Here is a 288,358-nt window from a genome sequence, read left to right on the forward strand (position 1 = left end):
CAATAAGTAAACAGTCACATTTTCGACGTAGTCCTAATTCTATGGACTATGAGAGTAGCACTGACAATGCACATGAGGAAGAATATCCATTAAACATCAAGTCAGATTTTCCATTCAGTCTGAATTCTAAGGACTACGATAGTAGCACTGAAGAAGGGGAAGATGAAGAATATCCTCCAAGTCAATATTTGAAAAGCAGAGATGATAATAGTGTGGATAACATTCCTCTTAATGATGATGAAAATCCTTATACAAATGATGATCCAATGATGGAGATGTTGTCAAGAAATATTGTATTGAGTAGGAGCAGACCTTTTCGTATCAATGCAAGTTGTTCTAGCTATACAAGGGGTAGAGCAGAATATCTGACGAGAAGAAGTTCTATCAGCGCTCTCATTTCAAGTGAATGTTGCCAAAAAGATTGCTTGAAACATATGGATTTCAAATTTGCATTAGAAAGCAGGAAGAGATATTTGTCAATGAATAAAAGCATGCAAAATTCATATTTAGTTGGGTGCATGCAATCTACATTGTCAGGTTATGATTATCATATTGGGACTTTATTTATCTGTAGAAAAGCTTTCAAAATGTTTCATTCGATTGGGAATTTTCGTCTCTCGAGAATTCAAGAAAATTTGGAAAAGGATCCCACATTTTATTCAGAAGTATGTCATAAAAGACAGTTTGGGCCATTATCAAATACTGCAATGTCATGGATGAAAGATTTATTTTCAAAGCATGGAGAGTGTATGCCAAATAGAGAGACAATACATATTCCAGATAATTTTTCAAGACGAGAAATCTACAATTTATACAAAGAATATGCAGAAGGTGCTGAGGAACATGGCCAGTTTATTACATATCAATATTTTGTGAAAGTATGGAAGAAAGAATTCAACAATGGCCATATTCCTAAGAAGACAAGGATGGGGATTTGTAGTACATGTGCTTCTCTTAAATCAAAAAGGGACAAATGTGAAGGGTCAGAAAGAGGTACGCATTCATAACTTTAACTTTTAAAATTGTATAGTCATCAACTATGAAAACATATTTCTTAATGAATCTCTTTTATGTTGTGTAGATTTAATTGTCAAAGAACTTCAGGATCATCGCGAACAACAAACAAACGAAAGGAAGAATTTGTACAAGCATCGAAAGAAGTGTTATGATAATCCAAATAAATATTTGGGTTTGATAATTGATGGTATGGACCAAAAGAAAACACTTTTACCACATTTTGTTCGCACACCCAAAAATTTACAGGAGGAAAATTTTACTCAGTTTCACTTGGTCGGTTGTATGGTCTTCAATGGGAAAATGTTGCCAAGGGTGTACTTCACATCTCCAAATATTCATAATGTTGTAAATCTGACCATAACCATAATTCATTATGTGATTTCTCATTGGTCTGGTAATCTTCCTGAAGTTTTGTATCTACAATTGGACAAAACTTGCCGTGAAAACAAAAATTAGGTTGTTTTTGGATATCTAAACATGCTTGTTGAATTGAGAATTTTTCAAAAGGTAAAGGTTGGTTTCCTTCTTGTTGAGCACACTCATGACCATATTGATCAGATGTTCAGTCGTTTTTCAGTCATATTGAGGAGGAAGCAAGTTAGGAGCTTGCCATCACTAATTGAATGTCTTAAGAAATCATACATGCCAGAGCCTACTTTTGATGTGTTGGAAGAAACTGTTGACATGTGAAGGTTTATTCCGGGATCATATGGTGAGGGGAAATGCATTGAACAACTTAATGACATTAGCTTCCAACATCAATTTCCTATCAAAAAAATTGATGGGAAAACACTAATATGGGGGTAGAAGTATTCAACTACTGCAGAATGGGCACCATCATCAGGTTTGCAATTTTTGAAGTTCATTCCAGATCAACCAATATTTGCATCAAAAATATTGTTATTACAATCAGTTGGTGAAGTTCAGAATGCACACAAACAAAATAGAGATATAAATTATTCTGATTGCTTGGAAGAAATTAAAAAATGTATTAGATATACATATGAGTACTTTGACATTGTTGATTCAGTTTGATGGGAGTCATTTTTTAATAATCAAAGTGATATCATTTCAAAAACAACAAATGAAGATATACCTTTGAAAAATCCATTTATTTGGCCACAAAATGTGTCGAATGAACATGAGGAAATAAACAATGTTGAACAGCAACAATCTCAAGGTATTATTAATTCTTCACAGGCAGAGGAAAGAGAGATGTCTATTGGTTCTAGAAGATCTCGTGCATAACGTGAAGCCATGGAAGACCTTTACATGGGTTCAGTACAGGATATTAAGGAGGGTTGCATGATTGCAGTGCTAGCAGATGGAGATCCCAATGGCTATCCATTCTGGGTTGCTAAAGTTATAAAGATCTTTACAGAAAATGAGGATGTTACAAGTGTTGAAGTACATTGGTATGCCACAAATACACACCCATTCAATGCTGTGTATAAGCCAGAGATGGTAGTTGACAACAAAAATGGCAAAAAGAGAAAAAGAAAGGGTACAAATATAAATCGTCGCTGCACAGACATATTAAAATTGGAGGATGTTGGCATACTTGTTTATGACTTCAATTTAACAAAGAGAGGAACTCTTCGCTTCAAGACGATAGAGATTCTGAAAAGGTTGTTACCAGAAGGAACAGTGTTGAGATGGGAGTCTACTGAAACCAGTTGTAGATCTAGAAGAATTTTGAAACCTGAAGTGTTGGGCATGCATGTGGACTCAGATGGGGTACTAGTTGATGAAAGAGAAGAATATGGAACATCTTCGTCAGCATCCAGTTAGTCATCTGAAGATGTGAATTCTGATGGTGTGCAAGAAAATATGAGTGATTTTGAATAATTGTTTAAGACAGTTTATATAACTGATGTATGCATCGTATCTTGAAATAAAATTAATGATTTCCATATGGTGTTAAATGAGAAGTTATGAGGAATTTTTTATGTTGTTGGATTATATGTCTTAATTATGATCATTTTTATTGTTTAAAATATCTACAATGCAATATTAAATTAGAGATATAATGTATGTTTTATTCAATATACAAATAATGACTTTTTAATTCATTTAGTGATGTAATTTGTTCATAATGTCATGGTTTTTTAGTTTTATAGTTAAAAAAATTCAATTTCTTTTGTATCTAGCATGTTATGGTTGAAAACATGCTGAGTTTATACTTAGAAAAGAAAAATGATATTCTACCAAAAACATTAATGTGTTTTTTTCCTCATAAACAACTTTGTTTGGCACATAGAAATTTGGTTTTACTAGTATTTTTTTAAAAGTTTGAAAATTGACCCTAAAAAAAAAATCATTGTTCCAGTATCATCACTTTCGTTTTGAAGCTATATTTTGCATGAAAATTTCATAGTAAATTTCGTAGTCACTGCCATTTTTAAAACATGTTCAAAATTGACCCCTAAAAAATAAAATTATCGTTCCAGTATACACACTTTTCATTTTTAGCATTGTTTTTTATGTTTTTTCGAGGTTATTTAGCCAGAGTTCCCGTTTTGAGCTTATAGTTCCCGTTTCAAATTTTACATAGTTTGGTGTTGATCACTTGATCATGTCTTGCAAGGAGGACCTTGCAAGAGAATTCGAGATGAAAGACATGGGTCTCATGCATTACTTCCTTGGCATGGAAGTGTGGCAGAAGGATGGGGAGTTGTTTGTGTCTCAGGGCAAGTATGCCAACAAGATACTCAGGAGATTCCACATGGAGAAGTGTAAGCCCATGCATACTCGTCTAGTAGATAACTGGAGGAAGGAGGTTTCTACTTCAAAAGAAGTGGTAGAGGCTACTGTGTACAGGCAGCTTGTGGGTTCACTAATGTACTTAATGAACACATGACCAGATTTGTGATATGCAGTGGACCAGTTGAGTCAAGCGATGGTTCAACCTACCAAGATGTTTTGGAAGGCAGAAAAGCATGTATTGAGATACCTCAGAGGCACTTCTCAGTATGGATTATGGTACAGACGGATAGAGGGAGTGAAGCTACAGGGCTTCACTGACGCAGATTGGGCAAGCAGTCCATCAGATCGGAAGAGCACATCAGGAGGGATTTTCAACCTTGGGTCAGCAGAAATTTCTTGATACAGCAAGAAACAGAGGTCGGTTTCACTCAGCGTGGCAAAGGCAGAATACATCGCTGCAACTTGGGCAACATGTGAGGCCATCTGGATGTGGAAAATCCTAGTTGGTTTGTTTGATCAAAGGATGGATCCAACTGTGATCTATTGTGATAGTCAGAGTTGTATCAAACTCTCTGAGAATCCAGTATTTCATGATAGGTCCAATCACATCGACATCCGGTATCATCATCTCATAGACTGTGTAGCGAGGAGGATCATGTTGTTGTAGTATATTTCGACAGAGGAGCAAGATGCTGACATTTTGACAAAGGCATTGTCAAAGTGTAAATTCGAGTTCCACAGAGACAGGATCGAGGTGGCAGATAATCCCTTTCTTGTTGAGAGGGAGTGTTGAAATATGGCAACAATAATATTCCAATTTAATTTGTCCTTGAATTAAATTGTGAATTAAAATCAAATTTAGTCTTAACATCTACTTGGAAATAATTAATTTATTTATTTTAAATTAATTAATTGGAGAAATTCAAGTTAGAAGTATTTCTGAAGTCATGCAAGAGTTATCCCTTAAATTAAGGAGATAAGATTGAGTTATATTTGAGTTGTAATTAGTTAACTCAATTTATTGAGTTAAGTCCAGTTAAATTAGTTCCAAACTGTTTGAGGAACTAATAGTGAGTTAACAGTCAGTTGATGCATTAATGCACTCAACTAGTGCTACTCTAGTTAACTGAAGATTCCCTCATCAGAAAATCATGCATGTCTATTATGAGAAAGACCCAGTTGAGATTAATGTTCAAGGACAGTGTACTATCAGTTGCATGTGTTTTCTCATGGAGAAAACTCATGCATGAAGTCAAGGATTCATCCTTGAGGATTGCGCAATTTTGAAGGTTTGTTTTTCCACTTGGTAATAGGCTAATCATCCACAAGGAACAACGCAAGGAAATAGGAGCTTGGAGGGAAAAGAGGAAGGTTGGAGAGAAGCCAAGATTTCCTATGAGCATCTGTGAGGATTTTACTGAGAGTTGGCTAGCTGTGAGAGCTAAGGCTTTGTATAATTCCTATGTATTTCCACCATGTATGATAATACAATAGTGTGGGGTTTTTATCTGAGACTTTCCCCAAAGTATTTTCATGTGTATTGTGCCATTGATTCTTCTTCTTCTGGTTATATTGTTCAGCTCAATCTTTAAGCTTCCACAAATTGATAGTAGAAGTAGGTTATAGTATTCTGCTTTGATTTATATTGCATTATCAGGTTAACCTATCACAGATTTTCTACAGAAACAAAAAAAAATTGAAAAGAAATGAGATACTTATCTTTGGGAGATGTTGAGGGCTCCCTTCAAAGCTTGAGGGATACCTATAAACTTATGAAAGCAATAAAAGTGTATTTTTCAAAAACATGTTAAAACCTATAAATACTAAACATCAAAAATACAAAATATAATATCTAAGACTAAAACCAAAGGACTTAGTAGTGTAAGTCCCTTATGTCAAATTCTTCAGGCTTGGCTTTCTTTAGGTCTTATTATTCAGTATTATTAGCTTGATCTCTTTCTCTCTTCTTACCCCTTGGGTTGTCGGGACAGTCACTCCTGTAGTGACCCTTCTTATGGCATTGGTAACATTCTACCTTGGACATGTCTACCTTCATTTTCGCTCCTTACGATTTCTTGAAGTTTCCTTTGTGATGAGAAGTGTATGCATTTGAAACTTCTTCGGGGTTGACAACTAATGAGATCCTTAATTCTTCTTGGCTGCAATCAATCCATAGTTCTTCAAAAGTGGGATTTGCCTTTCAACTGTTAAGTCTTGCAACAAATGCACCCCAAGGGGGTGGCAACCCTAATAGAGCAGTGATCACAAGTTCCTTGTTTGGAACAATTTCATCAATGAACAGAAGATCATCTCTGATTCTTTCTATTTTCACAAAGAAGAAGACCACTGTGTCTTCTTTAGTCATATTTTTGGTCCTCAGTTCATTCTTCAAGCTTTCTACTTAACCAATGTTCTTAATAGTGAATAATTTTGACAAGGACTCATGCATTTCTTAAGCATGGTCAATGTTGGCTATGAATGGGACAAGGTTTTCCTTTATCCCTTCTACCATTAGATTCATGGCCACTAATTCTATTTCTCTAAACTTCATTTTATCAACATCACTGGAGTCTTCTGTAGGCTTCTTTACTTTTCCTCTGACTGAGTCTAATACCTTGTAGTTTGAGGCTCCTTCAAGTTTTTTCTCTCCCTTGATTGAGTTAGGCATTTTCCTTGAAGATAGTAGTCTTCTTCCCTTGAATAATCTTTTTGAATGATTCCTTGATCAAGCACTTAGTACTTCCTTCTTCTTCTTTCTTCACCAAAGCTCTGAAACCATGTTAAAAAATCAAAAAGGCAGAAATATTTTCTTATACTTGATAATTACTTTTGATGTTGTTGATTTCTTATTAGATTTCCTTTATAGCTTCTTTACTTTTAGTTCATCGGGAAATTCCAAAACAATAGCACCTAAATCAATGGACACCATATATAGGCACACAGCCAGAGAAAAACCCCTCTCTAGGGGAAAACCCAGTTAGTAATTCTTCCTTCAATAGTTTTCCTAAGATAATCCAAGACTCTAGACCTTGACACAAACTTTTATCCACACCAAGTCAGCCTTCATCTTCCTTTGTAGATGATCCTATTTGACGTGAAAACAGCATCAGCAGTAGCAACACTATGCAACACTTTCTTGGACCCATCAACCTTGCTTTGGAGACTTCGACCTTGGCTAAAAGAATTTGATCTTGACTTAGGAACTTCGATCTTTGCTCAATACAACTTCTTGAGGTAGCAGCACCCAACAATAGTAACTTCGACCTATACTTGTTCTAGCAGCAACAACTGGTAGCGGCATCAACAAGAGAACTTTGATCTTCCAATCTAGGGCACGAGAGAGAGAGAGAGATGCACCAAAATTTTGATTTTCATTTCTTCTTTCACCATGACCAAACTCACACTTCTTTACCCCTCTTTCTTCACTTCACACCTTTTCCCAGCTTCTAGAGAAGTATCGAACTTGCTTGAGATATTCTCGTCCAAAAGAATTTGGACGACTTCTTTTATAGCCTTTATGTGAGGTCGAATAGACCTACTTGAGGCCAGCTTGATCATATTAAGGTTGACTTGGTGTGGAGGCAACATATTTCATTTTTGACTCAACACTAAACCTTTTTACATGATTCAAAAGCCCAAGAAGGGTCTCTTTAAAAGTACAATGACTTTATTAACTCAAAATAAATCCTAGAAGTCCTCAATGGGGACTTTGACCTAAAACATGATGACCCAAGCATGAAACCCATGCTTTAATAATTCATAATAATAATAATAATTTTCTTTATTTTTTTTACCAGTACATTACATCATGACTCAAATACATTAATGAATATCGAACCTAGTTACATTTTCCAACAATTTTGAGGTCAAAAATGGGCCTCAAAACAAAAAAGTACAACAAAATCAAATTTATAAGAACCAATAGGATTTAATATGATGATGTCAACCATGGGGGATGATTCACCATTTTTTGAGTAAAAAGGTAAAAAAATAAAAACCACTTTTTCAACTCATATTTTCAACTTTTCACCCTACGATTTTACTCAAATTTCAAGTGGGGGCACTCATTGGATGTGGAACTTAATTTTGCATCCAAGGAGTACCCATGTTGCATACTTTCGATGGACCCTACTACACAAAAAATGTGAAATATGTTAATATCATAGCTTAGGGACAAATTCCCTTCATTGAGCAATCTTCCTCATCCAAAGAGGCCCCAAATTACCCTTTGAAAAATTTAATAAGGTTAAAGAAAAAATAATTTTTAAAGAGAAAACCCATAATGACACAAAATTCAAGGTCGGCCCAAGAGACTAATTAGCCCTCCTCAAATGCCTATAAATACAAGTCAAGGCACCTCATTTGGAGACATCACATCAAGCATCTCTCTATTCTCTCATTGGTTCGTACATCTGAAAAATGCAGGGTTCTCTTCACAGGTACGAAGGAGGAAGTCTTCTTTTTTTGTAGACTAAATTCTACTTTTGTTTGGGCGACTTTGACAAGTGTTGACCAGCCATGTTTTGGGATGTTTTTACTTTCTTTGACCAAAATTTGACCTATTTTGGAAGGTTTCATTTATTGGCACAAGGACCAATGTTTTCTAGGTATGTTGATTGCAGTTGACTGCAGAATTAGACCACAAACCTTCTCTCTGTTGACCAGGTTTGACTGTGATTTTTGAAGTTGTTTTGACTGAGGTTTGACCAGCATTGAGGTTTAGTTTATTGACTATTGATTGTGCTCTTGGAGGACAGTTTGATCATTGACTGTTGGACTGGTTAGGGCACATTTTACTGTAATCAAATTTGACATATTTGTAGACTTTGACTTTGACTAGATTTGACTTGGGACAGATTTGAATTTTGGCTCATCATTTGATATTGGTTAGTTTACTTTATTGGATAGTCAAAGCATTGAATTTGACTCTTGATGAATTTGGAACTTTGTACTCTCTACTGAACATTTTATGACAATCTAATAAGAAGAAGAATTTGAAAGGGTTTTCCCCCTTGTTGGGTTTTTCCCTAGCCTTTGACCATTTCTTTTGTCTCTTGTCCTTGCATATGATTGTCTCTTATTGTACATTGCATTTACTGTTATATCTACAATTTTTATTTACTATTGGAAGATTGAATTGATTTCTAATTGAAGTTAATAAATGGGCTAAAGTTATTGTAACAGCATAGAATAGTGGAAAAAAGAGTCAAAGTGAAGTCAAGCTCAAAAGAGATAGGAGACTAAAGCAATCATCTTTGGAAAAAATTGAAGGAGCGCATCTCATTTGATCAATATTATTACCTCTTTCTTCAAGGATAATGAGAAGTTGGGTGATTCATCAAACTTTGTTGCTTAGAAGATTAGGTTGGAAGTTATACTAGATGACAACGATGTTTTGGAATATGTGCAAGGAAAGGTTCCTGAGCCTCCAAAGAATGCTCTTGGTTCCACCAAGTCCAAGTATAAGAAAGGTGAGATCAAGGCTAAGAAAATTATTATTTATGGTTTGCAAGATCATTTACTTGCTTATATTGGTAACTTGAAGAAGTCTAAGGAAATTTATGATGAGCTGGTTGGGATGTATCAAGTCAACAATTTGAACCACATCCTCTCCTTGAAGAATAAACTCAAGGAAATGAATATGAACAAGGGGAAATATGTGCAATCCTATGTCATGAGGTTATCCCAACTAAGGGATCAATTGCAAACTATTGGTGAGCCCATATTTGATAGAGATTTGGTGATGGTCACTTTATAGGTCTTCTTCCTATTTAGGAAACCTTCATCACTACTATTAGCAACAATAGTCAATTTCCAACATTTTATGAGCTAGTGGGAAAATGCACTCAAGGAGAATCTAGGATGATCTCGAGAGGAAGGATTCAAAAGAAAGAAGAAGGAGATCCATCGGCATTTGTCACTCAATATAAGAAAAGGAAAGGTAGAGGAATTCCATCTAATGGAAGGAAGTATGCTCTAGCATCCAGGGACTCCAATAGAAGATCAAGAAGAGACAAGGATATGTCAAAGATTGAATGTTATAATTGTCATACATTTGGTCAATATTGTCGGTAAAAGAGGAATGTTCCAAGGTTAAACTACAACAATAATTGAGGCTTCAACAATAGAAGAAGATATGATCAAAGAAAAAGAGATGATAGAAGAAGAAGAGATGTTGTGGATGATCATGAAAAAGACCATCATCCTCAAAAGAGGTCAAGGAACTCCAGGTATGAAAGTAATATAGTTGCTAGTCAATCTGAATATATTTGTATTTATGCCCTTTCTAGTTCCTCCCCTTCGGATTCGTATGATAGTTGGTTGGTGGATATTGGGGCTTCTAGACACTTCTCCACGTATAAGGAAGTCCTCTCTAATCTAGTTAAGAGGGAGACAAATCTAAAGATCATTCTTGGGGACAACTCTACATATCCAGTGAAGAGCTTTGGTTCTCTCAAATTTGATTTGGACTCTGGGGAATCCATTCTTCTTCATGAAGTAATTTATGTTCTGGTACTAAATAAAAACTCGGTATCCATATCTTCGTTAGAAGAAAAAAGGATGAGAGTTTCCTTCATAAGATGAAAATTCCTCACTTGGCCTATGGAATCCTGAATGAATGATACTTTTACCTTGGGATCTAGAATTGAAGGACCCTACAAAGTCACTAGAAGACCTCTATTGGCAATGTTCCATGACACCAATCATCAAAGTAAGCTATGGCACCAAAGGTTAACACATCTACGTTATGAACCCCTACCCTCATTGAAAAAGTTAATCTCTGGGATACCTAATGTTCAAGCTAGTCATGATGGAGTATGTCTGAGATGTGTTAGTGGCAAGAAGACAAGGGGACCTATTACCACTCAATCTAGCAGGGGTCCTAGGAGGGGATACTATAGATCATCTACTAGGTTCAGTGCCAATAATGGAGCAATAGCCCACTGTCACCTCAGCTAAAGCTCCCTACTCTTTACGGACTTTCACCGATGGGAGGAGTCCTAGTATGAGAGGAATCACTAGGATAGGTGGATCAATGATAGGATGGAGAGTGATTCCTAAAGCCTATTCACAAGAGAGGCTCAGATAATGGGCTTACTTGTTGTAGAAGCAAGATGGATGGCTCTCTTAGAAGGGATAATAGGATGCCTAGACCTAAGGCTTGAGGAGTGCTACTTGAAAAGAGGTTCCCAATATCAAGGAATCCTAATGAATAGGGTTTCTAAGTGATCTTTGTGAAATTGAAGTTATCATATAACGGGACCACAAAGAAGCCCAAGTGGGCCTGGACAAGGTCAAGGGTTTTAGATTGTAGCAACAAATTGATGGTCTTGACCAAGTTAGGGAGGAGAATAGGATCAAAGGAATTGAATTTATTTTGGAATTTGAGTACACTGATCCAAATGAAGGCACTAACCCAAGGAAACCTAGGGAGAAGAATGGTCTTCGAGCTAGGGCTTTCAATATCTTGGAATTCCACTATCGAATCAAGCTCAAAATTGGAGGACCTCTCAAGAAGACCCCGGTGCATTTCTTGACCGATTTTCAAGGATTTTTTATGGATACAAATGATTTCATGTGATGCCTTAGAAAGCCTTCTAGGGTTGGGCCTTAGAAAGAAGAGGAGGTAAAAAAGAGTGCTCCTTTATGATCATCTTATGACTAGATGAGTGCCTAACCAATTAGGAGAATGGAGTCTAATGATTCAATGCTTAGATAGGCTCAATTTCAATCAAGGAATCTCCTAGTGACTTCGTGTGGCCCTTGAAGCTGCAACTACATCACTAATAGAGTTTATACTTATTGATGCTACAAACGATGACTTATCAAGGTAAATCATGAATAATAGTGTAACCCTAGGAAAATATTCCACCATACTTCACAATAATCATATGAAAAATCCCTCACAAAAAAAATAGCAACTTCACATTAGTGTTGAGGCAACTTCACCAGCTTAATGAACGAAAATATTTCATAGATTATTTCATGAGACAAATAGAAAGAATAAACATGAAAAAGAGTACTCACAAGTATAGCGAAATTATTCCAATCATCCAGTTGCAAAAAAATCGAAGCTCCAAGACAAGATTAAGCTCTTCCAAACATCGAAATGCATTTAAGACACCAATTTCTCCATCAAAAAGGCTAGCCGAAATTCTCAAGAAGAGATAGTCTAATCCAAATGATGATGAGAGAAATGAATTAGCCTCTCATCTATTTATACAATCCATAAGGGGGTTCGAATATCCTATTAGCCTAATAATGCCCCTTAATAATAAAATAATGTGCAAGAATAACTAAACTTGGTGACAAGCCCACCAAGGTAGCTCCATAATACAAAGATAAGCTTCCCAAGAGGGAAAAATAGTAGATAAAATGTCGTTGTGCCATTGAAGAGGCCTAGTGGAGTCCAAAGTGTGCAAAGGTGAGAGAATAGGCTCCAAACAGAGTGATCAAGGGGGTGGCCCTTTGATATCCAAGCAAATCAAATGTGGTGTCCCCAAATGGGTGTGGGGTCATAATGACATCCTCATGGGTCTCCAAGTGGATCGATAATGCTTGTATACCATCTATAATGGATAAAATGATGACATAATCCATCCCTCTATCTCCCATGGTGATACGCATCCTCATTTGGGCCCTGGAACATCTGCCAAGTGTGTGGTGCAAGTGTGAAGTCGAATGGGCATGGTGGTCCAGGTGCATCATCCTCATCCAAAAGGTTGAACATCAGCAATCAATGAATGGTGCTAAGGGATCCATGAAGTGGAAATCTTCTCTCTGCTACAGTGGAGGCCCATTTCTCTCAACACTCACCCTACAAGCACCAATATGACCCTCTAGAGGGCTTGAACCCCATATGGGGAGACCAAACGCCAAATGGAGACCCACATGCAATCCTATATAAGATCCAATGTGTCCCCTCACCTTTCGGTACAACAAATCATTAGAGTAATTGAGTAAAAGAGCTTACAAATCAGAGAATCATGTGGACACTTCATAGTAGCATGCCCTTCCATAGTGGGCTTTAGCATGTACATGTGCCTCCAAGCTCAATAAGGGGGTTAACCAAGGAACCTATCAAGTGATTTTCTACCTCTAAAGGGGGGACATGTACATGGTACATCCATCATGTGGTAGGTGGTATGTGACATAATGATGGAATGGAATGGGGCATCAGAGGAAATCTCTAAGCCACATGCCACAGTACAAGGGTAGTTATAATAGGGAAGTCCACACTTGAGTATATGGATGTAGGAGAGAGAAATTGTGGTACATGAGTTACCCCGACCTTTGTTTTTCCACCCTTCTTCATATGCCTTTTTCCTTTGAATGATTTTTCTTCATAACTTCTCAGGGCTCCAAGGGATGAGAGCATGATGTGTGGGATATAGTTGTGGTTAACCCCTTAAGGTGAGGCAATTCATCACCCACCGAGGGTTGGGAAAATCATGGGTTCCTTAATGATGTAAGGGGTCAATATGAGGGGCCCTAGGAACCAGGGTGATGACCATAATGATAGGGGTAAAGATCATGTTTGGCTTTTCCCCACGTGCCAAATTTGTGTGTCCCAGCCATCTTTTGTATTTATGGTACATTTCTTGTTGAGAGTGGCCAAATTATGCTTTTTGTTTTTCTTTTAGCTGCATCAACCTCTGTGGCATCATTTCAGGCCCGACCCAACGTGTGGACAAGGGGAAGGGGAATCTAACTCCTTATGGACCCAGTGGATAAATGTGGACCCGGATGGGAAAAGTGATGAATGGGGTTATAAGCAGCAGACGGGAGGTGATGTATCTGGTGTCGGGAAGCGGTACCAAGCACCTAAAATCAGGGTTTCCCATGTAGTGTCATGCCTAAAGCTAGTATCCAATAAAAGAGATCCCACAGGTCTAGGATACAAGGTTAACCCTTAAGTTGGGTAGAGGAGAGAAGAGTACAGACCACGCCACCTCTTTCCACCAAACCCCCCCACTAATACATGCCCAAAAGTTTCCATGATAAGTAAGCAAAAATATTCAACTACACAATGAAAATCCATACCTCCGGGGTTGGAAGACCCACCTTCAAACATATGATCATATTATATGGGCGATGGACCACATGGTTGGCTCAGGTGGAAAAGAAAATAGCACATCGACCTATCTGGTGGCAGCAAGGGGTTATTGGTTGTTAGTTGAAGACCATCTAGGAGAAAAAACTCCTATGGATACCACCCACGGATGGTGGGTAACAGTATCATTCCCCTCCATCAAGAACAAGACCAATGATATTCTTCAACTCATTCATTCTAACCTTTGTGGACCCATGCCAGTACACTATCTTGGTGGACATCTCCACTACATAACCTTTATTGATGATTTCTCCAAGAATACATGGATATACTACTTTAAGCATAAGGATGAGGCTTTTGATATGTTCAAGGACTTCAAGGCATTGATAGAAAATCAAACAGGGAAGCAAATCAAGGTTTTTATGTCTGACAATGGTGGAGAATATACGTCAAATGAGTTCAACAATGTAAACTTTAAAACGGGAACTATAAACTCAAAATGGAAACTTTGGCCAAAAAACCCTGAAAAAAAACATGAAAAATAGTGCTAAAAACGAAAAGTGTGTATACTAGAACAATGGTTTTTTTTTTTAGTCAATTTTGAACATGTTTTAAAAATGACAGTGAAAACGAATTTTTTGTACAAAAAACACCTTGAAAATGAAAAGTATTAATACTATAACAATGGCTCTTTTTTTAGGGTCAATTTTCAACATTTTTAAAAAATGCCAATAAAACCGAATTTTTATGTGCAAAAAACACCCTCAAAATGAAAAGTGTTGATGCTGGAATAACATTTTTTTTTCTAGTGTAAATTTTCAACATTTTGAAATAATTGTGTAAAAGACTTTATCATGACTCAGAAAAACATTAAAATTTCGAAAGAATAATGAAAATCTAAAATAATTAAAAAAGGTTAAAAAATAAATAAAAAATAAAAAGTAAAAATAGCAAAACTTAAGTAATATATATATAACAGAGAAAAAAATAAAAATAAAAATTTACCAAAAAAAAAAAAAACAATCATAAAATAAATCATAAAAATGTAAAAAATAAAAATAGAATTAACCTATAAAAGATAAGAATTAAATAATAAGAAAAACATATTTTCAGAAAAATTTACATTATCTCGTAAAAAAAATTTGAAAAAACAAAACTAAAATTAAGATTAAAAACATTAAAAAAAACAAACAAACAAACAAAAAACAAAAATACAATATATATATATATATATATATATATATAAAAAAAAAAACAATTAAAATTAAAAAAAAAAAAAAAAAAAAATACATATTTTCAAATTTAAGAAAAAAAAAAAACAACAACAACATATGTTTGATTTAAAAATAAAAATAAAAACATTTAAAATTTTATATTAAAAATTTTAAATTTTAAAATTTAAAATTTCGATTTTAAATGTTTTTAACATTGCTAAAGGAAAAAAAAAATTAAAACACAAAAGAAACATTTAAAAATAAAAATAAAATAAATATTGTTTGTTTAAAAAAATTTCAAGCATTATTTTTATTTTTTCAATAAAATATTGATTTCATTTTTTTAATATCAATTTTTATTTTAAAAAAAATAAAATATAATATAAAATAAAAAATAAAAAATTGGCCAGTCCAACCACCACTCGGCAGCCAGTTTTTTTTTTAAATAAAAATTTATATTTTAAAAAATGATTTGATTATTTTATAAACAAAATAAATAAATAAAGTTGACTATGATTTTTTTCAACCAACCATATTTATTTTTTAACAAATTTTAATGTTCAAAATATAAAATTTATATTAAAATATATATATATATATATTTTCTTTTTAGAAGCAAATCAATGCTCATGATTTTTGTGTTTGTTGTTGTTTTAATAAAAAAATATTTATTTAAAAAACAAATTAAATGTATGTGGGTTTTTAAAAATAATATATATATATATATATATTAATTTTAATTTTTTTTATAGAAAATATATGGTTTTATAAAAAATTTAAATGTTTTTTTAATCAAAAATAGATAAATAAATAAATTTTAAATGTTTTTTTTTTTTAATTTATATATATATATATATATATAGTTCAGGCTTCTGTGATCCATATCAAATTTGTGAGAGATTTTTTTTTTAATTTGAATATATTTTTGTTTTTTTAATGTTTTTAATCTTAATTTTAGTAGTTTTTTTTTTAATTTACTAAAAAAATCTGGTTTGTTTTTAATTTTTTTTTAATGCTCTTTTAATTTTTTCTATTTTTACTTACTTAATTTTATAGTTTATTTAAATTCTATTTTTTTCCCAAATTCTTTTATGGTTTACGAGATAATTTTTTTTATATTTTTACATTTTTATGTTTTTTATTTTTGTCATATATATATATATATATATATATATATATATATATATATATATATATATATATTTGTTTTTTTTATGTCAAAAAAAATTACATAAAAAATTTTAAAGTGTAAAAAAATATAACATTTAAAAAAATATCCACACTTAATACATTAAAAATTTTAAAATGTCAAAAATTGTTAAATTTAGAAAATAATTTTTTACATTTCATATATTAGAGAATTTAAAGTCAAAAAATAGGTCTTTTAAAAAAAGGGCATGATGCAAAATCACCACTTTTTTAAATCAGCATGCAAATCACTAACATCTAAAATGTAATGTACATAAAAAAAAATTAGAGTGCCAAAAACTATGCTCTAAAAAAATATGTGTTCTACATCGCCCCTTTTCAAAATCAAGTCACTTTTTTGTTATCTCCACGAAACGGGTAACAATATCAGTTCCCGTTTCAAAGTTTACATTGTTGTTCGTTGACTTTTGCAAGCAAGATGGAATCAAGAAGGAAATTATTGTACCTAATAATCCAAAACAAAATAGAGTGGCTGAAAGAAAGAACAGATCCATTGTGGAAGTTTCCAGAGTCATGTTGCATGATAAAAATTTGTCGAAGTTCCTTTGGGGAGAAGCAACAAATACAATGGTATATGTTCAAAATAGGGTTCCTCATCAAGCCTTGGACAAAAAGACTCTCGAAGAAGTATTCATAGGTGTGAAGCCCATTTCCATGTGCCAAAAAAGAGGAACAAACTAGTAGCCACCAGAAAGAAGCTACAATTGTTGGAGACTGTCAAAAATCTAAAGCATTTAGAATATATATATTTGATGAAAGAACGATCGAGTTTAGCAGGGATGTAACTTTCGATGAAGATGTTTCCCTTGGAAAAGAAAGTGACTTTCTTCCACCTCCTCCTCCTAAGAAGAAGGATGATGATATGGATCTACTAGAAGGTCCTTTTGTGTCGGAATCTGAGAAGGACATTGTTGATGATCCCATGGAGCCCATGGACCCTTTGGACCCTCCTCCAAGTGATCCTCCTGCCAGGAAGAGACCATTATGGCTTCAAGATACATTACAGGATGTTGAGAGACATATTCCTACCAAAGGAACCTTTATAGAAAGCAAGAAGCCATGTCAGTAACAGGGATGCATTGTAGCCATAAGCACTATCATTCAGTTTGAGCCTCCTACCTTTGAAGAAGTTGTGAAAGAACAAGTTTGGAAGGATGCCATGGTCTAAGAGTATGAATCAATTACAAAAAATGACGTATGGGATGTCATTCGAAGACCAAAAGGAAAATTTGTTGACTTCAAAGTGGTTATATAAATCAAGCATGAATTTGATGGAAGCATTGAGAAGTATAAAGCAAGGTTCATGGTTCGAGGGTTCTCCAAGAAAGAGGGAGAAGACTATGATGATATATTTTCTCCCATTTCCCACTACACTACCATTAGATTGAGTGTTTCCCTTGTTGCAAGCCAATGATGGACCCTTCACCAGATGGATGTAAAGATTGCATTTCTTCATGGCATAATACAAGAATAAGTATATGTCGAGCAGCCTCGGGAATTTGAAGTGAAAGACAGAAAGACTCATGTTTGCAGATTGAAGAAAACATTATATGTCTTAAAGCAAGCCCCCATAGCCTGGTATGCTCGCATTGATAGTTACTTGGTGAAGCTTGGATTCACGAGAAGTAGTGTTGACCCTAACCTCTACTTCAAGGTGGTCCAAGGTGTGCCTTTGATTTTGGTTTTATATGTTGATGATCTATTCTTGATAGGTACTGAGCCCCTGATGCTCGAATGTAAGAGGATGATGGCCTCTAAGTTCGAAATGAATGACTTGGTGTGATGCATTACTTCTTGGGGTTAGAGGTTTGACAAACCTGTAAATATTTTCATTTCTAAGGGAAAATATGGCATCAAGTTGTTTGAAAGATTTGGAATGACAATGTAAATCCTTGGCCACTCCAATGGAGATGAACTTCGAAAAGTGGCGTGGAAACGTTGTTGGACCTGATTTGGTGAACCCCTCTGAGTATCGACAAATTATTGGAGCATTTTGTTCCTTGCAAAAACCTGTCCGAACATATTATTTGCAGTGAAAACTTTGAGTCAATTCGGATCCCCTTCATGCACATTGGGTTGCTTCCAAACACATATTGAGATATTTGCATGGCACTATTAACCTTGGCTTGAGATATGCCACCAGAGATGTATGACTACATGGATACACTGATGTTGACTAGGTTGGAAACATCATTGACAGGAAGATCACATCAAGATGTTTTATTTTTGGGTCTACAATGGTATCTTGGATGAGTAGGAAACAAAACCTTGTAGCTTTGAGCATGGTCGAGCCAGAGTACATTGTTGCTAACATGACTAGCTGTGAGGCGGTTTGGTTGAGGAATTTCTTTAGAGAGATATATGAGCGAGTCCTGGATACTATAGTGATATATTGCGACAACTAGAGTGGGATTCGATTGGCAAAGAATCTCATATTTCATGACAAGTCCAAGCATATTGACATCAGGTACCACTACATTCGAGACATGGTACAGAGAGGAGACGTAAGACTCCATCATGTTTCAACTGACGAGAAAATAGCAGACATACTCACCAAGGCTTTGCCGAAATGGAAGTTCTTAGTCTTCATAGAGCATCTTGAAGTAATGGATGTGACCCTCCTAGATAAGGGTCCCAACTAATCGAGGACGTTGAGTTATGCTCTTCCCCCCCGTTTGAGCTCACAAGGAGAGGAATTGACCCTGAGAGATCCTAGGGTTAAGGGGTCTCTGGACAATAGGATGGTTGTGATCCTTACCCTCTGAGGTAATTAGTATCTCACTTATTGTCACCATAGGTAGTGTGATCCTTATCATTTATGACAAGTTGGGTATCTCCCCCTATCATGATTAACAAAGTATACCTGAATATGCATCCTACCCACAAGTGGGGCTTGTTGGGTTTGCCTCGCCATCTGGCCAATGGGTTGAGATGACTTGAGATGGTGTGATCCTCGCATGGAAAGTGGTATCTCGCTCAGGTATTGAGGATGCAAGTGTTATACCACTTGACTCTTGAGGGTCAATGTGGGAAAATCAGCAAACATTGGGATGGATGTGATCACTACCTTATGTGGCAAGTTGTATCTCGCTTGTTGATTAAACAATAGGATTGATGTGATCCTTGATGGTAGATGGTAGATGGATCTCGCCCATTGTCATTAGACGTAGGATGGATGTGATCATTGCCTTCTATAGCAGGTGGTATCTCATTTGTTGATTAAACAAGAAGATAGTTCTAATCCTTGCTTAGTATGTGGATCTCGCCTATTTTCATTGGATAGAGGTCAATAGCTTGAGATCCCCTATGATGTCAAATTATTCTTCTTTTAGATTCGAGAGTGTTCAGCATATGAGCAAATATAATATGAGCAGGGATGAGAGAGACGATATATGACTTGACGATGATAGTATATTTGATATGGGACATATATTGCAGTCGGAATTTCTCCCCAACTGAGAGGGAGTGTTAATTTGGCAACTCGAGGAAAAAATCCCTTCATTTGGACAATCTTCCTCATTCAAAGAAGCTCCAAATTTCCCTTGGAAGAACATAATTTGATTAAGGAAAAGTTAATTTTTAAATAGAAAACTCGCAATGGCACAAAATTCAAGGTTGGCCTAAGAGACTAATTAGCCCTCCTCCAAAGCCTATAAATACAAGTCAAGGAACCTCATTTGGAGACAACACATCAAGCATCTCTCTCTTATCTCATTGGTTCGTACATCTGAAAATTGCAAGGTTCTCTTCACACGTGTGAAGGAGGAAGTCTTCTTTTTTTGTTTACCAAATTCTACTTATGTTTAGGTGACTTTGACTGTCGTTCACCAGGGTTGTTTTGGGACGTTTGACTTGCTTTGACTAGACTTTGACATGTTTTGGAAGGCAGCATTTATTGGCACAAGGACCAAAGTTTTATGGGCATGTTGATTGCATTTAACTGCAAACCTTCTCTCTCTATTGACCAGGTTTGACCGTGAATTTTGGGGTTGTTTTCACTGAGGTTTGACTAGCATTGAAGGTCGAGTTTATTGATTGTTGACCGAGCTCTTGGAGGGCAGTTTGACCATTGACTATTGGACTGGTTAGGGAACATTTGAATTTTGTTGACTTTGATAGATTTGCATACTTTGACTTTGACCATATTTGACTTAGGACGGATTTGAATAGTGGCTCATCATTTTATATTGGTTGGTTGACTCTTTTGGATAGTCAAAGCATTGATTTTAACTCTTGATAAATTTGGAACTTTTCACTTTCTGTTGAACATTTATGACAATGTAATAAGAAGAAGAATTTAAAAGGGTTTCCCCCCTTGTGGGGTTTTTCCCTAGTCTTTGACCAATTCTTGTGTCCCTTGTCATTGCTTATGATTGTCTCTTATTGTAGATTGCATTAATTTTTCTATCTACAATTGTTATTTACTACCGGAAGATTGAATTGATTTCTAATTGAATTTAATAATTGGGATAAATTGATTGTAACAACATAGAACAGTGGAAAATGCAATCATGTTTTTTTCATGTATTTCACATTTTTCGTGTAGTAGGGTCCATCGAAAGTATGCAACATGGGTGCTCCTTGGATGCAAAATTAAATTCCACATCCAACAAGTGCTCCCGCTTGAAATTTGAGTAAAATCATAGAGAGATAAGTTGAAATACGAGTTGAAAAGATAGTTTTTAAATTTTTCCCTCCAAAACTTAATGAGGTAATCTAATCTTATTTTATTATTTCACTTATTATTTTATAATAATCCTTTGGAGGCCCATTTTAGACCTCAAAATTTCTCTAATGCATTCTGAATTCTCGTATTTGATATTATGTTTCATTGAACAATGGAGTTGGACCAACCTGATTCTCTTCATCAGTTGTAACAAATTTTGAGATCACTACAATACCAGAGACTTCCTTTGATTGTTTAGATGTGTTCTTCCTTAAATTTCCCATTTCTTATCTCATAAGACTTTCCTTCCAGTTGTTAGGCTGCAACTAAAGGAACTGGATTTGATACCAATTGTTGGAATATTCACCAATATTGAGAGCAGGGTGAATCAGTATTAGACACGTTTTAACAGCTTTAATCATATCATGTAAATATTAAACAGTTAACAACACCAATCAGCAATGCATAACATCATAAACAGTACACAAGATTTTTTAGGTGGAAACCCTTCTGAGTAAAAAACCATCGAACACTTTTAATACAAGTCTTAAAGATTACATCAACATGAAGCTCCAATTTCCAAGATTCTCCACAAACTATTAGAAGGACGCTCCAACCCCCTTGTTTTATCATCTCCAACACCCTAGTTTATCAACTCCAATTGATAATATGCTCCAACACCCTGCACCATCAATTTGTTTCCTTACCACCACCTTGTCGCCCTGAAGTGTTCTCAATTTCCAACCTGAAGGAGACTTCAATCTCTGCCTTGCACCACCTTACCACCTTGAAGATAGAAGATAAATTAATAAGATAGATTACTCTGGTCACATTGATTAGCCACTACATTTACTACCCAACCATTGATATCAATAACCCTGATGCATCTACTCATACAATACATCTTGCTAACAAAACCTTAGCAGCATCTCAATACCACTCTGACCAATGACGATACAAGAAACTTTAATTTCTCAACAATCCATCAAACCCCAACAGCATCTCCAACCATATCAACCATCAGAGACAAATCAACAATCAATCTTTTCTTACAATGATGACATCTACAATACAGCAAAGTATAAAATGTTGGTACATGTATCTACATCAGCGACTTAGATGAAGGTTAGCATCATTCAAAAGGTCCTCTGAGTACAAACAAATATGCTTGACAGTGCATCAATCCCTAGCTTTGCCCAACACAATCATATGTCTTTGCCAAACCTTAGCTCATCAACAACTCTAACCAACAATGACATGCAGCCTTTCTTGGTGATATATGACACTAGTGGTAGGATACACATTGGCAGTAACATTTACAACATTGTACATCAACAATATAATCCCTGGCTCATTAACAACTCTATAATACAAGCTCCGTTCAACAATTAAATTTGCTTAACATTGTCAAACTTAGTAGCTTCAACAATAAACCCATATTATTAGCAACATTAATAAACCTAAAGAACATGTGCCATATAACAATTCTCGATATCCAAGCAATTACACGAATGTCTTTGACTCAAGTTATAGCTCCCCTCTCATGACAATGTATCACTCATAGCAACATTACAATGCAAATTCTTTGTTCAAACAGCATCCCAATTCTCTGCTCCACTATTATATAATCAACAAGGTCCTTCTCTCACACAAACATTGTCAACATGCATCACCAATAGTATATAAACTTCTTTGCAATACAATAAAAGCATCCTCATAAGCTTCAATGGTGTGTCATGGCAAGCATTGATGGAGGATAATGTATAGATCCATGGTAGATGATTAAGAAAAAATATATTATAGAAATAAATGTTACAAGGGATATATTATAGTGTAATGTATCAAATCAGAGTCTAAGAGAAATAGGCCTCCAACCAGCACAAGATGAATCAACCAATCCTTACACTATGGCCTTGAACTTACATTTATGTTTGTGGCTACTATGGTATTGATGTGGCTTAGAATCAAAACTTAAACAACATCAATTATGGATTATGAATAGCATAGTAGAGCTCATCTAATTCACAATTTTTTGCCTTCTAACCTCTACCTTAGACATGGCCCTAACACTGACCAAACAGTGCTAACTCAAACTCAAATAAAGTCGACTTGTTTAACTTGAATGAGCTTCAAACTTGCCTTCTTCTACAGTATATAAAGCCAGGAACTCGCCCTTTTGACAATGGTCTGAGCAAACTCGGCCATAGATATATAGTTTCAACATGCATTAATTAGGTCTCCTAATTGCAGCCTTCAACACAACAGTCAGGCTAGCCCTAGCTCGGGCCTCAGGCAGTGTCAAGATAGAACTTGGATTTTGCTTCAGAGTGTTGAATTATGCCTCAAATAATGGCTTTTAACACAACTCAGATATGCCTTGCCTCAGAGGGTCAAAATTAGGCCTTAGGTGGGTCTAAATTAGGCCTTAGAATAGGGCATTAAACTAGCATCAAATAGGATCAAATAGCCTCATAAATATCATTGTCTAGTGAAAAACTCCACAAAAATATAATTAAATAAGCCTAGAAACCCTTTCAGAATTCGATCGCCTCTTGTTTTTCATTCTACCCTGGCCTCAGAGATATAACAAAGCAATTTGCTTAAGATTAACATTTGAAAATGACACCTTTAGGAGAGAAACAAACCCTTAATTTATTGTGGAATGAGGGGGTCTAGAAGGGGGGCCAACTAGCCCTTAAACCCATGGATCCTACCTTAATCAAACTCAATAAATTCAATTTTTTTTGTACGCTTACTTGACCTTCAAACAAATATAAGCTCAACCTTTAAAAGAGTCAACCTTAATGCTTCCTTTGAAGCCAATTTCATAATGAATATCTTCACTTTTGGAGGGAAGAATTGGATAGCTCACGAGCCACATAAGTTATCCAATATTTTCTTAATTATTAATGCCAAGTTTTACCAATCATAAAGCTACCTTTAGCATCTCATTTGGGTCACCTTGACCACACTAAACGGGGCTTCATCTTTGAGAAGGCATATCTCCTCAACCGTGAGGAGTTATCTGACATGCCACCCACCATTAGAAACTCCATGACAAGTATCATCATCCTATGATGGTCTTGCTTGCAAATTCATTGATTTTACCATTCAATTTTCTCATCAAATGTGGGGCATCATGACCACACCACAGGGGCTTCTAAACTTTTGGGCTTCCTTCTCTTCCTTCCAAGGCTTCTTGTCCATTGGAGCTTCCAATTAATGCAATCCACTGACATATATTAAGAGCATTCAAAGACTGACATTGGCATCAACGATAACACCATCTAACAATTTTCTCATTTCACCTCCAATTATGCCCAACCAAGCCCAATGTTATAAACTTCGCTCAAATACCACGTTATAACGTCCCTAGCTTCATGTTAAGCAACGCTATCACAACCACGACACTTATATTACATGAATTCTCCACGAAAGTGAAAACCCTAACCTTATTACAATCGTTTCTACGTCGTGTAGTACTCAGTATACATGAATGCAAATACAGATACCCAGAATGCAAATAAATTATATTATAGCGCAGTGGAAATAATTAATTAATAATGATCATGCCTATAATCTGATGTTAGGGTTTTACCATATATTCACAAATTATCGCAATATAACATCATAAATGTATAAACCATTATAGCAATGAAGGTGAATGCTCATCTAAATCATTTATTCCCACTTTAATCAGTAATTGTGAAAAAAATTCATGCCAATAAATATACATAGCGGAATATAAAGGTAGATATAATCATAGCATCACAAAACACATAAATCAGGGTTCTATTTGTATAAAAGAGCAACTAGTTGTGATCTCTCCATGTTCCACCCAGCCATAGACCTCGTGGTTCATCACTCTCAACCATGAGTTACCCTCAAGTTGGGGTTGCGACTCCACAGGAAACGGTAAACCAATAACAGCATATCCATGGCCAAGGCACCAACCTAATAGCCATGACTCCAACCACTGTGCTATGTGTCCCCAGACCTATATCCACATGGCACACCCTTCTTCGAGACCTGCTAGTCCCTCTGTGATGCCCACCTTCCAGGGCGCCTTACGGCCAGCCAAGAACTTCTCAACAATAGGGTTCTCCAAGAGCTTATGTTGCTTCTAGGCACCCTGCCAGGCCATAACTAGCTCGGTCAGTTCCAGAACCCAAGTGGCACAACCTCCTTCGAGACGTGCCACCCCCTCTATGATGCCCACCTTCCAAGGCTCACCAACACTCCAGTCAATTCCAGAGTCCAAGCACGGGACTCACTTACTAAAAATCCCCGATTAGTACTAGAACCCACACCCCAGGTTCACCGAATGGTGCATAACCGAAATCCATTGTCCACAATGGAATGAATGAGGAATACTAAAAATGATGATGATGTAATGACAGAATAACTAGTTAGTTGCACCCATGGGTGATGGTAATGATGATGAATAACTAATGGTGATGGATATTGATGGTTGTAATGAACGCAAGGGTAATGGCCCTCTGAGTATATTTTATAATGCATGGTCCCTCTTCGCCATGTGGCATGCATGGCCCTTCCCCGTCATGTAGCACCTCCCCTAAAGCAACATGGGCCCTCAAATGGCCTTTCCCCAACATTGAACACCATAACCCATTGCCTATCACCATGGAGTTGCTATGCCCCCTATACTCTTTTTAGTGGAGTGGGCTCCAAAGCAAATCATTATTTATTAATATATAAAATATGTACAAAGGTTACAATATTTACAATCTTAGACTCCAAGAGCTTGGGTTGCTTCCAAGGCTTCTAGGCACCCTTCCAGGCCATACTGGCTCGGTCAGTTCCAAAACCCAAGTGGCATGACCTTCTTCGAGACCTGTCAGTCCCTCTGTGATGCCCACCTTCCAAGGCTTGCCAATTGATCACCAACACTCCAGTCAATTCTAGAGTCTAAGCATTAGACTCACCGACTAAAAATCCCTGGTTAGTTCCAAAACCCGCACCCCAGGTTCACCCACAGGTGCATAACCGAACTCTATTGTCCACCTCCTACAAAGGAATGAATCAGGAATACTAAAAACGATGATGATTGAATGACAAAATAACTAGTTAACTACACCCATGGGTGATGGTAATGATGATGAATAACTAATGGTGATGGATATTGATGGATGTAATGAATGTAAGGGTAATAGCCCTCTGAGTATATTTTATAATGCATGGTCCCTCTTCGCCATGTGGCACCTCCCCTAAAGCCACGTGGGCTCTCGAGTGGCCTTTCCCCAACACTGAACACCGTAACCCATTGCCTGTCACCGTGGAATTGCTTTGCCCCCTATACTATTATGTAGGAATTTACAGGGTAAGTTCCTCAGACAGAACACCAAAGGACACCGCTCACAAACAGATCACAGATCAATACACCAGTACTTTTGACGTGGTTAAAACCCTCAAAGAGGGAAACAGTCCACGGCCTGAGCCAACGCGGCCACTTTAGGCAATTTATTAATAAAAGAATGAAAATTTTACATAAGCTTCTCTCATGGACGATTAACCTACAAATGACCCTCCATGCTCTTTAAATAGAGATCATGGACCAATCGGGTGTTAAGCCACGAATCAAGTGTCGGTAATACCGAGGAGAGAATGAACCGTCGGATCACTACATATCGTGACCGTCGGATTGTAGGTTACAAAATGTACATAGTAAAGAAACACACTTTACCTAACTCTATACTAGACCAAGTTATACTTAACTATTTCCTATGTGTTTGAATATCCTAACATCCCCCCTTAAGAACAACTTGGGATAGGATTGAAGGATTTACAAATATGACACAATATGAGAAGGAAGGAGGCACTAGAGCCTATCCCCCCTTAGTGACAACTTCCTGAACTCCAACCATAAATCGATGTTTAGTGAACTTCGCCTCTGTGAGAGCCTTTGTAAAGATGTCTGCAACTTGATCATCTGTTGAACAATATTTCCCTTCAAGAACATGGTCGTGAATGAGCTTTCTGATGAAGTGCATGTGCAGTTCAATGTGTTTGCTGCGCTGATGTTGGACTGGATCTTTGCATAGTTGAATGGCACTTTGATTATCACACCAAAGTGTAGTCGGATGTTGTTGCTGAAAGCCAAACTCTGACAGGATCTGACGAAGCCACAAGGCTTCCTTACTAGCTTCTACGGCACCACGATACTCTGCTTCTACAGAAGAAAGAGAAATGGCACCTTGTTTCTTGCAAGCCCATGTAATAGGTCCTGAACCAAGAGTGAACACATAACCTGCAGTAGACTTCCGATCATCAGGGTCACCAGCCCAATCGAAATCAGTGAAACCAACCAATAGAGGCGTTGCTTCGGCACTGTAATGAATCCCAAACTGAATTGTACCTCAAACATAATGAAGTATTCTTTTAGCTGCTTTCCAATGACTTTCATGTGGGTTTTGCATAAACCGAGCAACAAGGCCAACGGCAAAGGAAAGGTCAGGACGAGTATGGGTTAGATACAAAAGTTTTCCTACAAGTTGACGGTATAAGGTAGCATCAACTTCAGGAGAAGTACAAGCGACTGAAAGTTTGACTCCAGACTGAAAGGGAGAAGGAGCTGGCTTACAGTCTTCCATGTGAAAATGGCGTAGAATATCACAAGCATACTTGGACTGGGAAAGAGAAATACCTTCCTTGGATTGCAAGACTTGAAGACCAAGAAAATAATGTAAGTGTCCTAAGTCTGTCATTTCAAACTTCCTTTTAAGGCTAGACTTCACATGGTTTATAAGGTTGGGATCACTACCAGTGAGGATAAGATCATCAACATAAAGAACAAGAATGATAAGAGACTTGCCCACTTTCTTGGTGTAGATAGTATTGTCAGAATGACACCTAGAAAAGCCATTTTCTAAAAGAAAGTTATCCATTTTGGCATACCAAGCTCGAGGAGCTTGCTTGAGACCATAAAGGGATTTCTTAAGCCGACATACAAGGTTGGAGCCTGTTTGTATAAAGCCAATAGGTTGTTCCATATAGATTTCTTCATGCAAGTCCCCATGCAAGAAGGCAGATTTAACATCCATCTGATGGACTTCCCATTTGAAAGAGGTAGCAAGGGAAAGAACAAGGCGGATAGAGTTCATTTTGGCAACAGGGGAGAAGGTTTCAGTGTAGTCAATGCCTTCAACTTGTGAAAAACCCTTAGCAACAAGACGAGCTTTATGTTTATCAACTTTCCCATCTCGTCCATACTTGGTTCTGTAAACCCATTTGCATCTAACAAGTTTTCGTCCCTTTGGTAGAGGAACAAGATCCCATGTATCATTTGCCAATAATGAATGATATTCTTCATCATAGCTGCTTCCCAATCTGGATGTCCTGAAGCTTCTGCAAAGGTGTCAGGATCATAATTCACTGAAGCTTGAGCCAGTAAAGAAGAGGCTCTATCAAACTGAGAACGTGTATGTCGTTGATCTGTAGGATCACCGGCAAGATCACCTACTGCATCCCGAGTAGCACGGACCCATTTTGGAAGCTGAGGAGCTGAAGGAGGATCCTAAGAAGGTGGGGGAGGATTTTCATCCTCGCTTTCATCATCTGAAGAAGAAATATTTTCAAAAGTAGAAGAGATAGGGAGAGGTGGCACATCCGCCGAACTAGGCTCGTAGGCCGATATATTTTCAGCAAACTTTACATCTCTTCTAATGATAACATTTTTGGACTTAAGTGGAATAAGTCTATATCCTTTGACATCTTCAGAATATCCAACAAAAATACATTTTTCACTCTTAGGTTCTAAAGCTTTATGTTTCTCATCTGGAATATGGGCCCATGCTTCACTTCCAAAAACACGAAAGTGACTTACATCCGGTTTAATTGAGCTCCATGCTTCTTCTGAAGTGATATTCTTTAAAACCTTAGTAGGAGTGCGATTTATTATGTAATTTGCACAGTTAATTGCTTCTACCCAATAATTAAGACTAAGTCCTTTAGGTTGAAGCATACAATTAGCCATTTCCTTTAAGGTGTGATTCTTCCTTTCAGCTACACCATTTTGTTGTGGAGTATATGGAACAGTGTGTTGCATTTGAATTCTATTCTCAGTGCAAAAGTTGATGAATTTGTTGTTAACATATTCTCCGCCATTATCAGATCTTAGCTTAAGAATTTGATGTCCAAATTATTTTTCAACAAAGGCCTTAAAGGCCAAGAACATGTTAAATACTTCACTCTTGAGTTTTAAGAAGTATACCCAAGTGCGTTTGGAGAAATCATCAATGAAAGTTAAGAAATACTTGTAGCCAGAGAATGAAACAACTGGAAGTGGACCACATAAATCACTATGCACGAGCTGTAAAAGGGCTGAGGCATGCCAAGAGGCACGTTTTTCAAAACTATCCCGATGATGTTTTCCAAGTACACATCCGGAACAAACACCATCTCTGCAAGATACCATTGGAAGACCTGTCACCATATTTTCTTTACATAGATTCTAAAGAGAGCGATAGTTTAAGTGACCAAATTGCTCATGCCAAAGTTTGCTCACTTCATCGTTATGAGCAACAAATACTGAGGGAAGATTTTATGACCCAAAGTTGTGAAACTTATACAACCTTGTAGAATCATCAACAATGCCAGTAGCTAAAATCTGTCTAGGATCTCTTAGGTCCTTAATTACAACATCGTGAGGTGAAAATTCAACGATTTTACCTTCACCTGAATGAGTTATCTAATATACAGATAGAATGTTGCAGGATAAGGTTGGAACACATAATACATCATTAAACTGACCATTGCCTATATGAACAGTTCCAGTCCCTACAACACTAAGAGATCTATCATCACCAACATATATATTTTTGGTGTTACAATCATTTAAAGAAGAAAACATGGCTTTGTTTTTGGCCATGTGATAAGAAGCTCCAGAATCAATGAGCCACTCATGAGAATGAGAAGAAGAAGATACATTTAGTGCATAGCCAGACCGAGATGCTTGACAACCACATGCAGAAAGTGCCATTCCTGAAGATGAAGTTGAAGTTGAAGAGTGCTCCAAATGGATATTATGCTTCTTCATTGCTGCTTCCAAGGCTCCCATCTTCTTAAAGCATTTGGATTCTAAGTGGCCATCTCGATTACAAAAGTTGCAATGTCTATCAGTCTTCTTCCCTTTGTTTTTATTTGTCTTATCATTTTGTTGAAATGATTTTTCATTTTGAGGCTGAAATTGCTTAGGACCCTTGTTTGGTTTAGGACCATTCCTTTTAGGATACAACTTCTTAGGATTCTTTGGATTTGGTTGTTGTTGGGTGGCTAACGCTTTCTTAGAAGAGTTTCCAAGATTAAGAAGACCAAGGTGTAAGAGTTTTTCTTGTTCTCTTATTAAAGAATCACAAAAAGAATCAAAGGAAGGGGACTTGTAGTATTGTCCTTGAGAAATGAAGGCTTCTCTTGTAGAATGGAAGGTGAAAACAAACACAGAGTAGGCTGGTCCCAACTTAGTAAGAATGGAATAGATAAGGTTACTATCTTCTTTCTTAACCTTAACACCTTCCAAGAGAAGTCTAAGGGTCTTGAACTTGGACAAAAAAATCTTCAATGCAAGAAAAATTATTGGGGTCCAATGTAAGCAACTCATTTTCAAGTTGATGGGCTCTAAGTTCATTTTTGATTCCAAAAATTTTAGTAATCTGTTTCAATGCTTCATCAGGAGTATCAAGTTCTGCAATATGGAATCTAAGATCTGGAGAAATAGACATCCCTATCAACCCAGATGCTTGATCTTGCCTATTTTCCCATTTAGCTGCCTTATCTTCATCTTTCGGTTTGGTTTCTTGGCCTGAGGCTATTCTGTAAAGACCTTTACTTCTAAGTAAATCCACAATGTAGGACCACCATTAGAAGTAGTTGGTGCTGTCAAGAATAACTTGGCATGGACTTTCCATTTTAACAGAAACTGAAGCTATAGATGCTGAAACTAAGTGTTCCAATGGAAAGATCTCGAAAAATTAGGCTGTTTCAAAAAAAACGGTTCTGAAAACGGCTTCCGGATGAAGAAGTTATGGCTTTTTGAAGAAAATTTGATGAAGATGTTGATGAAGTGCGGGAATGTGCGGGGATGAAAAATCCGCCCCCACAAAAAGGAGACTTGAACTCAAGACCTCTACTCTCATAAATTAGCTTTGGACCAAGTGAGCTATACAAAAAGTTTGAGAGAGGGGGGGGGTTGAAGCTTTGGGTTGCGTGCTTGCTTTGAGAAAGCTCTTTTTCCCTACAAAACAAATAACACAGAATCCAACACGGACATACAAAAAAAAAACGAACCTTGCGGCTCAAAGTTGGCTTTAGCCGAAAACTAAATATTTTCCTTAATGTTTCTGATTTTCCGATATCACACTAAGGCGCAGCGGAAAAGAGCATACGCATGAGAAAAATCCTTCCTTTCTGTTTCTGATTTGCCCAGATCGCACAGAGTCGCGGGGCAAAGAGCATACGCAGAAATGAAAGGTATAGATCCGGTAATAAAAAAGGCTAAATAAACCGAAACCAAAATAAACAGAGAGAAAATAACTGTAAACTGCAAATAAACACTATATACCTCCAAATCTTAAAAATGACGCAGCTAGGGCTACCGGAAACCTTTTCGCGTGAAACGAAAGGGGTTCCTCACTGGAACAGATGCTCCCAACACAACTGGAGCAGTGCTCTCGGCCCGAAAGCAGTCATAAACAGTAGATCTAGGAAACGATAGTCGAATGCAGTTCTACCGGCTTCAGATTTGGACCACCAATGGACGCGGCCCTCAAATAGCTCCGATACCATGTAGGAATTTACAGGGTAAGTTCCTCAGATAGAACACCAAAGGACACCGCTCACAAACAGATCACAGATCAATACACCAGTACTTTTGACGTGGGTAAAACCCTCAAAGAGGGAAACAGTCCACGGCCTGAGCCAACGCGGCCACTTCAGGCAATTTATTGATAAAAGAATGAAAAATTTACATAAGCTTCTCTCAGGGACGGTTAACCTACAAATGACCCTCCATGCTCTTTAAATAGAGATCATGGACCAATCGGGTATTAAGCCACGGATCAAGTGTCGGTAACACTGAGGAGAGAATGAACCGTCGGATTGTAGGTTACAAAATGTACATAGTAAAGAAACACACTTTACCTAACTCTATACTAGACCAAGTTATACTTAACTATTTCCTATGTGTCGGAATATCCTAACATATTATCCGTGGAGTGGGCTCCACAACCAATTGTTATTTATTAATATATAAAAATATGTACACAGGTTACAATATTTAAAATCTTAGCCCTTCAACCACTTTGCCAAAATGACACATGTACCTGGGCACGCTAGCCCCAAAATCCATATACACATATACATAGGCACGCAAGCCTACAAAATGACTCCAACTCACCAACCTAACAGCAAAGTACAAGGATTTATATCATAAACCAGCATGGATATTACAATAAGCTTCAACATTTGCTCAGGGTAGCCCCAAGATAGCTCTAACTTACCCAAAAGATCTAATGGGAGGGAATTGCAACATCCATGATAGACAGAGAAGCAACTTCCCTACAGCCTACCCAAGATGCACCTCCTTCAAAAATCATTGGCAACAACATTTCAAGCTCCTCGTTGAATGGAAGAGGTAGTGCATGAATATTGGCCTTCAAGGCCTTTCTTATCATTAACATTATTTGGTTCTTTGTAAATGCAGAAAGTGCAAGAGCTTTTCTATGTTATTTTGTCTTCATTTTTCCCCTAGTTTAAAAATTGTCAAATTAAACTAAATAATATGATATTCATAAGTTAATAAAAAGAAAAATGAAAGTGTACAATTGAATTTGGCAATTCAATATCAAAGAGCAAGCTATAGCAAAACCATTCAAATTGAACTTTGGAGTAGCCCTCCAAAATTGGTAATGCACATGCCTTTCAATTGTTTTTTCTCATGACGAGTTAAAAGCTTTGAGTTAATATATGTATTCATTTTCCTTTTGTTGCTTTGTGTTAATCTATAGATTCATTTTCCTTTTGTTTTTTACATTTCTAGTTATTAGATTTTATCACAGAGGGTGTAACGACCAAAAATCGTATACGCAGCAAAAATCTTTAAAATACTTCAAAGACATAAATGTCCATTGTAAGACATGTAACTGTATATTGAATTGATGTAAAATATGAAATGATTACAAGAATAATGATTTGTTTTTATACCCTAGGCAGGTGCCCTTTCATGAATGGTCATGTCTCTAAGACATGCCTCTTCATTACTGACTAACTAACCATTAATTAATTATTTATTATTATTATTATTATATTTATATTTATATTTATATTTATTATTTTTATATTAATTATATTCATAACATTGCCTCTCTCTTCAAGAAGCTTTGTCCTCTAAGCTTATTGAGAATATCTTCTCGTCTTTGAGCTTTCATCTTCGTTGATACAAGATGATATGATGCTTTGAGTGATAGACAAAATTGTCGTACTGAGAATAGATCAAACCATCCTATATTAATCTTCTATGGAATCTTTTCAGCTCTGGAAATTTGTGATGAATAGTTATTGTAGGAGTGGACTCTACAAACTTTAGTATTCTTTGGAACATAAATTTGTCGTTTATGTTCTAAGTGATACTAGTACGTAGATTGATTGGAAAGTTTTCTCCTGTGATTTAGATGTCGATAAATAATTCTTATGGTTGGACTTTCCTTATCATGTTAGTGGTTGTTTTTTTATTTCCTTCAGGGATTGTTGTTGAGTTAGCTACTGAATCATCATTTGGAATGTCCAACGTTTGAACTGCAACATTTGCATGTGTCTTCACTTCAATAGGTTTATCCTCTGCTTGAGTTATGATTTTCATTGGATCGGTATTTGTCTATTTATGTTCAACTTGGACTGAAATGACTAGAGACTTTGATACTACCTCTTGAAGTTGTTCTAACTTGTCATTCAATGATTTCTTGTCACTTTTAATATTATTTATTTGCGTAAGTGAGACTTGGTTATGATTCCTTAGAAGTGAAAGTTCGTCATTTTCTGAATTGTTGACTTTGTCCTCAGTACCTTTCTCTTTATCTTTTAAATTTTTTATTTGCTTTAATATTTTTTTATTAAAAGGTTTTTAGGCACAAATTTTCTTTTTCTTTTTCTAATGGACTCTCCTTCAATTCCTTATCAAAACTTTATTTTTCTTGGTTTAGTCTTTTTTTTCTTAACCTTGGACTTTTTTTTTATCTGTGAAAGTAATTTCTCATCATGGTCCCTTAGATGCCAAATTTCTTCATTGTTTTCTGTTGGTTTTTCATAAAATCGATCTTCGATATTTTTATATTTCTTTTCTAGAGCGTTGTTTTTTTGTTGAAGTTTTGTGATTTCTTCTTTTAATCTTCTAGTTTGTGTCTGGGCATTATCTTGATATTCTTCTAAAGTAAACAATCTTCGAAATTTTAAATAAAATATTGTGCGATTTTTTAAAATCGATAAATATTGATCTTTTGTTCGACAAAATAGGACATTTGATCCAAAATGTAGAGTTATATATGGAATCGATAGTTTCTTTGTTCATCTTCAAATTAGACTGTTCATTTTTTTTCTTCAAAAATGCACTTCTTCTTTAAAATAAGTATCATTTTATTTTATAAACTTGAACGCATTTTTAAATTCCTTAACTTTTATTTTTCTCGATTCTATATTTTTCCCATTTTAAAAAAAGTTAATATAGCTCCACTATTTAAATAAATTGCTCCTTATATTTATTATAATGCTTTTAAAAAATAGTATTCCTTTGTTATAACTTGTTATCCTTATGTCTTTTTATAGTTCTATATTTAACCCTTCATAAACTTTAATATATGGATATTTTAAATAACATTTTATAATAATATCCGCTTTGTACTTATATATATTTTCAATAATTTTATGACTTGAATTTTTCTTTAAAATACCCTTTGTAATATAATACTTCTCTTTTTTATTTATAATATTTTCTTTTCTTTTTTAAAAATTTACAACCCTAGTGAAACGTGGCTATTCACCTCTTTGGGGTATAATATAAAATATATGTCCACTTATGCGTCTTTGACTCTGTTAATTTTCTCCACGTAAAAGTAAAACTTACCATTCACATAAAGAGATTTTGCATTCATTTTGTTTTTCTTTTACCTTGAAAATACAATGGGCAATCACCATGGGTTGTTAATACCACGAGCTTGTAAACCACTTAATAAATAATCAAAATAATATTATCTATTCTTCATCTTCTTATGTATAGTTTTAAATATATTTGGGAAAATTCTCTTTTGGCTTTATCATGTACTTTTTATCAATAATGTAGAACATTTTTATATATATGAATGTTCTCCTTCAAAATTTACAACGGACTATATTTCTTTTTACTAGAATAATTGAAATGTCAATGGCCAAAGGCTTTTCTTCTTTTCTTTTTCTTCTTTTTCTTTTTTTTTTCTTTTTTTTTTCAAGAATCTCCAAATTCTAAGCAAAACGCTTCAATTACACAACACAAGGTTGACAGAGGGTTGATAGCCAAAGAACTAGTGATCAGCGAACGTGGCTCTGATACCAATGTAACGACCAACGGCCATATACGCAGCGGAAATCTTTAAAATACTTCAACGACGTAAATGTCCATTATAAGACATGTAACTGTATATTGAATATTGTATATTGAATTGATGTAAATTATGAGATGATTATAAATGAGAATGAGGATCTGCTTATATGCCCTAGGAAGGTGTCCTTTTATGAATAGTCATGTCTCTAAAACATGTGTCTTCATCACTAACTAACTAACCATTAACTAATTATTTATTATTATCATATTTATATTTATATTTATTATTTTTATAAGAATTATATTCATAACAAAGGGATATGACCTAGCCACCTACTTGCAAGAAATAATGTGGCTCGGAAACATTTTGTTTTACAGTTAACTTAAATTGAATTTTAAAAAATAATTGCAAACAATACATCGATGTCTTTAAATAAAATAATTAAAAATCATAAATGTCTTACAGAAAAGAGCCATTAATGGTTGCTTCTCTCAAACCCATTACTCAAACATTTAGCATCAAAGTCTGCCAACAAAAATAAAATAATTAAAAATCATAAATGTCTTACAGAAAAGAGCCATTAATTGTTGCTTCTCTCAAACCCATTACTCAAACATTTAGCATCAAAGTCTGCCAACAAAATAGTTACCACTATTACGGGTTAGGAATATTTTATTTCATACACTAGTTTTCATTTTATGCTAGTTGGGAAATTCCAGTATGTAGTTTAATTTTATGCTAGTTTGGGATTTTCCAGGATAGAGGCAGAATAGAAGAATTTGAAATCTTTAAACAAACAATTTTGAAATATAGTTAAATAAGTTACAAGTATTCAACTCGAATAAAAGTATTTTTTGCACACTAGTTTAAAATAGCATACCAAACAATCATATGAATAAACTGTACATATACATTCACAGAAGGCTTAATCAAAACAGGTATAGCCCTAACGCATTCTGCATATATAGCAATGATGCATATGGCATAGGAATTACACTCGTAGCTTCAATTAGTCTAATATCATAAAACACGTGAATGATTTACGAACCCTGAAAAATTAAGATATGCCAGCAATCTTCCAAGATGAAGATTTATCAATCTGTTTGCTTTAAGTAGATTACGTGTATTTCCTGTATCAAATAAACATCCGTTAGGTAATGACCTTTGAAGAAGCAAATTTAAAGAATATTTATTATTCCCTCAAAAGAAAAGGATCACGTAAACAAATTTAGACCTTGTATCTTCCCTTTTCTTTCCTTCTAACGTAATGCAAATCCTACGGGGACCACCATAGTCTCGATGCTCATTTAACCAGATTCCCTGAAAACAAATCAATTACCAGGAAAACTAAAAGCGTGTGAGATGACTCATAAAGATATAACAAAGGATTTAGGCCTGAGAGTTGTGCACCCATTAGTCCATTTTCCAATACGAAAAAGAACAGTAACAATTAAGCAAGCAGAAAACATAATCTCTGAATGGCAAAACCTGTCGGTCCCTATCTTATAATATGCAACAACAAGAGGCAGACAAGCATAAAATATGAAGTGATGGAAATGTTGAGCAACCGATTTGTTGGTCCAAAACAGAACAACGTGCAAATGCACAAGACTAAGTTCATGAATATATAAGCTCTCAGAATGGCCTCTCCGATTTAGCAGTGATCCCATCCTTGATTTCATTTCTTCTATTGCATATGCAATTTTACTTTCAACTATACAAGTACTAGATGCATCTAAGCAAAGCATCCTATATTTGATCATTCCATCAAATTTTTGTCACCTCACAACGTCAGATGCACCGTTTAATAATACAAGAATGTATTTATGAATCTACACGCCTCTCTCCCAGTCAAGCCAAGGACAAGAATATCGTTAATTTTAGGCTCAATCATTTGCATGTTAGAGATGAGGACTTCGTCCTCCTTCCGCTTGAAAGACAATAAAGATCTCACCTAATGGATCAAATTACTTAAACATCGTTGACTAGGGGTGTTTGCTGTGTTGCCTCAATCTAGCAGGTCTTGTGAGGGTGGCTCGCAAGACAAGAGCTAGACCAAGAGACAACAATATGAGGTGTGGCCCACTATCACCACAGCCACTACTTCCTGCTCTTATGTGAACTTTCACCACAAGGGAGGTTTCCCTATATTAGGTCACCTAGGATCTATCAAGTACGAGAGATAAGGTAACAAAACAGGCTTAAGGAGGATAACTCAACCTAAGAACAGGGCTTAGCTAGCATAATGAAGCAATGTGCATCCTCCAATAGGCTTAATTAAAACACAACATGACCTAGGGCTTGAGAATTAGCAAAGTAAATAGATCGACGTATGGTCACAAAGGCCAAGAAAAGGCTTCCAACAAATGTATACCTTCAATTTATGGAGCAAGAAGCCTTCAATAAGCCCCATTTTAAAGCGTGGGGAAAACTAGAGCTTTTCTAGGGCAAAATTTGTTTGAAAAGTAACTAGGTTCAGTGTTCATATTTATCTTTGTACTTACATCAATTTGTATTTTATGTAAAAGAAGAAAAAGAATTTTATTTAAACATGGGTTTGATGCTCATTAGGGGAATTTTGAGGTCTAAAATGGGCTTCCTAAAGAAATTATAAAATAATAGTGGAAATAATAAAATAAGATTACATTACATCATCAAATTTTGGAGGGAAAAAAGAAAAAATTATTTTTTCAACTCGTATTTTCAACTTATCTCTCTATGGGTTTGCTCAAATTTTGAGCAGGAACACTAGTTGGATGCAGAATTTGATTCCTCATCCAAGGAGTACACATGTTGCATATTTTCGATGGACCCTGCTACACGAAAATTGAGAAATACATGAAAAACGTGATTGCAATCACGTTTTTTCATGCATTTCTCATTTTTCGTGTAACGGGTCCATCGAAAGTATGCTCTTTGGATGAGGAATTAAATTTTGCATCAAACGAGTAATCTGCATGAAGTTTGAGTAAAAAAATAGGGGGATAATTTGAAAATACGAGTTGAAAAAATAGTTTTATTATTTTTTTATCTTTTTACATTTTTACTCCAAAAATGGAGTATCATGCCCCATGGTAAATCAGTTGGCCTAGGAGTTTTGGGGAAGAAATGCACAAACAACCCAGCATCGTGAGTAATGTGGTCGATTCCCTACACATATTTTAGGGGAAGCTCTGAGATCACGGCTCTCGACTCTCGATCACCAAAAATTACAAGGGCGGAACCCTAGCATTCGCTCTGTCAAACAATGGGATCGGGATCTTACCTTCGAACACAAAGAAGACAGAGTCAAGTGAGGAGAACGCATGGTGTTTGAGTTTCAATAGGATTTCCAGGTTGAAAAAGAGGAAAGGCCTTAACAACGCAGCCTTCATGATCATTTCAGTGTGATCGCCAATATTATATACAAGAGACCAAACTTATATACAGGAGACCAGACCATCTATCTTCCTTCTGGAAGAAAGACCCGAGTAGAAGTTAAGATAACCTTTCCCAATTAGCAAAATTGGTTGAATCCTTGAGCAGACCTCCTTTAGCTCTAGAATATGGCTTGGGGTGATTCGCTGCAAGAAACCCACAGTGCAGCTTGTTACCCACCATTTTGTGGGTGATACCCCTAGGAGAAAAAATTTCTCCAAAATGGTCCTCAGCCAACAAAAAGCAACCCCTTGCAGCCACCAACTACCTAGTTGTGCCATTTCTCTGCAACCTAAGCCATCCATGCGGTCCCTCACCCATCTATTATGATTGTATGTTTGAAGATGGGCCTCCCGAACCTAAAGGTATGCCTTGTCATTTGGCAATTGAGTGTTGTAGTTTGTTTATCATGGATACTTCTGGGCATAGATTAATGGGGGGATTCAACGGAAAGAGTGCGCTAGGTCTGTGCTCTTGTCCCCTAGGCCTCTTTTGGATGTTAACCTTAGACCCTAGTCTCGTGGGATCTCTTTTACTGACCTTTGGGCTTTAGGGATGGTACTGCATGGGAAACCCTGATTTTGGTTGCATGGTCTCGCTCCCTCATCCACATATATCACTCCCCTTCCACTCATTATAACCCCATTCATCATTTATCCCACCTAGGTCTACATTCCTCCATTGGGTCCACATAGGGTTAGCTTTCCCCCTCCCCTTGCCCACACCTTGGGTCGGGCCGGGAATGATGCCTCGGAGGTTGATGCAGTTGAAAATAAAAGTAAAGGCATAATTGGCCACATTAAACAAGAATATGTACCACAAAATGCAAAAGATGGTCAGGACAAACACATTTAGCACGTGGGAAAAATCCAATACATAAGCTCTACCCCATCATCATGGCCATCACCCTGGTTCCTATAGGCCCTAGATGAGCCTCCTTTATCATTCAGGAACCTATGATCGTCCCAACACCTGGTAGGCAATGAACCTCCCTACCTTAAAGGGGGTATCCACTGTTATATCTTAAACATCATGCTCTTATCCCTTGATCCCCGAGCAGTTAATTAAAGAAAAATCATAAAAGGCAAAAGGCATATAAAAAGGGGTGGAAAAATCAAAGTCGGGGCACCTCATGTACCACGATTTCTCCCTCCTATACATTATATACCCAAATGTGGGCTTCCCTTTTACTAACTACCCTTGTACCCCAGCATGTGGCCCAGGGCTTCCCCTTTCACTCCCTACTCCATTCATCTCTTTATCACATGCCACCACCCTTTAAAGGATGTACTTTGGACATACTATCCCCTTTAAAAGTAGAAACCACCTAATAGGATACTTCGTTAAGCCCACTTGTAGTTTAGAGACATTAGCACATGCCAAAGCCCACTATGGAAGGGCATACCATTATGAAGTGCCCCCTATTGTCCATGGTTAAGTTCTTTTACTCGATTTCCTTTGATGACTTGTTGTACTAGAAGGCTAGGGGACGTATTGGATCTTATGCAGGATTGCAGATGGTCTCCATTTTGGGTTTGGTCTCCTTATACGGGTTCCTAACCAACATTGCACGAAGCGGGGACACAGAAGCGTCATTTCCCAAAAATCTAGGAAGCGAAGCACCTACTATATATATATATTAAAAAAACATCCCAAATACCAAATTAGTTGTAGAAGACATGAAAACATGCATATTTTTTCATAAATCAAGATAGATATGGCATCCATTGTACATCAATGATTAATTATCCCAGCATCAACCATCTAGAATCTAGATTCCTCTTCTCTTGTCGAGCATTTGCCTCTACTTCAATTCTATAAGGATATTAGTCAACATTGCCTAATTTTGATCAAACAGCGTAATCCAAGCCTTATAATATGGTAGAGAAAGCTTAACATGCCTGATCAATGATTTTGACTTGAGTGAAGGGTACATAATTGCTAAGGGCATGACAAAGAAGTTCAACAATCAACAACACCAACATTGGGGTACATATAGGGCTTGGTGCTCTTGATTAAATACCAATCACATGCCCTCATACATGATATAATCCAATGAAATGCCACAATCCCATTGATCCTAAAAACTGTTAAGTCTATTGAATTTTGAATGGGATATGAAATTCTATTTTCTCCATATGAAGTCTTATGAGGTTGGAACCACTCTCAAACATCCTGAGTCATTTCGTGGTAATGTTAAAAATTTAAGTAAAATGATGGAAATGAAAGATAAAGGAGAATATCACTTTTACTTTAAGAATTTAACATTACCATTAGGGAGCATCTAAGAAGCGTCTAGGGAGCATCAAGGGGCACCTTGGGAATATTCAGAAAGTGTAGTTCCTCACATAACAGTTTGAAATTTCCAAAAAAACCCATGGAACCGTGTGAACTGTCCACCTCCTCTCGGATCCACTCGTGATATGCGGTGGATACATGCCTGAACCTCCACAGATCTGCACCCAATCCTTTATGGATCTGTGGATCGGGCATCAAGAACCGCAGATTGGGCCCCCACAAATCCAACTTTCCACGAATCGCCAAAAAAAGGCGGAACCGCAAATCTGATTTTCAGATCCGCAGTTCAGCCAAAAGATCAATGACAGATCCATACAGGACATAGTTCTGCCTCCAGGTCCTTGGGGGGGACGTTCCTGCAACACTGGTCCTAACCCTCCTGAGGGCTACATTGGCACATGTAGGGTGTGTGTTGAGAGCCATTGGACCACAACAGTAGACAGCATTCCATGGATCCTCAGATATGTTCAGAGATTGCTCGAGATTCACCTATTGGACGAGGAAGATGCACCTAGTTCACCATGCCCAGCCGACCCTACAGTTGTACCATGCACTTGACAAATGAACCAGGACTTGTATGTTGGTGTGGCATCACTTACACCATCATCTGAGCCTTTATAGATGGTCTACAGGCATCTTCGACCTACTTGGACACCTATGAGATTACTTGTGTGCCCTCACACCCATTAGGAGCACCACAAGTTTATTATTTGGAGAACAAGGGGCCAACCCCTTTTCCACTACTTTTGGGAGTTCTATTCATCATTGTGGCACTTATGGACTTCATCAGGCTTCTTAGAAGGCCCAACGACATGTATTGTTGATCATTTGACCTCTTGAGAGGCTTGTTCTTTTGTTTATGAGCTAGTTTGGTGGGCTTGTCACCAAACGTTAGTTATTTTGCACATTATTTTATTTTAGGGGCTAATGTAGGCCCAAATAGCTAAATCAAACTCATTAGAAGTGTATAAATAGAAGTGATGAGGATTCATTTTAGCATTATCACTTGGTTGGACTTGTATCTCTTCTAAGAACTTTGCTATCCTTCTTGCAGGACGAAATTATGGAGCATGGAATGAATTTTGATGTTTGGATCATTTTCTCTTATCTTGGAGCTTCTTGATTGGAAAAATTTTGATGGTTGGATATACTCTAATACATGTAAGAGCAATTTTAATGCTATTCTTTTTCTATTCTTGTCACATACATTGTTGTTGGGATTTTGCTATACTAGGGCTAATTTGTTGCATCCATTATTGCGAAGTTGTGGGATTTTTGTTTCTAGATAGTATTGCTTCATGTATGGGCCCTGTATGATGAGTGAATGTTCCTAAGGATGTTTCATTGTTGAAATTAATCTTGAGAAGCAATCTATTTTGTAAAACAAGGTATAAAGTCTTTGAAGTTGCTCTCCTTTGCCCTAGTGCTAAGTGAAGTTGCCTTTAAGGCCTCCTTGACTAAGAAAATTCAATCCGAATTCATAATCATTCTTGATTCCAATCTCCCCAAAGGATTAGGCACTGGTCTACCATAGATGATCACCTTAAAACCTATTTTTCTTCACCTTCTCCTCTCCTTTCTAGGTCTATCCCCATAGGTCACCTAAGGCATCAAATATATCACAATCTAGCCATCCAAATACTTCGATTTTTTTCCACCACTGTGTTGGTGTGTCCTCAAGAAGCCCTCCAAATTTCATGAGATTTCGACGATGGGACCTTAAAATATCGCAAGCCCTAGCTCGAAGACTGATTCTTGCCCTTGGTTTCCCTTAGGCTAGAAATCTCACTGGGATCATTGCATTGCCTTTTATTGAAGATCCTTTCTTTGATCCCCTTCCATTCCTTGTTTAGGTCAATCGCATCATTGGTTGCTAAACTCCCTCCTCTTGACCTAACCTGGGTCCACTTCGTCTCGTGTGGTCCCATATCTTATTAAAGTCAACTCTTCAAAAACCACTTGGGAAACCAAGTTCCACAAGGATTTTAGGGTTTAGGTAGCACCTTTGCAAGTCACATTCCCTATGCCAATCCCTCAAATCCCTATTCCCCTATCCTAAGGAATTTTGCACCTTGCTTAAGAAGCAAGCAAGTCCCACTCTTGAGTCTCTCCTAGGAAAGTGTTGATGTTTCTAAGTCAAACAGTTAGAAACCCTCCATGTACTTTCTGATTTATTTCTGCTTACTTGTTCTGATTAATTAACAAGTTATTTACCATGTAAATACTGAAAATAAATACAAGTATATGCTCAACACATTACAGATCATCAATGAAATGAAACAAAACAAGCACACAAGTGACACCATTATTTTTGGACTAATGTCCCCGGAAAAACCCAATGCGGGAAAACCGGTGCAGCTATCTGAGGGTTTTATTATTATGCAATTTCTGAATACAATCTGGGTGCCAAAACCGGCTCACCCAACAGAGAATAATCTCGGCAATAGTACCTCTCTACTCGGAAGCAGATATTCTCGCTGAAACCTCGGATAAACACTCCGACAACTCCCAGCTCCAATCTTCCCCACGAAAAATCCCAGTGTCAGCCTGTAGGAACTGCATCAGCGCTTCCTAGCCCTGCGTCAACCCACCATCAGCCCAATAACCCTGCGTCAGCCTTTAAAGCCTCTGCGTCACCCACGTTGGCTCTCTGAGGCACTGCTCAGCTCCTAGTTGCCTCTGTGTGGGCCCTAGCTGGCTCTGTGTCCCTCTCTCCCGACTTCTGCGCTGATTCTCTTCGGTACCCTCTCTGCCTCTCTGCTTCTGTATTCACTGCCCCTCGTTGTTGATCACTGATTCTATCTCTCTTAGTAAACCCCGCTCTAGAGAATAGAATGACTGATCACTCTGATGTATTCTCCAAGTGACCCTCAAGCCTCCTTATATACTTTTCTTGTTGACAAATCAACTGTTGAGATTAAATCCCTAATCAACGGCTAAGATTAACTCTGGCTTGATCCATGACTTTTGAACCCTTCTAACACAATTTTATATTAATTCACATTAATATTTTATTTTCCCTAACTTTAGACTTGGGGACTCCATTAAAAATATTAATTATTTTAATATCTCCCAAACTGTGTAGAATCTGCCCAAACCATTTCTGGGTATTGGAGATCTCATGTGCTTTAGCCTTTCCACCAATTTTCGTGGCTAGAGCACATCCGATGCTACCCCAAATCAACAGAAAGGGTCATTAAGATAACTTCATATCCATCTTATTTAGTCTATCTTTCATAAGTGATTCTCTATATATCAGGTCTCCTCTCATCGATGAAAGTTCGTAAAAAGTAGGAAGCTTAAGCTGTGGTGACAGTGGGCTTTAGCTTCAATGTTGCCCTTGACCTAGCAAGTGCCCCTCTAGGACCCTTTCTAGTTTGAGCGGTAACACAACCCAACCTGTCGTTGGGTGATGAGTTGCAATCCTAGACCCAGTTGCCTTGTCATAAATCGAGGTAAGTACTTCCCATGATTAAAATGTGCAATAAACTCCAGGTTATGCTCAAGGTATGAGGCGTAATCTTTTATAAGACAATGTATATCGCTGATGATGCTGTTTGATAGTGCATGAATTAGTGTAGAGGCATATACTTTTGCCCAGCACTAGTTCAACAAGGTTGTCAATACAACTTGTCAAGTCTCTGCCTGTCATTAGTTCAACAGAATTTTCATTACAACTCCTGGGCTATAGTCATTGTCCTGTTATTGTGATGATTACTGGCTGCTCACACAGGTTATGCACATACCTAGCTCACATATTGGACTTATGTATGCTTCATAACTTAACTCATAGGCCTGTAACTGAACTCTTATATCACACAGGCGTACACCTATAAATATATGCATGTATTATATACAGTAGTTCATCTCTGGTCAAATTCCATATGTAGGTTTGCTTGTGACAGTTTCCCTCCCGCTGTACGCGTAGGATGTGCGCATGAGCTGAAAAGGAAACAATAGAGAGAGTACCAGTCATTATTAAAGCCACTACAGGCCTCTCAGAAAATCCAGAGTTCAGATTATTGCAAAGAATCCAAACATATTGAATCGAATGTAGTGACTTAAGTGATAAATATTCCTATAATAGACTGCTGGCACACTCCAACATCGATTTTGATCAGTCACAATCTTAACCCTAGGTGCTGGAATAGCTTGTTATTTACTCTGTTAACATAACATTTAAGGCACTTTACCATAAAGGTTGTTCACTGTTCAATAACTCAGCAATTTATAAGAAAGAAACACTCTGTTTAACTTTATGGTCACGTGGTTAAATAAGCCATTGCAAGTTTGTCCGGAATCCCAATAAAACCTAGCTGTTATTTCTCCACAGCATTCTACCAATCTTAGTTTGATGGGGTTGAATTTAATCTTAGGTTCCAATGGCACTTTAAACTTCTCTTTTGGTATTGTAGTCACAGGGTTGATGACCTTAATTTCAAGAAAGCACATTGTCCTGGCTTGTATACCTCAATAGAAGTACACAGAACTTGTATACCTCAATAGAAGTACACTGGAAACATTGGACCTGGCATTTCAGGATTTGGATATACAAGGTGAAATGCCATGTGATATTTTGGGCTTTCTTCACCTCCTAAAAGCACATTTTGACTATAGGGAAATAAATACTAGTACTCACCCAAACTGCTCAAATTTCTGTTAAAACTTAAACCTTTGATGGTGATGCTTCAACACTGATTTGATTTTGATGACATCAGAAAAAGGAAATGAAAACAGTTTGGTCAATGATGACTTCTAACCTGTACTGTTGCAAATTTTTGCTTATACTCTTACTGTCATCAAGGATTATAATTTATTCTAAGGCTCACTTTCTCTTCAGGTCTGTTGTTCACTCGGTGACTTTATCTTCTATCCATGGCATTGAGATGTTTCAGGCTTCTGCTCCAGGGAATGCTGTGTTCAAATATATATTCCAAATCATGCGAACATGTTGTGCAATCACCGTTGAGTTTTACTTTTTACTAAGCTAGTTTGGCTTCTCAAGCTGATTTTTGTACGAAACAATTTTTTGCCTCTTACTTCTGGGTTTTTGACAAGCAGTATTAAGACATTGTTGTAGGCATAGGCATATGAAATATAGACAAAAAAAATAGACATAAAATAAGTCATAATCTGTAAATCAATTGAGAACTGTTAGTTCTCCATCTCTGTGGAAATACCAGTCACTCAGAAACATATTACCTATACCTTAGAAAAAAAAAAACATCATCACGAAGTAATGCACAGCTTAAGACAGAGCCTGTTGCAATTAGTTAGAATTCCCAATATATTTTAGACCATCCATGCAAGCTCTCCGCACTTCCTTACCATATCTGAACGTAACTAGCAATATCTCTCTTGAGTAGACTTCCAGGTCTTTTCTGTATACTCCAATTGTTGTTGACTCTGACGACAACAAATTAGGCAAACTGATTGCGAATAATACAGTAGTGTCAATATATGGTGACCCAATGCAAAGTTTGTGTGCCTATATGGTAGAAGGTCTTGTAGCATGGTTGGGTTCCCTTGGAAGGATAATTTATAAAAAGCCATTAGATGCAAGGAGCCTCATAAACTCCAGAACTTCTTGCCTACAGGTAAATTCTCTATGTAGTTGTCCTTATTTTAAATCTCAATATATGGATATAAATGGTGCCATTATGCAGAGAAACACTCATTGGCCTCATTGTCATCTTTCACCCTCTGTTTATATTTATATGCATATACTTCACCCAAATTCCATATTTGGAGACAATATTCACCCCTATTATCTTTCCATGGAGTGTTTTGGGAGTTCAGTTTCCAACTGTGGTCTAGAAACCTTTGCATTTTTTAGTCTGAAACTGAATATAGGTAGCTTTCAAGTTAATACGTTACCACCTTGTGAAACATCCATATGGACAAAGGAATTCTGTAGAGAGAAACCTATTATGTCAACCCCAGTTGATTCACGAGTAATCATTTTGGATACGGTACATTACTATCAAGGAACTGTTGGGAGCTAAGTTGCACAAAACAACGAAATGTCTAGAAGTTTCTGAAATGGGGACGGCCTGAAACATGACCCCCGGAAAATGGAAACGCCGCCAAAACATCATATATATATATATATATATATATATATAGTCAATATTAAATAAATTATAACACATTATTTTGCAAGAAAAGAAAGAATGAAACATATAAATGGCATTTAACTCCAATAGATGATTACATGATTACATAGAAGGAAATCAAAATTTATATTAACTCCAATAGATGATTACATGATGCAAGTATTCAAAATTAACCTTTATAGATGAGGCTTCACATCCAAGGCTCCAAAATCAGCATTTATATTAAGGCTATATGTGCTAAAACTGAAATAAAACATGAACTAAAGACAATCATGGCTACATTAACATATCATTACTAATAAAACTCCTCATCCTCATCAGCAAAGATAGAACAAGATGCTTGTTCAGCAGAAGAGGCAACTCTACTAGTGCTTCCAGTTGCACTTGCATCACCACTGGCACAAATATCAAGAGCAGAAAGAGAGAGCTCTAAATCTGGACATTCTGCATCCACATCCCATTCTTTATGAGGTCCACTTGTATATTCTTCACCCCTACGAGACACAAGGTGTAGGTTTGAATGCACATATACAAGGTCCTTTGCCTTCTATGATCCCAACATGTGGCACTTCACACTATGAATGACATTGTAGGTGCTCCAATTCTGTTCTGCTGATGAAGAGCTTGCCACTTGTGATAGAATATGAGTGGCAAGACTTTGCAAATGAACACCACTTGCCCCATGACAAGTCCACCACTTAACTAGGTCCATGGTCCTCCTCTCATCCAAAGCTGATATGTCTGCAAAATCCTCTAATCCAGCAGCAAAACAGGCAAATTCTTGCCTTACATCAGTTTGTAAAGAAGCTGGAAATATCCTCTAAAAGGATTTCTTCACTCCATTGGCCACCTCCTTGTCCTTATGTGGAGCCTTCCTCTTCCCATTGCTTTCAGCAATGAATTTTTCATCATAAAATTTTGGATTCAGAGCATGTGCCAAAGTGTGCAATGGAGTGTTGAAGCCATTCCACCTGGTAACAATAATGGACCTAAGAAAGGTTTCTCTGTGTCTGCAACTCAAAGATCAAATGCAGGTGATGTGAACTTAAGCAAGAAATCAATCTTGTTGCACCAATCTTCATCAACCGACACCCTTCTCACCATACTTCTCTTCTCTGAATCTACCTGTCTCCACTCAGCCCAAGTTGGACCCACCACCATATTCATTAATGCATTTTTAACATCAACAAGGCGACACAACATGATGAAGTTTGAGGCATACCTTGTCTCAGCAACTTTCAACAACTCCAATTTGGAGTATTCTCGATATATTGCTTGAGATTGGTGGTGGTTGGTGATGAATTTTATAATCTCCCTAGCCTGCCCTGTGACCTCCTTAATCCATTCTGTTTTTGCCTCAATCTCTTCTAAAATCGTATTCAAATTGTGGACAATGCAAGGAGTCTAAAATAAATGATTGTATCTACTCTCAACAATCAAACCTGCAGCTTTGCAAACAGATGCATTATCTGTGATAACTTGCACCACATTTTCTGACCCTACTTGTTCAATAGCAGAAATTAAAATATCAGCAATGAACTTACTATCCTTTATCTCACCCGAACAATCTTCTGCTTTGATAAACATGGCTTCTTTTGGTGATGATGCAATGACATTAATCAAAGGCCTACATCTTGTATCAGTCTAGCCATCTAAGATAATAGAAACCCTTATACTACCCCATGACCTACGAATTGGTTTCAGAACATCATAAAGAAGTTGCCTCTCTTTCTTCAGCAAAACTGTTCTGACTTTTTCATAGTTTGGGCCCTTGTAACCTTGAGGAGCTTTGTTAATTGCTTTCACCAAGTCCTGCCAATATAGCGATCAAACCACATTAAAGGGGATGTCACAAGCAAAGATGGCCCTTGCCACACTTGAGTCAGTTTCTTCTCTCCCTTGACTATCAAGCATTTTCACCAATCCGTTGTCTTAAATTGGAGTTGATGGCTTTGATAACTCTACTTCTACTTCTAGTGCCCTCCTCTTTCTTGCTTCTTAACAATCCTTGGCTCAATGCTATCAGACATGCGAGGATTGGTAGTGCCCATGCCGATTTTGCTTCTTTGATCCTTCAACCTTTGAGCATCATCGCTCTCTTTCTTGAATTTAGCCCTCACCTCTACATTTTTGGTATGTGCACACACATCAATACCCTTCATGCAAAATGTGAGCCTTCACTCTTGTGTAAGAGCGCTTGAAGGTCTTTTCATTTTTGCATAAATTGCACTTCCATTCCCATGTACCACCGGAACCCATCTGCTTCACTTTGGTAACATACTTCCATAGAGGATAATATTCTTGCTGCCTGCTTGCTTGAGTGGATTTAGGGGCACTTGAAACACAACTTTGAGAAGCCATGATTTTTGCAAAATTACAGTAATACAAAATGAAAAACTCACCCAATTTAGGGGCACTTGAAACACTACTTTAAGAAGCCATGAATGATGCAAAAATTAGGAAATGAAAACTCACCCAACTTCTTGTTGCCCACGCTCTTCATCTTGCTGCCCACGCTACAAAACACAAATAAACTCTATGTTGTTGCTATAGGAAGCTCTTCTTGCAAAACAATGTGTGAGAAATGAGTGAATGAAGTGCCCTTTTAAAGAAAAGAAGAGGCTCATAGGGTTTCTAGAGAATTTTATTATTCTCATCTTCTAGAGAATTTTATTATTCTACCATGATGTACAGTTGAAGGACCTCCCTTGCTTGGAGTATCCAATCTAGTAATGGCAAATCCGTGAGAGTTTCTGAAGTAGCAACAAAATAAAGAGTACATATGAACCTAGCATTATAAGCTAAGAGGGTAAGCTCAACCCTGAAATTGCTACACCCTAGATGGTCACCAAGCAATTATTAGAATAATCCTATTTAGTATTTAATGCTCATTCTTTTAGCTGTTGCTATTTTTATTCTTTTAGCAGTTTCTTAGATGAAACTGATTGTTTCCATGTCCTAAATAGAAACTTGATGTTTCTATTACTGTAAATATCTCTGTATTATTATTGAGCTTCAACTTGCTATTTAATTCATTCAATTCATTATGGTATCGGAGCTAAGTTAGCTTTTTGAAATAATTTTTCAGTGTGTGAAAAATTCTGTGTTTCATTTTGAAACTGCTTTCTAGGGGCCTGCATCTGAGTGTTTATTTTCACACTGGTTGACGCTGTTCAAACTTGAAGAGCGATTCTCCGTTTTACCTGACATTGTCACTTGTTGAGTAGAGGACAGGCTCTGTTTGGGGTTTCACTATTACCCTGCTCGTTCCTTAGTTGTATAAGCTCGTTTCTCGTGTGCTGGTGTCATTTGAAGCTGAGTCCATAGTAAAAGCCGCAGGCAAGCCGAGTCCATAGTTGGAAGGGTCGTGTTCATTGATCGCTGTTAGGGTCTTTCGTTGAGACAAAATTGTTATTTTATGCGGCAGAGAGAACGAAAGTAACGAACAACCGCAGGAACAAAGCGTACAAAAGCAACCGTCGGCTTGTGTCGATTGTCATTTTCTCTCAGCTTCGGTTATCGGTAAGAAACGCGACGACGCCATCAAACGTTTCTGTCACCGAAAATTTTCCTGGCAATTGGCCAGTTTCTGCATTCGACTCAGCCAAAGTTTTTTGAATTAAGAAGAGCGGGATCGTGGTGATCGTGGTTTCGGCGGCACCGTGCTCGGCGTCAAGCCGGAAAACATTCACATTTTTTTTGTTTAGTTTATTCGTCCGCCTGCTCCATTCCAGTTTTAATCTGCGTGTTCTACGACAGCGTAACGACTAGAGGGCAGCACGTTGTGCCATCACCGACTGTGCCATTAATTTAGCATTTCCGCAAACGGACATATAGCTGGGAGCGGCTACAACGGTAATAAATTATATGCAGCGTTCAACAAGTTTCAAACGTTAAAATCATTTTCCGTGCCCGTTGATTGGGTGTCCTGCCATTCACAAGTTGCCATACGAGTTCCAGCGTAAGTCCGTAGCAGTTTTTTTTCTTCAGTCAACGATTGTGAAATCCACGGTCATCTTTCACGTAGAAAGTTTTTTTATATTGTGGGTTCAAGGGATAAATTGCACGTTGTTGTTCTGTTTTTATTACAAGTAGCTCAATTTTGTTGTTGTATCTCAAATTAAACCAGTTCCTAAACCAGTGATTAGTTACATAAATCGTGCTTCTCGGTGTTCGATCTTGCGTGAAAGAATCAGCATTTGGCATCTCTTCCTGCCTAAGCTTATCAGAACGATTTCTGGTAACATTTTTTTTCCAACACCTGTCAGTTTTTTTCCTATATCTTGGGAAACGTGCAGATGGCCTCCCTTACCAACCTGATGTTGGAAGGTAGTCAACGCTTTAATGGCACCAATTATAACATCTGGAAATAGAGAATGTTGACCATTTTTTAATATAGGCGTCTTGATCAGCTTGTTTTAGGAAAAGAGCTCAGTCCTGGTACACCTGGTACCGATCAAGATAAGTTTGATGATCGAAATCGAGAGGCTGTTATGCTTCTTAAACTTTCTGTCACTGATGATCAGTTACCGCAGATTCCTTCCGGCAAAACAGCTGCTGAAATTTGGCAACATCTTAAGGAATTGCACGAGACATCTGACAAGAGCAGAGCCTTCTTTCTCAAGAATCAGCTGTTCTCCATCATGATGGACGAACATATATCTTTACAGGAACATCTTAACAGGATTAAAGACATTCGAGATCAGCTCGAAGCCATTGGTCGGACCATGGAAGAAGAAGATATGGTAGACATCACTCTGAAAAGTCTACCGAAATCTTATGAACACTTCATAGAAACACTCAACATTACCACCACAAATGTTGATTTGAAGTTTCCAGAGTTATGCACCAAACTCCTGTAGCAGGATCATTGGAAACAGCGGTTTGGTAGTGGTGCTTCATCAATGTCCTCGGAAAATGCGTTTGCTGCCAAATATCAGTCCTCTCAGTCCTTTCAGCAGAAAGGCTCTTCTCAGCTTTTTGATCCTGCTAGGAAGAAAAGTGTGCAGTGTAATTATTGTCACAAGTTCGGTCACATGAAGAAAGATTGCCGACAGAGGATTGCTTTTGAACAGAAGAAACAGGGAGGGCCCCATCAGACAGCGAATGTTGCAGAACATTCCGAGCAAACAGGATCTGCCTTTTACGCCTTTATGGCTAAAAGGTCGTCAGATCATGTCCCGTCTTCTGCTTGGTACATTGACTCTGGTGCATCACACCATTTCTCTCACAGGTGTGACTGGTTTATTGACTTCTCACATTTCAGTGATTCCGTGGTATTTGGTGGAGGTGAAAAGTACATAGTGGTTGGCAGAGGTACCGTTCAGATCCAGTCTAGTGGGCGCACACTCATTTTCTTGAATGTGTACTATGTTCCTGGTATGGAAATTAATCTGTTGTCTGTCAGCCAGATTATGAGGAACTCTCCTCAGCTTGATGTAGTGTTCAGTGCGCACAAGTGCTCCATTATCGACAGGGAGACTAGTCTTACAGTTGCTGTTGGCCTAGAAGATCATGGTCTATACAGGCTTCTTGACACTGGTGATTCTCCAGAAGTGGCTCTAGCAGCGCGTGTTTCTCCCATCAGCACTCTGTGGCATCAGCGATATGGGCATCTAAACATGTAGTATCTCTCTTAGCTCTCTCGGGAGGGACTTGTGTCAGGGTTACCTGATATTCAGACTCAGCAGTTGGGCGTATGCGGTGCCTGTCAAGCTGGCAAGCAACATCGGTCTTCATTCAAGGATGGAGAATCTTGGCGCGCATCTAAGGTACTCCAGTTAATTCATGCTGATATTTGTGGTCCTATGAATACATCTTCTATCACTGCTTGCAAATATTTTTTGCTTATTGTAGATGATTTCAGTAGAAAAATGTGGGTGTATTTTCTAAAATATAAATCTGCTGCATTTAGTACCTTTCAGAAGTTTAAAACCTTAGTTGAAAAAGAGTCTCGCTGTAATATCATGACTCTTAGGACAGATAACGGGGGGGAATTTTGTTCTTCTGCTTTTTCCAACTTTTGTGATACTCATGGCATCAAACGCCAGTTAACTACACCCTACACTCCTCAGCAAAACAGTGTTGTCGAACGCCGTAACCGCACGGTTGTTGAAATGGCTCGTTCCATGTTACAACACAGGAGTGTTCCGAACAAATTCTGGGCTGAAGCAGTATTTACTGTTGTTTATCTTCTTAACCGATCACCCACTCAGGCTGTTAAGGGGAAGACTCCCGAAGAGGTTTGGTCTGGCCGTAAGCCTAAGATCAGTCACCTCAAAGTATTTGGCTCAGTTGCATATGTTTGGATTCCAGCTGCTAAGCGCTCTAAGTTGGATTCCAAAAGCCAGAAACTCATGATGACAGGGTATAGTGATCATCACAAGGCCTATAGGCTGATAGATATAGCCACTGGTCGTCTTAGCTTCAGTTGGGATGTAGTATTTGAAGAAGACAGAGGATTCTTTCAGTCTTCTCCTTCTGAGCAGTGTTCTAAGGATCAGCCTCACAGTGTTCTTCTTCCGGTCGGTCCACCTAATGGGAGGGATGATGCAGCATCAGTATTTGATAATACTCTATCTGAGCTTCCTCCAGAAAATAACCCTCCTCTTGCTGCCCCTATTGTTCTTGAGCCTTCTCCACCTCCTCCTGATATTGGTTCCTCTACTCTTCGGCCTAAATGGTGGGCTAAAACCATTGGTGATCTCTGGGATGATGAGCTCCTTGAAGGTAGAACTTCTAGACATAAGAGCAAACAACAGTCTACAGTCAATTTTGCTCTTATGGCTAACCTACACAGTGTTTTTGAGCCTCAAACCTATTCAGAGGCTAAGGGTACATCTGAGTGGGAACAGGCTATGGAAGCTGAATTCCAGAGTCTTCAGAAGAATCACACATGGACCCTTTCTGATCTTCCTGCAGGGAAAAAGCCCATCAGCTGCAAATGGGTGTATAAAGTGAAATACAAAGCTGACGGAACCATAGACAAGTATAAAGCTCGTACTGTGGCTCGAGGGTTCTCACAGAAGGAAGGCATCGACTATGAAGAGACTTTTGCTCCTACAGCCAAGATGAGTACCATACAGCTTGTCCTTGCCCTAGCAGCTCAGTTCAATTGGAAAGTTCATCAAATGGATGTAAAGAGTGCTTTCCTAAATGGTGACCTACAAGAAGAAGTCTACATGACGCAGCCTCCAGGATTCAAGGTTGCTGGTCAAGAACAGAAAGTGTGTAGATTAGCTAAAGCACTCTATGGATTGAAACAAGCTCCTCGGGCTTGGTACATGAAAATTGATCAGTACCTGACAGATCATGGCTTTCAGCGGAGCCCATCTGATGCAAACCTGTATATCAAGCATACTGGTGATGATATCTTGTTTGTGGTTGTCTATGTGGATGACCTTATCATTACTGGCAGCTCTGCACATTTGATCCATGGGATCAAACAAGACTTATGCAGAACCTTTGATATGACAGACTTGGGACTTCTTCATTACTGTCTGGGGGTTGAAGTTTGGCAGACTGAAAACCACATCTTTCTCTCTCAGTCCAAGTATGCCAAAAATCTTGTGGACAGGTTCAGAATGCAGGATTGCAAACCAGCCACGACTCCTATGGAACCAGGGCTCAAACTTTCAACTCAGTCATCCTCTCCCCTTGTGGATGAAACTTTATTCAGGCAATTAGTGGGCAGTCTCATCTACCTTACTGCCACTAGACCTGACATCGGTTTTGCAGTGAGCTACATTTCCCGCTTCATGTCAGCTCCTAAAGCTGATCATTGGCTAGCAGCAAAGCGTGTGCTACGATATGTGCGTGGCACTTCTGATTATGGCCTCCTATACACTCGAAGTTCCGATCCTATACTCAGTGGTTACACAGATTCTGACTGAGCCGGTTCGGTTGATGACCGTAAATCTACAGCTGGGTATGTGTTTAGTCTAGGATCCGGTGATGTTACCTGGACTAGTAAGAAGCAACAGGCAGTGGCTCTCTCCTCAACAGAAGCAGAGTATCGGGGAGCAATTAAGGCATCCTGTGACGCAGTTTGGCTTCGACGTATGCTTGCGGATATGCATGTTTCCCAAACAGGTCCTACTTCCTTGTTTTGTGATAATCAGGGAGTGCTCAAACTTGCCAAGAATCCAATATTTCATGAACAAACAAAGCATGTGGAAACTCATTGCCACTACATTCGCCAGCTTGTTGAAGACGGATCCATTCAGTTGCAATATGTTCCCACAACAGAGCAGCCCGCAGACATCTTCACCAAGCCTCTTGGCCCTGATAAGTTTGTAAAATTCAGAGGGTCTATTGGTGTTGTAAATAGATTGAGCATTAAGGGAGGGTATTAGAATAATCCTATTTAGTATTTAATGCTCATTCTTTTAGCTGTTGCTATTTTTATTCTTTTAGCAGTTTCTTAGATGAAACTGATTGTTTCCATGTCCTAAATAGAAACTTGATGTTTCTATTACTGTAAATATCTCTGTATTATTATTGAGCTTCAGCTTGCTAATTAATTCATTCAATTCATTAGCAATAACATCCTCACTCTATCAAACGTTGATTTGGGATGGAATAACTAGTGTAATTGATGCTACAATTTACAATGTCACCTCCTAGAGAAGCCCCTGCACTTGGAGGTGAGGGTGTTATAGTAGCAGAACCAAATTCTAGAAGAATGCCAAAACAAGTCTCCTAAGAGGGAAACAACACCCTAGAAGTAGCTTGATGCAATAGAGGAAAAAATAACCCCAATATGGCACTATAATGTCAAAGAATGAATGATAAGGACATGAAGAGATGATGGCATCCTTGTACATGCATATCTATCTATCTATCTATCTGAATGTATGCATCTATGTATCTACACAAACAGTTCTAACACCGGGGAAGCCTTAATTGATGTCATTTAATAGCAGTGCCATATTCAACACCTCTTCCAAGGTAATCAAGCACAACTCCTACATGTTGAAAGTGTTTTTCTCACATTTAGCCTTGTGACGAACCTTAACTCAGTGTGTGACTTATAGTAGTTTTATATATTACCAGAACTAGTTGAATTGGATTGGAACCAGCTATTGCAAACTGGTTTTGAGAGATTCTAACTTGAACTGGTGATTCAAACAAGTCTGGATTGGTTCTGGCTAGCTTTGATGGATAGTTCAACTAGTTGAGCCTTGCCAAGTTGTTGGCCCTCTGTCACAGGTTCAATTCTGTAGAGCATAGTTTTAAAAACCAGAACCGGTGCCTGGACCGCTCCAACTAATAAACCGGGTTTCAAACTGGGACTGGTCAGGTCTAAATGAACCGGTTTTTAAAAAAATACAATAAATAATTAAATTTAATGAAAAAAACTATTTTTAAGATTTAAAACCATGATTTCAAACCAATAGATACAAAATATGCAATGTTTTCTCATATATATACCATGTAAAGGTGAATATATCAAAATGGCACCAAGTGCAATACATATCAGTGACAAAATATATAATCAATGAGGCCCTAATGGCCTCTAGAGTGCAAAAACAAAGCCTACTTCTCTATTGGTTCAGTGACTTGAGTCTCAAACTTCTAAAGATATTCTGCCCTAATATGCCCTATTACTTCATTTGGTGCTCCACATGGCTTTACATGGCCTCCTATCCCAGCCAAGTGTTGCTTGAACCTATTAATACCCCCTCCTTCAATAGATTTTTGGCAATATTTGCAGATCATTTTGCCATCAATCATATCACAATGAGCCCATGCAGTATCCTTGGCTTTTGGAGGCATGATGACTACTACTTAGCTCAAACTCTCTGTTGTTCCACTACTCCAGCAAAAACTCAACACTCTCCAAGCTCCCAATCAAACTCACAAAAACTCCAAATGAGATGTGTGAGGCAAATGAGGGGGGTGAGCTCCTTTTAAAGGCTTGGAGAGGGTGTTTTTGGAGGGAAACAACCCTTATTTTCCCTCCAAAACACCTTAGAAGCTTCCTAAATTGTGTTGCGTGGGTCCTCCGCGGCCTTGGCAGCAAACCGGTTGGTTTAGGACAGAATCGGCTGATTCTGTCCTAAACCCGCCAGTTAGCACTGGTTCTTGTGGTTTCCGGGCGAAGTGAGGGGTTGAACCCGGTTTTTTTGCCAATTTGACCCAGTCGGCTAATGAACCGGCCAGTTTGACCGATTACCGGTTCAAATCAGCCGGTTTTTAAAACACTGTTGTAGAGTAGCATTGTATAGAACAGTGATAATCACACTGAGAGGAGTGTTTAACTGTGACTCAAGCTTACCACAACAAGTTGCTGTCAATTAGCACCGCTTTCACAAATTATAGATAGTTGGACCAGTTATCAATCCCATGCATGAATTTCACACTGTGTTGACAGTGCCATGATCCTAGCACTTCCATTCAACTGTTGTGTGGAGCGATTGAGAAAACATATGTGTGGGAACTAATCCAGACTATCAATTAGTCAATTAGGCAACCACTGGAGAGTGCATATAGTCTCTCAAGTGCCCAATGGTCTTAGGAAGAGGTAAAATACTACACAGATTCAAAGCAAATTAGTATCTCAACCTAGGAGTATGAAGTAGCCAACATTCCAACCCTTCACAACGCTAGATGGGTCTACCCATAGTTGTAGGGGCTAAACAATACCTTACTATCAAAGAAATAAATCACCCCAACAAATGTCAAGTCAAGAACAATCTTCAAATTGTTACACTGCTCCAGTATCAATGTGAATACTGAAACATTCAATAAAGGATGAAGAGACAAAAAACCAAGGTCATACACTGACTCTTTTGGTCTGCATTTCGCCATCCCCTTCATTGTGCACCTAAGCTATACGTATAGCAGAAAACGAACTATGGAATAGCGAGGTGTGTGTGATTGAAAGAGAAATTGAGCTAAATTATTACAACAAGATTATGACATCCCTTGATCTCAACACTCTTGTTGTGATAGTTATAATGTTGGTGAATCTCCGGGAAAAAAAATGTATACCCTATTGCACAAATTTTGTCAAGGTTCAAAGGAAGCGGAAGTGCCCAATTTTTTCAACATGATCGGATCACATATCAGCAGTGCATGTGTCCTGGTCATCCCATTCTGCAAGTTATATATTGTAAATGATCTTAGTAAAACCTTGAGTCTATGTAACAACCTAGGTAACCCTATAATTTGATAATGAATTCCATCCTAGGAGGTTTTTTAACCTCACTTATTACCTATGTTTTTCGACACGGCTAATCAGAAGAGTTTTTTTCCTCCAGCTTAAACCCCCAAAGCTAGAGTGAAATTTATTGTCGGATTATTAGGTGAGTCCTAGTGTTTTTGTTAAGTCTGATGTAGAATTGGTTTGGAAATAATTTAAGCTAATTAGCTTAATTATTTTATTACAAATCACTTGGTTTGCTAGATCATATTGAGTCGCAGATGGGTTATGTATCTTAAGGGTCTAAGAAAAATGTGTATTCCCTCTTTGAGTCTTGTAAATGAAAAATCATATGTATTAGAGGGTTGGGAAAATAATTAAATCCCCTTGTGTAAATTAATTAATTTTTCTGGCAAAATTAAATTAAATCCTAAGCTAGACAATTAATTAATTAGAGTCAAATTAAATTGTCTTAGGAATATAATTCTCCAAATGGAAAAATTCGTGGGTCTTAAAAGAGTCAATTTTTAAAGGTCCTCCACCAAGAGAATATTGTATTTTTCAAGAAAAGTCGGACCTTTGAACATTGGTGGTTAAGTCAAAGTCAATTTTTTGAAGAAATTAGCTCAAAATTAATTATTTTGAGCTAATTAAAAAAGAATTAAATGATAAATTCGAAAATTCCTCAAAAATAAAAAATCAAAGACCAAGATTAAAAGATCTTGAAGTGTTTATCAACGGCCAAGATTATTTTGACAAGGATCAAAGAAACTAGCTGTTATTTTTCCATTTGGAGGATTTATCTATAAATTAGAGAGTCAGTTGAGTCTCTACTCATCTTGATCTCTGACTAGAATAACCCCTAAAACATTTTGTAAACTATTGTCCCACTGGGAACTATTTTTTCTACTATAATAAGAGACTTTGGGGTGCAACTCGAGGTGTTCTTGTCGTTGATCTGTGGTATGTATTGACTATGAGCTTCCTGTGTGATGCTTTATATTGTTATTTTGAGATAATACATAGTGTGTGCAGGTACTCAATCCTTGGTCTCCAAACTCACAGACTGTGAGCAAGGGTTACTTTGCTTGGATCTCTAGTTTTTATATGGTGGATTGAATCTTCGCTTGGGCTATAGTGAGCATTAATTTTTCTAAAGCGTTTTAGCCATTCATTCAAAATATCGTAAAAATTGTTTCCTCAAAATCCATTTGAAAACCCATGTATATTTTGAAAATAATTTTGTAATTTTAAATTTGTAAATTATTTTTCTAATTTGGGTTGGGGTTTTAGTTTTATTTTTGTATATATTGGGGTTTGGGTGTTTCTATTTTTATTTTTGCAGGTTAGATCGAAAAACCAAGTAGGAGAAGAGTTAGATCTAAGCCCTTGAGGGTAAGATCTAGTCTCTCGGAAATTTTTTGTAAGTTTCCCACAAAAAAAAATTGGAAAATCAAAGGAGTTGAAGCATAAATTTTTTGAGCAAGGATTTCAACCTTCTTGGGATTTCTAGGCCCAGATTTTCCTTCTAGGCCTCAGCGTCAACCTTCCTCCCTTCAGCATCGTGGTTTAGGGCCTTGTTTGGGCCTTGTTGTGGGGTTTTGAGGCCTCGGCCTCCTCTCTCTCCCTCCTCCACTCCCTCTCCTCGGCCTTTCATCCTCCTCGGCCTCCCGTCTCGTCCCTCCTCCGTCGTCTCTCGGCCCTCCTCCCTCATCCCTCTTCTCCTGTCTCCCCAGGCTGCATCCCTCTAAGGGCTTTCGGCTCCCTTTCCTTGGCTCTTAGGCCAGAGGCCTTAGGCCTTGCACTAGGCCTCCATACCCTCTTTTTCCCAAACGTTAGCCTCATTAGGCATAGCGTTTTCCATCTGAGGTTGTATTCTTCATCGTTGTGCCCTGATCTATCATCCTAGCCCTTCTATCCCCGTAAATTTGCCTCCCTTAGCCTTGTTCTCCAATTCTTGGCCTTTTTTGCCCCAAAATTAACCTAAAACCGTAAAATGAATTTTTAAAGCTAAATACTTGGCGGTTTTGCAGGTTTAACTTTTTAAGGTCTCAAAATTCTTATTTTTCAAGCAACGAAGTGATTCCAAAGTTTCAACGATTTTCAACGGTGGGATCTTCAAGGCCTTAGCCTAGTGTTTGACCTCTAAACCCTTGTTTTCTACAATTTTATTACAACAAGCAAATTGCTAATAATTAGACCCTAAAATCACAAACTAAATGGTCAAAGTCATTTAAAATTGCAAAATCTTCATTTTCACAAATTTTGGCCTCTTGGGTATTTGAGTTTTGGCCTAGATCTAACATTTAAGCTCGCTAGATTTTTCTACATAACTGAAATTTTCTACAGATCTGAAATTTTTGAATCAAATATTTAATAAAGGCCAAAAACTAAAATTTTCAATTTCCAAAAATAAAAATAAAAAAAGCTTTTGGAAATATTGGGCATCGTCTTAAGCTTGACTAGTTTGTTGATATGTGGTTAACTCACCATTGTAATAAACATATTAGTTTTGGAACTTGTTGAGTCAAACTCTCTAAAAGCCCTAAAATTGAAATTTTCAAGTTCTAGTGCATTTTTGCAATTTTTTGGCATATTGGCCACCTATTTTTTTGGCAATTTTATCTTGTTGATCTGTCTTTACTTACTGCTGCAAATCAAGAAATAAGATCTCAAATTTTATTAAACACATCATCTTAAAGTGATCTAAACATGTTGAATTACATTTGTTGGTCATTAGAATTTCGGTGTTTTATGTGTTGGGCAAGTTTCATCATTTGAAGTAGTTTATGCACTGTTGTCATAACATTGATAAGATCTAAATTTTCTGAAGTAGTATTGCTGATATAAACTGTTATAAATCTGTGATTAACATCTTGATTGACTATTTTAAGCATTTGGCATCTTGGGTTACTTGGTATCTTGTGGAATATTGTTGAAGTTTACACTTGTATCTCTAAGCATTTTATCTTGTCTAAGATTGCAACTCACTATTGTTAAGTACTCTTAAAAAATTATAATTAAGTACTTAAACAACTTAAGAAAATCTTCACTGAAGATAAATCTCACCCATAATCTATTTCATAATCATATTAGATTTAGATTGCATTAATAATTTACCTCCTAACATAAGCTAGGTTGATAAAGACATAGGACAAACCGTTTTATCTAGCTTGAGGGGCCTCTGCAACTCTTCGGTGGTTAACACAGTGACCTTGCAGTCGTCAGAGCCACAGTTTCTGCAGTGCTGAACGCATCGAGTAATAGGAGCCTATGCTATTTTTTGGCATATTGGCCACCTATTTTTTGGCAATTTTATGTTGTTGATCTGTCTTTACTTACTGCTGCAAATCAAGAAATAAGATCTCAAATTTTATTAAATACATCATCTTAAAGTGATCTAAACAAGTTGAATTACATTTGTTGGTCATTAGAATTTCGATGTTTTATGTGTTGGGCAAGTTTCATCATTTGAAGTAGTTTATGCACTGTTGTTACATTGATAAGATCTAAATTTTCTGAAGTAGTATTGCTGATATAAACTATTATAAATCTGTGATCAGCGTCTCGATTGACTATTTTAAGCATTTGGCATCTTGGGTTACTTAGTATCTTGTGGAATATTGTTGAAGTTTACACTTGTATCTCTAAGCATTTTATCTTGTCTAAAATTACAACTCACTATTGTTAAGTACTCTTAAAAAATTCTAATTAAGTACTTAAACAACTTAAGAAAATCTTAACTGAAGATAAACCTCACCCATAATCTATTGCATAATCATATTAGATTTAGATTGCATTAATAATTTACCTCCTAACATAAGCTAGGTTGATAGAGACATAGGACAAACCTTCTTATCTAGCTTGAGGGGCCTCTGCAACTCTTCGGTGGTTAACACAGTGACCTTGCAGTCGTCAAAGCCACAGTCTCTGCAGCAATGAACGCATCAGGTAATAGGAGCCTAATAGAAGGTATCGTTAATCAAGCCCTAGCCTGCTACCTGTTAGCCTCCTTCCCACAATCTACCTTGGAGCCCAACATCAAAATAGTTAAGGGAAGGTAACACTTAGACTAGGCATTTAACTAAAATTTACCAAGATCATTGCATCTCACATAGGTTCTAGGATTTGCATATCATAGGTTAGTCAACCATTCAAGCAGCGGGTGTCCATCCGGTCATTTGGTTCCAATCTAATCTAATCAATAATCTTGCTTAATTTCAACCAAGTGGCTAGGCCACTCATCCATGTCTCCCAAACAAGTTGGAAACTTTCCTTCATCTCATTCCATAGGGACTACCCCCCACAGCCTGTTGTTGGGAGATAGCTAGAATGGAGTGGGCAGGGATTAGAGTGACAGCCTTCGTCCTGAGCGTTGTCGCGGTGCCTGTACAATCCAGGAAACAACATACCCCATTTCCATAAATGCACACTGGTAATTGGGTTAGTTTAGTAGCCATCTTTGGTTATCAGATTAGACAAGGGGGTGCGTTACAGGCTATTCGCACTGTTCTTTGCAGCAACTCGCGATGCCCTTGGGAAATCAATCTTGTGAGTGAATCTACCTCCAACAACTCGATTGACCAACTCACATTGCCTCCAAGTAGTAGTTCCATCAACTGGCAACTAAAACGAGTCTCTAGCAACTAACACTGGATAAACTGGATACACGCACTAGCTGAATCGACCTCCCTTTTGCAGAATAATTTGGCCTCTTTCCTTCTCTCAAAATGCATGAATCTCTATGGAGAATTTCTCCGAAAATTCTCTCTTGAATCTCTCTGTTGAAACCACATTGTTGGTGTCCTCCACTGTGCTCTTGCTATCACTGCAATTCGTTGTCTTTGAGTGATCTCCAAAGCCCCATCGACTTGCTCTTTATAATCTCTCGTTGACAAATCAACGACCACGATCTAATTCCTATCGATGGCTAAGATCATCTTGACCCCTTCACATTACTTTTCTAGAAGTCACTATGTAGAATTTCCTTGAAACTTTGCAACTGCTTCAATGAATAATTCTGAAAACTAGTTTCTATTCATAAGACACTGAATTTCCCTACTTATTTGTAGTGGAATAGAATAGAAATAACTCAATCACACAATGTCAAGAACACAATAATCCAACTAGGAAAACCCTCTACTTGTTTGAGAACTTTATTGATAGAAAAAAAAAAAATGAGCAACAAATCTCTTACAATACACCTTGTTTCAATAGAAACCAATCTGGTTTTCTCTGCTTGAACTAAGTTGAAACACTCCTTACAAGACCCCTGATCTGCTTCCCTTATTCTTTGCTTACTTCTGGAGCCCTATATCCTAACGCATTCCACCTCAATCTATGCACATCGTTGCTCCTATTAACTAGGAATTACCTTCTAATTCCTAGCGCAATTCCCAAGGGAAAATAGCCTCTATCACAAGCTTCTCTTGCACACTCTTCCTCTCACAAGCTCACATACAAACCTGTGCTCCTTATTGTCTTATCTCACCAACTCGTGCTCACAAATCAATGATCAATTGTGCGCCTTCGTCGTCATTATAAGCTTTTTGAATAGGCTAAATCTGGAAAGTCTTTATTTTAGGAAATCAAACAGTTGGTTGAAGAGTAAACAAAGGGTAACAAGTTGTTGTAACTCGTCCTACCTTAATTTATAAGTTAAAGCTCTCTTAGCTCATCCTTTCCCAAATTAACTCGCACCAAAAGACAATTGAGCCTTCCACATCTGCACTAGTCAAACTACTTCATGCACACATCCTAACTTTTAGGAATTCGCCCTAAGTTTTAGGAATTCGTCCAAATTTTTAGGAATTAGCTCCCTCTTATAGGAATTGGTTCCTAACTTATAGGCACTTGTGCATGCTAAGGAAAATTTGCTTCTAGTCTCTTTGACTAAGGCACAAGTCAAAGAAGGACCTTTCTCGCTACTATTTTCAACACTCCCTCTTAGCAAGGAAGGCGCTTCTAGAAGAACCTCATCCACCTGGATCCATCTCCGACACTAACCATGTTCTCTACCGCTGCAACTGCTCCGTCTGAACTAGAAGACCTCCCTGCTTTCTTCTGTGGAACCTAATCTGAAGACTTAGTCCTTTCCACCATGCTCTACGAGTCTATCACCTCAGTCATAAGTGCCATGTACCCCATGTACCTCTGTGACTGCTTCATCTGGCTGAAGGTGGTACTAGGAGATCCAACTCTCTTTTGATTCTCCCCAAACAAATCCTTTACCCACTTGGCTCGAACTTTCCCTATACTGGGAGTCACCAACTGAGTGGAGGCACACCCTGGGCTCTGCACCTCATCATCCTGTTGGTCGGCCCAACTGCCAACAAGCTTGCACTCAAACTAAGACACTAGCTGAGGGTCCATCTTGAGAGAACTATCCTGCTCTCGCTCAACCACCACTTTCTACTATGAGCTCTCCATGCCTTGCTGCTCAAGGTTGCATCTGTCTCTACCTGCAACTTGTAGAGATTCTTCACCCTCACACCTATCTTCTTCTTACATTCAGAAGCTAAGTGTTGGAGGTACGTCTTGCCTCTGCTGAAGATGATATCATATCCCTTGTCCTTGAGGGTAGCTATCGAACCAAGATTTTGCCTTAACCCTGGAACATAGAGAACATCTTTGAGATGAAGAGGATTTCCTGACTCCCTATGAAAACTGACAATACCAACTCCTCTAGCTGCATATTGACCATCATCTACTAACTCAATCTAAAACAACATGTCCTTCTCCTTCAGGTGGCTGAAACTCTTCTTGTTCCCAATAATGTGGAAGGATGCTCCTGAATTGATATACCATATACTATTACCTGTTGAGCTTGCCATGTAATCAATCAATGAGAAATCTTTCTCGAACTGCGCAGAAAATGCATCTACCTCTGTTGATGCAGCTACATGATCCTTATTTGACTCCTTCTGCTTAGGACACTTAGTGGCATAATGTCCAAAGTCATGGCAATGAAAGCACTTGATCTTGCTTAGATCCTTCTTCTTGCCCTTCTAACTAGACTCGGCTTCTCCTTGGCCCTTCTTGCTCTTGGCCTTGCCTGCTAGGGCAAGGTTCTCCTCGTCCACTGTCGTAACTGATCTACCATCTTTGGTCCCTCTTCGGGTCTCTTTCTAAACGCAATCAGTGCAAAACCTTTCCCAATTGGGAAAATTCTCTCTCTCGCTAACAGCATCTTGGAAGCCTTGCCAAGACTTGTGAAGTCCAAGTTAGGCAAAAATCACAAGGGCATGATCAGGGACAATCATGCCCACACCACTCAGTTCATCTCGTATGTGAGTGACCCTTGACAAATATGTGACAATGGGCTCATCCTTGCTCATCTAAATTCTCCTCAACTTCTCCTTAAGAGCAAGCTTCCTAGTATCACCGGTACTCTAATATAGTTTTTAGATGGCATCGAACATCTCATATGTTGTCTTCTTCTCATGGATATGAGGTACTATATGATATTTGACCCCTTCTAAAATAATCCTCCCTGCCTTGGTATCATTATTATTATGCTAGGCCAATTGTTGGGGATCTTGAGGTGGCGTTATCGCCTGCTTGATGAACTCTCCCACCCCATTATCTTCCAGCACTATCGTGATCCTCCCTTTCCATGAAACAGAGTTCGATGCTCCCTCTAAATAGTGATCTACTCTCAATCCTTGGTACGCCATCCTACTTCCCTAGAGAGCTCTCCAACACCTGCTCACTAACAGCCTTGTAATCCTTCACAAGAAGTTGTACTTAGCGCACAAAAGACAACTTCTAACAACCCTCTAATATTGTACTTAAGCTTCCAACCAACTGTTGCTCAAACAAACTATAGAACATCCCTACAAAACATAAAACATACCTCAACTCAGGGTTGCAGGGGAGCGCCCCCACCTGCCCCCGAATCCACTCCCAATTCACGCTCTGCTCGGGAGCTAGTAGGAAGCTACCTCAAGAGCGCACCCCCTTTAAAACAATTTCACTCCTGTTTTCGAGGGAGAGATTAGGGGAGCGGTCAGGACTGATCTCTGGGATCGCTTTTTTAAAAGGGGGAGTGGTCGGAGAGCGATCACTCCCGATGGCTCCCCCTCTTAGTAAAGCGCTCTCGTCAGCGCCGAAAAAAGGTCACACAGCGGAGAGAGGGAGGCGACGGCCGAAGGACGGCGAGGGAGAGGAAAGGGAGGGAAGGGGAGGGGGAAAAGGTTAAAAAGACCCTCTCCCCTCCCATTATTCACCCATTTGTCTAAGTTGGAGAGAGCAAGAGAGTGTTTGGAGCTTGGAGAGAGCAAGAGAGAGAAGCTTGGAGAGAGAGCAAGAGAGAGGAGCTTAGAGGAGCTTGAGGAGCTTGCAAGGGAGATTGGAGCTTGGGATTGAAGGCCAAAGAGGTAGGATCTACACTCTAATCTAGCATTTTTGTTTTTTTATGTTTATTGCTAAATAAAATCTCTATTTCCCATTCCCAAAGGACACAAGAGCCCTGGGTATGACAAGGCTAGAACTGTTGGACTTGATCATGAAAAAGCAAAAATATCACATTCTTTGGGTAAAATGACAAATTCTTAAAATGAGCATAGGGTATCCATTGTATCCAATGTATGGACAAATGTAAAAGGCAAGCCATTGATAAGTGTTCTTACTGTGTCTGTTAGTGGTGCCATCTTCCTTTCAGCATATGATTACTCAGAGAAGTTCAAGACCTACATCAACATTGCAAAACCATTACTTGAAACAATTGAACGTATTGGGCCATACAATGTCATCCAAGTCATCACTAATAATGTTTCTTATTGTAAGGCAGCGGGAGCCATTATTGAGGATAAATACCCCAACATATTTTGGTTTGGGTGTTTGGTTCACACAATGAACCTTTTGATGCATGATATTATTAAGAACGAAAACCAACAATACAAATGAATTTGTACAAGAGAGACAAACAAATGATAAAATTTATTACAAATCATAGCAATACCCATGGGCATTTCCGCAATCACTCAAGATTGGAGATGTTGAAGATTGCGAAGACTAGATTTGCTAGCTATTACCTCACCTTCAGGCACCTTTTAAAGGTAATAGAGTCATTGGCTAGCATGGTATCAAGTCCACACTGGCAGGCATTAAAGGACAGGGCTACAAATGCAGCTGACAAGCAAGGTTTTGAATAGGTGGAGGAGACCACTCTTGATGGTCTGTTTTGGGCACGTGTGAGGCAAGTATTGCAATTCACCAAGCGCATTTATAACATGATTCATTTTGCAAATACAAATAAACCAGTGATTGGGGAGGTGTATGACCAGATGGATACCATGTTGGGGCAAATAAAAGATATTGTTCAGGTAGATGACCCCAACTTGTATACAATGATTCACAATTGTCTGTGTATACAAGGGAATAAACTTAATGTTCTACTACATGCCTTGGCATATATCCTTGTGCCAAAATACTACTCTCCATCTTGGTTGGGTCAACCTGCACTTAGGGGTGGGGTTAGGGCCAAACCCCATACAGATCCAGAGGTACAAGAGGGATATATGAGAGCATTAGACAAGCTACTCCCTGATATGGAGGAGTGTGCTACTCTGCATTTTGAATTAGGCAGATACTTCAGTTGCACTTGTTTGTTTGGTTCTTTGCATGCAATCGAAGATAGAGACAGATTTGATGCTCTCACATGGTGGGAAGCATCTGGCGGCATGGGACTTTTGCCAAATTGGAAAAAAAGTTCTTTCACAGGTTGTAAATACTTCTTCTACAGAGAGGTGATGGAGCACCTACAGCTTCATACATAATGTGAGAAGAAACGGACTCAATGAGAACTGGGCAGAAAGCTTGGTTTATGTGCACTACAACTTGAGGTTGTTAAGTCATTATTGTAATCGGGCTTATGAGGATCCAACATAATTTGGAGGACGACACTATACATCTTGAGGAATTGGAAGCAGAACTTTTGAGAGATGATGATGATGCAACAACAACAATGCCACCCCCACCATCCACTAGCAGTGCCAGTGCTCGAGTTCCAACTATTGTTCCTTTGTTGTCGTCACCTCCATCTACATCCTCGCATGGAGGACATGTGCCTTTGGTTCTGTTCGTTCGACTATGCGGGAGGAGACTCCTAGAAGACCACCAATAGTACCACAACCTGCTTAGAAATTAGACATTTCTCGTGGCAGCAAGAGGAAGTTGTAGATAATAGATTTACGTTTCTTTTCTAGTTTCTAGTAGTTTTTACAATTGTTGACTTTTCATATTTATTATGATATTTTTTGTAAACAATATATGACAATTTCAGTTTGAAGTTTGAAGTTGGCAATTATAACTCATTGGTAATAAATTATGAATATGATGCTTCGTGAAAGTTGAAAGTTGTTTCAGTTCATTTCATTTCATGTTAGATATTATTTGTTGTAATGGTTACACTTAGCTTACAAGTACTACTTTGGTAATCAATGATGATAAATGTTATATATTGAATTTTGAAAGCTTGAAACTTTAAGATCGATGAATCATGAAACTCAATATGTTGTATGTTACTAACTTGTGGACGTGGTTGATGAAGATTATAACTTCTAGATGATTGTTGTTATATGGTTCAATCTATGTTTTTTATGCTTTTTATATCCAATTCATCATTCTACATGCTTTTGTTGACATATATGCATCAAAATATAAAAAAATATATATTATATAAAAATTCACTCCTCGAATCGCTCCCAAACCGGGAGCTTCTAAAAGTGTCACTCTCGCTTCTGCTCCCCGTTTTCGCTCCCGCTCCCAAGTAACCTTGCCTCAACTAGCAGACTTCTTCTGCTCTTCTTAGGTCACAGTGATGGGTTGTTCCTCTGAGATTCCTTGGCCTCTGGTTAATGCACCTGAACACAATGCACCAATCTCCAACTCAGCGTCTAAACCTCCACAAAAACTGTGTAACCCTCCCTGTACAAGCCTCGTTCATGTGTTGACCTTAAGGAATGTTCCAGCCACCTGTTAGGCCTTCCGGCCCTCCAAGGCTGAGACTACAGGGTCTCAGTCCTCCTTCGAAGGCACACACAAAATCTCAGCCTGATACACGGAGAATTATACACAAAAAAAGGAAGCATAGAACTGCCCTCAAGCTCAGCCACACACTACCTTCAAACTCGGCCTATACCAAATCACAAAAAGACAATAAATTCGACTCCTTCTCACTTGATAAGGCTCCTAGAGGTTGTGACTGCTTCAAAATTTCTTTTCTTATGATGCTTGCCTCAACTTGTGTTGGTCTTGATTATGTTCACTGCTCTGATACCATATAGAATTTCCTTGTAATTTTGCATCTACTTCAATGAATAATTTTGAAAACTAGCTTCTATTCATAATACACAGAATTTCCCTACTTATTTGCAACATAATAGAACAAAATTAAATCATAGTCACACAATGTCAAGGACACAATATTTTCTAGGGAACCCAACTAGGATAACCCTCTGCTTGTTTGAGAACTTTATTATAGAAAAAAATGAGCAACAGATATTTGTTTCAATAGAAACCAATCTGGTTTTCTCTACTTGAACTAAGCTGAAACACTCCTTGCAAGAACCCTGATTTGCTTCCCTTATTCTTTGTGCACTTCTAGAGCCCTATTTCCTAGCACATTCCACCTCAATCTATGCGCATAGGTTGCTCCTATTAACTGGGAATTACCTCCTAATTCCTAGCAATTCCCAAGGGAAAATAACTTCTATCAATCTGTGCACAAGCTTATCTTGTACACTCTTCCTCTCACAAGATCACAGACACAAACTTGTGCTCTCTATTGCCTTGTCTCACCAACTCGTGCACACAAAACAATGATCAATTTTGTGCCTTTGTCCTCCTTATAAGCTTTTCGAATATGCTAAATCTGGCAAGTCAGTCTTTTAGGAAATCGAATTGCTGGTTGAAGAGTTAACAAAGTGTATCAAGCTATTGTAACTCATCTTGCCTTGATTTAGAAGTTAAGGCTCTCTTAGCTCGTCCTTTCCCAAATTAACTCACACTAGAAGACAACAACTGAGCCTTCCACATCTGTACGAGTCAAACTACTTCATGCACACATCCTAACTTTCAGGAATTTTGCCCTAAATTTTAGGAACTCATCCTAATTTTTAGGAATTAGCTCCTAACTTATAGGAATTGGTTCTTAACTTATAGGAACTTGTGCATGCTAAGGAAAAATTGCTTCTCGTCTCTTTGACTAATTCACAAGTCAAAGAAGGACCTTTCTCACTACTATTTTCAACTCACTAGAGCAAATTGATTTTGTCTCAATTAATCTGATTTAATTAACAACTTTTCCTAAGATTTAGGAAAATAATTAATAATTAGCTAATTATCTAATTAATACATTTTCCTTAGAAACTTTTCTTGGGTCTTCGAGATAGTTATCCTCCTGTGTTCCTAAGCCTCATAGACACCAAGAGAGACTAAAACACCTGTACGAACTACCAAAAACTAACACTATTTATAAGAAGATTAGGTCACCTAATTTTATTTTACAAAGCCCCTGAAACAAGTATGATCATTAGATGTACTTGGATTACAAGCCAACCCATTAGTTGACAATGAAATAAGCCAAATTTTCCCACATGTATGAGTCATGGTTTCCTAATTGTTGATGTCATCCATAATAAATGCTCCAAATTCCACGTCCAAGGGTGATAAGGTGTCAAAGAGTGTGTATATGCCTAGATTATCCAAGATTTGAGGATTGGCCCTCAAATCCACCTCAATATCTCCTGTGGGATCCCAAGTTCCAGTTGGGTGCCATAAAGTGGTCTCCATGGGTCTCCATCTATCACACAAGGCCTCCTCCTTGTTAGTTTTTGGTAGCATTGGAAGTGTAGCCTTGAAAATTGGTGGAGAGGCTACGGCACATGAGTTCTAAAGAACCCAAAAATCGTTTGGTGAAATTCCACCCGAATTGTATTTTATTAAAATAATTAATATTTTCAATGGGGTTCCTAAGTCTAAACTTAGGGAAATTAAGATATTAATGGGTATTAATCAAAATATGGGTGAGAATGATCTAGAAAGCGGATCAAGTCATGTTTTAATCTTAGCCGTTTATTAGAGACTTAATCTCGACCGTTGAAGTCTCAACAAGAAAAGTATAAGGAGGCTTGGGGTTCATTTAAAAATACACAGAGAGATTGAGGAAATCGATTTTCTGAGGTGAGAAGTTGTCAAGACGAAAATCGATTGGGGAGATCTTGCAGTAGAGGGGTAGTGAGATTCCGGGAGAAGAACTTTCCAGAGAATACAAAGCAGAGAGAGGACAGAAAGACGTCCAAAGGAGGACTGACGCTAGCCTACACAGAGGCAGCGCAGTCAGTGAGGGGAAGTCGAATTTCTATAGAGGGAATTTGAAATTCAGGTCCCAGAAGCCAGGGTGTGAGACTGGAGGCAAGAAAGTCGAATTCTCAACCAACAGAAGATCCAGAGCAGAGGCAACATTATACCCAGGAGGAGTGACACAAAAGCTGCCTAGGGTGACGCAGTTTGACGCAGAGCTGAGGATCAGTCATTGATTCTCCAATGACATGGTGAGATTATTTCACCAGTCCTTTGTCCGGTATTTTCTCTATAAAGGATTGCTAGTTGAAGCATCCTAGATTTGTATTCAGACTTTTCCCCTGCATACTAATAAACCCTCATATTTGTTGCACTGATTTTCCCGATTGGGTTTCTCCAGGGACTATTTTGTCCAAAAATAATTGTGTCCTATGTATCTTGTTCTTTGCACAATTTCCTTGTTTCATGAAATCGAATTTAAGTAGTGTAGGTTACAGAAGTAATTTGCTTCAGTATTCAAAAGAATAACTTGATGAATGTAATTAAAATCAAGTAGGTGAAGTAGATTCAGATTTGCTACAGTACGGGTTCTTTGAGGATCAGGAATTTTCGCATGGTATTAGAGGATTGATTTTCAAACAGGGAAGAGAAAATCCAATGCTGAGTAGAGAGGCCAAAAGCTCCACTTGGCAGCGATTCGAATTCCCTTGAAGGGATTCCGCAGTGCTTGCCGGGAAGCAGAGACTCCGAGGAAATCTCTCTTTGAGAGAGTCGACAGAGAGGTACGATTTCCAGTTCGTGAATTTGCAGAAGCAGAGGGAGTGACGTAAAGCCTCAGCGCAAGTGATTGAAGGCCGTAGTTTCTGTCGGGGCAAAAACCTGTCGAAAAGGAACAAAGACACATAGAGGGGGAATTTTCTCCTCAAAGAATTTTTTGCCAGAAAGTTCGAATTTCTCACTTGCATCGCTTGGGCTCAAATATCAGGACAGGTTGGAAGGTGCTTCCAACTATGTCATATGGAAGATCAGAATCTTAGTTGTTCTGGAAGAATATGATCTCGAAGCCTACGTCAAAAGTGTTGTAGTTGTTCCTGCTGACAACAATCAAAAGAAGAAGTACAAGGCTGAGCAGGGGAAGGTGAAGAGGCTCATTCTCAATGGAGTTTGAGATCATGTGGTCTCACACTTGCAGGGCAAAGATATAGCCCGAGAGATGTGGGAAGCTTTGTCTTCTCTGTATGAAGGCTCTTCCGAACAACGGAAGATGTACCTAGAACAGAAGTTGCAGTAGACATTGATGCAGAAGGGAGAAGGAGTTAACTCCTATCTTCAACGTCTTCAGGACACCAAAGACCATCTTGCTGTAATGGGGTCCACTCCTCAGTCAACCGCGATGGTGAGGATAGCCCTGAATGGAGTCTCAAATGAATGACAAGTCTTCGTCCAAAGCATATTGGACAAGGAAAGACTACCTTCATGGGAGGAGATGTGGGCAGCTCTTCAACAAGAAGAATTAAGGAGGTACCTAGTTAAGGTCAACCTCAATGGCAGCAGTGGGAGTGGCATGAAGACCAAAGAGGAGGAGGAGAACATAGCTCTAGCATTGAAGGGACAGCAGAAGTAGAAGCGAAAGAAGGACATTTCGAAGGTGGAATGTTTCAGTTGTGACGAGATGGGCCACTATGCATCCCAATGTCCTTTGAAGAAGGATAAGGATGAGAAACATGATCCTAAGGCTGCTCTAGCAAAGATTGACGAAGATGAGTTTTCCATGAGTGCCCACGCATCTCCAGGAGGGAAATGGGGCAATATTGAGCTGTAGTCGAGAGGACTACCTGTGGGCACAATCCTTGGGGAGTCCACCTCTTAGATCAATTCCTTGCTGCGGGAGCCCAAGATTCAGCAGTAGCGAGATGGACTTAGTGTCAGATGATGCAGTGGATTGTTTGGAGAACAGATGCAGTAGCCGGAGTCCAGAGACTAATCAATGCAGAGCAAGGTTGGCAGCAGTGCAGCACAGTGCAAAAGTCAGCAGCAGCACAGAAGATTCAAAGGGTCAGAGACTAGAGCAGTCAAATTCCAACATTCATAGTATTATGCTGAACACAGTTAAGTTCGATTAATTTTGGATGTTTTTCAGTTGCTTCTCTCAACAACTGAGTTGTAGTACGAATGCATTGTTAGCAGTGGCAGTGCTAGAAGCATATCAGATGCAGCGTTTGAGAGGGAGCTGTAGTATAGATGCAATGGTGGTAGTGGCAGTGTCATGGGCAGCAATACAGTAGTAGCAACAGCACAGTGTTGGTGGCAGCAACAGTGCAGAAAGGAGGTGCTTCAGAGACAGAGCAGCATGCAGGTGGACATTGTTGCTAGAGCACTTTCCTCGCTAAGAGGGAGTGTTAGTTTTTGGTAGCATCGGAAGTGCTCTAGCCTTGAAAATTGGTGGAGAGGCTAAGGCACATGAGTTCTAAAGAACCCAAAAACCGTTTGGTGAAATTCCACCCGGATTGTATTTTATTAAAATAATTAATATTTTTAATGGGGTTCCTAAGTCTAAACTTAGGGAAATTAAAATATTAATGGGTATTAATCAAAATATGGGTGAGAATGATCTAGAAGGCAAATCAAGTCATGTTTTAATCTTAGTCATTGATTAGAGACTTAATATCGGCCATTGAAGTCTCAACAGGAAAAGTATAAGGAGGCTTGGGGTTCACTTAGAAATACACAAAGAGATTGAGGAAATCGATTTTCTGAGGTGAGAAGTTCTCAGGAGGAAAATTGATTGAGGAGATCTTGCAACAAAGGGGCAGTGAGATTCCGGGAGGACTTTCCGGAGAATACAAGGCAAAGAGAGGACAAAAAGACATCCAAAGGAGGGTTGACACTGACCTACACAATGTTGACGTAAAGGCAGCGCAGTCAGTGAGGGGAAGTCGAATTTCTGCAGAGGGAATTCGAAATTCAAGTGTCGGAAGCCAGGGTGTGAGATTGGAGGCAAGAAAGTCGATTTCTCATCCAGCAGAAGATCCAGAGCAGAGAGGCAGCGTTATACCTAGGAGGAGTGACGCAGAAGCTGCCCAGGGTGACGCAGTTTGACGTAGTGGCCATCAGAAGGTGATGCAGAGCCTCTCAGAGCTGAGGATCAATCGCTGATTCTCCAGTGACAGAGTGAGATTATTTCACCAGTCTTTTGTCCAGTATTTTCTTTGTAAAGGATTGCTAGTTGAAGCATCCTAGATTTGTATTCAGAATTTTCTCCTGCATAATAATAAACCCTCAGAGCTACTACACCGATTTTCCCGCATTGGATTTTTCCGGGGACTATTTTTTCCAAAAATCATTGTGTCCTATGTATCTTGTTCTTTGCTCAGTTTCCTTGTTTCATGAGATCGAATTTAAGTAGTGTAGGCTGCAGAAGTAATTTGCTTTAGTATTCATAAGAATAACTTGATGAATGTAATTACAATCAAGTAGGTGAAGTAGATTCAAATTTGCTACAGTAGGGGTTCCTTGAGGATTAGGAATTTTCACTCCTCTCCAGCATTAGGGCTTCCTTTTGGTACAAAAATCCCTCCCTAGTCTCTCAAAGAAAGACCATCCTCATCTGGGCTTTGAATCCGCTCTTTCTATCAAGTTGTGTCAAGGCCAACCTAGGACCATATTGGATCCAATGGTGTCATCATGAAGAATCCTCAGAACAAGGTCAAAGTTGACCAACGTCCTGGATCCTGGATGTACTCTGGGATATGTGTCATCTGTTAGTGCAACTATGAGGCTACATACTCTCAGCATTGCACTTGGTTGGGCCAATGTACTTCTCTAGAAGGCTTGGGTACCCTATGGAGTGGGTGCCCAAAGCCTAGGTTGTTGCACCACCTGACAAGAACAACGTGGATTCTAGTGGAAGCTATCATTCATTAGGGTCTAAGACCAATAATGCATCTAAGTCAACCAAACTTGAGCGTTAAGGGCAATTTAATACTTCAAACAAATATCTCCTTCCAAAATTAGGACCAAGTTCTCGCAAAAGTGTTTTCTCCCTAGATAGGGGGTGGCTACCCTATTAGGTGCTTCCAGCCCCTGATGGGAAGTAGCAATTCCTTGGTCCACCCTTAAATTGTTAAGTGTTAGTGAATAATAATATTGTAATGGAGGGGAGAAGACTTCATGGTCAAGTGCCATGGTCAAAGGGACCAACTAATGGGGGTGTCCACATCTTAAGTGTATAGATGTGAGGAGGGAGCATTCATGGATGCATGAGTTACCAACTCAACCTTGATTTTTCCACCCCTCTTGTGTGCCTTTTACTTCTTGATTATTCCTTGTATTACCACTTATAGCTCAAGGGTTAGAGCTTGCTTTGTATGATGTAGCAGTTTTATTACCCCTTTAAGATGAGTCAGTTTATCGCTCATCGGGGTTGGGACATGCAAGGGTTCCTTTTTTATGTAATGGAGCATCATGTGCTTAGGAACTAGGTGATGGCCATATGAGGTAGGTAGAGCTCATGCCAGGCTTTTTCCCGCGTGCTAATCTTTATGTCCCAGCCATCTTTTGCATTTTGATTTTTCTTTCTTTGTTTTGTTGTGGTCATGATATACTTTTTCCTTTTCTTTCAGCTGCATCGGCCTCCCAAGGCAAAGTTCCCGAGCCCTACTCAAGGTATGTGAACATATGAGTGCCAAATCCCCAAGAACCGATGAAAAATTGTTCCCGAAGAATGGAGATGAGATATAGGGCTTGTAATGTGGCATGGAAGGTGTTAAGTATCATATAAGGAAGATGGAACACACTATCTCAATCATGACTTTCCCAATACTGCCCCTCCTATGACCCACAGTGCCTTAAGAGAGGTCCCACTAGACTAGAGTCAAAGATCAACCCCCCTAGTAAGGTGAAAGAACAAGAATATGGTCAAGGTCTATCAATCTTCCAAATCACCCCATTATCCATACTAAATGCCCAAATCAAACAAGTATAAGCACCCAATTGCAAAATCATCAAAGTACCTTTTGAATAGCAACCCACCTTCATCCAAGTGCTAATGTCGGATGGTGAGAAGCACATGGCTCATGCAAGTGGCAAAGGCAAATGGCATAACATCGTCTAATGGTGGTTGGAAGGGTTGTTGTTTTTCTACCTGACTAGTTCGCTGTCAAATGTAGGAGAAATTTTTCCTCCTATGGGGTAACCCATTTTGGTGGGTAACAGGCTTAAAGTAGTTTGAAATGGTTCGCAGTTTACAAGTAGGTTTATTGTTTGAAAAGTGTTCTTGATTCACTGCATATGAAATATTGGGGGCAACATTTTAGATCTGTGGAATCACAATCAGGACAAGAGAGAAGAAAGATTAAACTAGAAAGATATAGGAAAATATAAGGTAGGTAAGAGACTATCCTTCATAACAAACGGACGCACAAAGAAAAAATGCAATAGTGAAATTGTGATATACCTTGGATATATTAAGTAAAATATAAGAATAATATATGTGTATGTGTATGTGTGAACCCATGGGGCATAGAGCAGTCGATGACAGTGTGTTCTGTTAAGGAACTATATGGTGAAAAGGTCACCGGTTCGAAAACCCATCAGAACAAACCCTACCATAAGTATGTGTTGAGGTGGCCCAATCCAAGTGAGATCCCTAGGTGATTTTGATGACTTAGATGCCACTGTGTCATAGCGTCTCAAGCCACAAGTTAATTCCACCGGTTTGTGCATATATATATATATATATATATATATATATATATATATATATACAAAGCAACTAAAAACTAAATAACATATTATTAGATATAATATAGAAAGCAACTATATGCAAAACATATGACCCTTCATATGCATGACAATGCAATGTATATTCATACAAAGTCAAGTACTATTGTAAACAATAAACTGATTGATTTGTCAATCATTTATTTGAATATATCCTTGTACATCTTGTGCAAGTATATTGCCATAGCAAAAACGCTTCCCATACAAGTTAATTCCACCGGTTTGTGCACATATATATATATATATATATATATATATATACATATATACATATATACATGCAAAGCAACTAAAAACTAAATAACATATTATTAGATATAATATAGAAAGCAACTATATGCAAAACATATGACCCTTCATATGCATGACCATGCAATGTATATTCATACAAAGTTAAGTACTATTGTAAACAATAAACTGATTAATTTTTCAATCATTCATTTGAACATATCTTTGTACATCTTGTGCAAGTATATTGCCATAGCAAAAACACTCCCCATACAAGTAATTCCACCGGTTTGTGCATATATATATACAAAGCAACTAAATCCTAAATAACATATTATTAGTTATAATATAGAAAGCAACTATATGCAAAACATATGACCCTTCATATGCATGACTATGCAATGTATATTCATACAAAGTCAAGTACACACACACACACACACACATATATATATACACACAAAGAAACTAAAAACTAAATAACATATTATTAGATATAATATAGAAAGCAACTATATGCAAAACATATGACCCTTCATATGCATGACTATGCAATGTATATTCATACAAAGTCAAGTACTATTGTATAACAAGTACTATTGTAAACAATAAACAGATTAATTTGTCAATCATTTATTTGAATATATCTTTGTACATCTTGTGCAAGTATATTTCATTATGCAGGGCCATAGCAAAAATGCTCCCCATATATATATATATATATTCATAAGCAACTAAATAACATATTATTAGATATAATAATAACTAATATATATATATAAACAATAATAAATAGCATATTATTAAATATAATATTCAAAGTAACTATAAATAGCATGTTGCACTAATCGATATCGAGATAATATCGATGCAAGGAAAAAATCGGAAAAAATCGTAATAATCGGGAAAAAATCGGTAATAATCAAGAAAAAAATCGTTTGGTACAAAAATATTCTTTTTTTTTCAATTTTGTTAATATCTAAACCATCTACAACATAAAATAAATACATTGACACATAAATATGATAAAAGAACTAATATATAAGATATTTAATATCATTTCTAGTGCTAAAATCACACATAACAATGAATCATGTCCTGAATAGTAAGTCCTGACTCCTGAGTCCCAACTCAACCTCAAAATATCAACAAAAAATATAATAATGTATCTCATATCATGAGTCATAATGTCATATACAATGAAATAAACCAAATAACTAAAGTCTAATACTACTGATTTCCTTTGCCCCTCTAGATGTAGATGTCGGTGGAGTTGGCAGGCCGCAGTAGACTATGGAGTTTGCTGTGCTCTAGAAGCTGAAGAACTAGGAGCTACAGGAGGTAGACCACGTCCTCTACTTGTGACAAGGGTAGCTTGGGTCACCTCCTCGTCCTCAAAAAATTAAAATAAAATAAAATAATATATATATATATATATATATATATTTCCACGATTTTTTCCCAAAAATCGCGATTTTTTTGAAAAAAATCAGGCAAAAAAAAATTTTATCCAATTACTATGCACGATTTTATCATTTAGTTGAAATAATCGCGATTAAATGATATAATTGCAATTATTTCCCGATTAGTGCAACACTGAACTAAATAACATATTATTAGATATAATATACAAAGCAACTATATGCAAAACATGACTTTTCATATGCATGACCATGCAATGTATATTCATACAATGTCAAGTGCTATTGTAAACAATCAAATGATTAATTTATCAATTATTTATTTGAATATACCTTTGTACAACTACATCTTGTGCAAATATACTTCACAAGAATTACAAGGATCTGATTGCAAGAAAGTTTGAACCACTCTTTGCCTCAAATGCTCTCACAACATCTTCCCTTTGCCGTAATCTTAGAAAAAGGTGAATTCTCTCACAGCTTCCCTTTGCCATAATCTTAGAAAAAGGTGAATTCTCTCACGTCTTCCCTTTGCCGTAATCTCAGGAAAAAGGTGTGTCTGAATTGAATAACCAAGAATACACTTTAAACAAGATATGTCTATAGCATATCACAGGTGACAACATTAATGTTTTTAACTGATGTCCACGATAACTTAGAAACATAAAAAATTAAAAAAAAAAACAGAACAAACAATAAGAGCCATCCTGCTTAGTTTGATGAGGTACAAGTGCAGTACCTCTACCTGAGCATTTATGAAAACAAACATAAATATTATTATACTGATTATAAGCTAAGAGGCTAAGGGGCGTATCTAACAACCTGGGTGAGAATATAGGGACACCTATCCTGCACTTCGATAGTGTCAGCATCCCCAGAACAAGCAGGGGATACACAGTATGTCCCTTGGCATAACTCCATGCAAGCATAGATATTACTATAATGATTATAAGCTAAGATGCTAAGGGACGTATCTAACATCCTGGGTGAGAATCTAGGGACACTTGTTGTGCACTTGGATAGTGTCAACATCCCAGAACAAGCAGGGGATATAAAATATGTCCCTTGGCAAAAGTCTACTCGAGATTTATGAAAACAAACATGAATATTAGTATAATGACTACGCTAAGGGATGTGTCCCATGTCCTGGGTAAGAGTCTATGGACACCTATCCTGCACTTGGATGTTGTCCGCATCCCGGAACAACTAGGGAATACACACTACATCCCTTGAAAAAATTTGGGGGATGTTCCCTGCCACTGCAAAATATAGCAGACCTAGTGCAAAGCCTCACTAGGCAACCTAGGTCTTATGGGAACAATGAGATCAGCCACCATTGTCACCTTAGTGATTTATCTCATGTTGTTTAGTGATGGATGTTATCCCCACAAGGGAGGCTTCCCTAACAAGGCTCAGAGGGTTTTCACCTAAGGCAAATGAATCTCTAAGGGTCTTGTGAATAACATCACCTAACAAGATCTTCAATAAATAAGGGCTCAAGGGTGTCAATTGGTGACCATGATAAAAGTTGCAACTAATCAAGCACACTTTCCACCAATCCCAATGGACTAGAAGAGGCCTGTTATAAGCTAGGGCTTTTACAATATGCAGATTTACAACATGGAATAGCATATAATAGCCAAGAAATATTCTCCAAGTGAATGATTCAACAAAGGATCAAAGGCTATCAAGAGGTAATCAAGTGATAAGGAAATTTTAAGGTTTTAATGGTTTTCTATGCACAAAAAAGAAATAAATATCTAGACATCAGCCCTACTTTTGGGGTAAAGAATGCAAGTAATGCTATATTATGCCTTTTTAATTTATTGAATGCAACTTCTATCAATAGGAGGATGACATATGGATGCAAAATTACTATAAAATGCAAATTAAAACCAAACCCTAACCCTAGTTACCAAGAAATTGGGAAAAGAAGTAATAATTTTAAAATGATCACCATTACTAGACTAGTGCCTTTTACTCAATAGGACAATGGAGTCAATTACGGCAACATAAATGATAGAGAGCCTTGGATGAAGAGAGTGGAAGATCAACAATCTTCTCTTGGTAACCCTAGTGACTTCTTTATATGGGAGATTTAAGGTCAAAGGATGCATGCACCAAGTTCCTTTGATGGATTCTTGAAAGACAAATTTTGCATAACCATAAAGAATCAAGATTTCAAGAAAGATATTGCACTTTTTAATATGGAACAATAGAAACCCTAATTTCAGAAAATAGCATGCAAAATGGAAGAAAATGACAATAAATTTACATTATTCCATCAAGAATCACTTCATCAATCCCAAAAAAAGTCTCTCCATGCAAAAATATCCCTCCCAAGACAATTCGCTCCACTAAATATCCATTGTGTCCAAGAGAAAAGAACAAGAGAACTAGTGTGCACTCTTTTTTAGAGAGAAGAAGTGAGTGAAATGTGATGATGATAAAATGAAAGTGACTTCCCTCTATTTATATGAGGACAACCAAGTCACTTTTCATAAATTTACAATAAAATCCCTAAAAGTTTGCTTGGAGCGTTCAACTAGGCTTAAAGGTCACAAGCCACCCTTAAGATATCTTTACAAGATGACAAACATGAATAATATATCATAAATCTCCAACATGTGCAGGGATAAATGCTCTCCAATATGACATCATCCTCCTAAAATGGACATCTCCATCAAGCAAGGGACAAAGTGGGTCCAAGAGTGTTCCTCACTCCAAGATACATAATCAAAGTGCATGGGTCCATCTCCAAGTTAGATCACTGCCGCCATGATGTCATCATCAAGGAGGCTTAGGTCACAGTTCTAGGGCATGTATGGATGACGTGGAAACCTCAGGAGCAAGCATTGGCATCTATGCATGGTTGCTAGCCCTCCAAAACCACTCAGTGGTATCCATCATCATCTAGGCTCTAGAACAAGCCAACATCATCAAACAGGGTCAAGGCCAACCTAGGGATGTCCTACGTCCATTTGGGCACATCATCAATCAAGACAATTCCTTGGCTTCTTGGCTCAATGTTTAAAGATTTTGAGGTGAAGCAAGAGGCATACAACCATGTGGAGGCTCCTCAAGGTCCAACGTTCATCTTAGGAGGGTAACATTGGGCCTCTACAAAGTCACATGTGCTCTCAAAACTTGGGGTAGATGTCCTCTGGATGGTGTTGGAGAGGTGTCAAGCCATCCATCAAGGGATCTCTATTGTATGTGTAATAAACCACCTAAAACATACCCTCAAGATCAAGTGAGATCAATATCATTAGGGTCAAAAACCATTAAAAGTATCATCATGGAACATATTCAATGTTAGGGGCACAAAAAGTTCACATAAACCTTGCCTTCAAATGTCTTTCTAGCTCAGGATTTGTAAGCAAGTTACCACACCTATGTTAAGGTTGATTATGCCATTAACCATATCAGGTGCTTCCAGCCCCCATCGGGAAAAAGACATTTCACAAGTAGACCCATCAATCCACAAATGCATGTGATAAAGGAGGTGATAGAATGAGAAAGACTTCAAGGAAGATGGCCATAGCCATGGTACTAGCTGAAGGAGTGCTATAAAAAAAAAGAGGAAGCAATTGTGGAGGAATGAGTTACCCCTTTCCTCGCTTGTTTTTTCCGCCCCTCTGATGTGTCTTTTACTTCAATGATTTATCTTTCTTCCTTGCATAGCTTATGAGACCCAAGCTTGCTTTATGATTTTTCAATACCCCTTAAAAATGTAGCAACTTATCGATCATCCAGGATGGGACATTAAAGAATTCCTCTATTTAAATAGGGCATGAAATGCTAAGGAACATGGTGATGCCTAAAGAGAGGAGTAGAGCTCATGCTAGGATTTTTACCACGTGCTTATTATATCCTAGCCATCTTTTGCATTTTTCATTTTCTTTATGCGTGGCTTTATATGCTTTTAACTTTTTTTCAGTTGCATCAACCTTTTATGGCAAATTTCTGGGTCTTGACTTAGACATGAGGATATAGGGTGCCAGTCCCAATGACAATCAACCCAAAGAACGAATGTGGATAATAATGGATGTAGAAAGTTTTTACAAGATGGCAACCCTCGCAGTTTCAAGTTTTTGTATAAGTTTTCATGTCCACGGTTCCAAAATAAATGTCCGATATAAAACTGTTAAATACAATTTATTTGAAACATTGGCTGTCTCTACCATTTAGTCTTTTGCACAGCTGATAAAAGAATTAAATGCAAGCACAAACCCATAAAATTTGACACAGTTGAACAAACTTAATTTTTGGTCAACATGACCCTGGAAAAAACCCCACTGTTGGGGAAAACCAGTCTTCTAAGGGGGAGCTTTATTTTGCTTGTTTAGGGAAAAAATTTACAGCAAAATAACAATAAGAGATATACTTATCTCTTCCCTTTTGTAGCTCTTCAGGTGTACTCTTGAGTCTTTACACTGAAACAATGGACTGATAAAACTTCACACAGTCATCTCTGTCCAATAAAGATTTCAACCTATGAACTGCTCCTCTTGCACAGGGATTTGAGCTACAGAACAGTCACTGGTTTCTCTAACTTTCTGCCTAGTTACAACTTCCTCATACACAGGAATCTAACCTCTGACTGTCTCCTACAGCACAGGAAATAGAACCTCTTGGACAACAGATGGCAACGACTCAGGCTACTTCTACACACCTGAAATGACCCTCTTCAGACTTAAATCTCGGTCTGTATACCTGAAGAGACAAGGCCGTAAAGCCCTCAGTCTGGACTCTGCTCCCCAATTTTATGTTGGCCCGATTTTTTTGTTGACAGACCCGAAAATTTTGGGAGTGAGAAAATGGCTGACAGTGGGTCAAAACACAACCTCCTACACGCTGTAAATGACCCTAAAAGAAGCCCACCTGTAGCAGCTCGTTTCTCTGCCCTTTTCCTAGATATTCAAGCTCCCTTGTAGACTTAAGCTCGGCCCTGGTAGGAAGGTCAAACCAGTGTTGTTAAAAGCGCGATTAAATCGCGCTTTTTTGAAAAAAGCGTGCTTTTTTCCCTAAGCTGATTTAATCGCGCTTTTTATGGGAAAAAAGCGCCTAAAATTTTTTGCTTTTTTTGAAAAAAGCGCACTTTTTTCGTAAAAAAGCTCGGGGGTCTGTGGCAGCACGATTTATAATGAAAATTTGGATTTATTAATTATTATTTCATGATCTTTGTACAGGTTGGAGTCCCAGCGACTTAATGACATGGTCTACGTCTACTACAATCTTCGATTGTGGGTGAGGCAACTTGAGAGGACACCTGATGTGGATGCCATCTCATTGGATGGGATTGACACCACTGCTGCATGGAGGGTTGAGGCCGAGAGGCCTCTCATGGATTCTACTGATGATTGGTTAGTGCAGGATGAGGGGGAGGAGGAGGAGGAGGAGGAGGAGGAGGAGGAGGAGGTGACACCGCCTACCCGGGCTACCACTAGGACCAGTAGAGGACGTGGTCTACCTCCTGTAGCTCATACTTCTAGTTCTTCAGCTTCTAGAGCACATCAGACTCCATTGCCATTTCCACCAGCACAGGCACCAGCATCTACATCTAGAGGGAAAGAGAAAGCTGTGACATTTTCTCGCAAGAGGGGCAGAGGAAATCAATAGGATTAGACTTTCATTTTATTGTATATGAGTCTATGATGTTATGACATGATGAGATACATTATCATATTTTTTGTTGATATTTTGACGCTGAGCTGGGACTCAGGAGTCAGGACTTACTATTCAGGACATGATTCAATGTTATGTGCGATTTTAGCGCTAGAAATGATATTAAACATCTTATATATTAGTTTTCTTATCATATTTATGTGTCAATGTATTTATTTTGTTGTAGATGGTTTAGATATTAAAAAAATTGAAAAAAAATGAAAAAAAATGAATATTTTTGTACCAAACGCTTTTTTCCCTCTTTTTTCCACTTTTTTCCCGCTTTTTCCGATTTTTTCCGCTTCATTCCTGGCGCCGATTTAATCCCGCTCGCGCTTTTAACAACATTGGGTCAAACTGCTGTAGGTATGGCTCCTAGCCTCCTCCTCCTTTCTCCTGGCTGGCTTGAGCTCCTTTGCTCTTTTCAGTCGTTCTCTTCTTTCCTTTAAGCTGCTAGCCTCTCTCTGCAAGCATTCTCTAGCTCCTATCCTTTGGACTCCTTCCAAATCGAGCTCCTTTTGTTTCCCTCTCTCGTTCTCCTCTTTCCTTTGAGAAGAAATCATTAGTAGTAGAATGATACATCCTTTTTCCATTTTGTCTCTTTGAAAAAGATAGAAACCCTATCCCTAGGATCTAATGGCTAAGATTTAATCTCAAGCCATTAGATCAATGGCTAGGATCAATTCTCCACTTGACCCCTCATACATGTGGTCCCCTTCTTTTAAAAAGACTTCCTAGTACTTTTAATGTTATTTTGCACCATGTTCACTTTTCCCATAAAGTAACTTATAAAACATAAGTCACTTTAATATTATAAAGTGAACTTTAGACTTTACCCATAAAGTCACTTTTCGACATGTGACTTTAATAATTTAAAACATGGTACAACTCCACATAAAAATAATTTAGCCCCTCTTGACACTAATAATCTCATAATGTCACTTAGACAAAAGGTAATTAAAGTGTCTCCCTAGGCCAAAAGGAAAAACGCTTAGGAAACACTTCCTTGGTACCATTTTTCTCAACAATGGAAACATGCAAGGTGGCAGGTATTGATTATCTCAGGCACACTATATCACTTAGTGCCTCCTATTACTGCCCCACCTGAAGGAAGGACCTCAGGGGAGGTCACACTAGACTAAGGGCAAAGGTTAACCTCCCAGGTGAAGCATGGGAACAAGGGTACAATCAAGAGCAGTCAATCATCCAACTTAGCCTATGATCCATATTAGTATGCCCCAAAGTTCAAACCATTAAATGAAAGCACATGATTACAAAAATGGTTCATGTACCTTCCAATAGATGACCTTGTTGAGAAATCGGGAGGCTTGCAAATTAGGTTAGGTTTCTCTTTCATTGATAATTGCTTGTGATAGTTGTTGGCTTCTTATTAATTTTATTATGTTCTTCATCAAACAATTATCAAACGTAAAAACATGAAGATCACAAGAACACAAGATATAGGCTTCAAGCTAGGGCAAAACCCCTCCAAGAGGAAAACCCAGAAAATTTATCTTCTTATAGAATCAGATCAAATTGAGATGTCCAAGACCCATAGCCATAAAGACTCCGCCTTCTAGATGCCAAGTCAAACCCTCCTTTTGCACAGCAAATCCATCAACAGCAAGAGATCAGCAATATGTACAGCATCAGAAATGAACCTTCAGCAAGAGATGTATCAAGGCAAAACTTCTACATATTTGAGATGAAGATGAACCTTTCTTTCCTTATCAATTCCAGACTTTAGCCCTCTTTCTTTCGCGATATTTCAGAACCAATGATGTGAAAACTGTATGTACAAATGAGCTCAACTCTTCTTCTATTTATACTGTTTAGAGGGGGTTTGAATAGACATGTCTACTGGGGCAAGGCCAACTTGACAAGGAGGCCGACTTGGCATCTAGAGGCAGTTTTGACCCAAATTACAATTTGAAAATATATTTTTCTTTTTCTTTACAATAGGTCCAAATAGGACTTTGACTCTTTGACTCAATAAATCCTAGAAGCATGAAGAACATGCTTATCTAAAATAATAATTTGACTTGAGCATGAAACCCATGCTTGAAAAATAAAATTTCTTTTTCTTCTTTTTTCTTTTACATAAAATATATAAATACATAATGACAATTATGAAGACTGAACCCAGTTACAACTTTCAATTGACCCATCTTCTCCAAAGCATGTGAAATGGGAGAGCACTGACCAGAGCATAGGTGGAGATCTTTGATGTAAAGCTACCTGTGGATAATCATAGGGCTGATGGTTGGTTACCTGGCTGACCAATGAGAAGAAAAATTTTCTCCTAGGAATTACCCACTTTTGGTGGGTAACATTCCCCAACGGCATACACACATTATGTCCCTTCGAAATTTGGGGGATGTCATGCATGAATTGTGATTTTTATAATGTGAAACATTTTCTCAGTTGTAAGGCCACTATTTTTCATTAAAACATATGAGCTTTTCTAATAGATTTTGTTTCTTTGATGGGCAATTCTTCTGTCACAAAATTCTGGCAAGCAAAAACATCCATTAGTCCTATGAAAGGAAAGGCAAGGAACAAACAATCAAGTCACATTCTAAGAGCATAATTATATCTGAAGAGTCAAATGGGTTGCCAATCTTTGTAATGTCCTCTATGAATTGAGGATGAATGAAGGACAAAATACCCTATCGATCCCCGTAGGCTACAATCCTCAATAAATAGGAAAACCCCCAAAATACCCAATGTTTGGGCGAGTTTTGGGGAAGTTGTGCAAAGAAACCCAAAATTGGGGTTTGGAGTAAAATTTACTCAATCAATTAAGAAGAGACCCTCTAGGAAATCTATAAATACAAGAGGGTTGAATTCATTTGGGATCATCAAGTGTGGATCATTTCATTTGTTTTTTGAGCGAGGGTTTAAGATCCCTTTTCTCTTGTCGATTTCAGTGGTGAAAGATTCCACCCTCGTTGAAACCTTCTATCTTTCTGCACTCTGTTCTGGCACAGGAAAACCATCTGGAGAAAGCAGTGAAATTCTTGTTGATCTGGATTCTTTTTTTGGCAGAGGAAGACCTTCAAAGGCACCGAATTTTTCCTTGTTTTGTCTCATTCTGGCCACAGGAACCCTCCACCTCAGGCAGCAAGGTCTTTTCCTTGTTCGGTCCTAGTTCTGGCTACAGGAAGTCATTCAATGAAGACAGCGAAATTTGTAAGGGCTCTGTGACAGTTCATTTTATACATTGGAGGCTGGAACAGGATCTCGGTGGGTGTTTTCTTCTAGTTTGGAATGAAGTTCATGCATAGAGAAACCCTCACAAAGTACCCTGTAGCTGATTACAGACCCTCGCGTGGGCAATCTATAGCAAGAATTGACCTGTTAGAGGATCGGATCACCCTGAAGTTTTCGGAAGTCTCTGTCTTAGGGTTTCTAAGAGGGCCGAGGCCAGATCTTAAGCCCTGATTGTGAACAGTGGGTTGGATACAGCCCATAAACCTTGGCTGTGGATAGAAAACAGGATTTTCAAGGAACAAGAATCCTCGTTGTGACTTGAAGCAGAGTCGAATCAGCAGTAAAACCCTCACAGAGGATTGAACAGGGTCAAAAGTCCATGCTTGGTAAACAGAAGAGAGCCGAAGGTTGTAGTATCTAGCCTAGTTAGTAGTTTTATGTCTAAGTTGGTCTGAATCAAATTTGAAGTGAAGTTCTTAATTTTGATATCTGATTAGGGCCTCTGGTCCTGTAGTTTGAATCATTACATTTGAAGTTGAGGTCCATTCTGGACTGAACTACGTATGGAATTGATTTGGCGATACTCAGTTTTATATATTGTTGAATAATATATTGTTTTCACCATACTGCTGTTAGTGAAAAGTTAAAACAGAATGAACTATTGATGAACACACTGTTTATTGCATCATCATAATAAAATTTGACTGTTTATTAAATTAAATCACTGTATTAGGAAGAAAGGAACAAAATTGCTACAGGAGATTCTAGGAGATCACTACAATCTTTTGGTCTGTACATGGCATTGGGCTAACCGTAAATTAGTTACTCAGATTCAAAGCAGATACCTGCCAGATACCAAGATGAAATCTTCCTGCTGTCACTGGAATTGTCAGTGAGCATCCCATCATCGATGACTTTACATGAGCTGCAAAGATTGTTTTATTTATTACCATTAGAAAACCATGCCAAACAGATGTTAAAACATCCAGGACAATAGAAATAAAGAGTTGCAAATCAAATTCATTCAACTTACCAGGCATGTCATCATAACCTTCATCTAGATGACGATAATGGTTTCCCTGAAAAGCAATATTACATTTCATCAACCATACAGTATCATAAATTAAGTATCCCTAAAAATTCAGGCAGCATGGAAAACAAGATCGCATTATAGACATTGGATTTTGGTCAACATTTCCCATCAACGTACTAGCATGACAAGATTGAAACCTTCTTTGTCTTCAAGATAACATGTTCAGAATTAAAGGTACAGAAAACATAAAAGGAAAATAGGAAAAATAAACAAATCAATTTCAATAGAGATTCAAGACACTTTGGACAGCCACGTATGTTAGACTAGATGAAACTAATTGGTTTATAACAAATTAATCACAGTGCATATTTGCAAGTCTTAAAAGAACCCTTCAGACAAAAAGGAAAATCCAAAATTCCTGCCAGCATTAGTAGGACCTACCCTTTGTAGAAACATTGGCAGGGTTGTATCATGAAGTGCAAAACACTCACCAATAAATTATTGAACTTACAATACTTTATCTACAAATAGAAATATTATATTGATAGAAAGGGAGGTTTGTCCATATCATAGGTCCCTCTTTCAATGCAGGAGATAGTATACATACAAGATGTAGGATCTACGAGCAGAAATCATCAATATTGTTGTATTGTGTTCAGGCTTAGAGAGAAAACTGCTCAAATTTTGGAAGAAAGATGCTAAATCTTTTTCAAAGTAAATAGAAACCAATGCGCTCTTTCTCATCTTTACTCTTGCAAACTCTTTCCTTTTATCTTGAAAAACATGCAGTTTCTGTTACAGTATAGAACAATGCCATTACAACAGTGCAATGATTAATTGGCAAGGTGATATTGAAAATTGCTCCCTCTAAAAATATAGAAGAGCAGAGCTAATGTATCTGCATTAGCACCAAATTCCATAGACTCTATAACTTTTCTATGCAAAGTTTATACTGGCCACTATTTCTAGTGCTAAATCACTTTTAATAGTCAACTCTCTACAGAGAAGAACAGCTAGAATTGCCCCATAACTGCCCCCTTCCAGCTAAGATGCCCGACCAATATGATTGTATATTACTCTAAAGAGACAAACCCACACAATGTTCACGCAACTCTACAGCCCCATAAACACATGTTCAACCATTTCCCCTTCTTGGCATATTGTGAACATGCCATTGGTTAGCCTTGTGCATATACCATTGGTTAGCCCTCGCTTATGAAGTCGATATTTAACAGTAAAGCTTGAATTGATTGCTAACCATCCTAAAACTCAGGACTTGAATGAGATTAGTGCTTCCAATATAACTTGACAGCTTCTAATCCATCTATGATCTGTATGTTAATCCCCCATCTTTGGTTGACATAGTTTCTATTTGGGAGTTGACTTTTATGCCTTCATATAGTTTTTGGTTTCATATCAAAAGAAGGGGATTTCATAACTTCATCACAATCTGTAGTGCACATGTCCAAAAAGATATGATAGCTTGATCCACAAACCACCTTAGATATTCCAATGGTCAAAGAACCAAAATAGATCTAAAACTTAAAGCTATTAAAGTGGGCCAATGCTTTGACTACACAGCTATGATTTTGTATTTTTAGTGCTTTAACAAAAATAAAAACACATCATTCAGATTCTTTAACTACTCCAACATAAAGAAACAGAACTACAATAACAGAGACAAACAATGTAACACAATATGTACCCTGGGAAAACTAATGTGGGAAAACACAGATGGATTGTGCCGTTTATATTTTGTACAATGTAGTTTACAATACAGATTACAATGTGGTCCAAGCTTGCTGGGAAGCTAAAAGACACCGTGGTCTTCCACAGTCCTCTACAGATTGCTTGTCTCTCTACCAATGTTGTGAAAATCGTGATCGGGATTAAATCGGCGCGGGGAACAAATCGGAAAAATCGGAATTATTGGGAAAAAATCGGGAAAAAATCGTTTGGTACAAAAATATTCATTTTTTTCATTTCTTTTCAATTTTTTTAATATCTAAACCATCTACAACCTAAGTTACCGGATCCGGCCCTCTGGGGTACAGGATCCACGGATCCACGGATCTGATCCGGATCCGCGTAAATACGCCCAAGAACCGGCACGTGGCGGATTAATAAACGTGCAGAGTTTCGAGCACGCCGGCAGGGTTTAAAGTTGCCCTAGTTGCGGTGTTATGACCCATGACCCGAGCTTTTACGAGCTATATTTTGACTTATAGATTGAGATTTTAACATATAATTTTTTTGCTAATTTTTATTAATTAATTTAAAATTTAATCTCAATACACTATTACATTATAGTGTTGGTCTTAATGTAACTGCAGAGGTCTAGTTTTAAGTTTATCGTTTATAGTGCTGCGATAATGTAACTGCAGACGTCTGCGAGATTAGTGGTCATTCCCTTTACGCTACGAGATCAATGGTATATCACGCATTTAAGTTACATTAAGACGTCTGCGATAATGTAACTATAGACTTATTACCTAATGTAATGGTGTATTGAGATTCGGAACCCACTATAGACGTCTGCGATAATGTAACTATAGACGTCTGCAGTTACATTTAAGTTTAGTTTTGTCTTAATAAACTTAAAATATAGGTATGTATTTTTTAAATTATATTGCTTTTTATTTATAATTTAGTTTTTATTTATAATTTAGTTTTGACTTATAGATTGGAATTTGAGCATATATTTTTTATTTTAAAATATTTTTTTTTTCTAATTTTTATTAATTAATTTAAAATTTAAAATGATATATAAAATTTATACAAATTTAAATATACATATTGATATATAGATATAATTTTAAATTTAATTTTGTCTTAATAATCTTAAAATATAGGTGTGTGGGCATAAACTAATGATGGTGTTTTATGAATGCAAACTTAAAAAACAACAATTTGTTAATTTGAAGAGATAATTAAAGATGAACTTGAATATATGGTAAAAGCACAAAATGAATGACAATGATTTAGCTTTAATATATATATATATAAATGGATGATTTTGTGTCTATTATTAATTTTATTATATTTTTAATATTATTATATTTTTTGTACTTGCCGTATCCTTGCCGTATCCGGATCCTGGATTTTCAAAAAACTAGCGAATCCGGATCCGGATCCGGATCCGTATCCGTATCCGTATCCGAATCCTGGTAACTTAGTCTACAACATAAAATAAATACATTGACACATAAATATGATAAAAAAAACTAATATTAAGATGTCTAATATCATTTCTAGCACTAAAATCACACATAACATTGAATCATGTCCTGAATAGCAAGTCCTGACTCTTGAGTCCCAACTCAGCCTCAAAATATCAATAAAAAATATGATAATGTATCTCATCATGTCATAATGTCATATACAATAAAATGAAAGTCTAATCCTATTGATTTCCTCTGCCCCCTCTTGCGAGAAAATGCCACAACTTTCCCTTTCCCTCTAAATGTAGATGCTGGTGCCTGAGCTGGTGGAGATGGCAGTGGAGTCTGATGTGCTCTAGAAGCTGAAGAACTAGAAGTAGGAGCTATAGGAGGTAGACCACGTCCTCTACTGGTGGCAGGGGTAGCCCGGGCAAGTGGTGTCACCTGGAAACATTACAATCTCCCAATCCTGAAATCCTGAAAAACTGATAAGTCTGCTGGATTTTAAATGAAATCTAAAATTCTACTTTCTCCATATGAAATCCAATGAGGCTAGAACCACTCTCAAACATCCTGAGTCATTTCATGGTAATGTTAAAAATTTAAGTAAAAGGATTATGAAAATGAAGATTAAGGAGAATGTCAAGGATTATGAAAATGAAGATTAAGGAGAATGTCAAGGATTATGAAAATGAAGATTAAGGAGAATGTCACTTTTACTTTAAGAATTTAACATTACAATGAATAGCATATCCATGCTAGGGCCTAGACTTGATCATTAAGCTGCCCCACTCAAAAATTATGTTTCTTTCAAAAAAAATTGCATGGAAAAACCCAAAAAAAGTTATAAAACTATGTTGTCGCGACCCCCAGCGATTTTTTAAGTTTTTATCGCGATTTTTTCAATAAAAATCGCCAAAAAAAAAATTCCGGCGATTTTTTCGTTTAATTATCGCAATTTTATCGGCAGAGGGAAAAAAACGCGATTTCTTCATTTTATCGCGATTTTCACAACACTGCTCTCTACTATGTTCGCAACTTCTCCACACTCACTATTCATACTATGAAACAACAATGGCCTATAAAGAAAGTGAGCATGTTTCCCTGCCACAAGCTTTTTGATTGCTAGAATTAGGGGTCTATGGTTTCAAGACCCACTTGGAATCTCCATAATGCTTCTAAAAGTCTCTAGGTGACTCTCATATGTTAACTCAACATGTGTCAAAAATGGTGTATTGACATGGCTGCCACTTGGACACGCAGGAAATAATTGGATCGTTACCTTGCTGGGGTATAACTTTTGCATAGGGACTCCATTTGATGAAAACAAACCATGGTAGGAAAACTATTGACCCGTAAAGTCATATAGTAACTATGTAGATATATTTTGGATCATCCCTCCGCATTTGGGAGGATTTTGGTCTCCAAAAGCTTTAGTTTTGAAGACGATGTGGAAACAATTCCTCAACCGTTTCATTGAAAAATACGGCCTTGGTTGGTAGTTGTCCCTTCAACCCCACCTGCCAAAGCTCTTGTTGATCCCTCTTGGTCATTCTAATCTTCTACGAAATGATGTCCTCTAGTAATTTACTAATTATGCCTACGCATCTAGTGCCAAATCTTCCATGGAAGATAAGACTTAGCCCTCTTCGATGGGCATAGAGTTTCAAGTTCTCTAAAATGTTTAGCACCAAGTAAATATGCATATAAGGTGGAAGATTGATTTTGTAAGCATGATTACCGATCTTCGCCAATATTTCAAAAGGTTTATGTCTCATGGCCTTGATTTTCTTTCTTACTCCTTATAACATTTCCTTCTTAAGGTGCAACTGAACTCTTTCTCCTACATGGGAGGTCTTTTCAACCCTAAGTTAAACATGGTTGACCTTGTATTTCTCCTAAGATTTCTTCAACTTCTCCTAAACTTATAGATGTATTTCCCTACTCTTATCTATAAACTTCTCTACCATTAATGCATCACTTCAGGATGTGATGAGACTCAAAATGGAATTTTAAGCTTGTTGGAATTCTAATGCAAGGTAGAATTTCTTTAGTTGATGCCATTACTTCATTCATTAGGTCATCAAGCAATTTTATAGAAATGTGATGCACAAAAGACAAAGAGACACCAGAGATTAGGCTAGAGGCCAGGGCAAAACCCACAAGTCGAAAACGCGTTAATCATTTCCTTGAACTTAACCAGGGTTCCAAGTGCCAAGTCATCCCTCCAAACTTTGCCAGGTTTAGTCCATGATATAGTCCGTCAATCAGCCATGTGTCTGTCCTTAAATACTTTTGAAACTAGCATCATATTATACTTCTGAAATTCCCATCAACATAGAGAACTCACATCATTGATCTATATATATATATATATATATAACTCACATTACTAAGATTACATGTCACTGGAACTCGCATCACTGAAATTGCATGTCACCAGAACTCGCATCACAAATTTTACTTGTCACAGGAACTCGAATCATTGAGATTGCATCACAGAAGTTACATGTCACAAGAGCTTGCATCAATGAGATTACAGTCCTCCTTTCAGCGTGCATTCTTCAGAGATTATGGTGCCTTTGTTAGAAAATCAAGAATGCAAAAAGATTTTCTTATATTGATAATTAATTGTGATATTCTTGTAGACTTATTATCTTCTCTTTATGTTCTTCTTTTATCTTTGTTTCATCAAGCAATCATCAAAGAAAAACATGACAATCAACTACACCAGATGTAGGCACTCAACCAGGGCTAAAACCCCTCTCTAGGGGAAACCTAGTCAAACTCTTCCACTAATCAAATTGAGATAGATCAAGACCTTAGAACTGACCAAAAGACCTTCCTCGCCCACCAAATCAATCTTCGAATATGATTCAACAAACTTCAATAGTCTCTTCTATTCCAACAGCTATAGCCCAGCAACAATCCAGAATTTCAGCCCAGCTACTCTAGAATTTCGGCCCAGCTACAATACTCAATTTCAGCCCTTCTAGCAACACAACGACTTCGCATGTGTGAGACAAGGAGAGAGAAAATTCAACTTCTTTTGCTTGACAAAGGCTTCCTTCTCCTTCGCTAGGGTCTCCTTCCTCTTCCTTGAATTTCGCACCCTTTTTCTACCTCCAACAACTACAAATCAAACTTGTTGTGGACATGTTCCAAATGAGTCGAGTTGTTATCCTTTTATAATGGATTATGCCTCCCTAATTAGGCCGACTTGTCCAGGTTAAGGCCAACTTGGCCTAAATGCCCTATTTAACATAAAAATAAATTTCTTTCTTGATTGATAGAGCCCAAGAAGGGTCTTTTACATTATAACATGGACAAAGACACTTGACATAAAACCTAGAAGCCTACAATGGAGGTTTTAACCTAGTAACCAAGGTTACTTGGGAGCGGCAGTGGGAGCGAGAGCAAGGAGTGACATTTTCAAAATCTCTCAGTACGGGAGCGAATTGGGAGCAAATTTTTATATAATATATATTTTTATATATTTCGATGCACATATGTCAACAAAAACATGTAGAATGATGAATTAGATATAAAAAGCATAAAAACATAGATTGAACCATATAACATCAATCATCTAGAAGTTATAATATTCATCAACCACGTCCACAAGTTAGTAACATAAAACATATCGAGTCTCATGATTCATCGATCTTAAAGTTTCAAGCTTTCAAAATTCAATACATAACATTTATCATCATTGATCACCAAAATTATATAAAAATTCTAACATGAAATGAAATGTTATAAAATGAAATGAAATGAAACAACTTTCAACTTTCACAAAGCACCATATTCATAATTCATTACCAATTAGTTATAATTGCCAACTACAAACTTCAAACATAAATTGTCATATATTGTTTACAAAAAATATAATAATAAATATGAAAGAGTCAACGGTTATAAAAACTACTATCACGATTTGTCATTAATATCACCCTCTAAGCATTAATATCCAGAGGTATCTTTGTCATTACCTATGGATCTGTATAGGGATCTTTGTCATTAATATCACCCTCTAAGCATTAACATAAGATAGAAAAAACATAACATGTCAACTCAAGATTTTGTTTGAGTGATGGGTACATTTTTAGTAGGGTCCTAATAGAGGAGTTCGACAACCAATGTCACTGACATCAAGGTGCATAGAGGGATTGGTGCTCTTGATTAAATGTGAGTTCCATACCCTAGTACATGACAAAATCCAATGGAAACATTGCAATCCCCTTAATCCTAAAATCCTGAAAACTGATAAGCCTACTGGATTTTGAATGAGATCTAAAATTCTACTTTCTCCATATGAAATCCAATGAGGTTGGAACCACTCTCAAACATCCTGATTCTTGAGTCATTTCATGGTAATGTTAAAAATTTAAGTAAAAGGATGAAAATGAAGATTAAAGAGAATGAAACTTTTACTTTAAGAATTTAACATTACCATGAATCGCATATCAATACTAGGGCCATAGGCTTGATCATTAGGCTGCTCCACTCAAAAATTATTGTTTCTTTGAAAAAAATTGTGTTTGGAACGTTTTTGCAAAAAAAAATTGCAAAAAAGGTTAGGGAGCGAAAAAAAAATTAGGGAGCGCACTCCTAGGGTCACTCCTGAGTTGCTCCCGAAGGGAGCACGGACTGGGAGCGGGTTCGATGGGGGGGAGCCGCTCCCCCGTAACCCTGCTAGTAACCATTGACCCAAGCATGAAACTCATGCTTTAATAAGTTAATTTCTTTTATAATAAAATTTCTTTTTCTTTATTTTGACAAATACATTACATCATGACTCAAATACAACTATGAAAACTGACACTAGTTAAATTTTTCAACACTCCCTCATAGATAGGGAGGTATTTATAATTACATATATACAAAGGTACATGGAAGATCTCAAAATGATATACTCTATGAAGAGTCATAGCAAACGCAGTGCTATAGATTAGATACCTGACCAAGGTACTCTAATTGGGTCGAACTAAGGTGTACTAAAACTTTAGCCACTCTAGGTACCATCAGGCTTTTAAGCTCTAACACCAACCCAGGGATCTAGGTGTGTATCCAAGGTCGGAGCTCCATGACCAATGCCACCCTCCCTACTTTGAGATCTAGACATCAACACATAGGTTGGCCAGATGTCCTCCCAAGAATCTTCTTGCCACAAGATGCTTCATCTCTCCTTATCAACTAAATCAAATATATATCCACCACTCCAAGCATGCTTCAATACGTTAAATCTTTTACGGAGAGATCTTGCACAATCACAAACCCAATCAGTAATAAACCTTCAAGTATATATACAAGTAAACACAAAACTTTCGGGCCCTCAATCATTTTGATGCTACTTATATCATCATTAAGTTATCCAAATGTAACTTGTCAGAAGCTTTCTTCTTCATTCATTTCTTCAGTAGCACCAAATACAGCCTCAATACTTCTCAAGTCTTTTGTTTGCAAATCCATTTGTAGTACTTTCATTCATTCTTTGGTTTCATTCTTTCTTCAAGGTATTTACTTATGACTATCATAATATGCCCTCCCTCTTAACTAGGGAGATACACCCTTTCTTCTATCCAAGCTCCCTCTTAACTTAGGGAAATCAATAGCTACCTTCTTTTTCTAACATCAGAGAAACTTCAACCTTTCAAGGCTTTATTTTTTCTCATTGGCATCAAGGTCATCTTGATCATCATCATTCTAATATCTTTCTTCATCATGCTCATCATTATTATCATCTTCAATTATGAACATCTTCAACATCTTGAAGATTATGTACCTGCAAAACTTTAATAGCAAGTACAACCAAATACAAATATACAAAAGCATGAAGTCAACTATATCAAAATCACGTCATTATAATGGAAGCATCAAAACGTTCAAGCTTTAGACATCAAATACCTAAACCTAGTTAGGTTCATAATCAGCAAGGGTCACATCTTTGTACATACTAGACTTCAACTTCTTGCTAGGGTTTTGTTATAAACCCTAGACTCCATGTTCGAGACACAAAGCCTTGGATATCAGTAAATCATAGTACTATACATCTAAGGTTTCAACAATATCTTTTTAGAATTTAAATGTCAGACCCTACTAGGGTTTGTTGCAAACCCTAGATTTTATCATCAAAGCTAAATCATATCCATAATTCAAAACAATATCATCATGCCCTAGAATATTAATCTCTACCCTAGATTTCATCGAGATAGCATACTTGCATACACATCTAGGGTTTCATTATCATGCACTAGCATCTCATATCAATATCTATTAGATAAACCCAAGATACAAACATCAATACATCAAAGTTAGATATACAACAGTTTTGACCAGGCTAGGGTTTGGATCATATGGACGAATATACACCTAAGGTTACATTCCTAGGATCTTACTATTACAAGGGTTTTGTTCATAAATCCTAATTCACCAAACTCTAAAAATCTAGGGTTTCATTATATAACCTTGATATTAACAGTGAAGCCTTTAAAGGACTAGGGTTTTACCATAACAATACCAAAACCCTAAACTTCAAAACAATAGGATTTCATCAAATGTTTCATCAACAAACCCCAAGTAGACTAGGGTTTCATTGACATACCCTTAGCATCAAGAGGCTAGGGTTTTATAGTAAGCCCTAAGGGTTAGGATTTCACAAAAATAATCAAATAACAAGAGATAGTATAACGATGGTAAGATTCAATCTAATGATTAATCGCCCTAACAAAAATCTATACTATTCAAAACCCTAGACATAAAGACGTCAGTAATGTAAAGCAAATTTAAGAACAGAATGATCATATATTTTCTATGAAGAAAACCTTGTAACAAAACTTGTAGTCTAAGACACACCTTGATTTGTTCTTTAACAAACCTTGGAGAATATCAATTCTTGAAGGGATTTCTTTGCAACAAAACTTCTTTCATGAATCAAGCCTTCCTTTGAAGTTTCCTCCATAACCTTTAGATTTGATGATAAAATCTAGGGTTTGCAGCAAACCCTAGTAGAGTATGACATGTAAATTCTAAAAGCATATTGTTGAAACTTGAAACCTTGGATGTATAGTACTATGATTAGATTGTTTCTCGAAAATAGAGTCTAGGGATTATTACCATGAATCGCATATCAATACTAGGGCCATATGCTTGATCATTAGGCTGCCCCACTCAAAAATTATTGTTTCTTTGAAAAAAATTGCATTTGGAATGTTTTTGCAAAAAAAAATTGTGTTTGGAACATTTTTGCAAAAAAAAAATTGCAAAATAGGCTAGGGAGTGAAAAAAAATTAAGGGAGCGCACACCCGGGGTCGCTCCAAAGTTGCTCCCGAAGGGAGCACGCACCGAGAGAGGGTTCGAAGGAGGGGAAGTCGCTCCCCCGTAACCCTGCTAGTAACCATTGACCCAAGCATGAAACTCATGCTTTAATAAGTTAATTTCTTTTATAATAAAATTTCTTTTTCTTTATTTTAACAAATACATTACATCATGACTCAAATACAATTATGAAGACTGACACTAGTTACATTTTTCAACACTCCCTCTTAAATAGGGAGGTATTCATAATTACATATATATAGAGGTACATGGAAGATCTCAAAATGATATACTCTATGAAGAGTCATAGCAAACGCAGTGCTATAGATCAGATACCTGACCAAGGTACTCTAATTGGATCAACCTAAGGTGTACTAAAGCCTTAGCCACTCTAGGTACCATCGGTCTTTTAAGCTCTAACACCAACCCAAGGATCTAGGTGTGTATCCAAGGTCGGAGCTCCATGACCATCGCCACCCTCCCTACTTTAGGATCTAGACATCAACACATAGGCCAGCCATATGTCCTCCCAAGCATCTTGTTCCCACAAGATGCTTCATCTCTCCTTATCAACTAAATCAGATATATATCCACCACTCCAAGCATACTTCAATACGTTAAATCTCTTACGGAGAGATCCTGCACAATCACAACCCCAATCAGTAATAAACCTTCAAGTATATATACAAGTAAACACACATTTCGGGTCCTCAATCATTTTAATGCTATTTATATCATCATCAAGTTATCCAAATGTAACTTGTCGGAAGCTTTCTTCTTCTTTCATTTCTTCAGTAGCACCAAATACAGCCTCAATAGTTCTCAGGTCTTTTGTTTGCAAATCCATTTGTAGTACTTTCATTCATTCTTTGGTTTCATTCTTTCTTCAAGGTATTTACTTATGACTATCATAATATGCCCTCCCTCTTAACTAGGGAGATATACCCTTTATTCTATCCAAGCTCCCTCTTAACTTAGGGAAATCAATAGCCACCTTCTTTTTCTAACATAAAAAAAACTTCAACCTTTCAAGGCTTTATTTTTTCTCATTGGCATCAAGGTCATCTTAATCATCATCATTCTTATATCTTTCTTCATCATGCTCATCATTATTATCATCTTCAATTATGAACATCTTCAACATCTTGAAGATTATGTACCTGCAAAACTTTAATAGCAAGTACAACCAAATACAAATATACAGAAGCATGAAGCTATATCAAAATCATGTCATTATAATGGAAGCATCAAAACATTCAAGCTTTAGACATCAAATACCTAAACCTAGTTAGGTTCATAATCAGTAAGGGTCACATCTTTTTACATACTAGACTTCAACTTCTTGCTAGGGTTTTGTCATAAACCCTAGACTCCATCTTCGAGACACAAAGCCTTGGATATCAGTAAATCATAGTACTATACATCTAAGGTTTCAACAATATGTTTTTAGAATTTATATGTCAAACTCTACTAGGGTTTGTTGCAAACCCTAGATTTTATCATCAAAGCTAAATCATATCAATAATTGAAAACAATATCATCATGCCCTAGAATATTAATCTCTACCCTAGATTTCATCAAGATGGCATACTTGCATACACATATCTAGGGTTTCATTATCATGCACTAGCATCTCATATCAATATCTATTAGGTAAACCCAAAATACAAACATCAATACATCAAAGTTAGATATACAACAATTTTGACCAGGCTAGGGTTTGGGTCATACGGATGAATATACACCTAGGGTTACATTCCTAGGATCTTACTATTACAAGGTTTTTTTCATAAATCCTAATTCACCAAACCTAAAAATCTAGGGTTTCATTATATAACCTTGATATTAACAATGAAGCCTTTAAAGGACTAGGGTTTTACCATAACAATACCAAAACCCTAAACTTCAAAACAATAGGATTGCATCAAATGTTTTGTCAACAAACCCCAAGTAGACTAGGATTTCATTGACATACCCTTAGCATCAAGAGGCTAGGGTTTTATAGTGAACCCTAAGGGTTAGGATTTCACAAAAATAATCAAATAACAAAAGATAGTATAATGAGGGTAGATTCAATCTAATGATTAATCACCCTAACAAGAATCTTTATTATTCAAAACCCTAGACATAAAGATGTCAGTAATGTAAAGCAAATTTCAAAAGAGAATGATCATACATTTTCTATGAAGAAAACCTTGTAACAAAACTTGTAGTCTAAGACACACCTTGATTTGTTCTTTAACAAAACTTGGAGAATATCAATTCTTGAAGGGATTTCTTTGCAACAAAACTTCTTTTGTGACTCAAGTCTTTCCTTTGAAGTTTCCTCCATAGCCTTTAGATTTGATGATAAAATCTAGGGTTTTCAACAAACCCTGGTAGAGTCTGAGATGTAAATTCTAAAAGCATATTGTTGAAACTTGAAACCTTGGATGTATAGTACTATGATTAGATTGTTTCTCGAAAATGGAGCCTAGGGATTGTTATGAAAAACCCTAGCAAGATGTTGAAGTCCAGTATATGAAAATATGACCCTCGTTAATTATGAACCTAACTAGGTTTAGGTATTTGATGTCTAAAAGCTTGAATGCTTCCATTGTAGTAACATGATTTTGATGTAGTTAACTTCGTGCCTCTGTATATTTGTATTTGGTTGTACTTGCTATTAAAGTTTTGCAGGTACATAATCTTCAAGACGTTGAAGATGTTCGCGTGATGAAAGAAGTTATAAGAATGATGATGATTGTTGAAAATTGACAACTATGGAATGAATTTCCTTGAATAGAATTTAATTTCTAACCGTTCTAAAGTGACTTTCTAAAAATAGAAAGTCATGTCTATCTTTGCAACAATGCCTTCCAAAAATAGTAAATCACCTTCCATCAATTCATGATGGAAAATCACTTAACTTGTCCTTAATCAATTTCAATTGTTTAATTTTTAACTTAATCATCAATATTATTATTATTATTACTATTATCCTCTTTATGATATTATTATATTATTATTAAAAAAAAATCAAGTCTCTCAATCATAAAGCTCAATCATATCATATGTAACTCCCCTCAATTAATGCATATGTTACTCTCTCTCTCTCTTAATGGATTCATTCATCTCTCTCTTTAATGTTCTTACACTATCTTACACACTTTAATGACTCGTCATAAAAAGATTCCTCTTACACCTCTTTAATGCATAAGATACACTTCTCTCCTAAATGCATAAGTTACACTCCTTTCCTTTATGGCATAAGTTACACTCCTATTTCAGCATATGTAACTCCTCCTCAAGGCATACTCCCTCATGAATTTGACTTCCTTGCTCTTCCTATATATTTGTGCCTCTCACCCTCACTTGACACACTTACTTGTGCTTGTGAAAGGAAAATTCGAACTTGAGAAAGAGAGAGTTGGAGAGTCTAGAGGAAGATTGAGAGAAAGAAAAAGAGAGTCTTGAAGAGCAAGAGCAAATCTTGGAGAGTCAAAGTGATTCAGTGTTTGCATCAGCTACTGTTATCAAAGATCTTCTTTAGATTTGGGTGAACTTTTTCATTCTCTCATTGTACTTTGTATCGTTGTTGAACAATTGATTTCTAATAGAAGAAGAATTTGCTTGGGTTTTCCCCTTGTGGGTTTTACCCTGGTCATTGACCTAACTTCTCTGTGTCTCATTGAATTCTTAGTTGTGTTCCATTGTTCATATGGTTTATATGGTTTATGTTTTATCTACAATTACTTAACTTATTTTGCAGCATAAAGAAGTTCTGGATTTAAGTGATTGTAACAACATAAACATCAAAATTTCAACATGGTATCAGAGCTTTGGTGAAGACAAGCTCCATTTCCAACTCTCTTTTTGCTGGAATATCTCTTGTTGTCAACTCCATTTCCAGCTCTCTTTCTGCTGGAATATCTCTTGCTGTCAACTCCATTTCCAGCTCTCTTTCTGCTGGAATATCTCTTGTTGTCTACTCCATTTGCAACTCTCTTTCTGCTGAAATATAGCTTGTTGTCCACTCCATTTGCAGCTCTCTTTCTGCTGAAATATAGTTTGTTGTTTGCTCCATTTGCAGCGCTCTTTCTACTGAAATATAGCTTGTTGTCCACTCCATTTGCAGCTCTCTTTTTGTTGAAATATCTCTTGTTGTTCCTTCTACTTACTGCTCATTTTCTGTTGAAATTTCTCTTCCCTTTTGCTGCTGAAATATCTCATTTACAACTGAAATATCTCTTGTTGTCCCTTTCTATTTGCTGCTGAAATTTTGAGCAGATCAAGATGTTTTCCTCCTACTTTAAGAATGAAGAGAAGTTAGTTGATGCTTTAAACTTCTCCCTTTGGAAGGCTAGATTGGATATTACTCTTTAGGAGCATGATGTTCTAGAGTTATGTTGAAGGAGAGGTAGCAAAACCAGCGAAAAACTCTAACGCTGCTATCAAGGCCAGATACAAGCAAAGAAAGGTCAAAGCTAAAAAGATTATCCTTGACTCTCTTGGAGACCAACTCATCACTTATGTCTCCAATTTGAAGAAAGCCAAAGAAATGTATAACAAGCTAATTGGAATGTATCAAGTGAACAACTTGATTCAAATTCTTGCTCTGAAGAATCAACTCAAGGATGTTAGATGAACAAAGGAGACACCATTCAAGCATACTTCATGAGGATATAAAAAATCAAAGATCAATTGTCAACTTTTGGTGAAGTTGTTTCCGATAAAGAACTGGTACGGATTATGCTTGGAGGTCTTCCTACTTCTTGGGAAACTTGTATTACTACCATCAGTAATAATGAAAAGTTTCCTACATTTAATGAGCTCCTGAGAAAGTGCAGTCAAAAAGAAGCCAAAATGATTTCTAGAGGGAGAATTCCCAAGCAAGAGGAGGGAGAACCTATTGCCTTTGTTGTACAAGGAAAAAAGAAGAAAGGAAGAATAGGAATGCACTATTTCAGAAATTTTGCTCCCAACAGCTCCTCTGAATGGACCAGAGACTTATCAAAAGTCCAATGCTACAATTGTCGCAAGCATGGCCACTATGCTCGTGACTATTCAAAAAACAAAAGAGCATCAAAATCCAACTTCAATAATCGCTCCAACAAATCTTATTACAGAAGAAGAAGAGAAGCTCCTTCTACTCACAAAGGAAATTATCGTTCCTCGAGGAACCAAAGGTATGATAATAATGCAGTTGAGACTCAATCAGAGTACTTTCTTGTTTCTGCTCTTTCTAGTTCATCTCCTGCAAATTCTTGTGATCGTTGGTTGGTTGATAGTGGTGCTTCAAGGCAATTTACTGGTTACAAAGAAGTACTCTCTAATTGTTGAGGAATCTAGGACATAGAAATTATATGATTTCTCTTCCATTAGTAACTGCTTGTGAGTGCTTTTTACTTCTTTAGATTAGAATCTTCTTTTACTTAGGTTACTAGTGTTCTTTCTTCATCAAACAGCTACCAATGCATAAACCATAAAGAGAGAAGAGACACAAAATATAGGCTATCAACCAAGGCCAAAACCTCTCCCTTAGAGAGGAAAACCCGAACAAATTCTTCTTTTTATAAAGATTCCAATTGACGAATACCAAGACCAAGACCCTTGACCTACTTGCCACTCCAAGACCAAGACACAAGCTCCCTTGATGAGATCCTTAGTTAACCTTCTACTTCTTTCCTTTTCTCGGCTCCTCTTCCACTTCGACGTCCTTCTGCTTCAAACCTTCGGCCTCCCTTCTAGACTTGACCTTCTTCTTATCTCAGCCTTCCTTCTAGACTTTACCTTCTTCCAACTCTTGTCTCGGCCTCCCTTCTAGACTCGAACTTCTTCCAACTCATCTGCCTAAGTGGATTGGTTCCCACTGTAGCAACAGTCCTCTTTCTTCGCATGTGTGTCTCAAAACAGGCCCTAAAATAGAACCAAATATTACCACAAATCTCGCTCTACCTTTGCTTCACCCCGCTGGTTATTAAGATTGTTTTCTAGACCCTTTCATTGATCTTCCCACTTCTTGTTCACTTCAGAACTAGACCGAATTATCTTTGAAATTTTGTGCTCTAAACTTAGGCTGAGCTACCTAGTTATAGTCGTTTTTCTCTGTAATTAGTCAACATGAAAGAGCTTGAGCCAACATGTCTCTTTGGAGGAGTTAATTAATTCAATATTGAATTCGACTTGCAGGAGTGGTCTTCTGCTTGTCTTGGAGGGCTTTTATACTTATTTAATGACTCATACAAATGTGTCACATGCCCGGAGGGTCCTTCTACATGACATTGACTCAATTTGACTTTATGACCAATCCTAAGGACTAAAAATGGGAGTCATACTAAAAATAAAATTCCTTGCTCATGAAACCCATGAGACAAGCATTACAATAATAATTTTATTTTTCTTCTTCTCATCAATTACATAAAATCACAATTACACAGGTCATTATGAAGACCGAACCTAGTTACTTTTCAACACTCCCTCTTAACTAGGGAGGTATTCATAACGATACTTGGTCATTCTCAATCTAAAGAATTTCTCATAAGAAGAGACGGGTTGGTAACCCATCTGTATAGCATCATATCAATCAACATTGTCACATAGTAAGGCCTTGACTAACAACTCTATCTCTCCACGAGCTCTGAGCACAATGTTGGCGACACCAATGATGTATAAACACCCTCATCATTGTCTCTCTTGGAACATAACCCACTCGGGTTCTCAGGGTGTGTTCCACCAGGAATATTCTTATCTTGGATTCCCAGTCCTCAAACAATATCGGTCCTCAATGACTACTCTTATCTTGAATTCCCTAATACATCCTCAAAAACCATCGGATGCCAGATGCTTACCCAATCCTCCATTTTGTCTTCCCGAGTGAAGACAAGAATGATGTATCTATCTCTCCCTCTTAATTAGGGAGGACATATCTATTCCAATAAATGAATGTTCTCATTCCTACAGAAGGAATGTACCTAAGCTCCCTCTTGGCTTAGAAATTTCCAAGTTTCTTCCAAGTAAGAAATGTGAAAATTCCTAGTCTCAAGGAACCCCTACTGCAACAAATATGAATCTACTTCACCTACTTGATTTTAATATACATTATCAAGTTATTCTCTGAATACTGAAGCAAATTACTTCTGCAGCCTACACTACTTTAATATTTGATTACATGAGACAGAAAACTGAGCAAAAGATACATAGGACAGTTATTTTTGGACAAAATAGTCCCCGGAAAAACCCAATGCGAGAAAACCAGTGCAGCAACTCTGAGGGTTTTCTATTATTAAGCAGTAGTTCTGAATACAAATGTTGGTTGCCCTCCCGGCAATCCAGTGAAAGAGAAAATACAAGGGCGGAAAAACTGAGTGATTTTTACCTCACTTCACCCGACAGATTCTGGTTGATCTGATAGCAAAACTAGCTAACCTCAGCTACGTTTGCACTGGCCCTATGTCAACCTTTCAGGCTCTGCACTGGCCTTGCGTCAACCTTTCAAGCTCTGCGTCAGCCCTGCGTTGTCTCTTCTACCCATTGCATCAGCTTTCTCGGTTGTTCCAGCAATTCCGGATTTTTGTGTGGAGGGTAGCTTCAGCTTCTACGCAGGCCCTTCTAGCTCTGCACTAGGCCTGCGTGGGCCCAGATTGGCCCAGTGTCAATCCTCCTGGCTGTTGCACTGCCTCCAGTAGCTTCTCTCTGCCTCTCTGTCAGTATTCCCGAACTATCTCTGCCCCTCTGCTGCAACTGATCACCTAGTTCGAATTTCTCAACTTCCTAGCTCTAGAAATCGAACTCCAGATCAATGTGTTCTCTTTGTGTGTTTCTAAATGAACCCCAAGCCTCCTTCTTATACTTTTCTCGTTGAGACTTCAACGGCCGAGATTAAGTCTCTAATCAACGACTAAGATTAAAACTTGACATGATATGCCTTCTAGATCATTCTCACCCATATTTTGATTAATACCCATTAATACTTTAATTTTCCTAACTTTAGACTTAGGAACCCCATTAAAAATATTAATTATTTTAATAAAATACAATCCGTATAGAATTTCACCAAACGGTTTCTGGGTTCTTTAGAACTCATGTGTCTTAACCTCTCCACCAATTTTCAAGGCTAGAGCACTTTCGATGCTACCAAAAACTAACAATCCCTCTTAGTGAGGAAAGTGCTCTAGCAACAATGTCCAATTGTATGTTGCTTTGTCTCTGAAGGACCTCATTTTCGCACTGTTGCTGCCACCAACATTGTGCTACTACTACAACTGTACTACTACCCATGACACTGCCGCTGCCACTGTTGCATTTGTACTACAACTCCTTCTCAAATGTTGCATCTGCTATGCTACTAGCACTGCCCCTGCTAACACTGCATTCGTATTGCAACTCAGTTGCTGAGAGAAGCAACTGAAAAACATCCAAAATTAACTGAACTTAACTGTGTTCAACATAATGCCATGAATGTTGGAATCTGATTGCTACTATTCTTTGACCCTCTAAATCTTCTGCACTGCTGGTGACTCCTGCACTGTGCCATATGCACTGCTGCCAACCTTGCTCTGCATTGATCAGCTCTTGGTCTCGGGCTACTACATCTGTCTCTCCAAACAATCCACTGCATCATCTAACACTAAGTCCATCTCGCTATTGCTAAATCTATGGCTCTCGTAGCAAGGATTTGATCCAAGAGGTTGACTCCTCAAGGATCCTGCCCACATGTAGTCCTACCAACTAAAGCTCAATATCGCCCCATTTCCCTCCTGGAGATGCGTGGGCACTCATGGCAAACTCATCTTCGTCAATATTTGCTGAAGCAACCTTAGGATCATGTTTCTCATCCTTATCCTTTTGCTTCAAAGGACATTGGGATGCAAAGTGGCCCATCTCGCCACATCTTAAACATTTCACCTTCGAAATGTCCTTCCGCTTCTGCTTCTGTTGTCCCTTCGATGCTAGAGTTGCGTTCTCCTCCTCCTCCTTTGTCTTCGTGCCACTCCCACTACTGCCATTGAGGTTAACCTTTACCAAATCCCTCCTTAATTCTTCTTCTTGAAAAGCTGCCCACATCTCCTCCCATGAAGATAGTCTTTCCCTGCCCAATATATTTTGGACGAAGAATTGCCATTCATCCGAGACACCATTTAGGGTCGTCCTTACCATCGCAGTAGATTGAGGCGTAGACCCTACTGCAGCAAGTTGGTCTCTAGTGTCCTGAAGACGTTGAAGATAGGAGTTAACTCCTTCTCCCTTCTACATCAATGTCCACTGCAACTTTTGTTCTAGGTACATCTTTCGTTGTTCAGAAGAGCCTTCATACAGAGAAGACAGAGCTTCCCACATCTCTCGGGTTGTATCCTTGCCCTACAAGTGTGAGACCACATGATCTCGAACTCCATCGAGTATGAACCTCTTCGCCTTCCCCTGCTCAGCCTTGTAATTCTTCTTCTGATCATTGTCAGCAGGAACAACCACAACAGTCTTAACTTAGGCTTCGAGATCGTATTCTTCCAGAACAGCTAAGATTCTGGTCTTCCATATGACATAGTTGGAAGCTCCTTCCAACCTGTTCTAATCTCTGAGCCCATGCAATGCCATCTCACCCAAACTGTTGAGTTGACTCCTCTAGTCACTGCTCAGCACTGCTCAATTGCCCAGCGAGTGAGAAATTCAAACTTTTTGGCAAAAAGTTCTCTGAGGAGAAAATTCCCCTACTATGTGTCTTCGCTCTTTTCCGACGGATTTCTGCCCCAGCAGGAACTATGCCTTTCAAGCATTGCGCTGAGGCTCTGTGTCACTTCCTCTGCCTCTGCAAGCTCACGAACCAGAAATCGTACCTCTCTGTGGACTCTCTCAGAGAGAGATTTCCTCGGAATCTCTACTTTCCCGGTAAGGATTATGCAATCCCTTCAAGGTGATTCGAATTTCTGCCAAATGCAGCTATTGGCCTCTCTGCTCAGCACTAGATCTGCTCTTCCTCTTTCAAAACCAATGCTCTGATACCATGTGAAAATTCCTAATCCTCAAGGAACCCCTACTGCAACAAATCTGAATGTACTTCACCTACTTGATTTTAATAAACATTATAAAGTTATTCTCTGAACACTGAAGCAAATTACTTCTACAGCCTACACTACTTTAATATTTGATTACATGAAATAGAAAACTGAGCAAAGAACAAGATACATAGGACACAATTATTTTTGGACAAAATAGTCCCCAGAAAAACCCAATGCGAGAAAACTAGTGCAGCAGCTCTGAGGGTTTTCTATTATTAAGCAGTGGTTTTAAATGCAAATGTTGGTTGCCCTCCCGACAATCCAGTGACAGAGAAAATACAACGGCAGAAAAACCGAGCGAGTTTTACCTCACTTCACTCGGCAGATTCCGGCTGATTTGGTAGCAAACCTGGCTAACCCCAACTACCTCTGCGTAGTCCCTGCGTTGTCTCTTCTGCCCACTGCGTCAGCTTTCCCGACTGTTCCGGCAGTTCCAGCTTTCTGAGTGGAGGGCACATTCAGCTTCTATGCTGACCCTTCTGGCTTTGCGTCAGGCCTACGTGGGCACAGATTGGGCCAGCATTAGTCCTCCTGCCTGTTGCGCTACCTCCAGTAGCTTCTCTCCGCCTCTCTATCAATGTTCCCAAACTATCCATGCCCCTCTGCTGCAACTAATCACCTAGTTCAAATTTCTCAACTTCTTAGCCCCAAAAATCGAACTCCAAATCAATCTGTTCTCTGTGTGTGTTTCTAAATGAACCACAAGCCTCCTTATACTTTTCTCGTTGAGACTTCAACAGCCGATATTAAGTCTCTAATCAACGGCTAAGATTAAAACTTGACTTGATCCGCTTTCTAGATCATTCTCACCCATATTTTGATTAATACCCATTAATACTTAATTTTCCTAAGTTTAGATTTAGGAACCCCATTAAAAATATTAATTATTTTAATAAAATACAATCCGGGTGGAATTTCACCAAACGGCTTTTGGGTTCTTTAGAACTCATGTGCCCTAGCCTCTCCACCAATTTTCAAGGCTAGAGCACTTCCGATGCTACCAAAAACTAACAAGAAACTTGTTTCCAGACTCCCTCTTAATTAGGGACCTACAGCAGCTCCTTAGGTGGAGATAATGGGACAACCAGCTGCTTGAAGAACTCCTCCTCACGATGTCATGAACTTCTTTTCGTTATTTAGGAGTCTTCATGTTTGGGTCTTCTACATAGGGCACTGACCATCCATCACTTTCATCCATGAACCAGCCATGTCCTCATCGAAAAGTGACCCATCAGTCCATATATGGCCTTCCTTTATGCCATGATGCTTTCTTCATACCATGTTTACTTAAAAATCTTTCATCCTACTACATGTGCATTGTTGGTGGAGGACATCCATAGATCTTCCCTTGGCAGCCCTGCATAAATGCATCCAAATATTCAAAAATAAAGGAATGAACATTAAAATCAACATTAGCTTTGTGATGGTCTTTCATCATGACATCTTCTAGTTTGCACCAACATCCTGCATACATATCGACACATCTCCCAAAGATATACATATTGTCAAGGGTCTCTTTCTTTTTCAGACTCCATCAGAGTCTTCATATCTTCCATGGAGATATCCTAGTCAAGTTTTCTTGGTCGTTCGGATGTTGATTTCCTTTACCATGGTTGCATATTCCATGATCTCTTCCTTCCTTCTTCACACATTGCATTCCCAGGAGCTTCCAATCAGAGTTCCGCAATTGTATTCTACCACCTCATACTTCATATGAGGACATATTATGTTGATTTCATCTAGTGAATGTGTGATCCATGCATTCCTGCATCCCTTTAAGGGAGGAGATCCTTTCTTTTGATCATGCACTTAAGATAGAGCATTGGTCCATGACACCTGCAACCATATGACATAACTTCCATAATATCAAATGTAAGCACACATACCTCATTTTTCCTTTGGGTCATCCAGACTTCCTGCAGCAGCTTCCTTGATTGAAAGAGCTTCAATCCCTTGATTTGCTTCACTTTTATGTCATCATATCATCATCCCATGAATTCCACAAGTTTGGAGTTCTTGATGAAACACTTGCTTCTGCTCATGATCGGTGAACCTTTCAATGAAGATTCCATCAGAGAATCTTGAGGATCTAAAGTATCTGCATCAACAAATGTTTCCTTTTGACAGATGTATGATGAACCTTGTACTAGATGACTTTGCCATTTATGTTTCCAATGAGGTTCCCAAGAGCTATATCCTTGACTTCCATAGATTCTAACCATCTTTCATGCTTCTCTATAATGATGTCCCGAGCTCTTGCTTTCAATGCTTCTATGATGCCTTGATGCATCCCATCATTTAGTGAATAATGATAGCCATATCTTACAATAGAAGACCTAGTAACTTGAGAAGAACATAGGTGAGGAAGACTATCTCAATCATAATAGAGATCTCTTACTTCCTCATTCTTGGATTTCTTCTTTTCAACTTCCTCCACTTCTTCGGTGATATGGGCTTCTTCTCTTCTTCTTTTGTTATTCTCCTTCTTGATCTTAGGACAATCTCTTTCGTAGTGTCCATATTCTCGACACCCATAGCGTTGGATTTTAGCCATGTTCTTATTCTTTCTCTGAGGACCAAACTTTCCAAATTGTCCTTTTCTTCTTGTTATTGCAGCATAAGCTTGATTTTGCTCACCTGCCCCCACATCAAATTTGGTCTTTAGTCTAGATTCTTCAATCTTGCATAGTGACCATAGATCCTGGAATGGAGTAGCTTCTTTCTTCCCATAAATTCTTGAAGTAAAGTTACCCCACTCCTCTGGTAATGCATTTAGTACAACTGTAGTCATTTCACTATCAGACATGACTTATCCTAGATCTTGTAGCTGACCCCGGATCTCAGATATCCTCATAAAGTATGAGGCTATTCCATCTTCCCTAAACATCTTCAGGTTGTAGTGTTCTTGCCTTAATGAGATGACTTCTCTAGTAATGCTTACAAAATACAACTCTACCAGTTTGTTATAGATTTCTTTTGAAGTTTCAAGTTTAGATCAGTGTTGATATCGGCGATATTCGGAAATATCGCGATATTTTCAGCGAGCCGATATATCGCCGACAAAATATCGCGATATTTTCGGCTTTTGAAAATATCGCGCGATTTCCGAAATATCACTGATATTTCGGAAAATATCACGCGACGATCGAAAATATCGCCCGGTGACTGTAAAAAATTTCTGCATGGCCTATAAAAATCTGATTTTGGTTTTTTTTCATATCATTTTCATTTCTGATTGCTGGAGAAAGAAGGGGAGAGCTATGTGGTTGCTGCCAAGGAGGGTGTGAGCGTTCTAGGCCCTAGTATTGATATGCTATTCATGGTAATGTTAAATTCTTAAAGGAAAAGTGACATTCTCCTTAATCTTCATTTTCATCCTTTTACTTAAATTTTTAACATTACCATGAACTGACTTAGGATGTTTGAGAGTGGTTCCGGCCTCATTGGATTTCATATGGAGAAAGTAGAATTTTAGATTTCATTCAAAATGCAACAGACTTATCAGTTTTTTAGGATTTCAGGATTGGGAGATTGTAATGTTTCCAGGTGACACCACCTACTCGGGCTACCCCTGCCACCAGTAGAGGACGTGGTCTACCTCCTATAGCTCCTACTTCTAGTTCTTCAGCTTCTAGAGCATAGCAAACTCCACTGCCAACTCCACCAGCACCAGCATCTACATATAGAGGGAAAGGGAAAGTTGTGGCATTTTCTCACAAGAGGGGCAGAGGAAATCAATAGGATTAGACTTTAGTTATTTTCTTATGTGCTTGTAAGTTGTACATGAACAATGAACATTGAATATTCAAGAATCAAGACCAAGCATATCACATTCTAATTTCTAAATAGTAAATTTTGATTCTATTTATTTTTTTAAAGTGAACTATGAACTTTGAGAAGTAATTATATTTTAATTTGATTAGATAAGCTGCAACCTGCAATTTAATATGGATAAAAAAACTATATTTCGGTATATATATATATATATATATAAAACGTGTCCCCCGTGTCTTGTTTCCAGGTCGTTGCGTTTCGTATTGAATACTCGTATTTACGTGTCCTCCGTGTCTTGTGTCCTCGTGTCATGTGACTTAGCTTAAACAATATTGATGTATTGTCTCCGTGGAGGGTGGATTCTGAGGAGCCCCTCTTGGAGGAGTCACCTTCATGGTTAGAGCCAGTGGCAGATGATCCATTAGAGCAGGGGCAGCAAGAGGAGGACTCGGAGTCAGAGGAGCAGCAACACTCAGAGGAGGAGGAGGAGGAGGACACTGCGGGATCATCAACATCAACACCATCTACTATAGATATAGGAGAGCATAGCCCCATACCTAGCACTCATTATTTGACATTAGGTGCAGAGGCAGGGTCAGGGCCTCCTACTACTAGGGACAGGCCTGGCAAACAACCATCATGTTTTCCCGTAAAAGGGGGAGAGGGCAGTGATTTCAGATAGATAGTTGCTAGTTTTATTTGTTATGCTACATATAACTCATGATAATGAGATACTTTTATATATGTGATGTTATTTTGTATTGGTTCTCCACATTTGAGTCCTTGAATGGACAGTTATCAGGGATCAGCAGGATTTGGTATCGCCTTTGATGTATCGTTTCTATTTGACATCATATATATCAGTGTTTTCTTCATATTTATGTGCCAATGTGTTTATTTCATGTTGTTATTGCTTTATATGTTTAAAAATCTTTAAAAAATGAATATATTATGCATTTTTTATGCTTGTCGATATTGGCCGATATTTTGCCGATATTTTCGCCGATATTGCCGATAAGATATTTTTTGGACCCTCGCCGATATTTTCCCGATATCGATATTATCAACACTGGTTTAGATACATATGGTATGAGGGGATATTTCTTAAGCATCTTCTTCTCCTGGTTTGGTGATAGATCCTTTGACATGATCCATGACCTCATTTTCAATGAGATTTAGATCTATCATTTTCTTCCATGCAATATAGTTTGAAGTCACAACCAATTTGTTTCTTTCTTTGCAAAAAGACATTTTGACAAATTCAGACAGGATGCTCCTTTCTCCTTATTGCTTCCTTTGATGTTTATGATGATATAGAGAATAGAAAACTTCTCCTTGATGAAGGTAGTTTTCTTCAAGAGTGATCTTTGATCCCACATAGAGTGAGATCTCTTTGGATCCTTTCATGAAGATCAATGATGACATCTTGGTTTTGTCTTCAATGGTAAGGACCTTGATTCGTAGATCTCTTCAACTTGGCCTTCTTTCTTGATGATGATCCCAAGACTTCTTCATAGACTCCTTCAATCTAGGCTTATAATGCTTCCTTTGTAGATCTTGTCTTAAAGATGATCTTTGTTTTGATGCCTGCCTTGAGATTTGATCCTTGAGTGTCCCTTGATAACCCTTCCTTGACTTTGTGACCTTAGCTTTGAAACCATGTTGAGAAATCTAGGGCATAGCAATTATGTGATTCTCTTCTATTAGTAACTGCTTGTGAGTGCTTTTTACTTTTTTAGATTAAAATCTTTTTTACTTAGGTTATTAGTGTTCTTTCTTCATCAAACAGCGACCAATGCAAACCGTAAAGAGACAAGAGACACAAAATATAGGCTATCATCCAGAGCCAAAACCTCTCACTATTTGAGAGGAAAACCCGAACAAATTCTTCTTCTTATAGAGATTCCAATTGGAGAATACCAAGACCAAGACCCTTGACCTACTTGCCACTCCAAGACCAAGGCACAAGCTCCCTTGATGAGATCCTTAGTCAACCTTTTGCTTCTTTCGTTTTCTCAGCTCCTCTTCCACTTCGACCTCCTTCTGCTTCAAACCTTCGGCTTCCCTTCTATACTTGACCTTCTTCTTATCTCGACCTTCCTTCTAGACTTTACCTTCTTCCAACTCTTATCTTGGCCTCCCTTCTAGACTCAACCTTCTTCCAACTTGTCTACCTAAGTGGGCTGGCTCTTACTGCAACAACATCCCTCCTCTTTCTTTGGACTTGTGTCTCAAAACAGGTCCTAAAACAAAACCAAATATTACCACAAATCTCACTCCCCCTTTGCTTCAGTTCGTTGGTTATTAGGACTATTTTCTAGACTCTTTCGTTGATCTTCACACTTCTTGTTCACTTCAAAATTAGACCGAATTATCTCTGAAATTATGTGCTTTGAACTTAGGTCGAGCTGCCTATTTATCGTGGTTTGCCTTTGTAATTAGCCGACATGTCTCTTTGGAGGAGTTAATTAATTCAATATTGAAGCCAACTTGCAAGAAGGGTTTTGTGCTTGTCTTGGAGGGCTTTTATACTTATTTAATGACTCATACAAATGTGTAACAGGCCCAAGAGGGTTCTTCATACATGACATTGACTCAATTTGACTTTATGACCAATCCTAAGGACTCACAATGGGATTCATACTAAAAATAAAATTCCTTGCTAATGAAACCCATGAGACAAGCATTACAATAATAATTTTATTTTTCTTCTTTTCATCAATTACATAAAATCACAATTACACGTCATTTTGAAGACCGAACCTAGTTACTTTTCAACACTAATCTAGTTGAGAGAGACAGATTTGAAGATCATTCTTGGAGATAACTCTACATATCCCATAAAGGGATCTGGTTCCGTTTCTTTCCATCTTGGAGATAACTCTACATATCCCATAAAGGAATCTGGGTCCATTTCTTTCCATTTGGATCAAGGTAAAACTTAGACTCTTCACGAAGTTTTATATGTACCTGGTTTAAAGAAGAATCTTGTGTCCATATCAACTTTAGAAGATAAAGAAATGAAATTTGCTTTCATAAATAGTAAAGTTCTCACTTGGCCATCGAGATCCAACATGAGATATGCCCTCACCATGGGATCTAGATGTGAATTCTATACAAAATCAATAGAAGACTTATCCATGCACTAATCCATGACATCAATCATCAAAGTGAACATTGGCACCAAAGGTTTGCTCACTTGCACTACAAAGCATTACCTCATGTGAGAAAGATGGTTTTTGGAATGCCAGAAATCAGATCTGATCATGATGGTGTTTGCCAAGGATGCGCAAGCAGAAAGCAAGTGAAAGGACCATTCCCTTCAAGCAAAAGTAGAACCAGTCAGGTATTTCATCTTGTACATTCTGATTTATGTGGACCAATGCCTATAACTTCTCTTGGTGGTTACTTGTATTATATTATCTTTGTGGATGATTTTTCTCGCAAAACATGGATTTATTTTCTGAAAAATAAAGGTCAAGCTTTTAACATGTTCAAAGATTACAAATCTCTAGTAGAAAAACAAACTAGAAGGCAGATCAAAATTTTCAGATCTGACAATCGAGGAGAGTTCACTTCTAGTGATTTCATTGACTTCTACAAAGAAGCCGGAATCAGAAAAGAGACCATTGTACAATATAACCCAGAAGAAAATGGTGTGGTCGAGAGAAAGAATAGAACTATCATGGAAGCAGTCAACGCTATGTTGCATGATCAGAAATCGCCAAAGTTTCCATGGGGAAAAGTTGCGAACACAGTTGTCTATGTTCAAAATAAATCTCCTCACTGTGCCCCAAACAACAAGACTCCTAAAGAAGTCCTCACTGGCGAGAAGCCCGAAGCTGGGCACCTGAGGATCTTTTGTTGTCCTGTCTACTTCTATGTCCCAAAAGAGAAAAGGAACAAGTTGGAAGCTTCAGGTAAGAAATGTACGTTCGTTGGTTATTGTGAGAATTCTAAAGCTTACAGAATATACGTACATAGTCAAAGAAATATAGAATTTAGAAGGGATGTAACATTTGATGAAGATGCAACTTTTGGAAAAGCAAGAGACACTCCTCTTCCTCCTACTAATGTTGATAGTCAAGATGATGTATTTGAAATACAAGAAGATCCTAAAGCTAAAATTGATCTTGTTGATGAACCCATGGATCCTTTGGATCCTCCTCCACGTGATCCTCCTTCTAAAAGGAGACCTTTATGGCTTCATGACACTCTTCAAGATGTTGATAAACATGTTCCCCCAGAGGAACTTTGAAAGAAAGCAAGAAGCCTTGTCGGTTCCAAGGATATGTGTTAAATTGGCAACTAGGGCCAAACTCCATGTGGGTCGGCTTATTTATGGCAGCTGATATTTTTATTGGATCCCTCTCGTCGAGAGGTGTAGGATTGATCCAAAGATCATCCGATTCCGATAATTATTTATGGAGATATGAATTTATTTTGTTTATGTAATTATTATCAAGCCGACCAGCTCTTATGTAGGCTCTAGAAGCCCAACCGACGTGTCTATTCATCATCCTCGTTTTGGTATAAATAGATGAGGATTTGATATCATTTACACAAGTATTCTTGAGGTGATCTCCTATCCATGTCTTGGGTTTTTGGAGAAGGAGAGGACCGAAAGAATACGTTGATCTAGAAGGAGCCCTAGCTGCAAGATAATGCCCTAAACTACACACAGACATAAAAGGCCTTATACGCAAGCAGTGGAAATATATATAATATACGCTAGTAATGAAGATATATATATACGCTGAAATGACCAGCAATACAAGCACAGGAGGGAGACCTTACGCAGTTCATATATTTACACGCTGTTCAAGTATACGCTGTTCTTTGTGGATGTTATCCGCTGTCTTTATACGTTGTTCTGCGTGGATGTTATACGCTGGTCATATAATTCATGGAGAGCACTCATACGCTGTCTTGAAGCCCACAGCAGTCAATGGAACCATTATGAACTAGCACTCACACGCTGTCCCATACGCATCAATACGCTGTTTATCTCACACGTTGTTCATTCCTGAGTTATATACGCAGTTCATGTAAAGATATGCTGCTCGTGGAAGGAACGCAGATATATATAGAACATGTTGTTTGGAATGCGGTCATAGATAACCCGCAGTTATATATGGAACGCTACAGCCAAGGTATGAAGCCCTCAGTTTGTATTATATATGGAACGCTAATCATGCCATAACCCTGGATCCGTTGTCACAAGGATTTATACGCAGTTATGAACAGTCATACATTGAAACGCATACATGACAACGCTGGATAGTCATACGCTTATATAAACGCTGGACGCTGATGTAAACGCTGGACAGTATTACATATACGCTGGAATCATGGTCTTACATATACGCTGGAATCTTGGTCTGATATATATGTTGGGCAGTCAAATGCTGGTCAGCAAGACAAGGGTGCCACTATCATCCAAACAGCAGCATTTAAATATGCATTAGGACGCAGTCGTTAAAGACCTCAATCCACAGTTGAGAAGCTCTGTTCAAGGTAGGCTGTATATAACATGGTTGCTGTCCTGTAAGAAGCCTTGCACAGTCATCTAGTTGTAAGTAACAACATGGTTATGTTTTGATATAATATGCTGTCATAATATCAGATTGCTGTAGGTGACAGCATGAAATTAGAAGGATAGATTCAGATGGGTCTGCTGGAAGGAATCTGAAGTTACAGCCTAGCTGCTTTGCTAGGCTGCAAGCCATAGCAAGCAGCTAAAGGCTGATATACTCATTGCTGCATACATAAGACTTCATGGTGATGTAAAGGGCAGCATGATCAGTAATGGGCATGGGCAGCACAATGATACATGGACATATAGGACAGCATAATGATGATGCATAGGCAGCATTATAAGATCATAAACATGAAGGGAAGCAACATGATAAGATCATGTGCATGGGCAGTACAATAATACATCAGCAGGGGCAGCAGCATGATGATGATGCACATTAGTTTGAGCAGCGTTATGATGGATAAGATCATGGACATGGACAGCCGCATGGTGCAGTATGCAGTGGTGCAACTAGAGAACCAGATGCAGCACAATGATAGGTATCAGTTGAAGCAGAATGTCTTCAACTGATCTCATCGTTATAGGAGATGATCTATGCTTAGATCTAGATAAGTCAAAGTGTTGACTTTTGTTGTAAATGTACTCTCTCTCTCTCTCTCTGCTGAACCTTGAAGATAAAAGAAGATTTGATCAAAGGGTTTCCCCACACATTGTGGGGTTTGTCCCTGGCTCGCGCCACATCTTGTGTCCTCTTGTCTTGGCTTGTCTTCTGCGTTTTAGATTTATGTTCTATCTGCAGTTTATCGTAATGCTGATGTGATTGCTAACTGTGGAAATTTTAAATAAATTACTCTAGCATAGAACATACCTAAAATTAACAATATGTTGTAGCCATGAGCAACATTATTCAAGCTGAACCATGCACTTTTGAAGAAGTTGTAAAGGCCTAAGTGTGGAAAGATGCAATGGCTAAAGAATATGAATCCATCATGCATAATGATGCATGGGAAGTGGTTCCAAGACCCTAAGATAAATATGTTGGATCTTCTAAATGGTTGTATAAAATTAAACATGGTGTTGATGGTAGGATTGAAAAATATAAAGCTAGATGTGTGGCTATAGGTTTCTCTTAGAAACAAGGAATAGACTATCACGAAAATTTTGCACATGTTCCCTGTTACACCACCATCCGATCTATTGTAGCTCTAGTTGCTAGCAAAGGACGGTCTCTTCACCAAACGGATGTGAAGATTGATCCAAAAACTCATGTGTGTAGGCTGAAGAAGACCCTCTATGGTTTGAAGCAAGTTCCAAGAGCTTGGTATGCTCACATAGATAGCTTCTTGATGAAGCTTGGTTTTACCAGAAGCAATGCAGATCCAAATCTTTACTTTAAGACAGTGCAAGGTATGCCTTTGATTTTGGTATTGTATGTTGATGATTTATTTATGAGCGGTAGCGAACCTCTTATTTTCCAGCGTAAGAGGGAGTTAACTTCTGAATTTGAAATGAAAGATCTTGGTTTGATGCACTACTTTTTCGGCTTGGAGGTATGGTAGAAATCTGGTGAGATTTTCCTTTCTCAAGGAAAATATGTCGTCAAACTACTAGAAAGGTTTGGCATGACTGAGTGTAAGTCCATGAATACTCCAATGGAAATGAATTTCAAGAAGCTTTGTGGTAAATTTATAGGACTTGATTTGACTAATCCCTCTGAGAATTGTCAATTGATTGGGGCATTGATGTTCTTAGTGAACACTAGATCAGGTATATGCTTTGCAATCAATACTTTGAGTCAATACATGATTAACCCTGCTCATGCACACTGGGTTTCTGCAAAGCATGTGTTGAGGTACCTGCATGGGAAGATGTAAAGCTGGTACATGGATACTCTGATGTTGATTGAGCTGGTAACTCTACTGACAAAAAGAGCACATCAGGGTGTTGCTTCAGCTTAGCATCTGCCATGATATCTTGGATGAGCAGAAAGCAAAAGTTTGTTGCCCTTAGCACGGTTGAATCAAAATACATTGTTGCTAGCATGGCTAGCTGTGAGGCAGTATGGCTAAGGAAGCTCTTTAGAGAGTTGTTTGAGCAAGTATTGGATACTACAGTAATTTACTGTGACAATAAGAGTGGGATTCGACTTGCTGAAAATCTCGTGTTCCATGACAAGTCCAAACACATTGAGATCAAATATCACTATATCCAGGATATGGTGCAAAGAGGAGCAGTAAGACTTCATCATATAGCGACTAATGACCAGATCGTCGACATTCTTACCAAGCCTTTGCCGAAAGGAAAGTTCTTGGTTTTTAGAGAGCAACTTGGACTAATAGATGTGACCCTTCCTAGAGAGGGTGGTCATGGATGATAAGCCTTGGATGTGCGAGATCCTTGTCATGTGTTGACAAGTGGATCCCCCCAAGCAATGATGAGCCTTGGATGAGCGAGATCCTTGTCATGTGTTGACAAGTGGATCCCCCCAAGCAGTGATGAGCCTTGGATGTGCGAGATCCTTGTCATGTGTTGACAAGTGGATCCCCCCAAGTGTGTATAGGGTGATGGATGTATCTCCCCTATGATGATTCTTCTTCATTAGATTGTAACATCATTGTTCCAAAGCAGAGATAGCAAAGATCCTTGTATCAGAAAGATCCTTGTAGCTGAGAGGGAGTGTTAAAAATTGACAGTTATGGGATGAATTTCCTCGAATAGAATTTCATTTTTGGATTTTCTAAAGTGACTTTCTAAAAGCAGAAAGTCATGTTTATCTTTACAACCATGACTTTCCAAAAATAGTAAATCACCTTCCATCAATTCGTAATCATATATACATGATGGAAAATGACTTATCTTGTCCTTAATCAATTTCAATTGTTTAATTTTTAACTTAATCATCGATATTATTATTATTACTATTATCCTCTTTATGATATTATTATATTATTATTAAAAAGAAATTCAAGTCTCTCAATCATGTCATATGTAACTCCCCTTAATTAATGCATATGTTACTCTCGCTCTCTTAATGGATTCATTCCTCTCTCTCTTTAATGCTCTTATGCACCTCTTACACTCTCTTACACACTTTAATGACTCGTCATAAAAAAAATCCTCTTATACCTCTTTAATGCATAAGTTACACTTCTCTCCTAAATGCATACATTACACTCCTCTCCTTTATAGCATCAGTTACACTCCTATTTTGGCATATGTAACTCCTCCTCAAGGCATACTCCCTCATGAATTCGACCTCCTTGCTCTTCCTATATATTGGTGCCTCTCATCCTCACTTGACACACTTACTTGTGATTGTGAAAGGAGAATTCAAACTTGAGAAAGAGAGAGTTGGAGAATCTAGAGGAAGAATTGTTGGAAAATGTAACTAGGTTTGGTCTTCATTAATGTATTTCAGTCATCATGTAATGTACTTGTCAAATGAATAAAGAAAAGAGTTTTTATTATTGTATCAATGACATGTTAAAGCATGGGTTTCATGCTTGGGTCATCATTATATTAGTCAAAGTCCCCAATGTGGACTCCTAGGATTAATATTGAGTCAATAGAGTCATTGTACATTTAAAGAGACCCTTCTTGGTCTTTCGAATCATGTAAAAAGGTTTATTATTGAGTCAAATATGATTTATGTAACCTCCACACCAAGTCGGCCCAAAGGAGATCAAGTCGGCCTAAGGGACACCAATTCGACCTCACTTGGAGCCTATAAATAGAAGGAGATTGAATTCATTTGGAGCATCTCATCTCAAGCAAGTTCGATATCTCTAGTGAAGCTGGAAAAAGTGTGAAGTGGGTCAAGGAAGTCAAAGGAAGTGCGAGTTGGGTCAAGGCTAAGGAGAAGGAAGAAATCGAAGTTTTGGTGCTACTCTCTCTCTCTCTCTTTCATGCCCTAGTTTGGGAGATCGAAGTCTTCCAAGTGTTTTTGTTGCCTGATGTCATAAGTTGTTACATAGTCGAAGTTGTTGGGGTGGAAGTGTTGTTGCAAAGGGGTCGAAGATCTGGAAGGGCTGACTTGGTGTGGAGGGAAGGTTTGGTCTATGTCTAGGTTGAAGAGTCTCAAAGAAAACTATTGAAGGAAGAGAATTTTTGACTGGGTTTTCCCCTCGAGAGGGGTTTTGCCCTGGCATAGTGCCTACATCTTGTGTCTTGTGTTTTTGTGATCTTCATACACACATAATATGGTAATTGCTTGATGAAAGATAAGATAATAAAGAAGTAAAAGAAGCCAACATAACTCACAAGTAATTATCAAGAAAGAGGAATCAAACCCTAATCTACTTGCATTGATTTCTCAACATGGTATCAAAGCTAAGGTCAAGAAAGGTTGAAGATCACTTTGTTGGCTCAAAAGGAATGAACATGGATTTTTTCTCTTTGATAAACTATATGAGAATGGGTATCAACAATGCTAGAAGCTGGTTCAAAAGGTCATCTGCTACTTATTCAACAAGGTCAAAAGTCAAGGGTTCTTGGTTGCTCTTACAAGTTCTCTTAGTGGTGAGTCATGACAATGGATGGATGATTGATAGTGGAGCATCAAGCCATGTGATAGGAGAACGTAAACAACTTCATACACTATCAAATGAGCCATCTTCTCATGCAGTGGAATTGGGTGACAACAAAAGCTATGTTGTTAGAGGCCTGGGATCAACATCGTTGAAGCTAGAAAATGGATCGAAGTTGCACCTCAACAACATACTATATGTTCCAGGTTTGAAAAAGAATTTGCTTTCTATTTCTTGTTTAGAAGATAAAGGGGATAGAGTTGCTTTTGTTGATGGAAAAGTATTGGTTTGGGGAAAAGACTCTAGCATTGATAAAGCTAGGGTTATTAGAGTTCGTGAAGGAAGCCTTTATAGAGTTATTACACCACCTCCTCAAGCTTTGGTTCACATGGAGATCAATCCCATTGAGCTATGGCATAGGAGGTATGGTCATCTACATTATAAGGTTATCCCTACTCTTAATCAATTGGTTCATGGCATCCCCAATATGAAGTTAGATCATGAAGGTGTGTGCAAGGGATGCTCTTTGGGAAAACATACAAGAAAGCCATTTCCAAATAGTGAAACTAGGTCTAAAGAGATATTAGACCTCATTCATTCTGATGCGTGTGGGCCCATGTCTGACAAATCACTTGGAGTTCATCTCTACTATGTAAAATTCATAGATGACCATTCTAGAAATACATGGCTATACCTTCTCAAAACAAAAGATGAAGTATTTGAAAAGTTCAAGGAGTTTAGATCTGAAGTGGAAACCCTAACTGAAAGAAAGATAAAAACTCTAAAGGTCCGACAATGGTGGGGAATAAACTTCTAATGAATTGATTGCATATTGTAAGGAAGCGGGAATTAAGAGGGAGCTCATTGTTCCCTATTATCCCGAACAAAATGGAGTGGTTGAAAGGAAGAATAGGTCAACTGAAGAAGGCATTTGAACAATGCTCCTTGATCAAGACCTACCAAAATTATTACGGGGAGAAGTAGCAATGGCAGTGGTGTACATTCAAAATAGAAGTCTTAATAATATAACACCCGAAGAAGTATTCACAGGAAAAGAAGCCAATTGTGGATCACCTATGAATCTTTGGAAGTCCAACATACATCCATGTTCCAAAGGATAAGCGAAAGAAGTTGGATTCCACAAGTATCAAGGGAATATTCATTGGATATAGTCTCTCCTCAAAGGCATATAAAATCTACATTAAGGAAGACATATCGAAGTAAGCTGAGATGTCATATTCGATGAAAATCAAGCCTACAAGAAATCAAAGGATATTACTATTGATTTTGATGACGAAGAAGTTCCAATATTTGAAGAAGAAGAAGATCATCATGAAACCCCTACTACAAATCAAGAAGAAGAAAAAGGATCAAGTGAGCCTATTCAATCTGTGGTCATCCCAACCACAAGGAAAAGACCAAATTGGTTAAAAGCTACATTAGAAGATGTTAAAGTACATGAAGCTGCGAAAGGAGCCTTCAGGGAAAGTAAAAGACCGCAGACATATTATGGTTATGTTGCATATATGACAAAGTTAATTGAAGTTGAAACATCTACATTCAAGGAAGTTGTTCATAAAGATGTTTGGAAGAAAGCGATGCAGGAAGAATATCAATCCATTATGAAGAATGGGGTTTGGGAAATCATTCCTAGACTTAGTGGCAAATTGGATGTCACCTCCAAATGGATCTATAAGATCAAACATGCTATTGATGGAAGTATAGATAAGTACAAAGCTAGATTCGTTGCAAGGGGTTTCTCTCAAAAGGAAGGAATTGATTATGAAAAAACTTTTGCACCCACAGCAAGGTACACTACCATTAGATCTTTGGTACAACTAGTTGCTACAATGGGTTGGAATATCCATGAAATGGATGTGAAGACTGCATTTCTAAATGGGATTATTACCACTCAAACCAGCAGGGGACCTAGAGGGGTTCCTAAGATGGAAACTGCTAGGTTAAAGGCAACAGTGAAAGCTTAGCCCATTGTCACCACAACTAAGTCTCCCTGCTCTTTATGGACTTTCACCGATGGGAGGAGTCCCGGTAGTGTAGGGATTCACTTGTAAAGTATATGTCAATGGATAGGTGAGAAGTGACCCTGAAAACCCTTTCCCAAGAATGGAGCTTGCTTGCTCTTTAAGCAAGGGACTTGGTCCACCAAGGATAAGGGGTGAGGATTGGAGGGTTGAGGCAAAAAGGGTAGGCTTATGAACAAGTTTCTCAATCCCTATAATCCTTGGGAAACTTGGATTCCCAAATGGTCCTTGACAAATAGTCTTTATTGAGAAGTGGGACCACACAGGGCCAAGTGGACCCAACCCAGGTTCGGGGATGGAATGTAGCAACCAATGATGTTCCTATCCTGGGCAAGGTGAGGGAAAGGACGAAACAAGAATACTTTCTTCAAAAGGTTGAATTGATCCTATTGAGGTCTAGCCTTGGGGGCGCCTAGGCACAATTCGATCCTAGAGCTAGGGCTTGAGATTTCGGGAGATTCCACCGTTAGAATTGCCTCGAATTTCGAGGAGAGGGAGGGGACCCACCAGCGCAGTAACCTATAGGAGATTGATTTTTTTCCTTGGGTTAATTCCTGGGAAATTTATGCCCTAGGTGACCTAATGGGGCTAGAATTGGGGAAAAGGAAAAAAATGGTTAAAAGAGGGTTGAAATGATCACCCTTCTTGAGGGATCAATGCCTACTTCACTTGGGGATATGCAGTCAAGGATAATGATGAGTAAGAACTTGGTTTCTAGATCAAGGAGGCCCAAAAAGTCAACTTTGTCCAATGTTGAGAGAGAAAAGAAAAGTGACCTTCAAGCATTTATACTTCAAAGCAAATGATGCAAGCTTCTCGAGATAAATAAATCTCTAGGACATTTAATTCATATAACATTGGCCCATACATTAAATTAGCTAAGACATGCTCAATTCCACATTTCGATAATGCAGCAACTAGTCCTAATTTTAGCAGTATGCAGCGACAAGAATAATACCATCAAATTTTACTTACAACATTATAGAGTATATCCAACCAGCGTTTCGTTTGCTCAATAAAGCTCCAAGACAAGAGAAATAGCCCAAACCCATACATTAAAATTCATCCATCTCCAAAAATATCCACCAAGGAAAAAGTGTGAAAATTCTCTCTAATTAGAGAGATCCCAAGTCAAGTGGTGATACAAATGAATGTATCTAACATCAATATATAGCCTCCTAAGGAGTTCGAATTAGCCTATGGGCCCCTAATGATAAAATAATGTGCAAATAATAACCCCTAATGGTGACAAGCCCGCAATACTAGCTCATAATGTAAAAACAAGCCTCAAAAGGGACCAAATAATGATGTATGCATGTCATAGGGCCCTCCAAAGGCTCAATAACATCCCGAAGTGCCATATTGAGGAATATATTCCTCGGAATATGATGGACAAGGGGGTGGCCTCTTGTTCTCCAAGTAGTAGACCTTTGGTGCTCTCAGTGGGTCTGAGGACACATCAATGACCCCATTGGTCTTCATATGAATTGGAGATGTTTGTAGATCCTCTGCAATGGTCCAGGTGGTGGAATGAATTCTGCCATGACACCGTACAAGTGCTGGGACACGTGCCAATAATGTGGGGGCCTCCTGGGCATAGTGTACCAATCATGTCACCATCGTCCCAAAAGTGGATCGCTAGTAGTCTCTGAACATCCATGAAGATCTGTGGAGTGTTGTTTGTTGCTTTGGAGGCCCATGGCTCTCTATGCACACCCTACATGTGCCAATGCAAACCTCTGGGGGTCAGGATTCCATATAGGGAATCCAAACCCAAATGGAAACCACTTGCAATCCTGCATAAGATCCAATGTGTCCCCTAGGGTTCCAATACAATCAGTCATTAGAATAATCATTGAAAGGAGCTTACAACCCATGGATAACAAAGTGACCATTTCATAATGGCATGCCCTTCCGTAGTGGGCTTTGGCATGTGCTAGTGTCTCCAAACTCCAAATGAGTTAGCCAAGTACCTTATTAGGTGGTTTCAGCCCTTAGAGGGGATAGTATGTCCAAGGTACACCCTTCCAACGAGGGTGGCAAGAGACAAATAGGTGAGATGGAATAGGGAATGAGAGGGGCAACTATGGGCCACATAATGGGGCATAAGGGTAGCTAGATAAGGGGAAGCCCACACCAGGGTATATAATGTATAGGAGGGAGAAATTGTGGTACATGAGGTGCCCTGGCCTTGATTTTTCCACCCTTCTTTATATTCTTTTAGCCTTTTATAAATTTTCTTTAATTAACTGCACAGGGCTCAAAGAACAAGAGCATGATGTGTATAATATAGCAGTGATTACCCCTTTTGAGGTAGGGTGGTTCATTGCCCTCTAGGGGTTGGGACAATCATGGGTTCCTGAATGATAGAGGAGGCTCATCTAGGGCCTATGGGACCTGGGTGATGGCCATGGATGGAGTAGAGCTCATGTGTCAGCCTTTGGCCACGTGCTAATTATTTTTGTCCCGACCATCTTTTGCTTTTTGTGGTACAATTTCCTGTTAACCATGGCCAATTATGCTTTTTCTTCTTTTTTTAGTTGCTTCAACCTCTGAGGCATCATTCTAGGCCTAACCCAAGGTGGTGGCAAGGGGATAGGGAGGCTAGCCCTATGTGGACCCAGGATGGAAATGTGGACCCAGGTGGGAGAAACGATGAATGGGGGTATAGTGAGTGGAAAGGGAGTAATATGTGCGGGTAGAGGAGCGGGACCACACACCCAAATTCGGGGTTTCCAAAGTAGTACTACCCTAGAACCCAATGGTCAATAAAAGAGATCCCACGAGATTAAGATCCAAGGGTGACAACCAAAAGAGATCAAGAAGACAAGAGTACAAACTAAGCCCATCTTTCCGCCAAATCCCACCATCAATCCATACCCAAAAGTATCATGTTAAGTAAACCCGATACTCAATTATCAAATGACAAGACATACCTTTAGATTCGGGAGGCCCATCTTCAAACATACGATCAATACAGGTGGGTGAGGAACCACATGGCTAGCTCAGGTGGCAAAGAAGTGGCACAACGAGCTAGTAGGAGGTACCAAGGGGTTGTTGGCTACCAGCTGAGGCTCATCATGAAGAAAAAATTCTCCTGGGGACATCACCCACAAAGTGGTGGGTAACATATGGCTCCAACTAAGACGTGATCTCTCGAAGAAGTGGACGAGGTTGCTCGAATGAGAGGTCACGAGAACTCCAGCAATCTCTCGGTCACCATAGACCTGTTATCTACACATGTCAAAGATCAAAGCGACAGGGTAGCATGTTTTTCATAGTATTTGATGATCACCCATGCTTAATGTTAGCCCATAAACCAACAAGAAAAATAATGCAATTATATTTTTTTTAAATGCAATCTAATATATCATGAGAAATATCATATGCGGTTAGTTCTAATGCAAAAATGATCATGCAATACATCATACCTTAACATGCATATGACGAAGTTATTATTAAGTGTAATCATAAAGCCAATGCAACCAACATATCATCAAGTCAATATAAATATGCATGTCTATATGATTACTCATGCAGCAAATCCCAAAGCAAATGCAAATCCAAACACATGGAGGATGTTGCGGGCGGGAGGTGGGAAAATATGGTGCCCACTCATGGATGATTATGCGAGAAGAGGTAAGAAAAGGATGTAATCTAGTCCATGAGATCTTCTCTTGCAACCAAAATATCGAGATGTCAACAACCAAGCTCATAAACTTTTGATGGATGGCAACCTCAGGCATATCATTTCCACCATCATCATTATTATTTACGTCATGGCTTATGGCCTTCATTGGGTTATGATTAGTAGGAAAGGGAGGTCGACGAGATGGAGAAACACAAGTAGGTTGCACATGATGATTACACTGGAGAAGGGGGACTATGGAATGATCAAAACCCTGAGGGTGCGTCCAAGGAGAAAAAGTGTAATCAATGAAGGGCTTCTCCTTGACACTATACTCGGGAGGGGAAAAGGGCTCACAGTTACTTGAGATTATATGACCAGGGGCAAGGGAATCACTTGATGAAGACTCAAGATGATGACTAATAGGAAAAAGGGAGAACAAAATATTGTATTCAACGGGTTTTGCTTTTCCAAATTCATAATCTAAAGGCTTAAATGATTTGAGCATAGAATCATACTCAAGAGAAGTGGGAGCCCTATCAATGTCCTTAGTACCAAAGATTAAGTCTCTTCTAAAAGGAAAATTGATCACTTCTAACTGCTCCACTTTATGCAAAGGAAAATGAAGATTCTCCTTCCCAAGGGTATCAATGGGTATGTCATCATAAATAGCGCCTGAGGGGAAGGGAAGACCAATCTCATCCTCATCTTCTCTATCAGTATCATAGATTGGAGCACTATCAAATTGAGGACCAACAATTTCCCATTTCTCCTTTTCAATGTGGAAATAATCTCCAATGTCATTTTCCGGAGAGCCCATGGGATCACCTTCCTCAAGGTTTTCATAAGGCAAGTCATCAGGAGTGATATCCTTGAGAAAGGTAACGTTGGTCTCATCTTTATTTTCCATAGCCTCATCTTCCCCAACATATGTGTTCATAAAATCATGTGGTAGTGGCCCTAATGAAGACTCATCTTCCTGCTCATCACCTAGATCATCAAAGCTATCTCCATGCTTATTAGCGATATCTTCCTTCGAGACCTTATCACATGTAACGGGAGGAGGGTTCTCTTTAGAAATTAAAGGGGAATTTGAGACATGTTCCTCACTTTTACCAAGAACCCTTTCAAGAATACTCCTTTCATTGTGTAGCTTTTCCACTTTGGCATCCCTGAGATCCTCCCACTCTTCATGAGGGATGCCACCCCATATTTTAGGAAAAATACTTTCAAATTTGTCATAATCAGTGGTGATCTCATGAGGGAGGGTATTATACCAATCTTTAACCTGACCTTCAAGTGATAAGGCCAATAATCTCATAACTGTGTTTTCATTGGCAATCCTTAGTGGGGCTAAGACCCAAAAGAAGTCATCAAGATGTACATTGGGATCTTGGTTGGGACTCCCTTTGAACTTAGGCATCCGACCTTTGATCCATGCTTTGATTTCCGGGTGCTCTAGTACTTCTTCAATACTAAGGTTTTTATAGGGAGAAGAGGAAAAACCCTGCTCCTCGAGATAGTCCATTTCTTATGATTTTGCAAAAACGGAGTCGCCATGGTGAAGGTGAATGTAGGTGCCTTAATAGATGCTTGCTTCACCCTACAAGCATTAACTTTGAAGTTGAATGAAGAACTAGGCCTTCGTTCTTCTAATGGAGTCACTAATAATGATATGTCAATATGTCGTATGGGAAACAAAACACACATTTCAATCCCCAGCACCAGCGCTAGAAATTACCACTCAAACCAATAGGGGACCTAAAGGGGTTCCTAAGATGGCAACTGCTAGGTTAAGGGCAACGGTGGAGGCTTAGCCCACTGTCACCACAACTAAGTCTCCTTGCTCTTTATGGACTTTCACCAATGGGAGGAGTCTCGGTAGTGTAGGGATTCACTTGTAAAGTATATGTCAATGGATAGGTGAGAAGTGACCCTGAAAACCCTTTCCCAAGGATGGAGTGAAGAATGGAGCTTGCTTGCTCTTTAAGCAAGGGACTTGGTCCACCAAGGATAAGGGGTGAGGATTGGAGGGTTGAGGGAGAAAGGATAGGCTTATGAACAAGTTTCTCAATCCCTATAATCCTTGGGAAACTTGGATTCCCAAATGGTCCTTGACAAATAGTCTTTATTGAGAAGTGGGACCACATGGGGCCAAGTGGACCCAGCCCAGGTTCGGGGATGGAATGTAGCAACCAATGATGTTCCTATCCTAGACAAGGTGAGGGGAAAGGACCAAACAAGAATACTTTCTTCAAAAGGTTGAATTGATCCTATTGAGGTCTAGCCTTGGGGATGCCTAGGCACAATTCGATCCTAAAGCTAGGGCTTGAGATTCCCGGAGATTCCACCGTTAGAATTGCCTCAAATTTGGAGGAGAGGGAGGGGACCCACCAGTGCAATAGCTTATAGGAGATTAAATTTTTCCTTGGGTCAATTCCCGAGAAATTGATGCCCTAGGTGACCTAATGGGGCTAGACTTGGGAATAAGGGGAAAATGGTTAAAAGAGGGTTGAAATGATCACCGTTCTTGAGGGATCAATGCCTAGTTCACTTGGGGATATGCAGTCAAGGATAATGATGAGTAAGAACTTGTTTTCTTGATCAAGGAGGCCCAGAAAGTCGACTTCGTCCAAGAGAAAGAAAAGAAAAGTGACCTTCAAGCATTTATACTTCAAAGCAAATGATGCAAGCTTCTCGAGATAAATAAATCTCTAGGACATTTCATTCATATAACATTGGCCCATACATTAAATTAGCTAAAACATGCTCAATTCCACATTTCGATAATGCAACAACTAGCCCTAATTTTAGCAGTATGCAGCAACAAGAATAATAACATCAAAATTTACTTACAACATTATAGAGTATATCCAACCAGCATTTTGTTTGCTCAATAAAGCTCCAAGACAAGAGAAATAGCCCAAATCCATACATCAAAATTCATCCATCTCCAAAAATATCCACCAAGGAAAAAGTGTGAAAATTCTCGCTAATTAGAGAGATCCCAAGTCAAGTGATGATACAAATGAATGTATCTAACATCAATATATAGCCTCCTAAGGAGTTCGAATTAGCCTATGGGCCCCTAGTGATAAAATGATGTGCAAATAATAACCCCTAATGGTGAAAAGCCCACCATACTAGCTCATAATGTAAAAACAAGCCTCACAAGGGGCCAAATAATGATGTATGCATGTCGTAGGGCCCTCCAAAGTTTCAATAAGATCCTGAAGTGCCATATTGAGGAATAAATTCCTCGAATTATGATGGACAAGGGGGTGACCCCTTGTCTCCAAGTAGTAGACCTGTGGTGCTCTCAGTGGGTCAGAGAGCACATCAATGACCCCATGGGTCTCTATATGAATTGGAGATGTCTGTAGATCCTCTGCAATGGTCCAGGTGGTGGAATGAATGTTGCCAGGACATTGTACAAGTGTTGGGACACCTGCCAATAATGTGGGGTTCCTATGGAGGCCTGCTAGGCATAGTGTATCATTCATGTCACCATCGTCCCAAAAGTGGATCGCTAGTAGTCTCTAAACATCCATGAAGATCTGTGGAGTATTGTCTGTTGTTGTGGAGGCCCATAGCTCTCTATGCACACCTTACATGTGCCAATGCGGACCTCTTGGGGTCAAGATCCCATATAGGAAAGCCAAACCCAAATGGAAACCACCTGCAATCCTGCATAAGATCCAATGCGTCCCCTAGGCTTCCAGTAGAATCAGTCATTAGAATAATCGAGTAAAGAAGCTTACAAACCATGGATAACAAAGTGGGCATTTCATAATGGCATGCCCTTCCATAGTGGGTTTTGGCATGTGCTAGTGTCTCCAAGCTCCAAAGGGGTTATCCAAGTACCTTGTTAGGTGGTTTCATCCTTCAGAGGGGATAGTATGTCCAAGGTACACCCTTCCAATGGGGGTGGCAAGTGACAAATAGGTGAGATGGAATAGGGAATGAGAAGGGCAGCCCTCGGCCACATAATGGGGCATAAGGGTAGCTAGATAAGGAGAAGCCCACACCTGGGTATATAATGTATAGGAGGGAGCAGTCGTGGTACATGAGGTGCCCCGACCTTGATTTTTCCACCCTTCTTTATATGCCTTTAGCCTTTTATGAATTTTCTTTAATTAATTGCTCGAGGCTCAAAGGACAAGAGCATGATGTGTATAGTATAGCAGTGATTACCCCTCTTGAGGTAGGGCGGTTCATTTCCCTCCAAGGGCTGGCACAATCATGGGTTCCTGATTGACAGAGGAGGCTCATCTAGGGCCTATGGAACCAGGGTGATGGCCATGGATGGGGTAGAGCTCATGTGTCGGCTTTTGCCCACGTGATAATTATTTTTGTCCTAGCCATCTTTTGCATTTTGTGGTACAATTTCCTGTTAACTGTGGCCAATTATGCTTTTTCTTCTTTTTTTTAGTTGCTTCAACCTCTGGGGCAAGGGATAGGGAGGCTAGCCCTATGAGGACCTAGAATGGAAATGCAAACCAAGGTGGGAGAAATGATGAATGGGGGTGTAGTGAATGGAAAGGGAGTAATATGTGCGGATAGAGAAGTGGGACCATGCACCCAAAGTCGAGGTCTCCCAAGTAGTACCACCCTAGAACCCAATGGTCAATAAAGGAGATCCCGCGAGATTAAGATCCAAGGGTAGCAACCAAAAGAGATCAAGGAGACAAAAGTACAAACTAAGCCCACTCTTTCTGCCAATTCCCCCCATCAATCCAGACCCAAAAGTATCCATGCTAAGTAAACCCAATACTCAATTATCAAATGACAAGACATACCTTTAGATTCGGGAGGCCCATCTTCAAACATACAATCAATACAGGTGGGTGAGGAACCACATGGCTGGCTTAGGTGGCAAAGAAGTGGCACAACGAGCTAGTAGGAGGCATCAAGGGACTACTGGCTACCAGCTGAGGCTCATCATGGAGAAAAATTTCTCCTGGGGACATCACCCACGAAGTGGTGGGTAACAAGGACCATTGATGAAGAAATGTATATCGAACAACCCAAAGGCTTTGAAGTTAATAGCAAAGACTCTCATGTTTGTAGACTCAAAAGGCCCTATATGGTTTGAAGCAAGCACCAAGGGCATGGTATGCAAGAATTGATGCATATCTCCTTAGAATTGGGTTCGTAAAGAGTTTTGTTGATCCTAATCTCTACATCAAGGTCATGAATAATGAGCCCGTCATTATTCTACTGTATGTGGATGATATATTCATCACAGGTGTCAAGCAAAGAATTCAAGAATGCAAAAAGATGTTGGCAGTTGAATTTGAGATGAAGGGTCTAGAGCTCATGCACTACTACCTGGGTTTAGAAGTATGGCAAAAACCTGGGAAGATATATTTGGGGCAAGGAAAGTACATCATCAAGTTGTCGCAAAAATTTGGGATGATGGATTCCAAGCCTATGACTACACCTATGATCACCAATCTCAAAAAGTTGAGGGGCTCTGACTCAAGTATCGTCGATCCTACTGCCTATCATCAGTTGGTGGGCTCCCTAATGTATTTGGTAAATACTAGGCCAGATATATGTTTTGTAGTAAACATTCTTAGTCAATTTAAGTTGGAGCCTCATCATGATCATTGGATAGTTGCCAAACACATATTGAGGTATCTTCGTGGCACTATACATCACTGCCTGAAGTATGATAGTAAGGAAGTCAAGCTAATTGGCTTCACACACTCTGATTGGGGTGGCAGTGAGACCAATGGAAGAAGCACAACCGAGGGATTTTTTAGTCTGGGAGCTGCTATGATCTCATGGATGAGTAGAAAGCAAGATCCTGGTGCTTTAAGTAGTGCTGAGGGGGAATATGTGGCTACATGTGAAGTAGGAAAGGAGGTCGTTTGGTTAAGGAAGCTTATGACAAATTTGTTCGAGAAGTCTCTAGGTCCTACTATAATTAATTGTGATAATCAAAGTTGTATTAAAATGTCTAGAGATCCATGTTTCATGCTAGAACGAAGCATATCAACAATAAGTTCCACTTTATTAGGAACTTGGTGCAAGATGGGATCATGAAGTTGGAGTATGTCTCGACAGATGAACAGGTAGCAAACATACTAACAAAGTCTCTTCCTAATAAGAAGTTTGAATATCTAAGAAACATGCTTGGTTTAGTAGATATTGTTGATTGTATTGATGATAAGAGATTGGAAGAGATTTGTTGAGGCTTTAAGAGTGAAGCATTGCCTGGGAGGACATATGGCCGGCACTTTGTGTTGATGTCTAGGTCCCAAAGTAGGGAGGGTGGTGTTGGTCATAGAGCTCTGACCTCAGATATGCACCTAGGTCCCTGGGTTGGTGGTTAGCAAGTAAGCCTGATGGTACCTAGAGAGGCTAAAAGCTTGAGTCCACCTTAGTCCCACTTAGATAGATTGCCCTGGTCAGGAATCTAGTCTGTGGCATTGCCTAAACTGTTGAGAGACCAATGGATAGATTGCCTTGGTCAGGAATCTAGTCCATGGCATTGCAGTGCCTAAACTCTTCATTGTTCATATAGTTTGAGATCTTCCATTATATTTGTATATTATGAATACCTCCCTAATTAAGAGGGAGTGTTGGAAAATGTAACTAGGTTCAGTCTTCATAAATGTATTTCAGTCCTCATGTAATGTACTTGTCAAAAGAATTAAAAAAAAAATATTATTGTATCAATGACTTATTAAAGCATGGGTTTCATGCTTGGGTCATCATTATATTAGTCAAAGTCCCCATTGTGGATTCCTAGGATTAATATTGAGTCAATAGAGTCATTGTACATTTAAAGAGACCCTTCTTGGGCTTTCAAATCATGTAAAAAGGTTTATTATTGAGTCAAATATGATTTATGTAACCTCCACACCAAGTCGGCCCAAAGGAAATCAAGTCGGCCTAAGGGACACCAATTCGACCTCACTTGGAGCCTATAAATAGAAGGAGATTGAACTCATTTGGAGCATCTCATCTCAAGAAAGTTCAATATCTCTAGTGAAGCTTGAAAAAGTGTGAAGTGGGTCAAGGAAATCAAAGGAAGTGCGAGTTGGGTCAAGGCTAAGGAGAAGGAAGAAATCGAAGTTTTAGTGCTACTCTCTCTCTCTTTAGTGCCCTAGTTTGGGAGATCCAAGTGTTTTTGTTGCCTGATGTCATAAGTTGTTGCATAGTCGAAGTTTTTGGGGTGGAAGTGTTGTTGCAAAGGGGTCGAAGATCTGGAAGGGCTGACTTGGCGTGGAGGGAAGGTTTGGTCTATGTCTAGGATGAAGAATCTCAAAGAAAACTATTGAAGGAAGAGAATTTTTTACTGGGCTTTCCCCTCGAGAGGGGTTTTTCCCTGGCATAGTGCCTACATCTTGTGTCTTGTGTTTTTGTGATCTTCATACACACATAATATGGTAATTGCTTGATGAAAGATAAAATAATAAAGAAGTAAAAGAAGTCAACATTACTCACAAGTAATTATCAAGACAGAGGAATCAAACCCTAATCTACATGCATTGATTTATCAACAAGAATGTGAGAGAGAGAAAGAGAGTCTTGAAGAGCAAGAGCAAATCTTGGAGAGCCAAAGTGATTCAGTGTTTGCATCAGCTACTGCTATCAACGATCTTCTTCAAATTTGGGTGAATTTCTTCATTCTCTCATTGTACTTTGTATCTCTGCTGAACAATTGATTTCTAATAGAAGAATAATCTATTTGGGTTTTCCCCTTGTGTGTTTTTCCCTAGTCAAAGAGCTAACTTTTGTGTGTCTCATTGAGTTATTGATTGTCTTCCGTTGTGTATATGGTTTATATGGTTTATGTTCTATCTACAATTACTTAACTTATTTTGCAGCATAAAGAAGTTCTGGATCTAAGTGATTGTAACAGCATAGAACGTCAAAATTTCAACAATGATCAAGATGACCTTGATGACATGAGAAAGAATGAAGTATGTCTGATAAAGTTGAGAGGGAGCTTGGATAGAAGAAAGGATATATCTCCCCAATTAAGAGGGGGAGTATGTTATGATGGTTATAGTAAATACCTTGAAGAAAGAAAGAATGAAAATGCTACAGATGAATGTTCGTGATTCGTGAAGTTACAAACAAAGGACTTGATAAGTATTGAGGTTGTATTTGGTGCTACTGAAGAAATGAAAGAAGGAAGCTTTTGACAAGTTGTATTTGGATGACTTAATGATGATATAAGTAGCATCAAAATGATAAAGGACCCCAAAGGTTTGTGTTTACTTCTATTTATATATATATATATATGAAGGTTTATTACTGATCCATAAAAGGTTGAACATTTGAAGCATGCTTGGATTGGTGGAGATATCTGATTTAGTTGATTAGGAGAGATGAAGCATCTTATGGAAAGATGCTTGGGAGGACATCTAGTCGGCCTATGTGTTGATGTCTAGATCCTGAAGTAGGGAGGGTGGTGTTGGTCATGGAGCTTCGACCTTGGATACGCACCTAGATCCTTGGGTTGGTGATATAGCTTAAAACCCTGATGGTACCTAGAGTGGCTAAAGCTTGATTTCACCTTTGTCCCACCCGATTAGAGTACCCTGGTCAGGTATCTAATCTGTAGCACTCATTACCTACATAAAGCATATCATTTTGAGATTTTCTATGTACCTTTGTATATATGTAATTATGAATACCTCCCTAGTTAAGAGAGAGTGTTGAAGAATGTAACTAGTGTCGGTTTTCATAATTGTATTTGAGTCATGATATAATGTATTTCTCAAAAGAAATAAAAAGAAACTTTATTATTAAAGAAATTGACTTATTAAAGCATGGGTTTCATGTTTGGGTCAATTGTTTATAGGTCAAAGCCTCCATTGTAGGCTTCTAGGGTTTATGTCAAGTGTCCTTGTCCATGTCATAATGTAAAAGACCCTTCTTGGGCTTCATCTATCAAAAAAGAAATTTATTTTTATGTAAATTAGGTCTTCTATGCCTCCTCCACCAAGTCAGCCTCAAAAAAGATCAAGTCAGCCTCAACAAAGGAATTTGACCTCACAAACTCACTATATATTGGAGCTACTCGACCTCATTTGGAGCACTCACTTAACAAGTTCAAATTGCAGTAGCTGGAAGCAGAAAAAGTGTGAAATTCAAGAAGGAAGAAGGAAAGGGCTAGCGAAGGAGAAGAAGGTTGTTATCTAGCTAAGCAAGTCGAAAATTTCTCTATTTTGTCTCACACGTGCAAAGGAACTGAAGTTGCAAGAGGGCCGAAATTGCAGTCTTAAAGTTGGGCATAAATTCTAATGCAAGAGGGTCAAAAATTTGTCCTTGATGCAGTATTGTTGCAATCGAACTTTGAAGGTTGGAAGAACAGTTTGAGGGCTGACTTGGTGGAGGAAGAAGGTCTTTTGGTCTAGGGTCCTGGTCTATCTCTGCTTGAATTTGCTAATGGAAGAGTTTAACTGGGTTTTCCCTTATAGAGTGGATTTAGCCCGGCTGAGTGCCTCATTGATCTTCGTGTTTTGTTTTGATGATTGCTTGATGAAATAAAGATTAAGGAAGAGCATATGAAATTTAATAAGAACACAAAGATATCACAAGTAATTATCAACATAAGAAAATCTTTCTTCCTTTCCGATTTTCTAACATGTTCTTGTGAGCAGAAGCAGCAACACTGCAGTATTTCTGTAGAATAAGAATCCATACAAGTTGCTTGGACGCATTACACTAGAGGAGGCTTTCACAGGCAAGAAGCCTGATGTTTCACACTTCAGGATCTTTGGCACAAAGGTCCTACTGTCATGCGTCCAAGGATAGTAGGAAGAAGCTAGATCCCACAACAGAAAAGGAAATTTTCATGGGATATTGTGAGACAGCTCAGGGATACAGGGTGTATCTTCCAAGACTCAAAAAGACAGTTCTCAAGTGAGATGTGAGATTCCAAGAGGATCAGGCTCTGAGAGTTTCCTTAGAGCGTGAGAAGATTGTAGTACCTAAGGAGGAGCTATCGCTCCCAAGCAGGAGTCACAGCCAGTACCTAAGAGTCAACCATAGACCCAGCCATAACCAAGTGGCAAGAGGGCAACACAGCAGGATTTGTAGCAGGATGAGGAGAGATCAGGCCAAGCGCAGACAAATCAGCCAGAGCCACCCACCACAAGGAGGAAGAAGGCCAAGTGGGCCGAGAGGTTGATTCAAGAGGCTCAAAAGCAGGGAAAGGCTCCTAGCACCATGTTTAGGCAGAGTAAATAGCCACAGAGGTACACAGGTTATATGGCATTGATGACAAAGTTGGTGGATACTGAGCCTTCTCCTTACAAGGAGGCAGCTTCTCAGCAGGTTTGGCAGGATGCCATGGTGGAGGAGAATTCCTCTATCATGAAGAATGATGTCTAGAAGATTGTTCCACGACATGAGGGGAAATCAGTAGTTGGATTGAGGGTGGTGTACAAGGTGAAGCATGGAGCAGAGGGGAGTTTGGAGAAGTATAAGGCTAGGTTTGTGGCCAAGGGCTTCCCATAGATTGAGGGCATAGACTATGATGAGACTTTTGCCCCAGTAGCACGATATTCATCCATCAGGACTATTATGGCACTTGTAGCACGGATGGGGTGGAGGATCCACCAGATGGACGTGAAGACAACATTCCTCAATGGAATGGTTGAGGAGGAGATTTATATGGAGCATCTAGAGAGATTCGAGCAGTTCATCGAAGACAAAAATGTGTGCAAACTGAAGAAAGCTCTTTATGGGCTTAAGCAAGCTCTGAAAGCATGGTACACTCGTATAGATAGCTACCTTCGAGGATTTTGCTTCACTAAGAGTGAGGTGGATGCCAACCTATATTACATCATGGTTGGAGGGCTTACACTCGTTCTAGTTCTCTATGTTGATGACCTTATATTGACTGGAGATGAGAGCTTGATCCAAGACTGCAAGGAGGACCTTGCAAGGGAGTTTGAGATGAGGGGTATGGAGCTTATGCACTATTTCCTTGGCTTGGAGGTTTGGCAGGGTGATGGTGAGATTTTTGTGGGACAGGGCAAGTACACTACAGAGACTCTTCAGAGATTTCATATGCAGGATTGCAGGCCTATAGCCATGCCTCTAGTCACAAACTGGAGGAAGGTGGATGCTAGTAGAGTAGAGCAAGTGGATCCTACAGTATATCGGTAGCTCACTGGGTCGTTGATGTACTTGGTCAACACACGACCTAATATTTGTATTGTTGCTTGCAGTCAACTAGCTGAGTCAATTCATGGTGGAACCAACCAAAGTGCATTGGGTTGTTGTGAAGCATGTTGAGATATCTCAGAGGCACACTATGGATTGTGGTACAGACAGGTTGATGGAGTGAGGCTTGAGGGCTTCACAGATGCAGATTGGGCAAGGTAGTCCACAAACAGGAAGAGTACTTCAAGTGGCGTCTTCAGCATTAAGTCAGAAGTTGTTTCCCGGTACAGCAGGAAGCAGAGATCAGTTGCACTCAGTTCCGTAGACGCCAAGTACATTGTTGCTAGTTTAGCAGAATGTGAGGCTATTTGGATGAGAAAGTTACTTGTGGGACTTTTCAGATAAGAGGATGAGGCCTACCATGATACATTGTGATAATAAAAGTTGCATCAAGCTCGCTGATGATTGCTCAAAGCATATCAAGATCAAGTACCATCATCTCAGAGATTGTGTGCAGAAAGGGATAGTGAAGCTACCGTACATTCCAATAGGGGAGCAAACAGTAAACATCTTGACCAAGGCATTGGTAAGAAGCAATTTTATTCATCACAGAGATAAGTTGGGAGTCATACAGAATCCCTTCCTCGCTAAGAGGGAGTGTTGAAAATAGTAGCAAGAAATTGATTCCTTGATTTGTGCCTTAATTCAAGGAGTCAAATTCGATTTTCTTCTTTAGCATGCTCAATTTCCTAAAAAATAGGAAATTTCCTAAAAATTAGGACAAGCTATGATGCAGTTAACTAATGTGCTCAAGTGGAAGGACGAGTTACTTATCTTCTAGTGCGAGTTGATTGAGGAAAAGGATGAGTGGTTGAGTTTCAAGTCTTAGATTTGAGATAAGATGAGCTACATGTGAGTTTTCACTTAGCTAACTCAATCAATCACAAAAGCGTCCTCCTTTCACTAACTTTAGACACTCAAATTGCATTAAAAGGAGGAACAAAGGCACTCATTGTAACATAATTTTGTGTGAGCTTGTGAGAGAAAGGATCTAAGGAGTTTTCTTGAGTGAATTGTTGAAGGAGGAAGATCCCATAGAAGTGCGAATAGAAATAGGGAATTTCCCTATTTAATAGGAGCTCGATTTGCGCTAAGATTTCGGAGGCTTGCGCAAGGAAATATGAGCACTTTTGCACAAGGATTTAGGGAAGCAGGGTCAGCATCTTGCAGATTGTTTCAAGCCTAGACTAAGGTTGAGAGGTCATTGTATTCTCTATTGAAGCAAGTGTATTTGTAAGAGATCTATTGCTCAAATTTCTTCAATAAAATTCTCAAGCAAGCAAGGGTTTTCCTAGTTGAGTTCCCTAGAAAAATTGTGGTGTTTCATTGTGTGAACTATGTATTTATCTTTGTTCTATTCCACTGCAAATTAAGTAGAGAAATTTTGTGTTTATATGAAAAGAAAACGTTTTTTAACTTGTTCATATTAACAGATGAGAATTTCGTGGATTTTCTACAAAATAATAGCAGCTTTCGTGAACGTTTTTGGGAGGGATGATGTGGATGGAAAGGTGGTCTGGTTTCTTTGTGCTTGCGGTTTACCATTCAATGTGCTTCACTCTCCCTATTGGCATGATATGGTTAAGGCCATCGATGAAGCCCCAGAAGGATACAAGAGCCCCAACTATGAGAAAGCTAGAATTGTGTTATTAGGAAGAGAAAAAACAAAGGTTCAAAGAGCTTTGACACGTTTTACAAATGAGTGGGTGGATTGTGGTGTACCCCCTGTATCAGATGGTTGGACATATGTTAGAAACCAACATTTGATAAATGTTCTTGGTGTCTCTCCTAGCGATGCAATGTTTCTTGCAAGTCATGACTCCTCCCCCATCAGTGCAACTTCCCAAGACATTGTAGATCTCCTATTGAAAACAATCAAAGATGTTGGTCATAATAATGTGGTTCAAGTGATCACTAATAATGCAACAAATTGTAAGTTAGTAGGAAAAATTATTGAGCGTACTCATCCACACATATTTTGGTTTTGGTGCTTGTTGCACATATTGAACCTTTTGATGCATGATAGTGGGAAGCATAAAGAATTTGGAAGGATTATTGAACTTTACAAGAAATGGCAGCAACTCATTAAACTTTTCACAAGGCATATACGAGTAAACTACTTTTATGGCACTTACTCCAAGTTGCAGTTGCTTAAACTTTCAAAAACAAGATCTGCAAGTTATTACCTCCCCTTTAAGCAACTAGTGAAGGTGAAACAAGCTTTAACTAATATGGTCACATGTGAATTGTTGAAGAATCTAGGGCTAATTAAGTTAATGAGATTCTTCTTGACATGATAACTATTTGTGAGGTGTTTTTAACTTTTTCTTATTAGCACGATCTTTAACATTAGAGTGTGTCTTCTTAGATCATCAAATAGCTAACAAGACAAAAGAGACAAGGACACAAGATATTGGCTTTCTTCCAGGTCCAAAACCTCTCACTCTTTCGGAGGAAAACCCGCACAAAATTCTTCTTATAGAGATTCCAATTGACGAATACCAAGACCATGATCCTTGACCTATTAGGCCACTCCAAGACCAAGACACCAGCTTCACCGAGGTCATCATTATTGCATTACAGTTGTACCATTGTTGCACCTTCACCTAGATGATTTTGCTACACTCTCACTGAGATCATCACCATGTCAACGAGGTCTCTATATGAATGAGAGTTGCACCGAGATCTACATCTAGATCATGACCTTGTCACTATGTCCTCATCATGATTATCATTATGCCGAGATCATGACTGCGTTTAGAGTGGATGCCGAGACAGAGTGTGTTACTGTGGGATCATCACAACTATGCCAAGACTGTGTTTTTCTTCCTGCACCGAGGTCTTCTTCATCATAGGTATGCCGAGACTGTTATTGTATTTTCTCCATCATTGATTATGCCGAGAGTGTATTACTGAGATCCTTCTCCTCACACCGATGCCTAGACTGTGACTGTACTTAGTATACCAAGACCTTCATCATTAAGATTGCACTATAGACGGTGATCACTAAGATTGCACCAAGGTATCCGCATACTGCACCATAGACTGACTTCCGAAGTTTCATCACTGTGGTATCTAAGACCCTTTTCTTGTGACAGTCCTCCGAAACTTCATCAGAACCCGAGATTTTTGTGACTGTAATAAATTTAAGTAGCAGAGACATCTGAGATTCCTGAGCCTTACTGTACCTATCCGAAATTACAATGGAATCTGAGTTATTGTTCCTCCTTTTTGCACAGACCCTAGCAAGGTATATATAGTAGTTTTTCCTCCATATTTAGCCGACATGAACCAACAAAGAGGTGTGTCATTTCAGGTGAGCCGACATGACTGCTTTTTATTCATTTTGCAGGCCGACATGACAAAGAGGATTGTGCTTGTCATTTGGAGGGCTTCATGACATTTTTTATGACTCAAATACATTTGATACATGCCCAAGAAGGGTTCTTCAACATTTTCTTTGATTCTTTGACTTTCCTATAGCACTTCAACACGTGCTAGACCTATGCAATGAGCAAGAAACTCATTTTTACAATTTACAAAAATAATATTTCTTTTCCTTTAAAAGTACAAAGATCAAAATTACATTTATGAAGACCGAACCTAGTTACACTTTCTTCAACACACCCTCTTAACTAGGGATGTATTCATAATGGTATTTGATCATTCTCAATATGAAGAATTTCTCATAAGAAGAATCGGATTGGTAATCCCATTTGTATAGCATCATATCAACCAGCATTGTCACAGTGCAAGGCCTTGACTAACAGCTCCATCTCTCCACGAGACCATGAGCTACAATGTTGGCAAGACCAATGACTATAGACACCTTCATCATTGTCTCTCAAGGTACATACCCACTCGAGTATTCACTGAATATGACCTTCTAGGACTATTCTTATCTTGGATTCCCAGGCTTCAAAGAATATCGGTCCTCTTCCCTACTCTTATCTTGGATGCCCTACACATCCTCAAAGAGCATCGGATGCCAAATGATTACCCAATCCTCCATTCTTTCTTCCCAAATGAAGACAAGAATGTTGTGTCTATCTCTCCCTCTCAATTAGGGAGGATACATCCATCATGTGTCTACATTTCTCTTCATGGCCTTCACTAAGACTTACGGTTGTTAGTCCTGGTCTAGTGCATGCCACATGAAATAGAAAAACACAATTGTCACTCCTTTTTAATCAAGGATGACCCAATCCAAGCTCCCTCTTGATCAGGGACCTGCCAGAGCTCCCTCGTAACAAGTGACTCTCCTTTTTCATCAGCAACTTCTTCTTCATGGGTCCTTCAATTGCTTGATCAACTTTTTTCCTTGATGTCATGAAATTCAGTTCAACATCTTCTTTGTAGGGCATCAGTCATTGATCACTTTCCATCTTGGTTTGTCATGTCATTCCTTTCTTCATGGAAAGTGGCCTTCTTGATACATATCTACAACCTTTATCATGTGGCTACTTTTTCCTCATCATGTTTCTTTCAAGAGTTTCCATCCACCACATGAATGCTAGTTGTACTTGTACTTACAATTCTTGTTCCAGTAGCCCTGCATGAACTCATCCAAATATTATTCAAGAAATCAAAACATTAAATCAAATTGTACCTTTCGATATGGCTCTTCATCTTGACATCTAACTGTAGGTATCAACATCCTGCATACATGTTGACATATCTCCCAAAGATATCTTATTGTCAAGTGACTTCATCTTTTCAGACTTTTATCAGAGTCTTCATATCCTTCTGGGAGATTTCCTAATCAAATCTTCTTGGTCTTTTGGATGTTGATCGCCTTCATCATGGTTGCATATCTCACGATCAATTCCTTCCTCACACATTCCTGTCCCAGGAGCTTTCAATCAGAGTTTCTTAATTGTAGTCAACCTCCTCATACTTCATATGAGGGCATCTTATGTTGATTTCATCTAGTGTGACTTTTATGCCTTCCTGTATCCTTTCAGAGGAGGAGATCCTTTTTTATCATTCTTCTTAGGATAGAAGTAATGATCCATGTTACCTGCAACCATACGACATGACATTATAATATTAAACACAAGCATACATACCTTATTTTACCTTTAGGTTATCTAGGCTTCTTCCCGCAGCTTCCTTGATTGAAAAGATCTTCAATCCCTTGATCTACTTCATTTCTCATGTCATCACACCATCCCATGAATTCCATAAGTTGGAGTTTCGGATGAAACACTTGCGTCTTCTCTAGATTAGTGAACCCTCCGAAGAGGATTCTATCAGAGAATCTTGAGGATCTTGCATATCCCCATCAGGCAGATGTTTCCTTTTTGACTTGATGTATGATGAGCCTTGTCCTGGATGACTCCTTCCTTTCCTTCAATGTCCATTGAAGTTCCCAAGAGCTATATCCTTCATGCTTGTCTACCATGGATTTTGTCCTTCATGATTCCCATGGTGATGTCACAAGCTCTTAATTCTAATGCTTCCATAATGCCACAATGTATCTTATTATCATGGTCATATCTATAACCAAAGCTTTTGATAAGACCCTTTTGTGAGGGATACCATCTCAATCATAGTAGAGGTCTATTACTCCCTCTTTCATTGGCCCTTTTCTTCAGCTTCCTCCATCTTTCCGGTGATATGAGCTTCTTTCCATAGCATTGAATCTTAGCTATACTATTCTTTCTTGTTTGAGGACCAAACTTTCCTTTCCTTTTTGCATATGATTGAGTCCTTTAACCTTCAACACTTTTGCCCTTTATTTGTATTTTTCTATTTTCTTATCATCTCTCCCAGATCTCCCAATTGAGATCGTATGAATATATTCCTTCATTCTTTGATACCTTCAATCAGGTCTAAGTGATATGACCTTCTTCACTGTACTTCAGAGAGTATATCTTCTAGTATTTCATATCTCTCTTTTATGTCTCCTTTCTTGCTACATAGGGAGGAGAGGACCTTAAGAGTTCCCCTTCCATGAGTTCAAAGGAGACCTTGATATGTTCATCGACTTCTCTTATCTATGAGGATTATGACAATCCTCCTTATTCCATGCAAGGACCTTTGATGACCCATCCAACTTATAGATCTCCTTGCAATTACGAAGTCATTTTACCAAATTGATTAATGAAAAATACTTACTTGGTATGTGAAGATAGAATCTTCACCTTGATCATGTTGATGATGGTTGAATAAGATGTATTAGGGCTTCTTCTTGGATGATCTTCTTTCATATGAGAAAGCCTTTCCTCAATAGAAAAGGTTACTCCTTTTGATTTGGATGATTTGTTGCTTCCTCGAATGATCTTCTCTTAGGGCAAGGAGATGATCCTTTCTTGTTTTTATAACCTTGAAGATGACAATGCCCTCTTGCCTTCAATATTCGTTGCCTTCTTTTGTAGTGTAGATCAAGACTACTTCTAGGATTTCAACCTGTTCCAAGATGATGTGATCTTCGTTTTTGAGGTCCTTTGAGTTACCTTGCATAGTAGGCATCTTGATGAGAATCTTGGTGGTCTTTTGATGATGGTTGTGGAGACACAAGGTCTTGTTGTTGTAGACTACTTCTTTGATCTAGTGCTTGATCCTTGAATGTCTCTTTGTTGCCCTTCCTTTGAATTCAGCACCTTAGCTCTGATACCATGTTGAAGAATCTAGGGCAAATTAAGTTAATGAGATTCTTCTTGACATCATAACTATTTGTGAGGTGTTTTTAACTTTTTCTTATTAGCACGATCTTTAACATTAGAGTCTGTCTTCTTATATCATCAAATAGCTATCAAAACAAAAGAGACGAGGACACAAGATGTTGGCTTTCTGCCACAGCCAAAATCTCTCTCTTTGAGAGGAAAACCCGCATAAAATTCTTCTTATAGAGATTCGAATTGACGAATACCAAGAGCATGACCCTTGACCTATTAGGCCACTCCAAGACCAAGACACCAATCCTCTTCTTTGTCACTGCTAAGATCATCTTCATCACTCTTGCTTCACCGAGGTCATCATTATTACATTACTCTTGATGCACCTTCACCTAGATGATTTTGTTGCACTCTCACTCAGATCATCGCCATGTCAACAAGGTCTCTATATGAATGAGAGTTGCACTGAGATCTGCATCTAGATCATGTCCTTTTCATTATGTCCTCATCATGATTATCATTATGCCAAGATCATCACTGCGTTTAGAGTGGATGCTGAGATAGAGTGTTATACTATGGGATCATCACAACTATGCCAAGACTGTGTTTTTCTTCCTACACCAAGGTCTTCTTCATCATAGGTATGTCGAGACTGTTATTGTATTTTCTCCATCATTGATTATGCCGAGAGTGTATTACTAAGATCCTTCTCCTTACACCGATGCCTAGACTGTCACTGTACTTAGTATACCAAGACCTTCATCATTAAGATTGCACTATGGACAGTGATCACTAAGACTGCACCAAGGTATCTGCATACTGCACCATAGACTGACTTCTGGAGTTTCATCATTGTGGCATCCGAGACCCTTTTCCTGTGACAGTCCTCCAAAACTTCATGAGAACCCGAGATTTTTGTGACTGTAATTACGTACTGTAATTACTCGAAGTAGCAAAGATATTCGACATTCTTGAGCCTTACTGTACCTATCCGAAATTACAATGGAATCTGAGTTATTGTTCCTCCTTTTTGCACAGACCCTAGCGGGGTATATATAGTAGTTTGTCCTCCATATTTAGCCGACATGAACCAACGAAGAGGTGTGTCATTTCAGGTGAGCCAACATGACTGCGTTTTATTCATTTTGCAGGCCAACATGACGAAGAGGATTGTGCTTGTCATTTGGAGGGCTTCTTGACATTGTTTATGACTCAAATACATTTGATACATGCCCAAGAAGGGTTCTTCAACATTTTCTTTGATTCTTTGACTTTCCTATAGCACTTCAACATGTGCTAGACCTATGCAATGAGCAAGAAACTCATTTTTACAATTTACAAAAATAATATTTCTTTTCTTTTACAAGTACAAAGATCAAAATTACATTTATGAAGACCAAACCTAGTTACACTTTCTTCAACATGAATCATTGGATGACATTAACACTAATAGAGATGGTGGAATGTAGTCAAAGACACTATTCTTGACAATGACTTTTGGTCACAGATTAAATACGTTTTGCAATTCGCCAACCAATTTATTACATGATCAAGTTTGTGGATTCAAATCAGCCAATAATTGGGCAGGTGTATGAGTAGACGAATAACATGTTGGGGTAGATTAAAGACACTGTTGAGCCTAGAGATATCACCTTGTACAATTATATTCTTACAGAGGTGGAAAGACGATGGGAAATGATAAACATTCCATTGCATGCCTTAGCATATGTCCTAACACTTAAATACTATCATCCATCATGGCTTTCAACACCAACACTTGGGGGAAGCAAAAGAAAACCACACCTAGATCCTGAGTTTCTATTTGGTTATATGAAAGCATTGGATAAATTAGTCACCAATGAGAAGTTTGCCATGCTATGTGTTATCACTTAAGAATTCTAATGCCAATTTTTCTCATACTAGCTTGATGATAAAGGTCAGTGTTAGTCTAAGTTTGATTTCGTTTTTCCTTAGAGTCTGAGTCTTAGGAGGTCTTGAGTCAAGCATGCATTCTCATCTATCACTGGTCACCCTTATTCATCACCGATCTCATAGCCATGTGTCAGTTTGGTTTAAAAATCATTATGTACCACAAAGCCTTTTTAGGTGATTGCGTAGCGCATGTAACCATTCTGAAGTGTTTTCGCAGCGCATTAATCCTGTTTAGCAGTTTCACAGCGCAAAAGTTCATTAGGTGATTACGCAGCGCAATAGTCCTTTAGGTGTTTTCGCAGCGCGATAGGTTTTAGGTGATTTCGCAGCGCATCATTCAAAATTTACACTGACCGCGCTGCGAAATCGGAGATTCGTGCATTCTGCAGCGAATCTTTCCCAACTGTCAAATCTGTCAAGTTAATCTATGGCTACGTCATTCATTGTCAGTTTATGCACTCCATATATCATCTCCAACCGCTTATCTCCATTATTGCAATCACTAAGTACATTGGTACACACGAAATACAAGTTCCAAGAAAGGCCAGGTATGCTCAGTTTTAATGATGATTGTAGGCCTTGCATGAGAAACAAATCTACTAGATTTCAATTTGAAAACATCGTCATCAAGCGAGGCAGCCATTCAAGCGAGGCACAGTTTGGAGTTTGAGCAGCGCTAGCATTTTCAGCCTACAGGTCACTGAATCTTCATGGAGGGATCGACAGAAAGGAAAGACCATAGATCATGCAAATGTCTGAGAAACGAGCCTGAAGGTTTGGATATAACCTTGAAGAACAGAGAGGTCGAACAAGCATTTAAACAAGCTGGATGTTGGAATTTCTGCAAGAAGCTTTAGGGAGGACATGCACAAGTGACTAAGGAATTTGCACTGAATTTCACAGGGCTAAACTCAAAGGTTGGCATGCTGGAATTGCAGGTCTCACCAGACATGATATCCACAGTTACAGAAATTCCAAGAGGGCAAGAAAATTGGTTCAAGAATTTCAAATTTGACATGAATCCATGCAAAGAATTTCTAAAGCAGGAGTTCATTAACTCAGATTTGAGCAAGTCTGTTCCTAGAAGTTATGTTAAAGAATCATATACCCAATTGCTTACTTGTATACAAAAGTATCTGACCTGTGAAGGGAGATATAACAAAGTGTATTCATACCATTTTAAACTGTTGTTGCATTTCACAGGGAAAACATCTATTGATCTACCTTTTTACTTGTTCCGCAGCTTAAGTAAAATGTGTGACAAGGTACAACTGAGAAAAGAAGCCTGTGAGACTTCACTATTCCACCATGGCTCGGTTAAGTTAATGGTTATGCATGAACTCCAGAGGGTAGGCAGACACTGGGACACATTCATATTCATGTCCGGTTTTAAGAGCAAGACCAGTCTCAGCCCTCAAGCGGCAAAAGAACCTTCAACAACAACCAGTCCTCAAGCAGAAACAAGAGCCAAGAGGGTTTCAAAGTTAAAAGCAAGGAAACAAGTTGGAGAGTCTACCAAGCCACTGACTATTCAGGATACACCTTAGCAGTCAATTAAAGAAAAAAATCAGGTCAAAGAAACTGCACATGAATCAAGCACAGGTGGAGGAGTTCAAAGAAGAAGAACTAGGACCCAGGTGGCCAAAGAAAAAGGTAAGTCAGTGAATATTGAAGAAAGCCCTGTTTCAAAGGGAGACTTAAATGATTTATTGCAAGCAATTGACATTGAAGAGTCCCCACTAGTTCAAGCTGATTTGATGCAGTCAGGAAAAGAGAAGGCTAAGAGGGTCAAGGCCTCAAAGAAACTCAAGTTTGATGATCAAGTTGATCAATTTGTTTTTAAACCCAGGAGACCCATAACAAGGAAGTTCAAACAAGTACAGGAGGTACCACCAAGAGCTGATGAAATAGGGGAGGTGACATGGCCAGATGAACGAAAGGATAAAGGCAAAACAGTTGCCACTCAAGAAGAAGGTAGTGTGGAAGACTTGAAAAGGAGATTGGAATCTGCCAACTTTGAGATTGTTAGATTGAAGAAAGCTGCTAGGAAATTTGCAGTTAAGGAGGCTTATTTCAACCAAATGCAAGCTCAGTGGGAGGACCAAACTTTTCAAATTCCTGAAGTGGTTGACTTTAGTGTTCAATTCAAAAGCTGGACTACTCCTGCAATAAAAGAAGCTCAATTTATCAGAAAAGTCAATACAAACCTCAGGTTTGGGATCAAAGTAATGAAGAAACAAATTGAAGACTTAAAGATACAATTGAACCAGCAAAAAGAATCTCCATAAAGAAATCTCACTTCAAGTAAGGATATGTTTCAAAGTTTTGATAGTTTTGCTTGGTATAATCTTTTCAAACATTCCCATTCAGTTTTGAAAGGTCTTGAAATAGTTGAAAGAATGTTTTAACAGCAAAATGCTCAAATAGCAAAGTTTTGGGTTGAAACTGTGATTTTTGAAACAACTTAGCAGTTTCGTAGCGCGCTACGAAACTGCTGAAGCTAAATAATCCAATATCAATCAACCGGTTTTGGAACATAAGCGGGAAATTTGAAAGGGGAATATATACAAGGCATCATCTGAAGCTTCAACATTCAACCAGGTCAAGACAGCTGGAGAAAATATGGATTCGAATCCAACTTTAAATTTTTGTCATAAAGTGAGCACATTTACCACCATTCAAGGTATGTCAAAGCAACTTGAAAGAGTTTTTGCCTTTACACATAAAGGAGGTGGACAGCACATCAAAATGTGGCCATCTGTTACATTTTGGATAATCAAAGATAAAGGACATGCTTCTTTGGATTCGAAAATTGTAAGGCAAACTAAAGACCGATGAGCAAGGGTAGTTTCCTATGTTTCAGGACAATGGGGAAGATGTGGCATTGAAGACCAGCATGGAGTTTTGAACATTCATCGCAGCCAAACTAAAAAGGAACCAGATGTCAAAGAACGAGAACCATTGTAATCAAGGCTATTATTAGCATAACATGGTGTTAGAATTCTACTTGATTTAGACCTCTAGAAAGTCTAGTTGAAGTTTGTTACATTAAATAGGCAGTTAAAAGTTAAACAGGTGTCATTAGAAGTGGATTTCAAGTTCCCCTAATGTTTAAGGAGGAATCTCAGTCAGGTCTATATATAGGAGAAAGGGAAATGTAATTGGGGTTGGAAGTTTATGTAAAAAAAGCTCTGTTGTCAAGCTTATGTAAAGACTCTGTTTCTTTTGGTAATACAGTAAATGGCTTCTGCTGCTCAAGATTCATAGTGACTTCAATGTATGAATTCCTCTTGTTGTCTTTCATGTTGTATACAGTATTATGAGTACTTGATTACTTAGAAATCACTTGTAGTGTTCTAATTTCCTTCATATGCTCAAATATTGTCCCTTTTGTATCTGCTGTACTTTATCTATATTGAAGTCTGAATGCTTTGATCTTATTGCAAAGCCAATTCACTGTTGATGCTAAATGACATATGACTCCATGAGCCCAATGGATGCTTGTTAATTTAGATTTTACCAGCCTCATTCCTATTTGTTTTATAAAGAGTTAGCCATCTCAATCATAATCACAAACCTTAAATCCTTTGAGAGAGCCCTCTCAGGCTAAGGAGGCTAAGCCTTAGCTAAAAGATTGGTCTGAAACAGTTACTTGAAGTCTTCCTGGTCTGCATCCTTCCAGGGCCTGATTTTGAGATAACACTATGAAAACAATTGAGCAACTATACGCTTGTGACTGATCCATTTGGGAGCAACCATGCAATTAAAGATCGAGAGAATTTCTCTACTCTTGAGTGGTGGAACATGCACGGAGGTGTTTTTCCACTTCTACAAACTTTGGCATTGCAAGTGCCATCACAAGTGGTAAACACTTCTTCTGCAAAGAGGTGTTGGAGCTCTTATTCTTTCATCCACAATGTTAAAAGGAACAAGTTAAATTTAGACCAGGCATAGATCTTGGTTTATGTTCACTACAACTTGCAATTGTTGTCCCATTACTATGAGGATGCAAAAAATAAAAAAGGCCTTAAGCTTTGGGACAAAAATCTATAGGAGGCCAATTTGGAGGATGGAGTGTTGCGATTAGAGAAATTGGAGGATACTCTTATCCAGGATGATCATGATCGAGTTGAGATGCCACCCCCATCCGGTCCCATGGTTCCCAAGTTCCATCCTTCAACACCAAATCCAGGGGCTCCATCTTCATCTGTTCCACAACTTCGAAAGCCACCATCTTCTTCACTCCCACCACGTGGAGGCTTACGTAATGGTTGTGGTGTTGAGGAATCTAGGGCAGCTAGAGTTAATGAGATTCTTCTTAGCATGATAACTATTTGTGAGGTATGTTAACTTTTCTTCTTAGCACATCTTCATTTGTTATCATTAGAGTGTCTTCTTTAGTTCATCAAATAGCTACCAAATTAAAGAGACAAGAACACAAGATGTTGGCTTTCTGCCAGGGCCAAAACCTCTCCCTCTTGGAGAGGAAAACCCGCACAAAATTCTTCTTATATAGATTCCAATTGACGAATACCAAGACCATGACCCTTGACCTATGAGGCCACTCGAAGACCAAGACACCAATCCTCTTCATTGTTATTGTTGAGATCATCATCAACACTGTTGCTTCACCAAGGTCATCATTCATGCACCTTCACTGAGATGACTGTTGCACCATATCTCCATCTTCACTTAGATAATTACTGCACGCTTACTGAGATCATTATTATGTCAACAACCTTGTCTTTATAGAGATTATCATTGTATGTTCATGATTACTTCTACATTGAAAGTATAGTTGTACTTAGAATATATGGCGAGACAACTAGTATTACTGTAGGATCATCAAGGTCCTTATCATTGCAATAAGACTGTAGCTGTGAACATGCCGAGATTTATTATCCTCAAGTATGTCGAGATTGTGTATGCTAGTTGAGACAGTGAGGATTACCGAGATTCTTCTCATGCCAAGACTGTTGATATTCATCGAGACTGTAATAGTATTCTTCCTGCACTTGCACTGAGACTGTAATAGTATTCTTCCTGCACTTGCACCGAGATTGTTTCAGAGACATCCGAAATGTGTCTTCCTGTAATGTGGATTGCAGACTCTTGTACTTATCCAAGATTTCAGAGATCCGAAATATTGTTCTCATGTACTTCTTGTACCCATCCGAAGTTCAGAGAGAAATCTGAGTTCTATGTTTTCTGTGGTGACTCTAGATGGGTATTTATAGTTGTTACATCTCCATAATAAGCTGACATGAGTGAGGGAACCGTTGTGTCTTTTATTTGAGCCGACATGACTGCATTTAATTAGTTTCGCTGGCCGACATGACTGCATTTTACATCATTTTGCTTGCTGCGTTTTTCAAGAGGACTGTGCCTGTCTTGGGGGGTTGATCTAGACACTAGGTTGACTCATATACATTACATAAATGCTCAAGAAGAGATCTTCAATTTTCTTTTGACTCTTTAACTTCCCTATAGCACTTCAATACGTGCTAGACCTATGCAATGAGCAAGAAACTCATTGTTATAATTTACAAAAATCAAAATTACATTTATGAAGACCGAACCTAGTTACACCTTCTTCAACACTCCCTCTTAACTAGGGAGGTATTCATAATGGTACTTGGTCATTCTCAATTTGAAGAATTTCTCATAAGAAGAATCGGATTGGTAACCCATTTGTATAGCATCATAGTAACCAACATTGTTTCCACAACAAGGCCTTGATTGACAGCTCTATCTCTCATCAGATCAGAGCACAATGTTGGCGAGACCAATGATTATAGACACCTTCATCATTGTCTCTCAAGGTACATACCCACCCGGGTGTTCACTAAGTATGACCTTCTAGGACTATTCTTATCTTGGGTTCCCAACCCTCAAAGAATATCGGTCCTCTTGCCTACTCTTATCACCCTACACATCCTCAAAGAGCATCAGATGCCAGATGATTACCCAATCCTCCATTCTTTCTTCCCAATTGAAGACAAAAATGTTGTGTTTATCTCTCCCTCTCAACTGGGGAAGATATGCCCATTCCTTGAAGGAATGTACTCAAGCTCCCTCTGACCAAGAACTTGCCCAAGCTCCCTCTTAGTCAGGGACTTGCCAAAGCTCCCTCTTAGCTAGGGACTCTCCTATACATCAGTAACTTCTTCTTCGTGGGTCCTTCAGCTGCTTGATCAACTTCTTTCCTTGATGTCATGAAATTCAGTAGCTTCTTTCTTGTAGGGCAACAACCATCTATCACTTTCCTCCTTAGTTCGTCATGTCATTCCTTTCTTCATGGAAAGTGGCTTTCTTGGTACATATCTGGAACCTTCTTCATATGACTACTTCTTTCTCATCATGCTTCTTCCATCCACCACATGAATGCTAGTTGTACTTGTACTTACAACTCTTGTTCGAGTAGCCCTACATGAACTCATCCAAATATTATTCAAGAAATCAAAACATAATATTAAATCAAATCATACCTTACGAGATGGCTCTTCATCATGACATCTTCCTGTAGGTATCAGCATCCTGCATACATGTTGACACATCTCCCAAAGATATCCATTGTCAAGGGTCTTCATCTTTTCCATCAGAGTCTTCATATCTTTCTGGGAGATTTCCTAGTCAAGTCTTCTTGGTATTTTGGATGTTGATTGCCTTCATCAGGGTTGCATATCTCACAATCTCTTCCTTCCTCACACATTCCATTCCTAGGAGCTTTCAATCAGAGTTTCTTAATTGTAGTCAACCACCTCATACTTCATATGAGGACATATTATGTTGATTTCATCTAGAGTGACTTATGTCTTTCTGCATTTTTCCAGAGGAGGAGATCCTTTTTCTCTTGATCATGCTTCTTAAGATAGAAGTAATGATCCATGTTACCTACAACCATACGACATGACATTATGATATTAAACACAAGCATACATACCTCATTTTACCTTTTAGTTCATCTAGGCTTCTTCCAGTAGCTTCCTTGATTGAAGTGTCTTCAACCCCTTGATCTGCTTCTTCTCTTATGTCACCATAACATCATCCATGAATTCCACGGGTTGGAGTTCTTGATGAAACAATTGCTTCCTCTCTAGATTAGTGAACCCTTCGATGAGGATTCCATCAGAGAATTTTGAGGATCTTGTATATCCCCATTTGGCAAATGTTTCCTTTTTGACTTGATGTATAATGAACCTTGTCCTAGATGACATCTTTCTTTCCTTCAATGTTCAATGAGGTTCCCAAGAGCTATATCCTTCATGTTTGACTGCCATGGATTTTGTCCTTCATGATTCCCATGGTGATGTCACGAGCTTTTGTTTCTAATGCTTCCATGATGCCACGATACATCCTATTATCATGGTCATATCTGTAACAAAAGATTTAGGAGCTTATGCTAGGATACTTTTGTGAGGGATATCATCTCAATCATAGTAGAGATTTGTTACTCCCTCTTTCCTTTGTCCTTTTCTTTAGCTTCATCCATCATTCCGGCGATATGAGTTTTCTTCCATAATCTTTCCATGGAATTGAATCTTAACTATACTATTTGAGGATCAAACTTCCCTTTCCTTTCTACACATGTTTGAATCCTTTAACCATCAATACTTTTGCCATCAACTTTTCTCTATCGAGCATAGAGACCACAAATTGTTGAATGACGTAACCTTCTTGTTCATGGACATTTGTTACCTTGCCTATCGATTAGAACAATAATGACTATCTTCATCTCCCAATTGAGATCTTATGAAGATATTCCTTCATTCTTTGATACCTTCAATCAGGTCTAAGTGATATGACCTTCTTCACTGTATTTCAAAGAGTATATCTTCTAGAATTTCATATCTCTTTTTTGTCACCTCTCCTACTACATAGGGATGAGAGGACCTAGGATTGATTTCATATGACTTCTCTTTCAGGGACTATATATATCCTCCTTTCTTATGCAAGGAATCTTGATGACCCAACCAATTTATAGATCTCCTTGCAAACACGAAGTCGTTTAACCAAACTTGATTATAGAATGAAAAGATACTTACTTGAAATGTGAAGATGAAATCTTCACCTTAATTGCTTTGATGATGGTTGAAGAAGATATATTAGAGCTTCTTCTTGGATGATCTTCTTTCAAATGAGAGAGCCTTTCCTCAATAGAAAAGGTTGCTCCTTTTGATGAGGATGATTTGTTGCTTCCTCGGATCATCTTCTTCGAGGGCAAGGAGATGATCTTTTGAAGATGTCATGCCTTATTGCCTTCAATATGCTTTGCCTTGTTTTGTAGTGTAGATCAGGACTGCTTCTAGGGTTTCAACCTTTTTCAAGACGATGTGATCTTCGATTTTCAGGTCCTTTGAGTTACCTTGCTTTGTAGATATCATGATGAGGGTCTTGGTGGCTTTTTGATGATGACTTTGGAGATACAAACTATTGTTGTTGTACACTATCTCCTTGATTATGTAGACAGAAACCCTTGTTGTTGTAGACTGCTTGTTGTAGACTAATCCTTCAATCTTGACAAAGCCCTTCAACTTGCTTTGATGCCCTTCTTGAAAACTGATCCTTGTATGTCTCTTTTTGCTTCCCTTCCTTTGACTTCAACACCTTAACTTTGATACCATGTTGAAGAATCTAGGGCAGTTAGAGTTAATGAGATTCTTCTTAGCATGATAACTATTTGTGAGGTATGTTAACTTTCTTCTTAGCACAATCTTCATTTGTTATCATTAAAGTGTGTCTTCTTTAGTTCATCAAATAGCTACCAAAACAAAGAGACAAGAACACAAGATGTTGGCTTCTACCAAGGTCAAAACCTCTCCCTTTTGGAGAGGAAAACCCGCACAAAATTCTTCTTATAGAGATTCCAATTGATGAGTACCAATACCATGACCCTTGACCTATGAGGCCACTCCAAGACCAAGACACCAATCCTCTTCATTGTTACTGCTAAGATCATCATCAACATTGTTGCTTCATCGAGGTCTTCATTCATGCACCTTCACTAAGATGACTATTGCACCATATCTCCATCTTCACTTAGATAATTATTGCACTCTTACTGAGATTATTATTATGTCAACGACCTTGTCTTTATTGATATTATGACTATGTGTTCATGATTACTTTTATATCAAAAGTATAGTTGTACTTAGAATGTATGTCAAGACAGCTAGTATTACTGTAGGATCATCAAGGTCCTTATAATTGCAATGAGACTGTGATTGTGAACATGTCGAGAGTGTATTATCCTCAAGTATGTCGAGACTATGTATGCTAGTTGAGACAGTGAGGATTACCAAGATTCTTATGCCAAGACTGTTGATATTCACCAAGACTGTAATAGTATTCTTCTTGCACTTGCACCAACACTGTTCCAGAGACATCTGAAATGTGTCTTCTTGTAATGCGAATTGCAAACTCTTGTACTTGTCTGAGATTTCAGAGATCCGAAAATACTGTTCTCTTGTACTTCCTGTACCCATCCGAAGTTTAGAGAGAAATCTGAGTTCTATGTTTTATGTGGTGACCCTAGCGGGGTATTTATAGTTGTTATGTCTCCCGAATAAGCCGACATGAGTGAGGGCATTGTTGTGTCTTTTATTTGAGCCGACATGACTGCATTTAATTCGTTTTGTTGGCTGACATGACTACATTTTACATCGTTTTCCTTGCTGCTTTTTTCAAGAGGATTGTTCTTGTCTTGGAGGGCTGAACTAGACACTAGGTTGACTCATATACATTACATATAAGCTCAAGAAGAGATCTTCAATTTTCTTTTGACTCTTTGACATCCCTATAGCACTCCAATAAGTGCCAGACCTATTGTTAAAATTGGGAACTAGGACCAAACTCCATGTGGGTCATCTTATTGATGGCAGCTAATATTTTTCTTAGATCCCTCTCATCGAGAGGTGTAGGATTGATCTAAAGATCATCCGATTCCGATAAGTATTCAAGGAGATATGAATTTATTTGTGTTATGGGACAATTCGTCAAGGTCGGCCAACAACCAAATAAACCCCACTTGTGCTCCATGTTTTAGTATAAATAGAGGTGCCTTGAAAGTCATTTGGACACGCATCCTCTTGGTGATCTCTTCCTCTCCACTTGTCTTTGGGTTTTGGTGGGAGGAGAGATCTAAAGAGGATATGCTGCCCTAGAGGATGCCCTAGATCCTAACGCTATCATGGAGGAGATTTTAATGCACTGAAGGAAGCCTACCTATACACAGCTCTATGGAAAGCCCTACACTGCCCTATACGCAACCCTATGGAGAGCCCTACGCTGCCCTATACGCAGCTCTATGGAGAGCCCTATGCTGCCCTATACACAACTTTATGGAGATCCCTACGCAGCCCTATGGAGAGCCCTACACTGCCCTTTACACAACCCTATGGAGAAGCTCTATGCTGCCCTAACCGCAGTCCTCCAGGTGATATAAAGGAAGACTATTCAAGCATGCCCCACTCACAGCGATGGAGGGAGGAAGGTCTGAAAGCGGCTTGTATGATATGGAGAAGAGCGCTGAAGGGTATACGTTGAAGTCTGTCCAGCGAGGCAGCATATGTTAGGACTGTGTTGATAATGGTACAGTCGCTTCGATGGAGAAAACAGTGATGATACATTGAAGCAGCATGATGTTGCAAGTAGCAAATATATTGCAGCAGCATGTTGATGAATGCTACAGCATGATGGGTACAGCGATGAAGTGTATCATAGCATAATGAGGGGCAGCACAATGGTGAGGTACAGCAGTATGATATAGCAAGTTCATAGTGTTGCTAGTATAACACATTGGGACAATAGCATGATACTTAGTGCAACAAGTACATCTAGCATGCTAGGGACAACAAGCATGCTCGGGACAACAAGCAAGCAAGGGATAGCAAGCTAGCTAGGTGCAGTAAACACATAGGCCAGTATGGCAACATGGTGCAGCAATGGCACATGATGCAGGCAGCAGTACACTGATGGGTACCGTCATGATTGATGAAGCATGATGAGATGCAACATTGTGGTGATGGGTGCAACATGGTGCAACACGGTGAGGCGCAGCATGATGACGAGATGCAGCACAATGATAGGTGAAGAAGTCACCTTGGAGAATCAGTTGAAGCAGCATGTCATCAACTGATCTCATGTATCATCTTCTTAGAGATGATCTATGCTCTCATCTAGATAATTCAAAGTGTTAAGTTCAGTTGTAAATGTACTATCTCTCTCTCTCTCTCTGCTGAACTATTGAAGAACATATAAGAAGAATCGATCAAGGGTTTCCCCACATTGGGGTTTGTCCCTGGCTAGCGCCACATCTTGTGTCCTCTTGTCTTGGCTTGTCTTCTGCGATTTATGTTGACAGACCTTATGGTCGAGCCTGCTGTAGCATCCTTGAATCAGATCCAAATCTAGCAGCAGTTATGTTCTATCTACAGTTTACTTTAATGTTGATGTGATTGCCAATCTAGAAAAGGTATTGAGCTAACTATGAAAATTGAAATAAATTGCTCTAAGCATAGAACATACCTAAACTTAACATGGTATCAGAGTTGACATGAAGACAAAGCCCAAGCAAGAGTGAAAGAGCAATCAGCAAAGACAGTTGGAAAATAACAAAAGGATCAGTGGATTCCTCAACCCTCTTCAAATTCACCAAGGGTGAAATCGAAGCAGAGAATATTATCAGAATAAGCGCAGTGGAAGCTTCTGATGGCCTACCTAAAGATCACTTCATTGGGAAGTCCAGAAATAAGGGTGGAAGGAAAGGCAGATGCCTTGGTTGCAATAAGTTCGGCCATTATGCGAAGGAGTGTCCGAATGGCATGGACACATCACTTGATGATGATAACAATCATTCCAGGGACATCTTCAATGATCAGAGGAATGACAGGTAATGCAGGTCATCAAGGAAACGGCCGACTCTTCAGAGAAAGAAAGGAACCCCAGATATGAAGAATCAAATGTTGTTTCTGATAAGATAAAGAAGCGTTATCTTGTATTGGCCCTCTCCTTCAGATTCTTTGGGAATCTGGCTTATTGATTGTAGTGCTTCAAGCCACCTCATCAGATAGAAGGGTGCTCTCTCAAATTTGGTAGAGATGGAAACAAATGTGGGATTATACTTGGAGTCAATGCCACCTATCCCGGAAAGGGTGTAGGGAGTGTTACCCCTCAATTGAATGTGGGTAACTCGATTCATTTACAAGAATCTCTTTTATGTACCTAATCACAAGAAGAACCTAGTGTCCATTTTGGCAATGGAAGTCAAAAGGTTTCAGGGTGGCATTCATCAATGGAAAGGTACGTGTTTGGAAATAGAATTTTCAAAGATGCTTTTATCTTTGAGCTCAGGGTTGGCAGGAAGTCCATTGGGGACCATGTCAGTTGACACATAGCACCAGAGGTCTGTAAGTCAGAGGATGACAGGGATGCCTGAATCCAAAAGGAGCATGAAGGTACATGTCTGAGATGTACTGAAGGGAAAATCTTACAAGGGGACCATTCCCCTCATGTCAAGTTTGGAACAACCTGAGGGGTTTGAGATTCATGATTGGGAATCTCATGTGTGCAGGTGGAAGAAAGCACTTTATGGCTTGAAGCAGATCACCTCGGGTTTGATATGAGAGGATTGATAGCTGTTAGATGAAGCTGAGATTCACTAAGAGTGAAGTTGATCCAAACCGTTGTTTGAAGGTTGTGGATGATAGACCTCTCATACCGGCACCTCCTAAGGACAACCTATTTCAGACAAATGCAAACCCTCTCACTTGCAGCAGTAAGAGGGAGTTGGATTCTGGATGTGGAATGGTAAACTGCAAACCTGTGACTACCTCGAGGATCTTAACTTTCAGAAGTTATATGGTGATTATGCTGGACTAGATTTGGGAAAAGCCTCCGAGTTTCATAAACTCATTTGCATTGATGTTCTTGGTGAACTTCCGTCCGGACATATGTTTTGCAGTTAGAATGGTGAGCTCATATTTTGTTGAGCCTCACTGGATTGGTGCCAAGAATCTTTTGAGATATCTTAGGGGCACAATCTCTCATGGATTGAGATACATTGTCGGAAATATGAAGCTGCATGATTATTCGAATGCTGACTGGGCAGGCAGTGTGGAGGATCATTAGAGCACTTCTTAGTGCTGGTTCTCTTTGGGTTCCGCTTCGATATCATGGATGAGCAGGAAGTAGAAGTCGGTTGCTATAAGCACCACCAAGACCGAATACATAGCTACAAGTATGATCTCGTATGAAGCTGCCTAGTTGTGGAAGCTCTTCAGTGAGTTGTTTGTACAGATGATGAATACCACCGTGATCCTTTGTGACAACCAGGGGGGATTCGATCTTTGAGGAATCCCATATTCGATGATTGCTCCAGCAAATAGACATCAGATACTACCTTATCTGGGATATGGTAAGTCGATGAGCGAGGAGGCTCCATCGCATTGAGACTGATGTATAGGTCGCAAACATTTTGTCAAAACCTGGGGAAAGGTCAAATCTGTGACTTTCCCGAACGACTTGGAGTCATTGAGAGACCTTCTTATAAGGGTCCTGCATGTTGCATGCATTGAGCTCTGGGAGCTCTGGGGGGCTTGGGGTACTTACTGGAGCGACATACGACCACAGGGCGACTCAACCTCTCCTGGTGGTGCGCTATGTACAGGGTGAAAGGTTCAACCTTCCCCTGTGATACCCCGTGGCGACTTTGGGACAGGATGATTAGTTCTCCTATGGGCCAAGATGATTAGTTTTCCTATGGCGGCTGTTGGACAGGATGATTTGTTCTCCTGTGGGACAGGATGATTAATTCTCCTATCGAGGCATCCTACCCATGCAGTCTGGGACCCATGGGAAGTACCTCTCATCTTATCAATGATCAATGAGCAGGGAAATGGGGTTAGGAACCATAGTAGTATTATCGATGGACGCATCGTTGTATCTACCGTGCTCCCTATGCTAGGATGACCTCCATTGATCTGGGATCAGTATGAGTGGTTTGAGATACTCTCTTGTGATATTGATCTAGGATAAATAAAACTGACTTCGGGCCAGTAAGAGCGATATGACACACTCTCTTCGGATGAAATTGACTTCGGGTCAGTAGAGAATGGTATGAGACATTCTCGATCAATTCTTCTTCATGGTTTAGCATAGCAGAGTAGTGCAGGGCACTGATGGCAAAGATAGTACAGTCGGACATATGGATCAGCGGATGGAGTTCTCCCTAGTTGGAAGGAAGTGTTAAAATTGGCAACTAGGGCCAAACTCTATGTGGGTCATCTTATTAATGGCAGCTGATATTTTCTTGGATCCCTCTCATTGAGAGGTGTAGGATTGATCTAAAGATCATCTGATTCCAATAAGTATTCATGGAGATATGAATTTATTTGTGTTATGGGACAATTCGTCAAGGTCGGCCAGCAACCAAATAAACCCCACTTGTGCTCCATGTTTTAGTATAAATAGAGGTGCCTTGAAAATCATTTGGACACACATCCTCTTGGTGATCTCTTCCTCTCCACTTGTCTTGGGGTTTTGGTGGGAGGAGAGATCTAAAGAGGATACACTACCCTAGAGGATGCCCTAAATCCTAACGCTATCATGGAGGAGATTTTAATGCACTGAAGGAAGCCTACCTATACACAGCTCTATGGAAAGCCCTATGCTGCCCTATACACAGCTCTATGGAGAGCCCTACGCTGCCCTATACGCAGCCCTATGGAGAGCCCTACGCTGCCCTATACGCAGTTCTATGGAGAGCCCTACGTTGCCATATACACAGCTCTACGAAAAGCCCTACACTGCCCTATACACAGCTCTATGGAGAGCCCTACGCTGCCCTATACGCAGCCCTATGGAGAGCCCTACGCTACCCTATACGCAGCCCTATGGAGAAGCTCTATGTTGCCCTAACCGCAGTCCTCCAGGTGATATAAAGGAAGACTATTCAAGCATGCCCCAGTCACAACCATGGAGGAAGGAAGGTCTGAAAGCGGCTTGTATGACATGGAGAAGAGTGCTAAAGGGTATACGTTGAAGTCTGTCCAGCAAGGCAACATATGTTAGGACTGTGTTGATAATAGTACAGTCACTTGGATGGAGAAAATAGTGATGATACATTGAAGCAGCATGATGTTGCAAGCAGCAAATATATTGCAGCAGCATGTTGATGAATGCTGCAGCATGATGGGTACAGCAATGAAGTGTATCATAGCATAATGAGGGGCAGCACAATGGTGAGGTATAACAGTATGATATAGCAAGTTCATAGTGTTGCTAGTATAACACATTGGGACAACAGCATGATACTTAGTGCAGCAAGTATAGCTAGCATGCAAGGGACAGCAAGCATGCTAGGGACAACAAGCATGCTCGGGACAACAAGCAAGCAAGGGACAACAAGTTAGCTAGGTGCAGCAAACACAGGTCAGTATGACAACATGGTGTAGCAATGGCACATAATGTAATACAATGATGGGTACTGTGATGATTGATGAAGCATGATGAGATGCAACGTTGTGATGATGGGTGCAGCGTGGTGCAACACGGTGAGGCGCAGCATGATGACGAGATGCAACACGATGATAGGTGAAGGAGTCACCTTGGAGAATCAGTTGAAGCAGCATGTCTTCAACTGATCTCATGTATCATCTTCTTAGAGATGATCTATGCTCTCATCTAGATAAGTCAAAGTGTTGACTTCAGTGGTAAATGTACTATCTCTCTCTTTCTCTACTGAACTATTGAAGAACGTATAAGAAGAATTGATCAAGGGTTTCTCCACATTGGGGTTTGTCCCTAGCTAGCGCCACATCTTGTGTCCTCTTGTCTTGGCTTGTCTTCTGCGATTTATGTTTATGTTCTATCTGCAGTTTACTTTAATGCTGATGTGATTGCTAATCTAGAAAAGATATTGAGCTAACTATGAAAATTGAAATAAATTGCTCTAAGCATAGAACATACCTAAACTTAACACCTATGCAATGAGCAAGAAACTCATTGTTATAATTTACAAAAATCAAACATTTAAGAAGACCGAACCTAGTTACACTTTCTTCAACACGTGGTGGAAGGAGGAGAGATTAGTAGATATATTCACAATTGACTACTTTTGTCATAGATTAGACTTTAGAGTCTAGACTCTAGGGTGTTAGACTTGGGAATTCGAGATTTTCTGTATTACTCTTCCTAGTTCAGTGTGTACTTGGTGGTGGCCAGGTGGCCTATTTTGTAAACATTATTATTTGAATTTTAGACATGACTCATTTTGACAGTTGCTCACTTGCTAAATAAGTTATTTAAATGTTTTATGATTTTATCTTCTAAATGTCTACTTTCTATTATATGCTTAAAATTTTGGTACTTTCTACCTTCTATTATCTATGATATGCTTAAAAATTTGATGTATGTATGTAATTGCTAGAATCTAGATGGTTAATGCTCAAATAATTAATCATTGATGTATAATGGATACCATATCTATCTTGATTTATGTACAAATACGCATGTTTTCATAGCTTCTACAACTAATTTGGTATTTTGAATATTTTTATTAAATATAAATGCAAAAAATATAAAGTATATATATATAGTAGACACTTCCAAGACACTTCGCTTCTTAGATTTTTGGAAAATGGCGCTTCTAATGCTTTGCTTCCAAAAAACATTCCTGTTTTATGCAACATTGATTTGGACCCCTCTTAAGCAGTTTATTTGACATCAGCCCCAATGCCTTTTTAGCAAGCACCCTCAAATTCCCTTTGGTTTAATACATCCTTAGACCTAAAAGACAAAGGGTTCATCCAAATTGGCAATAAGGTCATTACACAACCTATTAGGTACATTAACCTCTCAAATCCTTGCTTCCAATGCCAAATCCCTAAACATAGGATTAGGGATTGTCCCTTTCTTTCCAAAGTTGATTCCTCAAATAACCCTCCAACGACAAAACCAATTTCGCAAAGCCAAAGGAATCAACTTTTGCTAATGGTTGTGAACTGATTCAAGTGACAAAGAAGGGTAACAAGACCAAAGCCGCACCCAAGGTTCTAATGAAGGACACAACTAGATCTACGCTAGCACTCTTAACGCTAGCAAAGTGAAGGACCCCATTAGCTCCTCTCACACTGCTCCACCCCATGGGGGCTATGGCCATAGGGACTTGGTCTCCTCTTCCAAGGCCAAATGGACAACCCTCTACTAACACAAATGATGAATGAAAGCACCCGAAAAAATAACCAATGCATTGATGTTTGGGTTAGTGTTGCGAACATCTCAATAATATCCTGATTTTATCTCGAAATCACGATTTTTTGACCTAGCCAATATTTGTTGATTTTTAAAGATATTTTTATGGTATCTTAATTTTGCCAATGTTGGACGATTTTTACCGATATTTTCCCGATTTTTACGATTTTTTGGTTTTTCAAACCCTTACCGATTTTATCCCGATGCCGATGTTTGCAACATTGGTTTGGGTTACCTTTGCATTGGAAAAGAAACATTTTGTGCCCTCAAATCCTTATCATGTTCTCAGTGGTAAAAACAATGAGATGGAGACTATTGTTGAAACTTTGCAATGAAATACATATCATGGAATATGTAGGGTATCGCTGACTCGGTCAAGAAGACCATGGTTAGAAGAGTTCATTCAATAATTGATTTAAATACATTTTCCTGTAAGAAGTTAAAGTCACAAGGTTCACCGTCATATATTATCTAGAGTTAAGTTATGGGATTGTCTTGTTGAATACCTCTTTAAGGTAGACTGACTCTGTGGAGATTTCAACAATGTAGTCCCAAGATGAAAAATTGGGCACAAGCCTTATTTGCATGCCACAAAGAGAATGCATAGCCTAGAATGGCCTCATGTCTAGACTTGGCTTGTATGACTCCAACAAATATTAGAGATATGATTCCCAAGAAATACAGTTCACATGGTTAAACTTTAGAGTTGATAATGACCATGTCTTGAAATGGTTAGACAGAAGTTAGAACCATGCTTTCTAAGCATAACATTTTCTTTTTTACTATGAGGATGGATAATATGTAAAAGTGTTGGGGAAGAACACTCTTTCTAATCACCAACACAATAACTTCTCATTCTTGTGGAGTGTAGCAAAAACAAGGATATGTAGGACCCAAAACCTAATAAATGTTTCTCATCTTCGACACCCAACTTATATTCAAGCCATTCTTCACATCTAGTAATTTCCTAAGCCCCAAGGAAAAAAAGAGTTGATAGAGTGATGGAATGAGGAGATACGTCAAGTCACGATTTTACTTTGAGGGTTTGATCGATAGCTAGCAATTTTCCAATCCTCTCAAAGGAAAGCAGCGAAGGAGAAATTCAAAGAGGTTTCCTACCAACTACTAATAATGTCATTTGATTGTGTCCTTCAAGCTTCAGTGGCCAAACTACGCCAATTTGTGAAGTTGGATGAACTTTGGTAAGCCTAAGGTGCTTAATTCAATCTGGCTTACATTGGTTTAGGACTAAGGATTAGCCTTGTTAGCCAACAAAATGGGTAACCCCATAGGAGAAAACTTTTTTCCTACATTTGACAGTCTGTCAGTCAACCAGATAGCCAGTAGTCCCTGACAACCACCATTAGCTAATGATATGGCTTATATCTCTGCTACTTGCATCAGCCACTTGCATCTCACCCATCTGCCATGAGCACATGGACGAAGGTGGACCTCCACTCAAAAGGTACTTTGATCGTTTTGCAATCAGGTGCTTATACTCGTTTGTTTTGGGCATTTAGTATGGATTATGGGGTGATCTGGAAGACTGATAGACTTTGACCATGATCTTGTTCTCTCACCTTACTTCAAGGGGTAATCTTTGATCTTGGTCCAAGGGAACCTCCCTTAAGGCCCTATGGATATAGAAGGGGCACTACTTGGGAAGCCCTGATTGAGATAGTGTAGTTCCATCTTCCCATATATCATACTTAACACCTTCTATCTTACATTACAAGCCCACTACACACCAAAACGAGTAACCCTATATCAGAAAACCTTTATCCTATTCTTGACAGCCAGTCGGTCAGCCATGCAACCAACAACCCCTGACAACCACCACTAGTTGATAATATGCCATATCTCTTTCACTTGCATCAGCCATATGCTTCTCACCCATTCGGCATGAACACATGGACGAAGGTGGGCCTCCACTCAAAAGGTATTTTGGTCATTTTGCAATTGGGTGCTTATGCTTGTTTGTCTTTGGGCATTTGGTATGGATTATGGGGTGATCTGGAAGAATGATGGGTTTTGACCGTGATCTTGTTCTCTCACCTTAAATGGGGGGTTAATCTTCGATCCTAGTCCAGTGGGACCTCCCCTAATGGCCCAATGGGTATAGGAGGGGCACTACGTGGGACGCCCAAATTGAGATAGCATAGTACCATCTTTCCCTATATCATACTTGACACGTTCCATCACACATTACAAGCCCCATTTTCCACCTCCATTCTTCCGGTTCATATGACCATTGGTTCTTTGGGATTTGGCACCCATATGTCCACATACCTGAGTAGGGCCTGACGACTTTGCCCTAGAAGGTTGATGCAGCCAAAAGAAACATAAAGAGCATATCATGGCCATAGCAAAACAAAAGAAAGAAAATCAAAATGCAAAGATGGCCAGGGACATATATTAGCACGTGGGAAAAGCCTAGCATGAGCTCTACCTCACTCATTAGCAAAGATTACTTAGGCCTTCTAGGCTCCGCCGATACTACGTCCCAAACTTTTGACCCCATTCAATCACCTTGAGCATTCTCATTAAATATCCTTTAGGTGAGAATTTAAGGAAGCCTTTGTTGTGGTTGAATATCACTAAATAGCAGAAGAAAGGTTGCTAAGGTGATAGTGCCAACCAATCTCTTGTTTGTTGAGAAATCTATAGGGCTGCAATTAGGATGATTTCTCTTAAACTTGATAATTGCATGTGATATATTTTTATTTTTCTTGATTATTAACTTCTCTTATTATTGTGTTGTTCTTATCATCAAACAACTACCAAAACAAGAAGATCAACAATACACAAGAACACAGGATGTAGGTTGCAAGCCAGGGCAAAAACCTCTCCACTTAAAAGGAAAACCTGCAAACTCTTCTTTTCTTATAGATTCTTCAAATGACGAATTCTAAGACCTCTAGACCAAGACCAATACCCTTCCAAGACCAAGTCAGACCTTCTTGATGATGTGCTTCCTTTGTCCAAGTCAAACCTAGTCAAATCTCTTCCAGTTGCACAACTTCGACCCCTAGCTACAGAATTTCGGCCTCCACTACAGGTCTGAAATTTTCAGCCCCTGCAATAGTTACTGCTTCCACACGTGTGAGCAATTTCAAGGCTTCCAAGGCTTCCTTTGACCTTCGCTTGGGTTCCTCCTTCTAGGGCTTGTAGGTGACCTAATAGACCTTCCTTCGACCTTCTTTCTGCAATTTCCTCAACTTCGATCTTGCAGCATCAAAACCCTAGCCTTCCTTCTTCGCACGTGTGAGAGAGAGAGAGAGAAATAACCCAAACTTTCATCCTTCGTCCTTCTTCCTTCTTCGCTAGCCTTCTTCCTTCTTCACTAGCCTTCTTCTGCTTCTCCTTCGCTTAGATGATGAGAAGATGAGTGAGTGTCCATAGGAGGTCGAGTTCCCTCCTATATATAGGCTTCCAAGGAGGACGACATGCCCTAATGAGGCCGACTTCTTAGCTACCAGACCGACTTGGTCTTGGAGGGTATTTTGACACTTTTAAATACAAAAATAATTCTTTTTACAAGTTACAATGTGCCTGATGGGGTCTTCTTCATATGACAATGACTCTTTTGACTTCTTGACCCTAGGACAAACCCTAGAAGCACTCAATGGGTGCTTGACCTCTAAATAAAAGACCTTGAGCATGAAACCCATGCTACAAAAATAACAATAATAAATTTTCTTTCTTTTTACAATATACAAGAATCAAAAGTACATTTCATATTTATGAAGACCAAACCTAGTTACAATTCCAACATTGTTACCCTAAGGTTTGGTTCTACCCGGTGGGGCTTTGCACTAGGCCTGCTAGATTTTGCAGCAACAATCATAAACACCCGTTCAGAGAGAAAGGCGATTTATCAAGGGATTGATGGCCTGAATATCGAGCAGATTAGACAGTCTTTTTTAAATGATATTGGTCTGCCTTTCGATTACCTGTCTGTATGGCTTTTATAGTTGAGAGTCAAGACTCAAAATCTTATTGTAGTATTTACAGACCAGAAGGACTCTTGGGATATGTCAAAAGGTTATGTAGTTATCAGTTGTGGTAAGGGTGGCCAATCATATACAGTGTTGAATCCTCAATTTTGTCTAGTTTTTAGAGAGAGCACAGTTCTGAAAAAGGGGACCTGATCATGGAATGCTCTAGTTGTTGTGTGTTTTTACTCTGTGCATCACCTTTGTGGTGATTAAATATAATAAATAAATCATTTTGCAAGGAAAACAAATGTTCATGCTCATATATCACAGTCTTCCTCTTTCAAAGAAAGGTTCTCTAGGAAGAGACTAATCGCTGCCACATTGACAATCTTTAACAGCTTGGGTCCTGGGACACCCATTACCTTTCTTATTTATTGAAAAGTTGTACCACACCATCAATACATCAATGTCGGTTCATATTTTGGTGTGATTTCAACTGGAGTAACTTGATACTAGGCAACTCAGAGAATTCTTGGCAGTTTCCTCTTCAACTAATTATATCTTTAACTTGTCATAGCATATCTGATTAAAGGTCCATTTATAAGAGGGATATTTGGGTACAGGAGTTACATCCCTATAGGAAAAATACAACAATGTTTTATGCAAAGCCAACATATTAACAATTATAATCATATATTGCTTAAAACTATCTTTGCTGTTCTACACAAACCTATTTTACAGGATCTCAATGTACAGCTCAAGGAGAGTCAGGGTTAACTGAAGCACACCTGTTGCAGAACGATAATTGAATGCTCATGAACAGAGTGAAAGGAGCATCAATAGTAGACAAATGAAACAGCTACTATTTAGATCAGGGATAAAAGCAAAACATACCTCTGGAACAATCCTGTTCAAGGCATCTTCCATGTCAAGTGGAACATCACTACTTGCATTCTCATTTATAGTCAAGCTGGCTGAAGTATGTAGAACTGGAAATGGGAACAGAAAAAAGATGTGAATTTTGTAGGGAATAATGTCAATTCAGACACCCTACAACATTACCAAGGTATGTAATGGCATATCTACTAGAAGAATAAATCATTTTTTTAGTGTATCATACAACTGTGACACAGAACTGAAGAACATTCTAACATTATTAGTCTTTAACTTCCAACATGTTATCTTAGAAGCAAATGAAAGTACAATAGAATATAACTGATCATGATGTGACGAGTGAATATAGTTCCATCCAGGCAATTTACGTAAGTGAGGTTCTACTTTCTTAGTTGTGAGTTAAGGGCACTGATTTTGAATCCATTCTTACTGAACAAGTTTGCGAGACCCACTTCAAATTGACTTATTTCTGGAACCGCTTCATATATATACCGAGTTATTATATGGCAACCCCTGGAACACAGACATAAAATCATCTAGTACTGTCTTGTGGCTAAAAACTGTATTAAAAGAAAAATCTAATATTCATCAGAAGACACCGTAAAAAGTAAAAATGGATATGCACTCAGACTTTATCTACTTTATTCTAACATTATTGCAAATTGCAAAATGATCGTTCTATCTTTTGGACATGGCACGCAACAGTGAAAACATGATAATAACAGTTATCATATCAGGCATCACCTTTTAAATGGAGGAAGTGAAAAGGTCTTTTGCATCCATTCTGTTGAAACTGCTACAGGGGAAAGAAATTATTGTGTTAGATAAAACAAAAATGTCCTGCTTCAATATTAAACTTGTTCGACAGGCTTACATGCAAAGTCAATAAATGTCAGGACAATCTATAAACTGACGAAGCATTAGGAAGGACTAAAGACAGCAGTAATAGTATACATCTAAACGAGGAGCTTCACATAATGGTCACTCGTCTTCTTCTACAAGATTTCACAAAGAATTCATAAGCCAGGCATATTTAAAACTATGAAAAGCTTCCGTGTACTGCCAACTTGGGCTTAGAATGCATACCCATGTTAAGAGTTGATTCACATGTGACTTTCAGGCTGCCTTTATAGCTCCTTCGATTCATGTTCTGAAAATATTTTAACCCAAGCTCATTAAAGAAAATACAGTGTAAAAGTGGTCAAGAAAAGTCATGGATATTACCCACCAATAGGTGTAAAATGTAAAAAACCTCATCTATCAAAATAGGACACTTTGGCATTGAGAGAAAAATGCACCTTTGGAACAAATCACTTGGTTAATAAAGCAAAAAGTCTCGAATAAGCTAGATCAAAGACTAGTCCTAAAATTCAAATACGTCTTTAAATATTAATATCAAAACTTTGAATTGAAAATACAAAATTACGGTGGAATGATCTATCTTACAGCAGGTAAAAAGGTGTTTCCACAATATAATCATGCAGCAGAAATTGTCATGTAATGAAGTCATGTTACACATTGTAAAGAGTCTCACTTATCTATGTAAAGTCATCCTCCAAGACCTTGTCACTAGCCCTCTTCAAGTTCGCCTACAACGAATGAAGAAACCTAGAAGATCATGTCGGCTCTCCCTCAAGTAATCGTCTCAGCCTAAAGGACATGAGGTAACTTGTATATATAGAAGCACTCGGCTTCATTTAGTGACAAGCAATTCGGTGAAGAAGAACCTACAATCATAAGTGTGAAGAAGGACTAGAAAAGAGAAGCGAAGGATAAAAGGAGAGCGAAGAAAGGGATACTTCTGGGAAGTCTGATTTGGGCTTATATACTCTCCCACGTGCGAAGGTAGCAGATCCGAGGGCATATAGAGAAGGTCGAAGAACTTGTTGCTGCACTAAGGTGACCTTGTTTGGGTAAAGGATCTCGCAAGAGGAAGCCGAGTAGAAGTGCTATAGGTCTCTCTCTCTTGAAGAGAATAATCAAGGAGCGAAGAGTGTTCTAGGGTTTTGGAATAGGTTTAACCTAAGAGACTGAGATTCTCTAGGAAAGCTGAGAAGAGCAGTGTGGAAGAGAAGACACTGAGATTCTCCAGAAAGTCGAGAAGAGCAGCTCGAGACTCTAGAAGGAAGCCGAGAAAGGGAAGAGGAAGAACATCAAGGAGACTAGTGTCTTGGTCTTGGGAGGACTCTAGTGTCAATGGTCTTTGTCATAATCTTGGTATTTGTCAATTGAAGATATATAAAAAGAATTTATGATTGGGTTTTCCCCTCAAAGATTGAGAGGTTTTGGCCCTGGCTGACAAGTCTACATACTGTGTCACTTGTCTTCTATTGTTTATTTGGTAAATGTCTTGATGAGAAGAACACAATAATAACATAAAAAAAAAGATCATAATCCAAGAAGTAAAAGTATATCACAAGCAATTATCAAGAAGAGAAATCTCCTAACTAATGATGCCCTAGATTTCTCAACAGTTGGTTGGGCCTTGGATTTCTCATTTGATTTGATTCTATAAGAAGAGAAGAATTTTCTGGGTTTTCCCCTTGGAGGGGTTTTGCCCTAGCTTGGAGCCTACATCTTGTGTTCATTGTCTATTTGTGATATTCATTGTTTATGGTTTTGGTAATTGTTTGATGAAAAGAACATAATAAAGTAATAAGAAGCCAACATAACTTCACAAGCAATTATCAAGTAAAGAGAAATCACCCTAACTGTTGCCCCTATTGATTTCTCAACACCCACATGGCTAGCCCCTTTTCCATGAGTAACAAAGGCTGACACAGCATCCTCTTGAATTATGGTGGTAAATCACAATAGATAAACTTCTAGGAGGCATAACTTTCACATCTGAAACATGATTGACATGATTCTTGCACCGCTATAGAGGTCTTTGAGCGTAGAACAGCATGTTGGGGTCCAATGCTTAAGTGGAAAACTTTTACCCCCAAACAAACATTGTTTAAGGCCTCAATTTTCAAACAAGACCTAAAAGGTTTCAGGCCCCAATTCTCCAAACTGGTTCTCACCAATAAAACAACTCCTGTAATTTAATTCCTTCAAATTTTCCACTCTACAAGCATCGAAATAGATGACAAATTATAGAGTGAGCAAATCCAAATTAGTATTACACCTCAATTTCACTTCAGAGTACTTCATTTTCTTCACGAAATTTTTTCTAGTGTCTAAGCCAATCTTGTGAATATTTTGAGATGAAGTCAAAGCCTAATGTTCCATGAGCAGTTGTGCCATCATGATGATTTGTATTATGTACCATGATCTACCAAAAGGGTAACCATTATATCTTTGTGTATTGTACTAGACCATGCTAATAGATCTATGTAAATTATTTTTTCATCTAGGTAGTCTCTCTAGAGTCTAGATCCTTATGGTTTGTCATGGCCCTGTTGCCCCCTCATATGGCACGAGGATTAATTTTACAATATTCATTAAATGGCAAGATTTTCAAGATAACATACAAGGTTGTTGATAGACTGGGGATACACAATCCACCATTCTTTGCTCATAAATGATTAACTTGTTTGATGATTTATGAGCCACCCTCTTGGTATTTTTTTCGATTATGGGACTTGTTACCTCGTCATGGTGTTGCATGAAGGTGTTTCTAGTCCCAAAGGGTTCTATGCTAGTAGTGTGGGATGAGAATTAGCTTATGTGGTGGTCCCCGATTCTCTCTTCATGGTCGCAGGTTTTTGTTGATGTAGATTTTGGGGTTAGAAGTTTATGGTCTTGATACTTTGATTGAGTTATGCAATGCTCCTTGGCCCTATGGTGTATAATTAATGGATGAAGTTGTTCGTGGTTAGCCTAGCCTAGCAGTCATACGTCTCATGGTTTCTTTTATTTTGATGTTGGCTAGGGAGCACCACTTCTATTTCATGATATGAGACCTTTGCCATACATGTGAGGGAACTTTTATAATGTGAGCCACTTTATTCATGATAGAGGAGCCATTCACCATATGAGCTCAAGTTTTTACATACCATGAGGACACACTTGACAAAATGCTTTAATTAAAGGATATATGCAATCTTAGATCTGTTACCCACCACCTGTGAGTAGCGTATATAGGAGAAAAACTTTCTCCTAGATGGTCCTCAGTCGACAGCCAACAGCCCCTTGCAACAACCAGATAGCTCGATCTGCCACTGTCTCCGCCACCTGAGCCAACCATGTGGTCCCTCGCCCACTTGTTATTATTGTATGTTTGAAGGTGGGCCTCCCGACCCCAAAGGTATAGCTTTTCATTGGTATAGTCGAGTAATTTCCTTGCTTGTCATGGGCACTTTTGGGCATGGATTGGTAGGGGGATTCGACAAAAAGAGTGGGTTAGGTTTGCACTCTTGTCTCCATTGCCCGATTTCATAGTTAACCTTGTACCCTAGTCCCGTGAGATCTCCTTTATTGGCCATTAGCTTTAGGGTTGCCACTACATGGGAAATCCCAATTTTGGTTGCGTGGTCCCACTTCTCAATACCATCTACATCACCCCCCTTCCACTCATTTTAGCCCCATTCATCTATTTTCCCATCCAGGTCCACATAGGGATAGAGTCCTCCTCCCCTTGTCCACACCTTGGGTCGGGCTTAGAACAATGCCCAGAGGTTGATGCAGCTAAAAAGAAAAGAAAAAGCATAATTTGGCCACTCTCAATAGGAAATGTACCATAAAATGGAAAATATGGTCAAGACATACAAATTTAGCATGCGGGCAAAAGCCAAACATGAGCTCTACCCCTTATCCATGGCCATCACCCTAGTTCCTATGGGCCCTAAATGAGCCCCCTCCATCATTAAGGAACCCATGATTGTCCCAACCCCTAGTGTGCAATGAACTGCCCCACCTTAAAGGGGGTATCCACTACTATATATTACACAACATGCTCTCATCCCTTGGAGCCCCGAACAGTTATGAAGAAAAATCAATTAAAGGAAAAAGGCATATGAGGAAGGGTGGAAAAACAAAGGTCAGGGTAACTCATGTACAACAATTTGTTCCCTCCTACACTCATATACCGAAGTGTGGACTTCCCTTATTATAGCTACCCTTGTACCATGATATTTGGTCTGGATTATTCCCCTGATCCCCACTGCGCTCCATTACTCTATTATTTACCACCTATCATTTGAGGGATGTACCATGGACATGTCACCCCATTTAGAGGTTGAAACCACCTAATAGGGTCCTTGATTAACCCCATATTGATCTGAAAATGAGATCTTAAACAATTATTAAGGTATTACAGACTCGTGTGCATGGATTTGCCTATGTTACTTTGTGCAATGGATCGATAAGATGTGAAATACATAGACAATGAAGCAGTTAAAGAAACATAATAGACAACACACATAAACACAGCAAGTTTAATATGGAGTTCACCCAACACTCCTGGGCTACGTCTCCTGGTCCAGCCTTCAGTGGTGACCTCTCTATTATGTCTTTGAAAACAGAGTTTTACAGAAGTGAGCTCAATTTGAGTCTCACACAACAGATACAAAACAACAAGGCTTTACTTGGATCCCCCAAGTCTTTCTGAGTACACAGACTCTCCTCACTGACTCTCTGTCTTTGTTTGCTCTCTGTCTTAGCACTGCTTGTCTCTGTTTCTGGCAGTCTGTGGCTTTAAAGCCAATCTGCGCTATCTGTTCATTTCTTCTTCTCGGGCTCTCTGGCTCCCCTGGTCTCTGTCTGCTCGAATCCCCCTTCTGAGCGTTAGCAATCATAGCATAACGTCTTCAGGGGAGGTGGCCACCTGTTCTGCAACGAAAGAGTCCATATGGCCTTTGAAATCCCTGAAATAGCCATTCTCTATTTACACAGAGAAATACATTCAAACACGAAAAAAAATCCGCCAAAACATTGTTCATCGGACTTCATATATTCATAAATCTGAACTATATTCCTATCGGGTCCGCCTCTAATCGCTTATCGCATGTCGCGAATGCTCATTCCATGATTTCCCTTTGTATTTTTAAAATACATTAAAACATTGCAAAATCCCGCAAAACGGCCCATATCAGACTTGAAACAATATATATTTTCATTCACAAACCCTTTCGGGTCCGGTTTTCATCGCATCGGCGCTTCCCTTCGTATTTCGTTTAATAAACAAAATACGCGAAATACATAGAAATCTGTCATTTGACGGATCTCAAATTTTATGGAATATCATTTATAGCTCTATCAAGTCCGACTATCGCATCGCGCATATATATATGTATATAGCCCCACTCCTCTGTGTGGCTCCAATGCGATTCGTCGCAATCGCATGTCGCATGAGCCCCGGACCGTTGTAAGTGCTTCCGTTGTAATCTGCCGATGAGATATGGCAGGTTAATGTGGGCCATCGATCTGCGCGCTTGATCGACGGTCCTCGTTGACCTCGTTGATCGCTATCGCAACATTTATGTGACCGCCTCCAATAGCCTCCACCAATTTGCGATATGTCGATCGGATCTGGACCGTTGATCAGCCAGATACGATGGCTCCTATGCTTTGCTCCTTTGACCGCCGATAAGCCTGTTTTTCCACTGTTTCTTGTGTTTTCATCTGCCGATAGTGTTTTCCGCCTGTTCTAAGAGTTCATCCTTTTGCAATTGTTTTGATTTTTGAAGACTTAGAGGGTTTCTAGGATCCATTTGGATCACGCCTTCCCACTAAAAAAGCTTTTGGACCACCAAAAGTTGGTTTTCAAGCATCGATCAAGTGAGGATACAGCTTCCTCACTTGTCCAATTTCCATCCATCGTGCACTGCTTGGTTTTGAACCTTTGAGTCCAATTCTGAGGTACTCAATATCCCCTCTGCGCGTAGTTCTCACCTTCCTATCCAGAACTGTGTCTTACTGCAACTCATTGAGATATTCAGGCAACAGATCATCAATATAAAGCAACTGACTTTGCTCTTCGAGATCTTCAATTAAAGAAGATTCAAACAGTCTCAAATTTTCTGCATTAACCACTAAATAGATGTGCATGTAAGCTGGCAAATCAAGGCGAAAAGCGTTCTCACCAATTTTCTCAAGTATCCTGAAAGGCCCATACCTTATTGGCTTTAGCTTCTTTCCCTCACCTTGCATTCTGTCTTTGCTGATGTACAGTCGGACTTGATCACCAACTTGGAAGCTATGTTCAATTCGATGCTTATCATGCCTTGCCTAGTACTTGGCCTAGTTCTGTTCCAGTTGTTCCTGCATTGCCTGGTGAATTTCTTGGATCTATTCAATGAACTTGGTTTCTTTGTCCACATCACTATGTCCATCAACTGCTATGTCTTTACTAAAGACAAAATCCAAGGGAGACTTTGGTGTAAAACCAAAACAAGTCTCAAAAGGAGATCTTTGTGTAGAAGAATGTTTAGCACGGTTGTAAGCATGTTGCACATAACACAAATGTTCATCCCAAAGCTTGGGATGTTTGCTGCAATAGCCACTAAGCAACTGGATCACTGTCCTGTTAACCACCTCTGTTTGGTCATCTGTTTGTGGCTGAAAGGTTGTGCTCTTCTTCAGTCTAGTGTCCATTAATTCCCACAGACTTGACCAAAACTTCCCAACAAATCGGGAATCTCGATCAGATACAATGGAAGTGGGTAACCCAAAATGAACCCGAACATGCTGAAAGACCAACTTTGCTATTTTTCAACTGTAATTTGCTTGTTACAAGGTATTAAAATACACATTTTGCTGAACCTGTCCACAATAACATATAAATAGTTGTGACCCTTTCTAGATTTTGGCAATCCCCCAACAAAGTCCATGGAAACACTTTCCCAAGGATAAGAAGGAACTGGAAGTGGAGTGTACAAGCCTAATTTTCTATTGCTGGGCTTGATTTTAGCGCACATGGTACACCCTTTAATATATCTAAAATTGTTTCATGCATTCTAGGCCAACAACAGAATCTTTGCAGCTATGCAACTGTTTTACTTACACCAAAATGACTTGATATAAAAGAAGTATGTGCTTCCCGAATTATGTTAACTCTTTCAGTTTGTGGAATGCATAGCTTTCCCAAATGATACAAGAGTTGGTCCTTAACATAATAATCCAATTCTTCTACTTGTTTGCCATGACTTAAAGTTGCATATACATCTTTAAAATCTACATCTTGAGCATATTGTTCAATGTAGCTTTCATGCAATACTGAGTTATGCTTAAGTATAGTAGATGCATTTATGATTGGTCTGGACCACATATCTGCAACTTTATTATGTATGCCTTTGTTATATCGGATGACAAGATGAAACTGCTGTAGAAAACCCATCCACCTATAGTGTCTTGATTGCTGCAATTTAGTTTGTGAGTGCAAATACTGAAGTGGTTGATGATCAATATGTATAATTGTTTCTTTGCCCAAAAGGTAATGTTTCCACTTTTTCACGCTCTGCACTAATGCATACAATACTTTATCATATGTGGGATAATTAACTACTACAAAATTAAATGTCTCAGAATGATAGCATATGGGTTTATCATGTTGCATCAACACTGCTCCCATGGCATAGTCACTGGCATCTATTTCAATCTCAAATGGTCTTTGAAGATCTGGGAATGCTAGTACTGGTGTTGTACTATTTTTTTCTTTCAAGGTGTCGAAGGCTTTCTGTTGTTTGCCTCCCCACTGAAACACCTTATTCAATCCTGTTAAAGCATGTTAGGGAGCTACAATCAAGGAAAAGTTAGCAATAAAATTCCTCCAATATTGTGTTGCTCCTAGGAAGCTTCTAACTTCTGTAGCAGATTTGGGTTTAGGCCAGTTCACAATGACTTCGACCTTAGAGGGATCTATCTTCAATTCACCACCCCCTACAATATGACCCAAATAATTTAAAGATGTTTTGCCAAATTCACATTTTGATAGTTTAACATAGAGATTTTCTCTTTTCAAAACATCTAGAGTCTGTTTTACATGCTTCAAATGTTCTTCCCATGTTTTACTGAAAACAAAAATGTCATTTAAATATACAATTACAAAATCATCAATAAAAGGCCTGAGTACATCATTCATAACTCTCATGAAAGTGGCAGGAGCATTAGTTAAGCCAAAAGGCATAACTAGCCATTCATACAGCGCTTGCTTTGTTTTGAAAGCAGTGTTCCATGCATCTTGTTCTGCTACTCTAACCTGATGATAGCCACTACGCAAGTCCAACTTGGAAAAGTAAACTGCTTCTTTTAGTTGATCCAATAGATCATCAATGCGAGGAAGGGGATAACGATTCTTGATCATTATTTTATTCAGTGCTCTGTAGTCAATGCACATCCTCCACGAACCATCTTTCTTTCTCACCAACACGGTTGGAGATCCACATGGTGATGTGCTGAGTTTTATGAACCCTTTTTCGAGCAGCTCCTGTACCTGCTTCTTGATCTCTACATTCTCTAAAGCGAATAACCTGTACATTTCGATGTTAGGCAATGGAACATCTTGCTACAAATGAATATCATGTACAATTTCCCTTTTGGGTGGCAGACCTTTAGGTTCTTAAAATAGGATATCATATTCTGAAACAACTTTTTCTAAATCAGTTTTCTATTTAGCATCACAGCCCTCAAATACATTGGTTTTATCAGGTTTCTTTTCCTTTACAACCATTAGTAAAAAATGCTTGCATGAATTTACAATTCTTTTCATCTGCCCTGAGTTTATGAGTGTAATTATTTTTGAGTTTATGAGCTCTTACAATATATTCTATTCCATCTTTGGTGAGTTGATACTTATTTTCAGCTCTATAGAAAATGGCTTTTCTATCATACAAGTAAGGACTTCCTAAAACAATTCCACATATATCCAAGGAACGATATCTAACTCAACCTCATCTACAAATGCTGACCCAAAAGAAAACCTAAGTTTACATTGTCTAGTCACTTGTAGCTTTGCTTTATCACATACCCAACCTAATGGATATGGCTTCTTGTGAGGTGTGGTTAGTAATCCCAACTTCTTTACAATTGCTTCAGAAATCAAGTTTACTTGTGAACCACTATCAAATAAAGTATCAATCTTTTGATGCTTGGAAATAACTCTAATATGAAAAAGCTCATGTCTTTTCCTCTCATTTTCTTCATTATCAATTGTTTGTGCAAAATCACTAGTAGATGCTTCAGAATTTTTACCTTTTATACCTGTGGTTGTGATTGTTGTTTCATCCCCTGAATCTAACCCCAAATCTTTCTAAATAGCAGCAACAGTCTTCTTCTTCTTGCCATCGAACTTCTTGGGTTTGAGCTCCAATGCAAAGACCAGCAATGTTCATCATCGTGTCCATCCTTCTTGCAGTGAGTGCATAAAGGTTTGCCTTTCTGTACAGCGTTTGCCTTCCTCTCTTTCCATTTCTGCTTCTTCTTTTCCTTGTTTTTGCTTGCAGTGGGTTTTGATGATCCCCCAATCTCTAGGTTCACATTCTTGCCTCTAGCCTCTAGATGTGTAGCCTGAACAGATATCTCATCTATGCTAGTAGGGTTAAACATGAGAATGGTGTGCCTCAAATAGCTATGCAAACCACCTATATACTTCGGCAAAGTTTCAGGTGAGTCTAGAGAAATGCCTAGAATTAAAGCTCTTTTTCTAAATTCCTAGGTATAGCTTTGTACACTTTGCCCCTTTAATTGGCGAAGAGTTTGCCAACTCATCATCGCTTGCTGCATATAAGCTAGTGGATAGAATTGTTTTATAATGGCAAAAACAAATTCACTCCAGGTAGAAAGAATTTTACCATGCTTCTTCAAATCAACTTGTGTCCTGCCTTCCCACCATACTAAGGCAATTCCTCCAACGCGGAGGCTGGCCAGCTGAATCTTTCTCCTTTCTGAATCGATGTTCTACACCCTGCAATATACATCAATCTGTCTAATCCAGTTATCTAGCTTTTATGCATTTAATTCTCCATCATATATTGGCAAATCAAATTTTACATCTAATTTAATCACAGAAGTCTTCTTCTTTTTATTTTCAGGGCTAGAAGGAGGTGTTGATGGAGGAGGTTCTTCCCCTTTCCCTTTGCCTTCTGAATGGGCAACTAGAAGAGGTTCCTCTACTCCTTTTACTATTTGAGATGTTGAAGGGCTTTCCCGTCAGCCTTTCTTAAATTCTCGATACATCTCTTCTACCATGGCTCTCATGATCATGAAATTGTCCATGAACTAAGAGTCTGATTCCAAGGGAATTTCTTCTGTCATTTTCCTCCTAGGATAGACTCTTCCAATTTCTGGGTTAGCCTCAACCAGTTCTCCTTCTCCTAATTTGAGCTTTGACCTAGTTAGCATTCAACAATCCAGCACAAGCTTGTCTAACCTTAACAAACCTAAAGCTCTGATACCACTTGATCTGATAATGAGATCTTAAACAATTATTAAGGTATTACAGACTCATGTGCATGGATTTGCCTATGTTACTTTGTGCAATGGATCGATAAGATTGCGAAATACATAGACAATGAAGTAGTTAAAGAAGCATAATAGACAACACACATAAACACAGCAAGTGTAATATGGAGTTCACCCAACACCCCTGGGCTACGTCTCCTGGTCCAGCCTTCAGTGGTGACCTCTCTATTATGTCTTTGAAAACAGAGTTTTACAGAAGTGAGCTCAATTTGAATCTCACATACAAAACAACAAGACTTTACTTGGATACCCCAAGTCTTTCTAAGTACACAGACTCTCCTCACCGACTCTCTATATTTGTTTACTCTCTGTCTCAGCACTGCTTGTCTCTGTTTCTGACAGTTTGTGGCTTTAAAGCCAATATGCATTGTCTATTTGTTTCCTCTTCTCGGGCTCTCTGGCTCCCTGACCTTTGTCTTCTCAAATCCCCCTTCTGAGTGTTAGCAATCATAGCATAACATTTTCAGGGGAGGTGGCCACCTGTTCTGCAACAAAAGGGTCCATCTGGCCTTTGAAATCCCCGAAATAACCATTCTCTATTTACACAGAGAAATACATTCAAACCGAAATAACCATTCTCTGTTTACACAGAGAAATACATTCAAACACGGAAAAAAATCCGCCAAAACACTGTTCATTGGACTTCACATATTCATAAATCTGAACCATATTCCTATCGAGTCCGCCTCTAATCGTTTATCGCATGTCGTGAATGCTCGTTCCATGGTTTCCCCTTGTATTTTAAAATACATTAAAACGTTGCAAAATCCCACAAAACGACCCATATCGAACTTGAAACAATATATTTTTTTCATTTACAAACCCTTTCGGGTCTGGTTTTCATCACCTCGGCGCTTCCCTTCGTATTTCGTTTAATAAACGAAATACGCGAAATACATAGAAATCTGTCGTTTGACGAATCTTAAATTTTATGGAATACCGTTTATAGCTGTATCAGGTCCGACTATCGCATCGCGCATATATATATATATATATATATATATATATATATATATATATATATAGCCCCACTCCTCTATGTGGCTCCGATGCGATTTTGCGATGCGACTTGTCGCAATCGCATGTCGCATGAGCCCCGGACCGTTGTAAGCGCTTCCGTTGTAATCTGTCGATGTGATATGGCGGGTTAACGTGGGCCGTCAATCTGCGCACTTGATCGAAAGTCCTCATTGACCCCACTAATCGCTATCGCAACATTTATGTGACCGCCTCCGATAGCCTCTGATAGCCTCCGCTGATTTGCGATATGCCGATCGGATCTGGACTGTTGATCAGCCAAATCCGACAGCTCCTGTGCATTGCTCCTTTGACCGCCGATAACCTGTTTTTCCACTGTTTCTTGTGTTTTTATTTGCCGATAGTGTTTTCCCCCTGTTCTAAGAGTTCATCCTTTTGCAATTGTTTTGATTTTTGAAGACTTAGAGGGTTTCTAGGATCCATTTGGATCACATATTGACCTTGGAGACACTTGTACATGCCAAAGCCCACTATGAAAGGGCATGCCACCATGAAGTGCCCCATTGGTTCCATGACTTGTAAACTTTTTTACTTGATTATTCTAATGATTTGTTGTATTGGAGGGCAAGGGGACGCATTGGATTTTATGCATGATTGCAGTTGGGTCTCCATTTGGGGCTTGGTCTCCCAATACGGGGTCCTAGCTCTCCAAAGGGCCACATTGGCGCTTGTAGGGTGAGCGTTGAGAGCCATGGGCCTCCACCATGGCAGAGATTACTTCATGGATCCCCAGCATTGATCATTGATTGCTCGAGTTCCACCTTTTGGATGAGGATGATGCATCTGGTTCACTATGCCTAGTCGGCTCCATATTTGCACCATATACTTGGCAGATGTTCCAGGGTCCAGAGGACGTCTCCCGCTACAGAGGGAGAGCTTATGTCATCATCTTAGCCCTTATAGATGGTCTACAAGCATATTCAATCCACTTGGAAACCCATGAGGATGTCCTTGTACCCCCACACCCACTTGAGAGCACCACAAGTTCTTGCTTGGAAAACAAGGCCCAACCCCTTGTCCACTATTTTTGGAGTCCATTCTCTCATCATGGCACACTTTGGGCTTTATTTGGCCTTCTCGATGGCCCAACAACTCATCATGTTGATTATCCTACCCTCTTGAGAGGCTTATCTTTATATTATTGAGCTATTTGGTGGGATTGTCACCAAAAGCATTGTTATTATGCACATTATTTTATTTTAGGGGCATTATTAGTCCAAATTAGGCCATTCGAATTCATTAGAGATTGTATAAATAGATAAGAGGTGATTCATTCCCTTGTCATCACTTGGATTGGGTTATTAGCTTTTTTGAGATTTTCGTTGTCCCTTTTAGAGGACGCATTTGGATGATATGGATGAATTTTGATGTTTGGATTTCTCTCTCTTGTCTTGGAGTTTCATTATTGGCATAATATGATAATTGAATATACTCTATTGTACATGTAAGTGTTATTTTCATGCTTATTCTTGTTATTTACTTTTGCCACATGAATGTTGCTAGGATTTTCGCTACACAAGTCTGAAATTTACTGCTTTTCTATACAAATTGGTGGAAATTGTGATCTTTTATAGCGTTCCATCATGTCATGGGCCATGTATGAATGGGTGAATGTTCCTACAGATAATTTATGTTACATATATCTCAACAAGTCATCAATTATTGCAAATCGAAGTATAAATACCTTGACGCGGCTGCTCTCATGCCCTAATGCCATGTGAAGTTGTTTGAAGGCCTCCTTGATTGGGTGAACTCTTCCAAACCATAAATTCTCCTTGACTCCATCTCTCCCAAGGGATAAGACACTAATCCTCCATAGGTGATCACTTTTGTTATAATTTGGGTACCAGAGGACAAGTGGTTCCCTAAGGCTTTGATCTTTGGCCTAGGGAAAAGTGTCCAAATTTATTTGTACTTTTCTCCTAAAGTGACTTTATAAGTGGTAAAGTCAATTTAATTTAAAAGTGACTTTATAAGTGATAAAGTTACATTCTAATTCAAAGACGACTTTATTAAAGTCAATGAAGAATTAGAAAGTGAAAAAGTGACTATGGAAATAAAAGGCTAAGTGGGTCTTTATTTAAGTGGGTGAGTTAAAAAATAGAAAGTGAGAATTAAATGCACATTTATTCTCATCCCTAGATCTAAATGAATCTCAGCCATTAGATCTTAGGGTAACCCAAAAGGTCATTTAGAGAGTAAAAGGAGAAGAGAAGAGAAGGAGATCAATTCATTCTTTCATGAGCATTTGAAAGAAAGAGAAGAGAAAGCAAAGAGAAAATTTCTGAGCAGTGAGGAAGTGAAGGAAAGCAGCAAGAAGACATTTCCGCAAATCTGGGCAACAGCATTTATTGACACACATCCAAGGCAAAACCGTACAGCAGGAGAAAAGCACAGAAATCAAGGAAGAGGGACAGCAGTAAGGGCATGAATTTCGAGGCAGGTTTTGAGCACGATTTTCAAGGCAGTCGTACTACTGAAATCTGTACAGTCTGTACAGTAGGTTTTGGGCACGATTTTTGAGGCAGGCCGTACAACATTTAATGTTGTTTTATCGTTGGAAAATTTTATGTTTTGGCAGTTTGTTGATTGAGTTCAAGCACGGAAATCGAGATAAGTTGTAATTTGTGGTTGCTGGAATTTTTACTGTGTATTTCAATTTCTCTGTAAAAGCATTTCAAAAATAAAGAATAGCTCTCAAACTGGTTTTCTCCAAGAGTTGTAGGGGGTTTTTCCGGGGTCACATTGACCAAAAATCATTGTGTTATTTTCTGTGTGTGGCTGTCATAATTTTGCTGTGTTTTATTTCTGCAATTTCAACAGTTGTGAAATCTCTAAATTTGTGTTTTCAGAAAATATTCTCATTTCCAGATTTTTAGAATTTTTATCATGCTTGGATTTAAAACTAAATGCATGGAGTGATAAAGAAAACTGATAATCATAGTGGGGGTTAAAATTCTTCATGGTATCAGAGCTTGGTTGGCTGAAAAGTGCAGTTTGGGACAACAAAGTGAAAATTACAGCAAGCTGATTTTTACACAAAAAACAAAAACCTTTACCACAGATTTAAAAATTTCAGGTAAGACAATGAAACATGTCTTTGGGTTTGAGAGTTGAAGACGGGTTGGATGGGCAGAACAACTACAATGCATGGAAGAAGAGAATCTAGAGCATCTTTGAGGAAGCAGAATTCTAGGTCATTATGGTAAATACCACACAAAACCTAGTAGCAGTGCCCGCTGACCCTATACAGTTGGCAGAGTTTAACAAAAAGAATTCTAAGACAAAAAAATTGATTCTGGAAGGAGTTAGAGATCATGTCATTCCTCATGTGAGAGTAAAGACTTATGCACATGAGATGTGGACAACCTTGACTAGTCTTTCCCAGAGCTCAAATGAAAACAGAAAAATTGTCCTAAAGGAGAAACTGAAGGCCATTAAAATGGCTAAGACTGACAATGCTACAACATACCTCACAAAGATCACTTCAGTGAAAGATGAGTTGGCAGTCGTAGGTGAGATCATTGCACCCACTGAGTTGGTGAGGATTGCTTTGAATGGTCTTCCCAAGACTTGGGAGAATTTTGTGGATGGCATTGTTGCACGGGAAAACCTTCCCAGATAGGAGAGGTTGTGGGATGATTGCATTCAGAATGTGATCAGAAAGAACCATCTTGGAGCAGCCAAACAGGTGGAGGAGGATGACAATGTGGCATTGTTAGCAAGAGGCAAGAAGGGCAGAGCAAAAAAGCAAGCTTCCAACAGTGGAGGCAAAGGCAAAGGTAAAGACAAACAGCAGAACAAGGAGAAGGACTATTCCAAAGTCAAATGTTGGAATTGTCAAAAGTTGGGACACTATGTTGTTGTGTGTCCGGAGAAGAAGAACAAGAAAGGGAGAGACAAACCCATGGCAGCTTCTACAGAGATAGAGAGCTTCTCAGAGAGCTTTGATCAGGAGTTTGGGTTCATAGCTTGTGAGGCCACTAGTGCAGGATCACCTGCCATACAAGTTCAGAGGGAGTGTGCACTCTCCACTACTAGCAAAGCATCTTCTAGCATTTGGTATGTTGACAGCGGCACTTCCCGCCACATGACAGGAGTCAAAGAGTACTTCTCAGAGCTTTTAGAGGATGATATTGATATGGAGGTAGTACTTGGTGATGACAGCATGGTTAGAGCAGTCGGTGTGGGGACATTGACATTTGATAGGGGACCCAAACCTCCCTTGAAAGTGTCAGATGTTCTATATGTGCCTAAAATGAAGAAGAACCTGATATCCGTCTCAGCACTTGAGGACAGAGGGTATGATGTGTTGTTTAGGAGAGGGCAGGTGCTTATATATCCTAGGTGAACTCCAGCTTCTTCAGCTAGAGTGATTGGTGTGCGCCATGCCAAGGTGTACATGTTCTCATTCCAGCCCCTGATGGCATTGAGTAGCAGCACCCGAGACAGGACCGACAGCAGATCTAACAGTTCAGAGTTGTGTGAAATTTGGCACCACAGGATGGGGCACATGTATCATGGGGCCTTGAGTACATTGCGGGAGATCACCAATGGTGTGCCAGATTTCAGTTATGATCACCTTGTTGTATGCAGAGGATGTGCTATGGGGAAGTTTGCCAGATCCCCTTTCCCAGCAGTGATAGCAGAGCGACCAGGATCCTTGACTTGATTCATACCGATGTGAGTGGTCGGATGTCTCATGTATCCTTGGGTGGCTATGAGTACTATGTTTTATTCATTGATGACCACTCCAGGAAGACCTGGATTTATTTCTTGAAGACCAAGAGTGAGGTCTTCAAGCGGTTTGAAGAGTTCAAAGCTCTTGTGGAGACCCAAACAGGTAGGAAGATCAAGGTCCTCAGGTCGGATAACGGAGGGGAGTATACCTTTGGTGAGTTTGTTGATTTTTATGCTGAGGCAGGCATTAGGAGGGAGTTCAGAGCTCCTTACAACCCCCAGCAGAAAGGGGTTGCAGAGAGGAAGAACATATCCATTGTAGGGGCTGCCAAAGCCATGCTTCATGATCAGGGGTTACCTTTATTTTTGTGGGCAGAGGCCTGCAACACTGTTGTGTACTTGCAGAACAGGAGTCCACATCGTGCCTTGGGGAATGTGACTCCGGAGGAGGCTTTTTCTGGGAAGAAGTCTAATGTTGGGCACTTTCGTATCTTGTTGATTTGGGGTAGCATCGGATGTGCTCTAGCCACGAAAATTGGTGGAGAGGCTAAAGCACATGAGATCTCCACTACCCAGAAATGGTTTGGGCAAATTCTAAACAGTTTGGGAGATATCAAAATAATTAATATTTTTAATGGAGTCCCTAAGTCTAAACTCAGGGAAACTAAAATATTAATGTGAATTAATATAAAACTATGTTAGAAGGGTCCAAAAGTCATGGATCAAGTCAGAGTTAATCTTAGTTGTTGATTAGGGACTTAATCTCAGTCGTTGAATTGTCAACGAGAAAAGTATAAGAGGAGGTTTGAGGGCCACTTGGAGAACACACCGAGTTGATCAAGAATTTGATTTTCTGGGGCAAGGCTTGCTGAGGAAATCGAAGGAGTGATCAGAGTTGTAGCTAAGGGGCAGTGAATGTAATAGCAGAGAGGCAGAGATAGTACCGGGAGCATCAGCGCAGAAGTCGGGAGAGGGTTGACACAGAGCCAGCTAGAGGCCATGCAGAAGCAGCCAAAGGCCACACAAAGGCATCCAAAGGCCACACAGAGGCAGCCAGGAGTTGCACAAAGCCTAAGGAGGGCTAGCGTGGGAGACATAGAGACTCCAGAGGCTGATGCAGAGCCCCGAGAGGCTGACGCTGGACCAGAGAGGCTGACGCAGACCCTAGAGGTTGACACTAGGAGATTTCATGGGGAAAATTGGGGCTGATATCTGTCTCCGACTAAGAGGTACTACTGCCGAGGGCATTCTCTGTTGGGTGAGCCATTTCTGGCACCCAGATTATATTCTGAAACTGCTTAATAATAAAACCCTCAGATAGTTGCACCGGTTTTCCCGCATTGGGTTTTTCCAGGGACATTAGTCCAAAAACAACGGTGTCACTTGTGTGCTTGTTTTTCCTTCAGTTGATGATCTGTAATGTGTTGAGCATGTACTTGTATTTATTTTCAATATTTATATGGTAAATAACTTGTTAATTAAACAGAACAAGTAGGCAGAAATAAATCAGAAAGTACATGAAGGATTTCTAACAGTTAGACTTAGAAATTCCAACATATCTTTGGGTGCCTTACATATTCCTATGTCCCCAAGGAGAACAGGACCAAGCTAGAGCCCACTGCAGACAAGGGCATCTTTGTGGGTTATAGCGAGACCTCGAAAACTTATCAGATTTATATTCATGTGCAAACGAAAGTGGTTGTCAGGTGGGATGTGAAGTTCGAGGAGGAGAGAGCTTTCAGGAGGTCACGGGAGTTAGAGTATCCAGAGTCACCAGACCCTCAGGAGCAGCTGATTCAGTCACAGGGATCCAGTGGTCAGGGAGTAGGAGGTACATCGCTTACAGTGTCAGGTCCATCAGTGAGCAGTGGCTCTCAGAGTCAGGTGGGTGGTTCTTCGGGCAGCATGCGGAGCAGTCCACAGAGCAATTCACAGGGTAGTCCACTAATGGACAGTTCACATGGTATTTCAGCATCTACAGGCACAGATTCAGGCATGAGGTTAGTTGGCAGGCCTTCAAGAGTTTAGGCTTCTGATGATGATGAGGATTCTTTCACTCCGGTGGGAGAAGTATGCTCAAGGAAGAGGAAGCCCAAGTGGCTTCAAGATACCTTGCACGAGACCACATCAGTTGTTGGGCCAAAGAGACAGGTTAGAGAGAGTAAACCACCTGAGCGGTTCTATAGTTACATGGTATTGGTAACAAGCATTGTTGACTCCGAGCCTTCTAGTTATGAGGAGGCAGCCAGCCAGCAGGTCTAAAGAGAGGCCATGATGGAGGAGTATTCTTCTATTATGAAGAACGATGTTTGGGAGGTAATGTCAAGGCCTGAAGGTAAATCAGTTGTTACTTCCATATGGCTCTACAAGATAAAGCATGTTGCAGATGGCAGCATCGAGAAGTTCAAGGCTCGATTTGTGGCAAGAGGGTTCTCACAGGTAGAGGGAGTTGACTATGAGGAGACCTTCGCTCCTGTAGCTCAATATATATCTATTTGCTCCATTATATCGATTGCAGCAAAGATGGGTTGGAAGATCCACCAAATGGATGTGAAGACCGCATTTCTCAATGGCTTCATTCAGGAGGAGGTTTAAATTGAGCAGCCGCAGGGCTTTCAGGTGCATGGGAAGGAGTCCCGTGTATGCAGATTGAAAAAGGCACTCTATGGCCTGAAGCAAGCTCCTAGAGCTTGGTACTCGAGGATTGATACATGCTTGCAGCAGTTGGGTTTCACAAAGAATGACGCTGATCCGAACCTACTCTCATTCTGGTGTTGTATGTTGATGACTTGATCATCACTGGTGCAGAGAGACTCATTGAGGGTTGCAAGAGAGATCTTGCTTTAGAGTTTGAGATGAAGGATATCGACTTGATGCATTATTTTCTGAGATTGGAGGTGTGGCAGGAAGAGGGGCATTTCTTCATGGGACAAGGGAAGTACATTGTGGATATTCTTCACAGATTTCACATGGAGGACTGCAAACCCATGTCTACACCTATGATCACTAACTAGAAGAAGCTTCACGCTTCTAATTCCGAGTTGGTGGATCCTACTCTATACAGACAGCGGATTGGTAAATTGATGTCTTTGTTCAACACTCGACCAGATATATGTTTTGCAGTTAACACTATGAGTCAGTTCATGTGTGAGCCCAGGAGACTGCACTGGGTGGCTGCAAAACACATTCTTCGTTACTTACAGGGGACTGTGGATTTTGGTCTGGATTATAGACAGGGTGATGGAGTGAGACTGGCAGGGTACACAGATTCAGATTGGGCAGGTTGTGCTTCAAATAGGAAGAGTACTTTCGGGTGTTGTTTTGGGTTGGGTTCAGCAATTGTGTCGTGGACCAGCCGGAAACAACAGTTAGTTGCATTGAGCTCAGCTGAGAGAGTATATGGCTGCTAGTTTGGCTAGTTGTGAGGCCATATGGCTTTGCAAGATGTTGTTTGGTCTATTTGGTCAGGGATTGAGACCTTTAGTAATTTACTGTGATAATCAGAGTTGCATAAAACTCACGGAGAATCCAGTTTTTCATGACAGGTCAAAGCATATTGAGATCAAGTATCACTTCATTAGAGACTATGTCCAAAAGGGAGTTGTCAAGCTTGAGTACATTTCCACAAATGAGCAAGTAGCAGACATTTTCACCAAAGCCTTACCACGGGGCAAGCATGTCTACTTCAGAGACAAGATGGGAGTGGTGAGGAACACTTTCCTCGGTAAGAGGGAGTGTTAAAATTTGGGTACCAGAGGACAAGTGGTTCCCTAAGGCTTTGATCTTTGGCCTAGGGAAAAGTGTCCAAATTTATTTGTACTTTTCTCCTAAAGTGACTTTATAAGTGGTAAAATCAATTTAATTTAAAAGTGACTTTATAAGTGGTAAAGTTACATTCTAATTTAAAGGCGACTTTATTAAAGTCAATGAAGAATTAGAAAGTGAAAAAGTGACTATGGAAATAAAAGGCTAAGTGAGTCTTTATTTAAGTGGGTGAGTTAAAAAATAGAAAGTGAGAATTAAATGCACATTTATTCTCATCCCTAGATCTAAATGAATCTCAGCCATTAGATCTTAGGGTAACCCAAAAGTTATTTAGAGAGTAAAAGGAGAAGAGAAGAGAAGGAGATCAATTCATTCTTTCATGAGCATTTGAGAGAGAGAAGAGAGAGCAAGGAGAAAATTTCTTAGCAGTGAGGAAGTGAAAGAAAGCAACAAGAAGACATTTCAGCGAATCTGGGCAGCAGCATTTATTGGCACGCATACCAAGGCAAAACCGTACAGCAGGAGAAAGGCACAAAAATAGAGGAAGGACAACAACAAGGGCCTGAATTTCGAGGCAAGTTTTGGGCACAATTTTTGAGGTAGTCGTACTGTTGAAATCCGTACAGTCCATAAAGTCCGTACAGCAGGTTCTGGGCACCTGTTTTGGCAGTTTGCTGATTGGCACGATTTTCGAGGCAGAGTTCAAGCACAGAAATCGAGATAAGTTGTAATTTGTGGTTGCTAGAATTTTTACTGTGTATTTCAATCTCTTTAAAGCATTTTCAGAAATAAAGAAGAGCTCTCAAACTGGTTTTTCCCAAGAGTTGTAGGGGTTTTTCCAAGGTCAAATTGACCAAAAATCACTGTGTTATTTTCTCTGTGTGGCTGTCATAATTTTTTTGTGTTTTATTTCTGCAATTTCAGTAGCTGTGAAATCTCTAAATTTGTGTTTTCAAAAAATATTGTCATTTCCAGACTTTTAGAATTTTTATCATGCTTAGATTTAAAACTAAATGCATGGAGTGATAAGGAAAATTGATAACCGGAGTGGGGGTTGAAATTCTTCAACTTTCAAAGCTTATTTCTCTCACCTCTCCTTCTCTTACTAGGCCTGGCCATCATAGGTCACCTAGGGCATCAAATATCTCATGTTTTAGCCAACAAAAGACTTCAATCTCTTTCCCTTTATTGCGCTGAGGTTTTCTCTAGAAGCCCTCCAAATTTCACGAAATTCTAACGGTGGGATCTCTAGATATTGCAAGCCCTAACCCGAGGATCGTCTCTTGCCCTAGATTTCCCTTGGTTAGTTACCTCATTTGGATCATTTCACTTTATTTCAAGAATATTTGTCCATTGATCCTCTTCTCTTCCACAATTAGGTCAAGCCCCTCCTTGATTGATCAATTCCATACCCTTGACCTAGTTTGGGTCCGCTTGGCCTCATGTGGTCCCACAACCTATTAACGCCAATTTCACAATGATCACATAAAAGCCAAGTCTCCATAAAGATCTCGAGGTCTAGGAACCATCTTGACAAAGCATACTCTCAAAACCTAGCCCTAAGGATCCTCTTGGCCCTTTCTAGAGAACCCATCACCTTGCTTCTAAAGCAAGTAACCCATCTAATTGAGTCTCTCTTGTGAACAGGCATAGGAATCACCTCCTTATCTTATCATTGACCATATATTCTAGTGATTCCATCATATCAGGTTTCCTCCCATCGGTTGAAGTCTGTAAAGAGTAGGTAGACTTAGCTGAGATGACAGTGGGCTATCGCTACATTGTTGCCCTTGACCTAGTAGTCACCCTATAGTAGTCACCCTATAGGATCCCCTCCTAGGACCCCTGCTAGTTTGAGCAATAACAGGATCCCCATCCTCATACACTCATGGCTAGTGGCATGGATGCAAATAAAACCATCCACACTTGATTTACCCATGTGTTTAAAGATGGCACATATGCGGAGGCAAGATAATATATTTTATTCTTCCTTTTCTTATGCACATAGCTCACATATTAGCATGAAGTTACCATTAAGGAGCCATGGGTCTTCATGTTACATATGATTACGAGGTTAAATGAATATATTAAAGCATGAAGCCGCCTTATTACCATTCATGTCATAAGGATACTATGAAAATTTTGCAGCATATTTCACAACCATTGTAAGCCCAAGGTCGCATGTCAAAGGCATTGTAACAACCGGGTGAGACTTTGTGTTAGGCATCCTAGACCTGTGTGTTATTGTTAGTATCTTGTTATGTTGGTTGGTCCCTTGTAGTTCATCTCGAGTTCCTTTCGTCCTATATAAAATTGGATGGTCTTCGGTGAGCTCACTGGCAGACTCATGGTTTTTGGGGAGCCTGCTTTTGTAGGGGTCCCTGGTGTATAGGCTAGTCCAACCCGCATCATGGAGCACCCACACTTTATCATATAATTAGATTCGATAGAGCTTGTAGGTGGCCTTGGTTTTGGTGCAGTATCCCTCAAACAATTTTCATGCATGGCAGTCTTGTATTGTCAACTTTACAATTCCCAAGATAGTTGACGATTCCTAATGCAAAGAGGTCCTAGTGGTCAAAAAGTCAGCTTGGTCTCACTTTGCTCAGCTTGATGAGAGGGGTCCATGCCACGTAAAGTTTTTCCAAATAGTGGAGGCAATGGCTAGTTATAGCTTCGTCAAATTTGATCAAATAGGTCATACAATTTTCCAAGTGGTAAAACAAGTTCGGCGTTGGGTAGTTTGGGTACATGCATTATTTTAGAATTCATCTACATAATAAGAGGAGCAAAACCCCAAGTGTCAGAATTTCCAAATTCCTCGGGGCCTTAGATAACCAACACGGTCGATTGATGTGCGTGGAAAGGGCAGTGATGATGTGGCAACACAAGGCAAGATCAAGAAAAAAGAAGGCATACCTAGTTCAAATCAGGGAAGCTTTCGACATATCCAGGTGTCAAATTTCTCAAATTTCTTAAGGTGTTGGAGATGTCACTCAATGATGGCTAAGTCGATTTTACTGAAGGGAAAAGGTCAATTGAATTAGTCGTTATGGAAGTCAACTAACCGTTAGAGAGGTCTAACCAGCCATCGGGATGTCTTGGACCAAGAAGTTAGGAGATGGACCATTGAATTGGTCGTTATGATGTCAAACAAGCAACCAAAAGACCAAGTCGATTTTCCTCCAACCAAGTTGATTTCTCGAGGACCAAGTCCAGCTACCAAGGAGGATGTCGGAATGGACATTGGGATAGTTTAAGCTACTATTCTTCACTTTTGACCATTTTGAACCATTAGCAAAGAGAATTTTGGACAAATTTGGGCATTGTGAACCAAATCAACCCCTTAGTGGGAAAATTAATTTATGTAATGGAATATTTTATGAAAAATACTAAGTCTTGAACATGTGGATGACTAGTAAAAAATATTTTCTAGAGGTCGAGTTCAAGTGGCCATTATGTAGCCATTAAAAGAAATATTATAAAAGGTTAGCCTTGCCTCTAATTGTTGTTGTTGTTTTAGAAGATATGTGCCATCAATAAAGAGCTCATTTTGCAAACCAATGCTCAATTATTTCATTTTGTTTGTGGTGTGGGATGGTTTTTACTAGTTCTTCCTTTCTTCATTAATTGTAGTATCCATTTTAATATAACAATTTTTTAATAAGATCACACAAAGGCTAACAAGTTGAGCCATTGAAGGGCTACATAGTTGTTAAAATTGGCAACTAGGACCAAACTCCATGTGGGTCATCTTATTAATGGAAGCTAATATTTTTCTTGGATCCCTCTCATCGAGAGGTGTAGGATTGATCTAAAGATCATCTGATTCCGATAAGTATTCATGGAGATATGAATTTATTTGTGTTATGGGACAATTCATCAAGGTCGGCCAACAACCAAATAAACCCCACTTGTGCTCAACGTTTTAGTATAAATAGAGGTGGCCTTCAAGTCACTTTCAACACATTTGGGATCTCTTCCTCTCTACTTGTCTTTGTGTTTTAGTAGGAGGAGAGATCCTAAGGGATAATGCTGCCCTAATCTAGAGGGTAGAAGCCGGAACTACCGAGAACTGTCGGGAACTACAGGAACTGTCGGAACTGCCGGAAATAGTCGAAATTGACAGAACTGCTGGGAACTGCTGAGAATAGTCGGAATCGCCAGAACTGCCGGGAATAGCCGGAATTGCCGAAACTGCCAGGAACTGCCAGGAAAAGTCGAAACTGTCGGGAATAGCTAGAAAAGTCGAAACTGTTGGGAATAGCCAGAATAGCCGGGAACTGCCAAAACTGCCGGGAATAGCCGGAATTGACAGAACTGCCGGGAACTACCAGGAATAGCCAGAATTGCTGGAACTGTCAGGAACTGCCTGAACTGCCGGGAAAAGCCGAAACTGCCGAAACTGTCGGGAATAGCCGGAAAAGCCAGAACTGCTGGGAATAGCCGGAATAGCCAGAACTGGCAGGAACTGCCGGAACTGCCGAAACTGCTGGGAACTGTCGGGAACTGCCGAGAACTGCTAGAACTGTCGAGAACAATCGGAACTGCCGGAACTAGCAGGAACTGCCGAAATTCGCAGGAACTGCCGAAACTGGTAGGAATTGCCGGAACTACCAGAGCATCTGCCTCCGAAGGAGAGCAGCATGCAAGGGACATCTAACTAACATTGGGACAGTTGTATGGTACTTAGCAGCGAATACACCAAGCATGCAATGTTACAGCTAGCATGCAAAGGACAGCTAGCATGCAACAACAAGCATGCAAAAGACAACAAGCATGCTAGGGACAACAAGCAAGCAAGGTGCAACCAGCACATATGTCAGTATGGCAACATGGTGCAGCAATGGCACATAATGCAGTACAGTGATAGGTACAGTCATGATTAATGAAGCATGATGAGATGCAGCATGGTGTAGCACATTGAGGTGCAACATGATGACAAAATGCAACACAACGATAGGTGAAGGAGTCACCGTGGAGAATCAGTTGAAGCAGCATGTCTTCAACTGATCTCATGTATCATCTTCTTAGAGATGATCTATGCTCTTATCTAGATAAGTCAAAGTGTTGACTTCTGTTGTAAGCGTATTATCTCTCTCTCTCTCGGTTGAACTATTGAATAACATATAAGAAGAATTGATCAAGGGTTTCCCCACATTGGGGTTTGTCCCCGGCTAGCGCCACATCCTGTGTCCTCTTGTCTTGGCTTGTCTTCTGCGATTTATGTTTATGTTCTATCTACAGTTTACTTTAATGCTGGTGTGATTGCTAATCTGGAAAAGATATTGAGCTAACTGTGAAAATTGGAATAAATTGCTCTAAGCATAGAACATACCTAAAATTTAACATGGTATCAGAGCTGAGGTGAAGAAAATGCCCAAGCAAGAGTGAAAGAGCAATCACCGAAGACAGTTTGGAAAGGAAAAAAGGAGCAGTGTATTCCTCATCCCTCTTCAAATTCACCGAGGGTGAAGTCGAAGCAAAGAATATTATCAAAATGGCGCAGCGAAAGTTTCTGATGGCCTACCTAAAGATCACTTCATTGGGAAGTTCGGATCTAAGGGTGGAAGGAAAGGCAGATGCCTTGGTTGCAATAAGTTCGGCCATTATGCGAAGGAGTGTGTGAATGGCAGAGACACATCTCTTGATGAAGATAACAATAATTCCAAGGACATCTTCAATGATCAAAGGAATGACATGTAATGCAGGTCATCAAGGAAATGGCAGACTCTTCAAAGAAAGCAAGGAACCCTTGGAATGAAGAATCAAATGTTGTTTTTGACAAGATAAAGAAGCGTTATCTTGTATTGGCCCTCTCCTTCAGATTCTTTGGGAATTTGGCTTATTGATTGTAGTGCTTCAAGGCACTTCATCGGATAGAAGGGTGCACTCTCTAATTTGGTAGAGATGGAAACAATTGTGGGATTATACTTGGAGCCGATGCCACCTATCCCGGAAAGGGTGTAGGGAATGTTACCCCTCAATTGAATGAGGGTAACTTGATTCATTTACAGAATCTCTTTTATGTACCTGATCGCAAGAAGAACCTGGTGTCCATTTCAGCAATGGAAGTCAAAGGTTACAGCATGGCACTCATCAATGGAAAGGTACGTGTTTCAAAATAGAACTTTCAAAGATTTTTTTGAGTTCATTTGTATCAAGTTGCAGGATGGTCCATTTTGGATCATGTCAATTGACATATCGCATATATAACACCAGAGGTCTACCTTTGGGGCCCTACCCGATGTGAGTCAGATGGTGATAGGGATGCCTGAATTCAAGAAGAGCATGAAGGTACATGTCTGAGATGTACCGAAGGAAAATCTTATAAGGGGACCATTCCCCTCATGCAGCAAGTCCACAGGTTTAGAACAACCCGAGGGATTTGAGATTCATGATCAGGAATCTCACGTATGCAGTTGGAAGAAAGACCTCTATGGCTTGAAGCAAAATTCCCTAGGCGTAGTATGAGAGGATTGATAGCTGTCAAATGAAGCTGAGATTCACTGAGAGTGAAGCCGATCCAAACCATTGTTTGAAGGTTGTGGAGTATAGACCTCTCATACCAGCACCTTATGAGGACGACCTATTTCTGACAGGTGCAAACCCTCTCATTTGCAGAAGTAAGAGGGAGTTGGATTCCGGATGTGGAATGATAAACTGCAACCCTGTGACTACCTCGAGGATCTTAACTTTCAGAAGTTATATGGTAGTGATGTTGGACCAAATTTGGGAAATGCCTCCGAGTTTCATAAACTCGTTCGCGTTGATGTTCTTGGTGAACTTCCGTCCGGATATATGTTTTGTAGTTAGCACGGTGAGCTCATATTTGGTTGAGCCTCACTGGATTGGTGCCAAGAATCTTCTGAGATATCTTCGGGGCACAATCTCTCATGGATTGAGATACATTGCCGGAAATATGAAATTGCATGATTATTTGAATGCTGACTGGGCGGGCAATGTGGAGGATCACTAGAGCACTTCTCAGTGTTGGTTCTCTTTGGATTCTGCTTCGATATCATGGATGAGCAGGAAGCAGAAGTCGGTTGCTATAAGCACCACCAAGACCGAATACATAGCTACGAGTATGATCTCGTGTGAAGCTGCATGGTTGCAAAAGCTCTTAAGTGAGCTGTTTGTACACATGATGAATACCACTGTGATTCTCTGTGACAACCAGAGGGGGGATTCAATTATTGAGGAATCCCATATTCGATGATTGCTCCAGCAGATAGACATCAGATACTGTCTTATCTGGGATATGGTAAGTCGATGAGCAAGGAGGCTCCATCGCATTGAGACTGATGTACAAGTCGCAGACATTTTGTCAAAGCCCCGGGAAAGGTCAAATCTGTGACTTTCCCGAAAAACTTGGAGTCGTTGAGAGACATTCTTATAAGGATCCTACATGTCGCATACATTGAACTCTAGGAGCTCTGGGGGGCTTGGGGTACTTACTGGAGCGACATACGACCACAGGGCGACTCAACCTCCCCTGGTGGTGCGTTATGTACAAGGTGAAAGGTTCAACCTTCCCCTGTGATACCCGTGGCGACTTTGGGACAGGATGATTAGTTCTCTTATGGGCCAGGATGATTAGTTCTCCTATGGCGGCTATTGGACAAGATGATTCGTTCTCTTGTGGGACAGGATGATTAGTTCTCCTGTCGAGGCATCCTACCATGTAGTCTGGGACTCATGGGAAGTACCTCTCATCTGATCAATGAGCAAGGAAATGGGGTTAGGGACCATAGTAGTATTATCGATGGACGCATCGTTGTATCTACCGTACTCCCTATGCTAGGATGACCTCCATTGATCTGGGATCAATGAAACTAATCTGGGATCAGTATGGTGGTTTGAGACACTCTCTTGTGATATTGATCTCAGATCAATAAAATTGACTTCGGGTCAGTAAGAGTGATGTGACACACTCTCTTCAGTTGAAATTGACTTTGGGTCAGTAGAGAATGGTATGAGACATTCTCGATCAATTCTTCTTCTTCATGGTTCAGCAGAGCAATGCAAGGCACTGATGGCAGAGATAGTACAGTCGGACATATGGATCAGTAGATGAAGTTCTCCCTAGTTGAGAGGGAGTGTTAAAATTGGCAACTAGGGCCAAACTCCATGTGGGTCATCTTATTAACGGAAGCTGATATTTTTCTTAGGTCCCTCTCATCGAGAGGTGTAGGATTGATCTAAAGATCATCCGATTCCGATAAGTATTCATGGAGATATGAATTTATTTGTGTTATGGGACAATTCGTCAAGGTCGGCCAGCAACCAATAAACCCCACTTGTGCTCAACGTTTTAGTATAAATAGAGGTGGCCTTCAAGTCATTTTATACACACTTGGGATCTCTTCCTCTCTACTTGTCTTTGGGTTTTAGTAGGAGGAGAGATCTTAAGGGATAACACTGCCCTAATCTAGAGGGCAGAAGCCGGAACTGCCGGAAAAGCCGGAATTGTTGGAACTACCGAGAACTGCCGAAACTGCCAGGAATAGCCAGAATTGACAGAACTGCCGAGAACTGCCGAAACTGTCGAGAATAGCCGGAATTGCCGAAACTGTCGGGAATAGCCAAAATTGCTAGAATTGCCGGAAAAGTCGAAACTGTCGGGAAAAGCCGAAACTGTCGAAACTGTCGAGAAAAGCCGAAGCTATTGGGAATAGATGGAAAAGTCGGAACTACTAGGAATAGCCGGAATAGCCGGAAATTGACAGAATTGTCGGGAATAGCCGGAATTGACAGAACTGTCAGGAACTACCAGAACTACCGGGAACTGTCGGAACTGCCAGGATTAGCCGAAAAAACTGGAACTGCTGGGAATAGCCGAAATAGCTGGAACTGTCGGGAATAGCGGGAATAGCCAGAACTATCGGGAACTGCCAAAACTGCCGAAACTGTCGGGAATAGCGGAACTGCCAGGAACTGCCAGAACTGTCGGGAACAGCCGGAACTGCCAGAACTGGTGAGCACTGCCGGAACTAGCGAGAACTGTCGGAACTGGCGAGAACTGCCAAAACTGCTGGGAACAGCCGGAACTGCCGAGAACTGTCAGAGCATCTGTCTTCGAAGGAGAGCAGCATGCAAGGGACAACTAACTAACATTGGGACAGTTGTATGGTACTTAGCAGCAAATACACCAAGCATGCAATGTTACGGCTAGCATGCAAGGGACAGCTAGCATGCAACAACAAGCATGCAAAGGACAACAAGCATGCTAGGGACAACAAGCAAGCAAGGTGCAACCAACACATATGTCAGTATGGCAACATGGTGCAGCAATGGCACATAATGCAGTATAGTGATGGGTACAGTGATGATTAATGAAGCATGATGAGATGTAGCATGGTGCAGCACGGTGAGGTGCAGCATGATGATGAAATGTAGCACAACGATAGGTGAAGGAGTCACCTTGGAGAATCAGTTGAAGCAACATGTCTTCAACTGATCTCATGTATCATCTTCTTAGAGATGATCTATGCTCTTATCTAGATAATTCAAAGTGTTGACTTCTGTTGTAAACGTACTATCTCTCTCTCTCTCTGTTGAACTATTGAAGAACATATAAGAAGAATTGATCAAGGGTTTCCCCACATTGGGGTTTGTCCCTGGCTAGCACCACATCTTGTGTCCTCTTGTCTTGGCTTGTCTTCTGAGATTTATGTTTATGTTCTATCTGCAGTTTACTTTAATGTTGGTGTGATTGCTAATCTGGAAAAGATATTGAGCTAACTATGAAAATTGAAATAAATTGCTCTAAGCATAGAACATACCTAAAATTTAACAATAGTACATAGTCACGTGGAGAAGGCAAACTAGGGGGAAACCCCAAGTAGTGTTCTAGGGTGATTTTTGCCCTAAGGTTTCTTATTTAGGCTAGGGTTTCCAACAACATAATTCACTCATTCATGCAACAGTCGACATTCATTTATGTAATATACAAGTATAAAAGGTCATTCAATAGTAATAGTAGGTATGTATATATAATCTAAGATTTGTCGGCAACAATACAATTCTTCTCTAAAACCAAATGAGTAGCGCTGACTACCCAAGCAAGGGAAATATGTCCAACCAATAACCCAACACTGATTTGAAATAGTCATAATTGATAAACCAATATCCATTGTATTATATTATATAGTCCAATTCAATAGTTTCTATACTAATCTACTGACCATTGTATTGAAACTGTGAACGCCTGTCCCAGAAATTCTTCCTACAACAAGTATAAACTGGACTGGAAATACTACTGAGTTTGTTGAACCAAACAAATTCGTTCAATGCCAAATTACATGACTTGCCAAGACAAATATGACAAAAGATGAATGCAAAATGATGACTAACTAGGGTGGAATCTTTCACCACCAAAATTAGTAGAGGAATGGGATCTTAAGACCCTCAAAGCCACAACTCAAGAAAACAAATATATTTAATCCAAATTGATGATGATAATTTGATTCCAACTCTCCTCTATTTATAGATTTCTTCATGGGCTTTCAATTGTGAAGGGTTGTGAAAGCAACCCCCAATTTTGGGCTTGTCAACCTAACATTTGCACAATGCCCCAGCATTGGAAAAATTGGGTTTTACCCCTTTATCAAGCCTATGGGGTTGGATAGGCTATTTCATCCTCCCTTATACAATCAGTTGGGAGAAGACATTACAGTCTCCCCTTCACAAAATTGCTTGCCCTCAAGCAATTGCAAATTCGAATATTGTAGAATTAGCAAATTAATTCCAGTTCATGTACTATTAGTAGGGTTTCAAGCAAGTAGTGAATACATATCTGTTAAAGTATAGGTTGAATATTGTTTGTTGGATCATCAATCTTTTCATTGTGAATTTTGAGAAGTTATTGTCCACTATTATTATTGAAATAAATTGTGAATTTTGTGAGAAATGCTTGTTGGTGTATGAATGTATTAAGTTATGTTGGAAACCCTAGCGAAAATAAGAAGCCCTTGCCCTAGGATATTACAATTCATTTGTTGAGGAAGATATCATTGTTGGGCTCGAGTTTCCTATTTGTCAAAGACAAGTTGTTGATATTCCAAGAGGCCATGTTAGGGCTAAATTATTATTCTTTTAAAGGTCAAGTTACCATGCTTATTATGTCTAATTTATCTGAGTAAGAGGAGGATGAATTGCTGAACAAAGGAGGTCGAATTACTATTCTCTCAAGGGCTACATTTGCACCAGTAGAGGAGTCGAGTTTGGGCTGAATTGCATTAATGAAGAGGACCGCATTGACTGACCAAAATTCTTAGTGGCAGGACCGAGTTTACACAACATTCTAGGCAAGAATTTCTAAAGTATATCCACAAGGTTCTATCTCATAAATTTATGTAAAAATCCTCCAAAGAATTCCATTTGAATAAAACAATGTCGGAGCTTCAGCATCTCATTTCTGGTTTGCATATTTTTATTTAATTACTAGTGATTTCCTAAGTCACCTGACACGGGGATTCGGGATTCGTAGGATACGGGGATTCGAGTGTCGGATTCGGACACGTTGACCCCCTGGAACAGGACACGTACGATTCGTTATATATTATTTTATTAAAAATATATATATATATATATATATAAATATATATATATAAAAATTAGATATTTCTTACACAAATTCTAATTAATGATACAAATTCATTGATTTCAAACATAGATCTTCATCTATAGCATGCATAGTACATAAAAAATTCAAATACATGTCAGTGGTCACATAATCATGATTCATAAATGAAAGACAACTTACAACTACAAGATAGTAAGATAAAGACACTGACAGCTGTAGTTTTCTCATTAAGTCGTCAAATCAAAATGTGTTGCATAGGTAGTGTTGGTGCAATGCCAATGGCAAATAGAAATAGAAAATATAAAACAACTACAAGTATACAAGCCTCAAGGAAATAGGTAGCCCATGACTCATGAGTCATCAATCCTCAGAGTCATCATCAGAATCAGCATCAATGTCCTCATCATCATGGTCACCACTACTCTCCTCTGCATCCTCCTCCTCCCCTGTATCCATAGTCGCCTCTGCATCTGCTGGTGTGGAGGATGACCCCTCTAAAATATCACAGTCATCAAATCTAACAAGATCTAGCATTGGATCATTGAGATCCATGTTGGCCAATGCCAACTCAACACTGTTGTCCAGACCCATATCATCAGGAAAGACATGCCACATCTTTGTCTTTCCCCTCAACCAATCTTCCCTCTGCCTGTAAATAAGACAAAGGTTGGTGTGCACATACACCATTGTCTCTGCCCTGGACTGCTCCACACCTTTAGCTCCTTGCTCCAAACCCTTAGCTCCTTGCCCACAGCTCAAAGTATGCAAAACTGAAAGAGAAATATGGTGAAAAACATAAGGAACAGCGCCTTTTTTATGCGCGCGGGTTTCAATTTAGGGGATTCGAATCCCAGAATCGGGACACGTTGTGTCCTAACGGGATTCGTACGAATCCCATTAGGACACGACGTGTCCCCTTCTGGGATTCAAATCCCTAGTGAATCGTGTCTGATTCACAGGATTCGGACACGTGGAGGGTTTATAATGAATCCGGTTACTTAGGTGATTTTCATTGTGTAAACTTTGAGTAAATTTTAAGCCCTAAAATTTATGATTCAAAACCCTTGATATTTTAGCAAATTAATAACAAAGGGATATTACAGGCAATCAAGTCAAATTTGTCTTGACTTACACTAAAAGCCCTAAAAGCCCTAAAAGCATAACTTTAAATGTTCAACAAAGCTAATAGGTCACAAGCCGACCTAAAAGATAGCTCTAATAATGATAAGACATAATGACCCTCTTTTCTCCACGTGGTGGAGAAGTAGCTCTCCAACATGATGTCATCCTCATAAAGTGAGCATCTCCATCAAGCAAGATGCCAAGAATGGTCTAGGAGAGTGCTCCTCGCTCCAAGACATCTCGTCAACGTGAAAGGGCACATAGCCAAGCCACAACTTATAAACCAACACATCATCATCAAAAAGGTCATACATCATCACTCTAGGGCTTGCATGGGTAATGTGGTAAGCCTAGAGCATGATGTCATCATCTAAAGGTGTGTGCCAAACCTCCCAAAGTGCTCAAATCATCATCATCCTCATCTGGTTTCTGGAACAACGTAACACCCATCAAGAAGGCGCAAGGCCAGCCTAGGGGCATCCTAGGTCCTTTAGGGCACATCATCAATCTTATCAACGTCATGACTTCTTTGCTCACCATTTCAACATCTAGAGGTGTAGGAGGTGTTATGCATCCATGTGAGGGCTCCTGAAGGCCCAATGCTCATCTCTATGTGGGCAACATTGTGGCTACAAGGTCAAAAGTGCTCTAATAGGCTAGACGTCCTCTTCAAGGTATTGTAAAAGTGTCCAACCATCCTTCAAGGGATATCCAATAAACCACCTAAGACAAACCCTCAAGATCAAGTAAGATCAACATTATTAGGTAAAGAAACCATAAAAGTATCATAGTGTACCATACTTAGTGCTAAGGGCATTAAAATACTTCACACAAGTCTTATCTTCAAATGTCTTCCTAGTTGAAGGTTTGTAAGCAAGTTACCACAACCATATTTGGGATGATTATTCAATAACCCTATTGGGTTCTTCCAACCCCAATGGGAAGGGTAATTCCTAAGAGGGCACATTAATCCACAGGGGCATGTGATAAAGGTGGACATGGTATGGGAAAGACTTCAAGGCAGATGCCATTGCCTTGATACCGGCTAAATGAGATCCAACATCTTGAGGGTAATGATGAGAATAGGAAGCAATCGTGGGGACCTGAGTTACCCCTTTCCTCGACCTACTTTCTGTTAATTTGGTAGCTCAATGACAAATTTCCTCCTTTGGACAGCGTTCCTCATCCAGAGAAGACCCTCTTTTCCCTTGGAAGAATTTAATTTGGTTAAGGAAAAAAATAATTTTTAATGTGAAACCCACAAGTACACAAAAGTACAAGTCGGCCTGGGCAAGCTAATTCGACCACCTAAGAAGCATATAAATACACCTCAAGTCAAATCACTTTGGAGCATCTCATCACACATCTTCTTCTTCTCTTGGAGGTTCGACTACTTCTGAAAATTGCAGGTCTTTTCCACACATGCGAAGAGGAGAGAGTATTTTTGATATGGTCGAATTCTTCTTTGACCAGCCTTTGACCAGTGTTGACTTTTGGGAGTTTGGGATTGGTTTGACTTGGGATTTTGCATCTGTTTTGGAGGCTGAATTCTTTGGCAAGGAGGACGAAATTTTTTGGCAGTTTGACCTTGGTTGACCGCAAATCTAAAGCTACTTCTTAACCACAAAAGTTGACTATGATTTTAACCAGTTTTGGAGGCATTTTTGGGATTGTTTTGACTTGACATTGACAAGCAAGAGAGGCCAATTTTTCTGCTGCCAGGACCGAACTTTTTGGAGCTAATTTGACTATTGAATGTTGACTGCTAAGGCATCATTTGTTGTTGTTAACTGTTGTTGACTTTGACCAAATTTGACTTTTGGGCTCATCTCTTGGATATTGGTTGGTTAATTGTTGGATAAGTCAAAGATTTGACTTTGACTCTTTATTGTTGAATTGGATCATTGTAATCTCTCTGCTAAACATTTGATGACAATCTAATAAAAGAAGAATTTGAAAGGGTTTTCCCCCTTGTGGGGTTTTTCCCTGGTCTTTGACCAAATCTTGTATTGCTTGTTATTTGCTCTTGGTTGTCTTCTATTGTGCATTGGATTTATTGTTCTATCTACAATTGTTATTTGTCATTGGAAGATTAAATTGATTTGAAATTGATTACTAATTGAAGAAAGAATTGGGCTCAGTGATTGTACTAAGCATAGAATAGTGAAAATTAACATGGTATCAGAGTTGAAGTGAAGACAAGCCCAAGGAAACAAGACACTAGAGCAATCACCTTTGAAGCAATCATCTTTGGAAGAAGCTAAAGGAGCCTATTTGACTTGGTCAAGATGTCTACCTCTTACTTCAAGGATATAGAGAAGTTGGGTGACTCATCAAATTTTGTTGCTTGGAAGATCAAGTTGGAAGTCATATTGGATGATAATGATGTCTTGGAATATGTGGAAGGAAAAGTACCTGAGCCACCAGAAAATGCTCTTGCTGCTACCAAGGCCAAATACAAGAAAGGTGAGCTCAAAGCCAAGAAAATTCTTATTGATTCTTTGAAAGATCATTTGCTTACTTATGTTGGAAAATTGAAGAAGTCTAAGGATATCTATGATAAGTTGGTTGGGATGTATGAGGTCAACAATTTGAATCATATTCTCTCCTTGAAGAATCAACTCAAGGACATTAAGATGAACAAGGGGGAATCTGTGCAATCCTATGTTATGAGGATATCCCAACTAAGGGATCAATTGCAGACTGTTGGTGAGCCTATATCTGACAGAGAGTTGGTGCTTGTTACTCTTCAAGGTCTTCCTCCTATTTGGGAAACCTTCATCACTACTATTAGCAACAATGACAAATTTCCAACATTTGATGAGCTCATTGGCAAGTGTACTCAAGAAGAAACCAGGATGATCTCTAGAGGGAGGATTCAAAAGCATGAAGAAGGAGAGCCCTCTACATTTGTTGCACAAGACAAGAAGAGGAAAGGAAGAGGAAGACCATCTAACTCTAGAAAGCCTGCTCCAGATTCCAGGGATTCCAATAGAAGATTCAAAAGGGAATTATCAAAAGTTGAATGTTACAACTACCACAAGCATGGTCACTATGCCCGAGACTGCCCAGAAAAGAGAGATGCTCCAAGGTCCAATCGTGGCTTCAACAACAAATTTAATGATAGAAGAAGAGGTGATGATAGAAGAATGAGAGATGATAGAAGAAGAAGAGATGCTCCTGATGATCGTGAAGAAGGCTATCGTCCGCAAAAGAGATCAAGGAACTCAAGGTATGAAAATAATGTTGTTGCCACTCAATCTGAATATATTCTTATTTCTGCTCTTTCTAGTTCCTCTCCTCCAGATTCGTGTGATGGTTGGTAGATAGTGGGGATTCTAGACATTTCTCTAGGTACAAGGAACTCCTCTCAAATATGGTTGAGAGGGAGACCAATCTAACGATCATCCTTGGAGACAACTCCACTTATCCTATGAAGGGCTTTAGTTCTGTTAAATTTCATTTGGACTATGGGGAAAGTGTTCTTCTTCATGATGTGATGTATGTTCCGAGATTAAAGAAGAACCTTGTATCTATATCTGCTTTGGAAGACAAAGGAATGAGAGTTGCCTTCATAAGGGAAAGGTCCTGACCTTGCCCTCGGAATCTCGCATGAGGGATGTGTTTTTACCTTGGGATCTAGAATTGAAAGACTCTATAGAGTTAGTGGAAGATCGTTGTGATCTCTAGTACATGATAGCAATCATCAAAGTGAGTTATAGTACCGGAGGCTTGCACATCTACACTATGAAGCCCTGCCCAAAGTTAAAAGGATGGTTCCAGTGGAAAGAAGTCAAGGGGACCATTCCCCTCCAGCAAAAGCAAGACCAGTGATATTCTACAACTCATACATTTTGATCTATTTGGTCCCATGCCAGTAAAATCTCTGGGTGGCTATCTATATTATATAATCTTTGTGGATGACTTCTCCCAGAAGGCATGGATATTCTACTTGAAAAACAAGGACGAAACATTTGAGATGTTCCAAAACTTCAAGGCACTGATAGAGAACCAAACAGAGAAAATGATCAAGGTCTTCAGGTCTAACAATGGTGGAGAATATACTTCTAATGAGTTCGTTGAATTTTGTAAGAAGGTTGGAAGAATAGGTCTATCATGGAAGTTGGCCGAGCCATGTTACATGATCAAAAGTTGTCGAAGTTCCTTTGCGGAGAAGCCACTAATACAGCGGTCTATGTTCAAAATAGGATTCCTCATCAAGCCCTTGGTGACAAGACTCCCGAAGAAGTGTTTACAGGTGTGAAGCCCGATGTTGGTCATCTGAGGATATTTGCCTACCCTGTATATTTTCATGTGCTGAAGAACAAGAGGAACAAGTTGGAAGCCACCAAAAAGAAAGGTATGTTTGTTGGACATTGTGAAAATTCTAAGGCCTTTAGAATATATGTGTCTAGTCGAAGGAAAATCGAGTTTAGCAGGGATATAACTTTTGATGAAGACACTGCCCTTGGAAAAGCAAGGGACCTTAATCCGCCTCCTCCTGTTGAGAAGAAGGGTGAAGAAATGGACCTTCTAGAAGGCCCTTCTATGCCGAAATCTGCGAAGGACATTGTTGATGATCCCATGGAGCCTATTGACCCCTTGGATCCTCCTACATGTGATCCCCCTGCCAAGAAGAGACCCATTTAGCTTCGTGATACATTACAAAATGTCGAAAGACATACGCTGACAGAGGAACCTTCAGAGAAAGAAAGAAGCCATGTCGATACCAAGGGTACGTTGTAGCTATGAGCTCCATCATATAGGCTAAACCTCCCACTTTTGAAGAAGTAGTAAAAAAGCATGTTTGGAAGGATGATATGGCCGAAGAGTATGAATCCATTATGAAGAATGATGTGTGGGATGTTGTTCCGAGACCCAAAGGAAAGTCTATCGTGACTTCGAAGTGGTTGTTTAAAGATCAAGCATGGAGTTGATGGAAGTATTGAGAAATATAAAGCGAGGTTTGTGGCTAGAGGTTTCTCCCAGAAAGAGGGAGAAGACTATGATGATATATTTGCACTTGTTGCCCGCTACACCACCATTAGATCGATTGTTGCCCTTGCTGCTAGTCAAGGATGGACTCTTCACCAGATGGATGTAAAGACTGCATTTCTTCATGGCATACTACAAGAAGAAGTATTCATTGAGCAACCACTAGGCTTCGAAGTACAAGATAGGAAGACTCATGTTTGCAAGTTGAAGAAGGCACTATATGGTTTGAAGCAAGCCCCCAGAGCTTGGTATGCCCGTATTGATAGCTACCTGGTGAAGCTTGGATTCACAAGAAGCAATGTTGACCCAAACCTCTACTTCAAAGTGGTCCAAGGTATGCCTCTCATTTTGGTTTTATATGTTGATGATTTATTCTTGACAGGTAGTGAGCCTCTGATGCTCGAATGTAAGAGGGAGTTGGCCTCTGAATTTGAAATGAAAGATCTTGGTTTGATGCACTATTTCCTGGGCTTAGAGGTGTGGCAAAGACCCAGTGAAATTTTATTTTCTCAAGGAAAATATGTCGTGAAATTGTTGGAAAGATTTGGAATGGTAGAATGCAAGTCCCTGGCCACACCGATGGAAATGAATTTCAAGAAGTTATGTGGAGATGCCGCTGGACTTGACTTGGCGAATCCCTCTAAGTATCGACAATTGCTTGGGGCATTGATATTCCTCGTGAACACTCATCTGGACATATGTTTTGCAGTCAACACTTTGATTCAATTAATGACTAAGTCTCTTCATGCATATTGGGTTTCTACCAAGCACGTGCTCAGATATTTGCATGGGACAATCAACCTTGGTCTGAGATATATTGTCTGTGACGTGAGACTTCATGGGTACACTAATATTGACTGGGTTGAAAATATTATCAGGGTGCTACTTTAGTTTGGGTTCTGCCATGATATCTTGGATGCGCAGGAAGCAGAAGTTCATAGCTTTGAGCACGGCCGAGGCAAAGTATATTACTGCTAGCATGGCTAATTGCGAGGCAGTATGGTTGAGGAAGCTCTTTGGAGAGTTGTTTGAGCAGGTTCTGGATATGACGATGATATATTGCAACAACAAGAGTGGGATCCAATTAGCAAAGAATCTCGTGTTTCATGACAAGTCCAAGCATATTGAGATCAGGTATCACTATATATGAGACATGGTGCAGAAAGGAGCCATGAGACTCGATCATATTTCGACTGATGAGCATATAGAAAACATTCTTACCAAGGCTTTGCCGAAAGGGAAGTTCTTGGTCTTCAGAGAGCAGCTTTGACTGATGGATGCGACCCTTCTAAGTAAGGGTCCCGGCTAATCAAGGACACCGAACTATGCTCTTCCCCCCTATCTAAGCTGCTAAGGAGAGGAATTGAGTCAGAGAGCTCATGGGTTGAGGGAGCTCTAAACAATAAGATAGTTGTGATCCTTACCTCATGGTAATAAGTATCCTGCCAATTGTTTGACAAATAAATGAGATCCTTACCACATCGTAAGTTGTATCCTGCCTATTGTCATCTTTGGGACTTGACAGAGTATACCCCAGCTGGGATCCTAGACCTACCCACAACCTGAGCTTGTTGGGATTGCCACCCATCTAGCCAAATGGTGAGGAGACTTGGGATAGCTAAGGTCCTTACCATTTATGGTAAGTAGTATCCTACCCAAGTGAGAGGATGCAGGTGTTCTACCACTAACTCTTGAGGGTCAAGTTGGGAAGATCAGTGGGCAATAGGATAGTTGTGATCCTTACCTAATAGTAAGTAGTATCTTGCCTATTGTCCTTGGATAGAGGGTGGTAGCTTAAGCTCCCCTATTATGATTCTTATTCTTTAGATTTGAGAGTGTTCAGCAGATGAGCAGAGATGAGATATGACTTGATGACGATGACGAGATATTTGAGATGAGATGCATGATGCAAGGGAAATTTCTCCCTAGCTGAGAGGGAGTGTTAATTTGGCAACTCAGGGACAATTGTCCTCCTCTGGACAGCCTTCTTCATCCAGAGAAGACCCTCTTTGCCCTTGGAAGCTTTTAATTTGGTCAAGGAAACATTTAACTTTTAGTGTGTGTAATGATCCTAAATAGGAATACAAGTGATATAAAGCAAATAATCTGTGCAGCAGAATATTAAAACGAAATACACATTAAACACCCATGGAAATGTTGCAAATAAGGAACTGTTGAGCCATTTTATTACTTTTCTGAAGGCAAAATACAATGGATAATAAGATGGTGCACCTGGGCTTGTCTCAATGGACAAGCATGACCAAACCCAAGTGAGAAAATGGTTGAACTGAAGGTTGTCCAACTGCTGCACCAATCTGCACTGCGCTACCCCAAGAAACTGCCTTTCTGCTGAAGTTCGAATGGCTGAAAGGTCCACTTCCTATGCCCAAAAAATTATATGCTTTTAACCCCGAACTCCTTGGCCTAAACCCAGAAAGACCCACCAAGAATTTTGGTTGGTTTAGACTTTTGAAATATGACCCCCTTGGAACTCAACCTCAACTACAACAACAAAACTCGGCCTACTCGAAACTGCCCATAAATCCTTCTAGAAATGGTCCCAAAGTGCTGCGCTGACCCCTACTATCAAATCCCTGACTTCATGTATGGGCTTTCGGCCTATTGCACCTGCTCCTAAGCTCCACGAAAACTGTTGGAATGGCCTTTCCGCTGTCCCCTAGCCCAGCAATTCAAAATACTGGAATGTTGGCTCCAAAACTCACATAGAATGTTGGCCTATTGTTGCCCTCTTAGTCCACTAACTCTCCCAGCAAATACTTGATCTATGATGGCTCCAAAGTCCCCTTGTGTAATCTCCAGCTACCCAGAAATACGCACTCCTTGTTCTGCGCTGAATGGAAGTGTTGTAACACACCCTCGGAACTCCTGAAATACTTATGGAACTGCTTCTATAGGGCGGGCATGGAAGGTCCCCCAAAGTAGAGGTTGAATCTCTCGCTTGAGAGATTCGTGGCTAAACAGTCGGTTGAATCTCTTGCTTGAGAGATTCGTGGCTAAACAGCCAGTTGAATCAGTTGAACAGCATAGCGAACAGTCAAGTAATTTTGTTTGCAAGATGTAAGAATGAATCCAAAAATGAGAGTTGTTCCCTCCTTATAACTCCTTGGGCCTCCCTTGCCTCATGTGGGCCCCTCCATCCACCTATTCGACTTCCCTCCAAGCCATTCGAATGGTCCAGTCTGAATTCTCATGTGGGTGGCCCCTACATTCCACTAGCAACCAAATAAAGTCGAATTTCTCCTAAGTCCCTAAGGCAAAAATGATGGGTTCTCTTCCTTAGCCAAAATTGTGCAAAATTGTGTAGCAACACCCTGTATGACAGTCCTCCCCTCCCAAATGTTGCTTGCCCTCAAACAACCTCAAAGCTGGGTGCTCCAAGATGTGCTCACCCTCCCAGGTGACATCCTCATTTGGCAAGTTCTTCCAACGCACCAAGACCTCCTTGATGGTCTTGCTCAGTTTCCTTTCCCTGCTCTCCAAGATGGCCTCAGGTTCCAAAACCAAGTGGCCCTCATCATCTAGTGGGGGTAGATCAGCTGTTGTTGTCACCTGTTGTCCCAGCACCCTTTTAAGGCATGAGACATGAAAGACATTATGGATCCTACTCCCTTGAGGCAACTCTAGCTCATAGGCCACCTCTTCAACTCATCTAATCACCCAGTAGGACCCATAGAAGCGTGGTTGTAGCTTCTCGCCTCCCTTTTGCTTCAGCATGGACTGCCTGTCAGGTTGTAGCTGAAGGTATACCAAGTCCCCTTCCTCGAAATGCCTCTCTGTCCTGTGCCGGTTTGCGTATACCTTCTGTTGATTTTGGGTTGTCACCAAGTTATCCTTGAGAGCCTTGAGGATGTCTTGGCTCTCTTGGACCCAGTCTTTGGCCTTTGGGGCCCGGCTATCTCCAAAAACAATGTCAGCAAAAGATAATGCATCATATCCATATAAATCATGGAAAGGAGTCATACCAATGGACATGTGGTGGGTGGTGTTGTAGCAGTACTTGCCTAGATGCAACTGCTGAATCCAAGCCCTCTGCTGACCGGTCACATAGTTCCCCGGGTACCCCTCCAGCCACTGATTAACCCTTTCGGTTTGGCCATTTGTCTGAGGATGGTCGCTAGTGCTAGGAGTGAGCTCAGTCCCGACCAATCTGAAAAGTTCCTGCCAGAAGCCTCCCATGAACCTGTTGTCCCTGTCACTCACAATGTTCTTGGGGAGCCCATGCAATCTGAAAATCTCCCAAAAGAACAGTTCTACAACCTATGCAACCATGTATCTGGTGGGGATGGCGAAAAAGTGGGCATATTTGGTCAATTTGTCAACCACTACGTAGATGCAGTCCTTCCCCTGCACTATGGGGAGCCCTGTGATGAAATCCATAGAGATACTTTCCCATTTCCCCTCGGGGATGGGAAGTGGTTGTAGCAATCCTGTAGGGTGGATCAGCTCCCCCTTGTTCCTCTGACATGCCTCACACTCCCGTACGTGCTTCAACACGTCCCCCTTGAGGCCCTTCCATGTGAATCTCTCCCTGACTGCCATATATGTTTTCCAAAACCCTTGGTGCCCGGATAATGGTGAGTCATGTGCTGCCTAGAGCACCCTCTCTCTCAACTGCGAGTTGGGTACTAAGAAAATGCGCCCCTTGTAATAGATGACCTCATCCATCACTCGGTAACGCTCATCTACATGGGTACCCTCCAATACCTTGCATGCCCTCCTGTCCTTGGAGTACTCCACCAATAGCTAAGCCTTCCAATCATGGCAGATGCTCATGAGGGATAACCCAGCTGGTCTTCGAGATAGAGCATCGGCCACCACATTGTGCTTTCCCCGCACATACTCTATGTCGAAGTCATAGGCCTGCACCTTGCTGACCCATCTCTGCTACCTGTCATTGAGGCCCTGCTGCCCCATGAAGTGACGAAGACTGTTGTGATCAGTCTTCACTCGAAACCTATTGCCCACCAAGTACTGTCGAAATTTGGCCAATGCATGCATGATAGCCAACATCTCTGTCATATATGGAATATGACAGCTCATGTGGTAGGAGCTTCCAACTCTTGAAAGCAATGGGATGCCCCTCTTGTGACAATACTGCTCCAACTCCCACCCCGGATGCATCACACTCCATAGTGAATGGCTGGGAAAAATCCGGAAGTGCCAAGACCGGGCAACTGCTCATCACCTCCTTGAGGCGGTCGAAGGCAACCTGTGCTCCATCAGTCCATGCGAAAGCCCCTCTCTTGGTCAAATCGGTCAAGGGTGCTGCCAGTTGTGAGAACCCCTTGACAAACTTCCTGTAGTAGGTGCAAATGCCCAAGAAGCCCCTCAGCGCAGTCACATCTCGGGGTACTAGCCAATCCCGGATGGCCCGAATCTTCTCCTCATGGACCTTCACCCCATCAGCACCAATGATATGCCCTAGGTAGAGCATCTCTGTCAAACCAAACTCGCACTTGGAGAGCTTGGCATAAAACTGTTGCTCCTCCAAAATGCGTAGTACCTCCTCCAAGTGTTGGAGGTGCTCCTCCCATGTCTGGCTGTAAATCAGAATGTCATTGAAGAAAACTAGCACGAACCTCCTCAACTGTCCCCAAAAGACATGGTTCATGCATGACTAGAAGGTGGTCGAAGCATTGGTCAGCCCAGATTGCATGACCAGGAACTCGAAGTGCCCATAGTGGCACCGAAAAGCTGTCTTAGGGATATCCTAATCCCTCACCCTCATCTGGTGGTACCCTAAACACAGATCAATCTTAGAGAAGTACTTGGCTCCTCTAAGCTCGTCCATCAGCTCATATATGCGGGGAATGGGGTATCGGTTCTTTAGTGCCTTCTGATTGAGGGCCCGTTAGTCAATGCACATATGAAGGGTCTCATCCTTCTGCTTCACCAGTACTACTGAAGAAGTGAAGGGACTCAAACTTGGCCTAATATGGCCCAATGCTAGCAGCGCTTGAATGGCCTTCTTTATCTCGTCCTTATAGGCCTTGGGATGCCTATAAGGGGTGGTGGTCATTGCCTGCACACCCTGCTCCAACTCAATGGTGTGCTCAAATCCCCTGTCTGGTGGCTGCCCTAGTGGAAGGTCCCCAAACACCGTTGCGTATCTGTCCAGCAAAACCTATATATCTGGTGGTGGTAACTGAGCCTATCCCCTAGCCTCTAAAATCCTCAACTCAACTGTCCATGCAATGTCCCCATGTCACAGATCTGCCTCCGTCCTGTGGGCCGAAGCTGTCTGAGGTGGATAAGACTGCATGCCTCTCAAAACTACTAGTTTGCCATCATACCCAATGAACTCCATCTCTGGCTTCCTCCAATCTGTCGTGACTCGCCCAAGGGAATACAGCCACTGGACACCCATCACCACATTGGCGTCTGGCACATCGACCACAAAGAAATGGTTTATCATCGAGTAGTTCGCCATAACTATTGTCAAGGAAGGCACATATCAAGTGCACTATATGGTAGGGTCACCTGGTACTAGGACTGAGAAACCCTCAAACGCAGCCGTGGTGAGGCCCCTCCTCTGAACCAACTGGGCATTTATGAAATTGTGGGTATTGTCAACTAGGACTGACACCCTCTGTCATGTACAGTGCCTCTGATCCTAAGTGTCAAGAATTTGGGAATCCCGCATAAGGAAGCAAGGACTCCCCCAGTTAGGGCAACGGATGCCCCACCTTGTGGAGGTGGTGGTGGTGGTGGTGCTCTATTTGTTGGACTCTCACCATCTGCCACACCACAATCCTGCTCAACCTCGTCCTAGTCACTGTCAAAAAAAACCTCAATATATTGTGCTCTACCAGCAGTGCACTGATGGCCTGGTGCCCAGGGTTCCCTGCATGTGAAGCACAACTTCCTCCCCCTGAGATCCTTTCATGGCTCATCATCTAGTTAACCCCTCCCTGTGTGGTCCTCTGAGGTGGAGGTCTAATCTCATGCCCCTTTTGAGGAAAAGGGGTCCGTGCAGGAAAAGGTGCTCTAGTCTTGGGGATGGCCCCCTGTAGATCTTTGGTGCACAAAACTACTTCCTGCAGCATGGAGGGTCTTCGTGACTTCACCAGTCCACACATGGGCTCAAGAAAGCCCTCAATGAAGGTGTACAGCCTCCTAGCCTTTGACAGATCCGAAACCATCACTGATACTCACAGAAACTCTGAGATGTACTACTCTGGGTTGTCGGTTTGACGCAGATGGGTCAACTCTTTGAAATGGGCCTCTGGATCTCTCTGGTCAAAACGCTCCACCACCCTCCTAGTGAAGTCCTCATAAGAAGCCACATTGCCATGCCCTAGGGTGGCCAAACCATGATACCACCAGTCATGGGCTTCCCCCTCCATGTGCAACGTGCCCATCTTGATGGCTTCCTGTTCTGTCATCCGGTTGAGTTGGAAGTAGGTGTCCATCTTCTCAACCCAAGCCCTAGCCGTGCACTTGATAGTGCCATCGAAAGTAGGGAATTACATCCTCCCTATGGTCCTCTGCAGCTCGTAGTTTTGGTTTCCCTATCCTCCAAAACCCTTGTTCTTCTCACTCTGCTTGAGCTTGCAGAAATCTATGAAAGGGAGAGCTTCCTTAAAGTCTGCATCCATAGATTGCCACTCTCTAAAATAGTCTCCCATCTGAATGTGGTCTTCACCCCTTGCAGGTTCGATCTGTGCCACTAGTACGAAAGAAGGCAATGTAGCACAAGTTGGCTCACTCGTTGATGGGTGTTGCGCTGTTGGTGAGGGGTGATCGAATGGCTGAGAGGCCCCAGAAGTTTCCCCAAACAGAAACCCTCTAGGAGTGGTCCTCTCTTTGTTTTGCAACTTGATCTCTTCCAACATGTCTTTTTGACCCCTAGCTAATTCATTCAGGGCCCTCAGGAGGTTGTCAAAAGCCATCTCTTCCCTGCTCTTGGGTTTCACCATGCCCTCCTCTTCTACTACTGCTTTCCCTCTGTCCTCCGTGTCTGGAGTAATCTCCAGCTCTCTTTCTCTGCTCCGGTACCTCTGCCTTCAGTAGGTGATGTTCTGCTGGTCCCCTTCTCTCATAGGAGACAATCCCCACAGTTGAGACAAGAACTAGGCTTTGATACCACTGTAATGATCCTAAATAGGGATACAAGTGATATAAAGCAAATATTTTGTGCAGCAGAATATAAAAACGAAATACACATTAAACACCCATGGAAATGTTGCAAATAAGGAACTGTTAAGCCATTTTATTACTTTTCTAAGGCAAAATACAATGGATAATAAGATAGTGCACCTGGGCTTGTCTTAATGGACAAGCATGATCAAACCTAGGTGAGAAAATGGTTGAACTGAAGGTTGTCCAACTGCTGCACCAATTTGCACTGCGCTACCCCAGAAAACTGCCTTTCTGCTGAAGTTCGAATGACTAAAAGGTCCACTTCCTATGCCCAAAAAAACCGACCAAGGATTTTGGCTGGTTTAGACTTCTAAAATTTGACCCTCTTGGAGCCCAACCTCAGCTACAACAACAAAACTCGGCCTGCTGGAAGCTGCCTATAAATCCTCCCGGAAATGGTCCCAAAGTGATGGACTAACCCCTACTATCAAATCCGTGACTTCCCAGATGGGCTTTCGACCTATGGCACCTGCTCCTAAGCTCCACGAAACTATTGGAATGGCCTCTACGTTGTCCCCAAGCCCAGCAATTCGAACTGCTGGAATGTTGGCTCCAAAACTCACAAAGAATGTTGGCCTATTGCTGCTCTCTCAGTCCACTAACTCTCTCAACAAATACTTCATCTCTGATGGCTCCAAACTCCCCCTGCGTAATCTCCAGCTACCCAGAAATAAGCACTCCCTATTTTGTGCTGAATGGAAGTGCAGTAACATACCCCCGCAAATCCTGAACTACTTGTGGAACTGCCTCTCTAGGGCGGGCACGAAAGGTCCCCCGAAGTAGAGGTTGAATCTCCCGCTTGAGAGATTCATGGCTAAACAGTCGGTTGACTCAGCGAAACAGCAAAGCAAACAGTCAAGTAATTTTGTTTGCAAGATGTAAGAATGAATCCCAAAATGAGAGTTGCTCCCTCCTTATAACTCCTTGGGCCTCCCTTGCCTCATGTGGGCCCCTCCATCCACCTATTCGACTTCCCTCCAAGCCATTCAAATGGTCTAATCCGAATGCTCATGTGGGTGGCCCCTGCATTCCACTAGCAACCAAATAAAGTCGAATTGCCTCCTAAGTCCCTAAGTCGAAAATGATGGGTTCTCTTCCTTAGCCAAAATTGTGCAAAAATGTGTAGCAGCACCCTGTTACAAATGTATTTGAGAAGGGACATGACAGTGTGAAACCCACAAGTACACAAACGTACAAGTCGGCCTCGGCAAGCTAATTTGACCACCTAAGAAGCATATAAATACACCTCAAGTCAATAGCAAAACCCTAGCCTTCCTTTCACACGTGCAAGAGAGAGAGAGAAATAACCCAAGAGATTTGTCCTTCGTCCTTCTATCCTTCTTCGCTTTCCTTTCTTCTGCTTCTCCTTCGCTTGAATGATGAGAAGTGAATGAGTGTCCATAGGAGGCCGAGTTCCCTCCTATATATAGGCTTCCAAGGAGGACAACTTGCCCTAATGAAACTGACTTCTTAACTGCCAAACCAACTTGGTCTTGGAGGGTATTTTGACACTTTTAAATACAAAATTAATTCTTTTGACATGTTACAATGTGCCCAATGGGGTCTTCTTCATATGAAAATGACTCTATTAACTTCTTAACACTAGGACAAACCCTAGAAACACTCAATGGGTGCTTGACCTATAAATAAAATGAACTTGAGCATGAAACCCATGCTACAATTATAACAATAATATTTTTTTCTTTCTTTTTACAATATACAAGAATCAAGAGTACATTTCATATTTATGAAGGCCGAACCTAGTTACACATTTCAACACTTTTGCATTTTCCATTTTCTTTCATTTGTGGCTATATATGTTTTCATCTTTCTTTTAGTTGCATCAATCTCTTCGGGGAAAAATTTCCAAGCCCTTTCTCAAAGATGAGGGTAAAGGGTGACAATACTGGGGACAAATGATCATCAACCAAAAGAATGGAGGTGGATACATGGGAGTGATGGAAAATGATATGGATTACCTTGGGCACGCCATATCAATTAGTGCCTCCTATTTGTGTCCCTCCTAAACATTGGAAAGGACCCAGGGAAAGTCACAATGCACTAGGGGCAAGGGAAGAACCTCTCAGGTGAAGTGTGAGAACAAGTATACAATCAAGGTGAAGTGTGAGAACAAGGATACAATCAAGAGTAGTCAATCATCCAGCTCAACCTGTGATTTATATTAGAATGACCTTAACATTAAATGAAAGCACGTGACTACAGAAATGTTTAGTGTACCTTATAATAGATGACCCACCTTCCCTTAAGGAGTATGCTAGATGGAAGAATAGCATTGACCAGACAATATGTGGAATTTATTGAATGACATCTCTCTAGCAAGCATTCAGAAAGATTGATCTTGATTGGAAGTTTGCCATGGCCTCCTAATACTTAGTTGTATGCTATTCCTTCTTGCTACTGTGGGCAGACAGTTTGCCTGGCACTAAGACTTTGCTGGATTAATACTGTTATTCTAGAGCTCATTCACTATTTGTTTCCTTAATCTTAGGGACCATTAGGCAATGGTCGCTATTCTTAGAAAGATTGATCTCAAATGGAAGTTTGTTGTGTTCAAGAATCTAGGGCAATTAGGTTTAGTATGATTCTTCTTGACTTGATAACAATTTGTGAAGTCTTTATACTTTTTCTTGTTAGCTTAATCTTCTTCTTCTTATTAGTAATGCATGTGTATGTACTTCATCAAACTGCTACCAAAAACATAAGAACAAGAACACAAGATGTTGGCTCTCTACCAGAGCTAAAACCTCTCTCCTCTTGAGAGGAAAAACCTTTAGTAAGTTTCTCTTATTGAAGCTTCTTATTGATCAATGCCAAACCTTAGACCCTTGACTAGAATGTCCTCCAAGCACAAGTCAAGTCCTTCCTCCTTTCTACACTTTGTTCCCCGACACTTAGTCTTCCTTCTTTTGGCACTTCGTTACTCGGCACTTCGTCCTTCTTTCAACTGTTGTTAGACCTTGTTTATGTGAGCTCTAGATGAGATGCTTCTCTTCTATACTTAGAGATATCCTTCACTTGTGTAGACACCTTCCTTCTTTCAACCAAATGAGATCCTTCTTGAGATGTAGGTGTAGACTGAAGTGACTGTACAGCAGTCCTAGATTCTCGCACGTGTGGGAGGTTTCCCCTATACTTTGGTTCCTTTCTCCTTCGCTTGAGAGACTCTCTTCTTCGCTTGAGTAGGAGGCCTTATAGGCCTAGGATACTAGCCCAAACCATGAGATATATATGACTGTTATCTTACTGCTGTAGTGACCGCAGACTGTCCTCTATTTCTTGCACGTGTGACTGTTTTTCACCCTAAAAAGAATCCCTGCAACTTCGGTTTAGGTCTCTCCTTCTTCGCTGCCCTTGGAGACTCTTCTTTCGTCCTTTAACAACCCTTTTTCTGACCTTCTACCTTCGCTGATTTCAGAGAGAATGCTTGACATTATAATGGAGTGGACAGCCTCTATATATTGAGGACTGTCCCTCCTTTTAGGCCAACTTGCTATCTTTGCTATGGATGGTTTCTTTGGTGGTGTCACATGCTTGGAGGAGACTTGACTTTGCTTGGAGGGTTATTCTTTGACTCTTATACAAACATATACATGGAGTAACATGCCCTTAAGGTCTTCAACATTTTCTTTTGACCATTTGACTCACCTATAGCACTTTAACATGTGCTAGACCTATTTCAATGAGCAAGAAACTCATTGACATATATTATAAAAATAATATTTCTTTTCTTCAATAAACACATATATCAAAACTAAAAGTACATTTATGAAGACCGAACCTAGTTACATTTCCTTCAACATGTTGCAGCCTCCTAATACTTAGTTGTTGCCATTCCTTCTTGCTGCAGTCGGTAGGCAATTTGCCTGGCACTAGGACACTAGGACTTTTATGGAGTAACACTGTTACGCTAGAGCTCATTCTCTATTTGTTTCCTAAATCATAGGAGCCCTTAAGCAATGGTCGATATTCTTAGACATACTCGATTATGTGCTTCTGTCAACATAAAGTACGCTATCTTGAGTCATTTTCTTACTGCAACTCTCGACCTGCTTTACAGTCAGGCGGTAGAAGATATCGTAATTTATCCGTATTAACAAATATTCAAAATACAGAGTTTGTTTGTAACAATTATCTATGCAGTTCTGCACTGTCTCTGTAGTCCCCGTACCACAGGAAGAATCCAGTTCAATCTAATAAAATCTATAACCTCTAACCAAACAAATTTACCAGGAGCCATGAAAGGATGGAAATTTCTATACTTGAAAATAACTGAATTTGCCTGATTTATCTAACAGCGGGACGCAGCACTGGGACGAGCTGAAGTGGATGGAAGTTAGCTACAACTTTTTGGATTCTGCAGGCTGCGGCCAATGAAGGTCGAATGTTAATAGGTCATCAAAAATGGCGCACAATGCCACCCCATTTTTCAACAAGCATATGTGATCATGAGACACCTACTTTAACATCCAAGAATTTGAAATAGTGCGAGGCCATGGCTCAAATCTCTACCCAAAATCTTAAATCTATCAGAGGTTGTGGTTGCTTTTGGGGACCTTTGTTGGACCCTCGCTTTCGTGCAGGTTCATTTGAAGAGTGCTCACCATGATAATCCAAAATTAGTAAATGTCCAGGTGCAGACCTCCTCGGCCACAGTGATGGCATGCGTAGCCAAAGACGCATGGGGTTACATTTAAACCCTGAGCTTTGCCAGCGTTGTCACCACATAGTGTTTACAGTTTGGTCCTAAAAAGACTGAAGGATTCTATTAAACAAAAATGTAATCCTGCCTTTGAAAAAAAAAAACCTTTAATTGGGTCTCCAACAGAAAGCATAGAAGAATCAGTTTTCAGCCCAATTCAGAACCAAGGAACAGCAGATATTTGTCAAATAAAAAAGCGATTACCAGTTTTGTGGGGAGTGCCCGGTACCCGTCACTCCTCCTCCAGGGAACTGTAGTATTATGAAGAGAAGAAGAATGGAGGTATGAAATTGAAGCAGTGGGTTGGCCGCTGCTGGAAAGGGTAGGTGTCGTTCCCATGGAAAATGTCATTTCTGCAGCTTCAGTAATTGTGCCACCAATCAATCCAAGTACTCGAGGGCTCCTATGTCAGTGGCAAATCGCCTTCTTTGACATCCTGTGTACATTATGCCAGTTGAAGTTGTCCAGAGGGTCTGAACGTGTTACAATAACCACACAATCTGATTAAGTCATTTGAAATAGCCTTCATTTTGTTTTAAATTACATTTCTTTCTATCATATAACGTGTGTTTGAAAATTCGCTGCTTCACACTCAAAATGAGGAAGTATAAAATGACAATCAAATAATTCTGGGATTCATCACCAATTTTAATCAAAGTTATTAAGGAAAAACCATTTCACCTTAATTTTTTTTAATTTAGATATTGCATTAAAATTAAATCAAAACTTATTTTATATAGTTAACTTTATAAATAATTATATTAGTTTTATTAAAATAGATGTACATTATTAAAATCAAATTGAAAAGGATGGTAAGAGGAGGAGGGTATTATATAGTTTCAATGGAAAATTGTAATTAGGTATGGAATTCGGGATATAAGACCAATAACCAAGTAGAAATGCATGGCATGTTACAAGGTCTGTTTCTAGTTAAAGCTATATGAGTGACCAATATTACCATCCTAGGGGACTCGCTTATTATTATTTAACATCTCCAAACCAGAACTTGGCCAAGAGACAATCACTTGGAAAACCTTCTGAAGGGAATAAGATGAATTTCCACACAAAGCTTTTTTCCACATCCCAAGAAACCAAAAATAAAGTTGATCAGAGTGTTAATCGTGCATGCCAGCTCTGAGCCATGCAACTTGAAACCAATGGAGAACAGGAATGGAGCAATCTACCATAACGTGAAAGTCCTTAACATTCTAATAAAGGACTCTAAAGCCTATGCTCAAATAATAGTCTCACCCCAGAGGGGAAGCTTAAATAACACTATTTTACTCATGAAGAAAATTAAACAAAAGGTGGAAGGGAGCCCGACTCATGTCGTGACATCCCATATCTATTTATAACAGGTAGGTGATGCAAGTCAAAATCCCTTGCAATACAAGAGTTTCATTTGGAGGTCATAGTACAAGTACAGAGCAGGACATCCACATAGAATGATGATTGTAGAATGTAGGCAGGAGTTTATGAATGGTGATGCGGCCATAACTCCTCTCACATGTGGGTTAGAGCAACGGAGGCATAAATTCATGACTCATAATTCCCATAGGCAAAGGGGTCTTTCCATTTTAGTTTTCACTCCAAAGAGGATATGTTGCTGACTTTGGCAAGTCTCATGGCCTCCATGGCAATGTTAGGCAGGTGATGCATAGTTTATACCTGATAGTCTCTTAGTTAACTTTGCCTAGAGTTTTGAATCGAATCCTGTCAGTGTGCTTGGTATTTGCATAATTGGTTCGGCATTGAAGCATAATTTTGCCTCTCTAGCACATCGAAAGGAGTCTTTTCCCAATTGGGTATGGGTTTGGCATCTTGAATGTCCTCCAGAAGATATCTATGAGGTATGCGAGTTTGGTAAGGTGGCGGATGGGTTAAATTTGGTGGCTTTAGTGAGGAAACATTTATGACTATGGCATATCCTATGGCGTCCATGGTAGTGCCAGGCAAGTGATTCATAGTTTATAATTGAATGTCTCTTAGTTCTCTTTGTCTTGTATTATGCGTCAAATTCTATTAGTAAGCTTGTCCATTGTTATTTCGCGTTAGCATTAGGGCAACTCCCAAACTCTTCTTCTTTGGCCCAAATGAGCTGGTGATCCAGGAGGATCTAGGGGGATTGATCTAGGTGGATCTCCATAAAAGTACTAGTGGCATGGTAAAAGGCTCAAAACTCAAAGTGGCAGAATCTGGATAAACTTAGCATCGGATCAAATAGCTTGTCATCCTGATTCCAACGATGAGAACGACACTCGAATCCGAGTTCATATGAAGAAGTTAAAGCAGGTCAAAGTTTATGTTTGACTTGTCCAGGTGGCAAGAGGAATGACATGGTAGACACTCTCAGCGAATGGGGAAGCGCCAAGTGGCAAGCTACCATTGGTCCCACATATCACATATCGAAGCAAGAGGAAGAAGCGGCTCAAGGAGAATCGGCCCCGACAGGATCCCGACTGCGTTTGCGATATCGCATATCGCGGGTTAGAGGAAGAAAGAGTATTCAAGAATCGGCCCCCGGCGAAGCAAGGTTGCAATGCGGTCAAATCACAATCGCACATCCTGGAAGGTTAAGGAATCAGCCCCCGGAACAGGTCATGTTGCGATGCAATAAGTCGCAATCGCATATCGCAATGGGAATAGTTGTGTGGAGTATCACCCCGCCCTCCGCCGATTGTGATTTACGATAGGGCTTCAAACCCGATGTCTTATACATTATGATTAATAATCCTGGTGGATCCGTGTTATCGTAGAACACAGGGTTGGATCGATACGCCAATGGTTGAGCATCGATTGCGATTGCGATGGGGTTCCCAGATGCGATGAGTTATATACTATGATTTATATTCCCGGCAGGTCTGTCGCATCACAGAGTACCTGTTGTCCAGGCTTGGGACTGTCCGCTGATGGTTGGAACGCCGATAGTGAAAGTCGTCAAGTCAAACGTGCACTCCAAAGGAGTTACGCCATACTTGTAAGGTTGTTGCCATGTCTCCTTTAGGCCCGGGATCCTTGATATCAGATCAAACCCGCCTTCTTTGCTTGGCCTATGGTTAGAACTGCCCGAGAGTTGAGGAATTGCCGCCATGTTTATTTAAAGGCCATTTTTATGTCGGAAGAAGGAGGAGAGAACTAGCTTATTAATGCAGAATCTATTGTGTCGCAGACCCTAACCTTGGCAGCAGGTCGGGACCTCACCTTAAGCAACAGGGAGGTTCCAAGAAGTTGCAGAAGGCCGATTATCCAAATTGGGTGTTTGAATATGCATTTTTGCATGATTTTTCGCCAGGAGTTTAGTGGTACTGTCTGTTTCTAAAGCTAGGCTCTCCATGCTTCGTCCATCTTCCAGCTTGGAGGTATAAGGACTGTAAAGAATGTTGTTTGTACTTTTATCTCTTTTTATGCCACTTAAAGAATGAAGGCCTCCCCACTATTGAGTAGGGCCTCGAGACGTAGTCCAAATTGGACGAACTCTGTAATCAAATCATTGTGTCATGGTTTTATGTTCTTCTGGTTATTTTCGCATTGTTTATGTGCTTTTTAAGTTCCATGGTTAATTAGCTATGTTATACGTAATTATGATGCATCTGTAAGTAAAAGATCTTGGATCAAGTTTGGTATCAGAGCAGGGCTTAGTTGATCTGAATTGCATGAGTACGCTAGCTAGAGATAAGCCTCAGAGGACGTGCATCATGAAGAGGAGACATGGCGGATGTTGAAGCGCGTTGGGAAGATAAGCGGTCTTTTACTGATAGAAAATTGTGTGCGTGAATGACTGAGTGTGCAACCATGGAGAATGATAAAGAAATGCACGAGACCTTCATGCGAATGTCCAAAATGGTGGACATCATGTATGAAGCGTATGAGAAATGAAGAGAGGAGGAGACAAAGAGATTGGAAAGCGATGCGTCATCCACATCTTCCGGTGCTTATGTGTTTTATTCATCGCCTTCCTCGAATGAGGAGATTAACCAGAGGCTTCAAGAAGATAACGTTGAATTAAGAAGGTTACTACGAGAAGAGAAAGAGGAGAAGTATCGATTGTTGCTTCAATTGCAAGACGCAAAGATAGTCTTGGAAGAATTGAAGCGCAACGACCAGAGTCTTCAAGCAGAGCTTGCTAGATCAAGGAGGCTTCTACAAGAAGAAGAAGGGGAAAAATATAGGTTGCTACGCTAGCTACAAGCTAAGGATGATTCCTTGGAAAAGCTGCAGCGTGACCCTTGTGAGGTAAAAAGTAATTCTTTGACTTCATGTATTTTTCCTGATGTCGATTTCATCGTTTTTGAAAATCATACCACAGGAATCGACTCCAAGTTGTTAAGGAGAATGGGGTATGAGGGGAAGGGCCTCATCATTAATGGCCAAGGCATCATAAACCCCATCAAAGTAGAGGAATTACCCCATCAGGTGAGACTTGGGTATGTCAGCAAGGAAGTTGGGTAATGCGCTAAAACAGCCAGGGAACCACCAATAACAGATGATGAGAAGCCCTCATCAGTTCTTTCCAAATCGACAATGGAGGTAAAAGATGTTGATTTCCCTTCATTTATCTTCACATAGTGTAATTTCTGTAGGAAATGTGGAGATACCAATTATAGGGACAAACATGAGACTCCTTGCCAGGATGAGGTACAAGGAAGAAGAAGGACTTGGTGTTAAAAGCCAAGGCATAACTCATCCATGGAAAGGTTGAGAAAAGACCTCGATTCGCAAGGTTGGGGTGCACTAAAGGACAATGCTCAAAGATGTCAGAAGCTTCCACGACATTGTTGAAACAGTCGAGGAAAGAGGATGACAGAACACATCACCATAAACCTATGGCAGTATGCATTGTGGAGAAAGAGGTGAGGCAAGCTCTTGTTCCCATGATCATACCAGATACCAATAAGAAAGGTATAACCAGTCTCGATATTCTAATGTTCATTTTGATTACAATTGTATTGTTAATAATGAACGAAAATCATGGCATAAAAGAACTTGCAGTTTTTGTGGATTGCATAACCATATGTTTGATGAGTGATGGAAAAGAATAGCAGCACGAAAAAGAGTGAGGCGTGAAAGACCCTCTCAATAGAAAGCGAAGAAGAAGGTAAAGAAGATCTGGAGGAAGAAGACTTTTTGTAGTCATTGTGACAGAGGTGGTCATCAAAAGCCACATGTTGGAGGCTCCATCCAAAGCAGCGTCGCAAGGACAAAGCATCTGTGCTGAACCAGGTGAAACAATTGTTCGATCAGCGAATGTGCCACAAGGAAGCAACTCATTCACTTTGATAAGTGAGAGATGGTTCTTCTAGGTGTGGTAGAATGTCATGGCCTTATTTTTGCAAATCATGTGTTGCATTTTAAACTGTAAAAGTGATGATGTGTTTTCCATCACTTGTTGCAGCAACAATGATGTTTGGCCTTATTTTGTGTTGCATTTTAAACTGTGAAAGTGATGATGTGTTTCCATCACTTATTGAAGCAACAATAGTGTTTGGCCTTATTTTTGTAAATCATGTGTTGTAGTGATGATGTGTTTTCCATCACTTATTGAAGCAACAATGATGTTTGGCCTTGTATTGATAGCTGGAGCATTGTTTCCATTTTTATGTAAACTTGACCACATAGTATGTGTTATAAACTTGTGGCAAGTATGGGATGCTTAGCTCATTCTTTTGTTCATATATTTAAACATGTAATTTGCAAGACATCGTACTACAGGTTTGCAGGGGATGCAAGTGTTGGCTCATCGCTTATGGCTTTGAAGGACAAAGGTGAAGGAGAAGAAAGGATGACCTGTTAGGACACTTGCGGTGCAGACAAAGTACAAAGCAGTTGCAGATTATTTAATGTTTTTGGAGGACCAAAAGCTTCTCTTAGTTGGGAGGATTGATTCACGTGGATCTTCATAAAAGTACCAGTGGCATGGTAAAAGGCTCAAAACTCAAAGTGGAAGAATCTAGATAAACTTAGCATCGGATCGAAGTGCTCGTCATCCCATTTCCAACAGTGCAAACGACACTCGAATCCGAGTTCATGTGAAGAAGTTAGAGCAGGTCAAATTTTATGTTTAAATTGTCTAGATGGCAGGAGGAGTGACGTGGCAGACACTCTCAGCGAATGGGGAAGCACCAAGTGGCAGGCTGTCATTGGTCCCGCATATCGCATATCGGAGCAAGGGGAAGAAGTGGCTCAAGGAGAATTGGCCCCGACAGGATTCCAGCTGCGAATGAGATATCACATATCGAAGGTCAGAGGAGGAACGAGTATTCAAGAATCAGCCCCCGGCAAAGCAAGGTTGCGATGCGATCAAATCGCACATCGCAGAAGGTTAAGGAATTGATCCCGGGAGCAGGTCAGGTTGCGATGGGATAAGTCGCAATCATAGTGGGAGCAGTTGTGTGGAGTATCACCCCGACCTCCATCGATTGCAATTTGCGATAGGGCTCCAGAACTAATGTCTTATACATTGTGAAATAATCCCGACAGATCTGTGTTATCACAGAGTGCAGGGTTGGGTCGATACATCGATGGTTGAGCGCCGATTGCGATTGTGATGGGGTTTCCGGATGCGATGAGTTATATACTATGTTTTATATTCCCAACGGGTCCGCCCCATCACAGAGTGCTTGTTGTTCAGGCTTGGGATTGTCCGCTGATGGTTGGAACACCGATAGTGAAAGCCGTCGAGTCAAACATGCATTCCATAGGAGTTACGCCATACTTGCAAGGTTGTTGCTATGTCTCCTTTAGGCCCGAGATCCTTGATTTTGGATCAAACCCGCTTACTTTGCTTGGCCTGTGGTTAGAACTACCCAAGAGTTGAGGAATTGCCGCCATGTTTATTTAAAGGCCATTTTGTGTCGGAAGAAGGAGGAGAGAGCTAGCTGATTAATGCAAAATCTATTGTGCAGCAAACCCTGACCCTGGCAGCAGGCCGGGACCTCACCTTGAGCAGCAGAGAGGTTCCGAGAAGTTGCAGAAGACCGATTATCCAAATTGGGTGTTTGGATAGGTGTTTTTTGCAAGATTTTTTGCCAGGAGTTCAGTGGTACTGTTTGTTTTTAAAGCTGGGCTCTCCATGCTTTGTCCATCTTTCAGCTTGGAGGTATAAGGATTGTAAAGAATGTTGCTTGTACTTTTATCTCTTTTTATGCCACTTAATGAATGAAGGCCTCCCCACTATTGAGCAGGGCTCGGAGACGCAGTCCAAATTGGACGAACTCCATAATCAAATCATTGTGTCATGGTTTTATGTTCTTCTGGTTATTTCTGCATTGTTTATGTTCTTTTTAAGTTCCATGGTTAATTAGCTATGTTATATGTAATTTTGATACATCTGTAAGTAAAAGATCTTGGATTAGCGGGCTTCTTCCTAATAGGGCATGTTATAGGCCATTTAATCATCTTCTAGAAAGGAATTATGTGGCGAGCAAATTTGATAAGGGGACGGTTGGGCTGATTTGAGTGAATCTCGTTGCAACTAAATTCGTCCTGGTCATTTCCCTGCTTTGAATTATGCACAGGCTTGATGTTGACTTGGCAGAGCGTTGCATCTTTACTCTTACTTGCTGGAAGAAAGGATCCGATAAAGGGGTGCTGGCATCGGAATTTAGGAGGAGGACGAGTGGTACAATGTGGAGAGGCCACATAGGAATGGCAGGTAGCAACAATGGAGTTGGGCAAATCAATTGTGGTTGCCTAATTACAATCAATTAGATGAGGGAAAAAATCAATGTGCTTCAAGTGGACCTAATTATAATAAATCTAAAACTCAAGGACCAAATGCTTACTATAATGCAAGTGTTAGAGGAAAACCAGTCTCTGAAGGCAAAATTGGTCAGGCAAGATGACAAGCTGGAGGCCCTTCATAACCAGTTAGTAGATCTCCAGGACCAGTTTAACTTTGTGAATACCAGGCTTGGTAATAGTGACAATGAAACCTGGAGACAAAGTGGATAGAGCTTGGACCTCGACCGGCCAACGATTGGAGAGTGTTGAAGCCCCGAAAATTGGGTCTACAACAAGGGGGATACCCACCCGGTCCGGACCTTGGTAAGCAGCTCCTTTTCCGTTTGGGATGGTGGGTCCGACTAGGGATATGGGACTAGTTTCCCAATTTATGTGTGTGTGTGTTGAGAATTGATATTTCTTTCCTAATAATTCCTAAGTAAAATGCTTTTATTCTAAATCTAATCTAATAACATGCAATTTGTATTCTAATAAACAGAAATATCTAATTCTAAAACTAACCCAGGATTTAATCTTTCGATTATGCGATCTAAAATAGTTTCTAACAACAATTGGTAATAAAGATCATTCAATCGCTATAAGAAAAGAATTCAATAAAGATGAACTGTTTCGTATAAAAAGTTAGCCGAACAGTTGTGAAAAACATATCGCATAACAAGTCATTCATATATTAAGCATAAATAGAATAGTCATCACCGTACAAAAGTGCCAAATGATAACTCAAGCATTCAGGCATTCATATATAAATAATTGAACATAAATATCACTTAAATCATTAAGAGATAAAAGTACCATTGATAACAAGTTCTACTCATGAGCTTCAACAATAATGATCTATCTATTCTTAGTTCAACATCTATTAAGAGTACAAAAGTGCAATTTCAGTAGCAGATATTAAACACAGATATCAATAAACCTTGTTCCATTCATTCATCAAAACCTCCTTTGAGGGTGCAGAAGTGCATGTTCGAAGGAAATGTTTTTGACAAATTTCAGGACCCTTCTCTAAATGCATGAGAAGGGTTGAAATACTACTAGCTAAATCCTAAAAATAGTTTATTACAAAAATATAGGAGGCGGTTTAAATGACCATCCTCATCTAAGGCAAAAATAAAACTAAAACTAAATCTAAAAATTACTATCTATGTATCTGTTCCCTGTGGTCGCAAGCATTCAGCATCGACTTGAGGAGAGTTGGTTGGCTGACCTCCGACTTTAGTTGTCCTGCAAAAACAGAATCGGCAAGCGTTGGTGCTATCTTCTCGGCAGAATTAGTGAGGCATTTGAGAGTCATGCATTGACTATGTTTTTTAACAAAGTACTGCCAGTAAGAATCCCAATTCAACTTGGTTAACCTCTTGATGGACTCTACTCTTTCTTCAGCCTTTTACCTCCAGCTAGTCTGTAGATGTTGTGCATTCGGGAGAATTTTACATACCATTTAAATATATTCCTGATAAATATCATTGTTTTTTAGAGCTCGAGTTTTGCTTTTAGCCTTTAGCACTTTTTCCTACAATTTTCCGGGCTTTCAGGTGACTGAGCGTTCAGAGGCTTTCCTTCTCAAGGGGTTTTGCCTGGCGATGCGCGCTAATCGCGCATTGAAAACTGCCTCTGTTTCTTGATCTGGGCTTCCCTCGTGCCAGTTTTCACCTCTTGCGTGTTTTGTTAGACGACTTTGGAAATATGAATTTCTCCTTCTTTTCCCATTACACTCTGAACATTGCTATGTATATCTTTTTGTTTTCTGCTCCTGCAATTTACAAAATCAGGAAAGAGTAATGATATGAATAAGGTGATGGGAAAGCTTTAAATGTTGAAATCACATAAAAATTATACCACCCTACGTGAACTGACCTCTTGATCAGATAAAAATCTTATCTCATAAATGATCATCAACTAACTTATTAAATTAACATTAATGCGCATGACTTGACCTCGGATTACGAAAAAACTTTTTGGAACGATGTGCCATGCAGATTTGTGATAAAGCGATTTTGCAATTTGGTTCGCAATATCGCAGATCGCAATATCGCAGATCCGTTATGTCGCGCATCGAAAACTGCCTCTGTTTCTTGATCCGGTCTTCCCTAGTGCCAGTGTTCGCCTCTTGCGCGTTTTGTTAGATGACTTCGGAAATTTGAATTTCTCCTTCTTTTCCCATTACACTCTGAACATTGCTATGTATATCTTTCTATTTTCCGCTCCTGCAATTTACAAAATCAGGAAAGAGTAATGATATGAATAAGGTGACGGGAAATTTTTAAATGTTGAAATCACATAAAAATTATACCACCCTACGTGAACTGACCTCTTGATCAGATAAAAATCTTATCTTATAAATGATCATCAACTAACTTATTGAATTAACATTAATGCGCATGACTTGACCTTGGATTATGAAAAACTTTTTGGAATGATGTGCCCTGCAGATCTGTGATAAAGTGATTTTGCGATTTGCTTTGCAATATCGCAGATCGCAATATCACTAATCCGTTATGTTTTGACAATCATTCATTACCATGTGTTTCTGCGAAATGCGATTTGCAAGACGTATTATCGCATATTGCCGGTTTTGAAGTATTTTACCTTAAGGCATATGAAAACTGCGATGCGATGAATTCCTTCGGTGTGCGATCTCGCATCGCGATTTCGCATTTGTAGGAGTTTGCTTATATGATGTCGTTATTTCCTTTTTGCGATGCAATGCTTTTTTTGAGAAAAAGATTTTATTCGAACTCATCATAAAACTTAAGTCTTTTTTGGATTTTGCGGGTATTCTCCTAAGTTTATGATAGTAAGATTTATTCAAAAAAGGAAATACAAGTTCTAATTTATTGTTATTTTCTAGATGAAGGGTCCCCACTTATTTAGTATTGATATCAAAACTAGAATAAGAAGGGGGGTTGTTGCTGGCCACAACAGGGAGATAGACAGTTGTAACTAACATATGTTGTTCTGCAAATTTTGCTTTTTACTGGGTAGTTTTTGTCGTATCTACACCTTCCGAAATGTTATGAATTTTGTCATAGTATCTAGTCCAATAAGAATGTCATTAGAAAATTCCAGTCCCATGGATTTACAAGATGATGATCTGATCTAGGTGGATATTGGTGGTCACCCATATTATTAATAACTTGATTTATTAAAAACATGATAATACTTTTAATTTTTAAAAAATAAATTTCTCTTTTATGAATAGCATACTCTTCTTAATTTGATTTAATACTCACTTACTTTCAATGATTATCTAAACAAAAAATAGTTAAAAACAAAATCATACATATTCCAAAGATTTCCCTCTGAAGGTTTGTCATTCAGCAATGTAATAGAAACACTTTAGCTAATAAGTTTATTGACGAATGCATTATCATTCATATTACATGTATGCCTTGCCCTTGTATCAATTGGTGTGGTTGACATAAGAAATTTTATTCATCCTTGACACCACTCTTATACATAAAGCTAATAGCATATGCATTCTTTAAAGCCTTGGAAAATGCTTTCATCCTAAAACAATCTCCTACATCCATGGTTGCCCTCGAAATCTAAAGAAAATAGAGCTTTTGCAGCGAATAAAGTGCAAAGAACAAGGATGTTGGGTATAATTATGGGGTCTTTTTCAACATACATTAGACGACTGCATTTAATGAAATCATTTCTAGAATTAGTTAAATAATGCAGTGGCATTGACTAGGTGAGCATAGATTAATTCATTACCTTGTGAAGTTCAAGCTCAACTTGACTTCTAGTAGCAATTTCCTCAAGTATCTCCACATCATCCACTTCCATATGAAGACTCTCTACTCTAACCAAATGTTGTTTTTCAACTTCCTACAATATTGTATCAACTTTTTCTAAATTATAGTAAGATCTTTATGTCATTTATCTCCCATCAAATTTATTAAGATTGTGTAAATTTGATTTTGTCATGGAAGTTTGTAGTATAGCAGCAGTGTGATGATGCCCATTTTGACAACATCTACAAGGATGTTCTCTTTGGTTTCTTTCAAGTTGGAAGTAATGTTTTTCCATAGGTTTGGAAAATTGTGAAGCATTATACAAAGCATCAATTCCCCTTTTTCCATCAATTCTCTATGTGAAACATTTAGAATTTACATTGATGACTTCATATAAATTCTTTTATTTGTAGCATATTACAACATATCATGAAAACTTGCTATGATTTTTCTTCTTTGATATATGTTATAAGTGGACACGACTTAATCAAAATGCATACCAAGAGCAATATGTGTCATATGTTGTGTAATGGGTCTGATCTACAATATTAATCATATACATAGAATTTCATAAAAAATGATTAATAACATAAATAATTATATATTTCAACTACAAAATCTACATTAGCAGTGAGTGATGGAACTTACCTATGAGGTGAAGAATCCACTTACAAAAATGCCATGAACTATTGCTCCAGTATGATCATGCTCGCCGCAACCAACATGTGGGGGATGACTCTCCTCCCAACCATAGGCTCAACTACTCCATATCCTTCTACAACTAGCCACCCCAAGCCCTCAATCTACTTCTATGCTAGATCTTCTTAGCCTTCTCTTCAATTGCCCTAAGCCAAAGAGATGTTATTTTCTCCTTCCTTTCATTCTTTATATAGACTGCATCCATGATAAAGAACGCGATCCCTAAGATCCACTTGTCATTATTTAATCATTTCTTAACTTCTACTTTCCCATTACTATTATTATGATTATTCTTTATTTATTATTTCTTTTCTTATATATTTTCATTTTTATTTATTTATTTATTTGTTATTATTATTTGAACTTAAGTGTTTAGTCATATGGTCATCACATACTCTCCCTCTTCAAGGAACTTCAACCCAAAGTTAACTTCAATTATGTTATTGTTTACCAACCATAGTAGGCATCGAAAGCTCCCAGGAAGCACAAGAAACACCCTAGCAGTTCTTCCGAGTTTTTGAAACCAAGTTGAAAGCATATATGTCTTTTGGAGCCCCAAGGCTTGAGACCTGATATGTGCCCAAGGCAAGCATTCTATCTAGTACATCATGTACCCTAGGTATCTCATCTGCCCCTAAGGCAGGCATCCTATATGGTACATCATGTACCCAAGGTATCTCATATGCCCCCAAGGTGGGCATATGGTCTAGTACATCATGTACTTCAAGCATCTCATCTACCTCCAAGGCAGGCATCCAATCTCATACATCACATAACCTAGGTATCTCCTATGCCCCCAAGATAGGTGTATAGTATATTACATCATGTAACCCAAGCATCTCATCTACCCCCATGGAAGGTATATGGTGTGGTACATCACATACCCCATGCATCTCATTTGGTACATTTTGTATGGTACATTACACACCCCATGCATCTCATTTGCCCCCAAGGCAAGCATCTAGTCTTGTACATCATGTAGCTCAGGTATCTCATTTGCCTTTACTGTAGGCATTTGGTCTCATACATCATGTACCCAAGCATCTCATCTAACCTCAAGGCAAGAAGCTGGTTTGGTACATCGTGTACACCAAGAATCTCATCTACCTCCAATGCAGGCATATGGTCTAGTACATAAATCACCCCAAGCATCTCATCTACCCCCAAGGTAGGTATTTGGTATAGTACATCATCTACTCCAAGCATCTCATATATCCCAAAGTTAAGTATCTAATTTGGTACATCATATTCCATAAGCATCTCATCAACCACAAGTTTGACATCTAGTTTGGTATGTCATGTACTTCAAGCATCTAATCTACCTCACAACAAGCATTTGGACTAGTACATCATGTACCCTAGGTATCTTATCTACCCCCAAGGCAAGCATTCAATCTAGTACATCACATACCCTATGTATCTCGTATGCCCCCAAGATTAGCATCTAGTTTGGTACATCACATACCTAAGGCATCTCATATACCCCCAAGGTTGGCATTCGGTCTAGTACATCATGTACTTTGGGTGTCTCATCTACCCATGAGGCATGCATATGTTTTAGTACATCATGTACCATGGGCATCTCATCTACCCCTAAGGCAAACATCCAATCTAGTACATCACATAACCTAAGCATCTCATATGCCCCCAAGGTAGGCATATAGTCTATTACATCACGTACCCTAGGCATCTCATCTATCCACATGATAAGTATATGATTCGGTACATCACATACCTTGAGCGTCTCTTCTACCCCTAAGGTAACCATTTGGTATGCTACATCACACACCCCATGCATCTTATTTTCCCCGAAGGCAGGCATCCAGTCTAGTACATCATGTACCCAGGGTATATCATCTGCCTCTAATGTAGGCATCCAGTCTCATATATCATGTACCCCAAGCATCTCATCTACCCTCAAGGCAGGAATCTAGTTTGGTACATCACATACACCAAGAATCTCATATACCCCCAAGGCAAGCATATGGTATGGCACATCAAGCACCCCAGGCATCTCATCTACCCCCAAGGTAGGTATTTGGTATATTACATCATGTACCCTAAGCATCTCATATGCTCCTTAGTTAAGTATCTAATTTAGTACATCATGTGCCCTAGGCATCTCATCAACCCCAGTGTAGGTATCTAGTTTGGTATGGCATGTACTCTAGGAATCTCATCTACCTCACAACAAGCATTTGGTCTAACACTTAATGTACACTAGGTATCTTATCTACCCCCAAGGAAAGCATTCAGTCTAGTACATCACATACCCTATGTATCTCATCTACCGCCAAGGTTAGCATCTAGTTTGGTACATCACATACCCCAGGCATCTCATCTACCCCCAAGGTTGGCATCTGGTCTAGTACATCATGTACCCTAGGCAATGAAGTCTCACACACAACTCCATCCTTTCTTCTAGACTTCAACATCATAACTCTAATATAAGGCATAAGAAATACTAGCATAAGTAGTAGAATGAATTATCTCCATCCCATAAGATGTTACTTATAGATATTCTCCCTCATAGGTACGAGCTCCCACAACTTGGTCATACAATCTAACCCTATCTTCCATTTGTGGATTACCTATCAATCACCACCTCAACATGCAACCAATGGATTGGCCAAAATCATATCATCATCATCTCACATAAAATCATTCACATGCTAACTCTCACATGTCAACATGATAACAAAAATCCATTGTTATCACAATATCATGAATAGTAAGGCATCACATGTTCATGCATCTCACCATTAAACATATCATCATAAAAAACTATATGAATATCCACATGGCATCACATCATGAACTATCAACATATCTTTGTCAAAGATATAACAATAACACATGTTAATATAATATTAGCATATCATCATTATCAAAGTATCATAAAACTTAGACTTGCTTCCTTTATTGCATGCCTCATTGAACATTTCAGTTTAAAAAATATATGCAGTTCCACATGACATTACATCATGAAATACTATCATAATCTTATAACATCAATGTATGTTTGTCAAAGATATATCAATATGACATTTTAGCATAACAACATAACACAACTCGCATGCACAACACTAAAACATCAGGAATACTATTTTAATCATTCATCAAAAAATCAAGTTCATTATTCCGCATAAATAATAAATATCATTTATTACATTTAATGCTAGAATATCATAAAACATCGATCAAGGATATCTTGGGTTAAGTTAGTCAATCTCCTCCAAACTTTGAGTGGCATTGACTCATCAATATATTGATTATTTTCCAATTATCATTTCCTCTTCTTTTTATAGGAAGGTAGACAATTTACAAGGTAGGTATAATCATCCCATCATGAATAAGTTTATAATAAAATTTCCAACCCCTTCCCAACAAAGGATGATAGGAATCCTTTAGCAAAACATCACATCAAACATGTTCATGGTAATTCGCTAGTTGAAACCTATTCTAACATAATGACAAGGTATCTCGTGTTATGCATTTCAAATTCAGCTTTAAAATGGAAATTGTATACTTTAATTTCTCAATGCTACTGCCACCATCAATGAGATAATAAAACTTACCTCATTCAGTTTTGAGGATAGTATTTTGTTGCCTTGGCTCCACCTTGTTGTGTCAATGAATTCAACAACACTCTCAAGAAAATGAGTTATCTACTTGCTCTTGCTAGACTTCATCAACTTGTTCAATATAATGGACAATCTATAGAATTCTTCGATCTATCCATTCACCATGATCTCATCCTATATTGAGTTTGAATCATCCCAAAATATTCATGGAATGATCCACAAGTAGGAATTCACCCTTCAAGTTAGCAAAAATCTAATCCAAAGCCCTAATTTTCTCTTTACCTTTTATCTACCTATCCAATTGCAAATTGTCTCAGCACAAGGATGCATGACCCTTCAACTTGGTGCATGAATGACACACTTTCTTAAGGTATTTATTTTGCTATAAAATTCCTTATTTTCCAAATCCTAGCTATATGCTCTTATAGGTTTAGACTTGTTAGAGCCCTTGTAAGTATCTCCTTTAGAGCTTGGCTTCATCAAATACTTATCATGGAGCTTATTGTTCGAGTTCATCGTTCACATTAAGCAATTTTGTTGTAGCTACACTTCTTCGGGTTACTTTCATAGAATCCATTCCAACAACTAAGCACATTTATTAGCAACATGTCTCCACTGTCCTTGACCCCAAACTAGTGCCCCTCTATGAGCCATGTTCTCATTAAGATACTATTTTCTCAAGTTGCATAGGCTAGATAGATAGTGCATGACCATAGCGTAATGTCATCATCTTCTTTCTTGAGGTGTTTTTTAGACTATATATAAGTTAGATAGACAATACATGCAAAATAAATCTAGACTAGATTGTGATGCTTGTTTCAAGTTCCTCACTTCATTCTATTATTTTTCTTCATCTCTTTAAAATGACATCCTTGGAACAATATTGACCAATAACATTTCACTCATTATTTACCATATAACTCATAATCTTAACTATTCATGGTTCAAGCAATCATCATGAATATGTTATATGCCTTTATCAATTTTTCATATCCTATAACTAAATTTACTTGCTTGTTGTGAGACTAAAACTAAATGATAATAAAAAGCACGCGAATGTTAATTTTTTTGTCAAGAAGGGCATAAAATGATGCATACAAACTAGTGACAACAAAATTTCAACGATTAAAGTTTGGAACCTAGATATACCTCAATCATAGGACTGGCCCACCATTCATAGTAAGCATTTTACCATTTTCATTTTCAAAAAGTTTAAAGAAAGTAATTACATGACCAAAACGGTAAACATGGTAAGGAAGTAATGAGTAGAAAGATAAAAACAAGAAACAACAATTTCACCATTCTCATGAGGTTAAAAGAAACAAGTTATTAACATCACATTTTCATAATGCAACCTCTTGCATGCTAAAAGCTACCTTTTCTCTAAGGTTCATTCATTTATTTTAGTTTGTCTTTAGGGTAAGCTCCACCACTCATCACTCATGTAGATTTTGTGATTTTGTAATTGAATTATATCATTATTTATTTCATTAAATAATTTTTTTTATGAAATTCTATGTATATGATTATTGTTGCAGATTAGGCCATTACACGTTATGAATGTATTTGTTCTAACAAATGTATGGATGAACCCTAAATGAATTATTTGTTTCTTCCTTCATCCAATACCCTTTCTCCTCTATTACAACATCTGATCTGCCACATTGATTGTTGAAAAATGGCAACAAGAAATGCTAAAAATAGAAGTGCTAAAAATAGCACTGCTAAAAATCGCAGTTTGGGTACCAATGCTGGATTGGGCAACAGGAAATGAAAAATGGAAGTGCTAAAAATAACATTATATTTTTAGCAGTTCGGAATGGATTCCTATTTTAGTTAGTCGCTGGACTAAAAATAGGAAGTAAAATTAGAATTTGATATTAACAGCAGTTTGAAAATTAATTAATTAATTCATTTTGAGTTAATTAGTTAAGGAAAGTCAAACTTGAAGTCTATGTGAGGACATGCAACAAATTATCTATTAATTGAAGAATTTATCCATCAGTTAAAGAGATAAGGATGAGTCCTAATATTGAGTTGTAATTAGTTGGCTCAGTTAACTGAGTCAAGTCTAGTTAGATTAGTTTAACAATTTGTTAAATTAATGAGAATTCAGTTAGTTAATGCTTGCATGCATGTAACTACTGTATTTTAGATAACTGAGTATTCACTCATGGATAACTCATGCATGTCAGTTCAGATAGAGACCCATTTGAGATCAGAGAAGGGACAATGTACTATCAGTTGGATGAATATTTTTATTATAAAGGAAGCTCATCCATGATGAGGATTTATCTTCTTTAGGACTGCATAGTTGGATGAGAGGTTAGTGAGTGTGTGAAGAGGCCAATTCACACATGTGGCTGCACCGGACCCCAATCAGAATTGCGCAAAGAAATAGGTGGCTTGGAGGGCATACCGGAGGTTAGATAGAGGCCTTTGACTGTCTATGAGCAGTAGAGGTATTGTAGAGAGAGCAAGATAGCTTTTGAGCTGATTCTTTTTGTAATACTGGCTATATTTCTACTTGTATGATAATACAGAGTTGGGGTTTTAGGCTGAGGCTTTCCCCGAGTAAATTCTTCTGTGTTATGTGTGATTGATTTCTCCATATCAGTTATATGTGTTCTTATTGATGTTGCTCATGTTCGATTAAGCTACAACTAAATTGTTTGTAGAAGTAGATCAAATGTTTTGCTTTAGTCTATTGCATTATCAAGTGATATACAGGTGGAAATTTCTACATGGTATCAGAGCGAGGTTTTGTAGAAAAAGTTCTGCATGGTATCAGAGCACACGTGATCAAGGAAGAACAATATACAAGAAGGGAGAAGTTGAAGTTTGTGGTTTCTGAATATTGAAATGAGTTCTTATCACATCTATTTCACCGATGGCGTTTAGTGGTTTGAGACTCGAATATGCCCTTGATGGCAGTTCGAATTATATAGCCTGGAAGGATCGCATGGAGGTAGTACTAGAAGATAACAGTCTAAAGGACTTCATTGATCAAGAAGTCCAGAAGCCGACTGATGCTACTCAACTGGCTGAGTGGAAAAAGTGTGTGGCTAGAGCAAGGAGAATACTCTAGGAGGGAGTTCGAGATCACATTGTCTCGAGCCTCCATGGGAAGGAGACTCCATTTTTGATGTGGAAAACATTGAAATATCTTTATCAGAATAGCAGTGGTAAGAGGAAGTTGGCACTGAAGGACAAACTTCGAAAGATCAAGTGCGAAAAGGGTGACACGATCTCTGTGTATTTGAACAAGCTCACCACATGTAGGGATGAGCTTGGAAGTGTAGGGATCTTGACAGCTGATGATGACATTGTGAGTCTTACACTCCTCGGTCTTCCTAAGAGCTGGCATAGCTACCGGGACTCGGTTAATGGAAGAGAGAAACTGCCAGATTGGGAATGACTTTGGTCAGATTTGATGCAGGAGGAGATATGAAGAAGCACTAGAGATGGTTCTTCATCCATGGAGGATGAAGAAAATTGTGCCTTAGCGAGTAAGGCGAAGAAGGGGAAGGAGAAGGTTTCTCTTTCCGAATCCAGTTCTTCCCATGGTGGGAAGAAGTTTGACAAATCAAAAGTGTGATGCTTTCGTTGTCATGAGGTGGGCCATTTTGCTACAAATTGTCCACAGAGGAAATCCAAGAAGGGATTCGGGGAAGGATCTGAAGGTGAGGCACTTGCTTCACAGTTCGAGTTGGATTTCACACTCTTCACATGCATGGTTTCATCGATGGTGGGAATTGGTTGGTTTCTTGACAGTGGAGCTTCTTTCCACATGACCGTCAACAAGAGTTTGTTCAGTACTTTGGAGGAGAAAGATCTCTAGATACTCATAGCGATGGGTAATGATGAAAAGTATAGTGTTTTAGGTGTAGGCACGGTTATTTTTCAAAGGGAGCATGGAGCTCGCCTTACCTTGACTGATGTCAAGTATGTACCAGGATTGAAGAGAAACTTGGTGTTGATCGTGATGCTAGAAAATAGAGGCTTTGATGTAGTCTTCAGTAAGGGAAAGGTTTTCCTTAGACACATCATCACTAGACAGGTGAAGCAGATCGGTTCATAGGTCAAGAACCTGTATGCTCTTGAGGTTCAAGATGCATGCAAAGCCTTGAGCAACAAGGCAATTGATGGAGACTTGGTGGTTGAGAGGGAGAGTATATTACCTCTCAACATGGAGCACCAGAAGAATCTCAGATGATTATGGAGGAGCCATGATTGGTGAAGCAACTTCAGGAGGTTGTGGAGCAGCCACAACTAGAGAAGCTGAGAGGAGATCGAGTAGAGACATCTACTCATGTAGAGACCTCCAATAAGGGGGAAACTTTGAGCCAGGTGGGCAAAGGGATCACATGCAGCCATACCTCAAGTTAGGAGGTGGGGCGATGTGGAGTGATCGTCCCAAGGAGGAGGGGCAGGATCCTTGAGGTACCCAACCTCTTTGATTCAACTTTGCTACAGGAGCCCTGATGAGGAGTAGTAGGACTGACTGATTGGGTAGAGACAGATGTGGATGGAGTGGCAGAGAGAGCTACAGTGCAGGAATCCCAAGACAACGCAAAGCTAGCAGGCTGTAGCAATGCGAGAGGCACAAGTGTGTTGCACCAGTGCAAGATGGCACAGAGGGGTGTGCAACGGTGCGATATGCATAGAGATGTTACAATAGCGCAGAGGTTAGAGAGGGAGCACTTGTCAACAACAGGTAGAGCTTCGGCATTAGAGTATGTTTCTAGCCCAACAGAGAGGTCAGTTGGCAGCTTTTTTTGTTCCGAGAGTTGCTGGAGCAACCACACTTGGTAGAAGTGTTGCATGCAGAACATTCCGAAGGTACAGGATTGGGTTCGAGAGGAAGTCTTTCTTGTTGAGAGGGAGTGTTGAAAAATGGAAACAAGAAATGCTAAAAATAGAAGTGCTAAAAATAACACTGCTAAAAATAGCACTTTGGGTACCGGTGCTGGATTGGGCAATAGGAAATTAAAAATGGAAGTGCTAAAAATAACATTCTATTTTTAGCAGTTTAGGATGGATTCCTATTTTAGTCAATCCCTGGACTAAAAATAGGAAGTAAAATTCGAATTTGATATTAACATCAGTTTGAAATTTAATTACTTAATTCATATTGAGTTAATTAGTTAAGGAAAATCAAACTTGAAGTCTATGTGAGGACATGCAACAGTTTATCTATTAATTGAGGAATTTATCCATCAGTTAAAGAGATAAGGATGAGTTGTAATTAGTTGGCTCAGTTAACTGAGTCAAGTCCAGTTAGATTAGTTTAACAGTTTGTTAAATTAATGAGAGTTCAGTTAGTTAATGCTTCCATGCATGTAACTACTGTATTTCAGATAACTGAGTATTCACTCATGGATAACTCATGCATGTCAGTTCAGATAGAGACCCAGTTGAGATAAGAGAAGGGACAATATACTATCAGTTGGATGAATATTTTTCCTATAAAGGAAGCTCATCCATGATGAGGATTTATCTCCTTTAGGACTGCGTAGTTGGATCAGAGGTTAGTGAGTGTGTGAAGAGACCAATTCACACATGTGGCTGCACTGGACCCCAATCAGAATTGTGCAAAAAAATAGGAGGCTTGGAGGGCAGACCAGAGGTTAGATAGAGGCCTTTGACTGTCTATGAGCAGCAAGGGTATTGCAGAGAGAGAAGGATAGCTTTTGAGCTGATTCTTTTTGTAATACTGGCTATATTTCCACTTGTATGATAATACAGAGTTGGGGTTTTAGGCTTAGGCTTTCCCCGAGTACATTCTTCTGTGTTATGTGTGATTGATTTCTCCATATCAGTTATATGTGTTCTTATTGATGTTTCTCATGTTTGATTAAGCTTTTGCTAAATTGTTTGTAGAAGTAGATCAAGTGTTTGGCTTTAGTCTATTGCATTATCAGGTGATCTACAGGTGGAAATTTCTACATTGATCTATTCTTGCATAGTCACTTGAGCACCTGTTTATAATTTCATTCACTTAAGTGCTACACCTATTATACCTCTCTCCATACTTGCTTTTTTTACATTTAGAAATTTAATGTTGGATTCTAGTGTTCTGAATTTTAAAGGTGGATTCCAATGTATTGATTGTGCATTCATGGTTGAGTCAAATTTTTGGTCCCTTAGCTAACTTAGTACCTCCTTTTGGGTCTTTGGTGAACACCCTTAATCTTTACTCTTGAATTCTCCATGCACTAATTTTTTGAACCACATCCTTGTGTGTACTTCCAATTTTCACATTGTGGTTGGGCTTCTTATGTTATGGTACCCTTTTCCAAGCTCATCCAACAACATTTATTTGAAGTGTGTGTTCGCCTACTATGTAGCAAGGATAACCTACCACTTTTTGACACTACTTGCCTGCTCTTTGTCCACTTTGTCCATTGCCACTTGTATGCATTTGAAATCTAGAATTTAGTTTAAAACCAACAACCATTTAAATATGTGAGACTTAATAATAGGTCAATTATGGGCAACTAAGAGCAGGAATGTTATCCACACAACTCAAGTTCAATTCCTAGGTATCATCCTCAAAACAAGGGAAAGTGCGTGATGGGTTTCATTGACTTGTAACATTTTTTAGAGTTAAAGAATGAATATTTACAAATATACAATTCCTTGGAATGGTTGCTCGAGAATGGTCTAACAATAAACCAAAGAGACAAAACTTGGGCTTCAAGGCTCACTTTATACATTCATTACACAGTCTATCTAAAGAAGATATATTCTAATATTCATGGGATGACATCTAATTATCCTTTGCACTAGGTCACGCACCGTAAAAGGATTAATATTTCATTAAGTATTTGTTTGTAGAAGGAAGGATCATCTAAGTATTGGGAAGGTTGAGTTTAGTAAATTCTTATGTATCTCTCATTGAATATAACAATGAAACTCTCTAATGCTCATCCTCATAGAAGGGTACTCTCTATAAGATTATTAATAGCAAACCATTATGGGTATGTTTTTGTGTATGTGATCCCATGCACTAATCTTGCAAGTATTGCAAGACATGGTGGAAGGGTTGGAAGTTGGAAGTGGAGAAAAAACATGGATGGGTTAACTTGTCATGGATTCCACAAATATTTCAGAATGCATTGGAGGGGTTGCAAGTTGGATGTGTAAAATAGTGAATTTTTCAAATCTTACATCTACAACTATGTATAATAATGATTTTATAAAGAGGACAATTAATCAAACACAATAAGATGCTCAAATAAAACCTTTTTATTTGATGCATCTAACTCAATGCTTCTTGAATAAGAGTGTTTAATTTGAATCATTGTAATATGCCTTGAAAATATCGATTGCTTTTTCTTTTTAATAGTAATGACTATAGTTTTATATTAAGTTTGTACCTAGTCACAACAAAAACCCAGGAAATTGCTACATTTGTTCCTTTGAAATCTTGTCCCTTTGTGTGAGTCTTTATGATACATTTGGGGGACTACATTGTATATCAAAATTTATTATATGCCTACATGGATACATCCTACAGATCTTGTTGAGAAAAACACACAATTTGTAACAAGAGTACATCAATGCATGTTATGACTTCCCTCTTTTGATGGTTAGTTGAGGTCTACGAGAGAGCCCCCTTCTTTCCTGCTTGTGGCACAAGTCTCCTTGAAGTTGGAGTACAAAGAATAGAGTTGGATCTGTACTGCCTCAATCTGCGAACATAATGCATCATTTTTGTCCATCTATCTGACCAGCATTCCCTTCAGCTCATGGACTTCCCCTATTATATTGACAGTGTTCACTAGTCACTCTTGTTGTTTCATGCTCATGACAAGCATGTCCAATTGTATTACATTTATTTTCTCTATAATCTGAGTGCCCCTCTCCTTACATTTACATTTGGTGCACTTCCCTCTGTTACTATCACCCGCTTCTTTGTCTTTCCCTGGCCACATCGTGGTCCACATTGGTAGGGGTTAACAGGGAGGGTCTTCTATATCTAGTACCCACCCTTTTGCCAAAGACCTGTTGTTTTGTTCAATCTAGAGCATCATCACCATCCCTAATTACTAATTGGTATCCCACTCCTATTTTGTTGAGAGGTTTGGTTGTTGAATAGTGATGACAATTCCTTCATGAGCTTGATTATCCTCTCGAAAATTGATTTTCCATCCAATGTTACACAACAACTCTGGGTTGAACCAACCATGGGCCTACTCGGAAAATAGAATTACTTAGAGAACCTCGAGCCTTGCACAGACCAATGACCCTTTCCTTTACTGAGTTCCTTCCACAACTACTCTTCAGGGGACATATTTTTTCACCAAGGACTAGTGTACACCTTTTGGCAGTGTTTTCATGAGCTTTCCTGCTTCCTCTCTCAGTCTGAAGGCCCCAGTTATGTATCCAAAATTCAATCCATAAATGGGAACTTACCTGTGAGCCTAATACACCATTGAATAGAATGTCGGCTTATGTGGGGTCTTTTCCTGGGAATTACCAATTTCATAGGTTGTGTCTTCGGATTTCTTCGCCTAACTAAAATCCCAAATTTGAAATGGAGTCATGTGAACAAGTTGTCAACTTCCTGATTTCATATTGCCTGCTCATGATCCCACATGCACCTCGCGAGTGGCTGGCATAACTTTTCATTATTTCCCACAACCCATATGTAACCATTGTCATATGCAAGAGGTATGTTGTTAGATCACCCTGTATCATTTGCGCTAGGTGGTAGTTGTGGAGATGGTGTGAAGTATTGTTTACATGCTTTGAGCTCGAGTGGGGTTCCATGACATCCATCGGGCCCCCACTTCTCTTTTTCCATTGAATTCTTGAGCATCCCCCTTTCCAATCTCATGACATCTTTGCCTCGAGTTTAAGAGATAGTATGTTTTGATAACAATAGATATCATGAATGCCTTATCTAGCATAACCTTTCCAATCTCATGACATCTTTGCCTCGAGTTTAAGAGATAGTGTGTTTTGATAACAATAGATATCATGAATGCCTTCTCTAGCATAACTTGGGTATTTGGGATTATCGAAGGCTCCTCTATCCCAATTTCACATTCAATTCTATTCGCTCTTCCAGAAGTTGACAAACATGATTAGCACACATGTCAGCCTCGTCACTGTGACTTCTAAGGATGTGAAAGTATTTTCTTTGACAAACATCTCATGACATATTTGCCTCGAGTTTAAGAGATAGTATGTTTTGATAACAATAGATATCATGAATGCCTTCTCTAGCATAGCTTGGGTCTTTGGGATTATCGAAGGCTCCTCCATCCGAATTCCACGTTTAATTCTAGTCGCTCTTCTAGAAGTTGACAAACATGATTAGCACACATGTCAGCCTCGTCATTGTGACTTCTAAGGATGTTGAAGTATTTTCTTTGACAAACATGTGATTAGTACACATTTCAGCCTCGTCATTGTGACTTCTAAGGATGTGAAAGTATTTTCTTTGACAAACATTATTAGCACACATGTCAGCATCGTCATTGTGAAGTCTAAGGATGTGGAAGTTTTTTCTTTGTTGTTAAAATTGGCAACCAGGGCAAAACTTCATGTGGGTCATCTTATTCATGGTTGATAATATTTTTATTAGATTCCTCTCGTCGAGAGGTGTAGGATTGATATAAATATCATCCGATTCCAATAAATATTCATGGAGATATGAATTTATTTTGATTATGGAATTATTATCAAGTAGACCTATAATTCATGTAGGCTCAGAAGCCCAACAGTCGCATCTATTCAAACACCAACGTTGTGTATAAATATTGGAGGAATTTTCCTCATTTTCACTCACTCTTCTCATCACATCTCTCTCTCTCTACTGCACAGAAATGAGTCTCTTCTCTACTACGCAGAAATGGGTCTCTCTCTCACACATGTGAAGCCGGAAGCTGCTGAAACTGAAGCTGCAACTGCAGAAGTAAAGATTGACCTGCGTGGACTAGAAGATCTCCTCTTTGGAACTATGTTGTAGGTTCATCTGAACCTCCTCTGAAAGCCGGAACTTTTGGTGGTGGAATGAAGTCAATCCGACGAACGGTTTGCAAGATATCGACTGCCCTAGTTTGAAGCCGGAAACTGCTGAAACTGAAGCTGCAACTGCAGAAGTAAAGATTGACCTGCGTGGCCTAGAAGATCTCATCATCCGAACTACATTGTAGGTTCATCTGATCCTCCTCTGGAAGCTGCAACTTTTGGTGGTGGAATGAAGTCAATCCGACGGTTGGTTTGTCAGATATCATCTGCCCTAGTTTGATAATGAAGCGCTAATGCTGATGCTGCTGATCTAGGGTTTGCTACTGCTGATATGAATCAGATTTATTGTACTATTTCTCTCTACTGAATTATTGAAGATAAAAGAAGATTTGATCAAAGTTTTTCCCCACACATTGTGGGGTTTGTCCTTGGCTAGCCGCTACATCTTGTGTCTCTTGTCTTGGCTTGTTTTCTGTCGATCGTTTAATGTTCTATCTGCACTTTACTTTATGTACATGTGATTGCTAATCTGTGGAATATAATAAGAAAAATAAGTAAACTGTTACAAGCATAGAACATACCATAACTCAACATGGTATCAGAGCTGAGGTGAAGACAAAGTCTGAGCAAGAGCAAGAGCAATCACCGAAGAGAAGATTGGCAAGGCTATCCTAAAAGAACTATGGGGTCCTCAACACTCTTTCCTACCGAAGACAAGCTCCGTGAGAAAGCTGACTATCATGGATGGAAGATGTCTATTGATCTAACCCTAGAAGATGAAGGAGTGTTGGACCATGTAACATGCAATATTGTTGAGCCTTCATCAAATGCATCCACTGCTGCATGGAACAAATGGAAAATCGAAGAAGTCAAAGTAGAAGATCATCCGGGACTCTGTCGACAAGCACTTGGTGGCCTACATCTCTGAATTGGGCACCTCCAAGGAAATCTACGATAGACTGGATATTACTAACAAGGAAATGGCACTCATGACTCTTGGAGGATTACCATCCGAATGGTACGTGTTCATGACTACTCTTCTGAACAATCATGTAATTTCTGGTTTCAAGGAATTAATGGCTAGATGCATTCAATAAGAAACAAGGGTAGAAGAGCAAGAAATTCCCATGCCTAAAGGTCCTCCTGCTGCCTTTTCTTCTCACGCTAAGAAAATAAATAATTCCGGGACTAAATCAAAAGGAAAGGCTGGACCTAAGGTTGGAAGAAAATGACGATGTTACATCTACGATAAAGCAAGTCACTATGCAAGGGAGTGCCCTGATAGAAAGGACTCACACTGGGACGATGATCAAAATCCCTCTGATGGAAATCAAAGGAATGACAAATTCAATAACAAAGGTAAGAGGAGAGCTAGGAATCGAGGAAGAGGACAACCATTCAAGAAGGCTAGAAAGTCCAGGATGTATTAAATGCACCTGACATAAAAAAGAACCTAGTGTCCATCTCGACAATGGAAGACAAAGGCTACATGGTAACCTTCAGCAATGGCAAGGTATGTATATGGAAAAATAATGTTAAAGATGCCTTTACTCTTGGGTTTATTGTTGATTCATTATATCAGGTCGATGGAAGTCCGCTAGGTGTCATGTCTTGTGACACAACTCTTCAGTGCGAAATTTGGCATCGGAGGTTTACCCACCTTCATTACAAAGCTCTACCCGATGTAAGACAGATGGTAACAGGGATGCCCGAATTCCAAGTAGAGAAAGAAGGTGTATGTCTAGGATGTGCCGAAGGAAAGCTCAAAAGGGGACCATTCCCCTCAGGCCAAAGCAAGACCTCCGATATATTACAGTTGGTTCACTCAGGCATATCTGAGGCTGGCATTAAGAGGGAGACTACTACACCATGTACTCCTGAGTAGAATGGTGTGGCAGGAAGGAAGAACCGCACGATTGTGGAAGCTGTCCGGGCCATGCTACATGATCAAAGACTTCCGAAGTTTCTATGGGTTGAAACTACAAACACCACCGTATATGTACAAAATTGATGCCCTCATCAAGCATTGGGTTCCAAGACTCCTGAAGAAATGTTCATCGCCAGTCAAAGGGAAGTCGTGATTAGTCATGATGTCACCTTTGACGAAGATATGGCTCTCAGCAAGGTGAACAATTTTCTGACTTTGAGGAGCTCTCAAGAAGCCGACACCAGGGAACCGAAAGAAAAGGATGATGAATCAATGCCTGATGTAGAAGAACCCATGGATATGATTGATCCTCATCCACATGAGCCTTCCTCTTCTAGGAAGAGGCCTTCATGGCTTAGGGGGATACTTGATGATGCTAAAGGATGTGTTGCACCCTGAGGAACCTTCCGTCAAAGTAAGAAACCTAACAGGTATCAGGGATACCTGACCATCATGAGCACGATCATACAAAATGAGCCTTCTTCATTCTCAGATGTCGTCAAGCATTAAGTATGGAAGGATGCCATGACCATAGAATATGAGTCTATTATGGAGAATGATGTTTGGGAAGTAGTTCCCAGACCCCAGACAAGACAATTGTTACTTCAAAATGGCTTTACAAGATAAAGCATGCAGCAGATGGAAGTATGGAAAAGTATAAGGATCGTTTTGTTGCTCGTGGTTTCTCCCAGAAGGAAGGTATAGACTATGATGTGATGTTTGCACTTGTTTCCAAATATACGACCATCTACTCGGTCATAGCCCTTACCGCTTCACAAGGATGGAACCTACATCAGATGGATGTCAAGACTGCGTTCTTACACGGCTCGATCAAAGAAGAAGTCTATGTGGAGCAACCCGAAGGATTTGAGATTTATGATTGAAAATCTCTTGTATGCAGGTTGAAGAAGGCTTGTAGCGGTTCCAGCTAAGGTACTAGACTAGACTCTATATTTAATATCGACCGAGGTGCGTAAGCTTAGAGGCGTGGTCTAAAATATATAGACATAAAGAATCTCTGGCCAAGTGATTAGGATGTAGGATACAAGGCTTCTTTACGGAAGACCGGAATATGTAGCCTAACATTCACACACCTAGATTACTCTACTGATATGCTTGATTACAGTGCTTGTTATGAGATGCATCTATCAAATCAAACCATGAACCTAAGTACTGTGTATGACTGTAACAATGATTTTAACCTCCTTACAGAGATATCACCCAGAAAACCCTTGTTTGGTAAACACACACAGCATGCAAAGATATTTACACTATCAAACTATATAAAGAGAACATAAATGAACTGTGAAACAAAACGAAGTTTATAATAATGTCTCTATAAGTCACACAGGGATCGAATCCCTTACAAGACTCCCTTCCAGATCCTAGTGCTGACCATTCAACATAACCATAAACCATTCATAAGCGCACACCATAGACATGCAATGAAAATCAAAGGCTATTGAAATCAAAAGCTATGTAACTACTATGCAAACCATGAACTGTGTAAATCGAAAGCTATGTAATCGTACTGTGATACAAACCATATGCTATATAAATCGAATCCAATATAAATGTTGTGCGAACATGTGATAACTGAAACGTAACAAAACAAATGAACAGTATACCAAGCGAAGAACGCAGGGCCCGTCCGCGCCTAAGGGTATACTGGCTATAACTGATCAGCTATCAAATCAACGCAAGAAGTATACACCCGTCGTGACTGTGAATAGGTCTATGTATTAACTTAAAACTCTGTTCTGAGAAAAACGATTCAACAATTCAACAACTAAACTCTAAACATAACCCTGACTGTATTTACATATGCGTATGCACAGCCATGTCATCGATACAATGAATGTACATTCGGCTGTTGCCGCTTTTATCACATAAGCCTTTTCAAAATGTTTCCATGCTAAGTGTTTCAAAAAGAACAAAAAAAACTAAAATGAAAATGGAACGATGCTGTTGCTGCTTTTGTCTGTCAGAGTGCCCTGCTTTGACTTGAGTTGACCGCATACATAGGAGGTTCGATTTGGCTGGGAGATAGGTGTTTGTCCATGCTTGGACATTCTGCTTTTCGCCCATGCCTTTCGTTCTAGCTCATCTGCTGCGCCACATGTCAAACGATAAGCTCATTACAGGATGTAGGTACTTCCTGTAACTATGTCATCAAAAACTTCCAATTCTTGAACATAAAACCCCTAAATTAATTTCTATGCAATTTAATAACTATAAAATGATTAATAATCAATATTCAAGGATTTTGAGGGATATATAATGAAAATGTATGGATAAATGATATGTTTTTGGGAAGGAAAAAGGGTCTTGGGATGATACCAACATCTCTCCCCGACTTAAGGACTTAGCATGTCCTCATGCTACCCCAGAAGTACTCCCCTTGAACTCTGGCCCTGCATGGATCTCTGCTGCCTTGAGCAAGGTATCTACATTCTTCTGCACCTGGTGATCTTTCTGTCCCTTGAGCTCCTGCTTTAACTTTTTATATTTTTCTTTAAGAGCCTTCTTCTGATTGTACCACTTAGTGGCCCAGTTGGAAATCTCATTTTGCTCAGTCTCCAACTCACTGATTCTTTCCTTTAGCTTTTCATTTGTTTTCTGTGTTTCTTTGCTTTGCGCCCTGAGCATTTCATTTTCCCTTTTAATAACTTTTTCCAACATGTTAGCTTCCATGAGCTCTTCCTTCAATTCTTCAATCTGTTTTTCTAATTTCTTCTGTCTTTTGGTGGGAGGTGGTGAACATTTTTCTTGTTTGTTATGGCTCTCTACCTCTATGTCAACTTCTGGTGCTGGTAGTGAATGGTCACCACTCCCAGCATCCATTTGTGCAGGTGCATAAGATTCAAACTGGTCTTCTTGCAGCTGAGTTTTTGGTGTCCTCCTTGTTCTTCGTGAGTAGGTGGTAAAAATTTTGTCTTTCTCAGCCCTCTTGGCATCCTCTTTTTGCATGTTCCTGGTCCTTATGCTGCCCACAGGTAGAGGTGCTCTGCTGGCTTTGGACACTGGAATTTCCTCATCAATGTCCTTCATAAACCCTGAATCTTCTTGCACTTCCTCTTTTTCCTCCTCATCTCTGATTTGATTGACAGCTAAGAATTCTTTCCATGGCTTCCCTCGCTTCTGCAACTCATGTTCAATGAGGATTTTAATTAGGCCAAAATGGTACAGGCTTTTGTCTTCATTCCCTTTTTGCTTCTGGATAGTTTTGGCCATCTTTGTTAAACTTTGCAGCAGAAAATATGGCACACTGATTACACATTGTTTCTTTAAATGGAGGAGTAGCTTGATGTGGTATAGATAAACAATACTATACCTACCTTCACAGGTTATGAACTTTTGAAGAATATAAACCATTTCATCCCAAGGATGAACTAACCAGCTTCTTGGAACACCCTTCTTCCAATTTACTGAGGAAACTCTAGATCTGGACATGAACTGTGTCCATGATTTCTCCTTAAATTGTTTGGTTTTAAAGTATTTCTCTCCCTCAGGACTGAGTCCAATTGCCTGAGCTATAGTATCCTCTGAGATTCTGAAGGAGAAGGTGCCTATTAGGGCCTTTTCTCCATTAAAGGTGAAGGCAAATTGCTTGGTGATTTCCTCATTACTCCCATGGAATTTTTCCAGAAAAGGTAACCACTGTGCTTCTCTAAGAATCTCAATGCAATCTTTATGGTATTGTAAGCTGTCAAATATACTGGGTTCGACCCTATTAGTCATGGTGATGGCAGAGGGTTGTGCCTCTAACCCTTTTCTGTCTATACCCTTTAAAATTTAAGCACAGAAATGTCGAGTTGGTTACCTGGTATATATCGCTTCCTTCAGTCTTCAATATGGTGCTTGGCCGGTCGATATGACTGTGATGGGAGTTAGAAATAAAATGGTGATGCTTTCCCTTTTCGGCGTTCACTGGTTTCACTGTGTAAACCGACCCCAAACGGTGATACTCTCCTCGGCGCTCCTTGCTTCAGAGTTTCACTTTGTAACTCCACCCAAATGATAATAATCTCCTCGTGCTCCTTGCTTTTGATTCTCACCTTGGAAGTTATGGGAATCATTCATCGTTATGGAAGTGAAATAACCCTGTACTCACTTTACAATGTAATCATTCATTTAAAAACAGAGTGTTGTACGCTTGCATGCATGTTATCACAAGAACGCTGAGAGCGTACCCATAGTGCTGGGCTATAATGCTGGGTGGCGAAGTTATGATTCGGCTGTGTGTGGAGTCAAATATATATAGGCCGCTTGGTATGATTTAACTGTATGGAGTGAAATATATATATATAGGCCGCTTCCACATCTATCTCATCCTTTCTATTTAAAAATACACAGCTCACCACGTGCCCTCTTCAATTAGCATTCGGTCACATAGAGAATGTTGGTATGCCTGTAGGGTATATGACAAGGTAGATGTGTTGGTAATGGATATGGATAGGTTAATGTAGGGGAATGATGAGAATTGGTGGGATAAGGGTGATGGATTGATGTATATGGGTGTCCTTGAAATCAATTACAACAGCTTATAGTCACCAAAGTTACATTAAAAACCAATCTAGGAAATTAAATGCTTAAGAACAGAAATACATTACTCCTTTGTTGATCATTTGACATGCTGAGTTGCTAATTCTTTTTGACTGTTCTTTTTGACAGGTCCTTTGAGGGAGGTTGAATGCACAGGTCTTTTGAGAAATTTTTTTGAAGATGTAACAGGTCCCTTTGAAAAAAAATTGAATGTACAGGTCCCTTAGAAAACTGAATGTAACAGGTCCTTTGAGAAAACTGAAGATGTTCATGCAGCTCTTTGTATTGTTACAGGTTCACTGAGCTTGCCATTTGCTGAAGTGTTGGTACCCAAATCCTTGTAAAAGCTTGGTGAAAGTCTGTTGAAGTAGCCTTTGGTGTCAAAACTTTGTTTTAACAGGTCCCAACTGAATGTTTTAAACAGGTCCCATTACTGCTGATTGGAATGTCTTAACAGGTGTCAATTGCTGAAACAGGTCCCTTCTGAAAATCTTAAACAGGTCCCATGGCTGCTGGTGTTGGACTACTAGTGTTGGTAGCATAGATGTCTGAACAGAACAGGTCCCCCTGCAAAATATTTATAACCAGGTCCCTCTGAAATAAAATCATGACAGAACAGCTTATTTGTTAAAGTCTGGAATTACTGCTGGTAACAAGCTGCTGTTGGAAATTTACAGTGAAATATAGAATAAGAAATCTGAAGTATTTACAAGGGAGAGATAAAAGTAACAGAACAGGCATGCTGATGCCTCTCTCCCCGACTTAAGGTTTGACTTGTCCTCAAGTCATGATTCAACTGAGAAATGAAACAATGAACAAAAGAAAGAGAATTCATACCCGCCAATAAATTGGTTTTCAGGTAGGAATTCGGGGTTAGATTGTGCCAGATACTGGTTTTCACATCTAACCCATTATTATTTTTTAGTTTTTGTTTTATTTATTTATTTATTTATTTGTTTTTTTTTTTTTTTTTTTTTTTTTTTTTTTTTTTTTTTTTTGATTTTGAAATTGAAAGGAAATGAAACTAAGGCAGTGATACTGCAGCTGAGGGCTGCAGTATCTCAACCTCTTCTTGCTGAGATAGTGTATGGAGAAAATCTTGCTTGCTGATGGGCTTGTTGTACAGCTTCAGGCGATGACCGTTGACTGTGAAGGAATGACCTTCGCCATCAATAGTTTGGAGCTTTACTGAACCATTGTCATAAGCCTGAACAATTTCATAGGGGCCCATCCAATGGGTGGTGAACTTAGCTTTATGATCCTTGAATTTTGAATCAAAAAGCAGAGCCCAGTCACCTTCCTTGAAGTGCTTCTTCTTAATGTGTGAATCATGCCATTGCTTCCTGTGCTGTTGCATGAGGGTGGTGGTTTGTTCTGCTTGCTGCCTCATCTCATCCAGCTGGTTCAACTGCTGGATTCTCTCTTTTTGTGCTTGATCCAAATCAATTAGTAAATCTGCAGCTAATTTAAAAGTGTGAATTTGGAATTCAATAGGAAGCATGACATCCTTACCATACACCAATTGGTATGGTGTAAATCCGGTGGTATCTTTCCAAGTAATCCGGTAAGCCCAGAGTGCCTCTTTGAGCTTTTCTTCCCAGTTTTTCCGGTTCATTGCAACAGTTTTGGTAATGATCCCCTCCAAAGTCTTGTTGGTTGATTCCACCTGCCCATTGGCCTGCGGATGGTAGGGGGTACTTTTTCTATGCTTTATTTGGTACTTGTCTGTGATGTCCTTCATGAGCTTGGAGGTGAATTGAGTACCTTGATCAGTGACAATTTCTCTTGGCACTCCATACCTCACAAAGATCTCCTCAAAAAGGAAATTGACTACTGTGTGTTCGGTTGCTCTTACCAGTGCTTTTGCTTCTGCCCACTTTGTGACGTAATCAGTACATACTAGGATGTACTTCTTACCATTAGAGGCTGGGTTGATAGGTCCTATGAAGTCCAGAGCCCACTTATCAAATGGTTCTAAGTGAACTTGGGGCTGAAGGGGCATCTGATCGGTAGCTGTTGGTCTGCCCATTCTTTGGCAGCTGTCACAACTCTTTACATACTTCTTGGCATCCTTGAAAATGGATGGCCAGTAGTATCCAAGAGTAAGAACTTTGAAGGCTGTCCGCTTCGCTGCAAAATGCCCACCACATGGTTCATCATGGCAAGATTTTAAAATGTCAATTACCTCATCATTTCGTACACATCTCCTAATGATCATATCAAAACCGGTGTAAAAGAGATCGCCATTAAGCCATGAATATCTAGCACTTTGTTTGATCAATCTTTTCCTTTCCTTTGCAGTGAAATGTGGAGGTGTTCTACCTGTAGACAAGTAATTAGCTAAATCAGCAAACTAAGGAGTTACTATGGAAATTGCAAATAAGTGCTCATCCGGAAAAGAATCCTCAACAGGAACAATCTCACCTGGATTTTGCAGTCTAGACAGAAAATCTGCCACCTGGTTTTCTTTGCCTGGTCTATCTAACACTGTGATGTTAAATTCCTGTAACAATAGTAACCATCTGGTAACTCTGCCACTAGTTATTGGTTTATTCATGAGATGTCGAATGGCAGAATGATCAGTATGTACAAAGACTTCATAACCAGTTATGTAATGGCGGAATTTATTCATAGCATAAATGATGGCAAGTGTTTCCTTTTCTGTAACTGTATAGTTTAGCTCGGCAGGTGTGAGATTTTTACTAATGAAATAAATTGCATATGTACAAGATTCTTCTTTTTGGCCTAAGGATGCACCTATGGCAGTGTCAGATGCATCGGTAAAAATATGAAATGGTAAACTCCAATTAGGCCCCCTTAGGACTGGTGCGGTAGATAGTTTCTTTTTGAGTTGTTCAAATGCATGTTGGCAGTTCGCAGTCCAATTGAAAGGTACATATTTGGCGAGAAGTTTAAACAAAGGTAAGGCTATTTTGCTAAAATGTTCAATGAATCTGCGGTAATAACTAGCATACCCAAGAAAACTTCTTACCTCTCTCTGATTCTGTGGAATAGGCAAATCGGCAATAATCTGGATCTTGGCTGGGTCAACCTGGATGCCTTGAAAAGAGATATAATGGCCCAACACTATCCCTTCATTTAACATCATGAAGCACTTTTCGTTGCTGAGGGACAGGTTAGCTTCAATACACCTTTTCAAAACTCTCTCTAGATTTTCTAATGCATGTTCAAAAGAATTGCCATATACTGAAAAATCATCCATATACACTTCAACACAATCATGAATCAAATCAGCAAAAATAGCTAACACAGCTCGCTGAAATGTAGCTGGAGCGTTACAAAGTCCAAATGGCAAAACATTGTAGGCATAGGTGCCCCAAGGACAGGTGAAGGTGGTTTTGTCCTGGTCTTCAGAGGCAATCCGGATCTGGTTGTAGCCACTGAAACCGTCAAGAAAGGAAAATGATGATTTGCCGGCTAGGGTGTCTAACACTTGATCAATGAATGGCAGTGGGAAGTAGTCTTTAAGCGTTGCTTTGTTCAGCTGTCTATAATCAACACAGATGCGCCACTTGCCATTTTTCTTGGGCACAATAACCAATGGGGATACCCACTGACTGTCAGAAATAGGATATATAAAGTTGACTCTCAAAAGTTTTTGCAACTCCTCTCTGACAATGTCTTGGAGCATGGGGTTCATTCTTCGTTGTGGTTGCCTCACCGGTTTAATGGTGCTATCTGTGTAGATGTGGTGAGTGCATGTGTCGGGGTGAATCCCATGCATGTCAGTGTAATCCCAAGCGAAGGCTTTTTGGTACTTCGTCAAGAGTCTAATCAATTTCTCTTGTTGAGATGAGTCTAGGTGGTTGCCTATGTTCAAAGTTTTCCCTGGACTGATCTCTATGACTTGACTCTATGTATTGGTGATGGATTGAACTGGAAAGATATCATGAAATGTAGATTGCAAGGAGTGGATAGTACATGTTTCTTGAAAGTTTTGAGCCAGAAGTACATCTGCAGCATTATATTGTTCATTTCTCAAATTTTCAGATACATCAGGTTGAGAAAGAAATAGTTCTACCAAATCATTATTGTCTTCGTGGAAATCATAGATCTGGTCAATGCTAAAAACAGATTGTACTTCCTCTTTGTCATTAAATTTATCATCAAGCCACAAGTTATGTGTTACTGCAGGTGATTGTTCCGATGGATAGAGGGTGAGTTGTTTCCTTTCGGTCCCTCTAGAGATAATCATGTTACCTGATCGGCATCCAATAAATGCATCAGCAGTCGCTAACCATGGTCTACCTAGAATGATAGGATGTCCTCCTAGATTGGATTTGGGTTGAAGGACTAGGAAATCCACTGGATACTCCCAAGAGTCCAGTGAGACAATGATATCTTCCAAAATCCCCTCAGGAATGACTTTGGACCTATCAGCTAGTTCAAGAACAATCGTGGTATGTTGCAAATTCATAAGCTGGAGTGTTCTCATGGTTTCAAGGGTCATTACATTGATTGCAGCTCCTAGATCTATCAAAGTGTTTGGAATCCATATGTTGTTAATAATGGTGGTCACTTTTGGAATGCCCGGATCAACATACTTCTCCATGGAGATGGTATTGGTCATAAGGCCTGCTAAATTTCCTAAAACATGAATGGTCTGAGGATCAATCCTCTTTCTAGCAGGTTTCTTGAGACACATGTCTTTGATGGCTTTGGTGTAGATAGGAATGTCCTTTATAGCTTGCAGCAAAGGGATTTTTATGTAGACATTTTTAAGTTCATCCAAGACATCAAATTGTGGTGGAGGCAGTGGTGGTTTTACTTGGACCAAACGGTCTGGAAAAGGTGGGTGCAGTGATTGCATCTGTTTGTCCTTGGTTTCACTGCTTGGTTTTATTTGAGTTGTCATTTCATTTTCTTTTTCTAAATTTTCTTCTTGCTGATTTGTTATTGGAGAATCCTTATGAAGCACCCTACCAGACCTCAGATTAATGTTTTGCAAAGGCAGTGTGGAGTAGGAGGTTCCTTCCTCTACATTATAGGCTGGCCTCTCTGCTCTATTGTTCGGATTTGGGACAGTTTGAGCAGGTATTTGTGTGGGTCTGGGAGGTTGTGGGTTAGTTGGAAATTGAAGTTGTGGTACATTTATTTGTGGAGAAGCAGGCAAGGTCTGTTGAGAGGGTTGGGGCTGATAAACAACTTGCTGAGGGTGCTGCTGATATGGCTGTGAATGTGATGGATATGGCTGTTGGTACTGCTGATATGACTGTGAGTAAGGTGGGTATGATTGAGGATATGGATGGTAGGATTGGGAATACTGTTGAGACGGTCTCCATTGATTTTGTTGTTGGTTTCCATGCTGCCATGACATAGGTATATTCCATGAGTTTTGTGCATACATCTGATCATTCATAGGAAATTGCATATTTTGATTAGGAAACATACCTTGGGGTGCTTGCCTTGGCTGCCATGGTCGCTTTGCACCCATGTAGTACACGTTCTCCATCTCTGTGCTGGTTGCCATGTTACAGTTCTGCAAAATTTTAACTTTAGGACAGTTAAACATGTCATGATGCTCAGTACAGAAAGCACATACTTGGATATTCTCTAGAGGGCAGTCTTTTAATGCATGTTTCTTGCGACACTTGGGGCAGAAAATAGTCATGATATTGTCTTCTTCCTCTTGTTTCTTTTTGGCTTTTAAGGTATCAATTTGGTTTCCTAGAGTGCTCAACAAATCTGTTTTGAACTCTTCTAAAAGATTACCAATTTCAGCCCGGGTGACACTAGCAGAGGCAGTTTTTGTGACCCTAGATGACAAAGTTCTCTTTCCCATTTTGGCTTTACTTCTTGAATATTTCTCACACAGTTCAGCTATTTCTTCAAAGGGTAAGGCAGAGATGTCACCTTTGCCCATTAAGTTGAGATCATCCATGTATTCTTCCCGGATACCTTTCAAGAATATTGTGCGGACTAGGTCAGGAGGCATTGTTCGGTGTTTAGATTTTTGCAAGTTATAGACAAACCGTTCTAGATATTCTTCTAAGGTTTCATCCTCCTGCTGACTCATTCTAAAGATGTCATCTTTAGAGTCTTTGGATCTGCAATAAGGCTAATATTTCCTCAGAAATATTCTCCTCATGCCATCCCAATCTACTATGGCATGCTCACCTAGCCCCATAAACCATTTCAAGGCTGCTGCCTTTAATGTGGCTGGAAACAATCTGAGTCTATGAGCATCATCCGTATAGCCATAAGTTCGACATACAATGTCAAACTCGAATAAGAACGAGTCCGGATCCTCTGAAGCCATACCATAGAAATTGGGTAGCACGGATGGGGGTATATTTTTCATTTTGATCTCCTCATCCTCCTGTGGTTCTTGTATAGGGAATTTAAAAGTTGATTCCTCCTCCTCTTGATGGGGAACTGATCCAGATCCCTCCTCAGCCATTCTAATTGGTTTTTTGGTGTCTCTTGGTGGAAAAGAGAGAAAGGAAGATTGCTTGGTAATGGTACTACTTTTCCCTTTTGTAGAAGATTTAGGAAAGGGTTGCTGCTGTGATTTATATGCAAATAGATTTTCCCTCTCAGCAAGAGTAATGTGCTTTTCCGAATAAAATCTTTCTACCAATGTTCGGATATCCTCCTCAGATGGTGTTGTATTCCCTGGAGAGTCTGCTCCTGATGATGATGGGTTAGTTTTGAGATGGTGGGGGGTTCTTACAAATCTCCCTTGATTGTCCCTAAGTCTAGGCATAAATGAGCATGATTTCTAACTGTGTTTTTGTTGGTTTTTGTGTATTGAAATTTTTTTCTTTTTGTTTAAATCCTTTACGTACGCCTCCCCGGCAACGGCGCCAAAATGTAGCGGTTCCAGCTAGGGTACTAGACTAGACTCTATATTTAATATCGACCGAGGTGCGTAAGCTTAGAGGCGTGGTCTAAAATATATAGACATAAAGAATCTCTGGCCAAGTGATTAGGATGTAGGATACAAGGCTTCTTTACGGAAGACCTGAATATGTAGCCTAACATTCACACACCTAGATTACTCTACTGATATGCTTGATTACAGTGCTTGTTATGAGATGCATCTATCAAATCAAACCATGAACCTAAGTACTATGTATGACTGTAACAATGATTTTAACCTCCTTACAGAGATATCACCCAGAAAACCCTTGTTTGGTAAACACACACAGCATGAAAAGATATTTACACTATCAAACTATATAAAGAGAACATAAATGAACTGTGAAACAAAACAGAGTTTATAATAATGTCTCTATAAGTCACACAGGGATCGAATCCCTTACAAGACTCCCTTCCAGATCCTAGTGCTAACCATTCAACATAACCATAAACCATTCATAAGCGCACACCATAGACATGCAATGAAAATCAAAGGCTATTGAAATCAAAAGCTATGTAACTGCTATGCAAACCATGAACTGTGTAAATTGAAAGCTATGTAATTGTACTGTGATGCAAACCATATGCTATATAAATCGAATCCAATATAAATGCTGTGCAAACATGTGATAACTGAAACGTAACAAAACAAATGAACAGTATACCAATCGAAGAACGCAGGGCCCGTCCGCGCCTAAGGGTATACTGGCTATAACTGATCAGCTATCAAATCAACGCAAGAAGTATACACACGTCGTGACTGTGAATAGGTCTATGTATTAACTTAAAACTCTGTTCTGAGAAAAACGATTCAACAATTCAACAACTAAACTCTAAACATAACCCTGACTGTATTTACATATGCGTACGCACAGCCATGTCATCGATACAATGAATGTACATTCGGCTGTTGCCGCTTTTATCACATAAGCCTTTTCAAAATGTTTCCATGCTAAGTGTTTCAAAAAGAACAAAAAAAACTAAAATGAAAATGGAACGATGCTGTTGCTGCTTTTGTCTGTCAGAGTGCCCTGCTTTGACTTGAGTTGACCGCATACATAGGAGGTTCGATTTGGCTGGGAGATAGGTGTTTGTCCATGCTTGGACATTCTGCTTTTCGCCCATGCCTTTCGTTCTAGCTCATCTGCTGCGCCACATGTCAAACGATAAGCTCATTACAGGATGTAGGTACTTCCTGTAACTATGTCATCAAAAACTTCCAATTCTTGAACATAAAACCCCTAAATTAATTTCTATGCAATTTAATAACTGTAAAACGATTAATAATCAATATTCAAGGATTTTGAGGGATATATAATGAAAATGTATGGATAAATGATATGTTTTTGGGAAGGAAAAAGGGTCTTGGGATGATACCAACAAGGCTCTCTATGGGCTGAAGCAAGCACCCCGAGCATGGTATGAGAGGATCGATAGCTACTTGATGAAGTTGGGATTCACTAGGAGTGAAGCTGATCCTAACCTTTACTTTAAGGTTGAAGATGGCAAGCCTCTCATACTGGTGCTCTATGTGGATGACCTCTTTATAATAGGTGCAAACCCTCTCATTCACAAATGTAAGAGGGAGTTGGCTTCTGAATTTGAAATGAAGGACCAAGGACTTGAAGTGTGGCAGAAGCCAAGGGAAATTTTCTTATCTCAAGAAAAATATGTGGTAAAGATACTGGAAAGATTCAGTATGATGAACTGCAAGCCTGTGACTACCTCGAGGATCTTAACTTTTAGAAGTTATATGGTAGTGATGTCGGACCAGATTTGGGAAATGCCTCTGAGTTTCATAAACTCATTCGCATTGATGTTCTTGGTGAACCTACATCCGAACATATGTTTTGTAGTTAGCATTGTGAGCTCATATTTGGTTGAGCCTCACTGGATTGATGCCAAGAATCTTTTGAGATATCTTCGTGGTACAATGGGTTAAGATACACTGCCGGAGATGTGAGACTACTTGGATATACTGATGCTGATTGGGCAGGCAGTGTGGTGGACTGTAAGAGCACTTTCGGGTGCTGTTTCACCTTGGGATCTTCTTCGATATCCTGGATGAGCAGGAAGCAGAAGTCGGTGGCTTTGAGCACCGCCGAAGCATAATATATTGTTGTTAGCATGACCTCGTGTGAGGCAGTTTGGTTGTGAAAGATCTTCAGTGAGCTGTTTGGATTTACATTGGATACCACTGTGATTCTCTGTAACAACCAGAGGTGGGATTCGATTATTGAGGAATCCTGTATTCTTCGATTGCTCCAGCAGATAAACATCATCTGGGATATGGCAAGTTAATGAGCAAGGAGACTCCATCGCATTAAGATCATGTACAGGTCGATACACCTTGTCAAAGCCCTGAGGAAAGATCTAATCTGTGATTTTCCAAAACGACTTGGAGTCGGAAAGAAACCCTTGTAAAAGGGTCCTGCATACATTGAGCTCTGGGAGCTCTGAGGGCTTGCGGTTCTTACTGGAACAACATACGACCACAGGGTGACTCACCCTCCCCTGGTGGTGCGCATTGGGACAAGATGATTCGCTCTCTTGTGGAACAGGATGATTCGCTCTCTTGTGTAGCAAGATGATTAGTTCTCCTGTGAGGCTTGGATTGATGTGTTCTCCATGGCGATTGTAGCAGGATTGATGTGTTCTCCTGTGAGGACAGGATTGATTAGTTCTCCTGTCGAGGCATCCTACCCATGCAGTCTAGGACTCATGGGAAGTACCTCTCATCTAATCAATGAGCAGGGAAATGAACTTAGGGACCATAGTAGTACTGATGGACACATCGTTGTATCTACTGTACTCCCTACGCTAGGATGACCTCCATTGATCTGGGATCAATGATACTGGTCTAGGACCAGTGGTAGGAGTTGTACCATACTATGACGCTGACTTCGGGTCAGTTGAGATTGGTCTGGGACCAGTGGTACATACTTCGAGACTGACTTTGTGCCAGTGCAGTACTGGTCTAGGACCAGTGAGAGTGGTACATACTATGACGCTGACTTTGGGTCGGTTGAGACTGGTTTGGGACCAGTGGTACACTCTCTGAGACTACGATACTAGTCTGGGACCAATGGTAGGAGTTGTACCATACTATGACGCCGACTTCGGGTCAGTTGAGACTGGTCTGGGACTAGTGGTACCTACTCCGAGACTGACTTCGTGTCAGTGCAGTACTGGTCTGGGACCAGTGGTACACTCTCTGAGACTGTGATACTGGTCTCAGACCAGTGGTAGGAGTGGTACTTACTATGAAGCTAACTTTCGGTCGGTTGAGACTGGTCTAGGACCAGTAGTACGCACTCTGAGACTGACTTTGAGTTAGTGGAGGATGATACTGGTCTGGGACCAATGGAGTTGTACTCACTATGACGCTGACTTCGGGTTGGTTGAGACTGGTCTGGGACCAGTGGTACATACTCTGATACTGACTTTTTAGTCAGAATGATACATCCTCGATCATTTCTTCTTCTTCATAATTCGGACAAAAGCAGAGCAGAACAAGAACAATGCAAGAGCAGAGCAGAACAGAGCAAAATAGTACCGATCAGTACAGGGCAGAACAAGATAAAGTAGAACAGGCAGAATAGAGCAGAGCAGGGCAAGGGTCAGTCTATACAGGGCAGTGTATTTGATGGATGAATAGTAACGACCGATAGACAGATTGCAGATGAAGTTCTCCCTAGTTGAGAGGGAGTGTTAAAATGGGTCATCTTATTCATGGCTGGTAATATTTTTATTAGATTCCTCTTTTCGAGAGGTGTAGGATTGATATAAATATCATCCGATTCCGATAAGTATTCATGGATATATGAATTTATTTTGATTATGGAATTATTATCAAGCCGACCTATAATTCATGTAGGCTTAGAAGCCCAACAGTCGCATCTATTCAAACACCAACGTGGTGTATAAATATTGGAGGAATTTTCCTCATTTGCACTCACACTTCTCATCACATCTCTCTCTCTACTGCGCAGAAATGAGTCTCTTCTCTACTTCGCAGAAATGGGTCTCTCTCTCACACATGTGAAGCCGGAAGCTGTTGAAACTGAAGCTGCAACTGCAGAAGTAAAGATTGACCTGCGTGGCCTAGAAGATCTCCTCTTTGGAACTGTGTTTTAGGTTCATCTGAACCTCCTCTGAAAGCCGAAACTTTTGGTGGTGGAATGAAGTCAATCCAACAAACGGTTTGCAAGATATCGACTGCCCTAGTTTGAAGCCGGAAACTGCTGAAACTAAAGCTGCAACTGCAGAAGTAAAGATTGACCTGCATGGCCTAGAAGATCTCCTCATTTGAACTACACTGTAGGTTCATCTAAACCTCCTCTGGAAGCAGCAACTTTTGGTGGTGGAATGAAGTCAATCCAACAGTCAGTTTGTGAGATATCGTCTGCCCTAGTTTGATAATGAAGCCGCTAATGCTGATGCTGCTGATCTAGGGTTTGCTACTGCTGATGTGAATCAGATTTATTGTACTATTTCTCTCTGCTGAATTATTGAAGATAAAAGAAGATTTGATCAAACGGTTTCCCCACACATTGTGGGGTTTGTCCCTGGCTAGCCACCACACCTTGTGTCTCTTGTCTTGGCTTGTTTTCTGTCGATCGTTTAATGTTCTATCTGCACTTTACTTTATGTACATGTGATTTCTAATATGTGGAATATAATAAGAAAAAGAAGTAAACTGTTATAAGCATATAGCATACCATAACTCAACATTTGTGGTTTGCCTTCTAAGGTCCTTTTTATTCTTTTCAAGAGGATCTCTAGATACTTGTCTTTAGGCAAAGTTCCTTTACTTAGGTGTGTTGGAAACTTGGTTCTATTAAGAGGGGGTGTGAATCAATATATCGTTGCTTGGATCATCGTTAACCAATTTTCACTTCTCATTAAATAATTGACTTATACATTAATTAACCAACATAACATGTGAGTAGGAGATCAAAAGCACAGTACATGAAAAGGCAAACTCAAACTACGTAAGTAGCACAATCATAACATATGAATGTCAGGAATTTTAGGTGGAAACCGTTCCGGGAGAAAAACCACTGAACACTGTGTCTTCTTATTCTTCTGATCAATCTTATTTTACAATGTACTAGCACTAACTAGTATGTAAGCATCGACTTGCGAGATATGCAAGCATCTACTTGCTTTTCACATCAACTTTTGTAAGAACCCAACTACAAGAGGCTTCAAACTTTATTCTATTTTTCAAGTTAGAGCTTGTTGGAAGCACCCACTTCCCCTTCTTACAAGCTCCAACTTTTTCTTTTTCAATCTACTACATGAAAGGAGACACCAATCCCCTAATAAAATTAAAAATTTACTTTGTTGGTTTACCTAGTCTTTCAATTCTAAGTTCTTCCTTTTCTTTGGCTTCTTTATATATTATGACTCTTCATTTTTATCTTCTTTGCTCCTCTATCTCACTTTTGCTCCTCTTCCTCTTTGTATTTCTCTCTTTTTCCAAGCAATTTTCAAATCATGTCTCTCAACCCTTCATTGGAAAACAATCTACTTTTGAAAAAAAACAATGAATATATACCTCTCGATGTTTGTTGGTATTATTCCAATGCATGGGAGTTTAAAATTGAATCAACAATCATCTGTTCGTTTCACATTCTCAGGGCTCATTGTTTCTTTGTATTCCAACATCGTCTCTTTGTGGTCCACACATTCTTTTCATGCTACACACGGTCTTCCATCATCTTTTTAAATAATATCTTATCTGGATCCAATGATAACCCACTATTTGTAGCTATTAGCAACACCTTTTGAGAAAAATCTACAATCTACCAGTGTAAGTGGAATATGTACAACATCTATATTATACCTCTCGCCACAAATTTCTGAATCCAATATGGGTGTCTTTTAAAACTTGTTTGTCTCTTTGTCATGATTGTCTATTTTTGTAGTATTTCCTAGTGCATTATCCTCTATAGCTTGAAGGCTCCTCTATATCATACTCATTATCAATATTGTAAATAATAAGTCCTTTTGTTGAATGGTAAGTCTAAGCAGAGGATTTCATCATACTTCATTTCTACTCAATAAGGATGATCAAGGCATGCCTTCTTGACCTTAGTATGTTATTCATGTGTAACCCACCAAAAGCTATCACCAGTAGGGTGATCATCTACAGTTGGAACTTTATCAAGGTGATAGCCTTTAGGATGAGATTTTGCATCTAGAAAAAAATGACTCTGGGTTTTCATCTTTAAAACCAAATCTGTCATATGGGAGGGCATGTTTCATCACAAACATTAACATTTATAGATGCAAGAGGGTTACTAGTACAATGTAACAATTGTACTAGTGTATCATTTAATTTTAAAATGCAAATCTGATCCGATGTCAGTATTTCATGGCTTTGTTTTACTAGCATGTCCACTAGTTGTGCAACTTTTTCATCTTCTACATGAAGGCTGCAAAACCCGTCGATGTCTAACTTTCCTTGTTTCAGAATCAATATCATGACTTCTCTACATAGTAGTAAATCATTGATGGTTTCAATGGGTATGCCATTATGACATCCCCGGGTTCATATTTCTCCATTGTAAATAAATTGCAATTAACTAAAGGCTGAGAGAAGGGACACACATTCCAGTTGCTTGGGGAGGGAGATTGCTTGAGGTGTTGGCAAAATTAAATCCATCGGCCATGGTTTAGCTGAGAAGATTACATAAGCTGATTGTGCAGTAAATTTAACTGAAGAGACAAGGACATGCTTAGTGTCCTTTGGCTCCAACAACAAGTAAGAAGAAGACAAAAAAAATTAAGGGTAGGATGGGCCGCATTGTCTAGGCAATTGAGTACGCACAACTGTGGAAAATGACAAACATGGGGGTCGATTGGAAAAGGCACACACATCATGGAAGAGAGGGGGAGACACTCTAAGTCATACACACATGCATGGGAGAACAAACTCTCTCAGATTATCTCTCGGGCATAGAGATAGTGGAAGAAGGGGAGCACATTATGTTTACTCTCTCGTGCATATGCTCAAGAAGTATAGAGAAGACGTAGTGAGAACACTGCAGGAAAATTTCTTCCAAGGGTGGAGGTGAGAAAAGAAATTATTTAATCCATTCATCGGTTAACCTTCCATGATAGATAATTTTTCAGGCAATCTGTGAACCTCTCATTTTTAAGCAAAACTATATTTTTCAATTATACACCCTCACTTTAAAGCAAATTTATACATTTTAAATTAGACATGAATGCACGTGTTAGTTTTGACACAGATTTTGCACTGGTCTAGGAACATTTTTTTTTTAAATATAATTTTGAGAGGGATTTGTTTATATTTTTTTATTTTGGAATTTTGTTATATGGATTTTTTATTTAAAATTTGTTTAGATAAATCTATAAAAAAAAAAAATTAAAGAAAGTAATATAGATTTGATGTGAAGGGTTTTAATACAATTTCATCGCTGTTGTGGACCTATTATATTGGGAAGAATACAAGCTATGGAGAGATAGCAAGTAGTTGAAGAACCCTCACTGAGGCTTGCTCAGTAAAAACATTATTGAGAGCAGTGGTGTGATATCCCCTAATTTAATATTTTATGTAATTAAATGTGCATATGTGTGTTCCTTGTTAAATGTGTTAGCCTGAAAGACATTTGAAAATTTTAATTATTAGTGATTCATTTTTGATAATAACTTATTATAAATTTGTAATTATTATGTTTTATTTTTGTAAATAAAGAAATCTAGAAAATTAGTTTTTGAGTACATATGGCTAAAAGAGATGAGGCTGCAAATTATTGTGGAATATTTTTTACCTATCAATAAGTCCTAGGCATCTAATCTGAATGATTAGATTTATAGAGGAAATATTATATTGGCCAATTAATTGTTTCCCTAAAAGAAACAATGTAAACTTTAAAATGGGAACTATAAACTCAAAATGGGAACTCTGGCAAAAAAACTCCGAAAAAACATCAAAAATAGTGCTAAAAACGAAAAGTGTGTATACTAGAACGATGGTTTTTTTTTTTAGGGTCAATCTTGAACATGTTTTAAAAATGGCAGTGAAAATGAAATTTTCATGTAAAAAACACCTTGATGGAACGATGATTTTTTCTTAGGGTCAATTTTCAACATTTTTAAAAAATGCTAGTAAAACTGAATTTTTATGTGCCAAAAAAAGTTGTTTATGAGAAAAAAAACACACTAATGTTTTTGGTAGAATAACATTTTTCTTTCCTAGGTATAAATTCAACATGTTCTCAACCATAACATGCTAGATACAAAAGAAATTGGAACTTTTTCAACCATAAAATTAAAAAACCATGACATTATGAACAAATTACATGACTAAATGAATTCAAAAGTCATTATTTGTATATTGAATGAAACATACATTATATCTCTAATTTAATGTTGCATTGTAGATATTCTAAACAATAAAAATTATCATAATTAAGACATATAATCCAACAACATAAACATGGCTCATAATTTCTCATTTAACGCCATATGGAAATCAAAAATTTTATTTCAAGATACGATGCAAACATCAGTTATATAAACTGTCTTAAACAATTATTCAAAATCACTCATATTTTCTTGCACACCATCAGAATTCACATCTTTAGATGAGTGACTGGATGTTGACGAATATGTTCCATATTCTTCTCTTTCATCAACTAGTGCCCCATCTAAGTCCACATGCATGCTCACCATTTCAGGTTTCAAAATTCTTCTAGATCTACGACTGGTTTCAGCAGATTCTCATCTCAACATTGTTCCTTCTGGTAACAACCTTTTTAGAATCTATATCATCTTGAAGCGAAGAGTTACTCTCTTTGTTAAATTGAAGTCATAAACAAGTATGTCAACATCCTCCAATTTTAATATGTCTGTGCAGCGACGATTTATATTTGTACCCTTTCTTTTTCTCTTTCCGCCATTTTTTTGTCAACTACCATCTTTGGCTTATACACACCATTGAATGGGTGTGTATTTGTGGCATACCAATGTACGTCAACACCTGTAACATCCTCATTTTCTGTAAATACCTTTATAACTTTACCAACCCAGAATGGATAGCCTTTGGGATCTGCATCTACTAGCACTGCGATCATGTAACCCTCCTTAATATCCTATACTGAACCCCTGTAAAAGTCTTCCCTGGCTTCACGTTGTGCATGAGATCTTCTGGAACCAATATACATCTCTCTTTCCTCTGTCTCTGAAGAATTAATAATACCTTGAGATTGTTGTTGTTCAACAATGTTTATTTCCACATGTTCATTCGACACATTTTGTGGCCAAATAAATGGATTTTTCAAAGGTATATCTTCATTTGTTGTTGTTGAAATGATATCACTTTGATTATTGAAAAATGACTCCCACCAAACTGAATCAGCAATGTCAAAATACTCATATGTATATCTAATACATTTTTTAATTTCTTCTAGGCAATCAGAATAATTTATATCTCTATTTTGTCTGCGTGCATTATGAACTTCACCAACTGATTGTAATAACAATATTTTTGATGCAAATATTAGATGATATGGAATGAACTTCAAAAATTCCAAACCTAATGACGGTGCCCATTCTACAGTTGTTGAATACTTCTTGCCTCATATTAGTGTTTTTCCATCAATTTTTTTGATACGAAATTGATGTTGGAAGCTAATGTCATTAAGTTGTTCAATGCATTTCCCCTCACCATGTGATCCCAGATAAACCTTCGCATGTCAACAGTTTCTTCCAACACATCAAAAGTAGGCTCTGGCATGTATGATTTCTTAATACATTCAATTAATGATGGCAAGCTCCCAACTTTCTTCCTCAATGTGACTGAAAACGACTGAACATCTGATCAATATGGTCATGAGTGTGCCCAACAAGAAGGAAACCAACCTTTACCTTCTGAAAAATTCTCAATTCGACAAGCATGTTTAGATATCCAAAAACAACCTGATTTTTGTTTTCACGGCAAGTGTTGTCCAATTGTAGATACAAAACTTCAGGAATATTACTAGACCAATGAGAAAGCACATCATGAATTATGGTTATGGTTGGATTTGCATCATTATGAATATTTGGAGCTGTGAAGTACACCCTTGGCAACATTTTCCCATTGAAGACCATACAACCGACCAAGTGATACTGAATACAATTTTCCTCCTGTAAATTTTTGGGTGTGCGAACAAAATGTGGTAAAAGTGTTTTCTTCTGGTCCACACCATCAATTATCAAACCCAAATATTTATTCTGATTATCATAACACTTCTTTCAATGCTTGTACAACTTTTTCCTTTCATTTATTTGTTGTTCGCGATGCTCCTAAAGTTTTTTGACAATTGAATCTACACAACATAAAAGAAAGCCATTAAGAAATATGTTTTCATAGTTGATGACTATACAATTTTAAAAATTAAAGTTATGAGTGCTTACCTCTTTCTAACCCTTCACATTTGTCCCTTTTTTATTTAAGAGAAGTACATGTAGTGCAAATCCACATCCTTGTCTTCCTAGGAATACGGACATTGTTGAATTCTTTCTTCCATACCTTCACAAAATATTGATATGTAATAAACTGGCCATGTTCCTCAGCATGTTCTGCATATTCTTTGTATAAGTTGTAGATTTATCGTCTTGAAAAATTATCTAGAATATTTATTGTCTCTCTATTTGGCATACACTCTCCATGCTTTGAAAAGAAATATTTCACCCATGACATTGTAGTATTTGATAATGGCCCAAAATGTTTTTTATGACGTACTTCTGAATAAATGTGGGATCCTTTTCCAAATTTTCTTGAATTCTCGAGAGACAAAAATTTTCAACCAAATGAAACATTTTGAAAGTCTTTCTACAGATAAATAAATTCCCAATATGATAATCATAACCTGACAATGTAGATTGCATGCACCCAACTAAATATGAATTTTGCATGCTTTTATTCGTTGACAAATATCTCTTCCTGCTCTTTAATGCAAATCTGAAATCCACATGTTTCAAGCAATCTTTTTGACAACATTCACTTGAAATGAGAGCGCTGATAGAACTTCTTCTCGTTAGATATTCTACTTTACCCCTTGTATAACTAGAACATCTTGCATTGATACGAAAAGGTCTGCTCCTACTCCTCGATACAATATTTCTTGGCAACATCTCCATCATTGGATCATCATTTGTATAAGGATTTTCATCATCATTAAGAGGAATGTTATCCACACTATGATCAGTTGTGCTTTTCAAATACTGACTTGGAGGATATTCTTCATCTTCCCCTTCTTTAGTGCTACTATCATAGTCGTTAGAATTCAGACTGAATGGAAAATTTGACTCGATGTTTATTGGATATTCTTCCTCATGTGCATTGTTAGTGCTGCTCTCATAGTCCATAGAATTAGGACTACGTCGAAAATGTGACTGTTTACTTACTGAAAATGCTACATCCTGTCCTTTGTCACTACTACCTTTATACTCATTAGAATTAGGACTAAGTGCATCATCCTGTCCTTCATCACTGCTGCTCTCATAGTCCTTAGAATTAGGACTAAGAGAACACTGTGACACTCCATTCTTTTGAAATTCAACATCACACTCTTCATTACTATTGCTCTCATAGTCCTTAGAATTAGGACTAAGAGGACACTGTGACACTCCATTCTTTTGAAATTCATCATCACGTTCTTCATCACTGTTGTTCTCATAGTCCTTAGAATTAGGACTAAGTGGACACTGTGACACTCCATTCTTTTGAAATTCCCCATCACGCTCTCATCACTGCTGCACTTATAGTCCTTAGAATTAGGACTAAGTGGACACCGTGACACTCCATTCTTTTGAAATTTGTCATCACGCTCTTCATCACTGCTGCTATTATAGTCCTTAGAATTAGGACTAAGTGGACACTGTGACACTCCATTCTTTTGAAATTCATCATCACACTTTTCATCACCGCTACTCTCATAGTCCTTAGAATTAGGACTAAGTGGACACCGTGACATTCCATTCTTATGAAATTCATCATCACGCTCTTCATCACTACTGCTCTCATAGTCCTTAGAATTAGGACTAAGTGGACACTGTGACACTCCATTCTTTTGAAATTCGTCATCATGCTCTTTAGCATTGCTGCTCTCATAGTCCTTAGAATTAGGACTAAGTGGACACTGTGACACTCCATTATTTTGAACTTCATCATCACGCTCTTCATCATTGCTGCTCTCATAGTCTTTAGAATTAGGACTAAGTGGACACTGTGACACTCCATTCTTTTGAAATTCATCATCATGTTCTTCATCATTGTTGCTCTCATAGTCCATAGGATTAGGACTAAGTGGACACTGTGACACTCCATTCTTTTGAAATTTGTCATCATGCTATTCATCACTGCTGCTATCATAGTCCTTAAAATTAGGACTAAGTGGAATCTGTGACTCTTTATTTATTTGAAATTCTCCATCCCCTCTTTCATCAGTGCTGCTCTCATAGTCCTTTGGATTAGGACTAAGGGGAAGAATTGACTTTCTATTCATAGTGGAAGAATTCCCGTTATATTCATCAATATGAATATAGTTGTTACACGATGAAGATGTTGATGTTGTACAAATTGAAACTTCACTATCAGGACAATCCATCCCTTTCAAATAGAAGAGGTTGAATGATACAAATGCAGAGTCTCCTAAAGATATTATATAGTTTAGAAAATGAAATTTTCTCTCCAAAAAATTTCGCTCCAAAAAGTTTCGCCAAAATATTTCCCTCCAAAAAGTTTGTTAGATTTATTTCTCTTCATTATTTTATTCTACAATATATTGAAAAATGTAAACTAATTTTTTTATAAAATAAATCTTTGAAGTTAAAATCGTAAACTACAATTTTTATCTAAATTATTTTAATAGTTAAAGTATATAATATTTACTAAACAATTTTTTTTTAATACATTCTAAAACAAATTAATTCCACATTCACCCCACTATAAAACAATTCCATAATATTCGCTTTATCATAGTTTCCTTTGTCGCCATAAAAAAATTAACATGTTAATTTTTTTTAAACAAATTAATCCCACATTAACCGTATGGTAAAGCATCTCCGTAATTTCACCTATATAATAAATTCCATTATCACTATTACTCACATCACATCAAGGTTTTTGAGGTTCGTTGAAAGATTTGGAGCGAATTTGTGGAGTAGCTACATTGCTATCAACAACATATTCAACAGAGAATTCTCGCAATTGAAAGGTTAGTTAAATTTTTTTCCTTGCAAATTTTAATATTAATTAAGTTTAATGAAGTAGATTTTATTTATTTATTTTATTTTATTTATTTTTTTAACTTTTTGCGAGTCAAATTTATCCACTACGTCTGTTGTGAGCATGGTGGGCCCGGTAAAGCTCACGACGTCCAAACGGGCCCAGTAATGCTCACGGCGGCCAAACGGGCCTGTAGGTTAGGGGCAATGAGCATGGTTGGCCTGCCCACCTGCAAGGTGGCAGGCGGACCGCCGAGGTGGCACGGGTGGGGGTGCTGCAGCAGCCCCCCCGCGACACCCCGGCGGCACAGTCTTCCTGTCACCCTACGGGTGGGCGGGCCGCGCCACTCTGGCGGCCCGCCGACAATTGTGTCACTCTGCCACCACGCGGACGGGTGGGCTGCCGTGGGGGGTGTTGCGGCAGCCCCCCCCCGACCCCCCCACCCCCCGCTGGTGGGCGGGTTGCTGGGGGGTGGAGGTTGCAGCACCCCCCCCCCCAAGTGCCACCCCGGCGGCCCGTGCTCCCACGGGGTGGCATGGGAGAGGGGGGTGTGTTGCCGCAACGCCCTCCTGCGCCACCCCCAGCGTCCCGCTTGCCCGCAGGTGGAGGTTGCGGCAGCCCCCCCGCGCCACCCTGTGGGCTGGCGAGGGAGGGGTTGAGTGGAGGGCAGTGGTTGGGCCGCTATGGTGGGCTAGGGGCCCGGACCCAACGGCTGGCTCGGTTGGTTGGCCGATTTTTAGGGTGCGGTGACAGGGCGATGTATTTTTTAATTTTTCGAAATTGTTATGATTTATAAAATTATCATTTATCGTTTTCATTGCTAATTTAAGTTAATATGTTTTCGATTTTTACTGATTTATGTGTTTCTTTTTTTCAGGAAAATGGCATCAAAGAAGATTTATGTGAATCTTTCCGAACCAAAGAATCTTAAAAGTGGATCTTCAAGTGAATGAACTCCACCTGAGCTAATGGCTACAAATCTTTCAAGTGCCTCAAATGATAAGAAGATGATTTCATATTGGAAGAATTCAAAAGAAGTGAAACTTCCATCTAGAATCTAGTATGTAAAGGAAAGAGAAAGCCAAAATGTGAATATATATCTATATATTGATATACCGAATGATAATGGAATTTATTACATGATGGGAAGAGTCATAGACGTGTTCGGTATCGGACAATGAAGTTGTTTACATACTTACAAAACTGCCTAAGTCACATGAAAGGATTAAATACCAATTATCATATTCATTGTATGACACGAGAGAGGTATCTACAAAGTTGTGTAAACAAATCGTAAATGAGATGAAATAAAATATCGTAAGTCTCGTTATTTATATTTGTATTTTGCGTTCTTGTAACTATCTCACTATATTTTTTTAACTTTGTTTTTATTGACATATGATATTTTGTTTGGCAGAATTTTGTTGAAAGTTGTTCAATTAGGTTGATAGGCATTCATTTCATAAAGCATGATATTATGAAAGTTGTCAGCAATTTCTACTCAGTGTCAGAAGAAGATATGGCAAACAAGCAAAATGTAGTAATTGATGATACTACAAAACTACATCCAAGGGATTAGAAAAAAAGGTTTCTAGTGGATAAATCTAGCAAGGGTAGACAAGTTACTTTTGAAGACGATGAAGTTGAAACTGACAGTGAAGAATATGTTGCTGTTACTGAAGATGACATTGGAATTGAAAAGAGCCGTAAAAGACCAAAAGTAACAATGCTTAAGAATAAATTTGTTACAGTGAATGATGAGAATGTTATGAAGAAGAAAAGTAAAGTTGAAGATTTTGAAGTAGTCATTACCAACAGTCAAAAACCTAGTGAAACTTCAAAAGAAAGAAGAGCAATCATTACACCAGGAGCTGATTTAGAGGATGGCATTATCAAAACAAAACAAAATGTCATTTGACAGAATTTGACAGAGAGAAACTTAATTGAGGGTGGTCGTACATTTCAGCTTAATGTCAGACAAATCTATAAGGCAAGTGAAGGACAATGTTAATATCAAATCATAAAGCCACATCATCTGCATGTTCATAACTTCAAGACATTGATGAGGCACAATCCATATGCTCATGTGGTTAGTTATGTGCTTCTTGTTGATCCAGTTCAAGTTCACAGCAAAGAAGCATTTGATAAGTCAAAATGTTTTGAATACAATTATTATGTGCTTGGGGGGACCATTCTGTAGAAGCTCAAAGACAATTGATGGAGGAATATCCCAATAACCCATGTTTTGAAACAATGAAATGTATCATTTATGGTGGTTTATCAGATACAGAAGCAAAGCTAGTGGCATGGGATCATAATTCAGATAATGAATATAGGATGTCTATGACTTTCATCCAAAGTGTTAGATTTATTCTTAGTGGATTTGAAGAAAAATGTGGTGGGGATAGGATAAATGTTACTGTAGATTTCCGAAAGGAATGTTGTATGGAAATAGGCTATCAATTGAAGAGAAAATCAATTCAAAAGGTGGCAAAGGTGACAAATTTAGTGATTTATTCAGAGGTGTTGATAACATTTTCCAGTTAGCATTTAGAACTGGAGATATATGGGAGTTGATTAATGAGATTTTTAGCATGTGGGAAAACATTGGCATTAAAAACCAGAATGTCAAAAAGTCTAAGCCATTGATAGGTAGCAACAATAAATCAGGTCCTGAAATGAAGCAGCTTCCAGAAGATATGATTATCACACCTTGGAGAGCATTGCAAGGAGTGAAAGATGAAAAAATTGTCAAAGCAATATTATCTTGTGTGAGTTCAGGGGAATTATCATTGGAGGAAATGTCTGAGGAATTTCAAAAGTAAGTTTGTTGAATTATATTTATTTATTTCTAGATTATAATTTTCCTTTAAATATAACATATTGTTCTTGGTAGTATTTGTTATACATATCATTATATTAACTTTTTGTTACTTTAACTATGCAGTCACAAAGTTTACATGAAAATTCAAGAACAAATGGTTAAATTGTTGAATGAAAATGGTTGGGATGATGTTATATGCAACTATCCAAATTCAAGTTTTACATCAACATTAAAAGTTTTTTATCTTGCATTTAAAAAGGTATCTTGATTTATACATTCATTTTTATTTATCTGTGTACTATTTTTAATTTATAACTTACACATATATTTGTTTATTTTATAAAAGATGAAGAAGGATGATAATGAAGCACCAGATAGTTTCAAAACCTTTATTGAAAAAATAAAGATCAAAAGACTGAAGAAGCAACGTATTAAGAATGTTGAACTTGATCCAACTCTTACTCATTTCATTTGGAATGGGCTAGACACTATTCAATATCAAGTAATACAAGGCGACTGTGAAGACATTGCTAAACTCATACCTGAAAGGGATTATGCCCTAGTTATTGCAGAAATTCCCCATGGTTTCAATATTCCAAACATTGACTATGATAGTGACCCTTATACTTATCAAGCTCTTAGCAAAGTGGTTGCGGGATTTCTAGAAGTCACGTCATCACCATTACGGAGATTTGTAACATTTCATTCAAACACACAATTGGCAATGTTATTGTCAAGCTTCAAGGGGAAAACAAATTCAAGGATGCAACTTACATGGTAAGATGTTTAAAATGTATATTTGATTAATGTTGAAAAATTCATTATGTATAAGTTAATTGAACTTTTACTATTTCATGTTACAAGCAAAAGTCAAATCTTCTTAATCGTGATGATCAACTATTTATAAATGATTGTTAGTTCATCCATATTGATAGTTGGGCAAAAGATGATAGCTATATGTCTACGATTTTTATTCGGGTAGATGGAAAGAGTCATATCCAAATACTGGCTTATGATGCTATTGTGAGAAAACTAACATATGAAGACAAAGAAGCAAAATGAGAGATAGTTAACATTTATAAAAAACCACAGTTATTGATTAACTTTCTTATAGACATATGTTCAAATGAAGGAGATTAGGTTTTAGATTTATTTTCTGACTCAGGTAAGTTTTATTATATGGAATTGAATTTCAATATGTTATTTTTTAATTAATATGTCATTGTACTAATTTACTTCATTATTTCTTTTGTGCTTGATAATTAAGTACAACACTAGCATGTTGCCTTCAAAAAGGAAGAAATTGCATTGCAATTGAAAAATATCTAATACAATGCAATTTCATTCAGCAAAGAATTAATGCTCTTCAATTTTTTCCAGATGCAATGTAAGAAATTGGATTGAAGAAAGGGGGTTTTAGTGAATCACGTGTGGCAAAAAAGGCAAAGGAACCCCAACCACCATTACACTGAATGATTGGAAAGACATACATTGGGAGATTCGTAGACATCAAAGATCCATTAGAAGAGGAAAATGAGCAAAATGAAGAAGAAAATATTGTGGAAGAAGACAATGATAAAACTCTAGAGGACGAAGAGTTTGGATTACGTGACATTGTTGATTAAATTTAAGTTATGCTTGGAAATCAAGCTCATTGTTGATTAAATTTAAGTTATGCTTGGAAATCAAGCTCATTTTTTGTAACTATTAATTAGTTATATTTGTAATGTTTTGACTTTGACATTTTATGAGAAGAATACACTTAATTAAGGTTGTTATGTGTTCAATATTTGTATTATGTGATTTTCGCATTAATTTTTAAGTTAATCATTACTTTTTGAAAAAAAAAAAGTGATTAGTATTATTTTTTTGACATGAAATTCATAAAAAAAAAATTATTATTTAACCATTTTTAGTTAAAATTTTCCTATAAAAATTATGATTTTGACATGTCACTTCTAACAAAAAATTATCAAAACATGTGGTTTTTTAGTTATATTTATGTTAAAAATGGTTATTTTTATGTCAATTGTTAAAAAATATTGTTTTTTAAAAACAATTATTTCAAGTGGATTGAAAAATTAATTAACGATCCATAAATATGTAGAATATCGAAAATTCAAAATGTCGATCTTCTTCTTTAAATATGCAAAAGAATAAAAACCTCACTACAAAAAAATTAAAATTAAAATAAAAACAAGAAAATATGAAGACCACTTCAAAAATTATTAAATTTACAAAATAACTATTTACATTTCATACATTAGAGAAAAAAAAGGGGCCTGGTGTAGAATTACCACTTTTTTAAAATCAGCATCAAAATCATTACCATTCTAAAACGTAATGTACATAAAAAAAATTTATAGTCCCAAAAGCTATGTTTTAACTATGTTTTAAAAAAAACATGTGTGTTTTGCAACACCAATTTTCAAAATCGGGTCACTTTTTTGTTATCTCTACAAAACGGGTAACAACATGAGTTACCGTTTCAAAGTTTACATTGTTAAGATAGGGAGCTGTCTTTAGGAGCAGAAAACAGAAACTCAATAATGAGTTGATAACTACCTGCCACTTATTGATGAGGTGGAGGTAGTTACTAGCCACCAAAAGAGTAGTAGATGGGGTTGGATAAAAATATTTTTGGTCTACTTGCTTTTGTCTCATTCTGAGAAGGGAGAAGACTAAAGAGAATTAAGGGTTTTGTCTCATTCTGAGAAGGGAGAAGACTAAAGAGAATTAAGGGAACATAGACAAAAGGGAAATTTGCAAACATTGCAAACATGTTATGCTCGGGGGAAACTGACTTGTTGCAGTATCAAGGTTGCGAGGAGCCAAGTACTCCACTACTAATTTTCCATATATATATTATCCTGCGAGGAGCCAAGTACTCCACTACTAATTTTCCATATATATATTATATATTATCCAAGTCGGTATCATGGAATTTTTATCTTTGTATGTGTAAAATTAATATAATTAGAAAACCTGTTATACGTTTTATGTTCTTTTATTGTAAATGTTGAAAGGAAATTAAACTATAATTATTTGAAAGTGTTTGCAAAAAAAATAAAAATTGTTGGAAGTAAAAGTAATCTGTATTATTTTCTTATACCAGAATTAACTACATATAATATAAATTTAGTCAAAACGTAGTTGTTATATATATACTCAAATGTTTAATCCAAGAGTAATTCATATGGTAAGGATATGGAATACGAAACCCTACACTTATATGATAACACTATGTATCAAGAAAACAATGAATAGTATGTATATAAAGAGTTATTTACATGTAGTGATATATAAATAAAGAAAATATAATAGTCTGAAATCGATATAAGATAAGGAAATATCTTCTCTTGGACATTACTAGCCGTGATAAAAAAAAAAAATACAACAGAGTAAACGTATATTTCATAAAACAAAATGGACCGGTAATTGTTATTTTCGTATAGAAAATTGAAATGAATATTCATGAACTTCACCAAAATAGAAGAGAATATAACGTGGCAATTTAGCCATTTAATGTAAATTCAGAATTGTACAACACTAAAGTATTTATACCTGTACAAATATAGTACGTTGGGAACTATAAGCAATTCTCTGAAAAATAGTGCATAAGTAAGAAGGAAAAATTAATAATATAAATGGAAACAATATCTTTCCATAGAAAGTTATTATTACATAAGAAGCTCAAAGCCTTTGAACTTTTTCGAAAGTCATGAAGAGTAATCAATTTGAGAAACATATAGTAGAAATTTTACACACCGAACAATCTAGAATTATATAGTCCGAAAACTTGACTTCGATCATAGTAGATTACGCCCAGGTAAAACGAGAAGCCAAGGGTTTAGAACCTCCAACCTGAAGAAAACATGAACAAATGTTCAACCAACCAATTGTTGTAGGAATCCAAAGACTTGGAGAAAAGGAAGGAAAAAACATTTTATCTGGATACAGTGTTATTACCTGGAAATAATAAACACAACAATAATAATTAAAACCCATAAAATAAGATAGGAATTATAAAAAGAGAATTAATATGAAAAGAGTAAATGAGGAAAAAGGGTTCATAAACATAATCTCGGAAATGTTATTAGTTCCATGATATTTTCTACCTGTAAGAAAAGAAATAACAAATCAATAAGATGTTTATTTAAAGATAATAAAATTGCTTCTTTAAATGACAAGTATATTTATACACAATACTTAAATTGTGTGTTGAGAATTTTGATGCGTAGAACACTTTCCATTATGTAGCAATAGAGCTACATCCAACAACCAATACATAAGCAAAAATATCTATATATGTATTAAATTATGAGTAGAGAAGGAACAACTTAAATTTTAGCTACTTTGGAGAAGAACCTTAAATTACACCAAAAATGAAAACAAACATACATCTTTTCTCAATATTTGTGATTTCCATCTACCAAAATGGTTGAGGGTATAAGCCCTGACAAAAAACACCTAATACGAAGTCGAAATTGCTACCGATGTAAACCTATGAACATGTAAACTAACCATAAAATAACAAAGGCAGAATATACTACTAGGGTTTGAAGAATGTTAAGCCCTAATACAAATGAGAATTAATAAAGGAAGTAACCCTTTTCGAATTAAAAACAAAGTTAAAGCCCTAATTGGGTTTCCAGAAATTTTGATAAACAATGGTGAGTAAATATACAGAGGGTTGCAAATCTATATAGACATATAAAAATAATGAAAAGTAATTGTTTTATTACTTGGAAGCCAACTCTTTAAATGAGATACCTTGTGTCTTCAAGGGTTTAGTAATCCGTGATACTTGAGAGTAAAGATGATAGCATGAAGAAAGAAAAATATTTTAGTAAAGATATTAAGATGTGACTATGTTTTTCTAGAATAAAGTTAGTAGGTTACATTAGAAAAAACCATAAAGAGTATGAATTGCATAATAACAACATTATAATGCTAAATAAGAGTTTGACGAAGAAAAGTATATAGATTGTATATACTTCAATGGGAAAAATAATTACAAGAGAGGGAAAAATACAAATTTGGTTATTAAAAAAAAATGAGATTAAAGGAGGTACATACAAGTGGCTTTCCTATAAGGTTGAAGAACCCACTGGAATCTTGTGGATTGATGAACCTACTAGTTTGGGAAGAGTCATTCAGGTACTTGTGAGGGTTGTTGAACCACCAGGAGTTGCCTTGGGGCAGAAGATTTGGTGCTTAAATCACTCCTGAACCGCCTGGAGAGGCAATATCTAACCTATTAGTAGCTTATCCACTGATGAACCTTCCTTAATGTGGATTCTCTTCTCCTAAAAGTGAGTTGAGACTCTCTGCACTGTGGTATCCTAGCACAAATGTTAATTATTTCTAAAAGGACAAAGTGAAAACTTGTGGAGCTAATGGATGAAGGCAGTATGGCCTTGTGGCGTCCTGTTTCAGTTATTATGTTGGTTGAAATTACTCTTATGAAGCACTCCACCCCAAGCAATGGAATGTGGATTAGGGGTGATGGCTACAAGTAACTATGGTTGTAGCTTGTCTATAGTTGGGTGGAGAGTTAGAGTCCCACTCTTAGTCGGAAAACCATTTTGCTGCATAAGATAAGTGTTTATTTGTGCTATTTTGTTTAAATGCTTTGTCTGCGTGTTTAGCATTAGTTGAATGTTATACTCATGATATAAAATTGGGACTCCATTCATAAATGAGCAATGCCAATACTTTGTGCAATTAATTTTAAGGAAAGAATTGTTTTTCTCTGATTATTTCTCGATTGTACTATAATCTTAATAATTGGTTAAATGTATGGGTGAAATCTCTTGTTTAAATGATCTACGTGTTTATACTGTGATTGGAAACTTAGTCCAGCGGTGTATATGTAGCCTTTCAATATGGATAAATATGTGACTACATGTAATGGGTCGTGTTTTGCCCATTTAAGCTCATAAGAGATAACGTACTCTCTCTCTCTCTCTATATATATATACATATATACATATATACATATATATGTATATGTATATATATACATATATATATATATGTGTGTGTGTGTGTATATGTATATATATATATATGTGTGTGTGTATATGTATATATATACATATATATATATATATATATATATATATATATATATATATATTTATATATGTGTATATGTATATATATATATATATATATATATATATGTGTATATATATTATATATGTATGTATATAGATATAGATATATATATGTATGTATATATATATACATATATATATATATACATATATATATATATACATATATATATATATATGTATGTATATATATATACATATATATATATATATACATATATATATATATATATATATATATATATATATATATATAGATGAGATTGCGTAGTCTCTCTCTCTCTCTCTCTCTCTCTATATATATATATATATATATATAGGAGGCTTGAGCAATGCTTTGTACACTTAATAAGCGGTCACTAAGTGCAGGGCTAGAACTCTTTTAAGGCCAAAGCACATGGCGGCAGAAGGAAATGGTTTAACCCTCTTCAACCCTATGACTAGGCAATGTGACCAAACACTTGCGGAAAAAGAAATATGGGCCATCTATGAAGAAGTAATCATGACTTTCGAATGACCCCATAACCTTGGTACCCTGAGAGTCTCAAGGGGTGCATCAAAGGAAATTGCGGGGGTATTATCCACAAGATGATGTGGTAGTGGGGATGGAAACCGAGAGTGGCATGTACACTTCGATGGGGAGGAGAAAAACCCCAAAATGTGTATAACGGGAAGACCACAATATTCAAGAGTTGAATGTTAAGTGGGACCCTGTCCACATGGAGGGTGGGATACTAGATGATGTCACCCTGGATCCCCGGACCATAGAGATTTTGGGCGGAGCACATAGTAGGATGCCCAGGATATAAGTCTAAGGGTAGCTTGGCATGTCGGGCCATGTTCGGGGGGAATAAGAGTTATGTGGTGAAAATATGGTCCATTACTGGTCGAAAGGGGGTTTCATTGTGAGGCAAAAGTGCAATGACACGTGAGCCCGGAAGACTATGCTCGACAGTTTTCAACGAGGAGTAGTGTCGGGACCGACCGAGATCTAACTTCTGCGATGACATGATTGTTGCAACTAAATCTGCAAGGAGTTGTTGCTCGGCGATCTTGTGTCCAAACCAGATCACCATACAAAGAAGAACAAAATCAATGGAACAATAAACTAATCCCAATCCCAAATGACCAATCATGCAAAAAACATTCAGATCTATGCTATAAAGATAAGAGATCACACCTAGAAGCCTCGCATTTTGGGGAAGGGTTTTGAGTTCGAAGAAGATCTTGCACTCCACTCGAGCGATCCAAAACGTCCGCACTAGATCTCTATCCCTGCACACAATCACCACTAAACAAGGACAACAGGTGATCTTCCTCGGAAGATCGTCAGATCAAAAGCAATAGATACAATCATATAACATATTCAACACAAATTCATGTAAGGACGAGCACATATGTTTCCATTAATTAAGAAAGGAAACAATACAATGCTAAACTTTCACCTCCAAGCCTCTTCTCCATAATTCGGCAGAGTTTCCCCACTATATCCAAGAAATGAGCATGAAGAGTAGTAGACCAATGGAAAAAGACCTCACAAGCTATAATAGCATAATCTCAAGATCTGAGTCCCAATACCAACTCTCCAAAAACTAGTTGACCCTCTTAAATGGTCCAGTATGATCCAGGTGGATATTAGTGGCCACCCACCTATTCCACCTAGACCCCCCAGTCAGTTTCATCTGTTTCCTTGTTCATTTCAGCATTTACTATTATTATTTATTTATTTATTTATTATTTATTATTATTTTATTTATTTATTATTTTTAATTTTATTTATTATTTATTTTTTAATATTATTATTATTTTTTATTTTTATTTTATTTTATTTTTTATTTTATTTTTTTCGAGTTGTCAACTTTCAGAGCAATTTTGAACCCCTAAACGATGTTTTTTTGGGGTCCGTGGCAAGCCAGTGGTCATAGGTAGGGTCCTACGGAGAAACTTGTAGTACTCAAAGAGACCTTTCCAACAAGGTATCATACGCGCCAAACGAAGATAATATGACTAATTTACTACCTCGGGAAATAGGCTGCCCAACTAACCCCAACGAGACCCACAAACTCTTGGTGTTACATCTCTAGGGTTAGGTTTTTGGTTGTTTAAGGTTTTCTCATGTTTTCGAATAATAAATAGGCCCTTGAGCCTCATTGTAACACAGTTCAGAGGCATGTAGCCACCACATCTCTTCTCAGAGACAAGCTACCATTGCCCGAGCTATCTTATTTTCATTCTATTTGTAAGCATAATTAAGTATTTTTCTATTAATGAAATAAAGAGTTTTTCTGATGCATCTCTATGTTAATGATTATATCTGTAATTTGTTGCATCCTTGTTTAAGTTCAGATCAATGGTATTAGAGTGATCTGTTCTTCCTCTGTTTTTCTTTTCATGTCCCCAACGAGGTCAGGGTATAAGGAGTTAGGGCTTGATCTGGTTGAACCATTGCAAGATCAGCCTCGCAAAACCCAATGACCTCACACGGTAGAAGAAAATAAAGACGAGGGGGCAGGAGATCCTTTCAAAATGTTACTCGAGGAAGCCATCGAGCAACAGAGGGATGCGATGATGGATAACTTTGCCCAGATCCTTTGACGAATACCCACAGGCGATGCATCTTCATCCAGCAGCCACTCTGGAGGCGCCACTCCTTTTAAGGTAAAAGTTAACTTCGACATTCCCATATTTGAAGGCCTGATAGATGGATGCCGTAGATAAATGGTTAAATCTATTGGAAGAATATTTTTCAGTTCATGACTTTTCCAATCAGGAAAATATTACTTTTGCACTTCTTAAAGTCGCCCCACATGTCAAGGATTGGTGGGAAATGTACTATGAACAAAAGGATGAGAGTGAACCCTTGTTGTTTTCAGCCGCACCCACTTGGAATTATTTCTGAGACGCCATCAAGGAACAATATTACCCTGTCAGGAGCTATGAAGACAAATACATAAAGTGGACCACACTACGGCAGGGAAGGGACCAAGATGTGCCAGAGTTCACAAATAATTTCCATACCCTTCGCACGAAGCTGGGTATCAAGGATACTGAGCGACATTTGGTGCTCAAGTACTGCGACTGTCTACACAAGTACATCCAGGATGAGATGGAGTTCCTGGACATTTCCTCGTTGGGCACAACGTATAGGTACAATGTCAAGATTGAGCAGAAGTTTAAACAAAATAATCGAGACTTTGGATCTGCAAATCCAAAGCAAGCAAAAGGTGCCCCCAAACCATAGAACAAAGGAACAAGCCAAGGTGGCGCTACCCAGGACAGCCCGCTGAAGCCACAAGCAAAGAACAACACCCCGAAGACAAAGAAGGACGTGGGAGAATGGTGTGAGTTCCATAAGAGCTCCACTGACAATACAAGTGAGTGTCGGGCCAAGTAGTCACTGGTGGCCGAGCTGAAGGATGTCGAATCAGACGCAAGTTCCGACTATGAATTAGAACCTGATAAAGGAACTGACCAATGGAAGTAGATCATTGAAGCGGAGCCCAGTACCACCATGGCCACCAACAAGATCTAGAAGATTGAGCCTGAAGATCCAGAGGAGGGGGAACACCTCTTCCACTCACATATGTGGATGAAGGGTTCTCCGTTGCAGTTCATTGTCGACAACGGGAGCCAAAAGAACCTCATTTCATGAGAGGTTGTGAAGTGGTTGGGACTAAAGACTATAGCACATCCACAACCGTACACCATCGGGTGGCTTCACCAAGGAAGAAATCTTCGTGTCAGCTAGCAGTATCGCCTTCCTTACAGCATCAAGCCCTTCGCAGATGAGGTACTATGTGACGTTTCTCCTCTTGAAGTTTGTGATGTATTGTTTGGACAACCATACTTGTGGAAGCGACATGTTGTATACGAGTCTAGACCTTGCTCTGTGATTATTTCTTTGGCTAATAAGTCATACAAGATACCGTATGTATCCCCTCCTACCGTCATCTCTTTTATCACTACAAAGTAATGCAGTAAGATCAAAACCCAGACCAGGAATTTTTTTTTCCTTATGACTCGCCGTAGGACAAGAAGAAGGTTGTGGCCACGACTTGCAGGCAGGGCTCCTCTGCAAAAAAACAACAGACGGACAAGGTTGTGGAGGAGTGCAGGGACATTTTCGCCACTGCCCAATGGACCGATCTGTTGACGCTCTGTTCTGGAGAATGATGAGATCAAGAGGCAGATTCAAGAACTATTGCAGAAAGGGCACATCAAGCCAAGCTCATCACCTTGTGGGAGCCTGATTGTATTGGTACAGAAGAAGGATGGGATCTGGAGGCTCTGTATTGACTATCGGGCACTGAACAAGATCATTGTTTGGAATAGGTACCCAATTCTATGGATTGATAACCTTTTGTGCCAGCTCAAGGGGGCCAAATATTTCAGCAATATTGACTTGAATTTATGTTATCACCATGTGCCAAATCCAAAGAGGGCCTTTTTGAATGGTTGGTCATGCCGTTCGGAGTGTCGAACGCCCCTGCAACCTTCATGAGACTGATGGACGACATCTTGTGACCCTTCACCAATGCATTCATGGTGGTGTATTTAGATGACATCTTGATCTTCAGCCAGAGTTGGGAAGAACACCTCCACCATATTCGACAGGTCCTTCAAACCCTGCGCCAACACAAGATGTGTGCTAACTTGGAGAA

General features: G+C 39.0%; 1 protein-coding gene across 2 annotated transcripts; it reads right to left on the reverse strand.

Annotated features, from left to right (window-relative positions):
- Positions 1 to 36,218: 36,218 nt before the first annotated feature.
- On the reverse strand, positions 36,219 to 222,931 carry LOC149238518 (uncharacterized). 2 transcript variants are annotated; one of them, XM_089373061.1, is made up of 9 exons: positions 222,606 to 222,931; positions 172,012 to 172,075; positions 171,670 to 171,721; positions 171,356 to 171,438; positions 170,926 to 171,020; positions 89,074 to 89,119; positions 88,886 to 88,965; positions 36,683 to 36,768; positions 36,219 to 36,578 (listed from the first exon to the last, which is right to left on the reverse strand). In XM_089373061.1, the coding sequence occupies exons 1-9, from the start codon at positions 222,750 to 222,752 to the stop codon at positions 36,566 to 36,568; spliced, it is 666 nt and encodes a 221-aa protein (XP_089229187.1). In that variant the 5' UTR covers positions 222,753 to 222,931; the 3' UTR covers positions 36,219 to 36,565. The 2 variants fall into 2 exon arrangements, with proteins under 2 accessions (XP_089229187.1, XP_089229188.1); XM_089373062.1 differs by having other exon boundaries at positions 171,670 to 171,718; positions 222,606 to 222,930.
- Positions 222,932 to 288,358: the final 65,427 nt, after the last annotated feature.

This window comes from Pinus tabuliformis, chromosome 8 (assembly GCF_031772625.1).
Source record: "Pinus tabuliformis cultivar Carrire ecotype Pingquan chromosome 8, CPIR1, whole genome shotgun sequence".
Taxonomy (NCBI): Eukaryota; Viridiplantae; Streptophyta; class Pinopsida; order Pinales; family Pinaceae; genus Pinus; species Pinus tabuliformis.

Coding starts and splice junctions, on each gene's coding strand:
- LOC149238518 (XM_089373061.1), bottom strand. CDS start 222,752: ATGACATTTTCCATGGGAACGACACCTACCCTTTCCAGCAGCGGCCAA. Junction 171,021..171,355: donor GGGTCTCGCAAACTTGTTCA/GTAAGAATGGAT, acceptor TCCCATTTCCAG/TTCTACATACTTCAGCCAGC. Junction 36,769..88,885: donor TTCATCTTGGTATCTGGCAG/GTATCTGCTTTG, acceptor ATTTGTTTTCAG/GGAATCTGGTTAAATGAGCA.